Below are 288,358 nucleotides of genomic sequence, written 5' to 3'. Positions count from 1 at the left end.
ATTTTCTGCTCCTGCCAGTATGAAAAAAAAAAAACAAAGGTGTTAGTATAAATAACAAGGCTTACTTTGAGATCTAAGAGGCAGGACATTTACAACTATACTTAATATAATATCCAATCCAAGTGATTATAAAGTTTTCCTTATCAAATATGTTTTTCATTATTTTATTAGTACTTACTACACAAAATTGCTTATCAAATAATGCAGCAATTTTGCTAAAGAAATAATATAGTATACATATATATATATATAAGTATGTACAAATACTTTACAGATAACAGTGATAAATATATATTACTATTTAAACATTGATTTGTAAATGAATGCTAAAACCTTTAATTAACAATTACATATATGTACTCAGTAGATAATTTGATATATATGCATATGTATATGACATATTGAAGATGAATAGGTGGATAGATAATGGAGAAATGATTGATAATAGATGAATAGGGAATGGGTTGGTAGATACTACATGAGAGAAATAGATATGTGGATAATGATAGAGGAAATACAGATAGGTATATGTCGGATGGATTGACAGATGCTGGATTGATGGATAGTAGATGGGTAGAAAGATTATACAAACAGATAGATGAAAGATAGATATTAGAGAGAAATAATTTATAGGGAACTGATAGACAGTATATATGCAGATGATAGATTTTAGATAGATATATAGATAAAGAGGAGCAAGAGACAGATACGTTAATAGATAAGTATATGGACAGATAGAAAACAGACAGATTGTGTTAGATAACTAGATGATAGGTAATAGATGGTAGATATATAAGTGACAGATATGTGCTTGGTTGATGATTGATAATAGATAATAAATAGATTATATGTGACAGATAGATAGATAACAGAGATACAATGATTATGATGATTATAGTTGAAAACAGATTCATAAATGACAGGTAATATATAGATAATAAATAGATGACAGATATTATAAACAGGTGACAGATGATAGATAAATATAGACAGCATACAGATAGATGATAGATGAACAAGTATGAAGAATAATCAGTTCCTTAAATAGTAATATTTTTATATTTATTTAAATAGAAACTAAATGCTTTTAGGAAGGAAAACAAGCTGTATGGTATTCTATGTCAAAAGGAAAGGTGCTTAACTGTCTAGGTTTTAGAAAAACTCTACCTTCCCTTCAAATTTGTGTCCTGCTATAGATTATTTAACTGCCACAGCTCTTTCCAAAGCAAGTTAAGAAAGAATTCAGCTCTGCCTATCTCATAAAAGCACTGGCCAAATGACAGGTGAACTCTTTAAACATTTCTGTAGACAGGAGCCATTAGTGCCTAGTCCTCTTGGTTACATCAGTAAATTTTGCTTCAGGGTTAAATTCATTTATCGTCTCAATGTACAGAAAGCTTCTAGTTCGGGTTTGTCCATTATGATTTACTTTAATAAGTGGTGTGCCATACCACATGATCACATTCTTGTTTCTTGTTAAGATGTGTGTATTAGGTAACATTCCTGTATCTCATTTCTGAGGGAGTGTGAAATGAATGATTCTCCTCATTGTCACAACACTTCTTCTTCCATCTCCTCTTCTTCTTCTTCTTCTTCTTCTTCTTCTTCTTCTTCTTCTTCTTCTTCTTCTTCTTCTTCTTCTTCTTCTTCTTCTTCTTCTTCTTCTTCTTCTTCTTCTTCTTCTAGGTACACTGTAGCTGTCTTCAGACACACCAGAAGAGGGCATTATCTCTCATTACAGATCGTTGTGAGCCACCATGTGGTTGTTGGGATTTGAACTCAGGACCTCTGGAAGAGCAGTCAGTGCTCTTAACCATTGATCCAGGCACTTCCTTAGATGGCCATTTTATGATGATCACACTTATTGAAACGTATTTTTTAAATCTTTTAAAAATTAAAACATAATTACATTGTTTTCATCCCCTTTTTCTTCCCTTAAACTCTTCCCATGTACTGCCTCATTCCTATATTTTTGATTGTTGTTACATATCTGTGCATTTATAATATAATAACAATTTATAAATATGTAAATATATTTTTAATATATTAGAAATATGTATTATTTATAAATATATAATTATATATTCCTAAATGTATACTTATAACCTGTTACATCTATATAATATTACTTGTTTATATATAATTTCAGTACTGACCACTTGGTATGGATAACAAATTGGGGTCTTCTCCCCAGAGAAAGCTATTTCTCCCACTCTTGGTATATTTTACTTGCCTATAGTTCTTTGTCAGTTGCAGGTCAGTGAGTTTGCTGCCTTCCATAGTAGCAATGCTCACTGATGTCATACTGATGTCATCTTTGTTCAGGATATTCTAAAGCAGGCATCCGATGAGATCTAATGTGTGTGATTTACAAATTTCTAGGAGACAGTCTCACAGCAAACTCCCTGTTCCTCTGGCTCTTCCAGTCCTTCCAGCCTTTCTTCTGATAGGATCACTAAATTTTAAGTGCAGGAATTGTGTTGTAGATATATCAGTTCAGGCTAGGCACTACATTATCCCTTGTTCTCTCCATTTTGATTGGTTGTGCTTTTCTGGAATGGTCGGTATCTGTTGCAAAAGGATGTTTATTTAGATAGAGAAAACTAACATTTTCTTCATGGTTTTTCATTTGTTTTAACCAAGATGTTAGTTTTCCAGGTCTTGGGTATTACACATTCAGAATATTAGATATAAATATTCAATATATTGTTATGATATCATCATGAAACATTTTCTTTCTGATATTTTTCGTGCCTGTTTCCTGCTGCCATGTACAAGCATCTGCTTCTGTCTTCTTCAAGCTTGCTTATGGAGTTCTCTCCAAAGGCCATGAAAATATGTCAAAACTTTCATCACAGCTTTCATACTACACTAACAAATCTCAAAAGTTTATGTGTTCTTCTGTGGCTTTACAATACAGCTAGTACCATTGTATCCTTCTTTTAAGTGTTTTCTTTTTTTGAAACAGGATATTACTATGTAGTGCCAGCTAGTCTAAAACTGGTCCTCCTCCTACCTTAGCATCTCTAGTGCTGGATTATTGATGGGTACACAGCATTTAACCATTAACTTTTATGTGCACTTGGCAAGTCCTCTTTCGTTGAGGGTGGGGTGAGCCTGACTTGTAACAGTAAAAAAGACTTAGTTTTACAAGCAAATGCCCAAGCCATTGGAATGCTGGTGAATATGAGAATTCCAACATAGGATACTTTCCCCCATTCATAACTAGAATTCAACCACAGTGGATTACCCCCTAATGGTAAGCATATGTTGAAACAATGTCTATTTCCCACCTTTGAAAGCATGTGAGGAGTTCAGGAATAAAAATATCTCCCCTTTTTGCCAACTCAGAAATTTACGTGATTTACCCCTAAGCGAGAAGAGAAATGAAATTTAAGAATTTAATCTGAATCATTTTCTTTCATAGGTTTCTCCTCAGAAAGGAAATTCAACCTGTAGGATTACCTTGGCAGAGAAGAGCAGAGGACTGTGAGTTCTCAGCTGTGACTAATTTGCTTCTTCAGGACAGCCTTGAACATTCTCCTTGGAGATCTGCTCCGAATTACCTTTTCTGTGGCCCTCATAGAGGAAAAGTCAGGACCACTGGGACACAGTAGAACAGGATCACTGGGACACAGTAGAACTCTACAGACCAACGCAGCATCTCTCCTGGAGTGCCACAGGACAGCTGAATAAGCACTCCTCTTCACAACTCTCTTTAACTACTGATGGGTTTGCGAAGATGACTCCAGGATTTCCATGACTCCAGCTCTGATGCTGTGGCATTATATACTGCTCAAGAATGTGCAGATCTTAAGCCAGAAACAGCGGCACATCTTTAATTCCATGGGAAGTTGCTGCAGGAAAATTGCCATGACTTCAAGGCCAGCCTGGGTTACAACACAAAAGCCACACAAGCCGATTCTACACCTAAAAATAAAAATTAATAATACACTGTGTAGTTCCTGTGAGAAAACCTATTTCCATAATGGCTAAGTTAGTTCTTCAGTGGTTTGACAGTTGAACTAGGTGATATGTTCATTATATTGAACTTGAAACTACATGAATTTTAATAGATAATCAAAAGACCCATCGACTCCCCTGATTAAAAAAAAAAAAAAGAGTGATTCAAACTAAATCAAATGACAAACATGAAACTCTCCTTCCAGTGGATTGTTTTTAAGCTTGTCAGAGGTTATAAGCCTCTTTAATCTTTAGGTAAAATGCATTATGGAAAAGCACTGTCTTAGTATCCACCTTCTGTCTATATGTGGTTAGCAAGAATTGCCAAATACATGCATTGAGGTTCTGTCTCTTTGCCAGCCTGTGGATTTGAACAATGGTTTAAGAAACTTGACTATGCCATTTTGAACTAATTAACCTAAAAATAACACATACATAGGTTTGATTGTAGTTGGATTACAAAGTGACATAGCAGGTTTCTAAAAAGCCAGCAGTTTAAAAAGCATAAAGTGCATCTTCTTCTGTAAGATTTTGCGAGTGTCGACTCAAGTTCCTGTTTTTAAGGGCAAATAAATGTTCATGACAAGAGTGTGAGAACTGAAACATCTAACACTTCTATATGGACCTAAATAGAACTAGGAACATCCAGGGCATGTGCAAAGAAAACTCCCAGATATATCTAGCTTCACTTCCAAAATTATGCGGCTTGTCTAACTCCAACTATTTTTGTTTCAATTTGTGGGTACACACTGCATAATGAGAAGGTAAAAAAAAAAAAGTCCCAGGAAACTAAGCATTTTCCCTTTGGTCTTTATCTATGCTGTCACTTAACCCTTAAGAGAAGCATGATGACCCTGCCACACTAGCTCTCAAGTCCTTTGTCCACTTATCAGAAAGATAAGTCATCCTTGGGTATCACTTCAAGTCAGAAAAACAACACTCCGCTCTAGGAAGGCATTCTGCATCTTGGACTTCTCCATTTCTTTAGATTGCTAACAAAATTATTGTAAATGTCTGTTTCTCCTGCTAAGACGAGTCTATGAAACAAAATGTGCTTATGGAATTTTTTTAAAATTACACACAGGAAAACACTTCGCGGGCCAGTAACTGATGTCTGCAGTGATAAACCATGGTTTAACTACTCAGACTACCTCTATTCTATTAATAAGGTACCAAACACTGGCAAGAATGCATGAATGTAATCTAAGTGGAAATTTTTCTATTAGTAAGAACTAATTCCACCTTTCATCCCAGATTCTGTTTTTCATTCCAATTCAACTGTTACCAGAGAGATTGTGATCCCCCGTTCTTCCTATGTCCTTTCCCTATGCCCAGAGACTTCTCTGCCTGAGATCACAATAAGGTTCAGACCCTCATCTGTGGGTTTATTTTATTTTTCACACAGAGTTTGTGAGCATTAGCGAGAGAATAACTGTGTTGCTTTGAAAGGATTAGGGGTCACGCTGCCTGTGTGAGGAAGGAAACTTAAAAGCAGGCATACTTCAAGAGCTTGGGTGATCATGGAGAATTTGATCTTTGACTTGAAGATCTCACATGAAGAGAAAAATGTATTCACTTTGTTTTTGGTTGCTACATCAGCTTAGAAGGAAACTGCAGGTCTGGTAACATTCGGGGCACAGGTCAGCCATGCCTCCTTTTTGCTAGATGTACTTTGTTTCATCCGCTTCAGGCTTTATTTTCTGTTTTATAGTATATGCTCACTGAACTCTGATACCAGCAGAAATACATTTTTTTTAAAGTATAATTATGTTTTTGTGAAGTTTGATTGATCTGAAGCTTACAGAGCCTCAGGTATCTTCCCTGACACCAGTAGGTGACCAAGCCGAGGTTCCAAATTGTCCTCTGGAGGGGTAGCCCAGGTGTGTGGATGTCACAACTCTGCTTTTTCCGGCTACCCCAGAAAGTTCTGCTCTTTGTCATGCTCCCTTTGGTTTTTGTTAAATTCTATCATAGAAGCACAGTTTTGAAAAAAAAATTATTTAGAGAAAATACTACACATTATATAGAATTATTAAGTTACATCCTGAGTTAAAAAAATGTCTTATTTAGATTATGCAAGGAAAGAAATGTGCACAAACTGTATGAGATACTCCAAGTATGGGCATGTTGTTGCTTTTGACTTCCAACATTTTAAACAGCGGTCTATCACAGTAGAACCATATCTAAAATATATATGGAATATATGGTAGGTATTAGATATGGATGTGAAATATTCACTCCAGCTGTTATGACTTACATAACCTCTTATTCCTTTTAAATGACTTCCCTCTTGCACTGTATGTGAGTAGATCCACATTCAGAAGGGACTGGGCAGTGGCTGGCTCGAGATCTCCCCAACTTAAGGGTCCCATTGTTGCCTTTCCGTCTACTTTCTTTCTGTCATTTCTCTCATATCCTGCTGAAATCCTCATGTTAGAGTCTCTAGATTCTGTAGCATTAAAAGTGCAGCTCCTGTGCCGAGTCAAGTCTTTTCTCTACCCAACTGTTGGTGTCCCTGTTACACAGCTCAGATCATCACTTATGTCCATTTTTCCCTTCCACAGTATGCATTTTCCCATTGTCTGCTCCAAGAGAGGAAGCTACTATGAGGAATACTGTACAAAGTTTACTTCTCTGTTGCTGCGATAAAGCACTCACCAAAAGCCAGTTGTAGAGAAAAGGGGTTTATTAAGTATACAGGTAATAGTCCATTCAGGGAGGCCAGGACAGGTTCTCCAGACAAAAACAAACCTAGATGCAGAAACTGAAGTAGGGAACATGAAGAAACACTCCTTAGTGCCTTGCTCCCCACGGCTTGCTCATTTTGCTTTCTTATAGAATCCAAGACCATCCAGGCACTTGTGGCACTACTCACAGTGGGCTGTGGCCTCCCACAATAAGTAATCAAGAAAACTTCCCAACCCATGCCAATCTGATGGAGGCACTGCCTGAGTTGTGTTTCCTTCTTCCCGGGTGACTTGAGTTTGTGTCAAATTGACAAAAACTAAAGCAGCATAGGCAGTTACATTTCTTGTCTTTGTGATTCCACAGGAGAGGAATTATTACACACATCACATACTTCCATGTAAAGACATGAAAAAATACACACACACACACACACACACACACACATGCAAGTTCTACATGAATATCAGATTTATTTATTATGCATACAGCATTCAACCTGCATGTATGCCTGAAGACCAAAAAGGGCACCAGATCTGATTGCAGAGTTATGAGCCACCATGCATTTGCTAGGACTTTACTCAGGACCTCTCGAAGAGCAGCTTGTGCTCTTAACCTCTGAGCCATCTCTCCAGGCTGTTTCTCCAGGATTTTTATCATGATATGCTTTTTCCTATCTAATTGTGGAAGGCTTTTTCCTCATCTAATAAGATGATCGTGTGATTTTTGTCTTTTAATCTGTTTACTTGGTAGATTAACTTCATTCATTATTGATTTACATATATTGAACTATCTATCCTTTTGCCAAAGATCAGTGTTGGGAATAGATTTCTCAGCTCATGTCCGGACAAACTACCCCAAACCAACACAGTTCCACATGGAGAGGTTTTAATAGAACTACAAGACAGGGGTTGGGGTCCAGAGAAAAGAAGAAAACAGAAAGAGATAGAGAAGGGGAGGGGGGCTCGGTCTTTTATGGAATAGTGACATTTCCTTCCAGGCAGAGGTGGGTTTCTGAACTGGTGTATCCTGGGAATGTGGCTGCAAGCTCTGAAACACTGACTTGAAGTCAAATCCTAGGTTACAAGATGAGAGCTTGCTCTCTCTCAAGTCAGTTTCTGTGGAGATTTCCACACAGCTCTCTGCTGTAGACAGTTGTTTTGTTTTGTTTTGTTTTGTTTTTAATTTGCTTGTTTGGTTGGTTGGTTTGGGGGGTTAATTTGTTTTGGTTGTTTTGCAATTCTAAAATCTCTTTGCTCTTGCAGATGAAAAGCCCAGTCTTTTATTTACATGTCAATTCAGTCATTACCCAAGGTCCTCTTTTGATTATCACATGAATCAATGTCCCTTAATCCCAGACCCTTAATTCTTAAAAGGAGATTGCAAGTACATTATTTAACTTTGCAAAAAAATTCAGAGATCTGCCTGTCTTGTTAAGCACAAGCAATAAGGTAGCTGGTTGACCTGAAATTACCATTCCTACCACACTTGGGCCTGGACCTGATCTCCCTCTGTCTCAGGCTGACCTTGAACTCAGAAATCTGCCTGCATTTGTAAGCACAAACAAAAGATTTAGCTGGATGGAATCTTACCCTGTGATCACTACTCTCCAAATCTCCCTTCCTAGTATCTCTCTGACAAGCTGACTCATAGTGCAGTAGTCTTTCTTCCTTTACACAATTCATATTGTATCCTTATATTTTGCATAGCTGAAAAATTATATTTTTGAACTTCTGTTTTCAGAGTTCTTTCCCACAGCCTTAATGTTCTGAAGGTCTCATCATTTACTATTTTGCTAAGACATAGATGTACCCTCAACTCCTGGACTCATGCTGTTTTTAATTTTAATGTAGTTATTAACCTTGACAGGAAGGATATTTTCTGATAATCTTGGCATGGAGAATATTTCCCATATACAATCAAGCCTTATTCCTTGTGCTTATGACTTGTTTACATGCCACAGCAACTATCAGTGCTTGTGGGATCCCACACCCTAATGGCTCTGTTCTAAAGTCAGGAACTATGTCACATGGTCCTTGCCAAAGCCAAGCTGGACTCAGCATCCCTTTGTCTCTGGAATGAATCCAAATTAATCATCTTTTTTGATGTGTTCTTAGATTTGGATTGCAAGTGTTTCATTAAGAATTTCTGCATCTATGGTTAGAAGGAATGTTGATGTACAATTTTCTTTTTTGAGTAAGTCTTTGAATGATAGTGGTTTTGTAAAATGAATCATGAAATATTGCTTTTCTTTCTATTTTTGCAGAATAATTTGAGGAGTATTGACAATGATTTCTTTGATGGTCTGGTATAATTCTATACTGAACCTATCTAGCCCTGAATTTCTTTTGGTTAGGAGCTTTGTAATTATTGCCTCTACTTTACTAGGGGTCACAGGTCTGTGCAAATTGCTTACTTTGTCTTGATTTAAGTTCATTAAGTTGTATATATCAGGAAATTTATCCATTTCTGTTTGGTTTTCCAGTTTGGTGGAATACAAATTTTAAAGCATATCCTTTGTTTCCCTGAATTTCCTTCGTCTCCGTTGTAATGTACTCCTGTTTATCTCTCATCTTATTATTCATATTTTCTTTCTGTGTCTTTAGGTTAATTTGGGTTAGAGTTTGTTAATCTTATTAATTTTCTCAAAGAATTAGCTTCATTCCATTGTCTTTGTTGTTATTGTTTCATTAATGTCAGTGCTAAACTTGATTATTTCTTTCTGTCTATTCTTTTGGGTAGGGTACTATGTATTGTTTTTTTAGAACTTTAAGATCATTAAGCTACTAATACAATAGTTTTCTAGTCTTTTTGTTGTAGGCACTTAGTGGAATGAACTTACCTTTTAAAATTACCTTCACTGTGTCTTATAGGTGTGGGTATGTTGTATATTTTTCTTATTCAAGTAAAAAAGTCTTTAATTTCTTTCTTGATTTTTGTCTTTAACCAATTTTCATTTAGTTATGAATTGTTCAGTTTCCACGAGTTTGTATACTTTTCGATATTTCTATTATTGTTGATATCAGCTTTAATCCATGGTGGTCAGATAGGATACAGGTTATTATTTCAATTTTCTTATATCTGTTAAGACTATTCTATATCCTAACATGTGCTCAATACTGGAGAAAGTTCCATGAGATGCTGAACAAAAAGTATATTCTTTAGTGTTTTCATGAAGTATTCTGTAGATATCGGGCAGGTCCATGTGATCTATGACATCACTTAGCTCTAGCATTTCTCTATTTAGTGTCTGTTTAGAGGACCTGTCTATTGGCAAGAGTAGTACACTGCCATCTCCCACTCTCAAAGGAGGGTTGGCGTGTGATTTTAGCTGTGGCAGTTTTCTTTTATGAATGTGGGTACTCTTGTGTTTGGTTCATAAATGTTTAGAATGATTATATTCTCTTGGTGGATTATTTTTCCCTTAATGAATATATGGTATCCTTCCTATCTCTTTTGATTAGTTTTATTTGAAGTAGATTTTTCAGATATTAAAATAACTGAATTTGCTTCATGGGTATATTTGCTTGCAATATCTTTTTTCATACTTCTAAATCAAAATAATAGTAAGATGTATTTCTTAGATGCAGCAGAAAAATAGATTCTGTTTTTTAACCCACCATGTTGCTCTATGTCTTTTTATTCAGGAATTGAGACTATGAACATCAAGAGTTGTTAGTAAGCAGTGGCTTATTTTATTATTATTCATTCTGTTATTTTGTTGCTATGATGTGGTTATTTTCCTCTTCTTTTGATTAGTTAGCTTTGGATTATGTATTCCTTGTGTCTTTATTGGTCTAGTTAATCATTTTAGATTAAAGTTTTCCTTCTAAGACATTCTATAGAACTAGATTTGTAAGTAGAACTTTATTAAATTTGTTTTTATTGTTGAACATTTTTTTTTCTCTAAATTTTGATTATGAATTTGCAAAGGTATTGTGGGCTGTCATCTCTGGTCTCTCAGAGCTTGTAGGACAACTGCCCAGGATCCTCTGACTTTCAGAGTTTCCTTTCAAAAGTAAGGAGTCACTCTAATAGTCATGCCTTTATATGTGACTTCGTTTTTTTCTAATGTAGCTTTTAATTTTTTTTAAATTTAGTTTTATCTTGTGTGTTGTTGTTTTTTTTAAAAAATACATTTAGTGCTTTTATTATTATGTGTGGTTGAGAGTTTTTCTCTGGTCTTGTCCATTTCATGTTATACATGCTTCTTGTACCCTGATAGGTACCTGTTTCTTTAGATTGGGGAATTTTTATTATATAATTCTGTTAAAAATATTTTCTGTGCCTTTGATATGTGTTTTTTTCTTATTTCTCTATCTTTCTAATTTGTAAGTTTGGACATTTTATAACGTACCAGATTTTCTAAATGTTTTCTGCTTGGACTTCTTTTAGGTTTAACATTTTCAGTGAATGAGCTACCTATTTCTATCTTGTCTTTGAGTCCTGAAATCCTCTCTACCATTTCTTCTGATCTGTCTGTGAGAATTTTGTTTGACACCCTGAGTTTTTTATTTCCAGTTTTATTTCAGTTTGCATTTATTTCGTGATTCTATTTCTATGTTCATATCTTGAAACATTTTTGTTATTTCATTACACCGTTTATATTTTCATAGTCTTCATTAAGGCATTTGGCTATATCATCTTTAAGGATTTTATATTTATAATTGCTGTTTTAACACCTTATCTTGTACTTCAACTAAATTTTATTTCTGAGGTTCTCTTGCAGTAGAGTTTCTGGCTCCTAGAGGTGGCATATTTTCTTTGATGGTTATGGTTGTGTTTCTGCTCTAGGATCAAGGCATCTGGAGTTACAATGTTTGGAATGTCTATTGGTATCAATGTCTGGTTTTGTCTTTGTTAGACTGTTGTCCCATTCTTTGGTTGTTGTTGACACTCTAGGCCAGCGTAATGGCAAAGTGTGCATGTGCTTACACTGGTAGATGAATGACGTGGAGGAATGGAGATGGCGTAGAAGAAAATGCTGGAAGGGGCAGGTGAAGAAAGCTGAGGGTTGGGGGTGGGCGCTCTGGATCTGTGCCAAGGGGTTGAGTTCCAGTGAAGGGAGATAGAGTGGGAAGAGGGGATCCTACCGGCAGGCTGCTACAGGACTGAAAGGTCAGAAGTTGCCAGAACAGAAGACAGGAAGGAAAATAAAACTTGATTACCTGTAGTTATCCTGATCTGGCCCCTGGAAGTCCTGAACAGAAAGTGTGTCAAAGGAATGGAAACAAACTAGACCAAAAGGCTGAGGAGAGTAGGAGGAAAAAACCCTTTGGAGACATTGGATTCACACCAGGAGACAAAGTCAGGTTTTGTTTCCAAAGACATCTGCTTTTTAGTTCTTTATTTTATTCTTTACAGCATCCTATCTAAGCAAAATCGTACTTCTTGTACCTCAGCATTTTGAAATTTCCTTGTCTTTTGGATTGTATTTTCTTGTTAAAACTGATGGTCATAGATTTGCTGCTATAGGTGATTCAGCGGGTGTAGACTTAGAAAAAGATTGGCATTAGTGCATTGGGGTTGAAAAGCAAACTAGCTGGGCATGGTTTCTGAGCTGTGACGCCACAATGTTTCTTCTACCAAAAGAAGGATGCAGGTATTTCAAGTCTAACAACACATTTTGACAACTCTAAAATAAATTTAAATCGATAACCTTAGTCAGTTTTGCATTTAAATACAGTTGAAATGTACTGCAAATGGCAAGAGAAATATATTGGAAGGTTGAATAAAATACTACCCAACAAGACCGCTAGGACCCCATAAGTAAATTGGCATTAACTCCGTGAACATTAGACACTGATGTTAGGAAGATACATTGCAGTACAAACGTCAAATATGTACCCAACTTCTTCATTTGGAAAATTTGAAGAATTGATGAAGTTTTACTGTCGATAACTAAGATTTTGAGAAGTCCTGCTTTATTACACTTAGCAAACATCTCAAGGAATGTCCCCAGAGCCACAGACATTAAGGTTACAATGGTGAGCTGCCCATCTCCACCTTGTCTGCGTGACTTCTGGTCCTGAGACCCTCACTCTGCTGCAGTCTTGTCTCCAGGTTCAGTTCTTCTGGTGCTGAAGCATTTCCAAGGGATGGCATATGCTCTAACAGAAAGAATGAAACCTAGATAAGATGTTCTAAGTCTCTTCTCTTGGGAATGGTCCTGTAATCAGCAACATTCGTGTTTGAATCTGACCTTCTTGGGCTAAACTACAAGAAACAATGAGTGTACCCTCTAAAGGTAAACAGGAAACTAACCTCAGGGACCAGCTGATCCTCCGTGTTTGGAAAACACAGCTGCTAAGAACTCAAAGCGGACTAACTCACAGTGCAGGCACAAAAGAACTCTAGTCAATCTTTCTTCATCAGATTATCTGTGGCTACCTAGATTGGCCTTGTATGCAGAGTAAACAATGACACCGTCAAAATCCTGACAACCTGGAGGAGGGCTAATTGAAGTCCTTTTGTGTGTGTACAGTTAAATCGTGCTTTGCACTGGCCTTGGCCTTTTGCATTTATATGGGCACATTCAAGACATTCACAACACAGGAACGTAGCATGTAACTGCAAGGGGAACAAACAGATTTCTTTTCTTCCTCCCAGTGAGAGCCATATTAAGGGTGCTGCTGAGGCCATGTCACATTGATCGGGGCTAGGCTTTATTATACCATCTGGCTCCTTTTTCTAGGGATAGCCTTAACTAACCCATCGGGGCCTTCTCCCCTATACATCCGTCCACGTGAAAACAACAAAGGGAGCCCATTGTGCTGTTTCTCTGTGTGAGCCCCCATACCAGGCTTGTTAGCAGAAGCCTCCCTCACCCAGCCTGCCCAGCCTCCCTTTCTCAGTCAGGAGTCTTCATTTAAGTCCCTTTTAATGAGAGGAGCTGAGCACTAACTCAATAGTACCAATCTTCCTCTTGAAGAAACTTGAAGGGTGAACTCCACTCTCCCAGCACAGCTATATCCAACAGCATTCCTAAGAAGAATCTGCAATGTTTTCCTATGGTATTTATGCAGTGCCTACACAGTTTTATTTTCAGAACCACTGTTCTCCTTTTCAGAATAACTGTGTTATAAGAAACTTATTCCATCTGAAGTAGGACCCATCACTTACTGCTTTCCCCAAATAGCTTGTGGATTTGTATTATTGTAACAACCTATGAATGATGTACACTGCTAGAAACAGTGGTCACTCCAAGACAAATATTAGAAACCCCTCCAACCAACCAGAATATTCTACTAAGTCTTGGGCTGACTATTACTTTATTGGGTAGAACTTATTTACTGAGATCTGTTTGGCAGTCAGAAAAAGGAGGAACAGCTGTAGATGTTAGTTCTGTTTCTATTCAACTCAGCGATTCATTTGAAACTGTGTAAGCCAAGAGGTGTTTCAATCAAACACAGCCCAAAGTAGCTGACTTGTGCTGCTGATTCTTTTGATTTGAAAAGAATCCATATGGCTTTCAGACAACTTGTGACATCACCAGGAAGTCTATTCTTCCTGTTCTTTTTGTCCTCCTTGTTCCCATCTTATATTTTTCTTCAACTATAGAGTATTTTTTTGTCCAAAGATGTGGGCAGCAAATTTCACAGTGATTCGAATTGTGACACATGAAAGTCTTCAAGCTTACCATCAAGAATCTTGTAGTTATTTAATGAGCCAATGAAGCCAGCCCATACTTCCACGTCTTTCCTTTACTTGGGATAGCCTAGTCAGCCTTGCCTGACACTACACTCAAACTTCTGCATCTGCAAGACAGGGTTTAAATGACGCTGCATGTGTAACCTGTTTTACATTGGACATCTTTAGTGGTCCACATGATAACTCAGTGACTTCATCATAAGCTGTAACTTTGTCATTTCAGTAATAATTTTGTCACTGTCATGAAGCACATCATTCACATTTACAAATTCTATTCTCAAAATGATCACCAGCAGTAGCAGAGCCACCTAGGGGCTTTTTAGAATGGCAAGCTCTTAGGCCAGAGCACAGAATTTGGATTACAAACTTGGTTCGAGTAGTTTACCAACCTATTTTGACAACGTCAGTGATGGTTGGTTTGATGCCAACTTTTCCCCAAAAAGTATTTGAGGAGAGAGCCTCGCCTAAACTCTTCTAATTGCCTTAACAGATGAGAAAAGAGTCCCTGCACCCAAGTGTGGCAGTACCATTTCGTGGCAGTCCAGATACAAATTGATAGGGCAGAAGGAAGTTTACTTGCCTTCTCCCAAATGCCCTTCCCTCTTGGCTGCTTGGACTCTTTTCCTACTGTTGATTTTAATAGATTTACCTTGTTGCTGCTGCTAATTCCTTTGTTCCTAACAGAACCCCTGTTTCAGGCTCCTGCTCTGACTAAGGCCAGTGGCTCCCCAGGAACTTCTCAGTTTTTCAGTTTCATATCAGGACTGGTGAGGCACCCCCCACCCCAACCCCAAGACAGATGAGCTCTATTTTAATAAGCCTCTTGATGAGTTTCTATTTTAATATAAGTTTATGTAATAAATTCTTGTAGAATATATTCATTCTATGCCAAGGCGCTGAGGTGGGAGAGGGTGGTTGGGAAAGGGAGCACCTTCATGAGGCCATGAGAGGGGGTGGGGGATGGGATTGGGGATAACATCTAAAATGTAAATACAGTGAATATCCAGTACATTTTTTAGAAGATTATATTTATCCTATTAATTCTGTTTCTCTGGAGAACTCTGGCTAGTCAAACTTCACTGACACTTTTAGCAGAGTAAAGTTTACCTGTTCCTTAACCAAGGAACTATTCACTAAGACGTCTCCCAGGTAGTATATATAACTCACAGCTAAAACAAACAAATAAACAAACACAGTAGCCAGACAGTACAGGAGACATAAATAGTCTTTTCTTCAAACCTTTGTCCTTGGTAGAAACATGCTGAATTTTAATATTATATTGTTCACAGTCAAATCCATTTCATCACATTAATCGTAATCTTGTTTCTGGAGAGGGAATGTTGTCGAAAGGGAGGGACCAGTTACGAAGCAGTGGGGCCATGCTGTGTGTGGCAGGCATCGTTCCTCAAGTGCCTCTCCACTTATACCTGTATGTGTTTTAAATATTTTGTCATCAGAATCTTCACCTGTGAGATTTATTCCCCTCCCCCATTACTAAGCTAAAGTACTTCTTCAAACGGTATCTCGAATGGCAACGTTTCTACAACCTCTCTAACTGGCTTTGTTCTCACTGTGGTTTTCACTCCTTTTACATCCTCCTGTGTGGTCCTGTATGGTCATCAGTCTGTCCGCTAACTCATGTCTCTGTCTTTTTCTGCCATCTACTTAATGCCCGACTGTATCGCTTTTCTTCTGCTAGGCACCATCTTCTAGATTCAGAGTCTAGAAGAATGGAAAGAGATGCGGGAAGAGCATTAGAAACGGGGATACTAGGGTGGCCGACAGTGCTAGAGAAGCCCAGACCCCAACTGTTGATCAGTCCATGAAGCTGGATGACCAGGATGGAATCCCACTGAGAAATGCCTGGAAGTAGCAGCTACTCCCCTTCATGTTGGAATGCTCAAGGTGGTGGCTGACATCAGCAGAGGTGAAAGTGGGAGCCACAGGAGGAGGGCTAGATAATCTCACTCAGCAGGAAGCAGACAGACAGGCAGGAAGCGATGTCCTTTTCTCAGATCTCTGTAATCTAGACCACATAGAGGAAGGCGCTGTTAACTAAAAGAAAAATGCTCTTTAGTCAATCATTTCTGTGAATGTCCTCTCAGACTCCAGACCCTGTTAGGCAGACAGTTGAGATGAGCCATTGCACCTCCCTTGTGGAGAGAAACCTTTAGCAACAGACCTGGGACAGTTTGCTTTAAACATACTGAGCCATCTCTGAGATCCTGTGTCACTGTCTTCTTTGCATACAGCCTCTGGCACAATCCATGCCTTTGTCCAAGTTATGAGAAGTGAATGCTCTCGGCCAGATTAATGATGAGATGACACAACCCAGATGACAGACATAGACAATGTCACCTACCTACCCCTCTGGATGGGTACTATACAGAAAAAAAGGTGCCCTCTCCTTGGGGAGCTTTAGCTTTGGATCTGGCTGATCTGAACGCCCAGTTCTCATGTTACAGCTCACCCCAGTGCCTTTTCTCCTGCCCAGCACTTGTGTAAGCTGATCACAGCGCCATGCTGCTTTCTGCTGTATCCAAAGCTACGTCGCTTAAAGAACGACTCTTGGTCCAGTTGTACTGTGAGTTAGAGGCATGTTAAAACAAAAGCTTTGAAACTCTGCTATCGACTTGACTCAGGAAGTAGCAGTCTGTAACCGCATCCTGCAGAGGACCGTGCTGTCTTCGGGAGGGTCTTGGGGTACATGGCAGGTCCTCAGTAAATATGCTTTCTTGAATAAATACGCGCATCCCTCCTTCAAAGAAACCAAGCTTGATAATTCTTTCCCTTTGAACAGTCCTTTCACTGCGTGTTTATCTCCACCCTTTGCTCTGTTCACAGGGTTCTGGACACTGTGTGATGAGATCTAACCACCGTGTAAAATCTTTAGCTTGTCTGGCCCTTTCTGTGACTTATGCCAGCACTTCTTGGGTACAGGAACTTTTTACTGGACTTCATTTCTGTTGACAAGGAGTGCCTAGGCCACAGTGGAGACTGTAATTCATATGGAAGGAAGCAAAGAAAGAAAATGCAGAAAGGAGCAAAGAGGCAGAGGAGAAGCTCCAGCCTGTCAGTTCAGAAGCCCAGACTAAGAGAGAATCTGTAATTATTGTCCTGAAATAGGTACTGCTCCTTGTTCCTTGGTCACAAGTAAATCAGCACAGTGTGGCACAAAGGAAGAGAGGAAAACTCACGATCATCACGAGACAATGCCAGACAGTTTCAACATGCAGAAGATCACAGGAAACATTGTTTTCCTGGGGCAGCCGAAACACTACCTGGTCCCAAGTGAGGGCTCTCCGAAGCAAGGTTCTTACATGGATTGCTTCTGTTCACTACACACTGGAAGAAATAGACAAGAAAATGAATGAAATGAAAGTCTCTTGAGTCGGAAGGAGAAAGGAAAGATCCTTGCTTATGTAAAACCCCTAAACCTTCATCATCAACAACAAAACAGCTTAGAACTAAAAAAGGAATACAATAAAGTGGCCAAGTACTAAGTTGGGAGTATGAAAACCAGAGTATTGTATTTCTGTGTATGAACCATGAGCCATTCAAAAGAAAGCTAAGAGAAGAATCCTATTCATAACAGAAAACCAAGCAAGCAAGCAAGCAAAACCAATAAATGAGGGGAGGCTAGAAGACTCAGCAGAGTTTCTTACTAAGAAAGACTGGACAGTTGAGATCAACCTGGGAGCCCATGATAAAGTGGAAGAAGAAACTGACTCTACACATAGATTCTTGTCTGATCTCCACATGTGGGCCACAACAGAAGATCTGACCTACAATAATGAAAAAATATAATTAAATCAAGTCCCAGCAAGGGTGTCCTAGTTAGTTACTATTGTGGTGCAATACTTTGACAAGAAACAAACGGGAGAGGAAAGGACTTGTTTGGCGTGTGCTTCTACATCACTGTTTATTGCTGGAGGGAGTCAGGACAGAGACTCAAACAGGACATGAACCCCAAGAACCTGGACTCAGGAGCTGATGCAGAGGTCATGGAGGAGGACTGCTTACTGGCCTTCTCCTCATGGCTTGCTCAGCCTACTTTCTTACAGAGCCCAGAACCACCAGCCCAGGGATGGTACCACCCACAATGGGCTAAGCTCCTACATCAATCACTAATTAAGAAAATGTCGAACAGCTGGATCTTATAAAGGACTTTTCTAAATTGAGGTTTCCTCCTTTGAGATGTCTCTAGCTTGTGTCAACTTTATATAATACTCTCCAGCACACAGGACATGCTGGTTCATACGTACAATTAATTCCAGCATTTGGGAGCTGAGGCAGGAGACTGGGGAGTTCCAGGTTCACCAAAGGTACACGGTGAGAGACCTTGTTTCAAAACAACCTCTGTTCTTCAAAACAGTTCAGTAAAAATTTATAAAGAATGGGACAACCATTAACAATAAAATAAAATGTTGGTTTTAGGGACAGGGTAAGCTTCATGGTAAAATATTTGACTAGTCTGTGTGAGGCCCTTGAGATTTGATCCTGAATCCCCTCTGTGGTGTGTGAGCAATTTCTATTCATTAGCATTAGTAGTAACTAGTATTTCTCAAACCACTTACTTAAACCACTAGATTTTCCTATGAATCAACTTGTTTTCTTCACTCCATTGTCACATCTGAGTTTTGTTTTTTGCTTTGCTTTACAGGTCCTTGGGGATTTTATTTTATTTGCTTACCTGGGCCCCACACCACCTTCTACTTTCCTAAACTGTCTGTAGCATTTCATTCTCAAAGTTCTCTTCTACAAGAATCACTTAATGAGATGTTTTCAGGACTCAGGAGTATTCATGACAGTTTCTTTGTAACTCATATGTAGAAAGGTAGCAACTAGTAACAGAGACATTCACCTAGCTACATATTGTCCATCCCAGTGAAAGGAGCAGGCTTAACTCTAGAAGCTTACAGAAAAGACTCAAGGACCAGGTCACTAATGAGGAATGCAGGCTTGCATGTTTGTTAGCCTGAAGATATAGGGATCCTTAGGGAAACAGTAGCTCAGAAGCCTAAGCCCAAGCTAGAACTGGTCTCAGGACATAAAAAAAAAAAAAAAAAAAAAAAAAAAAAAGATGCCATAACTTTTCCCTTAAACTGGGGTGGCCCTTCTGGTCAGGTTGCAGCCTGTGGCTTGAGTCATCTTTGGCCAGCAATGTAGCTAAGAAACATCCTGTTTCTTCCAGATCTTGCCATGAGAACTCCGACTGTAGCTTTTAAAAGATTTGTCTGGTACAATCATTATGGTTTTGAAACAAAATAGAAGTAAATAATAATAACCTAACTCACCATTTTATCTCTTAGAATAAAATTAATTCTGGATCTGTTTCACAGCACTCATAGAGAGTTAAGTTCATGGACAGTGGGTGAGGACAGGGAAAAGCCCCTGCCACTGAAGGGTTCTATGCTCTCAGCGTTCCAGTTACTACAGGATTTCAGTGTACTTTTAGAATAGTTAGAGACAACCAACATTTACCAGAACCAATACAAATTTTTCAACTGGGCTAGCAGTTTGGAATCACTGGCATGGTTGGTGTTTGATTTCAGCATCTGAACCAATTGCTGAACCAATTGACTGTTTTGAAGAACAGTGTTTAGCTGAGGTGAAATGCTTTTTTTTTTTTTACTCTTCTCCATAGTTCTCTTTGACCAGCATCAAGTTTCAACATAAGGAGTCATTCCTGAACCACTGACCTGAAGCCCACTTTCGTATTCCACACAGTCACAGCAAACACTGTCCAAGTGAGTAATGAAGAAACAATCTTGTCATAAAGTTTTTGGACACGACACATTTTAAACAAGTTGGTTTGTTTCTGGCCACAGTCCCACTGGGCCTTTTGTGTGGCTTTGGCTCCTTTTCGTCACAAATTAGACAAATCCATCTAAGTATCAGTTTATCCCTAAATATCTGAACTTTTTTATTTATAAATAAATCATTTTGTTCTTCTGTTAATGCCTTTGACTTCTACCTTGCTAATTATATATCTTCTATTCTCTGTACTATTTTCCTTTAATACTGATTTTATCAGAGAGAAAACTAACATTTGGATTGGAACGTTTGTTTCTAAGTCAAATGTCCACTAGGTGGAACTATTGTCTCAAATGAATGAGACTAGAAAAACTATTTCCAACTTTCCCATTGTTAGGGCATTAAATTTAAGGGGTGATTTCCTTCCCTTTCTTGTGTCTTTTTCTTTTTTAAATATGAGCAACATTAGCACTTAGAATGCATGCCATCTGACAGCTGCTTTTCAGAACTGCACCTCTGTGAAGACTTCAGCTAAGATGGCTTAGCCCTCCAGGGCACTATTCTGTTTCTTAGACTTAATAATAACAGATAAAAAAATACTTTGCTTAGAAACTAAGCCTTAAAACTAGAATTTTGGAGACTTCCTTAATAACCCAGTAATTAAAAGCTCACAGACGTGTAAGTGAAAATACGAAGTACCAACCAAAAAATTGAGGAAGCCCTGGAAATGTACCCACAAAGAGCAAATTCTCATGTTGGTCCCGCATGTCTGTCAACTTCATATAAAATACCGTTGTGCATTAATTCACACACTCCTACCCAGTGCACACAAGTCACTTAAACTGTGCATCATTCTTTACTTACTGCAAACGGCACATAGCAAAGTCACAGAGCATATCGTTCTCGTTTGTAGTTTCTGTCCTGAGTGTGAAAACCTTTCCTTACTAAAATTTACCATGCTCTGCAGCAAATTAAATTGAAATGCCTACAATACTTAACATTTTAGAAGCTCTTATGCTTGAAGGAAATATTAGTTTTTAAAGTTTTGAGATATAGTCTCCTTAATATTTACCGTCAAAACAGTTTCTCAGAAATCTAAGATTCTTAAAAACCAACGGGAATTCTCTAGTCTCCCTTTAAATCAGTTGTCAACATGGAATTTTGAACATGAGATTTTGATTTGTTGTTGTATACACAAAAACAAAATTAGTGGACATTTAGCAGATTTCTCTGTCCATTCTGTGCTTTGAAAAAACCTAGACCTTGGTCTCCTAAGGACTCGGAGGCCAGTTTGTTGCACTCCTGAGAACACGGTGCTGTGACTGATGACAGCAGGTCCTGGCTGACAGTCCCCACATCCGGGACATAAAGCATGCAGACAGAGAGGGACACTCACTGTCTCACCCATCCAGCTACTTCACCAATTATTAACCCTTTCTATCCAATTGTTTATAGCTTTAGAAACACTCAACATTTCTACTTTATTTTAGTATGCTACCATATCTTTCTAAATTCTCAAGTTTCTTTCTTTCTGTCTGTATTTCTCCTTTTATTCCTTTGCCTTGTTTTATTTTTTTATATGTATCCATCCATTTATTATATCTATTCATTTATCTATCTGTCTGTCTGTCCATCCATCCATCATATGTATCTATCTATGTATCTATGATCTATCATCTATCCATTTAAATATCTATCTACCCAGTCACCCACCAATCACATCATATCATATCTGTCTGTCTGTATATACAGCCATCTATCATATCTATCCATCCATCTATTTATTTACCTACCTAACTACCTATCTACCTATCTAACCATCTGTTTATCATCTATCCAACTATCTTTCTGAGAAAAGGTCTTGAATTACAGACCTCACTTTCTAGGTATTTACCATGTAGCCAATACTGGCCTTAAATCTGCATCCTACAAAATACTGATATTACAACTTCAATCCACCTTACCTGGCTAGATGCCACCTTCTTGATAAGGTTCCTCTCAGTTTCCAGTCAGGAACAACTTTTCTAGTCTTTGACTTTTGCCAGCTTTGAATTGTCTTTCAGGTCACTTATTGCTTCTACTTGACCTGTTTAATTCAGGTTCAAGTTGACACAAACTGGAGTCACCTAGGAAGAGGGAAACCCTGTTGAAGAATGACCTCCATCAGATTGGCCTTTGGGCTATTTCTGGGCATTTTTGAAACTAAGATAGTAGCAGGGCCCAGCCAACTGTGGGTGGTGTTGGGCTGCATAGAGAAGCATACATGGAATCCATGAGGAGCAGGCCAGCTAGTAGCACTGTGTCATGCTTCTGCTTTGGTTCCCGTCCCCAGGGTCCTTCCTGTAGTCCTGCCTTGACTTCCCTTGGTGACAGACACGAGAAGTCACGTGACTTCTTTTCTCCCCAAGATGCTTTTGGTCACGGTGTCTATCACAGCAACAGAAAGAAAACTGAGTCACATTCGCAAATGTCACGTTTTCTGATAATCCATTTTCCGCACTGACAGAAACATGAGCTTGATAAATACTAATTTTTGATTGAACACATTAATTACTCTAGTGACTTAAAGGTCCAAGTGCAAATGCCTTCAGATGGTTCTTAATAGTGTGAATAATATGAGCAACACCCATTACTCTCAGCCATTTTTAGCTCAATATTCGTGTGCATTTAGCTTGACTTTCCTCAGCTTACAGTGGGCTTTACCACACGTGGGTCTTTATGTATTGTTTTAACCACCTTAATCTCAGTCCTCAATGCCAAGCATGACTAAGTTCTCAGTCACCAGACTTTTGAGCCTGCACATCATCCACAGCTACTAGCATCGTACCTTTTGCCCAGGATCCACCCTGTACCCTTCTAGAATCAACGCATACTTTACTTTATGGACTGTATTTAATTTCTTTTATTCAGTTCCTTCCCTATGTCCTAATAAATTAGTTTGTAGAGACATCCGACATCCTTTGCTGACCCCTCATGTTCCTATTTCTGTGACACCATGGATACATACATACATACATACATACATACATACATATATATATATATACATATATATATATATATATATATATATATATATATATATATATATAGTGGGTTGTAAGCAGATAAAGGTAATGAAGTGTTATATTGAACTGCGATATAAAATAGAAAGTCAATGAGCAGAATTTGGGGGAGGGATTTAAATCTTCTTTGTTAGTAGGATTCATTTAATGTGCTGTCAAAAGTCCCAAATATTTAAAGAGAAAATTCTGAAAATGTAGAATTAGAGAAGAAGCTATTTGGTCACAAACATTTTGGATTCTGCTACACGACCAGTAGAGTACTACCCTTAGACACAAAACTGGCTGACATAGCAAAATATACTTTCAATGAAGCAAGAAAAATATCACTGAGGCGCACTTTGCCTTTTCTTAACCTAACATACTGGTTATATGACCTTTCCGAACCTCAATTTCTCCATCTGCAACATATATATAAAACCCAGTGCCTGCAGTGTTTGCTTCATAGGTTTCTTATTAGTCCCAAAGGGAATTATGGGTATGAAAGGCTTTTAGAAATTGCAAAAAGCAACCCAAATAGGAATTGAACATATGGTTTATTTTACTTTTAGGAGATAACACACACACACACACACACACACACACACACACACATGAATGCTGCCTAAACTTGCAGGACTGCTGAATGAACCTGAATGGTTAGCAAGTTTCTCCTCTGAGTTATGAGCCATTCAGATGGGCTCTCTTGGGACAAAAGACGTGATAATGTTCTTGTTTGTTCTCCCATAGGGCCACATATGTGCAAGTTACTATGGAATTCTTCATAAAACACTTCTAGTGCCTCCTCCATCTTTTTCCAGCCTGGGGCTCTTCTTTCAAATTTCGAGGGTGACACCCATAGCTGACACCTACAGCTGGCCTTCTTACACGGTTAATTCATTTCCTGTTAGGAGCCTTTCAGTCAAGGAGAAGGTGTTTGTCTGCAAAAGACATTATTCAATACACACAGGATCCCCCCACCCACAGGAAACTGGGCCAAGAAAGCCCAACATGGTGCATCTTTTCTGCTTGGAACTATGCTTAAACTTTGTTCCTCTCCCCACACGTTCCATTGGTGAGTGAACCTCAGTCTCCTGAAGTCAGACTCCTTTTTTCTGTATACCCTTGTTTGACTTAGTTGGATATAAAAATGATACATTTGTATTTTTTGCTATATTTGTTTGAAAAAAAAACTTACTTGAAACTATTGATTAATATTATCCTGTGAAGTAGAAACTAAGTTTCTTTAGAAAGTCTGTCTGAGGGGGTTTTACTGGGCAAACACTTGACATGACATTTAACTGAAGTGGACACAGGTAAAAGACTTGGGCAGACTCATGAAGGAACGTTTCACTGAAGCAGACACAGGAGAGAGGATGTCCTGCTAAAGCAAGCACGTGAAAGGACATGTGAATCCTTTCTAACTACGTGCATGTATTGGTCCACCTTACATTGTGCAGTTGAGCTGCATTTTTCAGGACTCCCATAGGAAGAAACATACCAAAACAAAACAAAACAAAACAAAAAAACAAAACTTCTAGTGGTGTGCTACAGTTTCTGGCCACTTCCAAGGACTAAGCTGATTGACAGAGTGATATCAGCTGAGACAGACACACTGAGACAAGATCTGTGGATGACATATGGTAATTGGAGCACATAGAAAGGACTTGGTGGGCAATGACAAAAGCTGTGCTAGGCTTGCTTATAGAGATAGCTGTGCAACGCTTGTTGGTCTCACTTCTCCAGCGATCTTCACTACTGAGAGAGGCACAGCTGAGGACTTCTCCTGGCGTCCCTCCAGGTCCCCCCTGCTGACTTGTGCTGAGGCTCAGGCCTGGTTGTCTTTGTTACATTGTACCACCACTGCTGATTCCCGTTTGCTATCCCAACTCTACTGAACTGGATGGCTGGTGTATCTGTGAAGTGTTTGCAAGTACTAACCCGTGAACTGAGCTGTCGGTTTCCAGACAACACAGATGGGAGTTGCTCCAAAAGAACCTTTCTAAACAGTTCCACCCTCCACCCCATATCTTTTCTCTCCGACCACCTCTGGTGGGTGGTGGGCTAAAAGGGTTGTTAAGATGTTTGAGAACCATCTTTAAATATAGGTGTTTGAAAAAATTTAAAGTTACAGTCCTGGTTTATGTGATCCTATTTATTTCACATTATATTCGTGAGAATCATAAGCATATTGATCCCAAATATCAATATTATAAAATTTATCTTTATGTTTTATATATGATAATACTATTACAATGTATCTAATCATAAAACACTTTTAGAATTTTTTAGTCTCATCGCTCTCCCTAGGGCCATCTAGGCTGTTGTGAACGAGTGGCTAGATTTCATTTTTACTGCTGAATAATATTTTATTATGGCAGTTGTGCGTTCGTGTTTACTTTATTCATGTCTTGACAATTTGTAAACAGTGATGTACAAATGTAAAAGTGCTAACTTGAATGAGGTCCCTTTGTCCCATGTTTTTGCCACTGGTTTTTATTGTTTGTTTTTCATGGTAGCTATTTTAAAGAGTGTGAAATGGTACCTTCTTGAGCTCTGGACTTTCTTTCAATGATTAGTTCTGTTCAGATCTTTGTTTATCCGTTGATCATTTTTGTCCTATACTTCTGAGAAATAGCAAGTGCCTTGACTATGTTTAATAGCGTTAGATATTGTCTTTGCTATTGGGATTTTTGAGGTCCTGGCATATTTTGAAGATTGACTTCTTATTAGACATAAGACTTGTAATTTTTTTCTCCCTTTACTCTGCTTTGCAAATGATTTGCTGCAATTCAATTTAGCTATTTTTGCTCCTATTTGTCATATCCCCCCAAATCATTGATCATATCAATGTCAAAATTTGTCCCTTTATATTTTTATAGTACCAATAAAGTTTTAAAACTGGGGCATGGAGCTATGGCTCAGCAGTTAAAACACTGGCTGCTCTTCTAGAGGACCTGAGCTCAGTTCCCAGCACCTACATGGCAGCTCACCTCCATCCGTAACTCCAGTTCCAGGGTCTCCAATGTCCTCTCTGGTCTTTATGGACACTGTATACAGGTGGCATGCAGATAAACATGCAGCATACAAATAGAATGAAAATAAATATTTCTACAAAAACGTGTCAAGACCTCTATTTATATTTTTAATCAACTTCAGTTTCAGGTTTCCCGTGTGAGAAATGAAATATGACATATGAATCTAACTTGATTCTCCCACATGTTTTCCCAATACTATCTAATAAAGCTATTCTCCACCATGCAACCTGGGCATTTTTGGCTGAGGATCAATCAGATGTGTGTCTTTCTCACCTCTGCATTCTTGTAAGTCTCAATGCCTTACAGTGCTCTTTGGCTTATTAACAACATATTTCATATAGTAAATAATACCTATCTGTGGGGATTCAATTGTAAGGCAGAAGTCATAATCATTTTTTTTTAAACAGGATGTTTTTAAGCCATTAGTTTGTTAGAAGAACTGAGAAGTAAAAGGTAGTCACTATATAACCACACAGGGTGCCCCTGGGAAAGCAGTGGCAACTTGTGGGATAGAAGAGAGAAAGTGCCAGAACCCAGAAGCTTGGAGAGAGAGCTCTGGAGACCTTGTGAGGTGCAGCTCTGGATTTCAAGACTAAGGCAGTATTTATTTCTGTTCTCTTTGACCTTGGAATGAACCTTGGGCCTCTGAAAAGGCACTAGTCATTTGGTATTGATGACTCTAAGAAACTGTGATGAGGCTGAGAAGCAGACAACGAACAGAAACTTAACTGTAACCAACCACTGTGTCCACAAAATTTTGTCACTGCCTGAAGAACCATCACTATAGAGAGACGGATGGACACAAGTAGATAAAACAGGATCAAGAATCAAACCAAACGAATATGCTTCTGCCTCCTCTAGCCTTGTGTTCCTCCTATACCCACCCATCAGTGGAAGCGGATAACAGAGCAGGCAGTGCAGAACCATGTCATACAGAGCTCGTCCTCAAGACCCTCAGGCAGAGTGGAAAAGGTAGGTTCTTAACACTGGGTACAAAATGGTACAGAAGAATTAAAAAGAAGACTTTGAAAACATAAGCAGATAAAAAAGAACCCTTTCCAAAGTAGAAATAAGTTTAGAGCATACATCTTTTTATGCTTCAGACAGACTTGGGGACTCTCTATGACTAGTGAAATGTTGACACTGTCAGACAGACTTGGGGACTCTCTATGACTAGTGAAATGTTGACACTGTCACCTTTTTCCATGCTTTTGATGTGTCAGTAATATACTAGGAGTGTTCAGTGAAGTACTGTCATATTCATTCACTGCAAGCTTAGGAATTGAGAAGTGACATCCAAGTTAAGCCATAGCTGATGTTCAACTAACCATTTCTGGTCAGGTAGCTAGAGCAATTGTTTACCCCCATGGAGTCTCTTTAAAAAACAAGGACAAGATATTTTTGTGTTTTATTCAGATCGAAATAAACTAAATTGACCATTAATTTGGTTCTTTCCATTCGTATTATAAGTATAATCTTCTACCTTATACAAACAAGATAATGCCTCGGAGTCGGTGTGTATGTACATGTGAGTGAGGGTCTGACATTAGCATCATCTACTGAATACAACTATAGAAACATCCTTCCCATTATAATTCTGTAAAGCATGGCATGTATTCAAGGGAATGGGGGAATTGGCTCTTTGAGTTATTAGAACCTCTTTCCAATTATGCTGCTGAGGCTCTGTTCAGCTACACTGAGCTTTTTGCATATGATTGATTATAGGAGCTTGAATAGACCAAATGTGACCAGAAAGTTTTTGTTCTTCTCTTGGAGGTAGAGTCTAATTCCTTATGTCTGAAATGTAACCATCTTTGTGAGTCTCTTTGACCACAAAAAATAGAGAAGTCATCAATCCCGACTCCAGGGGCCTTTCTCTTCAGCTCCCTCCTCTCGGCCCAGCTGTGTACTCTGTTCATAGCTCTACTGTATTTCTTGATTCCTTAAATTTTTTTCAGGGACTTCTCACCACTGTAGAAGCCAGACAGAAATTCCTCTATGTTCCTCTCGGCCTACAACTCTCTCACCTCTAATGCATACAAGAAACAATGGCATGAGATATTTTAAGTGATTCCATTTTTAAAATGTTTATTTTAACGTATATGAGGAAAAGAAAAAAAACCATAACCAGCCCATGACACTGATATTGCTGTTTAGGTTGTTAATTTCCTTCTAAAATAAGCTATTTTATATAGAGAGGGCCTACATCTTAAACAAATCAATCACATAAGTAATAGTAGACGTTGTGTTTAAATATAGAAAACCTTGGGGAAATTCTACCTTAAGGCAAATTGGCTTAAATCCCACTTGGTCCAAATCCACAATCTAATTTACTTTCTCTCTTTTCAATGAAAAGACTCTTCTAACTTCAGAGCTTCTGTGTCTCCATGTTCTGAAGATCTCTTCATTTGTCCTGTCATGGCTGCAGTGGCCTTGAGCTTCCCTTCCGTGTTCTTGCTGTGTCAGTGTGAGCCTAAAGATGTCAGTAGGACATTCTGGTTAAAGCTTTTACAGGGTTTTTAGCTCATGATGTTGTGCCTCTCCGCCATGTTTGTCTTTCCCTTCCCACCCCCACATTTTCTATTCTATATCTTCTCTGTCATGTCTGTTTTTCCCAGCCCACACTTCCTATCCTATGAACTCCTCTCTGCCGAGTCCGTCTTTCCCAACCCACACTTCTTACTCCATGTAAGCCTTTCTGCAATGTCTGCCTTTCCCACCCTCCCCACACTCTCCAGTCTGCATGTCCCTTTTGCCAGCACTGCCTGTGGTGCTGACAAGCCATACAGCATTGTGTTCTGTTGACCTGGTCAGTTGGCATGTGCTGTGGGTGATGGTGATGTATTCTGACTGGGCTGAGCTGAAAGCTCAAAGCAGTTTCAATTTGCATTTCCCTGATATTGAACATCGTTTAATATATTTATTAGCTGTTTGTACTTCTTTTGAGAGATGTCTGTTCCACGTTAATTTGCTCACTCATTGATGTCACTGCATGTTATTTTGCCGTTTCATTTTTTATTTCTTTACATATTCCAAATATGAATCCATGTCAAATGAATAGCTGTCAATGATATTCTTCCATTCTGTAGACTGTTTACTTCTTTAATTGTTTTTATTGCTGTGTAGAAGCTTTTTAATGTCATAAAATCCCGTTCATCAATTATTAATACTTTAGGGTTCTATTAGAGTATTTTATCTATGCCAATGTCTTGAAATGTTTCCCTGAGTGTTTTGAGCTAGTTCTTTGACCTTTATACATGGTAAGAAGAGATGGGGGGGGGATTGAGACTTTAGCCTTTATCTTACATTTTATAATAGCTAGTTATTAAAGAGACCATCTTAAGGTAATTTCTAAACAAACTCCAGAATGTCAGTTGGTCATCCAATGATGCGAAAGATTTTGCCTATTCTTTCACAACTATTGTAAGTTCTCGATTATCTCAATCATCTCCTTTGCATCCTTCCTTCTTCCTTTATCCCTTCTAATCTGCTATGACCCACTAGTATTACTGTTGTTCACTTTGTTATGGTTTTTTCACTACATAATATCTTGCCTTGAAGTAAAAATGAGAAGGAAATAGATTCACAAGTGTGTCTGCTGGTGAAAAGAGAAAGAGAGTCACACTGCTGTGGTTCTGAAGTTCTGTCTGTATTTTAAGCATGGCTGAAATATGTGGCCTCCTCCTTTGAGAACATCACACCCAGTGTTAAAAGCACTGGTTCAAAGCTGCTTGGCTCTAAGTTTGTCTCCAGTTCATGAGTGGCACTCAGCATTTAGCACAACTTGCTGATTGCTCAGTAGGTGATTTGCAGTTCCTTCCCAGAGATGAGGTGTTTAATGTTCTTCTTTCCTCTTCCTCTTCCTCTTCCTCTTCCTCTTCCTCTTGCTCTTCTTCTTCTTCTTCTTCTTCTTCTTCTTCTTCTTCTTCTTCTTCTTCTTCTTCTTCTTCTTCTTCTTCTTCTTCTTCTTCCTCTTCCTCCTCCTCCTCCTCCTCCTACTCCTTCTTCTTCTTCTTCTTCTTCTTCTTCTTCTTCTTCTTCTTCTTCTTCTTCTTCTTCTTCTTCTTCCTCTTCCTCTTCCTCCTCCTCCTCCTCCTCCTCCTCCTCCTCCTCCTTCTTCTTCTTCTTCTTTTCCAAATCATAATACCCTTCCCTAGCTTTCACAGATGCACAAGTAAATTTAAGTTTCCAGTCATCGGAGTTTCATACCTAATTGAATTCTCACTTTGCTGTTTTCTTTTCTCAGTTACTGAAAAACATACTATCTTTAGTAGTCGTTATGAACTAGAATCCCCTAGGATTTTAACTGAGCTGTTTTTTGAGCTTGGAGGTGAAAAGTGATAGATAGAACATCAAGATGATCACATGTCTTCAGAAATGCAAACACACAGTAGAATGAGATCGGTAACAGAGAGATGTTCAGGATTCACACTGGGGCAATGACAGAATTTTAGTGATTTCAAACAAGAGAGAAGACCACATAGCTAAATAAATCAGTATGAGATATTTTGACTGATTTAATCTTCTAGACTTGTGGTGTAAAAAGTTGTGGCTAGCATGAGACATAACACAAAACTGGCAGAAGCAGTACTGAGGGTGGATTCACTCTTATCAGACACCAACAGGGGGCTCTCAAACATCTTTTATGGTAAAGTCTTTTCTTTTTAAGCCTATTAACATGAGAAGAGCAAGAACACAGAATTGAATCTAAAAATACTTGATAGAGCAGTTCCTGGCACCTTCCCAGGGCTGACAAAATTGGTTGGGCACACACCATATTTGAAGTTATACTGAGTGAGATTCAGATCCTGGTGAAACCACCAACGCCTCGAAAACTCCACTTCATCATTTGAGGAGGATAAATAAATATGCTTTTCTCACAATGTGTCAGGGATCCGAAGTCAACTTTGTAGACATGTAAAGTCATCAAGAGAGCTTAGTGCATTTTGTCAAACCTGAAGTTATCATCTGGGTGCCTAGTGTGCCAGAACCAAGCAAGTCCTTTCAAGTTATTATTCTTTCACATATTTTTTTTAATAATCTGGACAAAGCAGATGTTCTATGTACTCAATTATTTACTATTTGTGCCTTAACTGTCCAAATCATTTAATCCCGCTAATTGGATTAATGACACTCTGAGGAAAACATTACTTTCCCATTTTACAGATGAGTGAGGGCAGACTCTGAGAGATTCAATGTTTCAAGTTCACACAGTCTCATAACTATTGGAATGGTGGTGTGTAGGAAACACTACCCAAGATTTCAAGCTCAAAAGCCTGTTTTCAAGCTCAAAAGCCTGTTTTTGCCCAATTCATTTGAATCCATTCAGATATATGACATTTAAAAATAAGTAGGCTTAGTGTCTATGTGGCCTTAAGGCAAGATGACATCACTGGTGAGTAACTCTTAATGCAATCTTCTCACGTAAAGGACATTTTTTCTTCAGCTTCATCTAAACAAAATTGATCAAATAAGGCATCCTCACATGAATTCAATTATAGAAATATTATTTGTCACACAATTCCCTATCTTAAATGTTAGGGCACATAACATTTAAGTTCAATTCTCCCAGACCTCTTAATGCTCTAGACTGGCACTGTGTTTTTCTCCTCCCTTATTTGTGTGTGTGTGTGTGTGTGTATGTGTGTGTGTGTGTATGTGTGTGTGTCCTTGGTGACCTCACAGAAGTCTGCTAGCTTAAGTTCTCACGGTCTGCCTTTATGTTAGTAATACAGAGCTAGACAAGACCAGAGTCCTGGGGCATCATAAGTTTCAACTTGGTCATCTCGGAGTTTAGAAGAGGGAAGGCTCATGGGAAATATGATTCACATTAAAAAAAAAAAAAAAACACTTGGATGTTTTCACCATGCAATTGGTAGAGTATAATACATAAATTAATAAAAAAATGTCCACAGGAAATGAGATGAATGGGAGAGTATATGCTTTGAAGTAGAACACATAGGAATTTTATGTGTGAGAGTCCTGTTACTTGAAAAATCAAAAGACAATCTCAGTTATAAGTCACCAGTGTCCTTCTTGAGTGCAGAAAAATGGTATTTGTTTTATTGCTTTTTTTTTTTTTTTTAGATTTGGGTTTTTGTGCACTGCCAAGAGGATGAAGCCAAAGCTTCTAACATGGTATTTCCAATGTGCCCAGCCTAAAGAACAATCTCTTCTTCTGTTATTTCCTTTGACAACATCCTACTGCAGCAAAATAAGTCTATCAACTGCCTCTCAGATGTGCCTCACTCCTTCCTGTCTCTTTTCTGTGTGTCGCTTTCAGGATTTTTATACTCCCACTCTCTCCCCTACCAAGTTAAACACATCCCAGTGGGAACAAGTCGTGTCCTGTGCTCTTACTCCTCTCCACAGTCGCCATTTGCTATTGGAGGCTGTAACCCGTGGTTAAAAGCCAGCTGGTCTGTTTGTTATGTTGTGTGTTCTCTGAAGACAAAAGTGACATTTACCTCTTAAATCCTGTGTTCCAGACTCCTTAATATAATAGACACCCAATAAACATTTATTAAGTGTCCAAAGGAATGAAATAATATGTGTCTAATATCACTTTACAGATTTCTGGACAAATGTTGTTTTTATACATCAAGTGCTTTGCATGAAGTAAGTAGCTCAATACTTTTAAAAAAAAAAAAAGAACTAAAACTTTTGTATGGCATACTGAATTACCCCACGATTCAGTGAAGACTGTATTTAAGGTTTAAAAATAAAAAAATCCCTTGTTTTTAATATAATGAGTTTTTCTAGAAGATAATGGAATTATGATTTAAAGTAAACATAATTGAATATACTGTATGTTTTAAAAAATATTCTAATTAAATTAAGAGTCAGTGAAATATGTTATGACCCCCTTATTTGATAGCAGGTGGTTTTCTATAGTAGCAGTCAATTTTTCCAGTTAGCAAAAGTCTCTGAATGTGTCAAAGTCTAGGCTGTTTCTTGTTCTACTTCGTGTGCCGATGGCCACAGAGCTATCATTTTATATCTATTTAAGTCTTTTGGGGGTAAGAAATTTGTCTAGTGTTGCTGAAGATCAAGCTCCTGCTTCCCACATGCTAGGCAAGTCCTTTCCCACCAGGTGACTCTTGCGCCCCCATCCTCAGGTGTTAACTTCCCTAACAATCATTCCAGGATTTTATCCTCCCAAGCTTCCCCTAGATTTGCACAGCACCTCATTATTCCCCTATACAGCATACAAATTCTATATTTCTCTGCTACAATACAGGTTCTGCAAGGAAAGGAACTCTTACTCTTTCCCTCCCACCCCCCAGTGCATTGTGTGCTCACAGTAAGTGCTGAGTCTGTTGACTGAACTTCCTCAGAAAGCCTGGTTGTTGGCTACGGTTTAGTTCACCTTTGCACTGACTACATGTGTCAATAGTCAAATGATCATTTAAGTCTGACAGAACTGTAGAGAATGGGGTTACAGCCCCTGCTGTAAAGAGACAGTGTATGGTACTCAAGACATGGAAACTGAATGCCCAAACAGGTGGAGTGACATCTGCCAACAAGACGAGGAGTAAGATTTCTATTTTATTATTCAAGCTTCAAGGCTTGAAAGATGGTCTGAATTTGTTTTCTTGTCCCAATGCCATCCCCCTCCCCCCTGAAGCAAATGTCAACTGTTAAGTTGTAAGGAATTGAATTTATTAAAGGACAGACTTACATTTGGTGGGCTGATAACAAATGCATTATATGGTTATGGCTGTAATGATGCTCAAATCTTGGAGACCTTACAATCCACTTTTGCAACTCTGACTTTTTCTTATGATGTGGCCCTTTAGAGCCGGCCTCAGATCAGGAGACAGGACTCCAAAGAACTCTAGTTCAGTGAGTTATTTCTACCAATATTCTATATTTTTATGACTCAGAACAGAAAATTTAAGATATTTATTTCAAAATAACATACAATAAACTTAAGCATATTAAATAAAAAGCATCCTCTGTTTTAAAAAATGTATTTCCCAAAGAAAACAATATAACCAAAATGGACATTATTTTTTGTTCTTTAAAATTTTTCTCAATGCCGGCTTACTAGGAGATAGTTGGCATTGCATTTCATGTCTGTGTACAGTCTTTGCAGTGTTTACTTCTGTTTGAGGTAAATGAGGAAATTCTAATTTTGTACAGATATACAGTGAGAAAATTTTTTTTTAATTACTAAATTTTTCAGGAGTTTAGGGTATTTAGTGTGACACTTAAACCCGGTAAGGACTGGTCTCTTTAACCTGATTGTTGTAATGTAAACCACGCAGCTTCTCTCTAGCTTCTAACACTGTGCAGCACCCGAGCCCAGGGGTTTGTTTTGCACTTTGAAAGGCTCTTTAACTCAGGGCTTATTCTTTCAGATGCCTGGTTTAGAAAATAATGACTCCCTGTTTCATGCAAATCTCGCAAACAGTGACACATCTTGTTACAAAAAACCACTCGCAGTACAGAGAGCTATTAGATTCACTGGGACTGACTCAAGTTCTCTAAATGTTTGGATTTTGCTCTCATTGAAAATAGATGCCGCTGCGTATTACCTTGAAGAGACAGGCACTTCATTTGAACAAAAAAGCCCCTCCGTATACAAACCAAAATAGCACAGAATGTTTGCCAGTTGTACTTTAAGTCTATATCCCACACAACAGGCAGCCAGGGTAGCTAACAACTCAATTATTCAAACGTCATTTCAGGATAGACGCTGTGCTCACGTTAATGTGCAATGGAAGGGCTTATATGCATTGTCTGTTTTGCCACAGGAAATATTAGAAAAAAATAGAGATGAAATTTCAATAAGTGAATAATTTTTGTTGTTTCATCAGACGCATCTTTAACAGTAACTGACATTTTGACAATAAAACGGAAATAACCGTGAAAATCGTTTCAGGGCATGGCTTCTTTCAATCGAGTGTTAGTAGGTTTCCCCACCAGGGTCTTGGTGTGATTAGTACCAGCATCACTGCAGGACAAAAGACAAATCAGTCTCGTACAACTGACCTGAAAATAGTCTCCCCTGAAAGGAACCAGGGACACATTTGGGGCACTGAGCCCAAGACAAAGGCTTGAACTAGGAGTCCTCCCAAATGAATTTAATGTTGACTTTGAACTTTCCAATTCACTGGATATGAATTTTGTAGCATTACAGTAAATTTGGGTAAAAATAAACCCATCAAGTGATTTAATATGTAATACTATTCTATGATACATATGTTATAAATTGTTCAGGAAATTTTTTGCTCTATAATAAAAAAGTTTTCAAGACTAGAATTAAATATGACTGTTGGGCTGAATAATGCATATCCTATCTAATGCAGCTCTCTTTAAACATACAAAGAATAGATGCATGTGAAAATGCAATGCACTTATTTCACTGACGATACATATTTTGAGAAAATAAGTATATTGGTAAGTGAAAATTCTGAATTTCAGAATGGATATTTGTATGAATTTCCATTAAAAACATCTTTACAGAGTACTTCTAAAGTTTCTTACATGGATCAAGGTCCGTCTTTAAGAGACAGAATCAGTCAGTGATTTTAACACCTTTTAGACTTTCTTCCTACTTGAAATGTAGACTAATTCCTCTGCTCTGGACCCATTTGGGCACTCTATCCATCCGATAAGCTGATAAGGCAGAACGCCTGCCTACCTGCCACTGAAGTGGGAACTGACTCTCAGAGAAGTAGCAGGCTTCTCTGGGGCATCCTCACCCATCCCCTGCCCACCTCCCTTACCTCAGCCACGTGTAATCCAGACCAGGTAACTCACATAAGATAAACAAAATTACAAATGTTGCAGAAACAGATTCTTCTTACCTCTCTTTTCTTTAATGGTCAGACAGGGAAACAAATGAGACAAAAGGTTCTGTCCTGAGGGCTCTGCATCTTCTCTGTCTATTATCTGGATATTATTGCACATCAACAACACAACAAAAAGTGTCCAGATCATCCAGACTCTTTATAAGCAATAAATCAGGACTATAATAGAGGATGCATTATAAACTCACACAGCCAAGGCCATCAATGTCAATGGTATACACTAAAGAAAAGGCAGCTGTAAGTTATGGCGCTGGATGGAAAACTATGTTCCACGTGGAAAAGAATGAGACTAGATCCACATCTCTCACCCTGCACACAATTCAACTCAAAATAGGTCAAAACGCTTAATGTAGGACCTCAAACTTTATAAGTCCTAGGAAGATTTTTTTTCCGAAAAAAAGTAAGAAAGAAAGAAAACCTCAAATATCACAGAAAATAATCCCAAGAAAAACAAACAGGATTAAATAAAAAATCTTCAGTACAATAGTAACTTTTGAGCAAAGTATTAAGCCCATAGAATGAAAAAACAACTTTCCAAGCTCCCCATCAGACAGAGAACTAGCATAGAGTATACGTAAGGATCTGTGCAACACACACACACACACACACACACACACACACACACACACAAACACACATGTGCGCTCGCACACACACCCTCTAAATACCAAGATTTAAAGCACATGACTTAATATGTAAATAGGCTAATGAACTGAAGACAGTGCTCTCAAAAGAAGAAATATAAATGGATAATACACGTTTTGAAAGATATTCTCAGACATTAGAGAATTGCACATTAAAACTGCTTTTGAGTTTCCACCTCACCCAATTAGCATGTTTGATCAAGAAAAGCAAATGACAGTAAATTACGGTGATTTTAGGAAAGAAGAACTTTACTCATCACTGGTGGGAATATAAACCTGTAGAGCCACCATGGAAGCCTATATGGTGCTTAAGGAAAAAAACTGAAAATAGTTGGGACTGAATAAATGGCGCACTGGTTAAGAGCACTGGCTGCTCTTCTATAGTACATGGGTTCAATTCTCAGCACAGACATGGTGGCTAACAATCACATGTAACTCCAATTCCAGAAGACCTTCTGCCCTCTTCTGTTCTCTGCATGCATCCAAACCAGATAAGGAACAGAAGAGTGTCCCTAAAGCCTGGAGCATCTCTCAGAGAGGTGGCAGTAGTGAGGCCACTCGCTACCCAAATTAGCCTTGGGCCTACTCAACTCTATAGGAACAAAGGCCATGTTAGGCTTCTGTTTCCCTACCACATGGCTTCTCGGAAGCCATATGACTATGTCTGCTAATCTAGCTGATATGCTTGGGAATCCCCTGACTCTACTGCAGCACGTTCTTCCTTGACCTTTTTCTCCCTCCCCCTGACTTGAGCTGCATATGCTAGCCCTTCTATTTCAATAAAGGAGCAGTTCTCTGAAACCATCTACTGGGTTGTTCATACCTGCCGTATTCACCAGGTCCTGGGACCCTACACCCCAGCTCCTTCCAGCTGTGCGCAATGGCAGATAGGTATGGGGACCCACAATCAGGTACACAAGTGGTGCCTAGATATGCTTATAGACAAAACAGCCATACATATTAAAAATAAGTAAATTAAAAAATTTTAAAGCCAAAATAGAATTGACTTATGACCCAGCTGTACCATTCTTGACCATGACCCAAAGAACCCTGAGTCAACATAACACAGATATCTATGTTTATTGATACACTAATCATAAGAGTCAAGAAGTAGAAACAACCTAGATGTCCATCAATAGATACAAGAATAAAATTGCACACACACACAGACATACACACACACACACACACACACACAATGGAATTTTATGCAGCCATAAAGAAAAATAAAATAATGACACGGGAAAATGGATACAAGTGAAAATCATTATGCTAAGCAAAATAAGACTGGGAAAGATAAATCCTGTGTTTTGGCTCATAGGTAGAACCTAGATTCAACATTGTTTATATGTATACAGACATGTATGTGTTTATATATGTGTGTGTTTATGGGTCACAACACTAGAGACGTAACCAAAAGATAGCAGGAAGAGCTCTTCGTGGGAAGTAGAGAAAGTGGTGGATAAACTGTAATACAGTAAGAATGGGGGGTGACTGGGAAATAAAGGAAAGACAGCAGTGGGGACACAGGAGAGCAAAATGAAGTAGTATGAGGACCAGCACCACAGAACCTTCCCCTGGGGGCCACAGAGGTGCCCCAGGCTTTAAGAGGGTTTGCTATTTTGGCAGGGGACTTGGCGTTCAGTCCTGGCATCCACACTGGGCATGCTAATCACCAGTAACCTCAGCTCCACAAGACTGCACATCCTATTCTGGTCTTCTCAAGGGCTATTGTTATATACATAACTGACACTCATGCACACCACTAATTATTAAACATTTTACAAGCTTTAAAAAGTTACTCTTCCTCTTAAGCTAACAGATTATATTGATCTGTCTGTCACATCCTAGAACAGTCACCAGCCTCTAATTCCTGTGGCTTTACCAGTTCTGTTCCTTCCTTGTTTGGCTTTATGAATGCTCTCTATCTTTGCCAGGCATTTTTTTTCCACTTCCTATTTCTGTAAGAGTAGAGACCCGGCATGGCTAACCCCTGTCTACCTACCCTTGACGGCTTCCTTCTTCCCAGACTTATAAAACACCTGAATGATCTCAGAAGCCTCCCTCCCTCCCTCTGCATTGCCAACACAATGCTGAATTCAGACATTGTCAGTGCCCTTACTCCACACATGTAAGGCAGAAAACACTACCATGTATGTACACAGATATATACATATATATCTATGCCTATCTGCATATCTTTATCATTTCTATATCTATTTCCTGTATTGTTTCTCCTTGCTAATGGCACCATGATCTGTCTTGTGTCACCAAAGAAAGTTAGTGTCAACCCTCTTCTTCCACCTTCTTATAAGGGCTTGCTAACCCATGTGAGCAAATTCTAAGTGTATCTGAAATGACCCCAGCCTTTCAGCTTCATTGGTTGAGATCTACTTTTGTTCTCACCTTGTAGACGTCTTCTCACAACTGAGCCACTTCGTTTGTCTTCCTAAGAAGTATCAGAATGACCTTCCTAAATGTACACTGGATAGCACCTACACACCTTATCATCTGCTTCCTTTTAAAAACTTTAATCATTTTCCAAACAACAGTCACCTTCAGAAGTTCTGTCTCCCTGAACCTGGAGCCTGGGGTGGGAGGCCTTGCTCACTGCACCTGCAAAGCAGCCACACCTAACTTCTGTTTGTGGAATGCTCTTTTCCTTCCCCTCCCTCCTCATTTGCCTGGACATCTTTATCCTCCAGAGTTGTGCACTGAAATCTATACCCTGAGCACCTTCTAAGCCTTTTATGGCTTTTACAAAACTATGTCACAGCATGGAAGCATTTTTTATTAGATACTCGCTGTATTTACATCTGAAATATTATCCCCTTGCCCACCCCGCTCCCCTTCTCCCTTCCCCTCTACTTGTCTTCATGAAGGGGCACTAGCTGCATGGAAGCATTTAACAAATCCACCAAGAGTAGTACTATCCCTAGTCCCAGAACTTCGGAAAGTGGGCTGAACTGTGATGCTTGCTTTTTAAAGGCATTTAGCAGAAAGTCCACAGTTCTAAATAAGGGTTCAATAAGGTTGAATTTCATCTTATCTTTGCTTTGGTGAAAATGGAAATAGGTAAGTGTTTTCATGTTTTCAATACTGATACTATTAATACATCCTTTATAGGCTATTGTTAGAAGTTGATACTCTAAAAGCCAGAGTCTGAAGAAAGAAAGGGAAGAAGGGAGGGAAGAAAGAAGGGAAGAAGGGAGGGAGGGAGGGAGGGAGGGAGGGAAAGGAAAGGAAGAAGGAAGGAAGGAAAGGAAGGAAGGAAGGAAGAAAGAAAGAAAGAAGGAAGGAAAGAAAGAAAGAAAGAAAAGAAAAGAAAAGAAAAGAAGGAAGAAAGAAAATAAACTTGGTAGTCTACATTTTTAGCCACGAAAATGAGATTTCTACTTATCACTTCATACCACTACACACACCCAGGCTCAGACCAGGTTGCTAATTAAGCAAGTTCTTACCATAATTACCTAGTCAGCCTTAATGGCTTTACAAGTTTTGCTGGGCCTCAGTGGTCCTACAGGGTCTTTTTTTCCAATTGTTAAAACAGCTGCTGAGTTTCAAGCCCCAGAGGCTGGATTTACAGAGGCAAAAGCTCCCCAGTGAAGGCTGGGGCAGGCGGTCTGGGCAGAGTCTCATTCTGAGCTTGCTTCCTCCAACCTCCAGCCTTCCAACTGAACGTAGCATCCCCAACCAAGCACAGAGTTGCTCTCCATTGTGCTCCCTCGGCTTCTGGACAGTGAGATGGTCCCGCGTGCGCTCCTCTGGTCGTTGGGGGTCTCAAAGGCGCCCTCCCACCCCTCTCTCCACTCTCCAGCCACCCCAGTGGCCGGAACCCAAAGAAAGAGATGTCCTTTGACACTGTGACACCCTCCACCCTCACCCCACAGCAGCCCCCTAGGTCTGGGTGAGAGAGAGAGGGGGGGGCAGCAAATGTGTGTGTGGGGTGTGTGTGTGTGTGTGTGTGTGTGTGTGTGTGTGTGTGTGTGTGTGTGTTGCGCGCTGGCTCGCAGCAGGAGAGAGAGCGCTAGGCAGGAAGGGGGAGCGACGGGCAGAGGAAGGCGGGGCAGCGGGCAGCGGCGGGCGGGCTGGGAGGGGCAGAGGCTCTAAGCTCTGCAGTGACACTCGAAGCCAGTGCACACTCCTTGCCCGGAGCGGCGAGAGAGCAGAGCTTGGAGGGCCGCGGACGAGCCGCCGTCTCTGTCGCCGGTGCACCGGGCTCTGCCTCTGCAGCCCGCGCCGGCGTCCAGCGAGCCAGCCCGGGCGGCAGTGCCAGCTCCACGGGGCGCCTTCGGTATCCTCCCGCTATCCAGCGCCCTCGTCCGCCCGCGCTGTCCCGCGACCCCCCGGCCCGGAGCCGCCGCCCGCGCCACTTCGCTGCAACTTCTACGGCCGCGTGTCGCCGGCCTTCTGTCCGCCTTGGAAGTTTGCAGCGCCCGCCACAAAGTTGGGACACTTGGGCATTACATTTTGCCCTAGCGTGCAGGTCCCCTCCGTTCGTGGATCCTGGTACTCGACGTCTTGGTGGGATCCCGCGACCTGGGCTTTTTTTCCTGCACACTACACCCCCGGGGAGAAACAAACAAACAAACAAACAAACTTTCCTCTTAGGAAAAAAAAATCTTTAAGGTAAGGAGCAAGATCGAATCAACCCTCGCCTCCCCCGCGCCTTCGTGCGCCAGGGCGGACCTGGCCCGAAAGCGTGTGCACCCAAAGGGCTGGTTTGTGGTCGGGGTTGAGGTGCATCCTCACACCGGGAAGGGAGCGACCGGAGGTTCTCTAGGACGAGGACACGGGCAGCTCTCACTGGGCTTTTTGGTTGATCTGTGGCTGGGTCACAGATGTATTAGGTGGGCAGACAGCGCCAGTGCTGGGGAGATGGACACGCTGCGTCGGGCTGGAGTGGGTCCCCGGAACCGCCGGCTTTATCCTATCCCTGTCTAGACACTGACTTTGGCCTGCAGAGGCGGTGGGCTCTTGTTTCACTCCCCGGGTTCCAAGTCCTTCTTCATACATGCTTGTTCTGCGGGACTGGGTGTTCGGGGGCACTAGCGCGGGTCTGAGAAGCTTGCAGGACTCGCGGGGTGGAGCACGGAGGTGGGCTCCCTGCAGACGGTGGCAGGAATCTTCTGGGACTAGTACAGTGACCCCGTGCCCTACCAGCAGCATCCTTGGAGAAACTTCCCTAAGCTGGGCGGCAGGAAGGTGTCCCGACCCCCCCCCCCCCCCCGTAGCTACTCTGCTAAGCTGTAAAAAGTATGAGCCTGACCTAGACCACCCAGCTTAGGCACCAGCTTGCAGACCGGCTCCGCTCTTCCCGGGCGCTTCGCAACTCTGATTTGAGGTGCGCTTTCATTTTGTCACTCAGCTGAGCTTCTTTCTCACCCTTCCTCTGGTCCCCATCCCAGTGTGTGGGAATTCTTGAAGTCCGTCCTCCAGCTGCAGTAGGGTGGCTCGGAGCTAGCTCACCCCAATCCTATAGGTCACTGCCCTCCTCCTTCTCCCTGCAGAGCGCTGTCCATTATCTGCTCTGGGGACCGTTAGCTCCCTGAAACCAAGACCTGGAGTGGGAGAATGAACCTTTAAAAAGTCCCTGGCTTTGATAGATTTTTTTTTTTTAAACAGAGTTCTTTTAAGTAACATGGGGTAGCGGTTTGTTTACTTGTCTTTTAGTCCGGCTAAATCACATTTATTTGTTTATTTGCCTTGAGCTGTAAGTCTCCAAACACATTACCTTCTCATTCTCTCGCTACCCCTCCCCCTACTTGCTTTGTGGGACTCTTTTTCGTTTGTTTGTTTTCCTTTTGTTTGTTTGTTTGTTTTTGTTATATTTTGTCTTGTTTTTGAGAAGAGGATCTTCAATCCTCCCCATCTCCTCCCACCAGGTTTCTGGGTGCCTGTGAGAACTGGGGGAGGAGTCATCAAGGTTAATACACAGGACCCCCCACGCTAGTCCCTGCCCTGTTTGAAGCAAATTTTAAGCAAGTAAAACCCTCCTCGAGCTCACAGAAGTGGAGATAAAACAGATAAAACGTCCCTCCCTCCCGAGAGAGCAGTTGCTGAGGATTGGATGCTGCGTTTGAACTGTTTTATTATCCCGAAAGACTGATGGATAGATGAAAGAGGCAATGTGCGGGCCGTCGGTATTTATTATTATTCACTATTAAGTATTAAGAGTGCTAATAAGGCCGTCACCCCAGCTGAAGTCTGTGTTTACACTCACTTGGTTTTATGTCAGTTTCTTCTTACAGTGGTTTCCGAAAGGGCCAAGACCAAGACTGTATTCATTCCCCACACTCATTCCGCATATGGGATTGATCAAACTGTCAAAAAAGATACTGTCATTTTACCAGTTTTAACTCTGGAAGTTGTAGAGGCTGCAACCTACAAAATGTCATTTTCGTCACTTTGACTTTTCAGAGTTTAAAAAACTTGGCAACATAATTAATTATGGTCCCAATTCCCATTTTCAATCTAAACCTATATCCAGGATTATATTAACATATTCCATCACTTGTTCTCTGAAAGTGACTCTTGTGAAATTGCATTCCAATTTGGGGGACGGTGGAGCAACTGGGAATGTGTCCTCCCCACGTTAGAGAGATTAGTACTGTTTCAAATTTCCATCAAAAACTCTGCGTCCGAGGGTTGGAGTGATGGCTCGGTGAGGTAAAGAGCTTTTAGTGCTTTTGCAAAGGACATCATTTCTGTTCCAGCAACCACAGAGATCAACTCACAACCCCCAGCTGTGGTTGGTGTCTGCACACTCATGAACATGCGGTGTTTGCTCGCACACACACACACACACACACACACACACACACACGAGAGAGAGAGAGAGAGAGAGAGAGAGAGAGAGAGAGAGAGAAAGAGAGAGAGAGAGAGAGAGAGAGAGTAAAATAAATAAAACTTTAAAACTCTTCTTTCACTTAGAGCCATTGCCCATTTCTTCTCTACACAGCTTGTTCGTGGCTGTCCTTAATCTTCCTTCCCCCGTACACTTGAAACCCAGCAGCGTGCAACTTTATGTCCCTATTTTCATTTTTATATCAGAACTCTTTCATTCATTAAACTTTTTATTTCAAAGAATCAAGCAGCAGTACTCTTTTAATTAGTAACAGTTATAAAAAAAAAGAAGCTAGAACTCTGTAATGAGCCTAACTTGTTATGAATTATATGAGACTTACTATGCATCTGTTTCAGGAGAAATAATAGCACCCTTCAACAACTTACACACACAGATTTTTATCTCTGAAGATCTAAGAAAATGTGCAGTTGCAAACCCGTCCTTGTATGAACAAGGGATGCCCGGCTTGTAGTTTATTTGTCCTGGGTCTTAGCATCCATGTGCTAAACTAGGACTCTTAGAAGCAAAAAAAAAAAAAAAAAAAAAAAACTCATATTATAATATTGTCAAGTAGTGCAAAGGAATGTAACATCCCAAGAGGGGAAAACAGGTCATCTTCATGTAATTTAGGGAGTTTCCATTAACATCATGAATTTGGCCTTTCTGACTTTAGGCTTTCTCATATGGACTTACGTTCCAGATTCTGCTTGTGGTGGGAAAAACCATGTATTTTTAAAGCTCTAACAAATTGTTTGCAATGTAAGAAAGGTTTCAGTGCTGGTTTCTGAGCAGTTCTCTTGTGACTAACTAGAGGTCAGAACGCTCTGCCTGTTTTAAAGCTGTATTCCACCCCCAACCCCCAATTACTACGATGAGAACCAAAGCTCTCGGCTTAACATGAAAACAGATTTTGCATAATCATCAGAAAGCATGAATGCCATGTGAATCCCACATAACTGCGCAGACTCTAATATTTTAGTGTCTCATCCTCAGTTTCCCTGTGATGAGATGTGATGCTCTTTCATAAGAGTTCATTTTTCCTTTTTTTTTTATCATGTTTTATTGGAGGAACTGTAACCCACTGACAGTTACAGAATAGCTAATCACCAGGAAGAACGTATGTGCATAGTTCCTTGTGTTGCTTCAAAGGCACAAGCAACACTAAGTCATTCCACTGATTCATTGCTATGTTATCGAGGTTATTTTGGAGTGGTTAGTCTGAAAAACATAATTTGTGTATCCTCCATTGGCTCATTTCCTGGTTACTAGATACAGCACAGATGAGTTGTTTAAAAATTAACAACACAAAACATTGGCTTCTAAACTGATTTTAAAGCACAACTCTACTGGTATTTAGGTATTTTCTTTAAAAAAAGAAAAAAACCCTATATTAAGGTTAGAGAGGTGACTCAAGGAATAAGAACATTTGTGGCACTGGCAGAAGACCTGGTTTCGGTTTTCAGAACCTACGTAGTGGCTCCCGACAGGTCCATGGAATCCAATGCCTTCTTTGGGCACAAGGCCCATATGTGGTGTGTATACATATGTGTGGGCAAAACTCTCATACTCATAAAATAAATACTCGTGAAACTACTCTGTGTTTTATGCCCTGGGTCCAGATAGTATTGTATTTCTTCCCTATGTGTTAAAAGTGATGAAAAAAAAAAAAAGACAAAATGGCAAAGTGTGTGGAGTCAAAGTTCTCATTGGATTTCCATCTAGGAGAAAAGTGAATTTAGGAAATACACTAGCTTGCTGTATTGCGCAGTAGTACATAGACCATAACCTCAGAGTGTGGGGCACAGTGTTGAAGTCTGTTTGCTCACGATCACATTTCTCGTGACACATGGAAGATATCATCTGGCACTTGCAGAGAGGTTCACTGTAAGCTGCTCACCTCTTCGATACCAAGTTCGGAGAGGCCAGACCCATATCTTTTCTCTCCCTTTGCAGTCTAATTAAAAAATAAAAATAAAAAACTTGCAAAGACAAATTCTGCAAATCTCACTCTTCTGACAGATTTGAAGAATATGTATTGTATATAACATAGATGTCACAAATAAAACATTTTGATCCGTTTGCCCTTTAGAAATTAAGAGTAGAGCATCTGATGGGTACGGAGAAAGGGGAAATTATAGCTCTGTATCCTCATCCTGTTAGGATGAAGGAACAGGTCTGACCACAGAATAGCTGAACACTGGGCTCTGCAACAATGCCACTGTTGCCAAGGAACTCAGGGAGCAAGGTTCTACCCAAGCTTCCTGTTAAAGTCTGTGGTCCTCCGGGCTATAACAAAAGCAAGAGTTCAGGATGAAGTCTTGTTATTCTTTCAAACTTTTGGAAATAGATTTTTAGGTAGTTGGCAAATAATTTGAGTTTCTATTTGTCATTTTTTTAATTCCTACTAAAAATTTAAATGACACATATTTACCATTTTATATATTTTCCTGAAGTGTATTAGACTCACATATTAAAAACTCTGAAACCATTATCCCCTTTATTTTTATTTTCTTTTATTGACTAAGTAATTTATTTACTTTCTATACTGATGGCAAGAAACATGTTACAGCCCTCAACGTAGTATAATGGATATAGTTAACTTATCAAACATCTGCTTTAGTTTTTTTTTCTTTCTTAAATAATATGTAGCCCTTTTGTTGCTTGAGAATGATAAAAGACTTTAAAAAATAACATGGCCAAATTACAGACCTGTAATTGAGTGCTGCACACGGACATATCCTGTACCTGCTTCCTAACGGCAACAGTGTCTGCTGCTGTCACAGGTAGTAGAAAAGGACTGAGGTGTAGTGAAGATCCTGCAATTTACTCCAAGTGACTCCAAGTGAATGCTGCCTTCCAGCTGCCGTGTCTGAAATGCAGACTACAGTTTAAAGGCACAGTAAAAAAAAGCACTTAAGTGTACATTCTATCTATTACTAGAAGTCAATATTTTTGGCAGCTTCCCTAAGTTAGTAGCCTTGTGGGCTTATCTACAAAGATGAAGATATGATGAAACAGTAAGATTAACGTTTTTTTTCTTCCCTTTCTTTCCTTTTTTTCTCTCTTTGTCCTTGTTGTTCCTTTTGTTTGCTTGTTTTGTTTCTTGAGATAAAGTCTCAATATGTTGCCCTCACCGGCCTAAATTTGCTATATAGACCAGGCTGTACTGCAAACTCACAGAGATCCAACTGACTCTGCCTTGGGAGCGCTGACTGAAGTTTTCTTTTTATAAAATGAGCAGTGATCTCTGCACTCATAATTAAAGCAAACTGTGGAGTGTTATTGTACCCTGTTTTATTGAGGACCGTGCCCGCTTTTAAATTACATAATCACTGAACAAAGAGTTAAACTCGAAGAGGGATATTCAGATCGTTAGTGATGATGTGAAGGGCGTTGCTATTTTTTTGCCAGCAGATTGGTTTGAGAGAGTGCTAACTTTCAAAGGACTGTTTGTTTAGGATTGGTGGCCTCTCCAGCTTAGATGCACCAAGTGTCAAGAGACTGTTGGAAAATGAATAGTTACAATGTATAGAATATTGTTGTAAAACACAATCCACAACCAGCTTCTGCATCTTGGGATGCTGATGCTGATCCTCCAATTGCGTGCATTTGCACACAAAGCATATAGGTACAGCCAAACAGAACACTGCAGATTTCATTCCAAAAGTAGGATGTAGCTCATATTATTATACAAGTCAATTTGCACAATATAAACCTACAAGATCCACCTTAGCTTTAGAAGCCATTAAAAGCCTGCATAGTAAGTACAGTTTCAATGGTAGAGATGCAGTGACATGTGGTTGCCTGTCTTCCCATAGCTCTATGTGTCCTATTCGGTCAGCATCACTCAGGGTAAACAATCACCAGACAGATTCTGACGTTTGTGGACCAACTAATTGAAGAGCCATTTATTACCACAATAGTGACAAAGATCGCGGGCAGGAGGTTGGCTTCCTGCTGAGCAGCTGGTTTTATTTATTTTTTTGCTTTACTGGTGACTCTTCAAAGTTTGTAGAAACTTGTTATGAAAATGCAATGGTTGTTTTTCATGGAAAAATGAAGTTGCTTCTTAAATCACTATCAGCACCAACAGCACTGGTAGCCGGATTCTCCCCATCAAATGAGCTAAGAGGTAGTGAGATGAAGGAAGTGTCTCTGCTCAGCTGTTACCAAGGAGGAGCTCACAGGAAAAAGAGCTTTTTACTAATTTAAATGGACATTTATTTTTCAGGGCCTTCTATAAAAGTAAAAATGCCCCAGCAGTAACAGTAAAATTATATCATAATTATAATAACAAAAACTATAAGCTAAGGCCTGAAAAGATAAAGCCAAATAGAAAAGAGACCAACATAACACTGAAATTTAGGGAACTGAACATAGACACATGTGTGTGTGTGTGTGTGTGTGTGTGTATGTGTGTGTATGTGTGTGTGTGTGTATAATTTTCTTTTCTTTCTTTTTCATTTTAAGCGACTTATCTTTACTGTGGTTTCCTTCTCTCATAATTCTGTGTCTTGTATTTTAACAAAGTTATAGCTAAGTCCATCTTCATGGTCACACGTACAAATACAATGGTCTCATGCCTGATGCCCTCATTAAATTAATGATGCCCTTCATTCTGATCAGTTTCTCTTCTCTCATCTTTTACCAGATCCTCCCCCCGTCTGCACCTCTGCACCTCTCCAACTCTCTCTCTTTAGAGAAAAATAGGCAAGACAAAACAAAAAGTAAACAAACAAAAAACCAGAATGAAATAAATACAAAAAAAGCACAAGAAACACACACACACACACACACACACACACACACATTACAGTGTGAATCCATTTTCACTTTTTCATGCACACGGTGCTGTATTTTGAACTTTTCCTTGAAAGTTTCATTTCCCACAAAGTTGTCAGTGATTAACTGATATTAAAGTGGTTCCTGTATTTTGAATTTTAAACATAGATGACAATGTTTTTACCCGTTAACATTATTAGTGTTCTAGGTAAGATTTTGTTGTTTACAGAACATTTCCACGTCCCTTGATTTCCATAACATCCTCCTGGTGACTCGAAGTCTGAGGCATCAGCTCAGTGAAGACACACAAACTTACAGGAACTTTTAACATTGCTCTAATTCTTTGGCTCAAAAACAAAGTTGTTTTTCAAAATTTTACAAAATTTGAGTTGAAATTAATGATTAAGTTAATTTGCATAAATAAACATGGCTCTTTTTTTTTTCTATATTTATTGACTCAGGAATGTTATTTTGTTATAAAGCCTGAGGACCTGGGGGCTAATTCTTGGGCCCTACATGGTGAAAGGAAAGGGTGAAGTTTCACAAGCTGTTCCAACCTTCATGTATGTTACTGACATGTGTACATCCCTCCCTACACACAAATAAATAAAAGTAAAACATTTAAAAACTAGATTCCTAATTTAGTTTGCAAGATCACGGTGGTGTGCTGTCTCCTAAAATGTTTTTGTTTGGTTCAGGGATGATTTGTTAAGTATTTTTAAGGAAAAAAAATTTAACTGCTTACGATGAAGTTATTCTTTAGTTTGAAAGTAAAAGGTAGCCATTCTGGTTCCAAATAGCATAGAAGGTATACAGGCTGAATAGACAAGTGTTGATCCATGCCTGTCTTTCTAGAAAGTTAGCCCCCTCCCCCCCCAACTTCTTTTGGACAGGAAAAATCAACTGAAAGTAAAATGGGTCTACATCTCCAAACACATTCATTCTGACATAATCTTCAATATCCCCTACCCAACACTGAAGCAAGTAAGTTTTCAAACCTGCTGCTCTGTCATGAAAAGCACCGCAAATTTCAGTTGCTGTTAATTGATTCTCGATGGCTTGCTCATCTCTTTCCTCTTCCTCCTCTTTGCTCTCAGTTACTAGCTTTGGAAGTCTCTGGTATTGAGTACTGCCTGATCGCTATTGTTTTTGAGTCTGTTCTCTGTGTTTCTTTATGTGCATACATATATGTACATTCATATATATGTATGCATAAATATATATGTATGCATAGTTGACAAAGAGATTCAAAGACCTTAGAATTCATCAGGGAGGAAAGAAATAAAATGATTTTATTTTTAGTAAGTAGAAACTAATAAGAGAAGTCGGGATTAAAAAAAATTGAGTTGGACATTTATTTGAGACACGTAGTCTACAATGCTAAAATATTTAAGTTATGTATTGTAACTGTATCACTGGAAAACAAAAATACAACCTTTTCCAAACTAATTGCATTTAATAGTTCAGCAGTTATTTTATTCTGTTAACTGTAGTGTTCTTGAGACATAAGGACTAAAGGTAGGTCACTTCCATGATGGAACTAAAGAAATCATATCTAAAAACATGGATGAAATTATACATAGAGTTTAAAGAAGAGTTTAAATAAACTGACTCTATTTGAGAGGAGAATGCCTCTCCCAAATGTCATATGCTATCAAACAAGAAGCCCAGTGTCGTGTGTAATTTCCTTCCCTTCAAGTTTGGAGGTCAACCAGTGGCCAGACCTCCAAAAACAATACAGACAGGTTATTATGTTGCTCTTGGTGACTATCCAGTACTTGATAGTAAGACCCTATTGTTGAAGACACAACAGACTTGAGTCTTGAGGTACAGAACAATCAAGCTGTCATTGACCTGGGACCTTTATCTTTACTGGATGGGCTTTCATAGTGCTGGGAGGCCCTATTAGGGAAAAGTGATCAGTTTACTGTGACCTATGCACTCTCTGATAATGAGTAGCCTTGGAAGATATACGCATTGACACAATAGTGGCACAAATATAGGAGCAACCAAGCATCTTCCAACTAGATGTAAGGCTGGCTGCAGAAAATGGATGCCAGGCATGTTCTTGCAAATAGCCCAAGAACCTGTGCCTGGATAGGCTACAGATCCCGAAAAGAACTTACTACCATTATTCAACTCAATGGGCATAGTATTCATCTCTATCCTAAACATTTATCTTTAAACCCATAAATTAGTTAAGCTCACAACCTTTGTCACAGATGCTTCTAATTGCAACCTATGGCGTTTGATACAGAGACTCACGATTGCTCAACATGCAGAGAATAAGAGACTTCGAAGCAATTATCCCTAAATGGGACATTTATATTGATCTTTCCACCCTCAAGGATTAGGGACATCACAGACAAAAAATAGCAGAACATTGCAAGACCCGGGAATAAGAGAGCACCTTTGTGAAACCAGTGTCTTCTGGTCATGACAGGAGTGTTCTAAGACACAAACTTATATCAGGTGGTATGTCTTAATGCCCTAAAACCCCATATGATCAAGCCAGCCAAAATGCCAGCATCAGTGATGGTCAGGAACTCACACAGCCCCTCCCAAATATGAAGAGCTATTGGTAGTTGCTAGTTGCTGGTGGGAAAAAAATTAGATTATTTCAGATTTGGCCTCCTGACAGACATCCCATATTCAAGCAAATGGCCCTTCACCAAATCACAAACTGATAACGGGAATGCACTTAGTGGACTTCAAGTGCACATGAATGTGGGAGGGAAGAACTGGGGAGGAGAATGGGAAGACCCAGAAAAGAGTGATAGCTGGGGTGGACTTTACAAAATCCAATACTTTCATATATGACATTCTCAAACAGTGGATTTTTCAAATTAAATTTAAAAGTGCCTTTTAAGCGCATGAAAGCTTTTTAATCCAAGTTACTAATAATAGGGGAATTCACCTTTTCCTTTGGAAAACTAAGGAAATCTGTCACTTTCATTTTGTCTGACGAGTTAGAGCGTAGGCTATAAGCTTAAAAACACAGATGTAGATGAAGCTACAGTGAAGAGCTCTCTAGTGGAAACTGAGCCTTTTGGGCTTCCAATTACATAACAACTATGTTATGTTTGATGGGGAGGAAAAAGCATTTCCATGGATACACACACACACACACACACACACTCACTCACACACACATACACTCATACACATATACATACACTCATACACACACATAAACACACAGACACACATATACATACACTCTCACACACATACACTCACACTACACACATACACACACATTCACACACACAAACACTCTCATACACACATACACACACATACACACACACATACACTCATACACATATACATATACTCATACACACACATAAATACACAGACATACATATACATACACTCTCACACACATACACTCACACACACACACACATACACACACACACACACACACACTTCTTGTATCTTGGCCCTAGTGCTTCGATATCATGTTTAACTGAATAGTGACGTAGCCATTTTCCTGACAGGTAAGCCAGTGAAGATAGACTAGTTAGTTAACCTCTGAAAGTCCTTGTTTGATGCTGAGACTGTAGCTCAGTGGCAGAGTGTTTACCTTGTATTAATAAAGTCCTCAGTTTCTTCCCCAGTTGCCAGTGTGTGAAAGAAGATTCCATTTGTACAGATTGTCTAAGCAGATACATTATATGATATGTAGGTAAATCGAGAACATCTTTAATTTAAAATATTCATGTCTAACCTGTAGTGTTTTGGTATCCATGGTAGATAAAAAAACAAAGACTGAGCTTCAGAGTTACACTCAAGTTGAAGAGATAAGAGGATTCAGCTCTTCTGCTCCTTGGATCATTTACCATATGTTCAGTCCCATTTTCTTTTCTCTTTTTCCTTTTTCCTTTCATTTTGCTTTGACAATCTTTCGGCTCTCCAACCCTGAATAAACAGATTTTCAGAAAAGGTAGAGAAGGATGGGAAAGAACACGGAGCAGGCCTAGACTTAACTCAGCTCTCTGTAGGAGATTTCGGTCTTGAATTGGTGGGAAGAGAAGATGTGGTCTGAGTTCACGTGAGATGTGGAGACATGAACTAGATGAAAGAGCTCAGTAGAGAAAGTAAAAGAGAGCTGTGTTCACACGGGATTCTCTAAATGACTAGGAGGCCCAGAACTTCCTCCTCGGAGGACATTACCTCATCTTTCCAAAATGTGCCTTTGTTCGGGGAAAGGGGTTGGACGTCTATAAAAGAAAAATATATATCTAACAATTATTACTCTCAAAATCCTTTTTTGAAAAAAGTAACAAGACACATTTCTATATCCTCTCCTTTTTTTCTCCCTAGAAACGATAATTTAGAATCTCAACCATTAAACATCTAAAGCCCCCATTTATTTTCTTAGTCATCTGCGACATTCATTATCTTTATGTTACTTTAAGAAGATGATAGACATTAATATTTTGAAAGCCTGAAAATAAAAATTCATGAAAATCAAAAGATTCAGAGGGAAAAAACATCTATAACCGCAGTATGTAGTGCAGCACAGGAGTTACTAGCATCCTTATGGTATAGGGCCAGTCTGAGGACACACCCTGGACCTGCTGAACTAATATGATTTGTGTCTGTTAGTTTGAGAATATGAGACTTCTGTCCTCAGATCGGAATGTATTTCAATACATTTTCAAAGGAAAAAAAGTAGCCCTTTCCCACGTAATTAGTGCTCTATTTACTGCCAGAATATTTCTGTTCTTTAGGAGAAAAGACACATCTTTCTAGCACACATCTGGGTCATCTTTCTCATGCCCCTCTGGACACAGCAGCCTTGCCAATGGCTGCCTTTTTGACATGTACCTAAAATACTAAGGATGTGCTTCCAAGCTACTTCAGTTTCATATAACAATCTCTTATATATTTGGCAATTTTAAAATTGTCAAAAGCACACATTCCTTTTTTTTTTTCTCTTCAGCTCATGTTATCACTTGGTGAAATAACTCTACTTAATAAGGAGCCCATCTCAATATTCTCATTTTCATTAACGTACGTATTCCTACAAAATGCTAAAAATGCTATGAGCATCGGCTTGATGCCATGTTCTGTGATCAGCACCATTAACTGTTGAACACTTGGGGCTCTCATGTGTACAAACAGAATTTAAGATGGTTGTCAGTAAAAGTGCATTAATGGGTTTACCTGTTATCAATGCTTCAGTCTTACAGAAGGTACCTGCCTCCAGAGAAAACGTTGAAAGTGTTTCAGCACAGGACTGGCCTGTGCTAGGAGTACAGGAGCTGGTTTACTGACACGGTACAGAGAGGGCTCGGATAAGAAGCCATGAAAGTGAGCAGCACATTGCTACTATCATGTGAGACTCCTGGAGTCGGTGGGGCTTTGTTTTGGTGTCTGGCTCCAGAAGGTTGGAAGGCACCCTTGTGCTGTCACAATAGCTCTGACATTAATGGCCTTGTCATTAATGTTATTTGAGGTTACTGCGCAGTAGTCTCATTCGCATTTCCTTTCGGTCCTTGGGATGAGTTGGGAGGGCCTTCTGCTTCTGATATGGTAATGCCCCTTGAAGCAGCTGTGTCTTCTCTCAATTTGGCTCCAGCTCATTATTCCTCACCTGACCTGAGCCAGGATTTGTTTTCCTGGCCCTGTGACCCACTGGAATAGTTGTGAAACCATTTCTTCCAAGACTGAAACATTCCATCATGCAGGAAAGCTCCTTAAGCCAGAAGGTAAGTAACTCAAAATTGCTTCAGGAAGTCCCTGAAACTGACCAGATTCCGTAGGCTCCTCCCTGCCACAGGAAGCATTAAAAGCTGAGAGTCCCATTCAAATGTAAGGAAGCTAAGCTGCAAATATTCTTAGAGAAGCTAAACTACTAAGAGACTCAGACCTGACCAGATACCTGAAAGAAGCAGAAACCGTCCAAGCTGCCTGCAATAGGATAAGATGACCAAGGCACCTGGAAAGGATTCTCTAACCGGTTGAGCTGCCTGCAGGCTCTGCAGTGTGTTCCAGGATCCCAGTTTTGCTGGCTGTCATTTATGCTGGGGTGGGATTGGATGATGAAGCTGTGCTTGAGTAATTTTAGCTCCTGTAAGTAACCCTTCAGCCATATTCCTGTAAGAAACCTCAATAAAGCCCATTGGATCACCAAGTTGGATTTTGATGATATCTGACCTTAGGTCTGTCATGGCGCCCTCTCTGGAATGTGTTTACATGTGTGTGTAGTGCCTACCTGGAAAAATATTTGGTACATGGTACCCTTCCTGGCTGGTAGTTGCAGTTAGCTCGCCTATGTGAGGTCCACTAAGTGGTCTCTAAGTGACTGACCACCAACTGTGCTGCTCTTATTCCTCAGGGTCTGCTCTGTTGAAAGAAGTCCCTTCTAATTCCAACATCTCCAGGTCTGCCCTGCTTCCTCTTTATTCTAGCCTTTATTAAGGCCCCTGCTCAGATGTTCGTCCTATAGCTGTCCTCTGTGACCTCAGAGCCTGGAAGACCCACCATCCCCGTGTTCTCCAGCCCCTTTGGCGGGACCACTTTCTGTCCAGGGTTCATTGCTCTCTGGAATAGGCATGTTCATCCAATGTAATTCTTTACTTTTCCTTTGTCTCTCAGCACAGTGTGAGCCGGGCAGGTGCAGACACTTCACAAGAATCGTTCATTGCTGTTTCAGGGATCCTCAGCCAAATCGTAGCAAGGCCTCTGTACCCAAGCAGGGCTTGGCCGGATGCCCATCAAGCACTGTGGTTCCACCATGTTTGCTGTTCTAAAGCAGCTTCTTCTTGTTGGTGGGGCTTGCTTTTAATTACACCACTAGGAGCTGGATTATAAAAGCTCTCTTTGATCAAAGCGTGATGGGAGATGGGGCCCATGTGTTCAGCAGACGCAGCTGGAGAATTACCAAAGCAGTTTTCAAAACCAGGTTTGTCGCACAAACAGGGATAGCTTTGAAGTTGAATAGTTGAAATACCTTCTTTGAGGAGAATAGAATGTTTATGGTCCGTTGAGAAAGTGACACAGGTTACCTGAATTGGACAGAAAGTTGGTGAAGATCTAAGGTTGTTACTTATGGATGACAAGAGAGAAGAGCCCGTGTGTTTTTGTAGACTCTTCTTTCCTGCTATAGTTTTTCTATTGTTCTGTCATTGTGTTCTCACTCACAAACAAGACTAGGGTTCTATGCATCTCGGTGCAGAGGATCCAGTATTAAGCCCATGAAGCACAGCAAAACTAGTCCATCTTAGTGCAGAGGATCCAGTAACCAACCCATGAAGCCCAGCAAGACCAGAACATCTCAGTATAGTTGGTCCAGTAGTTAGTCCATTAGGCCACTCAGTCCAGCAGAGCTTAGCAATCATCTGGCTCTACTACAAATCATACAAAGGGAATGATTCCCTTTGTATTTCCCATCTTGGACTGTCTGTGCCCTCAGTGCATTGCCATCCCATGACACAGCCAGTTGCTCCTTTTATGTCTCAGCCCTGATAGCATTTGATCCCTTCCAGTCTGGCTGAGCCAGCAAAAATCTAGTTCTAGAAATTCTGATAGATCCCCCATCTCATCATACAACCTGTACTGTGTGATTCCTCAAGCTGAGACTGCTAATGTAAAAAAAAAAAATGCTACTAAAAGTTAAGAGACATTGGGCAAATGTTGATTTGTAGTTAGTCTCCTAATTTTATCTAGCTATCTGTTGAGACACTGTTCAGAAAGAGAGCTGGTCTGTTATGTGCCTCAAGCCAGTTTTCTTCATGACTACTGCGTTCATTTTTCTTATTTGTTTCCTGCTAATTTCCTAATAATACACTAAGTTACAGCTTCAGGATTCTTAGTTCTCTGTGTACTTTCGATAAATTAGTGGAGCTGAAGTATTTTGCTTCCTTCTACTTGAAATATAATTTCACTAGGTACAGTTGTGTGTGTATGTGTGTGTGTATTTGTGTGTGTGTATACACGTGTGTGCATGTCAGTGTGTGTATTCCCAGTATGTCCTATCAGCCTTTTCTATTTCTTCATCCTATTTTGCCTTATGACAATTGAAGTCAAGACTTTCACTTTTTACGCCACACATGTCACCACTGCATACTTGGGTTTTTCCTCTCCTGCATAGAATTCTCATCACATAAAGAGAGTGGTTTCCTCAAATATTTTATTTGGCATAAGAATTACTTAGGCTTGGGGAGATGGCCTAGTGGGTAGAGTTGATGGCTGCCAAAGCTGACAATCTAATTTAATCCTTGGAAGGACAGTAGAAGAACAGAATTGACCCCTGTAAATTTTCCTTGGACCACTCCACATGTACACTGTGACATGCATAAACAAAGAAAAATAGATGTAAAAAAATTAAGAAAATAATTCGATTTAAAAGTTGCATCTTAGGTAGTAATTTATTGTGACACTATCAGTTCTACCTAATTTAAATTCTCTCTGATTTCGTATGTTTCATCCTAGTATGTTATCTTTGATTCTTCACTGTAATTCTGTCTTCAACTCCTCTGTATTCTCCGTAATCTAGTTTGTAAAACATATCCCAAAGCTGCTCCATTATTCCTTTTCTTTCCTTCTAAGTCACCTACACCCTGCCACTGGCATCTGCAGAGCCTCTCTGTTTTTCAGAGACTAGATTGATTTTCTTTTAATTTCTGTAGTCACACTCCTCCTACAATTAATTATCTATACAGTACAGAGTTACTGCTTAGATGGATGGATGGATGAATATAGACAGGTAGGTAGTGATAGATAGATAGATGATAGATAGATAGATAGATAGATAGATAGATAGATGATAGATAGATGATAGATATATAGATAGATGATAGATATATAGATAGATGATATAGATAGATAGATAGATAGATAGATAGATAGATAGACAGACATACAGACATACAGACAGACAGACAAACAGACAGACAGACAGCATGGAATAGCCTGGGGTCTTGTTCTACTTGCAGAACTTTTTATCACTTTCAGAAGAGAATCCAAGTCTATCATTATAAGGTTTATGTGACCTTCATTTTGCCTCCCTCTCTCTCCTTCTTCCTCTTTGTTCCACCAATGACCTTTTCCTTTATCAATACCCCAAGTTTAGTGCCACCGCAGGACCTTAGCTCCAGACATTTCTCTGTACAGGATGCTCTTTTCTTTGGCCTTTGATTCTCTGGCACTCTCTTTCTGTTTAAATCTTAACATAAATATCATTTTCTCCATGAAACACTAAACACTCAGCCTGAAGTTGCTTTCACCGTGTTTTCTTCAATACAGGCCTATTCTAATTTTCTACTTGGCAATGAATAGCAGCCAACATTGTTTTTCTTTATGTATTTGTGTGACATTTATCACTCTGACTACAATATATACTTTATATGTCCCCAAAGAAGTGAAAAATATCACTGCTATTGTCTTTGTAAGTAATATTTGTATTTGTAGGACATTTTGTTATCACATTCGAGTCTCTATATCACCCAGCACAGTTTGGGGTACTGAGTTAGCAACTGGCAATTCACTTATCAGCAACTTGGCTTTTAATATTAGCTTTTTTATCGTCTTTCATTTTTGGTAAGTTCATGTCTCAGCTACAGTGACTATAAAGTCAAGTTGAGGGTGTGTGTTGCTGACTCTGCTTCTCTGCTGATGTGCTGGAGCTAATGGCCTCTGCTCCACCTCCACTCCATCTCCCAAACAATGAGATGTGCAGAGAATGGGCTGCTGGGGAGCACTGCCCAGGAAGCCACTTTTATTCTGCACTAAACCAACAGGAAAAAAACAGTGTAGCTGACAAACATAAACAAGAAAAGCAACGGACTACCTCCCCACAGACTCTCCTCAGTCTAGGAATTATTAGCTGCTCCTGAGATGGCAGGAACTCACCCAGTTATCTCCCATCCAGGGGACATTTTGATAGGGAAAAAGCATCCTCTCTTTTGTTTCAGTGTTACTTTTCGTTATCCTGCACATTGTTTTTGGAGTTGGCTGTATCTTGTGGTCATCCATCCACTGTACTTTAAATCTTCTTTCATGGACTAGAGGAGCAGAAAGGGTCTGTGACCCCATGGGAAGAGCAACATTATCAATCAGCCAAACCCTTCAGAATTTCCATGGACTAAAACACCAACCAATGGGTACACATGGAGAGACCCATGGCTCCAGTTGCATATACAGCAGAGGACAGCCTTGTCTGGCATCAATGGGAGGAGAGGACTTTGATCCACTGAAGGCTGGCTCTCCCAGTGTGGGAGAGCACCAGGGAGCTGAAGTGCGAGAGGCGGGTTGGAAGAGGGAGCACCTTCATGGAAGAAAGTGGAGGGGGAGGGGGATGAAAGTGGGGAAAGGGGGATAAGATTTGAACTGTGAATACAGAGAATGTCCAACAAAAATCATAAAAATAAATCTTTCATTTCTTTCAAACTAAGTTTGGTTTTCCACATCAAAGACTATGGCTATTTATGGTGCCTTTATTTCGGCCATTTCTGTTGTTAGCGTGCTTCTTTTGGCCTTAAGAACAGCGAGAAGACAGGGTTACATCCTTTAAAATGTGTTCTTCTCCGGAGAAGTGCTGGCTCTGTACACTTGACCATTTAAAATTGTGATGCCCTTGACTCCGGCCCTGTCATGTACTGTGCACCGGGAAGATCCAAGCGGAAGATGACAGCACGGAGACTTTATTTGAATCCTTGGCAGGTTTTAATTTCACACTGCTTTTTTTATATTAATTCAATTTCCCTTCAGAATGAAAGTTGGCAGTCACGGGGGGAAGTGCTCAAGGATGTTGGAATCACTGGTGTAATGAACTTTAAAGCCCTTCATGATTGTGGCACTATAGAGTGACAGCAGCATCTGTTAGCAGGGATGTCTCCACAAGGGACCGTCCTTGCATGGTGACACTGTTCTCACCTGTTGAGACCACACCACAAGATGCACCAGGAGCCTCCTACTGTAGTTCTTCCTTACATATGGAAATCCCAAACTACAGTGCATTGATTTCCTTCTTTAATATTCAACCAAAGTAGGGGATATATATATATATATATATATATATATATATATATATATATATATATATGTGTGTGTGTGTGTGTGTGTGTGTGTGTGTGTGTGTATGTATAAATGTGTGTATATATGTGTGTGTATATATATATATATATATATACATATATATATATATATATATATGTATTTTACAATCAACTAACTTCAGTCAACATCTTTCTTCTTTGAAAAGACAGCAAAATCAAACCACTTCTAGGAATTTAAATATAATTGTTTGCATTCCTGCCTTAAAGGGACTTTTGCATCCAAAAGGCAAGCTCTGGCACACTCAAGTACCAGCTTAGCTCCTTGCTCACTGCCAGCAGATTGGTGCAGACACAAGGGCCAATGGCACATTTTTCTTTACAGCTAGATCAGTTACTTATATATATTATCACATGCACTGGGATGGTGCAAATAAAAAGAAATGCCCTCAAGTTTAGTAGTAGAAATTTAAAAGACTAACTGTTTTGCATGAGAGGAAAAATAACAGAAATCTTTGTAGCATACCCTTCCTTAAATTATCCTCACTCAATTATAATCATGCACTTTCTACTCTCTGTAATTAAACATTAAATTTCATTTTTTCCAGATGCATCTTCTTCAAGTCATTCGGGATACTCTTCCCTTTGTGGGACTTGGGGGTTGCTTTGAATTTATTTCAAGTAGTATAAAGTAACTCTCGATGCCAGTGTCCAAAAGTTGCATTCTTTGTACAGAATGTTTACAACAGGAGTTTGATCATGTGTTTTATAGCACAGAATGGCTATCGTCACCTGATGCTGTTCTTTGCAAATATGTTCACGTTTCTGATAATACCAGTGAGGGAAGTTGGACAAGTTCACCTTGATTCTAGTGACATCACTGAAGAGAGCTGTTGGTGGCAGTCCTGAGGAGTCTGCATGGCTAAAGAAGCTCCGTGTCTTCATTTACCTCATGCTGCCCCTTAGTTAGAAATTCTTGGTCAGGTACATCACAAACCACACAGTTTTCATTTCAGACTTACAGCTTACCCCCAACAATAACACAACTACCAGCAGGTCTACTGAAATAACACAACTACCGGTAGGTCTACTGAAATAACACAACTACCGGTAGGTCTACTGAAATAACACAACTACCAGTAGGTCTACTGAAATAACACAACTACCAGTAGGTCTACTGAAATAACACAACTACCGGTAGGTCTACTGAAATAACACAACTACCGGTAGGTCTACTGAAATAACACAACTACCAGTAGGTCTACTGATTAGTTTGTAGCCAATTTAATCCGAGCTGGAATCATCTTGGAAGATGGGAGCTCAAGTGAGAAAATGCCTCCTCCATCTGATTGACCTGTAGGCAAGTCTTTGGGAATGTTTTGTTGATTAATGGTTGTCTGGGGTAGGGTCCAGCCCACTGTAGAGAGTGCCACCCCAGGGTAGGTTGACCTAGGTTATAGAAGAAAGCAAACTGAGTGACCCATGAGAGGCTAGCCAGTAAGAAGCATTCATTCCTCTATGGCTTCTACTTCAGTTACTGCGTTCTGGTTCCTGTCTTGTGTTCCTGTCCAAACTTCCCATCACCATGAAGTATGACTTAAAGTTATTACGTCAGAGGAACCCTTTCTTCCACAAGTTGTTTTTGGTGATGGTGCTAAGTGCAACACTAGAAAGCAAACTAGGACAGTAGTCGGCAAATACTAAAGGCAAGACTTCTAGCTGTTTGAAATGGTTTCCACTCAAGATTGCTGTTGGAATTTGTGGTTAAATAATTTTATTGAATATGTTTGCATAGCGAAACCTCATCCAGTTCAATTTTTTATTACTTTTGAAACAGGTTAAATAGTAAATAGTCTTCACCAAACAAGCTAATGGTTTGCTTGGGACGGGCAGGTGGGTGAGCATCTAATTGCCAGTGCATTGCATGGGCAGACTGTATGTAGATGTTCTAGGTGTCCGACTGCAGGTTTCACTTGTTTGGGTGTGGGATCAGTTGTGGATTTTGGCTTATACCGTGTACTTTAAGGTTGTAATTTGCTTATTTCTGGCCAATTAAAATTTCTTTCAGTTTGTAGAAAAGAAGAATCCTAGGTCAGTCTGGCTTTATTTTAACTATACTACAGTATCCATAGGATAAAAATGTGAATGCCAGAAAGCTGGCTAAGTTGGTAAAAGCTCTTGTTGGCCAAGCTGGAAAGGTTGAATGGTATTCCTGAGATCCACATGTTAGAAAGAGAAAACTAAGTCCTGAACATGCTTCTCTGGTCTCCGCACACTCATGCAACAACACACATGCACCAAGGCACACCTATCCTCACACATAGACAACCCACACATATACAAATAAGTGACATGATGAATATTAATAAATGAAAATTTTAGAAGAATAAGAATTTCAAATTAATGCTGAATGTCTTAGACTATGCATCTTCAGTTTTCCATTATTTGCCCTCTTCCTTAGTTTTTGTAATGAAAGTAGCTCCTATCTCTTCATTGGTTGTGACTGAAGAGATGTCTCAGCAGTTAAGAGTGCGTACTGTTCTCTTAGGGAGCCTGGCTGTGGATCTCGGGACTCACATCAGGTAACTCACAGCTGTTTGTACTTGTAGTACTAGCAGATCTGAGGGTGAGTTCTAACTGGCCTCTGAGAGTACCTGTACTTACATGCACATGCCCATTACACAGACACACAATTCACGATAATTGAAAATAAGGCATCTGTTCATTCTTTAAAACTTGTCTTCACTTCTTCCCATACTCCTCGGGGTCCAGCAAAGGTAAAGAAACTGAGACAGATGTGGTTCTGCATTCAAGTTCTAAAGCAAACTATTAACACATCAGCTTCGCTGTCGTGTTTGTCTTCTCACTACATGGCAGAGACAGATGCCACATTTTATATTGAAGAGACTCTTTAGGACTTCTCATTGATTTCCACTTGCACATCAGCTGACTGTACTCATACATGTCTACATAGTTTGACTTGAAGAATATATGCATGTGCTTGCACCACACAGCTAAATAGAGATCCAATTGTGCATTATTCTTGGACCAGCCTCATCTTTGTCAGTATAGAGTGAATGGTACTCTTGAGATGATATTTCGGAAACAACGTATCTCCACTCCTCAGTTTCTAAGAAGGAGCTAGACAGAGAGGAGGATGATAGACACAATGGAGATAAAGATGGAGATGAAGGAGATGGAAACAGACATAGAGACAATGATAGAAATGAAGATGGACTCGGGGACAGAGACGGAGAAAGAGCTAGAGATGGAGACAGAACTATGATGGAGAGGGGAGGGGAAGGGGGAAGAAAAGAGAAAGAAACCTTTTTCTTTGTAACTTCTAATCTGACACATATTGTTCTTCCAAACAATAAAATTATCTCATGTGTCTGTAACCTGTAGTCCCAAAGACTTGGGGACATCCAGACACCCAGATTCTTCCTCTTCAGTCTCTGCAGGACTTAGAGGTGCATGCTGTTTAAGAGAAAGACTTTTGACAACATAAGCACTGGCAGAAAGTTGTTAGCATCTCCGTGGTCTAGGCAACGGAAACTTCCAGTCTAAACCATGACAGTGACCCTACTTGGTATTTAGAATAGCAGCCTGCAGTTCTTCTGGGTTGTTAATAGTCACATAGCCATCCTGAGTGACTTTCTTAGTGCAGTGTGTGCACATGCATAGTTGCATATGCATTTGCATCTGTATACATATATGATGTAGATGTGGAACCATCCTGGCCACGTTTTACATGATTGAGCTATACACATGCCGTAGAAGGATAACAAGATTCCTTCCTACACATGGGCACACTCCCCACATTATCCACCAGATGGCCATATAAGAAGTCATTCTGAAAGTGAAATTCTGACAAGTGGGCTTTTAATTATTGTTGGTGGCGAACTTGTATTGTATTATTTCGGGAGGGGAAGGATGCTATTTTTGGTCCTGTGAGACAAAAGGTCTCATTGTAGCTTAGGCTAGCCATAAACTGGTTACTGATGGTGACCTTGCAGTCCTGACCCTCCTCCTTCTGTGTCCCAAGAGCTGTAATGATATGTATATGTGACCTTGTCTGGCCTGACCAGTGCTACTGAGTCCAAACTTTCTAGCTGTGGCTTTGGAGATGTTAAAACACAGAAGAGCAGAAGATGTTATGCCATTAGAGGGCACTTCTGTAATTTTAGAAGTCTGTTCTTAGAGACTGACTTAGCCAGGCTTCCTCTGAAGAGGAGTGCATTTCCACTTGTTTATTTAAAGTGGCTAATTCCTTACATGAAAGCAGAAGGACTATTTGGAGGGAGGAAGGGGCCAGGAGGATGGGAGAAGAGAGTGGGGAAGCTGTGAATGTGAGAACCTGGCAACAAAACCTGTTTCTTTCTTTCTTTTCTTTTTTTTTTTTTTAAATTGAAGTGGCTAATTTTTGGAATGAAAGTTTTAGAGAGAGCATATGGGCTAAAGAACTATAAAACCTTAAGACTTCCATTCAAGTAATAGCTAAATAAGTCCATTTTTTGATCAATGTATAAATCAAGAATTAAATTCTACATATTATGCTTGCAAAGTAATGTTTGATTACCTTTGGTGCTTTCTCAAAACGCATTTTGTTAAAAATAAATCCTGTCACTAATCTGATAAAATTGAACAAATAACCTGCATTCATCACGGGGACTTTGCACCAATCAATTTATTTCGTATTAAGATGTTAGATGTTCAGTGAATCAGACAACCAGAGTTCATTCTTTAGAACACAAATGGTAGAAACTTCCAGACAAAACAAGTATATAAATGTATGCCTAAAATGTTGAACGCTGAACTGCAGTGTGTGATAAAATACAGATTCCTGTGTTTTGAGGTTATGTTAATTTTAGACTCTTCTCTGGAAAACCAGTCTGTCCTGATTATCATAATTGACATGACACTTCTGGTGGTTGTCAGAAACCAAAGTGTATCCGATGAAACTATATTAAGAAAATATGACATTTTGATAAACAAAAGGGGAACCAAATCTAGATAAAGGTTGGATAAAGGACATCAAATTGCAAGTAAAAAAAAAAAAATACTGTTCCTGGCAAAGCAGAGTGGCTATATGTTGAAATAATACAGTAAATGCATCCCAAGAACCAGAAGAAAAGGTCTAAAAGTCCCAACATAAAGACCTAATAAATGTTTAAGAAAAATAGAAACACAATTATTCTGATTTGACCAGTGTATGCTACATACTTGCATCAAATTGCCATACTTTTTGTCTTGAATATATATGTAAAAGTAAGTTATATGCCAACTTACTTTTTAAATTTCAATGTTAGCTCTGTTTTCTCTTGTTTGGAGTCTATTTCAATATTCAAGGTAATAATTGGTTTGTCATAGTTATGGGGATATCTAAAGAAGGTACAAGATTCCTAGGTCAGAGAGAGGCTTTATCCCTCAGAGGATACATGACCCATGACTCCACAGATGATGGAAAAGGCAACTAAGCTTAGGGAATCCTTATCCTTGACAACTGGCAGTGATTATTCTCACTTTTGTATCCCAAGGCTTTATCTTCCAAGGATGTTAGTTTGACAAGCCAAGCATCCCTTGTCAAAACAAACAAACAAATAAAAACTTTAAAATGCTTCTCAAATATAGAACTTTTTGAGCCCTAGCATGACATTATTCATCAAAAGTTCAACACAAAAAAATTTACTTCATATACAAAATCATAGATTCTGCATAATATCTTTACTTTTCCTTTTTTTTTTTACTTTATAGTCCAATCTCAGCTTCCTCTTTCTCCCTTCCTCACTCCTCACTGTTCTACCTTTACAAATCCCTTACTGCTTTATCCCTCCCCTTTTCCATAGAGGTACCACTGGACTCTGGGACACCTAAGTACATCCTCTCCCACTGAGTCTCAACCAGGTAGTCCAGGTAGGGGAGGGAGATGTAATGGCAGGCAACAGAGTCAGAGAGAGCCCCTTCTCCAATTGTTAGGGGACCCACATGAATCCCAATCTGCCCATCTGCAACATATATGTAGGGAGCCGAGGTTTGGCCCCTGTATGCTCTTTGGTTGGTGGTTCAGTCTCTGTGAGCTTCCATGAGCTCAAGTTAGTTGATTCTGTAGGTCTTCTTGTGATGTCTCAGGTTCACTCATTTCTATCCTCCTCTCTTCCACAAGACTTCTTGAGGCTCAACAAATGTTTGGCTGCTGGCCTCTGTGTCTGTTTTCATTGGAGGCTGGATAAAACCTCTCAGGAGATAGTTATGCTAGGTGGTTGTCAGCAAACATAGCAGAGTATCATTAATGGTGTCAGGGATTGGCTCTCTCCTATGGATTAGGTTTCAAGTTGGTTCAGTCATTGGTTGGCTGTTCCCTCAATCTCTGCTCTATCTTTATCTCTATACATCTTGAAGGCAGGACAAGTTTGGGTTAAAAGTCCCACCTCCTTCTACTGGAAATCCTGCCTGGTTACAGGAGGGCTATCCACGGGAGCCTGCTATTATCTAAAAGTGTCATCTAATTCAGGTAATGAATTTAATCCTCACTAACAGAATCCCTGTCTATTCTCAGAGCTCAGGGATCATCTATCAAAACCCTCCAGAATACTTGAACTGCCCAAAATCATACATTTACTTAAAAGACTAAAACTGAATGCTAACTTTCTCAGTTCTCTGTCAAGTTTTCTTTCAACTATAGTGCAACTAAGCAATGATAAACAATTAAAAACAAAGCCCTACAGCTTTCTTGAGAGATATTGCAAAGTTTAGGCTTTTTAGCTGATTTTACCTGAAACTGGATCCCTCTCTGACACAGCACCTACTTCATACTATATAATGATTCTGACTAGTGTTGTAACCCAATGTAGGCAAAACTTTCATCACATTTGCTAAATATAGAAAAGAAAACAGCAAACAGGGCATTGCATGTAGTAACTCCATCACTGCAGACATTCTGGGTGGGAAAATATATACAAAGAAGTCAAAAACGTACAGAAAAAGTTAAAAGAACTTTTTGAGCAAGATGATTAGAAAGCTACTCATATCCTCATTATAAAGATTACTGCTTTCAATAACATATTTAGATATCTAAAAATGTTTAAATGTTTATGTGCATGTGGGTGTCAGTGGCTCCCTATGGTTTAGGTTGGGAGTGCTTGCTCAATTGTGTCAGTGATAAGGAACTTGGCTGCTGACCAGTCACGGCCAATCATGGACATAGATTGTGTTAAACTTGACAAGACCAACCCTTGGTGATCCTCCAAACTTCTGGACTCTCGCAGGATGTTTTCAGTAAGGATCACATTGGCTTCTGTCACAATGAAGTTCAGACTTTCTTAGGACTTGAGGAAGTTAATGCATTAAAAGTCCTGTCATTTGAAAACATTTTGTTTAATGCCTGAGATTCTAGTACATCCACTCTCAACATTATGAAATAGTTTAAATGAAACACAGAAGAATTGCTTCAAAATTGTGTGTGTATATGCGACACGTGCTACAAAACTGGTTCCGTGTAAACAAAGAGTTCTGACTGGTCAGGAAGTTTCCTACCAGCCCCAGTATTTGCCTGCAGGGCTAATTGAAAAGCTTGTTTCTGTTGCCTAGGATGGAGCTGCTCTGCTGGTGTTTGCTGTGCCTCGTGTTACCACTCACATCATGGACCCAGAAGCTGCCCACCCGAGATGAGGAACTTTTTCAGATGCAGATCCGGGATAAGGCATCTTTCCACGATTCATCTGTGATTCCAGATGGAGCTGAAATCAGCAGTTACCTCTTTAAAGATACACCTAGAAGGTACTGTCCTCGTAGTGATTAATGTCCTTAATGAGGCTGCATAGAAGACAGTAAGCTTTCAAATGGAGTTCTGAAAGTCAACTTATGAACAGCACTGTGTATTTTCCTTAAGTAAGACAGAAGTAGTGGCCATGCGATTTCTGCTCATTGGATGAGGCTGGCTGTGTTTTCTTTGTTCTATTATTATTTTATTTATTTATTTATTTATTTATTTGGTGCAAGAGGCAACAATGGTATTCAATGTTGAAATGATTGCTTTCTTATTTCCAGGAGAGTAAAGGATTCAATGACAGTCTCTATGGGATTAAACTGAAATTATTTCCACACAATAGTACAAGGAGATAGGATGAAATTCTGAGAAACTCAAGTACTGAAAAACTGACAACTATCATGTCTTTCATCTACCAAAAGCAACTGGGCTTCTGTTCTGACTCTAAATATGCCTATCTTTGAAAGTTATATACCTATATTTTATACACCTATATGATATGTTTGAAATTATTATATTTGAAGATATCAAACTGCCATGCTTTAACATTTCTTTGCCTTTCATTGTAAATCTTTTGAATTAAAAGAAAAAAAAAGGTTCTATAGTGTCTGAATGGCTTGGCATTCTAAAACATAGAATTGTCCCACATCACTAACCCACTTTCCAAAGACTGAGGTAAGGGACCTTTACGTCATATTTTCAACTTCATGGAGGGAGAGTGGTACTCTAAACCTCTTCTAAGTCATGCTCCCATTCCTTCATCCTCTAATCAAGAATGACCTGTTTTCAGAGGTGAAATGGGCATTGTTTCAACCTTGTTACAAAGTAACTTGTGTCAAGGAAAGCAATAGAGTAAGAACGGCTGGAAGCGTAAATAATTGTGAAGCCTTAAATGGTACTCAAGAGACTGAAGACATAAGGTGAAATGCTTACTTGATACATGGAGGAGCTGGCTGCCCTGGTCCTCACAGAGGCCTAGTCTCTGAGAATGAGAAAAGAAACACAAAGTCAAGGACGACTTTAGAGGAGTCCTTAATAGTAACTGAATTGTCACTGAGCCCAGTTAGATTTGTGCTTGAAATATTTTAGTGAAAGGGATCAAAGCAAAATTTTCTTTATGCATGGCTTTCATTTCTCAAACACACTTGGGTTCTGTTCTCTTTTTAGTGTTTTCTAAATGCAGCTTACCAACTACACAATCACGACACTTAGTCAAATAAATGGCTAACCCCTGATCTTCTAAAACTTAAGTAAGCTGTAGTTCCAAGGGTGGTCGTGAAAGTGACACTTTTCTTTAAAACCTGTTTTCATTATGTAACATGACAAAACTGTCAATAAATCTTCCTTCCCCCTTTCTTTCTTCCATTTACTATTTTTTAAAAGTTTTGTCTTTTATTTCCAAAAACCATCTTTAAGGCCCTTAGTATCTATACCTGAGAGAATTGTTTGTTTGCACTAGGTAGGCATACTTGTAGCTCCAGGAAGAAAAAGACACCAACTGTACAGGTTGTTCTCATGTTTACATACACATTTCAAGGTGTTCATCTCTCCTCCACCATACTTTTCATCCATTTGTTTCATTTCTGCCAACCTTGCTTGTTAGTACATGTCTGAACACACAGGCCATGTGCTTGATCACTTTTTAGTGTACCTCTGGTCTACATGTGTTTTGCGCATGCTCAATAATGAATACATGGTGCATTGCTGGTTCTGGTTCTCGCTTGTTCCTAAATTGACAGCGTTCAGTGTTACCTTAGGGATTTCCTGCACAGTGATCACCTCAAGCAATGCAAACATCCTCCTGTTAGTCATCAAGCCACTAACACATCGTTGCGCAGCTAAGGAAAGAAACTGCTCTCTGAAGGGGAGAAAGCAGCAAAGAGATCAGATTGTTTTTGCCTCTAGCATTGCTATCCTGTGCTGCTCAAATAAAATCCAAAAACATACCATGAAATTCCATGCACTATTTGATACTATGTCTCCTTTTCTCTGTGATATAAAAGGTCTCAGCTTAATATCATCGCTGCTAAATCATTTTTTTAAAAAAATGTTCTCTTCAGAAAGTAGTCAGAATTAAATGACAAAATATTTTGACCCGTGTATAGATGGATGTAGTAAGTGGAATATCAGACTGCACACAGTAAACAGTCAAATTATCCAGCTGTATTTTTAGACGATTGTTCAGTATTATTCTGAAAACGTTGCATGTGCTTAATATGTTTCTCCCTCTGTCTAATCTTGTTCCACATCACTCTGAATAGTGAAGAGAAAAATTTCTATTTTTGCTCAGATTCTATGTATTCAAATAGAAACAGAACCCTGATATGATATCCTCAGGCTAGACTAATGAGATTGCTGCTAAGACTCCTAGTTAGCTCATTGACTTAGTATTCATTCATTGGAAAATTTCCAGCAAGTGCTTGCTCTAAGCAGAAATCTGGGCTAGGATGCTGAGAATAGGGCATATTACAGTGACATGGAAAATGAGCCCTAAGTGGGCCTTGGGGGTTGGAATGTGAAATCAAATAATCACACAAATGCAGACAGGCACAGATTGCAGTCAATGTGACAAGCAGAGAGCACATAGTCCCTGAGAGAGAATCTGCAAAGCTCTTCTGGTGTGAGTGAGAAAAAAACATCTTTGAAGAAGTAGCATCTAAATATAAGTAGACAGGGAGGGGAGGAGGTCTCAAAAAACACATCTCAAAGACCTGGGAATGGAGGTGTTCCAGTGATCACAGGGGTCCAGCACAAATAAGCTGAAGAGATGGAGACAAGAGCAGAACCTGGTGAGGAAGGAAGGACCTCACTAAGGAAGCTTGACCATGAGATCAGTTAAAGACTTACCCAAGCTAAAATCTAAAACTGTGAAGAGGCTCAAAGCTGAAAAAAAAAAAACTTAGGTGGTTTATACAAGTACAATGCAAGATCTGTACAGGGACATAACAATTTGCATCCTTCTAGGGAAACCTCACCTTAAACACGAGGGTCTGACAACTGCTCTTGTGTAAAGGGTGCTTGTGAGTTGTCTTTGGGGAGTGGTGCGGAATGTCTGGGAGAAAGAATGAGGCTCAGACATAGGGAAGGGATTCTGGAATAGAGCTTTGAATAGAGATTGCTCCTGTGTTAATGGAAAAAATAAGACATGGTAAAACAATTTAACACAGTTGGTTAGTTAACTCAACAAATATTTTTGAATTATTTCAGCATATGAGTATAGACCATTGGAATAAATAAATACCCTCTTGTAGCTGTGAGTGTAGTTGAGGGTGACAGAAAAATGCAAAAGGAATAAATGAAACATAATACGTTAGGTACCAATAAATGCTTTAAAGATAAAATGAAAGGGACACTCATTAGCAAGAAGGGCATATTTTACATATGGAGTCCATGTAGACTAATACTGATGCTGTAGTGGACAGCTGAAGGAAGAGGTTGAGCACATCCAGGATCAACATCTCAAGGAGCTCTGCTGGATGGAGGAGCTGCAGAGACTACAGGAGGAACTAGCGCACATTACCACAGACAACAAAGCTCAGAGCGAAACGGTGGCAAGGCACTTGCCGTTGAGTTGAGGTGGACCAGGAAGGGACTTGAGAGATACCATCTGCTCTGCGGCTCTAACTCTGCAGCACACGGAGCTCAGAGTTTTGAGCCAGGGGAAGTGTTGTGTTTAAGGTAAACAAAACCAGGAGCCTGATCAGGAGATCATAGCAAGTCCTAGGTAAGAGGGACTGAAGCTTTAGAGCAGTCAGGAGAAAGCAGTAGTGAATGCATGTATTCCAAAGGCAAAGTAAAGCAAAACAAAACAAAAACCAACCAACCAACCAAACAAACAAACAAGGCACCAAGAGGACTCTAAAATGTTTGTCTGGAGTGACCAGAAGTTGATCTACTGAAGGGAGATGGGTTGCAGGAATTCAGATTAGATGCCTCAAGTTTGAAATACCACTGTTGAAGATAGAAAGAGGCCAGGCTGGAGATTTAAACCTGAGAGTTATTAACACATGAGAGGTAAATTCAGGTGTTGGAGGTGATACAGGAGCAAGAATAGGTAGAGAAGGGACAGTCATGTGAAAGCCCAGTCTCACTAGAGAGACTGCATGCAAGAGAGGTGGCCAGAGAGAGTAGGAGTTGGGTTCTAGGGTCAGCCTGGCATGAGCCTTGGGGTGGCCATATGGAGAAGAATGTCCTGAAGGATGCTGAGCTAATACAGCATATAGGAAATGAAGCCCACCTACCTCCTTCGCCATAGAGCCTGTGAGCTAGCCAGCACCTACAGCAGTTTCCCTCCTTTGCAAGTTTACAACCTATGAAAGATAATTAAAATTATGAAGGCAATATGGAGTTAGAATACGACCGTTTTTATAGGTTACTGATATTTTTTATTCTCCAGGAAATGTCTCCTAAGGTACCATGAAAAATGTCTGAGTAGAAAACAAAGAACAGAATGCTTTGATTTTCTTTCTAATACTGTTTTGAAATTTTTTTAACATACTTGTCTTAGTCAGGGTTTCTGTTCCTTCACCAAACATTATGACCAAGAAGCAAGTTGGGGAGGAAAGGGTTTATTCAGCTTACACTTCCATATCACTGTTCATCACCAAAGGAAGTCAGGACTGGAACCCAAGCAGGTCAGGAAGCAGGAGCTGATGCAGAGGCCATGGTGGAATGTTGCTTACTGGCTTGCTTCCCCTTCCTTGCTCAGCTTTCTTTCTTATATGATGCAGGACCACCAGCCCAGGAATGGCACCACCCAAAAATGGTCTTGGCCCTCCCTCTTGATTAGTAGTTGAAAAAATGTCTTAAAGCTGAATTTTATACAGGCATTTCCTCAACTGAGGCTCCTTTCTCAGTCATTAACTCCAGCTTGTGTCAACTTGACACAAAATCAGCCACTACCATACTTAACTTGACAGGACACATTTGGTAAGGAATAAATAATAAATGCATGTGCTATGTTATCTTGCAATCCAAGGATACTATGGTTTTGGGACTCTGATGTTAGAAAGTGATCCTTTGAACTAGCAGGTAGCATGTCAGAATACCATTAAGATAATGCAAACACTTGTTAAAGCATGGTGCTATGGGGCACATAGGGAATTCTTAGTGGCTGTGACTTATTTCATGGCGAGGGTCCCTACAGGTGGACAAGAGTTCATCTTGAACTCAGAACAGTTGGTTGAATCTCCCTTTGTTACCTTTGTTGTATTTGTTGATATTAAGTTTGGCGGCCTATTTGCATTTGGGCTGTAAACTCATGGGCTTTCATAGGTTTCTGTTTTCTCTGAAAAGTGTTAAATGAGTAGAACTGAAAACCAAGTGGCTTTTCTGGTAAGTCTCGATTGTCATTATTAGAATCATCATAGGGTCTGAACTTTTCCATAGGTACTTCTTCATGGTTGAGGAAGATAACACCCCACTGTCAGTCACAGTGACACCTTGTGATGCACCTTTGGAGTGGAAGTTTAGCCTCCAGGAGCTGCCTGAGGAGTCCAGTGCAGATGGGTCAGGTGAGCAGCAGGATTCATCTGGCCTCAGAGCCATGAAAGAGGGTTGAAAGCCCTCTGAAGCACGTATGAACCTGGAACCTGAAACAGAGAAATGGCACAAGAGGGTACTAGCCTAAGTAAAGTAATAGAGGCAAATGGGGGTGTGGAGGTGAGCACTTTGGACACCCTCTGTGCCCAGTCTCTGCAGGCCTGTCTCAGAGCTGCAGTGTCTCAATCAAGAGGTGCTTGAGTTCAGCCTCAGATGTCCATTCTGGCCTAGTTCCTATGGAGTCTAAAAATCTCTCCATAGCTGTCGTTGAGGCTCAGTCAAGGTGAAGACTGTTTCTTCTCTAGGAAATAAAGGGTGCATCAAAGAATTAAAGAGGCATTCGGCAGTAATTAATGGCCAGAGTGGAAAGCAAGTTAGTAGGAAAGAGAAGTTAGTCACCTAAAAACAACAGAGAGGGTGGAAAGTAGATAGTAGAAATTTAGTGAAAAACAGCTGTACCTCCTTCTAAGGGAATCTGAACACCAGACACCAGACATGCCTACGAAAAGGATGATTCCGAATTATAGCACTCCTGGTAAACTTGGAAGAGTCCATGGGCAAGGAATAAGACTTCAGTACAGGATCTATGACATTAACAGACAAGGTAGTTCCGTTCTTCCCAGGATTGTAGAATAAGCTCATTGTACACACTTTTAACTTATGGCAGTAAGCTGGAAAACAATTGTTCATGCTGCTCACCTAACGTTCCACCAGATTCTAGAAATTGTATGCTCACATTTGCACTGTGTTGATGTTAACAATGTTTTTTAATGGAAAAAAAATAGACTTCTTTTGTACTATCTTGGGAATCAGTTCTGAACACTGGTCCTGAAACTCCCTTACTGGTGCTTTATACCCTATATTTTAATCAGGTCCCAAAATTAAAGTAATAGCTGACCACCTGCAAGCAACATGTTTGAATTATTTTGATTCACATCAGATTAACAGCCTATAAAATGTTTAGTCTTTGACCCAACTTTTCCTCTAAGTGGATTCTGTCCCAAAGAAGAAAAGTCTTGTTCACATATGGGCATCATTTACAATAATAAGAGATAAACCAATAGTATTGTTTTATGACATAAGCAAAAATGGGGTTCTAAAACTAGAGAGTTGTATAGATTCATCTATGTATGGCAATCTCTTTTATTGAGTTATTAATTGTTCCCCAAAATGTGTAAAAGACTGGAAGGAAGTACAGAAATAAGAAGCTACTCTGTGGTGAGAAATTAGTGACGTCATGTTCATCTTCCTTCCATTGGTGCCATTTTCTCTTAGAAATATGTCATGCCTTAGGCATGAAGATCCAGTGTTTGAAAACACAATGTAAGGCTACAACCCACAGTAACATGCAGCCTATATTTCTTCTCGTTATCTAGGTGACCCAGAACCACTTGACCAGCAGAAGCAGCAGATGACTGATGTGTCAGGCACAGAACTATTCTCCTACAAGGGCAATGATGTAGAGTATTTTCTCTCTTCAAGTTCCCCATCTGGTTTGTATCAGTTGGAGCTTCTTTCAACAGAGAAAGATACACACTTCAAAGTATATGCCACCACCACTCCAGAATCTGATCAGCCATACCCTGACTTACCATATGACCCCAGAGTTGATGTGACCTCCACTGGACGTACCACAGTCACTTTGGCCTGGAAGCCAAGCCCCACGGCCTCTCTGTTGAAACAACCCATAGAGTACTGTGTGGTCATCAACAAGGAGCACAATTTCAAAAGCCTCTGTGCAGTGGAAACAAAGATGAGTGCAGATGATACCTTCATGGTGGCGCCCAAACCTGGCCTAGACTTTAGCCCCTTTGATTTTGCCCATTTTGGATTTCCAACAGATAATCTGGGTAAAGATCTCAACTTCCTGACAAAACCTTCTCCCAAAGTGGTGCGCCCTGTCTACCGGAGGCCCAAGGTTGACATCCAAAAAATCTGCATAGGAAATAAAAATATTTTCACAGTCTCTGACCTGAAGCCCAATACCCAGTACTACTTCGATGTGTTTATGGTCAATACCAACACCAACATGAGCACAGCTTATGTGGGTGCTTTTGCCAGGACCAAGGAGGAAGCGAAACAGAAGACAATGGAGCTCAAAGATGGGAGGGTCACAGATGTGTTTGTTAAAAGGAAGGGGAAAAAGTTTCTACGGTTTGCTCCAGTCTCTTCTCACCAAAAAGTCACCTTCTTTATTCACTCTTGTCTGGATGCTGTCCAAGTCCAAGTGAGAAGAGATGGGAAGCTGCTCCTCTCACGGAATGTGGAAGGCATTCGGCAGTTCCAGTTGAGAGGAAAACCCAAAGGAAAATACCTCATTCGACTGAAAGGCAACAAGAAAGGAGCATCAATGTTGAAAATACTGGCCACCACCCGGCCCAGTAAGCATGCGTTTCCCTCTCTTCCTGACGACACAAGAATCAAAGCCTTGGACAGGCTACGCACCTGCTCTTCAGTCACAGTAGCTTGGATTGGTACCCAAGAAAGGAGAAAGTTTTGTATCTATAGAAAGGAAGTGGATGGAAACTACAGTGAAGACCAGAAGAGAAGAGAGCAAAACCAGTGCCTAGGACCAGACACCAGAAAGAAGTCGGAGAAGGTCCTTTGCAAATACTTCCACAGCCAGAACCTGCGCAAAGCAGTGACTACAGAGACAATCAGAGATCTGCAGCCTGGCAAGTCTTACCTTCTGGATGTTTATGTCGTAGGACATGGGGGACACTCTGTGAAGTATCAGAGTAAACTTGTGAAAACAAGGAAGGTCTGTTAGTGACCTTGAGTGAAGATCAGTAGAACTCCAGGAGAGACACAGAATCGCACTGCTTGTAACTGACTACTCTCATGACAAACAGAAGTTGTACTTGAAAGAAGGGATAACAACATGTGTACATTGATGCCTGTCTAATGTAACGTGGAGACTTGTACTCACGCACACCTCTGGTACTTAGAGTCCATCTGTCTAATGCTGGTTAATGTCATAAGAAGAGGGTACCTCAACGGATACCACCCCTTGCTTTGACCATTGCATGAACTGCTTCTAAATTATTTTATTACTTAAAAATTTAAAATATGCCATTCATTGCACACATTCACAAATGCAAATAATTCCTCTCTATAGATGTTAGGGGAAATTTATATATAAATATATAAATATAAATTATTTTATGAAGTCTGTTTTAAATGTTGGTGTTTCTATTATTGTAAGCTATTAAATTCTTTCTCTGTTAAAGTATAGATCTAATCTAAGATCGCATCACCCTCTAAGCAGTAATATTGTTGTAAATTCTTATTTGTTCAGTAAAATGTTTAAATGCTGTCTGTATGTATCTCTTGTAAAAAGTTGATATACATTATATTCATGTACATAAAATTAAGAATATTAGATTATTACACTGTTCATTTTCCCAAGCAGTTCTGTGGTATATTCAATCTCTTACCTGTCCTTAAAACTGTGCTTTTCTGTAACTTGGCTTTTCTGTAACATAATTTAATATTATTTAGTAGCTAGGGGGGGAATGTTGCCTCTCTCCACATTTACTGGCATCAAGAGACACTTATTCAAGTCTGGATTTGGGAACAAAATGGGAGCCAAAGAACTGTAGTAGGCTTGTTTGAGCATAGGACACGCCAAACACTCTCAAACTGATAAATGATCATTTTAAACATTTATTTTTCATTTGCTTAAAGTTTGGCAAATCTTTAAATTGCTAGCTAGTTGAAGCAAGCGAGAGACCTTGATTAAACTTTCATCTGTCATAACTTAACACTACATCTGTTCCTTACAAGACTTACAGAGAACTGTTGCAGGTCATTCTGAATTTTCAAATTTCTCTGTTTTCAAAGGTAATTTTAGTGTAAGATATAACTCAGGCTGATAACATCTGCAGGCTCTACCAAAGGAGTATGAGGGCACTTTCATTCTCTACAGATTCTACTTGAAAATCCCAAAGCGTCATGAGCTCTCAAGAGCAAGATTCAGAAACAGTTGTAACTTTTAATCACCTAAAACAATATGACTTTAGGAGGACGTTACTGTTCACTATCCCTTTTCCCACTGATAAAGTTAAGAAAATGGTAGATGTGAATTTCGTGACATTATGAAATACCTTCTGCTATAACAAGTTGCCATTTGCCAAATCTTGACTTTAAACCCTTATGTTCTATGGCTAGAGTGGGGACAGGCACAATGGTGCCTCTCTTCCCTGTCCACTACATGCAGGCATAGCCTTTGTTGGCGAGTTCACCAACAGCAGTGCTATGGAGTATAGGAATACTGTGGCTGAGACAGGGCTACTTATAGCTCCTTAAGACGTGTGCTCTGCTTACCTTAAGAGAAAACATGACCATTATGAAATACTCTCTAATTCCTTAGCCATAACTTTCAGCATAACTGATCGGTCCGTGCAATGCTGGAACAACCTCTGAAATAATTTTTTTTGAAAGCTGACAACTATATACCCAATGCTTTATTTAAGTAGCTTCAATAAAAGGAGAGACTGACAAATTAACACTCAGAGAAATTATATTTAGCTATAGATGTGGGGAAAACAGCTTCCTAGTGTTGCAGAGCAACTTGTAACTGGGACTATAGTGAATCAGATTACAGTTGCTTTGAAGGTCTGGGATCGATCCTGGATACTGCCTAACTCCCAGCATCGGGGGACCAGGCTGAGCTGATCTAACCAAGCTTTGAGTTTTCTGCTGGGTGGGATAGTAGTTTCTTCCTACTGTGGACAAATACAAGAATCCTTTAGTGACCCTTTTTAAATTAAGGAAAATCCAACACACATCATGAAACATCTACTGCTCATAACAAAAGGGAATCCCATGGAAATCATGCTTTTGCTACTCACCAATGTGCTATGACTTCAAGAGCATCCAGGTAGATTAAGGACAAGGAAGAATCATTTGTTCACATTTAAGAAATAAGTACAAGCCTGCCAATGTGAAAGCAAAACCTGGTCTGTGCTGGTCTCTGAGTGGGCAATAGATACTTCAGGAAATGATGCCCAACACCTTGAGTAGACAGATACTAAGAAAGGGTTTTGAGATATTTAGCTTATCTTTTTTTTTGGCACAATGACAGAGAAAGAATGGAGTATATTTAAAACAACAGAAACAATAATAGGAAAGTGTGGTGGGCTACAAGTGTGTACCAAGAGACAGAGGCAGATCGAGTTTTGTGAGCTGAGTTCAGCCTGGTCTATTTAATGAGTTCCAGGTCCACCAAGGACTACAAGGTGAGACTCAGCTCAGAAAAACGAAACAAAGCAAAACAAACAGACCAATGGTTTCATAGTTGAAAGAGTTAAGCAAGTTACTACTTAGACTCCAAAATGCTTTCCAGATACAAGTCACCAACCTTTGGCTGAAAAAAAAAAGCATTCATTTATAGGTTAGTTTTTTAAAAAGTAGTCTTTTAAGGCAATAGTTCTTAAGTTTCTTAACTGTGGGACTGTAAGTGAGCATTTAAAAGTTCTAAGAAAAGAATGTTGAAGACGACGAAGTATTTCTAATATGTTTGCACGCACAAAGTTAAGATTAGAGGTTTATTAGTCTATTTATTAATATGTATGCCAACATACATTACAATACGTTGTCAGCAAAACACATAACAGAATTTTAAAAACTAATCTGCAATCACTATGTAGATTTTTTATGTATATAAATATTTTGCCTGCATGCACATCTCGGGACCAAGGGTGCTGGTGCCGATGGAGGCTAGAGTTATTGTGAGTCCCCGTGATGGTGGGTACAGATGATTAAGTCGCCATGTGGTTTAAGTCCCTTCCAACACCTTGTCAACAGTTCCACAGATCCTCTAGCCATGCCATCCCACTTTACAGAAGGAAAGTAAAGTCTCCTCAGGACTGGAACCCAGGTTCCCTTATTCCCAACTTACTGCTTTTTCGGGACTTGGTTTTAAGTATGAGTTTGCTTTAGGGAGCATACAACAGCTTGCCCAGTTTATTTTGCCTGAACAACAAAACAAAACAAAGAAACCATGCTGGCTGACTTGAACCGGCTCCTTGGGAAATCACCATGGTCACTTCCTTTCCCACCTTCATAAGGTTAGAGAGATAAAATCCACTGGGAACCTGCCCTCAACTTCTCTCCCCAGGAGCAAGCTGATGCGGGTTCCATGCAGATGTCAGCTGTCATCCATCTGACATTTTCTGGGTGGCCTGGGAGACATCAGGGCACCCAGGGAGCTTTGCTCAGAAGAATACACAGTAGTGTGCTATCTCTGCCTTTGTTGTTGGTTTGAAAACAGGAAGTACCAGAGAGAGGAGCAGCCCAAACAGTAGAGGACAGAAAGAAGGCCATGCCTATCCAATTGCCTTCTCTCAGAGGCCCAGGAGATGAAGAGAAGCGAGAGTTGTAAGACAATTCTATTTTATTAAGATTTTGCATGCTGTCCTATATGCAACTGACACAGGAAATTCTGACCCAAATCATCATCTTCTGTTAAAATTGTATCCTACTGACAGAAACATAATGTCCTAGGTGTGCCCAATGTGTGTGTAAGCGTGATTGATTTGAGTTTACACTTTTCCTTTCCAATCGTGAAAACTATTCTTATCTAATTCGGCCATTTAAAACAGCTTTTTGGAGCCAGCCTACATTTCTTTCATAGATAGTTTTGCAATATTCTTCTCACTAACAAGTGGGAAAAAAAGTTGATGATTCACTGCCTAGAAAAATAATTGGTCCAAAATTGAACTGGGTCATAAGCATACCAACACTGCTTCATTGTGTAGGTCTCAGTACAGACAGGAAGGGACCAGCTTTGGTGTGGGAAGGGAGACTGGGTCCTAGTCAAATATGAGGATGTTTATACTATTTTCCACTTACACGTCTTATGTCCAGAGGCATTACAGACCAAGGTTGTTACCAGAAAGTAACCACAACTCACTATGCCCCTCAGGAGACCTTTCCGGGAAAAGAGATGTTCCTGAAACTTGTTAGAAATGTATTTTGAGACTAATCCAAGAGCAGACATATAAGGCATCCTCCCAGAACAGTCTTGCCCCAAGAGATTAGGTAAGGGAATTGCATTTGAGTAAACACAGAGGTGGAAATCAGAGGGGCTGGAGATCAGTGCTGATTGAGGGTGACGAGATACAGATAGTGCAGTCTAAAACAAACAAGACCAACTTGAAAAGGCAACTGGAATGAGCCTGCTGTTTCAGGCTGACCCTAACATAAAATCTCTTTCATTCCAGATTCCTCTGCTGAGAATTCCTTGATTTGCTTTGTACCCCATTCGTTAATTAGCTTATTTGGGTTGTTGGTGTCTACCTTCTTGAGTTCTTTATATATTTTGGATGTTAGTCCCCTATAGGATGTAGGGTTTGTTTTTTTTTTCCCCCAATCTGCAGGTTGCCATTTTGTCCTATTGACAGTGTCCTTAGGTTTACAGACGCTTTTCGGTTTCATGAGGTCCCATTTATCAACTGTTGATCTGAGAGCCAGAGCCATTGGAGTTCTGTTCAGGTAGAATTTTCCTGTGCCAATACATCCAATGCTGTTTCCCACATTCTCTTCTATTAGATCCAGTATATCTGGTTTTATATTGAGGTTCTTGATCCACTTGGATTTGAGATTTGTGCCCTCTCCCTGTTCCCCTTCCCTTTCCCCTTTCTCTCTCCCTCCCTCCTCCCTTTACCTCTCTTCCTACCTTTCCCCTTCCTCTCTTTTTATCCTTCTCTCCCTCATCCCCCCTTCTCACAAACTGCCTAAAATTAGTTTTCATCCAAATGATCATGATTTGGATACGAGCAAATATGTTGTTCTTTTATTTAATGGCCTCTTGGTATAATCTCTCCAACTGGAAAAACATGGTTGCACAGGATAATATAAGCAGTTTTCAGAGTGAACCTTACAAAACCCCCAAGGTATACATAATTAATCATTATTCTAACAAAATTTTTTCCTTCTGAGAAAAATTATCTATCCTAAGCAGAAGCAAGCATATAGTACTTGGACCACAGAAAGTTGATTGTTGTGTTCTAGAAAATGCACCCTGAACTGTCAACGAAGACGTAGCATTGGAGGGCCTTTGTCACACAGTGTGGCATAATCACACAGTGTGGCTAGTCAGACAGTGGAAGAAGCACAGGGGAAGGTCTACTCTGAATATTCTCTGTACCTGGATCTGATGAAGTGGCTCTGAGGTTAAAAACATGGCTGTTCTTCTAGAGTACCTGAGACCAATTCCCAGAACCTACATGGCAAGTCACAATCATTTGTAACTTTAGTCTCATATCTAACACTCTTTTCTGGTCTTTGCAGTCATCAGGCATGAATGTGGCACAGACATAATGTAGACAAAGCATCCATACACATAAAATAAATATATTAATTTAAAATCTGTCTGAATGCAAAACAACTAGATTCTGACTTCCCTTAACCATAATAATGACAATAGGCACAGATGGTCACAAGCAGTTAACAGCACCTCCGAAGTCCAATGCTTGGTTCCCACGTGAGTCATCAATGGCCAAATCTTAGACCATCTCATGCTTTCTGCATTTTTCTGGACATAGTAAGAGCTTTCAGTGGAACGAATAAGCACACATACATTTGCTTAAATATGTAAATAGCATTTTAGTCATTTTATTGTAACAAGTGTTTTATAAGCCATTTAAATAAGTAGCATTAACTTTATATCTCCTTATGGGAGCTTGACATTTCTGCCTCCCAGCTATTAGGTACAGGCTTTTGAATTTCCCAGCCTTTCACCAACACAAAACTCAATGCTTGGGTGCAGAGGAGTGACAGAAATGATAAAGGTACCAAGTCAACAACACAAACAACTCATTGTTGTGCAGGTCCGAGTGACTAAGGATAGAGACTGGAACTTCAGTTCAGCTGTGTGCTGAGCATCCGTAGCTGCTCTCAGACTCCAGCCCGTCAGCAGCTCCCATGGGCAAGCATTCCAGGAGGCTCACCTTAAAGTGGGCAGGTGAGTACTGTGTTCTAGAGATCTGGGAACCACAACATACAGAACGTGTTCATGTTCTGCTGTGGAGATCTCGGAAGCGCAGAACTGCTGTTTTGAAGAGTTCCTAGATGGCTGACTGCCCGTCACAATGCTCACTCCTACTTTCAAAGTCTCCATGACTTACTCATATTAAAGAGAGGAAAATATTCCTTTATTCTGCTAAACTTTCTTTTTCCTGCTAAAGTTGAGCTTCTTAATAAGACAAAGAAGAACAGCAGGAATGAAATTTTGGGTGTTTTTTTTTTTAATTCTGGGAATTAAACTTATTTGTAAAATGAAGACAGTGGGGGTCATCATGTTTCCTTCTGGAAAATGCAAGCTAAAAAAAAGTTCACACTGAGTGCTGAATATTTGAAACACAGTCGTTCAGTGCTCAGAACAATGATCAGTTGTTCAGATGAGGCCAGGGTTGCATTTGTATTTACCAAAAGGAAAGAACAAAGACATGATACAATGTGCCCACGGCCACAGGTTAAGATACAGTAGAGCCAGGATGTGTGAGATTCTTCAGGCTCTGAAAATGTGCATCTCTCTGTCCACTCATATGGTTATGAGTGGGTGGTAGTACTTTTACACGAACCAGAATTTCATTAGGATAGGATACTAAGAAGTCATACAAAAGAAAGAAGGAGAAATTAGCATGCTTGAGGCTTGCACTGGACATTGACTAAACACCCATGAGATGAATAAATGTGGGCAATCTGAAACAAGACCAACCATTGACAAGTGGTTGCTGAGTTTGTCATATTGTATAGAATTTTTCTATCTTATATTGTATCATATGCTACCACAATAAAATTGGTGGGTACTTGATTCCATCTATTAGTCTATAGAATTTGCTGTGATTCTCATATATGGTGTGAATATCTGTGATACATATTAATAAAGGTTTCCTTAATGCTCCTTTCAGTATACAGTTGTCTGTGGTTGTTTCTGGCTGACTGAGTGCATATTGCTGTTCTGTTACTGCTTTCTTTTATAGAAGGCATTTGGGGGCTTTTCAGTACACAGCTGCCAAGCCTCATGTTGAGTGCTTTATCATGAGTGGAAGCATTGGATCTCTGATCCAGGTGACCAACTTCCGAAGTAGATCCTATTTGGGTTTTATATTTCACGCTAATGCAACTGAGATCAGAGTGGTTGGGCAATTTCCCACTTGCCTGCTGGTAAAAAGAGGGTCAGCCATAGTCAAACCCTTGTAACTGGCTACAGAAGTCAACACTGGATGGAATGGTTTTGACTCGCTTCCTTGGGGAATGATTATCTAACTGCCTTCCCTAAAACTCACTAGCTCAGAGTTTGTTAGGCCACTTACTTTTCTGTAGAACTTCCTTGGATGACCTATCCTGAGCTTGCTTGCAATATTTTCATTTGCTTTATAGTACCTTTGTCCCCACATTCTTCCAACTTGACCGTGCTTGATTTAAGGAGTTCACACACAAACACTGTCTTTGATCTGGGTAGACCTCTTCAGCTTGCATGGAAAAGGAGAAGGTCAAAGACAGGAGCTAACCACAGCCTTTGTGGCTTTTGAGTCAGTCACTGTGGTGTAATGGGTCTTCTGCCCGTTCCGTTGCAAGGCATGCTCTCCCAAATGTTGCAGCTGGTGAGGTACAGGGCCAGTTCTCCCACTTTCTTCTCTCCCCCATCCAAATGGCCACACAGCAGAAAAGAGGCAGACTGGCTCTCCTATGCTCATGTCCTGAGGGGTGGCTCACCCTCACCCATACATTCAACTGCATTTCTACTGTGCTGTCCAGGCTAAGAGCAGAGTCTCCAGAGTTCTGCAGAAGGTGACGGGCAGGGCGAGCTGTCCCTCCTTGATGACCTCAGGGCCTGCTGTAGGTGGCAAGGGGCAAAGGGGAACATCTTTTTCCACCCATGTCACCACATGGCAAATAAGTGGTGAGGCCACCTTTCCCATCATGTCCCTGCCACCAGGATCCACTCTGGAGTGCTGTAGCTGGTGAGGAGCAGGACCAGCTGTCCTGCTCTCATGACCTCAGCCCCAGGTCTCCCACCCACCACAGGTGGTGAGTAGTGATGGGAAGAACTTTCTCTCCCTCGTTAATGTCACCATACGGGAAGCCAATAGCAAGGCATTTTCTCCCTTACTCATACCCTCTGGGTTGGCCCACACCCCCATGACCAGCTCTTCCACAATGCCCAGGCAAGGGGTGGGACATGTTTTGCACAGCCTTCAGACATCAGCAAGTTCCTGGGTGGCAACCCCAAATAGGCATATCTACCCGGCCTTTGGTAGTAACAAGCCCCTGTAGACTCAGGTGTCAACCCCAGTGGCATCAAAAGCTAGGACCCCTTGGTCTCAGGTGACATCACTAGCTATTCATGTCAGGCTGTTCCTTACTACCTTCGAGTCTCGAGCTCTGACCCTCTTCATTGTCATGTCCTTCTGTTTCTCTTTCTTTTCCATTTATCCACCACTTACTTGTTCCTCTTAGGCATCCTGGTCTCTGGGTGTCTGGTGTCATCTCAGAAGTGGTCTCAGGAGTACTATGCCACACTCATGCATTATAGCACCAGGCAGTGGTCACCTTGGGCATGGTCTGCAGTTCCCCCACCCCCCAGACCTGTGTGATGCCAGTTGTGGTCATCTCAAGGCTTCCTCTTCGCTTGGACTACACACATGGTCTCAAGAGAGGATTGTCTGACTTTGGAGGGATTCTTCTAGTCTTCACCATATACAAAATATCTAATTACAAGACTGATGCTACAACTACTCTGTCAGCCTTTTAGAAATCTTTATCAGTGTCATTCTACCGAGCAGTCTGCCTTTCTCTTGAGGTCCTCCAAACACCATAGGACACTTTAGCTCTCTTTCCGGTTTTACCTGTGTCCTGTCAGCTGCTTCACCTTTGTTCCTGTAACACCCAAGAGAAAATCCCCATCTCTTATATTTCTCCTTCCTTGTAGGCTCTTCCAAGCTAAAAGATGAGAGAACCTTTGGCAGAAGGAAATATGTCACCATCATGGGGGTAGGGGGTCCAAGTCAAGTCTGTAGAGGCTGGACCATTTCATCTATACAGTGGGGCAGCTCAAAACCACAGCTGACTTTGCCTTAGGTTATAGAGCAAAGACCACAAGCCCTCTCCCAAGCAACTTGCCTTAAAATAGAAGAGGCTTTCCAGGCATTCATATCTAAGGAAGCTTTTAGGGGCACACCCAAACTGCGTCTCTTCAGGACACACCTTACTCTGACTAATGCAATATCTACTTAAGTTTTTATATTTCGCTCACAATTAGCTTTTCTGTATACAATAATCAAACATCCTGCAACACCCTGGCACCAAACTGCTGGTCATCCCAAGCTTACTTTTTTTCAGGGAGTGCTAGGCTACTAATCATTCAGATGTCTGCAGGTCAAAACACTGAGGACAGACACAGTCCCTCTTCTCTCTGCCATATTTGCAACACCTCTAGGGGCAGCTTCTCCATTTCTCAAAATCTCAGGAATTTGTCTGTTTCTTTTCTCCCCCCCCCCCAGGGGGAGCAGCTTTTGGTCTTATTAGTCTTTTAAATTGTATCTTTATTGGAGGTTTTGCAGGTTCCTAATCTTGTATGCTTGGAGCTTTATGAGAATGTATATTCTCAGGCCGTTGAGTTGCTGTAGCCTGAATGCCCACACATACAGTTGGCAATTTGCGTACTTCAAGCACTGTATACAACTTTGTAATTGTTTTTTGTTCTGTTTAGTTTAAACAGTTTCTGAAATGAACCTATTAACATCTCCAGTGGTTGTAGCCTTATCAACTACCCCATTTAATCCATTACTTTTGCTTCATATTTTTAATATATATTATAAATACATATTTATAGTATATAAAACTATATTTGTGCTAACTATTGTTTAATTTTTCACTCTAATCTATCTTTGTGAACTGAGCCTTTTGCAGTTATTTTATTACTATTTTATGGATCAGTGATTCTGTATATGTCTGTGTGCCCTGTGTGTGTGCTGCGAGCCACTAGGACAGGAAGAGTGTGAGAACTGGAACAGGAACAACAGATGGTTGTGAGCCGCCATGTGGGCACTGGAAGAGAGTCAGTGTTCTCTGGGGAACAGCCGGAGTTTGTAACCAATGGGCTATCTCAACGGTCCCCAAGTTTTTTAAAAAAAATTGTGTGTGTGTGTGTGTGTGTGTGTGTGTGTGTGTGTGTGTGGAGAGAGGGATATGTCACTGCCATTATGCACATGGGGCAGTGAGAGGACACCTCTGCATAGTCAGCTCTCTCCTTCTATCTTTACATGAGGTCCTGAAATTGAATTCAGTGTCAGGCTTGCCTTGGTCTCCCAAGACATCTTCCTGTTCCCGTAAAGTCATTTGTTTGTTTGTTTCTTTGGTTTTTTGCTTTTCTGAAACTGGGTCTTATTATGAAGCCATGGCTCGGCAGGGTAAGGCTGACCTTGAACTCACAGAGTTCTATCTGCCTCTGTATTCAGAGTGCTGGGGTTAAAGGTTCATTTCATATTCCAAAGCTATGGTTTTTTAATTTTGTTTTGAGGTAGGATCTCACGTTATAATTCTGTGGTCTGTAATTTGCTTTGTAGGTCAGGCTGTTTTTGATATCGTAAAGGTCTTCCTGCTTCCGTCTCACAAGTTCTGAGATTAAAGATGTGCACCACCAATACAAGTCAGACTGTGTTTTTATACGCTTAAAACTGTATAACTTTCTGGTGAAATTCATTTATGACATGGTAGAATTTTTTTTATAGTATATATTATTTTCTGAGTCACATGAAGATCTAATATTATTTCTAGTCAAATGTTCCTTACATTTGTATTAGTGTTATAACCTTGTCTACCCTCTATAAAATAGACTTAAGCTACATGTCTTTAACAACATAGAGGTAAAATATTAAAACCAGGACTTAAGTATTATTAAGTCCAGGTACTTAACTAGAACAAATTTAAATTCTAAGCCCATTTCACAATTAAAGAACAGACCCCAGCATTACATTAATTTTATTGAAATGATGAAACAATTCATCTCAATTCCTTAAAATATAAAGATTTTCCCTAGAACCAGATATAAAAGTGGCTGGTTGTGACTTTGCCCAACATATTTTCCAGAGTTCATTCATATGACCTGACATAGATGTATGCAGATCTTTTCTTTCTGTTTGTTCTAACTGTCACACTGTAGAATAGGAAACAATTTTCCTACAAGCACAAAGCTTCCCTTAGGAAGCTGATTGCTTCCTCCTTGAATTTCTAGAAAGATTTTTATAAAAATGTTCGTATTTACTAGTCAATATTTCTTTTGCTTTGTATGGTATGGTGGAGAACGAGTATGGAAAATGTCTTCAGTCTTCTTAACATGAATTCAGTATAGAATTTAACACATCTGAATCTTCTAACCCCCCGGAAAACACCAGAGGCCCGGCCTTTAAACACAGCATCCATATAAACTATCTGCGTGAAACCAAGACACTAGGCTCCGAGGTACATTAAGGTCCGTGTGTACTTGACAATCAGCCTTGTAGAAGTCCAGAATATTTGAACTAGAAAGTCAGTGTACCATATAACATGAGCTTCATTTAATCTGACCATACATGTTGTTTCTAAACTGGTGTTTTTATGGAAAGTAGTGAGCGTACTCTTCTGTTGCTGACTTTGCTGGTGGGAACTTGACAGACGTGCTTGATGCTGTTCCCTGTTACCCATAAAAGAAGCACAATCATGAAGACATCTTTTCTCGAAACCGAAGAACCTAAGACTGCATAAGACAAAGGATAATGCATTTATAAAAAGGGCTGAGCCACAGATTTGATTTTAAGTAAGAAGTTGGTGGCTTCTCACATACTGAGTGCCTTCTTAGAAAACCCAATTGCTACGATGTGTATTAGACACATTTATAATGGCACTACTCTGTGACTACAAATAGCCATACATCTTAACGTTTGCAAACTTTCTTTAACAATGAGTCAGGCCAGAGGATCTCTGAATAGGTTGCAGTCTTTGACTATAGATTTTTAACTGTGTTATAAATGTCTGAAATGATTGGCCTGACCAGAGCAATGCCCAGGTGTCTTCAATCCCTTTCACCAAATAAATAAATAAATAGATAAATAAATAGATAAATGTCTGAAATGACCTCTTTAAAGAGTACAAGGGGGACAACTACTGAACTAAGTAGCACTGTAAACGAACAGCATGTATAAGGCCAAAGGTACTGTACTTAAGCACTGCCAACTACCTGAAGCTGTTTCCAATAGGGATAAAGGTTAACAATGCTCAGACTGACATTCAGATGGATTATAGACAGCAGAAGGCAGGTCTGCGAGGGAATGAACAGAGAGGATGACAAAGGGGCAAGAATGAACTACTGCTAATGGGTTAGAATCGTGGATACCAATCTGTGCTTAAATTAATGTTAATATAGATGATTCCTCATAAAATGCTTGTCAGTGTATGTACACACAATATCCAGTATTAGTATATGTACATGTATTTCTATACTATCAGTTGAGAGAAGTAAAATAGCAAACCTTGACTTCTGAAGCATCATAGTGCAATAAGCATACCTAACACCTAGAGTTTTACTTTTGTTATTGTTTACATTATTTTTAATTAATTTATTTATCTTTTATAAATGAATTTACTTGTTGGTATCATACAAAAATAGAATTCACTGTAATTTTCATATGTATATTGTTATATTTTTCTTATCTACCCCATTGTCATCTCATGCTGTTCCATCTCATCTTTTTTTTTCCCTGATCCCACAAATAACTCTCACTCTGTTTTCATGTCATATATATGTATGTATGTACATATATATACACATTATATATACCTATATGTATCCTCACACACACACACACATATATATATATATATATATATATATATATATATATATATATATATTCTCTTACCCTATTGTGTTAAAGTGGGGGTTTTGGCCAATGATAAGGAATAAATAAGGACTCAGTATTGCAACAAATGCATGGTACTAGTATACTTGCTAGTAAAAGGAATTGAGTGTGAAGTGCATGGAAACCTATTGTTCTACCTTCAAAGGGCAAATAACCTTCAAACTCTAGACAGGAAAGTGGACAGTCTGATAATGTATTCTGTGGGAAATTTAGATCCAGGAAGGTTTTGAAAAAACCAAAACATCAACCTCCTGCTGGTATTTACAACTTCCAGAGGGGAGGATTATAGCTCTGCAGGTGGGATCTTCACTCCCCAAATTGACTTTGTCTTTTCTGTAAAACCTTCAACTCACCTTTAATTGGGTGCTTTGTCTCCAGGCCCCTGGAGAGACAGCAGCCTTCACTGCTGTGAATGAAGAACAATCTGCTTCTCTGAGGTCATTCTTCTCTTTCTTTCATTTTCATGTCCTTCCATCAATCTCGTTCTCATACTCTTTATAAGCTATAACAAAAGTAAATAAAGTAATAAGTAAACTTTAGAAAATATATGTATTTTCTACATGTGCCTGTATCCTTAGATAAACCTCACAAACATCACTTAACAGATATAAGATTAAAAATACACATTTCCTAGTGAATTCACCAGAAAGTTTTACACACACACACACACACACACACGCACACACACACACACGTATATATTATATGAGGGTAATAAGTTGTAAAAGGATAATGAAGTCTTTTACAGATTAGCTTTAGTTGTCAATTTGGAACACCTGGGAAGAGGAACCCTCAACTGACAAATTGCTTCTCTCAGATGGGCAAGCCAATAAGGCATCTTCTTACTTAATAATTGATATAAAAGGGTCTAGCCCACTCTGGGCGGTGTCATCCTTAGGCAAATGGGCCTGGACTGTGTAAGGAAAGTAACTGAGCAAGTCAGAGGAGAACACCAATAAGCAGACTTCCTCCGTGGTCTCTGCCTCAGTTCTTTCCCCAGGGTTCTAATCCTGAGTGTCTGTCTTGGTTTTTCCTTTGTTATGAACTGTAACCAGTAATTAGAAATAAACTCTTTACTCTCCATTTGCAATTGGTCAGGATATTTATAACAGCAGCTGCAAGCAAACTATCAAATGTTAGCTGAGTGCCTCCAAGAACTGAGGCCCATGCCAGCTATTGAGTACCTAACAGGCAATGGGCATAGCCACTCCCTTCAATAAGTGTCTCTACTCAAGTGGAGATAAATAAATGCCTAATGAGGTGACCTAGCAATAGCAGCCCATAGTAAAGAATTTATCCAAGGTAAGGAAAGGAGGAGGCACCCAAGTCTTTAGAAACATTTCAATCATTGATACAAATGTGTGCTAAAGTTAGAAGAGAACAGAGAACTCAGCATAGTTCTGCTTTCCATAGACCTACCATTTCTGAGGGCCTCTTACCTTCAGGAGACTCTTTCCCTGCTTGTATTCTTGGATCAGCAAGCTAACAGCATGCTGGGTCACAGGAGTAGATCAGAAGTACACATAGGCCACAGGTACAGGTGTCGGAGGTCAGATCCAAAGACTGGAGATATGATTGTCTTGGTAAGATGTGAGAAACAAACAGCCTTCTGTGAAGCATTTTAGAGAGAAGCATAGCCTTCTGGTGAAATCAAAGACTATTCCTGCCAAATTCTCTATATGAGACATACATTTTCCCCAATAAAGTAAAATCTAAATTAGAACAGGCTTAAAGTCAGATAGACTGAAGTTTCACAGTAGATGCTTCTGCCTGCTAGCCATGTCGCTTCGGGTAAGTTGCTTTATTTAAAAAAAAAAAAAAAGAAGTCAAAGGTTCAGAAAGGTTAAGACACACTGCAGAGCTCACACAGCAAAGCTGAACTTTGAATTCAAGGGGTCATCCAATCCTAAACTCAGAGTCTAGACTTCCTTCCTGAGCAGGGAGTGACGAGGGTTTGAGCAAGGCTCACTCCCCAGGATCAGGGTTCTTCCTTGTCAGCATGAGAAGAATGCTGAGAGTGGGTAGAAAAGGCTACATCTTGGTGAAATAAAGTGTCACCTTAGCACTGGGGACGTGGTCATTGTGCAGTGAGAGCCACTCTCAAGTCACCAGTGCCTCTGACTACTTAAATAAGAAAAAAAAAAAAAAAAAAAAAAAAAAAAAAAAAAAAAAAAAAACAAGAGTCAGGTCCCAAGGTTATTTTCCAGTCACCACACTCTCTTGCTTTGGATTTTCTATACTTTATTGTCCTTAACTCATTTAAACTGGCTGTTGACTAACTTTATTGGCCAATATGATAATATGATACATAACTAACTGTATATTCAAATGTAATATTGAGCTGGTTAATCAAAGCATATTTTAGGTTCTTGAATGATAGTCTTCACAGTGAATGAAATAGGAAGATTAAAGAACATTTCTAGAGGAAAGGGAGAAACGCTTGCTAGAAATATTCTGTAAAGTAAGATGTAAGAAAAGAAATAATAAGTGATAGTTTATTTCTGTAATGAGTCACAGTTTTAAGGGCCAGTTTCATTTCATATGTGAAGAAATACATGAATTTCTGGGTTAGACATGACCTTGATTTCTCAAATCATGACTGCCAGTTCATGGAAAGCACTGCTTCTTATTTAATTAGAGATCAAAAGTGTTTCCCCACACAAATTACAGACAGACAGTCATACTTGTACAGAGAAACACATATAATCACACACAGGAAGACATGTTCTCATACACGTGTATACATATGTACCCATGCATGCTCTTACACACACACACACACACACACACACACACACACACACACACACACACACACGACACATACCCACCGGGTTCAGATGCTATAGAGGAGTTTGTGACCAGCTCAACTACCAAAGTGAAGGGCCCTGCGTTCTCTCTCATGTGTTGTTGATTGCTTGGAAAGCCAATGTTTCCAGGCCATTTACTCCAAATTTGTCCCACTCCGAGGTGTTATTTTATGTGGCCAGCACTCTTATGTTACCCCTGGCACATCTGTTGATTTCTCTGTAATTAAAAGCTTTCTGGAAAGGCAGAAATCTGGACTTTAGATCATTTTCTCATTAGTTGGATTGTTTTTTTTTCATTCCCATTGGTTCATTGTTCAGGCTTGTCACAGCAAAACCTCCATTAGAGTCTCTTGGCTACGATGTTGTTTTAACAGAACAAAGGGAATTTAGGAGCCCAAACAAATAAATGCTTTTTTATCATTTTCCATGGATAAAGGAAAGACGTGACTGCCCAGATAGTTTTAACTGCGAGGACGTATGACTTCACAATTAGGAGAACCATCATTTAAGAAATTTGCATGAGTGTAAAATCAAACTTCAATGGAGCTAGTTTAGTTTAATTACTAGGTGTAGATTCTAAGATGGCAGAAGCTCAAGATGACACAAACTCGAGCAGTGCAGATGACTTCCATCCATCCAAGTTTCAGCGTGGAGAGTTACAACCACAGTTACCCAATGGAAGGACTCTGCAATTCTGTCTTTACTATGTCAGCCCTCTTCTTGGGGCTCTTCAGATGCCAACTTAGGTTTCTACATGAATGACTAGGAAAGACAAATTTGCAAGTCTGCATTCACCTTTTTTCTCTAGCATGATGGTTGCTAAGCCATTCTGGTGTAAGGCAAGTAAATACATCTCTTCACAGTTCTGTCCTGGGTTCCCCCTTAGCAGGGACATGTCAAGGGAAGCCTTGTACCAGGCTTCAGCACATGGGCTACATCATAGGCACAGGCCACAAATAAACTCAAGGCTGCTAACACTGTTGCAGACATCAGGATCAAAAAAAAAATGATTAAAATGAAACCTGATTTTATATAAAAGACATCTTTGGCCTCCAAGGTTATTCCTTTGAATTGATGTTATCCCTCAAGCTTCCTCTTGTATTAGATTTGCTTACTTATAAACCAGATTGGATTCTGGGAAATACAGCTGTAGCTGTCACTCTGGGGAAGTCCAAGCATCCTAAGATTTGTACAAGTTCAATGACTTCCTTTGACGACATAGCAATGTACTCATGGAGAATGTTATCACGTTGACTTAAAACAAAACAAAAATAAAAAATCAGAGAGAAAATGCATGCTAACAAAACTGCCCACCCAACAGGAGCCAGCAAGTCCTGCCATTTTTGTTATCCAAACATTACATCTACCACTGAAAATGCCTCTTTTCAACAACATGTAAATATCACTCTTTTGGTTCTGCATAATATAACTTGCACTTCTGTGGTTAGTGTCTCGAACACGTGCTGTTCTGGAATGCTTATGTAATGTTCCATTATTTCAGTATTAAAGCATTAAAAATGTTCTGTGACTGTGTATAGTTGCAATACAGATAGCACCAATGCTTTGGAAACTGGCTATAAATTTGCATCCTTATGAAACAGATGGATTCTAATGATGAAATTAACAACAGGACTCATTTGTTTTTTCAGAAGCATAATGGAAACAATCCTACCGTTCCACACTTAGTAGTTCCTTGAAAGTCCTAAAACCATAGATATTGGATACTCTAGATAAGTAACCATGGGAGAGCCCTTACTTCTAGTCCAGTCTAACACCTTCATTCCAGCTAAGGCTGGAAGCAGTTATAGACATTGACTCGACATATTCCTACTCGAAAGCCTCATTTTAGCATGTTTCCTTTGGCACTTATTTCCACTGACATAACATAATTAGTCAATAAACTGTGGCCCAAATGTCATAATTAGTTTTTTCAAAGGTGCCTTTAATTATTAAAACTCCATGCAAATCAAAACTTCATATTTAATCATTAAAAGTAATAAAAGTAAACCCTTACATGCCCCTGTATTGTTCCAGCTTGCAGTAACATTTACCATTAGAAATGCATACATGGAATTTTATTTTAGAAATACCAGATGGCAGAAACAAGGAAATGGCTTGGTTGTCCAAATAATTGCTTCACAAGCATGAGGCCTTGAGTTTAGATTGCCAGCATGCCTATAGAAAGCTGGGTATGGCAACATATATCTATAATCCCACGGATGGGGAAACAGACAGGAGAATTTAATTAATCTCATACATCCTATCAGATTACCATGGACTAGTCAACAAGAACAACAAGACCAACAGAAAGACACATACACATGGACGCCGAACAATGCTCTACTCCATGATAACTTGGTCAAGGAAGAAATAAAGAAGAAAATTAAAGATTTTCTAGAATTTAATGAGAATTAAGACAGAATATAACCAAACTAATAGGACACAATGAAAGCAGTGCTAAGAGGAAAACCCAGAGCTCTTGAGTACCTCCAAAAAGAAATGGGAAAGAGCACACACTAGCAGATTGACAGCATAGCTGAAAGCTCTAGAACAAAAGGAAGCAAATATAGCAAAGAGAAGTAGACAGCAGAAAGTAATAAAACTCAGGGCTGAAATGAACCAAGTAGAAACAAAAAGAACTGTACAAAGAATCAACAAAACCAGGAGCTAGTTCTTTGAGAAAATTAACATGATAAAAACTTAGGCAGACTAACCAGAGGGCAGAAGAACTATTTTTCTTTGAGTTTGTTTATATAGTGAATTATGTTGATGAACTTTTGGACCAGTATCCAAATTAAGAAAATTGGGAATGAGAAGGCAGACATGACAGAAACTGAGAAAATTAAAAAAAAAATATCAGATCTTATTACAAAAGTCTATAGTCAACAAAACTGGAAAAATGGACAATTTTCTAGAAAGATGCCAGGTACCAAAGTTAATTCAGTAGCAGATAAACCATCTAAACAGTCACATACCGCTCAAGAAATAGAAGCAGTCATTAAAAGTCTTGAAACCACAAAAAAAAACCCAAACAAACAAACAAAAAACTAAAACAAAAAAAGCCTAGGACCAGATGGGTTTAGTGCAGAATTCTATCAGAACATCAAAGAAGATCTAACATCAATGCTCTTCAAACTGTTCCATAAAATGGAAATAGAAGAAACACTACCCAATTTATTCTAGGAATTAAGCTATACCACACAAAGACCTATCAAAGACAGAGAACTTCAGACCAATCTCCCTTATGAACATTGATGTAAAAATACTCAATAAAATTCTTGCAGACCAAATCCAAGAACATATTAAAATGATCACTCATAAAGATCAAGTAGGGTTCATCCCAGGGATGCAGGAATGGTTCAATAGATGAAAAGTCCATCAACATAACTCACTATATAAACAAACTCAAAGAAAAAACTTTATGATCATCTATTAGATGCTGAAAAAGCATTTGACAAAATTCAATGCCCCTTCATGTTAAAAGTCTTGGAAAGATCAGGAATTCAAGGCCCATACCTAACCATAGTTAATGTAATCTATTGTAAACCGATAGCGATCATCAAAATAAATGGAAAGAAATTTGAAGCAATACCACTAAATTCGGGGACTAGACAAAGCTACCCATTCTCTTCCTACCTATTCGATATGGTACTTGAAGTCTTAGCCAGCGCACTTAGAAAACAAAAGGGTATCAAGGAGATAAAAATTGAAAAGAAGAGTCAGTATATCACTCTTTGCAGATGATTTGGTAGTATCCTTAAGTGTCCTGAAAAATTCCACCAGAGAACTCCAAAACCTAATAAACAACTTCAGCCAAGTGGCTGGAAATAACTGAAATAAATCACTAGCCTTCCTCTACTCAAAGGATAAACAGGCTGAGCAATAAATTAGGGAAAAGAAACTCTTTCTAATAGACCCAAACAATATAAAATAGCTTGGTGTGACTCTAACCAAGGAAGTGTAATATTTATATGACAAGAACTTCAGGCCTCTGAAGAAATAAATCAAAGATCTCAGAAGATAGAAAGATCTCCCATGCTCATGGATTGGCAGGATTAGTATAGTAAAAATGGCCATCTTGCTGAAAGCAATCTACAGATTCAATGCAATCTCCATCAAAATTCTAACTCAATTCTTCATAGAGTTAGAAATAGCAATTTACAAATTAATTTGAAATAAATAAAAAAAACAGGATAACAAAAACTATTCTCAACAACAAAACAACTTCTGAGATGAATTTCCACCCCTGATCTCAAGCTGTATTATAGAACAATAGTGATAAAAAACAAAACAAAACAAAAAAAACTGCATGGTAGTCATACAGACACAGGAAGGTAGAACAATGGAATAGAACTGAAGACCCATGAAATGAATCCACACACTTATGGTAACTTGATCTTTGACAAAGGAGCTAAAACCATCCAGTAATAAAAAGACATAATTTTCAACAAATGGTGCTGGTTCAACAGGAAGTCACCATGTAAAAGAATGCAAATTGATTTATTCTTATCTCCTTATACAAAGCTCAAGTCCAAGTGGGTCAAAGATCTCCACATAAAACCAGATACACTCAACCTAATAGAAGAGAAAGTGGAGAAGACCCTCAAACACATGGGCCCAGGGGAAATTTTCCTGAACGGAACACCAATTGCTTATGCTCTAAGATCAACAATTGACTGCAAAGCTTCGGTAAGACAAAGGACACTGCCATTAGAGCAAAACAGACTGGGAAAATATCTTTGCCAATCATATATCTAATAGAGGGCTAATGTCCAATATATACAAAAAACTTAAGAAATTAGACTCCAGAGAACAAAATAACCCTACTTAAAATAGGCTACAGAGCTAAACAATGAGGAATACCTAAAGAAATATTCTTCTTATAAGGAGGAACAAAATATTCATAGGAGGAAATAAAGAAACAAAGTTTGAAGCAGAGACTGAAGGAAAGATCATCCAGAGACTGGGGATCCATCCCATATACAGTCTCCAACCTCAGACAATATTGCAGATGCCAAGAAGTGCACGCTGACAGAAGCCTGATATAGCTGTCTCCTGAGAGGCTCTGCCAAAGTCTGAAAAAAGAGAGGTTGATGCTCTCAGCCAATCACTGGACTGAGAATGAGGTCCCCAATGGAGGAGTTAGAGAAAGGACTGAAGGAGCTGAAGGGGTTTGCAACCCCATAGAAAGAACCGCAATAACAAACAACCAGATCCCCCTCCCCCCAGAGCTACCAGAGACAAAACCATCAACCAAATAAGACACATGGAGGCATCCGTGCTTCCAGCCACATATGTAGCAGAAATGGCCTCATAGGACATCAAAGTGAGGAGAGGCCCTTTGTCATTGAAGGCGCAATGCCCCATTGTAGGTGATGGCCAGTGCAGGAGTAGAACTGCGGGGGAGTGTCCTCATAGAAGCAGGGGGAGGGAGGATGAGATAGGGTTTTTGTTGGAGGGGAACCCGTGAAAGGGAATAACTTTTAAATGTAAATAAATAAAATGTATAACAAAAAATGTTGAAAAGAAAAAGAGAAATACAGAGTTGGAGACATGGCTCAGTGGTCAGTGTGCTTCCTGCGAAACCATAAGAGCATTCATTTGATACTCAGCAGTTACACCAGAGCTCAGTGTTAAAGTGTACAGCTAAATCTTCATCTGGGAGTGAAGGCAGAGACATGCAGATCCAGGTGCCTAGACAGTCTAGACAAAATGGTAAGCGTATGGCTTCCACGTATGCCCACATGTGTAAGTACATCTGTCTACACACATGCTCACAATACACATAACACACTTGAGGGGCACCTAAATATTAAGCAAGCTATATATTTTTTAATCACTGATATAAATTCACTATTAGAATATGTGATTCGACCACAACTAGCCAATCTTACTACTGCATTAATCACTGTCGTAAATGCCAAGTAATAAGAGCTAAGCAACTAACTGTGCAGACAACAAGCATGCTTGTTTCTTGGTCCCTGCAATGCTAATGTTTTACAATCAAACACATATTTCCATCTCTCCAGAAACTTGCTTGAAAGAGGGAAACAAATTAAACTTTAAGCAGTAACAGTGGAGCCTCATTTAAAGTCTAATGATCTAAAAATCTCAGCTTAATGGTCTCTCTTGCTGCCTTGCAAGTCAAACAGCATCTCCTGAGAAGATTACATACCCAGCCACTTCAAGAGGAAGATCCTTGGAGAGGTTTTTAAAACGACATCATTAGTAGCTAAAGATAGGTCTTGATACACACACCAAAAAAAAAAAAAAAAAAAAAAAAATTGGAGAACTGGGGAGGTGACAGATTGCAAAGATGTTTAGTGCAGCCAATCCAGTATCCACATTAAAGAAAATCGTTTAGGAAAGTGTTGTGTATCTATCACACCAGCACTGGGCAGGCATGGGGAGCATGAGGGAGGGCAGAGGCAGGTGGTTTCCTCTGCCTGCATGTTAGATAATGTAGCTCAAACAGTGAGCTCCAGTTTCAGAGAGATAGATGCTGTTTTAAAATAATACCATGGACAATGATAAAAGGATGCTTTTAATATGGACTGTTTCCTTCACACTCTCACACTTAGGCTCATTTACACACACATGCACACATGCATACACACATGCACATTAAACAAAACAATCCCACACATATATTAAAACCAAAGAAACAAAAACCTATGAGATATTCAAAAAGGCCTTGCTTAAAAATAATTGTGGTCTCCATCAGCTGGTACATGGCCATACCAACTGATCTGCAGGTCAGCAAACCACATCAGTGCGTTATCTGCAGCACATTCTTAAGTGAAGCACACTGTCGAGACATCACTGGCTATGTGTCTTAAAGGGGACTGCTAAGGTCCTGTCCAGGATACGCTTGCCAAAAGCATAGGCCTGGCAAAACTAGAAAGAAAGGAATGGAAACCATTAAATTTCAAGGTCCCTTTGGACACTTCCTACCCTGGTTGACCTATAATCGGACCATGAATATATTTCCCATTGTTTACTCAGGAGTAAATGAGACATTTTCTTTGCTACGAAAAAAAAAGTCTCTTGTGGTAGTGGAAAAAGTATTTGATTGTTGTTGTCTTGTTTGTTTTTGTGTCTGGTGTGGTGAAATCTAAATACCTCCCTTATCATCATTTCAGAGGAACTCTTCTTACCAGTGATCATTCCAGGTCCCTTTCAAAGGCTACTAGGAGCAAAAATTATATCTACCACTGTCCTGAGAAATGTAGCAAAGCAGCAAAACTCTACAACTAGGATAAAGAGTGTTTTCAGTCCCTGGGCTTTCCGTTCACTGTCACTAAACAACCTTATCAAAGTATCCACCTGGGATTCATCAGCTTCCACTTTAGGAGGAGTAGGTCACTCTGTACTAAGGAGTTTTACCTTCAATTTCCCCTGAAAGTTGATAGGACCAGGAAGAGCAATAAATCCAAGCAGTCTTGGCATAGATGAGCAGTGTCATCACAACATCCTACTGGGGATACACCAAACAACTCAGTCCAGAGACCACAGCTACTGGTAGAGCATTGCTCTTGAGCCTTGATAGACTGCACCAGGCCCTGATGGCATTATCACCATGGTAAGCTCCTAGCTGTTGATCTTGAGACCCATTTACTCAAGCTGTCAGAAGATTTTAAGCAAGCAAGTATTCTTAAAACTCTTCCAAATAGTGGATATGCACCACAGCTTTGCCAAGCACAGATCTTTAGGGCCAACTAGCAACACAGTGGATCCAAGGGGATAGATACAATGTGTTTTTTATTCTGGAATTGGTATTTTCCTGTTTATCCTTCTTTATTCTTAATCTTATTAGCTTTTGTATTTTTATGATCCCTCTGACTTTTTCAAGAACATTCATCAACACCTTTTGTGTGTGTGTGTGTGTGTGTGTGTGTGTGTGTGTGTGTGTGTGTGCTATAATTTTTCAAGGTAAATACCACCTTACCACCAGAAGAATGAAAACCTAATAGGTTATTAGACGTGGTGTCCAACCTGATCCTGGGCTTAACAGCTGTTAAACATTAGAATACATTTCGCTTCATTGCCCATCTCAGGAACATGAAGTTTTCTTTCCCTATAAAGCCCATCTTCATCATTTTCTTTTCTTTCTTTTTTTAATCTGAAATTAACCAAGAAGCACACTGAAATGCATATGGACCTGTCAGCAACACTGGCTTTGAGGTTGTCTTAGTCCATCCATGCTGTGGTTCATAATGAAGTAGGACAGAGTGAGTGGTAACTCATACATTGGAGGGCTTTTTTCCTCAGAGCCAGGGAAGTAAAGTGACATCTGGTGCCCGATAAAGGCTTACTTGCTGCATTTTGGCAAAAGCAGAATGGACAAGAGAGAGCTAGCTGAAAGCTGGGCAAGCTATGTAGCCTTATCCATAAAGGTAGGTGGGGTGGGGGTGGGGGAGGGTGTCCTTCTTTATCTTTGAAGGACCTCTTTGTGCTATTACATTTACAACCTTTGAAATTGAAATAGATGTGCTTAAGTCACAGCTAGCACTAAATTAGACATAAGTCACTGGGCTGTGGTGGCTCACTTCTTTAATCCCAGCACAGGGAAGGCAGAGGCAAGTGGATCTCTGTGCGCTTGAGGCTAGCCTGGTCTACAGATTGTTCCCAGACAGTCAAGGCAACACAGAGAAACTCTGGAATAAGTCTATCGCTTTTGGGTGCAAAAATCATTCTGTTAGTACTTTTTATTAAGACTATTAAGTGTTTTGCAGGTATTATTTAATTGTAATAAAGCAATCAGCCAGCTAGTGTAAGAGACAAATAACCAACCCACTCTGATTATACTAAAGTGCACACTATTATGATACTAATTTTTGTAGCTGTGTGCCTATGTATGTTTAAGTATACAGGTGCGTGTACATATATGTGTGTGCTTACATGTGAAGCCCCAAGGAAAAGCTCTGGTATCGTTCCTCAAGTGTATTCAACCTTGGTTTTTGAGACAGGGCTTGTATGAAACTGGAACTTACCTGTGGTCAAAGTTGGCTCAGTAGAAAGCACTAAGGGTCTGCCTATCTCTGCCCCCACCCAAAACTGGCATTATATGTGTGTATTACCCCTCTAAGATCTTCTTTTCTTGTTCATAGGGTTTCTGAAAGTCAAACTCAAAACACTTTATCAAATGAACTTTCTTCCCCATCCAAAACATGGTATGTTTCTGGATATTCTGTTAAAGAGAACACAAAGGATGCTCTCTTTTCCTTTTTAGTCCTTAGTTCTCTATATTATTAAAGTTGTAGTTTGGACTTTGTTGTTTAACCTTCAAAATAGAAGTTTTAATAATACAAAAATTCTTGCCATATTAGGAAGTATATCCTAACCTAGTATACATATTTGCACAGCCAAAAGTCTTTGAAATAATATTTACACTTAAAAATTCATGATTTACAATAATGTTTGCCATATTTTGAAATTATATTTCATCTACTTTGAAAATACTAGACATAACATAATAAACTGACTTACTGCTAATGGGTTATAACTTAACTAGTGAACAGTACATTGCCAGATGGACGATACTCTGTGTGACATTTTAACTATGTATAGTTGGTTGTACAAAAATTTTAAGTTTTGGAAAAAATGCTTTTTGTCTTTTTTTTTTTTTTTTGAAGATGGCTTGGGAATGGTTACCACAAGTAACTCCATCTGAGAATTGTAATTATATCCACCGAAATTCAATCAACAAGTTAACCCGAGATGTTTAAACACTGAAACAACAGCACAAGAAATATAAATGAAAAGTTCAAGGCAATGCAACTCTTCTGAAAAATACTAAATCCATGGTAAAAACTCCAAGGAGTGGTCATTGAATGAAATATCTAACAGGGAATTTAAAAGATTGATTATAAGAATGTTCAATGAAATTTTCTAAAGGACACAAAGATTCTAAATGGATTCAATGAGCTGAGAAAAATAAAAAAGTCAGTAAGAGGTCTGACTAAATTCTAATTTAACAAAGTAATATAAATGATTCAAATTTTAAAAGGTAAGTTTTAAAATTAAAAGTTAAATTAATCAAATGTAAATCTAGTGAAACGTTTCTGGTAGAAAAGATCAAGTAGGAGACACATTTTGGCCTTGGTGACAACTTAGAAGTGTCAGCCACTTCAGAACATAGCAAAGAAACCAGGAAAGCGTGAACAGAGTGTATGGGATTTGTAGAACACATGAAAATATCAAATTTCCTCATTATGGCCATGGAAAGAGAAGCTAAAGGCATCAAAAATGCACTTAAGTTCACAGAAATTATTATCAAAAATATAGAAAGAGATTGCCATCAGATCCCAAGCGTTTAGAACATACAAGTCAGGGAAATAATGCCATATCTCATACTATGGTTAAAAAAAAACTGGGAAGATTGAAGTTACAAGAGAGACGCCCTGAGTTTCGCATAATGATAAACCATTGGAAAGCATGATTTTTTAAGGTAAACTCTCAAATCCTGTGGGTGGTGGGGTATGAAATGATGCATTTCGATCACTGGAAAGAAATCAACTGCAAACCTAGACTACTGTCCAGCAAAACTGTTTATAATTGACATGAGACAGAAAAAATTTTCATGTTAAGTACAAACTAAAGAAACTCATGCCCTATAAGATGATGCATAGGTTATCTTTTTGTTGATGTATGTTCTTTAGTCCCCCAAATTCTCAGAGCTTTTATCTTGGAGGGTTATTAAACTTCCTTAGAGGCCTTTTCTACAGAGGTGATCATGTGATTTTCTTCTTTGAGCCTAATCATACAATGGATTAAATTCTTTGATTTTACTTTTTCTTTTCTTTTTTTAATTTTTATTTCCTCCAAAAATATCCAAAACAGAAAATGAAAGAAAGCTACCTTTATGGACATAATTAGTTCCATCTGTCAATTTGAGACAGTCTAGAGCTGTCTGAGTAAATTTCTGCTAAAAGACTGTCCAGATCAGACTGGCCTCTGAGCATACCCCTGAGGATTGTCTTGATAGGTGATTAGAACAGGAGGGCCCAGCCTACTGTGGGCAGCACCATACCTAGAACAGTGGGCCTGGCCTAAGCTAAGATGCAGGCTGTGTTTGAGCCAGTGAGTGAACCAACGAGTAAGTCAGCACGTGGTAGTCCATGCTTTCTGCCTCTAGCTTTCTATCTTGAGCTCCTGCCCTGACGTCCCTGAGTAATGGGCTCTTGTCTGGAGGTATGAGATGCAACAAACTCCTTCTTCCCCCAACTTGCTTTTGCTCACAGTGTTCTTTCTAACAGAGCGCCAAGTAAGGCAGCTACCAAGCTCTTTGTTATGAAAGAAGTATTGTTAACTAGATCAGGGCACACACCCATCCACGGAAAATTATGCGATAATCCCCCTGGTGAACATAGATCTAAGATTTATGAATAAAATATCGGCAAGTTCAAAGATAACTGCACATAGGAAGTTAATTCGAAATGACCAGATAGGCTTTATTTTAGGAATAAAGGGTGAGCCAACATAAAAAAAGCAGTAAGTGTAAGCCATCAGATGTATAGACCCAAGGACAAAAACCACTTGGTCACCCCAATAGAGGTAGGAAAGGTTTGTGACAAACTTCAATAACCCTCTAAGATAAAAGCCCTGAGAATGTGGGAAAAGAAGGAACATACATTTTTTTAAAAAGCAAGCAATACATCATCTTGTCTCATCCTGTGCAAGGCGTGATCTTACTCTAGATTGTATAATAATTTCTTTTCTAGGTATTCACTGCTCCTCAATTCTTCTCTCTGTCTCCAAATTGCTCCATTTTTTCATTAATTATTTACTTACTCACTTTATATCCTAATTGCAGCCCCCTCTCTCCTCCCAGCCCTACCCTCCCACCTACCCCTCCCCTTCTCCTCAAGGAAAAGGAGACCCCTCTTCCCAGATAACAACCTTCCCTGGCACATCAAATCTCATTAGGACTAAGCACATGCTTTCCCACTAAGGCCACAGAAGGCAGCCCAGATAGGGGAAAGAGATCCAAAGGCAGGTAACAGTCAGAAACAGCCCTGGCTCTTATTGTTACAGGACACATAAAGACCAAGCTGTGCATCTTCTACATATATGTAGAGGGCTAAACATATACATATATGTTTAAGTCCAGTTCGTGCTCTTCGGTAGGTAGTTCAGTCTCTGAGCTCCCATGGGCCCAGGTTAGTTGACTCTGTAGGTTGTAATGTGTTCTTGACCCCTCTGGCTCCCTCAATCTTTTCTCTGCACTTACACAAGACTCTGACCTGTGCCTAATGTTTGACTGTGAGTCTTTCCATCAAATGTTTGATAAAGCCTTTCTAATGTCAGTTGTGCTAGTCTCCGGTTTATAAGCATAGCGGAGTATCTTTAGAGTGTCAGGAACCGGTCTCTCGCATGGGGTGGGTCTGAAATAGGTACAGTCATTGGCTGGTTATTCCTTCAATATTTGATACATCTTTATCCCTCCATTGGAAGTCCTGTCTGACTACAAATTCACTAAAGTGGATTTGCTGTGCCAGGCTCATCAAAGTCACTTCAGGTTCTATATCCCCAGCTGTTCCTCCCAGGAGTCTCTCCAGTCCCTGGTCTGTGGCTTCTCCAAGAGCTGTCCTCCTACTGATTTCCCTTCTCTCTTCCAGCCTTCTCATAATTCATGCTCGATTTCCCCATACCTGAGCCCCACTGCCACTTCTTTCCCCAGCCCCTTTCCTATCCCCTTTCTCACCAAGTTCTCTCTCTCCATCAACTACCAGTGTCCATTCTATTTCCCCTTCTGAGAAAGATTCAAACATTATCCCTTAGGCCCTCGTACTGGCTGGTTTTGTATCAACTTGACACAAGCTGGAGTTATTACAGAGAAAGGAACTTCCGTTGAGGAAATGCCCCCATGATATCCAGGTGTAAGGCATTTTCTCAACTAGTGACCAAGGGGGAAGGGCCCAGCCCATTATGGGTGGTACCACCCATGGGCTGGTAGACCTGGGTTCTATAAGAACACAGGCTGAGCAAGCCAGGGGAAGCAAGGCAGTAAGTAACATCCCTCCATGGCTTCTGCATCAGCTCCTGCTTCATGATCTGTTTGATTTCCAGTCCTGACTTCCTTTGGTGATGAACAGCAATGTGGAAGTGTAAGCTGAATAAACCATTTCATTCCCACCTTGCTTCTTGGTCATAATGTTTGTGCAGAAATAAAATCCCTGACTAAGACAAATTGGTACCAGCATAGTGGGGCATTCCTATGACAACCTGACCATGTTATGGGGAGGACTGTGGAAGGACTTTGGAGCTTTGAGCTAGAAGAGCCACTTGGGATGTTAAGAGCTCTGTGGGATGTTCTGTAGGGAAGATAATGTTGAGAACAGTGCAGAAGATGGAGGCCTGGTTTGTGAAATTTCAGAGGGAAGAATAAAGACTCTTATCAGGGCTGTTGTTCTGATTGTGAAGATTCTGTGGTTTTGGTTAGCTGGAAGAATCAGCTGTGATTAACAAGATAACCAGAACTACTAAAGCAAAACCTTTGCATTACTGGGATTATTGATGCTGGTCAGCTGGAGCCAAGAAATTAGTGGTTACTAAGAAGAGATCAGCATCATTGAGGTAAAATCTTCTGGGAAATGTTTTCTGAGAGCACAAAGAGTCTGTGTTCCAGAGATAGCCAAGGTTGTACCTCATACTGGAACTGGACTTGGTAATGTGTAAGAGTCACCAAGGTGGTACTGGTTTTGAAGGAAGGAAGGAAGGGGTCATAAAGAGCAGCTGAGGCTCAGCACTGTGAGAAGTCATAAAAGGCCATTGGTGAAGGTGCAGCCTCAGTTGCAATTAATGCCCCAGGACCAAAAGGGTCATGCAAAGGAGTTGGGGCTTGGCACCACAAGGAGAGCCTGTGAGAGGCTATTGGTTAAGTTATAGTTGCAGAGGACAGCAGTGATTTGGAGATGCCAGTGCCTTGGGGTGATTGGCAAGAGCAGTAGCAGCAGTAGGGAACAGACAGCTGGAACCTAGAAGACAAGGTGTGGGCTGCAAAAGGCAGAGCTGCAGAAATGACCCAAGTCCTTGGAGGAGCCCAGAAATTCGTGAGTGGATTCCAAACAATGGACGGTTAGAGTTTGATTTTACTTTTGATTGTGACTGTGTCTTCTTGAAGGAAGAAGTGGAACCCATGGTTAAGAGACTTTGAATTTTAAAAAGACTGATTTTTAAAATAAACTGGCTATTTTAAAGAGATTGCAATTTTAATATGTAAGAATTTGTAAAGACTGTGGACTCTTAAGGTTGTTTAGATCTTGGGGATGAATTTAAATGTAAGGGTTAAGGCTTAATAGTGTTGTGTTTGTGTGTCAAGTTGACAAAGGGTCAATTGAAAGCCTCTGTTGGGGAAATGCCTCTATGAGACCCAGCTATAAGACATTTTCTCAACTAGTGATCAAGTGGGAAGGGCACAGCCCACTGTGGGTGGTGCCATCCCTGGGCTGGTAAACCTGGATTCTATAAGAAAGCAAGCTGAGCAAGCCAGGGGATGCAAGTCAGTAAGTAAAATCCCTCCATGGCCTCTGCATCAGCTCCTGCTTCCTGACCTGCTTGAGTTCCAGTCCTGACTTCCTCTGGTGATGAACAGCGATATGGAAGTCTAAGCTGAATAAATCTTTTTCTCCCCACCTAGCTTCTTGGTCATAATGTTTGTGCAGGAATAGACACCTTGACTAAGACTGCCTCCTTGTTACTCTTTATCCTATACTCTTTGGTAAACATTCACTTATAAGTGAGTAAATAGAATATGTGTCTTTTTGTATAATGTTTTCTAATTCCATCCATTTGCCTGCAAATTTCATGATGTCCTTGTTTTTAATATTCTGTTGTGCAAATATGCCACAATTTCTCTATCCATTCTTTAGTTGAGGGACATATGGGTTGTTTCCAGTTTCTGGCTATTACAAATAAAGTTGCTATGACCATAGCCTGTGATAGTTTCCCTTCTCCATGACTAATCTGAGAGTAATGACCTTAAACCAGCGTCCAAAATCATTTTGCAAGGCAGTTAGGAATATGAGAGACTCACCAGCCTGAGGTCCAAATGTATATCCATCTTCTGTATTCATTATGGAAGAGTTTTTCCTAGAAAAATTAGCATGATAGTGCATATTGAATATTGGTTTTAATAAGAACATAGACAACTTAATTCTCAGTTTATTATTTCCTCTGAATAAGAGAAAATAGATGGAGAACAGAAACAAAGACCACAACTAATTTCCATTTCCTAAAAAACTGGAAAAAAACAAACTCTGGAAACTCAAAAATTTTAGAAGATCTAGCAAAATGAATTCTGAGCTCATATCTGCCATCTTGGAAACTAATGCGCTGTCTCTTGATGAGGGCCAACAGGAGGCTTTGGGGTACAGGTCTAGCAAATTTAATTCTTTATCAGATATGATTCGTGGGTGGCTAGGGTTTTTTTTTTTTCTTCCACACTTGTCATATTGATATATCTGAAAAGAGATAATGTTAGTTGAAAAAACAAAAGCCTCCAGCAAACTGACCAATCAGAATGTCTGTAAGGCATTTTCTTGATTAGTGGTTGATATGGGAAGGCATCCCACTATGGGAGGTGCCACCCTTGGGAAGATGATCCGGAATTGTATTAAGAAAGCAAACTGAGAAAGTCATGGGGGTGAAGCCAGTGAACAATGTTGCTTCAGATTCCTAACTCGAGCTCCTCTCTGATTTCTCTTCATGGTGGACTGTAGGCTGCAGACTTAAATATACTCTTTTCTCCCCATAGTGCATTGTCACAGCAACGGAAACCCTAACTAACCATGGAGACCAGAGAGGTCATTGCCCAGAGGGATCCTGTGAAAAAGAAAGAGCTTGCCCTACAAGCATCGTGATATGTTGGTGGTGGTGGTGGTGGTGGTGAGGTGTTTGACAATGGCAATAAATTTTGTAGCTGTAATAGAAAAGAAGTCCATTACACATAAGACAGCCCTAACAACAGTTATACATATGTTCATAAAGGGTGAGTATCCTGAAAGCCGGGACTCAGGGGTATTTTATTTTAGGTTTTCTGTTCTGTTCTAGTGGTGGAAAGGATGCTGCCTGCCACCGTCCCCACCCCCAGACTAGAAACTGCCTGTAACCGTGGAGGGAAGGAACACTGAAATCGGACTGAAAAGGTAATAAGCACAGATTTTTCCAAAAATACCTTGAAGGAAAGTATTAAAAATTCAATATCAATTTTCTCATATATGATGAAAAACATTAAAAGCATCTCCATGAAGGTTATGAAATTTTAATCTGTCTGTCCTATCTGTTGGGGAAGCATTAATCCTTGGTAGTTTTGAAAAATGATGCCAAATCGAGTGTGTATGAAAAAGATGATGTCTGGGTTGTTTTGGCTGTCTCAGAAGAGAAAAAGTGTTCCGATTTTCTGGTTTTAAATAGCAATCTTTCTAACAGTACGAAACAATGGTTTCATTATGACTTTGCTATATATACGGAAAACGTACCGTGGTTGTGTTCATGGCCCTCAGCCTCTCTCACATCTGTCCCTGCTTCCCCTGCCACCTTCCTGTCCCTGACAGTCTCTGCTCTCCTTTCAGCTCGGGGCAGATAACTGGACAGTTATGGATGGTACTGCAATAATCAAGGGCGTGCAGGCGTCTCTATTGTGTGACTTTGACCCATGTGCCAGTTCTATTTTTAGCTTTATAAAGAATCCTCACGGTGATCTCCTCAGCTGTTGAATTGTATTCCTACCAAGGTGCACAAAGGTTTCCCTTTCTGTGCATCCTCTTCAGCAGGTATTGCTTGTTCTTTCTCTATGGATGGCCACTCTGGCTTGAGTGAGACTGATCTTTCTATTGGCGTTTGTTTCTATGATCACGTGTTTTCTCCAGATCCAAGCTTGCATGAACTAGGCAAACACAATGAGCTTCACCCACAGTTCTTCATTTTTCTAAGTTAGGAACTTGCTTTGGAGGCCATACTGCTTTGGATTGTCTCTTCCTCTGCTTCCTAAAGATGATAGGCCAATGACCCGGTTTCTGAAGTCTCACTATAGTTTAGATTCGCATGTCTCTAAAGGTTAAAGATGTTGAGAGGGTTTTTTTTTTCCATGTATTTTTGGTTATTGACACTTCTTTAGAAAAGAGTGTTTATTGTTTGGATTAGTTGTTCATTAATGTTGATTTTTGAGTTTTTTATAGCCCTGTTAAATAAACAACTGGCAAACACTCTCCTCCTCACCCTGCCCATATGTCAACACCTAAGAACACACTTGAGCATAAGAGGTTAGGTACATATACAGACGAACAAAAACTGATTGCCCAAAAGGGATTACTTGGACTACAAGGTCAGATGAGAAATTTTCTATATATTTTTATCTTGTGATAGTGGCATGAAAACTAGAATTTTATGCATAGCAAATAAGCATTTTATTTGTAAGCTATATTGCAGCTCCGTAAGTTTATCATCTATTCCTATAATCTATCTACCTATCTATCTATTAGAGTTTTGAATGTGTGAAAATTTTGAATAACATACCTGTTGCTTATATAAATGAATTGCTAAAAGAGGTACTGCTCAGCAGTTAAGAATGCTTGCTCATTTACAGAGGACTGGAGTTCGAGTCCCAGAACCCATGTCAACCAGTTTACAACTTTCTATATGTTCAGCGATCAGATTTCCTTGCCCAGCCTCCACAAACACTTCACACACATATACACACACACACACACACACACACACACACACACATACACACACTCACACACACGTATTTGTATGTGCATGTGTATGTAAATGTATATGTATATGTAGATATATATGATGTATATGTACATGTGTATATATGTACATATGCACATGCACAAACAATGCACATAGTTTAAGAATAAAATAGAGGTGGGTGAATAGTTCAGTGTTTCAGAGCATTTGCTTCTCTTCCTGAGAATCAGAATGTAATGTAATTTCCTCCATCCACATCAAGTGGATCACAACCACTTGTGATTCTGGTGCCAGGAGATCTGACCCCCTCACCTGGGCTCCAAAGGCACCCGTAGACATATATGCATACACATAGATTCATGAGCCTGCACATAGAATTTTTTAACCTTAAAAAAATAAATACATCTTTTAAAAAACTAGCAAAAACTGAAGCAAAAGCTCATTAAGGTCATCTACCAAGCAGCATATTTTCTGAATTAATCCATGGTCCCAACTTGCATAATAGACAAGGAAACAAAATAAAAAGATGGTCATCCTCTATAGATGGTAAAACAGGGTTTGAATATAGGAGTATCACTGATATAATAACTGTGCAAATGCTCTAATCATATTTAATTGGGAGGACCTGGTAGATGTGGGGTTCTTCTGCGTGCTGTCTTAGTTGCAGTGGAGAGGAAGGTATGGAAATGCCAAACACTTCTTTTAAACACACAGGCAAGAGAGTCGGGTAGCAGAATGTATTGAGTGAGAAACAAATGGTCAGACTAAATTACAAACTTGTCTGAGCGCCCACCACAAGTCGGAGTCCGAAGAGATGGTAAAAAGCAATCTGTGAGTCAGGATAGCACTGACTTGCAAGATTCAATCCCACAGGACCATGGAACTTCCACTATATCTATTTTCCTTTCAAAAGATGTACAAGTTTAATTGGTCTAAAAGCAATATTGAATAACATCAACTAAGAAGAAAAGGAGGCTGCTTAAGGCGTGTCTCTGAGGAGTGGGAGAGACGAGAAAGCTTTGTTATTTGGTGGGGTCTTAAATGTCAATCACAGGGCTATCGGTCCCTATAGCCTTTTGTTAAAACCATCTGCTCTTCTCACTTCCTTTCCTCTTGCATAATACCCCATGGTTTCTATGGAGGCAAACCTTCTCTTTTCCAGAAAAGTATACATGACCCTGGGCTTTTGCCATGATTTATCAAACCTTCAGCTTTGAGCCCTTTGAAATAAATTGTCAACTTTTTGTGGACTACCATAAAAAGAAACTTGACCTTCCAGGGTGCATTCATTGTTCCAACTTAAAAAAAATGGCTAAAGTTTTTGTTCTAGCATTGTCAGAACAGTTTTGTATTCTGCATAAAAGCCAAAACAGCATTCCATTCTTGTGTCTTTCTCATAAGTGGCCACCACTCTGTCGCCAACACGCCCATGTGAAAATCTAGCATTTGTTTTAAATATGAATGCAAGAAGCCATCATTTCCAAAGGGCCAGATTTACCCACAAGTGACTGGCATTTAGTCATGGTAGCTTTTTGGACATTACTTCAAGTGAAAATAGAGCATTTCTGTAGGGTGGCAGACTAGATGCTGCCTCTGTGTGGCTGGGGGAAGAACTGTCATTATTATCATCATCATAGTAAATAGTCTCTATTCCCAACAGAGGAGGAGCCCCAGAAATGCCTAAAGGTAGTGCTGGAATGACTGAAAAGTACAGAGGTGATGTGATGTGGAGAAACAAAGCCAAAGCACACTGAGCTGCACTAACCACAACTAAGTGGGGGGAAAAAACAAATCAGAAACAAGTCATTGATACTTAAAATCAGGAACAAAGCAAACACGCCTACTCTCTCTTCAAATTTGTTCAGCAAAGAGCTTGAAGACTTAACCCAGACTAACCAGACAATGAAGGAGATGCAAATAGGAAAGAAAGCAACCAAAGCATCCTATTTCTAGAGGATATGATTCCATACCTGAAAGACTGTACCAGAAATATCCTACAGCTAATAAACAGATTCGGCAAACTAGCAGCAACACACAGAAATTAGTAGCTTTCCTATACAAAAACAACACACATACCGAGAAAGAAATCAGGAAACAATTTTATCACAACAGCCAAAACAAACAATCAACCAAACCAAACCAAAACAAAACAAAACAAAACCCAAAACAAACAAAACCCTGTTAGAATATATCTAACCAGGAAAGTGAAGAATTTTGCACAGTGGGACATTTAGGACAACTAAAAATCAAATTGAAGAAGGCAGGAGAAAATGGAAATAGAATTGAAGACCCACATATAACCTCACTTTTTTATATCTACATATTTCTTGACAAAGATACCTATGATTTATATAGGGGGGAAAGATGCTGCTTCTACAAATGTACTGGTCAAACTGAATAGCAGCATGTAGAAGAATGAAACATAATTCTTATCTCTAGCCCTGCATAAAACCAAATTCTAACAGAATCAAAGGTATCAAGGTAAGACTTGATACTGCGAATATGATAAAGGAGAACAGAAGAAATAAGCTTGAACTCATGGCACAGGAAGAAATGTTCAATGGGGAAAAATGAAAACAATTTCTTTGAAATCAGCAGTGAGGCAAACATGACCACTTTTACCTCTTTCATTTGATGTCAGACATTTCTCTAACTCTGGTCAGGTGGCTAAGGGTAAAATAAAATAAGGAAGCCATAGGTGGCAAGCCAAAAAGCAGTGTTCCCATGGCGTCTCCTTAAGTTCCTGTTGAGGGCTTCTATCCTAATTTCCCTTCCTTGATGAAGGACTTCAACTCTAAGCCTAATAAATTCCTTCTTCCCCAAGTTGTTTATCATCATAGTGCTTTTTACCTGAATAGAAACATAATTAATATACCAGGAATGAAAAGATGAAAACACAAATATCAATCCCATTCACAATAGCTTTACACACACACACTAATGATAATAATAAATAATGTAACAAATTTTTTTTCTTTCCTATTTTTTGGTTTTTGTTTATTTTGTTTTTGTTTGTTTCTTTGTTGGAGACAGGGTTTCTCTGTGTATCCCTGGCTGTCCTGAAACTTGCCCTGTATACTAGGGTGACACTGAACTTACAGAGATGCCTCTGCCTCTCTGCCTCTGCCTCTGCCTTCACCTTCTAAACTTTTGGTATAAAATGTTTTAAATGATGCATTTTGGTAACAAGAAAAAGAACATCAGCTGAGATTATGGGAAAGTTAAACATGAATACCCTTATGTATTATGAATATCCCTAAAATTTCTGTTATTTTTGAATGTTAAAATTATATACTTATAGTTTGTTATTATTCGTAGGTTTTATCATAAACTTTCAATTTAGTATATAGTAAATATATTATCAAATAGTTTCATATTTATGATAGGCAAATTCAAAATAAACAGAGCATTTAGCTCATTAATACATGAGAAAATGATATAATCAGCTCAGATATTTATGAAATACATTGTTACATCTATTTATATCTTCATATGTGTATATAATCTCTTTAATTTCTAAACATAAATATAAAAATAAATTCACCATTAAATGTTAGACTTATAGGATGGTCAACATTGGTGGTACTTAGACCTCCAGACAAAATTTATGTATAGCTTTAGTGCACAAACTTCTGCAAGGTAGTCCTGAGCATTTAGCGGAAGGGGCTTTTAAAGGCAAAAATCATATCTGGTGTCTCATTCAGCAGCTACAGCAGGAGATTTGTACAAGCAAGCAGTTTAACGGAAGCCAAGATAAGCTGTTAGCTGGTGGGTGTGAGGGCAGTCTGAAAAAGCAGGCAGTTTAACAGAAGCCAATATAAATTAGGTGTAATATCTTAATATATAGTTCCTAAATATGATTTAATAATTCCCAACAAAATTCGCCATCAAACAGATCAAGTTAAACCTAAAATGGCTTTAGCAAAAATACAAGATGGGGGAACCTTTGTACTGTCCTATCCATAGAAGCACAAATTTATGATGTAGAGAAAAAAAGCAAAACAAAATTTAAAACAAACACCTTTTCTTCTTTAAGATGGGAGCAAAATTAAGCAGGCCCTACTGCAACACAAATCATGATTTAGACTCGGCCTTTTGTTACTTTCTGTAAATTTGTCATGGTTTCTTGGCACTTTCATAGTTCAAACATGTCTTACTTTGAACCAAAAACTGACCAGACCTTTGTTTAGCTATTTGGTTTGGTTGTTCTGTTTGTTTATAGCTTGCTTATTAGTGTGACATAGTGTCTCTATAATCCTCATGGTCTAGTAGTGTCTAGCCATCAACATATTACCACTAGTGTTCAGGTAGCTATAAGCATGTTTTCTTTAAGAACATTGTTTCTTATTACATTTTTTTCTAATTAAAATATACTTGTATCACTTCCCCTTCCCTATCTTTGCTCCAACCACTTTCATGTTTGCACCTCACTGCACTTCACATTTATAGACTGTTAGAGCAAAAGTTTTGAAGAAAGATGCCTTTGTGTGTGTGTGTGTGTGTGTGTGTGTGTGTGTTTATTTATTTATTTATTTATTTAGGATTTTATTTTTTCCCGGTCCACCCTTCTACTGTTCCACATTCCATACCTCCTCCCCTTCCCCAGTCTCCAAGAGGATGTCCCCACCCCACCCACCCCCAAGAATGTCTCCACCCCATCCACCTTGACAGATCTCTAAACTCCCTGGGGCCTCCAGTCTTTTGAAGGTTAGGTACATCTTCTCTGACTAATACCAGCCCTGCCAGTCCTCTGCAGTATATGAGTTAGGGGCCTCATATCAGCTGGTGCATGCTGCCTGGTTTGTGATCCAGTGTCTGAGAGATCTCGGGTGTCCAGGCTAGTTGAGACTGCTGGTCTTCTTACAGGGTCACCTTTCTTTTCAGCTTCCTCCAGCTTTTCCCTAATTTAATCATAGGGGTCAGCAGCTTCTGTTGATTGGTTGGGTGCAATATCTATATCTTAGTCGTTCAGCTGCTTGTTAGGTCTTTCAGAAGCCAGTCATGATAGGTTCCTTTTCATAAGTGCTCTATAGCCTCAGTAATGGTGTCAGGCCTTTGGGCCTCCCCTTGAGCTGGATCCTCTTTTGGGCCTGTCCCTGGACCTTCTTCTTACCAGTCTCTTCTCCATTTCCATCTCTGCAGTTCTTTTAAAAAGAAACAATTATTGGTCAGAGTTTTGACTGTTGAGATGGCAACCCCATCCCTCAATTGATGCCCTGTCTTTCTGTTGGAAGTGGGCTCTACAATTTCCCTCTCCCCACTATATGGCATTTCTTCTAGGGTCCCCTTTTTGAGTCCTGAGAGTCTCTCATCTCCCAGATCTCTGGTGCATTCTGGAGGGTTCTCCCAACCTCCAGCTTCCTGAGGTCACCAGTTTCTATTCTTGAGGAAGAAATTGTAGATAATATTGCAACATCATAGCTCCACTTTGTATAAAATTTCTCAATTTCTTTTTATCTAACTAGATCATTTATAATGTATGATGAATTGTGATACACAAATATTTAAATTCTTTAACATTCCATAATTATTTCATTTTTCTATTTACTTAATGTTGAAGATTGTTTCTAATGCTTTGATTCAACTGGGAATATACATGTCCAAACGCTGAAGGTCCTTGTTCCCAATTGGTTTTTAATCCATCAATAAAGATGCCAGCAGCCAATGGCTGGGCAAAGGGAGACAGGACATGGCCAATTTTCCAGATTGGGCCTGAGGTAGGAGTGAAAGGCTTTGGCGTGTCCAGTCTTTGAGTTAGCCAAGGCTATTAAAAAACAAAACAAAACAAAACAAAAAAAAAAAAAACCTAACGATGTTTGTTTTTGCCTTTCATTTGAGAAAAGCCATGTAGCCAAAACTCACAACTATAGATTAAAGCATCTTTTATGGACCATTGTTGTGTAGCTTAAAACCTTCCAATTTGAAGGAAAACTTCTTGAAACATAGGATATAAAAGGGTATTTACAAAGCAGTAAATCTACAGATTGTTCTAGGGTGAGGTGAAATACACCATCCTGTAAGGAAGAACATTAAAACAGGAAGTAAACAACTTAAAATAACTCCAGGAAGTCCCTGAAACTGACCAGAGTCATAGGTACCTTCCTCTCCAAGAGCATATCAGGAATAAAGAAGGCTCAGAGTCATTCTCAAGAGAACAAAGATACACAGAGTCAGAAACTGCTGAACAGCCTGGAAGAACCAAAGACCCAGGGAGCTGCCTAAAAGAGGTTCAGCACAATAAACTACATGGAAAGAACACTCTCCAACCTGTTATGCTGATACAGACTCTGGAGTTCACCCCAGGCTCCCAGTTTTTGTGAGCTGTCATCTCTGCACAGTCGGTGCTGGTCATATAACTATCTTTGAGCCATTTCTGCTCCTGTAAGTAACCCCTCATCTATATTCCTGTAAGTAACCCCAATAAAACTCAGTGGTTTACTAAGTTTGACTTTGGTGGTATCTGTACTTCACTATTTTGTAGCCTCCATGCCTGGGTTGTAGGTATTATACATGCATGTGTATAAGGTATTACATGTTCCCAGAAAAGTTCTGCCACACAACAGTCGTGTCTTTTTTTTTTTTTTTTTTTTTTTTTTAATCTCTTTTGCCAGTAATAACACTGAGGAATGGGGAGAAGGGTTAATGAGTGAATCGCCCCATTTGATAGTCAGAAGCCATAAAAGAATTTTTCTGGGAACCCAAAGACATCAAATCATGAAGATTTTTTTCTTTAACTAAATTTTGGATTCTTAAAAGAATTTGAATGCCAGAAATAAAAATACCGAGATGAACCATTTTACAGAAGACTCCTAAGGCTATTAAGGTTTTAATGGGTGTTGCTCCTTGATTAATAAGGTGTTTTGTCCCCGAAGGGAATTGAACACAATAGGATGGGAAAAGTCCATATCAATCTTCAGTGTTCAGAATTGGGAAATGGAAATGAGATTACTTTCAGGACTAGAATTTGCCTGTCATTTATCACCAAGTAAACTCTAAGTTCTGAGTCTCTTTCCTTCGGGGGAAAAAAGAGGGAGGCAGAAAACAGTATTTCCTAATTCATATTGTTGGTTCTAGTAAAGAATCCAAAATGTTCATATGATTACTTTGGGTGGTGCCTTTCCATGTTAATATGTTGAATGCCATGTTAGACTAAACACAATACCTTTAAAAATATAGTTACTCTCTATAGATTTGCATCATTTCTTTTCCTATTTTAACATAAATTTTGATTACATTCACTAAATACACTGTGAAATCTTTAATAAAGACATACAACTGCATCATTTACTTTAATTATACTTGTTCCTCTCTTCTTCCCATCTCCTGTTGCTCCCACTGTCCCCATTCCCCAGATAGTCTTACTTCTACTTCCCATGTGGTGTCATTGCTCCTATTCATGTCATAAGACATTGCGCATCTCTATAAGATCTATAATCCATGGAATGATAAAATCATATCTGTGGTTGTTTCCTAAATTCCTTGTTTTAGTATTAGTTTTCTAATTTCCTTCTAATTTCCAACTGTTGGAAATCTTCCTGCAAACAACAATTTTTTTCTGTGTCTAGGACACAGAGATATATCATATTATTCATTGAGTATATTTATAGCTTTTTAATTTTAGGCATTTATAGATGTACAATTTTCTTTTAGAAATACTTTTGTTTTACTTTTAGTTTATTGTGTTTTCATTATCATTACATTTTAGAAACTTTTAAATTTAACTCATCATGAAATAATTTGTTCAGGTACCATACATTGTATATTTCTAAAAGTTATGTCATTGTGACTTGTTTCAGACCACTGTGATTCTGTAAAATACAAGCTACTATTTCAGATTTCTGAGATGGATGTCTTAGACAGAGTTCGGTGGACTGCTGGGAAACGTGGGCATTCTTGTGTACTGGGGTTGAGAAGTCCATTAAGTTCATATGATCTATTATGTCAATTAGCTATTATGTTTGTTAATTTTTTTGGCATGGGTGAACTGTAAAATCTGAGAATTGTGCCTTTACATCTTGTAGTGTTTGTTTTTATGACAGTGCCGCCTGTGCCTTTACGTCTAGCAGTACTTTCTTTTAGGAAAGAGCCAATGAGCAGCATGTTTATGTTGAACTCTGACAGCCTCCTAGTGGACTGCTACCTTAACCATTGTGAAGCAGCATTGTCTATTTCTTCTAACTTTGGTTTGAAGTCTTAACTTGTCAGAGCAAAAAAAGCAAAAAGCAAAAACAAAAACAAAAACAAAAACAAAAATGAACGGAAGGGCTAGCTAGTTCACATATGTGTTTCGTGCGATTGCTTTTAAAGAGCTGAAAAGCCCTGAGTAAAATGTATACCCTTTAGAGTTTGCAGTGAGCCATTCTTCAGAACATGTTTTTTAATTGCATATCCAGGCAGGCACCTGGACTCTCTGTGATCTCCTTCAAAAGTGGCATTGACTTATTCACCAGTCTTAAGCTCATCTCTTAACCTCTTAGCTCCCCTTTGCAAAGCATGGATAAAGGCCATTCTTGGAGACATACAATAGCAAAGTGGCTTAGGTTGGTTAAGCCTTTCAGTTGAGCCTGGGTATTAATACTTTTGTAATTTAGGGTATTTAAGACAATAATGAGAATGGTAACTATTTTCCTCAAGGTCTGCTCCCACAGTAACAGAAAGAATGTACAATGTATATAACTAAGATTTGGAAAGGAGACAAACTAGCTTGATATAAGTCTTTACTTGGAGTCACCAACTGTTTCCTTTAGAAATTTCATCTGTTTGTTTGGGGGGGGGGTGTTGATTGAAGACCAGAGAATCTAACATGACAGAAAATACATTTTTCCAGAAAATATTACTTCAAATGTGAGCTGGATGCAAGAAAATATACCAGTAAATTGAGCAATTATTTGAATCAAAGCCTTTCTCTCATGTGGTAGTGTCAGCAGCAGCAGAAAAAAAAAAAAAAAAAAAAAAAAAACAGAAGGCCACCACACAGCAATGAGCAGCCTGCAACAGAGAAGACTTTAGGAAGATACAGAACTGGGGAGCTTGAGGAGTACTTAGCCAGTCATACGGTAGAGGGCATGTACAAGAAGTAGATGTAGGCTACTTCAGAGTATGTATGTGCACATGTGTGTGTGGGGGGAGATTTATCACCATAAGAAAATTATTCGCAGGAGGGCTTAGCAAGCAGAGTTTAAAATGTAAGATCAGTTTACAAATTAAACTTTAAAAATATGAATGTATGTATTCTTCTATAGAATTCTCTTTAGTCCATGGAATTATAAGGTACATTGCCTCAGTTACAGTACATACTTGGCAAAATGCAAGATACAAACATTCCAGTCCCTGATAAGAATATGTCATGTGTTTGGTCTTTGGTGGTGTAATGGTTTTGGTGTTTGCTTCTCTCATAAGTTTTTAGTAAAATGTACATTAACTCTGTACAGAATTTTGGCTTTATCTGTGGCATTCAAATTCTGGATTCTCAGTCAGTGAAGAGGGTGAACAAGGTCCCAGGGTGACAGATGGCTTTCCTCCTCATGCCCCTTGTTTACCTTGTTTTTCTAACCTCAGTAGCAATGACACTTTGCTGAGCATCTTTCTGCTGACAAAGGGAAATATCTCCTAAATTTAACATAATTTTGTTTATGTAAAGGTAGGGCTCATGATTTCTGAGGTTTGCGGAATAATAGCCTAAACTGAAATGGTGATTAAAGCCAAATAGTTTTGAAATAACTTCTAGACTCAACTGTTACCAACTTTTATTTTTATACATCATTTGATTATAGGGAATCAGAATATATTACAAGAAAAAAATAGTGTTCTTTAAATTATCAAAAGTGTCCGCAAGGAGAAATGACACACTAGAACTGGGGGTGGAGTGCATGAGCAGACATTTTCCTTAAGGATAGAATGTCTTTCTCAAGAATTGACAAAAGGCCTACTTAATTGATTAAGAAAATGGGTTGCATCTTGGATTTCTTTTGAGGAACACAAAGTTTGAAATCGGTAGTGAACATGTGTTTTGTGTTGAGTTCATGTCAGTGTGATTTGATCCGGGCCTTATATCCCTAACTGTCCTATTAGCAATGGCACCAGACTGGGAAGAAGAGAGGGAGTCAAGAGGTCGGAGTTTCAACAGTAGAGTACAGTAAACAGGACAACAGGCAACCTTGCTTGTGCAGTGATACAGTAGGCATGCTGTGATCTTTATCCCTCTTCCTATCATAAGAGGACTCCATTTGTACTGAGAGGTTACTGTGGAAGTACAAGGCCTGTCAAAAGCAATTTCTTTAAACTTGGTTGTCAACATGCAGACCCAGACCCTGAAACCTCCCCAGAAATTGGCCCCAAAGCTTCAGATACTCTCCCACAGTGTGTGGAAGTTCTATGCCCTTCACAACGGTGCAGATCGTCCTATACACTTTGGCTCCCAGTTTTGTTCTTTTGGACACTAACTGAAATCTCTCATGCATTTCTTTCAGTTTTGTGATTTTCTTGACCTCGTTTTATTTGCTTTGCTGTTTTAATCAACAGTGAGTTGATTAAAGTGAAGTGAAGACACATGGCTTGTCTTCATATTTGCTAAGTGGATTATGGGGCTCTTAAATAGCAGTCTATACCTTTCATAACGCCTGGATCTGTAGTTATGTTGTTAAAGAAAGGCCCTGAAGTCAAATGCTTTTTCCTGGGTTTTAAAAAAATATGTTTTATTTATCTTTTCTTTTTCTGTTCTCCCCTTCTTCTTTTCCCTCTCTTCTCCTCCCTTTTTCCTTTGTGCATGTGCAAGCCCTGGTGCACGTGTAACCACTCAGGATTGGGGCTACCCTTCCTCTTTGGGATTAAGAGATTGAACTCAATTGTCAGATTGCTCATCAAGAACATTCACTGATAAGGTAAGTCACCAGCCTTGTTTTTTTTTTTTAACAATTTTCTTATCAGTATTATATTCATCACCAAAGTCAAAGGGAAGTTTAAGTCAGAGCAGTGGAAAATACATCCCAATTTTTTTCTTATTACTGAATTTCCTCTTTATGGCCATCACAGCAAGTTTCTCTGTGATAAAGACAAATCAGACTTTGCCTCCTTTTATTTCCAGGCTCTTGGTATATTTTAACTACTTCTGGGACTGCTATTTGGTGACAGGTTTTGTCTCTTGAAGTCATGTTGAGTTGATGAAGCAGTGATTTCTGGGCTCAGTGAGACTTCCTGCCTCAATATAGAAGGTGGGGAATGATCAAGGGACCTACTTCACATCAAGTTCAATTCTACATACAAGAACAAATGTGTATATGTGCTTTTATGCATGGGAACATGTATGAGCAGACACATACCACACACACATACATATGAAAAATAGTTTGGATTGACCTATATATAGGATATATAGATATTATTTTTTCTGGGCCTTGTTACACACATATAAATATGCAAACATTATATATATGTATATAAAATGTATACATTTATATATATATATATATATATATATCTTTTGTTAGTGTTGAAATGCAGTAATTTTGCTATTATAATGATTGCTAATAGATAGAGCATTTCATTTTAAATAACTTATATTAGCATATTTTAAAACCTAATTATGTACATTGCAAAATTATCAAGATTTTATCTTATTAAATTTAACAATTTATCATCTCATCAAATTTATTAGTTTGTTAATATTACATTAAAATATTAATTTATAATATGCTTTTGGTTATCTTGTTGGGCTTTTTACTAAACAAAAGATTACCTATTAAATTATATTCATCTTTGAAATGACTACTTTATAAACAAGCATTTTTACAGTGGTTTTATTACAATAGGTATCCTCTGTGTATCTGTGTTTAGAAATGTGTAGAACTTTTGGTCTGAATATCATGTATTGTTCGAAAGTTTAAAAACATGGAACTTATTCACTGAAGGAGTACCTGAGAGTCTCCTGCTAAAAGACTATACCTCCTAGTTTCTCATGTAGTTAGGCAAGGCATCTCCAGAAGAGAGAGACTGTGGGAGTGTGGGTTCTACAATCATTTTCACCCCATAAAGGGGCCCAGCCATTTCCACAGATTTTTATCAGCTACCCATGTTGAGGGGAGTATGACTCCTTGCTGTGAATAAACATGGTCCTGCCTGCTTAAGATCAGATGCCTCTAAGTTTCTGTTTTCCTGTCTCTTTTAGCTACCAAAGAAATCTAACATTACACCTACACACAACCAAATGCATCTTTTTAGATAACTTTCTAAATTAGTTTCTAGTATTTCTTTTTATTATCTACTTTTCTTTAAACGTTTATAACTGTTGTTTGTTAACATTCTGCAGAAATATAACTTCTGAACAAAGACTCTGATCAATATTTTTGAGATGCCAGGATATGACCTATGGGACAGATAAGCTAAAACTCACATTTATCTTCCCTAAGAGCTGCTACTTCTAAAATTCTTTTTTGTTTAAAACTGAGTTAGAACAATTGAGACAGGTGGCATCCAAATTGAGTGACAATGAAAAACAGAGGCCAGTCACCAGTGACTTCAAACAAAATGCTCATTGATAAGGGGAGAAGTTGTAAGAATCACAATCAAGTCAATTGGGCATGGTAGAAATTCCTTTTAAGGCTGAAGCAGGAGGATCATGAGTTTGAGGTCAGTATATATTCTATTGCAAGACAAAATGGAGTCGCTAGTGCCAGCCTTTTAAAAAATTAACTAGAGGGCTGGAAGGACAGCTCAGAGGTTAAGAGCACTGACTGTTCTTCCAAAGGTCCTGAGTTCAATTATCAGCAACCACATGGTTGCTAACAATCATCTGTAATGGGATCTGGTACCCTCATCTGCTGTGTGTCTGAAGACAGCTGCAGTGTGCTCATATACATAAAATAAGTAAATCTTTTTTTTAAAAAAAATTAGCTAGATCCACGTGGTCATGGAGAAAAGCTTCTTATATGTGCTTACTGGGTACTAGCTAAATGTATTCTAACATTGGCTTCTACTTGTGGATTTTGTTTTGTTTTGTTTTTTGTTTTTTTTTTTTTTTTTTTTTGTGTGTGTGTGTGTGTGTGTGTGTGTGTTCCTTTGATGATACTGGTTTCCGACACAGATATATTTTACCTCCAGAGTGAGATCAATCAAACAGAATGTGAACGTGTTATCTATCTCCTGGACAGAAATGAAGATATCCTAAGGAGAGCTACTTGTCTTACTTTATCTACCTGCATCTACATTGGAATTTCTCCAGGAATCTCATGCTGGTAAAGGGAAAGCCTTAAACTTTTCCAGTTGCCAGCCAGAGGAGGAACTGTTTCAGGAAAGATTTCCCAGACACAATCCTGATGGGTATGACCACACTTCTGCCAGTACTGCCCTGGTCTGATACTGCTTTGTAATATATACAGCTCTTGCCGTCTGTTTAAGTCTACACCTCTAAAGTAGATGAGAAGCTTCCCAGAACCAATTGTTCCTCTTCCCAATGTGGTCACAGTACATAGATACCTGCTTTGTGGTTTTTACTTGTTCTTCATTGGAACATTCAACTATAATCCAGACAGATCCAGCCACCTGATTATTGACAGAGGTTACCCCTTTAATAGAATGCTTGGAAAATTGAATCTCTACATATAGAATGAAACTAGGTTCCTATGTATTCCTCCTGTACAAACTCCAAATAGATCACTGATTACACTTTTTCATCCATATATTTATTGTTTTGTACGTGTGTGTGTGTGCACATGTGTGTGAGTGCATGCATGTGTGTGTGTGTGTGTCTGTGCTTGATCATGTGTGGTCACAGGATATCTCATAGGACTTGTTCTCTCTACCATGTGATTTTGAGAACTGAATTTATGCCACTGATTTACTGGAAGGACATTTATCCACTGAGCCATATCTCTTGACCATGAATAAAATATTTTAATGTAGGACCCAAAACTCTGAAACTGTTAAAGACAAAGGAAAGGCAATTCTTGGAGGTCTAGGCACAGACACAGACTCTGGACAGGTCTCTGTATGTAGGAACAAACCCTAAGAACTGATACATGAAACCTTGTGGGGTGAATGCTGCCTCACAGCAAAGAAGTTAATTTGCGAATACTCGGATTTCAGAATGGATCTGACAGAGGACAGATGCGCTTTTACAAGGGTTTGTCACTGTTTTAATTGCAGCTGTACTTAGAGAATGCCAACTACTGAGAACTCTGCTCTCCTAAACAAAAGCATTGTTTAGAAGCAAATAACATTAAATTTACATGTAAAGCCTTGATTAGTTTAGGTGGGTTTTGTTGCTTTGTTTTGACACAGGTGGTAGAGATAGGTCTCGCTGTAGCCCAGAGTAGTATCAAATGATGTATGTTGTAGAGATTGGCTTTGAACTCCTAATCACTCGGCTTCTCTCCTGAGAAGTGTGGGATTGCAGATTTATGTCGGTACCCCCAACTTGAATTTAAAAGCTAACCACAACACATCCAAATTCTGGAATGTCATCTTGTCCTGCTTGCCTGCCATCCACATGGGTGGGACATCAACATTTGATTAGCCATTTGGCCATCTGTAAATTGTTAAAAGTCCAGCAGTTGAGCTTCTGTGGAACTGGTGGTTGGGGCTGCTTTTTAGCACCGAACAAAGCCTCTTGGCTCCATACCCGAGTTCCTTAAAGGGATAAAGGTCAGAACTGGCACCTTACAGACTCAGACAAAGATTCTAAAAGTAAAAGTCTTGATTTATGACTCTGCGGTCAGGAAAGAGGTGCATCAGACACAGGGGGAGGCCTTTCAAACGGGAAGAAAAGGGGAAGCAAGGCAGGAAGCTGAGTGAGAGGAGCCTTGAAGGCCTTCCACAGACACTGGGACATTCGAATATGAGAAACACAAGTTGGCAAGGAGGAAGGACAAGGCACAGTCTGAGCTAAGAGCAGCTTGCACCCTGATGTTACTGCACCCCTCATGCTCCAGACAGGAGCAATCTTCAGAGCAATCAAAGAGACTCCAGACACTTTGGCTTTTGATGTTCTCAATGGAGGCCAAACAAAGGCACTACAAAACCACCTGGAGTAATGATTATCAAGGCAGGGATAAAACCCAGGAGATAACCTTAGATCTTAGGAACAGTTCACTTTGCCAAACAAATAGGAAGGATATGCTAAAGGCAACCCTTGCTGTAGGAGCCAGAGCATTAGAACAGCTGCCTTCAGGAGAGTTCTAGAAAAACCACACCTTTGCCTTCTTCACCAGAAGGAATCATTTACAAGAGGATGTTCTACTTTCTGTAAGAAGGACAGGACTTCGGCTCCGACTGTCAAAGGAAAATTTGGGGGGTCTGACCAGAGGCACCACATGGATAGCAAGGAAAGATGGTTCCTCCTTTGGGATTCTCAGTCTCATTAAAAACAGAATTTAAAAACTGATTAAAAAGAGAAACCTAAGCACAATTTTATTATGGGACAGTAAGGTATAAATATCAGCAGCTGCTTAGAGGACAATGATGGAGGAGAGAAATAGACAAAGCCATGTTATCAGAGCTAAGTTGGCAAAGGAGTTGTTGCATGGCAGATAAACAGTCACAAAGTGGGGGTTGGGGGTGGGGAGGTCTTTGAATAAAAAAAAGGAAACCTGGACAGTTAGAAAAGACCTATTTAGACTTTAGCCAGCATCTACAAGACAGAAACAAAAGAACGGTTATACCCTTTGAGTCAGAACTCAGGCAGGCAGTCCCCTCAGAACCTCTGCAGTGACCTCACTGAGGTGGAACACTGGGAAGTAAAAGCATATTATCTTACTTAAAGGATAATTATTCTCTCATATACTCAGTGCAGATTAGGATGAGCTTGCCTTCCTAAGGGGTGGTCCCGTCTTCCTGAAGGGTGGTTGTATCTTAGCTAGGCGCTTGATCTGCCCAACTAGCATGTTAGGTCCACCCAGGCCAAAGATTCCACCAGAATCTTTGCAGAGGGAGTTTCCCAGGATGGCGTAATGGATCCTCACGGCACCTCAAAAGCACTGAGGGCTTTTGTTAAGGAATGAGGCCTTTTGATAATGCCTGCTTTTTGATATTGAACTCCTGTGGGGGAAAGTACAGTCATAGTAGGTGGGAGAGTGTGTGGACTCTGCAGCATCTCTGCATCCTGTGGTCCTTAGGATCCTTACAGACCCTGAGGCTAAACTGGGAAGACTATTGTGGCCACAAGCTGGTGTCCTATCATAGAGCAGGAAGGCTATGGTAAGTAGGTCACGTTGTTAGGCTTCGCTAGATAAGGGACATTGTTCTGATTTTGTGCCTAGATGTCCCATCTGTCAGGGTTCATTGCTACTTTCCGTGGGAGATAGGATTTGCCAATTGGGGACTCAGATTTGATGGCAGTAGCATCTGGAAACATCTATAATCCAATGGCTGCTTCTGGTTCCCCAGGCTTGTCTGACTGAACCGTGTGTTTATGTTCACTCGAGCACAGAGAGAGCCTCCCCAGCACAGCCTCCATGCATCACACTTGTTGGAAAAGTGTCAGTCTGTCCCACCAGATCTCAAGAAATACGTTCCATCAGTACTAACAGATGCATGCAGTTTGCAAAGAATATTATATCAATTTATCTTTGTAAATCTCTAAGGATATAAATATTTTAAAAGTTTTTGCATTGTACCAGTATACATCACTAACCATCTATGACATATGCATTAAGAATTCTTGCAATGTCAACATACAGATATTATTATTATTATTATTATTATTTCTCTCCTCATTGAAAATGGATTGTTTTTCCTAGAGAATTCATCTTGGCTTCTCCCCCCTCTACTCCTCCCAGTTCCTTCAACTAGCCTCCCATCCAGGCACACTGCTTTTCTGTCTCTCATTAGAACACAGACTTGTATAGGATAGAAGTAAACTAAACTAAACTAAAATAAAATGTAACAAAACTGACACATCAGAATTGAATGAAAAAAAAAAAAAGGAAAACAACAAAAGAGAAGGCATAAGAAAGACCTACTGGTTCACACATTTAGAAATCTCATAAAATCATACACAGGAAGATTATATAAATGTGTGTGTGTATGTGTGTGTGTGTGTGTGTGTGTGATATAGATAGAGATATTCATGCAGGGTTAAAAGGAGAGAAGATATATAAATAAAATTTTCAAAAATAATAAGATAATTAAAATAATATAAATAGAGCCCTGGCATGGCGTCATGAAACAAACAAGGCACCTCCATAGAAGTTTTTGAGTTCATTTTCTGTTGGCCATTTAATTCTGGGCATTCAGCCTATACATAAGAGTAGTTTGTTTCACCAGTACGACTCCCTTGGAGAGAACAAAATGTTAATTTGCTAGTGGCTATCAATTTGAGACTGCTTCTGGATGACGACTGGGGAACGTGCCCACCTTTTTCTTTCAACTCTAGGACTCCAGATGATGCAGACCAGCACAAGCCTTGTGCATGCCGCTGTATTCATTACGAATACCATCTTTACTGTGGCTATGACCTAAATGTTTGTGTTCTGCTAATAAAATTCCTTCCCAGAAGGAGATGTAAGTAAAGTCTATTCCTCTTCCTAATGGCCCAATGACAACCCAAAGTGTGATTCAATCAGAGTTCACCAGTGTGTTTACTGGGCTTCCTTTATGAGAAAGGTGTTACCTACATATGTCTGGGTGCTCCTCCCACAATAGGCCATACCCATTGAAAATGCTTTACCAAGCAGGAATGAGGTCACCTCACTTATATATTCTAGTCTGTCTCTCAGGCCATGTGCAGTTAAGACAGAGAAGCAGGTACGAGGTGATAGGGAGCAATTGGATACTCAGGGAGGGAATATAACCAGCCAACAAGCCCATCTGGGCAACAGTTTTACAAGTTAGTGCAGATGAACTTCCCAAGATGGAGAATGCTTTGCTTGTGGGATAGTCACAGAATGCTCCAGTAAAATTAATATATTGACATGTAAACCAAAGTAATGGTATTAGGAGGTGGGACATTTCCTTTGAGAGGCAACTGAGTCATATGAGCAAAGCCCTTGTAAATGAACTGAATGCTTTGTGGAAGTTTTGAAAAATGAGCATGTTGTGACTGTCAGATTCACCAAGGCGGGACAATTGCCTAGGTTTGGGAACACTTAGGCTACATAGTATTTTCAGGTCTACACAGTAAGACCTGTCTCAAGAGACTGAACAAAGTTACCAGAAGTCACCTTTTTGTGGTTGTCTTATATCACAGCATGCCTTCTTCTACAGTGTCTCACATACTGTAGTGTATATACAATTATGTATTCTCCTTGTCTTTAAATATATTTTTATTTCATTGCTTGGGTATTTCATATCTGTACACAATGTGTTTTGATCAAATCCATTCCCAATCCCTTTCCACCAACTGTTCCCAGAACTTCCCCTATGTTTCCCTCCCATATTACGCATGGGTGTAAGGCTAAAGCCAACTCCTGGACTTTCAGTGATTTACCCAGTCTGGCACATTTAACAGATATTTGGTGTAGCCATGAATTAGTTAATCTGATTTGGTTCCTAGCAGGTCCAATGTGTGCCGTGTCTACCCAAGAGCTCTGGATTCACAAATGAAAAACACACATACACCAGATAATTTTGGTATACCTTGACTAGCTCAATGGTTGGACACTTCTAAACCTTCCAGCTCCTAACACATACTCCCCTCTGGTATTCCTGAGTATCTTTTAAAATCTATTATTTCATCTCTACTACCCCAGACCCAACTGGTGGAATGGTCCCCAGGGCCACTGTCTCTGAATTTTACCTGTTGGCAGGCTTTTAAGTCTGTTCTTCTTGCTCCAGTGTCATGCCATTTTCCTGCCCATGTAATGTAAAGGTCCTGCCTCTGTCTCTCTGCCCAGCCATTGGCTGTACTGAAGTTCTGTATTACCAATCACAGCTAGCTGGGGGCAAGAACCCCCCTATGGTGTCCGGAAGCAAGGCTTTTGGGGGCTGAATTAAGAAAAAGCATTAGAACTAATCCCAAACTATTTGAGCTTTTTACATCTCCTGCATATTATCTTATGTCTACATTAGCTATAATTAGTCCTATACTTTGAGTTTTTTCTTTTCCTTATGCTTTCTTCCACGTGTTTTTGTCTGCTGTTTTCTCCTGTTTTTACTTGGAAGCATCTTTATTTGTGTGTGTGTGTGTGTGTGTGTGTGTGTGTGTGCCCGTGCATGCGCATGTGCATTACAAACCAACATCTTGAATTTATGCTCATATTTAAACACATTTCATAGAATAACATGGTTCTTTCACTCTGTTATTTCACCTACAGCAGATTCAAGTTTTACTTTACAACTAATTAGTGGTTGAAATAAAGTCTTTATTTTTTACAAGTGACTGGTTTAGATAATAATTTCAATGAATAGATAAACTATTCTTTGTTGAGGATATTGTCAAAAGTGAGCTAAAAAGAGGGTTTTGGAAAATAATTCAGCTGGGAAACAGAATGCCTTTGTGTAGAAGGTCACAGGTTCAACTATAGAAGCCAGACATATGGCACAGGTGAGAAATTTCTGCAGTTGGAGAGTAGATGAGAAGTTCAAGGTCGTCTTTGGTCATAAAATATTCTTGAGGCCAATCTGGAATAAATGAGACACATTTAAAAAAAAATTTAAAAATTTCCAACCTGGTAGAAATGATGATTTCTTTTTTAAATTTAATTTTATTGGAAGCATTTTTTAAAAAGCCTTGTCTTTGAAATATCCATAGTTGTGATGCGGTCACAAGCGCTAGGAATATTTTATAAGCCCTGCCACCTGACAATCATTTTCAACTTCATAAGCCAACTCTCTTCTCAGATCCACACTTTGTAACACTGACTGAAATGGAGGAATGTGCTGGATTCTCTGAACGAGAGAGTGCAAATCACATTTGCAAAGTTATTTGCTTTTCCTGAGGCCTGTTTTATTGAAAACTTGAACATTTAAATTGGTAAGGATTATCTATAATAAAGTATTTGAAACTGACGGTACTTAGAAATTCCCTCCCCAAAAGAAAAATAATGTTTTACTGCAAGTTGCTCCTTTCAGATATCAGTTCCTATTTCCAATGAAAAGACAGAGCTGTGGAATTTCATTCCCCCACATTTCCCCACCGAGTGAGCCTTAAACAGCACTGCAATCTTCATGCAGAAAATATTTCTTGCGACATGGGACAACACTGAAGCTTTGGGTGACTGGCAGGAAAGGGGAAAGGAGGCAGTAAGAAGGAAGGGTGTGTTTAAACTACTGAACCCAGGAATCTGGGAGATATTATCCAAATGGCTGCAAGGTCACTCGATACCACATCATCCCTAGCTGCCACTTTCCTGAAAGTCCCTGCATGTACCTGTGACACTGACTTGAACACCCTTGCCTAGATATCAGAGTAGTGGAGCATGTACGTAGTGGATATTTGTACAAGTTATTGCTTATTGATGATTTCTCTAAACTGGGGACTCAGCTAACACCAGAAGGTGTTTAGTTCTGTTGGAGATAGTTAACTACTATGTTTGATTTAGTGGATATGTTTGCCAGCACTGTTAATCTAAAAGTCATCATCATCATCATCATCATCATTAAGTATTCTACTGTGAACATGTGGGGATGAGAGAAAACTATGTGGTTATTCTCTCATTTCACTTTTCTGGGGGTTCTGGAGGTCAAACTCAGTTCATCAGGACTGTGCTTTCAATCCATGACCTATCACCACCCACTTCTCATTATGGTCAGGCAGTGTGCTTTAAGACCGTGTCTCACTAAGTAGCCCAGGCTGGCCTTGACCTCCTATAGAACTTCACACTTATCCCAAATTCTAGGATTAAAGGCATGCACCTGGGCATCTTCAAGCTTTATGCTAATTTAGATTCTTACTTCCTTTCTTCCTCTCATTGGGATGTATGGGTCAACCCAAAACTACTTTTAAAACCTAGCTGACTATATACCTTGCCAGTTCTGTCTGCTCTCCTCATGCTGATCTTTAAGGTTACGGATACATACAACCTGTACCTAGATGGCATGTTTTTGGCACTGAGAATATGAAAGTTTACTCTAGCATTTCTCCTATGTTCCTCTGCCTTCTTGTTAGAACACATTGCACCCAGTGAACAGTGCTAGCTTTTACTGTGAGATGAGACTGACTTATGATCCAGCTTTCCTTGTTAAAGAGTAACTCATTTTGGTCCCAGCCACTCGTAATTATTTTTCTCATTCAACTCATGTGTGTGTGTGATGCCCATATCTATTCAGCTTATCATCTCTCTACCCTCTTATCAATATTTATGAATCATTGTCATAGATCTTCAGAGCACCCCATTGATAAGAATACTACTGCATGTGTTACAACGTAGCGTGGAGTCTGTAGCCATATTCCTGAGAGTAGACACTGATGATTTGGGAATTCTCTTGAAACAGACAAAGTAAAGCTGTTAAAAACCGTGATTTCTCACTTGGGCCCATCGTATCTGGATGAATGTGTAGAGATCCGACTGTGCCCTGCTAGAAGGCAACCTCCATAATGTGAAATGCTGGTACTCACGCTGCGCCCTTCCTGTGCCATTCCATAAAAATGTCTCAGTTTTATGCCCAGTCTTTGCATCCACATTGGATACGAATGTAGTGGTGGAATACCTCCACATTTGTACAAGTAGATGCCACCAATTGTCCAGCACCAAACAGAAGAAAGACTGGCAAGTGCTTTTTTCCTCTAAGCCAAGATGTAGAACAAAAGGTATCAAATGTGATCTGGAACACCTGGGCATACTGCAATATTGAAGAGAAGGATCCGAAGAATAATGCCTAAGAACTCTGAAAATAAACCAGGCTAAGGCAGTGCTTAGAATATTCTTGAGACCCTTTGCCCCACTCCACCACTGGCCTATCCGACCACTGAAACAAAGAATTCTAGGGATTTCCCAATGGATCTCATGTCAGAAGAAGGCTGGGCCACTTGAAAGACTTTTCTCCCAGGAATAGATTTTACAAAGTTCTGACACCTTGTGAGACTATCTTTCAGGAAAGGCTGGAGCTAAAATGATGATTCTGTAGGTGCAAGCAGTCGGCTTTTTCACAAATGTTTCTTGCCCTCTATTTAAACTACATTTCACAGCAGGGGTTCTAAAGCCTGGTCTAGTGGAGTTACTGTTCCTCTCTGTGTATTCCTCTTCCTAGCTGTAGTCACACTGGACAGAATCCTTCATTGTCCTTTTAGCAGCTCCTCTGCCTTATACTTTGATTTCTATTTTCTGGGATAAAACATTCTGGCCAAAATCAATGTGGGGAGAAAAGAATGCTTTTGAGGGCAGAGAGGCTTATGTTTCTCATCTTGGTCCATCATCGAACAAAGTCAGGAGCAAAAACTCAAGGCAGGAACATGGAAGCAGGGACTGAGGCAGAGATCTGAGCAAAACACTGCTTGTGCCTTATGGCATGCTCAGCTTGTTTTTCAAAATATACAACCTAGGATCACGTGTCCCAGGGACTGCACCATAGACAGTGTGCTAGACTCTCCCACACCAACCATTAACCAAGAAAATATCCCACAGACTTTCTACAGAGCAATCTGATGGGAACATTTTCTCACTTTTAAGTTCTGGCTTTCCAGAGGACTCCTGTCAAGTTAACAACAAACAGACATACAAACAACCCTCAAAACAAACAAATAAACAAAAACAAACAAACAAACAAAAACAAACAAACAAAAAAACCCCATACCAGGATAACTGGTCTATTAAGGGCTGGTGGCACAGTCTTGTTGAATGCAAAGGCCCAGGGTCTGACCTGAACAAATCTGGTAACAGAACTTGGTAGTCACAAGCCTTTGGAAGGTAATAATCACTTTCCAGAAGACTCCTGACCATTTTACTTAAACACATCCAATTCTCATCTTGAAATAATGTATACTCCTTGGCCTCTCCTTAGTCCAACCCCCAGAGCACACAGTGACTAAGACTCAAAGGTTCCCCAGACCTCCTGGGTTGGTCTCAGCTGTGGTCAGCAAAAGGCTGTTTTGGAAATGCCAAGGCCTATTTCATTCTGTATTTGAGGAGACTTCAGAACCCTATGCCAAAGGCAGAGATGGTGAGGAGGCTGTCTATGTGGCTACAGGCTCATCCTCATCCCCGAGCTGGAGGCTCCAGAGCCTGGGGTTTGAGGCTTCCAGCCTGCGCCACAAACTTTGGGCCAATCAGCACTGCCGGGTGGCCTGGGAGCCCCACCGCTCCGGCCGCGCCTGCCCGGGGCCGAGGAGGGGCCAGGCCGCGGGGAGCCGAGGAGGGAGGTGGGGATTCCGGGAGCCGAGCTCATTTCCTCCTCCCGGCCGCCCCTGGCCCGCACCCCACCTCCACGTGCAGCGCCTCCGGAGCGCGGCCGAGCTGGGGAGGATGCTGGGCATGTACGTACCAGACAGGTTCGCCCTGAAGTCGTCCCGGGTCCAGGACGGGATGGGGCTCTACACGGCCCGCCGCGTGCGCAAGGTGGGTGAGCGGCCCGCGCAGGCCGCGCCACGTCCCTGGGCCTGCGGGGACCGCGGGATTGTAGGGAGCGGGTGTCCCTGCTGCCCTCCGCGGCGGAGGCGAGAGGCTCTCCCGTGGGCTGCAGCCTCCCCAGGCCCGGCGCCTGGCGGCTCCTGAATTCTCAACAGTTGGCAGTGCGGTCATACCCCTCACTTAGTGCAGATGGGCCCTGGCAGCTTGCAAGCTCAGTGCAGGCCCGAGAGCCTCAGAAAGGAGGCCTTTCCCACTGGGGACGATTATCTGTATCTTCGGCCTATTTTCTTCGCGGTTTTGCATTTTATTCTTGTATTGGATCGTCTTCCAGAAGAACTGCACAGGCTTGGGATCTGGTTAAGCGCAGGTTACCCCGTCTGTGTGATGACGCACTAGAGATGTTCGCTGTCCCTTGCAGAGATGTAGAAGACAGGACACTCCAAACTACTTGGTAACATAGTGGTTTGATCTATTGTGCGTTAGCAGACTTGAAGCAAACTAGAGGAGGCAGGGCAGAAGCACCCAGAGTAAGCAGAAACAAGGTTCTCTGAGCAGGGCCCATGTTTAGTACTGCGTCCATGTATACCACTTGGATTTACCCCTCAATACTCTCTGGAAGTAACTTTTAGTTATCATTTAAGCGGTGAGCAGAGAAATTCTGCAGTTAGACAACCTGCTGAGCTAATGAATTAAGCTTCAAACACATGGTTTCTGAATGGAAAAAACATATGCTCTTTGTAGAACCTTCTGTTGTGGAAAAACATGCTTTATATACCTTGCCCCAGACATGTTCCCGGCCTCTCTTCCTCCCTGTTTTGGCGTTGCCTTGTTAGCAGATCCTTAGAAAAGCAGAGGTTCAGACGATGGCGTGTGAACATAGGTAGCCTACAAGAAGTTTCCATAGTTCAAGTGGTTAAAAAAAAAAAAAACCCACATATTGAATGTAGACAAACAAAACACAGGAGTTAATACTTCATTCAATTTAGGGATGAGTTGAGTAGATATTGCCAAATAACCAAATGTCAAAGCAGTCTTGCCAAGCCAAGTGCAACCATCACCGAATACCTCCCATGGATCACTGACTTTATGCTTCTGTTTTATTCTTATGACACGAAAAACTCCTAAATGGACTTTTCACGAAGTCTAACTATAATCAAGAGCCGTTTTGTGCTCATGAACAGTAGGACGCCAGACCGCTGTTCAAAAGTAAGAATTTACTGTGCAATCTTTACTCAGACCGTCTTTGGGTGTTGGTTGGGCAGTGCATTCTCTGACATTTCACGTGCTTGTGTTGGGAGTACTACTCGGTGCAGGATGAGGTATCTCGAGCCACACTATTGCAGTGTTGGTAGGCGTACATCTCCTGCTGCTCATATAGCTTAAACAAACTCACAGATTTTTTTTTCACTCAGATAACATGTAGCATGATAGCCAGATATATGGCTTACAAAAATCCAGACTGGCTTTTGACAGAGTTATTATTCTAAGATATTCAACCACAAGGCCGTGGAGAGCCTCACTAATGCCTGCACACCAGCTTTTTCCTCCCCTGTATGCCGAGGACAAAGTTGAAGCCACACAGCAGATTTTAACCGAACTGGAAGGCGAAGCTGAATGTTCTGACATGCCTCATCTAATTCACCATGTCTCTTAACTATTTTCCACGTCACCCATGTAAACCTTTCCTGCATGTATTCGAAGAGGTCGGAGACAATCACAGCTGTGATGGGAGCTATGTCAAGGACCACAATGAGAAACCCTCGTGTTCTTCTAAACGGATTGTGAGATTTGCCAGTTTAGACCATGTGTTGCCAACAACAGATGTTATATCATCCTTTTATAGCAGGTGTGCTTATATAAATCTTCTGTTTTATGAAGTGATTGAGATTCAAGTTCTCTGTTGATTTAACAGAGACTAGAATCCAGAATGGGCTTGGGGGGAATCTTCCAAGAAACCCAAGAAACTCTGTATTTGTACCGTATACAGTTTGGGGTTTCCTTTCTGAAGGCACCCCCTTTTCTCAGGACCCACCTCTTTGTGGGTAATGCTTTACTTTGCAGGAAGTACTGACACTTGATTGTTTAACAAGGTAACATTCATGCATTCAAGCCTGGCTGTGTTCCTTTAACAAGGGGAAGAGAAAGTGTGTTTTGGAGCAAAAGTAGGAAAGACTAGGATTTAATAGGTCACAATAATGCCATTTTAAAGAACGCCATAGGTAATCTATTCCATACATTATCGTGGTGTGGGTGGGTGCAGCAGAGATTTATAGCTGTCTCTCATGTTCCTATACCATCCCCACCAACAACTGTCAACTAGTTGTCTCTCAGACCATGGAGACACTTATTTCTCATGAAAAATTGTTAATGAAAATAAGTTTGTAAAAAATAGTATAAAAATATAAAGGTAAATTGAAAGTGTAAAGTTTGGAGGAATATATATGACTAAAACAAACCAACCAACCAGCCAAACAAACAAACAAACAATCCCAAAAGAGAAAAGTAAGCAGAGGAAAGATTACCATGTTAATACCGGAAGACTAGAATTTGTGTACTAATGTGTTTTGGTGATTACTTTAGAAGGTGACCCCTCTAAGTGGATTTTTATCTTAGGGCTGAAACTCTGCCAGTAGATGTTTATTTCATTTTCTGGTGGCTGATGGTAAGTCTCTAATCTGAAAATAGAATCACTGCAGTGACACTGTCTCCCTGTTTATACAGTCAGGTGTCACCATGGGGACTCAGTGAGGCCTTATGTTCTCTGCTGTGCTTACAGACTTTGAAAGATACATTATAGATCCACTAAACCAACGTTTTCAGTGAAACTTTGTATTTTGCTTCTGTGATGATAGCAGGTACCAATAATTAATTTGCTTATAGTTTAATATAGCTTGGCTAATGAAACATTTATGAGGTTTTTGTAATTGTTAGCTCTCCATGTGAGGAGACAGAGGGTGAATGACTGATTGCAATTAGGGTCCTTTTCTCAGTTCTTACCGAAGCCATACAGCAAAACCCTGCTTCCTAGGTGACACAGAGCTGATGCTAGGGCAAGGTCCATCAACACTAAGGCAGTTCATCAAATCTGAACTCAGGTCATTCCAAGTATGAGTTGAGCATTCCTAAGGTAAAATTTGAAATGCTCAAAAATGTGAAACTTTTTGTATGTCTAAATGATACCAGAAAGGGAACATACTTCTGATTATATGATATCACCTTCAGACAGTGTGTAAAGTGCATATGAAAAACATGAATTTTCTATTTAGATGTCTTTTCGTCCCCACATATTTATGTATTTATCTGTCTATGTATCTATAGCTGCAGAAAACCCTTCTCTGAAATGTGGAATCCAGAAGACTTCGTTTTTATAGATCAGATTAGGAATAGTTAGTCGGATTGTATTCTTTCTATTAAAAAGGCATTTTCAATATATAAATATATAACATACATGATATAGAGTATATAAAATATAAATATATAATACATAAATGTATATAATCATAATATAACAAATGATAATATATTATTATTTATCTGTAAAATGGAACATTTCTCATTCAGCCAGAGCCTGTGAATAATTCCTCTAATTTATTTACATTGGCTCTTGTTACTATAATTATTTTAGCAGTTTTTTTTTTATCTAAGCCATGTTAACTGTGGAAAAATAATAGGTTTTATTGTGATATTTCATTCATGGATGTCATATACTTTGACTACACTCATCTCCTTTCTCCTCTTTTGACCTTTGTCTTTCCCGACTGATTTTCATTTTGTTAAATAAATCTGCTTTTACTTTGATGTCTTAGTATTTTTTTTACTATAAATTCAGCATACGAAAGAGCATGTTATACTCATCTTTCTGGGCTTGGCTTGTTTCATGCAGCACTATAATCTCCAAATTCCATTGATTTGCCTGTAGATTGTATAATTTCAGTGTGCATGGCTAAATTAAAAAACTCCATTGTGTTGTATGTGTATAATTAATTAATTAATAATATGTCACATTTTCATCATTTGTGTTTCTGTTATGAACAGCTCTCTTCCTGTGAGTGAATACATTCCATAGTAAAGTTGTGCCATTATATTTGTTTATGTCATCTTGCACACAGTCATGTAAACACTATATACCAAGATCTATCCTAGACAGTTGACAAGAAGATTGAAGAAAATGAATGATGTGGCTCTTGAGCAGCGTCATTATCCAGTAGGAAAATTTTATCCTGTATTAGAACATGATATACAAAAAAACCAGTGGAAGTAAGGCTGGCTGGCTCTGGCTGGCCGGGACATAAGTGAGGAATGTTATAAATTAGGTATGAACAATGGCATGAGGGATGGTAGGAAACCAGCTGAATATATTTACTGGGGAAGAACATTCTGGCTAGGGAAAAAGTCAATCTGAAATCCTGAGACTGGCAAACTTGCTTTGCCTGTTGGTTTCCGAGGAGACGAGTATGGTATTCCAGGAGTGATCCAGGGCAGATCCTACAGTACCTTAAGTATGTACTTAACAAAAGGAGGATCCTTGAGTGAAAGCTACATTTCCTAGAGCATTCCATGCAACTGAAGACTGGCATTTATTTGAACGTATTGGAGACCTACCTGTAGAGGAGGACTGTATGTTTATCAAGGATCACTCTGGCTGCAGCTTTGAGCGTACTCTGTCATGGGAAAGCTGTATAAACAGAGATTTACTAGGATTTTCTTGGCTGTAATCTAGTGAGATTCAGACTGAGTGTTGCCTCTGACAGTGTTTTGAAGGCAGAGGGGACAGAATGTGGTCAGGTGAAGAAGGACAGGAAAGATCAGGGCGGTTTCCAATGGCTTAGCCTGAGAGCCTGAAAGGGCTGAACTGTCAGTAACTGAGACAAGGAGTTTGTGTGCAACAAGTTGGAAGAAACGAGACGGATGCTGGTTAAAGAGCACGAGTTCCATAGCAGGTTTGCTTCTGGAATGTCTGTTAGATAAATGGACATGCCAGAGGCATCAAAGTGAAACATACTCGCCCTACCTCCCACCTCTGTTCATTATGGTCACACATTTTATTCTGTGTGTAAACTTTACAGTTACAAACTTTCGTTTAGGCCATCAATTGCCTTTTAGAACAATAAAAGACAGAAAAGGGTCATTGTTATTTGCTGTGTTGTTATTTACTTATTTAGTGAGAAAACACGCGTAGAAGTGACTTATGGGAGCAGTTTATTTTGGCTTACAGTTCCAAAGGTAGAGTTTATGATGGTGGCAGGTGGCCAGAACAGGACACTTAGACACACACAGAAGGCAGGGGAAGTAAGCTGTAAGTAAGCATGACTATGTATTCTCAAAGCTCACCGCCCAGTGATGGACTTCTTAGAGCAAGGCTACACCTCCTAAAAGGCTCCACAATCTTTTCCAACAGTGCTACCAGCTGGGTACTGTGTGTTCAAGTACATGAGCCTATGGGTGATATTTTTCCTTCAGACTTTCACATTCTACTCCTTGCCCCCTCACCATCTCATGATACTAAATGGAGTTAATTGACTGTCAAAGTTCCCATAGTCTCTAACACTCTCAACACATTCAACAAGTTCTTCTGAGACTCAAAGCGACCTCTTAAGTGTGGATCCCTGTTTTAAAGATGAAGATGAGTTATTTATTTCCAACATATTCTGACAGAAAGAATAATGAAGTGAGGAAATACTGGAGTAGAGTAAGACCAAAATTCATGAGAGCAAACACCTGTCCTGTTGCTCTAACACCACTGTGTAAGACTTCAGTTTTAAAGGTGTTAGATGGCTCTGCCCCTCCAGCTTTGCTTCCTGTAATATACGTCTTTTCTTGGGCTGGTTCCACTGGAACTCAGGTTTAGCCTTCACGTCTTTATGTAATGGCCCCTTACGGGTTCTCAGGGCATTCTCGGAAGGACTCTGACCCTGTCATTCCATCATCTAGTCTCAGCAGCTCTTTGAAACAATAGAGGCCAGATCTCCAGTTTCTCACTCTTGTATTTTTCGTGTTGACAAAGCCATTTCCTCATAAGTAATAAGCTGTTTTCCTATAGATAACAATGCCAAGTTTGGTTGCCTATGTGGGATGGACATCAGCTCCCTTAAAATTTACATTAGCGGTAGGTTTTGTATTTTAAAGCAGTTTCTGGGAACATTAAACCTTTTAGGCTTTCTCTTTTCATAGATTAGAGACTCAACTGGATGGTGTCTTTTCCATGGGCACCCTTCCTTTTGTTCTAGTGCAGAGCAGGCCTCTCCTTCTCCAGCATATGTCTAGGGTAGAGCATTAATCTTCCTAGTGCTAATTTTTTTTTCTCTAAAAACTGTGTTTCATTTCATCCACTTGCTCATTTTCACTGTAGATGTGCATCATAGTGACCAGTGATAACCATGACGCAGACAAATCATCAAACTGTCTTGAAATGCCTTCCACCAAAGAAGTAATCCTTTTCCATTTAGCCCTGGACAAGTTCTTAGGGCATGGATAAAAGGCAGTCCTATTCTTTACTAAAATACTAGGACTCTCCTCAAGTCAAATTGCAAATATCATGTGGTTCTGAAGTTTCATTAGCCAGACCACTACTCTATGCATTATTTTAGTACCACCATCTTCCTCTTACTGAATAAAGCATAAAATTTCTACTCCAGGTCTAAGTCCAAAGTTTTTATCTTAGTCCAGTTTAGTTAATGTTTTTTTTTTTTTTTACAGCTTTTCTTATTAAACCATGTGTAGAGTTTTCCCTTTGAATCTGTATATGAAAGTTGCTGTTCTTTTACCTTGGATGATTTAAATGACTTTCAATGTGTTTTATTTATTTTTCTATTTGGTATCTTCTCGGGGTCTCATTTGATTGTTTATATTGGTTGATACTCTGTTTTATAGATGACATTTTAATTTAACTGGAAATCCTGCCAAGTCTCTTGGTTTGTCTCTTAAAGCTCAGAGAGTTTATTAGAGCATATCTAAGCTCTAATACCACCTTGCTTAATTACTCTTAAGTCACCAAGAGTGAGTTATTCTGATGTCACCTAGCATGGGAGTGACTGTGATATTACTTAATGTAGGTATTAGTGACCCCTGGTCACCTGATACAGATTGAGTACCTCTGAGTTTACCTAGCATTGTCATTCCTCTGCTGTTACTTGACATGGTAATTAATGAGAGCATTTGGTCTACAGAGGCAGATTTATCTTCAGCTTTAGAAAACCATCTTCCAAATTACTGTCTTTCAACCTACTTTTAATATCCTCTGAACTATATAGGTTGGAGTTGTCCTTGATCTAATCTCCATAAATCTCATTCTTCCCTCTCTTTGTTGTCCTTTGAGATATGGCTTTAATTTGGTTCTTGCATCTTCCTGTGTTTCAATGAATTTTCTAAAAATATATATTTGTGAAGTCATCTTTTTTAATTATTAAAAGTATTCATTAATGGTGACGGGGAGATGGCTGAGAGGATAAGGTGGTAGAGATGTAGATTTTAAATTTTCAAAGACACTCAAAAAAAGCTAGGGGCCTTTGCAACTCACTTCCAATCCACAGTTCAGGAGATGGAGGACAGGAATCAGTAGATGAAGCAGGTGGCTAGATTAGACAGCCTGGTGAGCTCTGAGTTTGCTGATGGACCCTAAGTAAATATAGAGCAAAGTGACTGAGGAAGACATCTGTTGTCAACATCTGTCCTTCGAAGACATGCTCCCATGTGTGTAGTCTTACATAGCTACACCTACACACATGGAAAAGTGCATACATACATGTTCCTAGACCACAAACACACACATTCAAGTGTCTTTTAAATTAAAAAAATATCTTTTGAGTTGCTGTATTTTGCTGTTTCTAAGTTCCATTAGACAATTCATGCATTCTTGTTTTATTATAGTTGTTTTTATTGTGTGCTGTGCTGTGCAAAGATTGGGTGATCTGCACATTGAACAGGTTGTTGAAGTTGGACTCATTTTTCACTTTGATCTCTCTCTCTCTCTGGTGGGTATGGGAAGTGTTCATTTAGGCCTTTTTTTTTTTTTTTTTTTTTTTTTTTTTTTTGTGGCCAAATTAATCCTGCAGGTGACAGTAGGCTGCTAAGACTCATTTGTGAACTCTGGTCTTCATGCACTCTTCTGCATGACAAGGACTGATGCCTTCCCCAGCTTTGAAGTTTTTTTCCTAACTCTGTATTCTCAGTGACTGGCTCAGGACTTCCTCCTATCTCTCTTCCAGTTCACTGGCCTCATGCTGGTTCTTTCCATCTCTAGGCCTCACTGTTATGCAGTTTCGCATAGAGGCTACCAGCAGTTGCTTGCTGAGAAAATCCGAAGTAAGTTGGAGAGGAAATATGTTGCTTTCTGGTTTGCCTCTCTATACATTTATGCCCTTGTTTTATTTATATATATTTGTATCCATAGCCCCCTCCCTGTTCTCGCTGTATCTCTACCGTCCCTTCCCAACTCTCTACTGCTTTTTTTTCCATGTATTTTATGTGTCATTTACATTGAAGAGTTATGGGCACCACTACATGTCTTCCCACTGATGCCTGCCACAGCAACCGTGGCTAATAGACAGGCCTGCATCCCAGGTGAAGAGAAATAGACGGTAACACATGCACTGGATAGATTTCATAGTTGGCCTCCTTAAAGGACTTCTGAGGTAGTTGCATGTGATGGTTTCATTCAGAACATTAGTTCTCTCATCACAGTAAAGCAGGCTTTTACCTGGTTCCATTAATAGTCTCTCTCTCTCTCTCTCTCTCTCTCTCTCTCTCTCACACACACACACACACACACACACACACACACACCTATCAATCTTTTCCTCTTCTGGGTACAGGAGAAAAGAAGTAAAACAAACCGTTAGTTAAATTATGGGCCAAGGACTGAAGCTCAGATAGGAACCCAAATAAATACACTAGGATGGGAAAGAAACAGAATGTTCAGGATATAGGCTGCTAAAATTCTATTGATTAGATTTCCACTGTCCTCCAAGTGTTCTCAGGACAAAGAGACTTAATTGCCAGTGCGAATCCAGGAAAGAAAATTAAGAAAGCTGGTACCCAGTGAAAAGGTTTTGCATATTGGGATGTAACCTTGTAGACCCCTCCCTTTGGCAACCTGGTCAGGTGGCCTACAATATGCCCTGTGGTTATGGCCCCAAAGAAAGCCAACTGATAGTGACTGGTCTCTTTAAAACTGTCGGTTCAAGCAAACCTTTTCACAAGCTCACCAGTGAGCACATCTTGATTAGATTAGATAAGCTGGTTGTGTTAGCTGCAAGACTATGAAATTGTAAAGCACCAACTCTGAGCTGTCCACCTTATTTATAGTAGAAACAGGGCGGATATTTACAACAGACTGTGTATTTGGCGGTAGCTGGAGACTGCACTCAGCCAGCCTGCTCTCACTGGGAATAGTCTCCTCAGATAGGGGGTCTATGGACTCCCCTCTGTTTTCCAACCTTTGTTCACTGCTGTATCTAATTTGCAAACAGCATTTTCTTAAAAATGATTTTTTAACTAATTAGCTACTTCCTGTGCAACCTAACTTAAATAGAAGTCTTTACATTATTCATGGCTTCCTTAGAAATGGAAAGTTAGGGGCAGGAAACCCACACTGGCATAACTGTTTTTCCTTTGGGTGGAATCCCCACACCTTTAGATGCCATCCCTCAGCAAAGTCTCTGGTTCTGTGTTCTGCTGCTGCCTCTCTCAGGGTGTCCAGGCTGCACACGCAGCGGGAAAGGATGAAGCCGAGTGTGGGCCAGTGGATGAGGCAGCAGGATCTCAGTCCTGTCTGGCTGGATGTGTGGGTGTGGGCTGGAGGAATAGACTTCGGTTTATGCTTTTTGCTGGGCAAACAGGGGCTATATAAAAACCATGGAGAGTGAGAAGGGGTTTTTCTAGGGTGAATGGAAATTGGCTGGAAATGCCTCACAGGAAAGGAAGGTGAACCTGTAATTTCACCAAGGACTATCTGACATTCCTCAGGTAGAGGGTGTGAAGGTCAGGTTCTCCAGGTAAGGTCAGGCAGAGAGGAGGACGCTCTGCTGGGAAAGGGCTTCATTTTGTGCTGAACTCGGGGGAGCTGTAGAAATGCTGTAGACTACAACTTTAGTAGCCGGGTCTTCCAACAGTCTACACCTCACAGTGGACAGATCAGGAATGCATACCTCTCCACATGATCCTTTCCTTGTGGTTTACAGGGCCTTGGGTCTCCACAGGGTACTTGTCAGAACTCTGTCCCCTGTACTCCATTTCCAGATATCGGTTTTAATGAAGTCTGTGATTCAGTATTTGCAATGACAGCCCCAGTGACTCTCATGTAGATAAAGAATGAACATCAGGCTGCTGGAAAGATTGGCAGGCAAGTTTAAATCTTATGTATGAACAGCCTTCCTCTGAGAATGGTAAGCATACGTCTTTCTTGTGCAAAATAGGGATGAATTTATGATGCTTATCAAAACCAGGTGATGTTCTGGCTGGTGGGCTTGTCTCTCAAGTCTGGCGAAACTCATGCTTTTCATTTTAAACCCCCAGACAGAAGTTGTAAGGAAGATGGAAACAGAGAACACAGTCTTCAGAGCTTGTCAGAATTTGAAAGTGGAGCAGTTTCACCCTCTCATGTTGGCTTCTGTGTTGTGGGTTGAAGCTTTTAGACTAAAACAGATTAAGCTGGACTTCAAAAATTAAGGAAACGTTTTGTGTTACTGTGGTAGCTTGTGTTAAATAGTTAATATTTAAAAGTGAAGATGTGGATGGATAGTTTTCCAAAAGATAAATTCATTTATTTTCAAAGCTGATTATGATATTGATTTTTTTTTTCAATGTAACCATTGCAAAACAGGGTGAAAAATTTGGACCCTTCGCTGGGGAGAAGCGAATGCCTGAAGACTTGGATGAAAATATGGACTACCGACTGATGTGGGAGGTAAGGTTGCTCACTGCACATGAGGCGTGTGCTCCTTTTTGTACGATACTGAGGGTGTAAGGTCGTTGAGTCAGTGCTGGTCCCAGTTCTGTCTTACATACTGAAAAGTCTTATTGCTTTTAAAGATTTATTTTGTTAAAGTGTGTGTTTGTGTGAGTGTGTGTGTGAGTGTTTGTGTGTGTGTGTGTGTGTGTGTGCGCATGTGCACAAACGTGCTCGCATGTACATGAGTGTGTGTAGATGTCACTGAAGGTAGATCTTAAGTCCAAAAGAGGGTGTTGAACCCTCCCAAGTTATAGCTAACCTGTGGCAGGACAGCCTAGGCATTTTGCTGTGGAGCCGTTGTAAGGAAAAGTCACTGAAAGGAAAAGTTACAGGGCACCAATGCTGTGAAAGGATGACGATCCGAGTCACGGCACCAATGTTAGGGGAAGGATGAAGAGAGTGGGGGGGCATATGGCCCATGAAGGTGCAGCGAGGCCTGAGGGCAAGGGAGATGCCTCTGGGGGGTCCATGTTGGGAATCCCTTCCCTGAGGGACCAGCCACACAACAGTATAGTACGGAATAGAGTTTATTCAGGTCATGGGAGAGTTAAGAGGGTGGTAGAGGCAGAGAGAGAGAGAGAGAGAGAGAGAGAGAGAGAGAGAGAGAGAGAGAGAGAGAGAGAGAGAGAGAGAGAAAAGTAGAGGAGTAGAGGCCGGCCATGAGCACGTGGGAGAGAGGGGGAAGGGAAAGGGAAGTGGAGGGGTAGGGGTGGGAGAGCAAGGCTGCAAGAGCACAAGAGCAAGAGAGGCCAAGAGAGAGAGGAGGGGGCAAGCAGCTCCTTTTATAGTATCAGGTCACTGGGGTGGAGCATACCTGGCCACTGCTGGGTAATTGAGGGGTGGGGTATACCTGGCTGTTGCTAGGTAACTGAGGGGTGGGGTTTACAGAATCTTCCCTGACCTTGAATTGTCTTCGTTTTGCAGCTTGGCATTTAACATATTAGACTGCTGAAATGGTCTGCTATACAAGTCTTTGAGAACTCTCAAATTTAAATGTTGTCATCGGAAATGATCTTTTCTGTGTTTAAGGTTTATATTTCAAAGTAAACTTGCAACTGAATTTAAAATTGGAGTTTTGTAAATGAAATTGAGCTTAACTTTTAACCTTTAGTTCTCTATTGCGGTTCTAATCTTATTGAAGCAACTTTTCATTAGTTGTTCAACCCAAACTTCAAACTTGAGCTGTATTTATCTTTACATGTTAGGAATTAGGATGTGGTAAACTGTCTTTACCATATGAAGTTTCTCTTTTGTCGGGTTTGCATATGTGTGTATTATTTACCATGCAGATGTCACATTCTAGTGTCAATTACTTTTGTGATCTTTAGTTATTAGAAGAGGGGACTGAGGATGGGGACAAGGGAATCAGAGTCTTGGAGACAATTGAAAGGGCTATTTGAAGACCCTAGCAACAAGAATTCTATTAGTTAGGCAGGAGATGAGGCATGTATAGGTAGCTTGAAAGTCATAGGTCAGAAAATGTGTTTCTGTTGTGTATTGGTTTACTTTTGCGACAGGATCTCATGCATCTAAGGCTGACTTAGAACATGTGAAGAGATTTATTTCAAGGTTTGCATCATGCACTCATGGGATCTGAAATGTCTAGACATGGTGGTTTGATGAGAATGTCCCCCATAGGATCAGATGTTTGAATATTTGGTCCCCAGTTACTGCCACTGTGTGGGTAGATTCCTTGCTGGAGGAAGTGTGGCATTTGGTGTGGCCTTTGTGGTTCTAAAGCTACATACTGTTTCAAGTTCATGCTCTTTGTACCCTGCTTGCTGTTCCAGGGTCCATGTATGCCATCTGCTGCCAACATTTCCTGCCATGGTCAACCCATTTTCCTCTGGAACTTAAAGCCCCACTAAACACTTCCTTCTGCAAATTGCTTTGGCCATGGTGTGGTATCACAGTAACAGAAAGGTGACTAACACAGAGGTGGCGTCCAGATGAAGGGTAATGCTGCGGTCTTTAGGTAGAACTCCTTTGGGAAATCTGATTCTTCCCTTTAAACAGTGGACCAATGGAGGGAGAGCTCCATTCTCTAAGTAATCTCTTGGACTTAAAGTGAACTTATTGTACAGAATGTCATGTTTAGTGTTTGGTTCATTCAGTTAGCTGGATGACATATAATTTATCACAGCATGTTGTCTGCAAGCAAAACATACATATATGTACCCTACTGTTACTGGCACTGTTGGTGAGGTGTGCAGTTAAATGAAAAAAAGGATTCCAAAAGGTTTTTGCAACACAAGGATGGGGAACAAAACCTAGCAGCATCCTACACTGTAATTCAAGTGGAAAATATTATTGATACTATCTTATTTTATCATGCTGTTTTAGTTGCTTATTTTTATGAATCTAAAATGTTTTTATGCCTTATAACATGCTTCTGTAGGGTCTTAATTTTCTCAAGAGTTCATTCTTTTGCCATAAGGTTTTCAGAAATTAAATGTGACAAATGAACCCCCCCACCCCCATCATATCCTTTTTAGTTCAATCATGGCTGCCTAGTTCCATGACTAGGTCTTGGAACTATGCACGGAAGAAGGAATAGCTAACAAGTGGCCACGTCACCCAGACAATGACTTCTCTTACCAACTATTAACTCTTCCTAGACTGGCATGAGCCCTTGAGCCCCTCCCCTGTATGTCTCTGAATTTCGATGGGCTGTCTTGTGTGGACTCTATGCACTTTAGCTGCTGTGAATTCATGACTGCCACAGCCTTGACTTGCCCCCAAGGCAAACCTTCATTACCTATTCCCCACTGGCTACAATCTTTACACCCTTTGCCCCTGCCCTGTATGCTTTGGGAACTGAGTTACAGATACCATTTAAGACTGAACACTGCAGTCATTTCTTCTTAGCCGTGTCTGACAGCCACAAATCTCTACATCAACTGCAGTTCACTCTAAATATAAGCATGTTTGGTTGAGGCTGGGATCCTGCTTAGTGTAGGGCATAAGCCTATGTATTTAGAAGGTATCTTGACATGTACTTTTAGTAAACAAAAGTTATAGTTTTATATCTAGTTTTATAGATAATATAGTTTTAGATCTCTAGTGCATGTAATCTTCCTAAATCTGAGCCATTGACCAGCTCCACAGAACTGGTGCTGAATTACTTCTTGTGGAGCAGGCCGCTGATGCAATCGGAAGTCAGTTGGTTATTCCCGGAACAATTATGCCACTATCATTCCAATAGGCCGGGTTGCTCGGAACGTTGGTATTGCAGCATACAATGTTCAGAGCTGAGAAAGACCACTGCTGACTTTTCCCTGACTGCCAGCATGACAACTGTCAGTATGAAGGATAACCAGGTGGAAGGAAGCTGCCGGGATAATTCCAGCATTGTTTGCTGTGTTTTGCAACCAACATGGTTGTGACTTTATCAGCAGGCTCTTTTGGGGCCCATGGGACTTTCTGTCCAACAGCTCCTATGGAGGTATCCCACACTTGACACTGGGTTAGTAACACATGGCTTCTGAGATTGGCATTATGAACACTTGGATGGAACCTCTGTTCAAACTCCCCTAACCTTTCCCCTTCCCTTTGCTCTCCTTTTCTCTCTTCTGGTCTTTAGTTTTCTTTTTCCTTCTCTTCCTCCCTTTCCCCTACCCTCCCTTTTTCTTCCTTCTCATGTATTCTTCTCCGCTCTCCCTCTTTTCCTCTCTTTCATCTGATGTTCATTTATTGTCAGATGGTTTCTGCTTTGTCCCGTTGTGCTCTTGACAGAGGGAAGAAAGTTTGTCAGTGGTCAGTCTTCTGAGGGAATATTAAAAAACAAAGCAAGTAAACACACACACACACACACACACACACACACACACACACAAAGAACATCTTTTGAACTGAAATGCTTTTCTACTCTAGTCCTCTCCATTATTATGGAAAACAGGCTGCTTCCTAACCTGCAATTACACTTACCACTGATGGCCATGTTTTAGCAAAGCATTGAGAAATTAGCCATTGTGCCTACAGATACATCTCAGCTTCTAGCATCATGGACAGCTCACAAAGGGATCTTGCGAGCTATTAGCAATGATTCCCATTGCTGGGAGCTCTTCGTCCCTTTCATGCTACAGCTTATGATTTAAAATGCCCACCACTGTTGAGCATTCCATAGAATGTCAGCAGTTCCATGTATTGGCTGTAGGAACTTCTGTCTGTCAGGAACGCTTTTTGATAACTTCAGATTTTTACGCTTATTTTGTGGTTCTGTTTGCCACTTTTTCGCTCTGGGTGTCTAACACCAGCTGGGGAGGGATATGTCAGAGTCAGGAACGGGTGCCTTAGTCAGGATCCCACTGTTTCAGTGTTTCAGCTCCTTCAGTGGACCGTCCGTGGAACAGCTCTTTCAGATGGTATTCACAAAACAATGTGTGTTCTTTATTCAGGCTGAAAAAGAACTGTATACACCTTGGAAAGTAGGAAGGGGTTCTACCTAGGGTGAAATGTCATTGGTTGAAGCTTAAGATACAGATGATTTCTCATTTTCAGGGAGAGCCGTTACAGGAAGTTGAACCTATAATTTCAGCAAGGATTGTGTTCCATTCCTCAGATAAGAGTTTGGGGGTTGGGCAACCGAGAACAGGAAGCTCTGATGAGTAAGGGAGTCCTCCATTTTCCTCCGAGCTCAGGGAGCCGTCGGAACATAGAAGACTATGTCTGACTCTAAATAGTAGGATCTCTCACATTGATAGAAAGTAAAGTATATCTCCAGGAGAATGTTGCATTTCTTAGGCTTTAGTCCAGCCATGTGACCCGAGCCTGGAGCCAGTGCATGACCACAGATGTGTGCCACAATTTGGTGGTATGTACCCAGCTGTCTATAGTGTAGTCCTCTCTCCACTTAATTAGGAGTCCCTTTGCCAGGTGGTTTAGAGTCGGAACTACATTGCCTTTCATTTTATTTTCTTAGACTCCTCTCTAAGACTAAAACAAGTTCATGCACTGTTGCCAAAGCTCACAATAATGCTTTGTCTTTAAACCTTCATCATTCAGACCTATGGTGCTTTCTTAGATATTACACATCACAGTTCAGTTACCTCTCTCTAGCACATACCTTGACACAGTTTCTGCATTCACTGGCTACTTGCCCTTGACCATTTGCGGACGTTCTGAAGTAGGCACTGTAGTATCCCCTGTCTGAATCTTTCCTATAGCTCTGCTCTGCTGGCTGTGGGCTTCTTCTTCCTTTCCTAAACAGAAACATATGGTCCTGCCTGCAGAAATTTTGTGTCATAATTATTCTGTTTTCTCAAAAGTGTTCTTAAAACTTACTATTTGGTTCTAGCTTTTCCAGTAGCGTCGGTTACTCTTCAGCTTCGCATCTGTGCCGAGATGAGAGGTCTCAATGTGTCCTCAGCTCTCTGTCCCATGCTTACTGTGTTCATGTTTGCCCTTCAGCCTTTGAACAACTCAGTACATTTGAGTGTTCAGTGGTAAACCATATGCACAGAGCAGATGTCATGTCCCAGGTCCTCTTGGGAAGGAACCCATTGTATAGAAAATTAAGAACTCATATTCAGATTTTCCCATGTCCCAGGTCATCTTGGGAAGGAACTCATTGTATAGAAAATTAAGAACTCATATTCAGATTTTCCACGAATCAAGTAAAAACTGTATTTAAATGAAATATCCAAATTTTAGTTTTATTAATAGAAAAAATTTTTTACTTAGATTCAGATCAAGTTTTTGCTATCATATCAGCAAATTTAAAGAAAAAGCATGTGTTAACCAAAGGAACGTTAGAAACAACAAATAGACCTTAAACTTTGATTTTTGAAAAAGCACCTCTGTCTTTAGAGGATTCCAGTTGTAAAACAAAGTTGGGATACAGAGTACTGAGAAACAATCTGCTTTACCTGTGGGAAACTGAGGAACCAGAGGTAGAGAAACCCTGCCTCTTGCTAGCAGTCCCACTATGCTAGCCAGGCCTCTCACTCCAAGACATCGATTACAGAGACAAGTAATGGCAAAGAGACAGGTCAGGTAGATAGACACCCTGGTGGTTTCTATGGTTATGCATGGTCAAAGAGAAGAAAAGACAAAATGGAGACAGAAGTAGAAGGCATTCACTATTGTGTAACTGTGACTCCAAGGGAAGAGTCACTTGTGTTTTTAAACAAAATCAGCCTTTCAGTAAGGACACTTAAAATTTAACATTCTGTTACTTTCCTAAATTCATTGAGTGGAAGAGCAGTGAAGAAACTTTTTTTTTCTCTTAAGCCCAAGGTTGTTGGATTTGCCAGAATCATTAATCAGCACCACCCACTCAATACTCATACAGGATAAGATACAGCATGTTAAACTGTTGTAATTGCACTCTGTTTAGTCTGTACAAGAGTAAATAGCATGACTACTACTATTACTATTACCATTATTACTATTATTGTTATTATTATTATCATTATTAGGTAAATGTCTTCAAAATATTCTTGTTCTAGTCTTTGAGGTTTGTGGGTGCTTTTGTGCAGATTGTAGATTTCCTACAGTTATGGCATTGTTTCAAACAAAGGGTGCTCACTGTCGATGTGAACCCCATGCTGTAACTGATGTCTTTTCAAAAAGCTATTGATAGCAGTTATTGTAGACTGCTTTCAGAACTTCATTCTCAGCCTCCAGTCAGCGCATCTCTTCACACTGGGGTGCTCCCTACTTCTCTCTGTCTCTGATTCTACTCCATCAAGAACACATGGGGGCCATATGAAGAAGGAAATCTCTACACTATTAATGAGTGGGTAATAACTCTTACGTTTGCGTGTCTCCAGGAAATTTACACAGAATATGTGACTACCCTAGCCAAGAGCAGAGACACTCTAGTATTTCTTACATCCTGATATCAGAACCACTGGCAGCAAGAATTAGGTCTACAAAGTGGATTCTGAATGCGATTCACACCAATCTTCATGGAGACTCAGTCCCAGGCTGTGACTGGATAGGTGGCAGCCAGAGAAGGGAGAGAGCTTTGCTGGTGTGGCCCACACTCTTCAGGATGCTTGGCTTTGCTGGTGTGGCCCACACTCTTCAGGATGCTTGGCTTTGCTGGTGTGGCCCACACTCTTCAGGATGCTTGGCTTTGCCTCAGCAAAGAAGTTCAAGACAGAGGGACGTACCAGAGAGTTCATTAAGATAAGGGAGGGTACGTCATTCAGACTGATACTTGGACATTCTTAAATGCCTCCGTAGTGGCTGTGTGTTAAAGTTATTGTGTTCAAAGGATGAGATTTGCAACAAGGTTTAAAGATTAATTAAGCAAGTTTTAAAATTATGTGGAACAAAACCACCCAACCATCCAAGTAAAAAGCAAAAAATGAGGCAAGCGGGTTTCTTGGCCTGGAAGAAGAATGGAGAAAATCATTCCTAACAAATGTCCTGTTGTCCATGAACTTGGTGGTTTTATGAGGTACTTTGATTAGCTCTCTGGATGAGAGAGGATGCCAGTACTGTTAATTGCAAGGCCACAAACATTCTGTCTCTGTGAAAGCAGGCATAGTTAGTTGATTTTAATGCCTCTGAGATATGTTTTAGAAGATTGCTCTGTTAAAATTTTAGACTCGTAGCCTGTGCCACCTCAGATTTTCCTGTATGTTTCTATAGAGGGCTGAAGAAGTAATGGCAGATCAGATTGCAAGGTTTTCTTTTTTTGTGCTGGAGAAAGGAGTCACAAGGAAATTTATGTTGTAGAATAGTGTGGTCTGATGCATGCCTCAGGAAGTGACAGCCTCTGAAACACGGGCTGCAGTGAGGCTGCAGCATTATCCTGAGTGAGGTGAAGCAGCCATATCCTGACTCCTGTGATCCAGATCTGATTTCCTCATGCTTAAGATTTTGGTCTTGGCGATGGACCCAGAGGAGCTGCTGCTGCTGCTGTGTTGAAAAACAAGTATCAGGAGTGACTCTGTGATGTTTATTCTGAGCGTGCTCTGGGTATGATGTGGTTGTGATCCTTAGTGAAGATAGTTTCAAAGGATCTGAATAATGCTGAAGGCAATCTTTCAGGGTTCCTTAGATTAGGTTAATCTCCGGACATGCCTCTGTTAATAAAGGTGGGAATTCTCATTCTAATAGTAAGTGACACTTCTGCATAGGCTTGGTCTTGTGATTCATGGAAAGGACCAGAACAAAGTCACTTCTTGTTTCCCCGATAGTAGACACAGTGTAACCACTTGTCTCAGGCTTATACTGCTGACTTTCCTACCATGATAGTCTAAACAGAACCTTGAACTACCAACAAACAGTTGCTTTTGGCAGGGGATTTGATCATAGCAATAAGACAAATATCCAAAACGGTGGCACATTTAATGACAGGGCACTTGGACAGATGGGATGATGGAATGGACTCAGTTTCCAAACCTGAAAAGACATCTTGTTTTGTTATCTAGCTATGCTCTTCACACATTATATACAAAAACATAAATATACTTGAATAAATACTTATTTCATGTCAATATTTAATAAAGACATTGGATAAATATATAATTTGTGATTTTAATATAGCATTCTTAGAAAATATGTGATTTGGCAGTTAAAAGAACCCAATTTATTGATTTCCTCATTGCTTGTCTATATTGTAGACATCTTTGTTTCTTTTTTCCTGAAGAGAAGATTGGACCGAAACTCAGTCTGTAAAGATGCTCCCTGGTTGTATATTGAAGTAGACATTTTATTTATATATATTTTTCCTATTGTGGTTGTTTTCTGCTGGTTACAGCTGCTCTGCTGTTGGGAACTTGATTCAGTTTTCCAATATGTTTTAGTTTTTGCAAGAAGAAAAATGTTTTCAACTGTTTGAAATCTTTTATTTTTTTTTATTGTTTATAGAAACCCTTTTAGGTGTTTGGAGCAAAGAAGGTTCTTTATGAAATTGTTTTTCTTTTGCAGATGGTAACATTTTTAGGTTCCAAATGGAACCACTTAGTGGAGACATTAGTGGAAAAATACCTCCTATGAAGCCTTGAGAGCTAACACGGGTGACACAAATGCTGTCTGTAGGGCACCTCTCCTGACTCTGGTCTTTCAGCCAGAGAGGCAGGCCAGCGACTGTTAGCTCCTTTTGGAAGGTTTGTATTAGGCTGAGGCTGTCCTCTATCCACTCTTCCACACTGGCTCCTACCTAAGTATATCAGGCAACTCCTGGCCATTCAGCCAAACCTCCCATGGGATTGAAATAAACACAACAGATTTCTTTATTTGAGAAGTACCCCTGTGACCACTGTGGTCTCATCCTGACGTAAAGCATGGCAGGAATTGTATTTGACAGATTCGGTTGTTCACAATTATACCCATCTTCAGCTTGTTAAGTGATAACGACCATGATTTGAAAGAAGACACTCAGTTGCTGACCCTGCTGCAGGGATGTTTGGTAACATCCCGGGGATGATATTCAGTGTTTTCCGATCTTGTTTTTCCTGTATCTGACTCATTTCCTAAGCACATTAAGGCGTGATGGCAAAGATTCGGTTAACTCCAGAAGAAAAGCCCCTGAGAAGACATTTCAGATCCTTAAACAGTCCTCGGACAGATGGATGTGTGCGTTGATGGAAGGAAGCATGCCAGCAGTGTAGTAAAACTGAGGGATTGGTATCAGTTTTAGTGTTTGTTACAGAAGTAGAAACAAAGAACTGGATAAGATTAGTGGCTACCAGATTTTCTAAATGTTTCGTAGATTCCTAGTTATATACTACAAAAGAGCATGGCCTTTAAAGAAAGGGTGGTGCTTGAAGGATGTATTCATTAGCTGTTTTCTCATACTTGTCTTTTTTCTATTACTCTGATAAAACACCACAGCCAAAGTAGTTTGCAGAAGGAAGGGTCTATTTGAGCTTATGGTTGTAGCACCAGCATGCAGCGAGGCTTTCCTATTGCTGTGATAGAATACAGCCATAAAATCAAATGGAGGGTGTATTTGAGTTTATGAAATCAGATGAGATAAGATAGGACAAGACAAGGTTCCATCCCCAGCATAGCAGGGAAGCACGCCAGCAAACAGTTATAGTAGCTGGCAGCGATCAGGCATGTTGTCTGGAGTAAGGAGCTGAGATCTCTCACATCTTAAAACCTCAAGCGAGGAGGAAGGGGAGGGGAGGGTGGAGGAGGGAAGGAGAAGGAGGAAAGGAGGGGGAGGGCACTAGCATGGTATGACTCCCTTAGCTCTTAGTGCTCACCTTCAGTGGCTTACCTCTCCATCTTGGACACAATCCAAGCCTCCCCGAACAGCTCCAGGTATTCAAGACCCAGTATTCAAACGGCAAATGCTATGGGAAATGGAGGCTTTTAAGCTCAAGACTATGGATGCTATTGCTTTGGTCTCTGGTGAGGGAATGGCTGGTGTCGCATTATCATAGGAACAACCATATGTGTCACTGGTCATGCCTTGAGATGGTAGCAGAGGACGGGAAAGCCAGGTTCCTGCCTTTATAGCGGTTTTCTTGGATTAAATTTGGATAGCAATAGGAGGTCATATGTAAATTATCTTTTCAATTTTCTTTTTTATAAACTTACGTGGTTCTTGTGGTGTGTGTGTGTATGTGTGTGTGTGTATATATGTGTGTGTGTGTATATGTGTGTGTGTATGTATGTATGTATGTATGTGTGTATGTATATATGTGTGTGTAGGATATGGGATATGTACAGTTTCAAGGACAACTTGAAGAAGTAGGTTTTTCTCCTTTTGTCATGTAGGTCTCCCAGGGATGGGACTCAGACTTGGAGGCTGTAACTTCGACCTTTTCCATGAATATCCCAATTCTCAAATAATGACTTGGAGGCTATTCATGTATGAATAAAAGCCTGGGCCATAAGCTTGGGTTTTTTTCTCCAACTAACTGTCCCCAAATCACCCTCTGTGATAACTTGTATTAACAACCTAAAAAACCAGATAACTTATATTGTCTTTTTAGACTTTAAAACATTTTCTTACATTCTAAATAACTCAAACTTACGTGTGAGATTATAGCTAACCTTCAGCTCCATTAGAGAACCGAGAATGATGAATACCATCCGAGTAAGCAGAAGTGCAGAGCAAGCAGCTTCCACAACTATACAAATGACAGAGGTCGCTGGCTGCCTGGACGGTCACCCAAGGGTTCTCTGAATCTGTGGAGCATCGTTCTCTGCCTTCTGGTCCAGAATATTTAACAGACATCTTTATGAAGCAGGAATTATGAAGGACTTGCCTGACTTGTCCTTGCAAAGCTTGGCAGCCATCTTCCCTGCATCCCACTTGTCCAGTTTAGACAGTGCACCGTCAGGAGGTGGAAAGGGCAGTTCCTTGCCTCTTGTGTTCTGTGCTCATCGCTTCCCTTAGTGGAGTGTGGGGTGCTGCCAGGAGCACACATCTCTCACCGTCAGGAAGAGTCTTTTAGTATAAAACGTCTTTCAATGCCATGTTGTGTAGATCTCCGATGCTTTTGATGGCCATCTGTCTATCTACAGTGTATCTGAAGTGCTTGTTTCTAGCTATCAACTATCTGTTTAATTTGGAAAATGTGTGTAGGAAGCTAAATCCCCCTTTATCTTTTTATCACCTTTCACCCCTCCCCCCATTTCTCCTAACATTAGACAGGAGAGAAAGAAGGATAGAAAAAAATGAAAAGAAAAAGAAAAAGAAATCCTTGAATCTAACCTCTCTTACTGTGTTTTTTTCTTGACCAAGATCATTAACAACTCACCCACTTGATTGGCCCCAAAACACCCACTCCACCACTTGGGAATGGGATATTGTTCTCTTAAAACTGCTTTCTGATGTCTGGGGCATTAATTTCTTTTTAAAGGGAAATTGGGATACTGTAACTGGCTGTAACATTTCCTCAGTCTCTTCATCTTCATCCCCCATGCCTGCATTTCTTGCAGACAGGATAAGTTTGCTATCCTTATTGCTCTATCAGGGTTTCTGCCTGGCCACAGGAGGCAGCTTTCCCAGGCTTCATATTCCCAGTGCTGTAAGTCACAGCTAAGGGCATTCCCATTGATATTTGGGCACCTCCCCCATCCCAGGTCTCTGTCTTCTTGGACATGTACCCTACCTTCCCCCACCCCCAGCAATTGTAGGTTTCCATTCATTTCCGTCCAGCCATTCCCTTATGTATCCCCACCCACTCCTCTCCTAATCGCTTCTTCCACCCAGTTCCCTCCTTTCAATTGCCTTTCACAACCATTCCATTCCCACTTGGAAGGGAGGCTCAAGGATCCTTGTTTGTGCTCCCCTTCCTGTTCAGCCTTCTTGGGGCTGTGGCATGTAACATGGGGATCCTGTATGTTTATGCCTAATATTAACTTATGTTTGAATACAAACTGCGTATGTCTTTTTCTTATGGAGTTACCTCACTCAGAATGATATTCTCTAGATCTATCCATTTGTCGACAAAAATTCATGCTATCTTTGTCTTTCAAAGCTGAATAGTATTCCACTGTGTAAATGTAAGACATTTTCTTTATCCATTCTTCAGTTGAGGTACATCTAGGCTGTTTCCAGTTTTGGGCTATTATGAATAAAGCAGCTATGAAGGTAGTTGAGCAAGTGTCTTTTGTGGGATGGTGAACATCTTTTGGGTGGATGCCCAGGAGAGATATAACTGGGTCTTGTGGTAGAACTATTTCCAGTTTTCTGGGAAACTGCCAATTTGATTTCCAAAATGGTTGCACAAGTTTGTACCAGCAATGGCAGTGTTCCCCTTGCTCCACATCCTCACCAGCAGGAGCTATCACTTGAGTTTTTGATCTTAGCCACCCTGATAGGTGTAAAATGGAATCCCCTCTACAACATTAAACAGACAATAGTGTGCACAGGCATTATTTCAACTTCTGCACTTAAGACGTGGACACAGAAAGATCAGAATTTTAAGGTCATCTTTAGTTACTTGGTAAGTTTGAGGCCAGCCTTAGCCTTTTGAGATTCTGTGTTTAAAAAGGAAAGAAGGCAAAGTTTTAGTTTGTGTTTTAATTATCACAACGTTTAGAGCACTTTAGTGTTCCCACGTCCCCCTTTCCTCTCCCTCCCCAAAGCTTTAGCTATTAACATCTTTCATTAGTTTTGAACAATTGTTTCAACTGATGAGATGGTATGGATCCATTATATCACCATTGATGACTTAGACTTTACTCTGAGCTTTCATTCTTTAGGTTCTGACAAATGTCTAAGTGGCTACCCTTACAGTATTATGGAGACTAGCTTCCCAACTCTGCAAATCCTCTGGACTTTCTGATACTCCCCTCCTGACAGTCTTTGTCAGCCACTCAACCTTTTTTTTTTTTTAAATCTAGAATGCCATGAATTTGGAATTATATAGTCATTTCAGACAACATACTTTATTAAAAATGTACATATTTAAACTCACTGAATTTGGTGGCTTTTACACTCATTTAATTTTGTCGCTGGAGATTAGCTTATTATCTTCTGCACTATGTTTGTTCACATGTTGAATGTCTTAACTGGCTGTTATGAACAGAATTGTTATTGACACTTGGGGGCAGGATTTTGTGCAGACACACATGTTCAACTTATTTGGATAATTGCCAGGTAGAATGACCAGCTGATCATGCAGTGAAAACGTGTTCAGCTTTGTTTGTAACTACCAAAGTGTCTTCCAGACACCGTGTCTTTCCGTTCCCTCCAGCAGCGAATGAACATCTCTCACTCCATTTCCCTCCCAGCATCTGTTGGACGGAGGTATGGCATCTCGCTGTTTTGATTTCCAGTCTCCAAATGGTGCATGATGCTGAACATTCTTCATATGCTTGCTTGCCATCTGCATATCATTTTGGTTGTGCAGTGTTCTTACCTTTTACATATTCAAAAAATTGGAGTGTAGTTTTGTGTAGTTTTTAGATAGTAGCAAACATTTTCTATTAATATGTGGATTAGCTTTGCATCTACTTTGTAGAATTTCTCTTGGAGTACATGTTTATGTTATCTAAGTTATCATATTTCTCCCATGGATCATTGTTTTTGGGTTTGTATTTCAACAGTCATTATCAAACAAAATGATACTTGGGTTTTTCTCTGTTTTTCTCTAGGAGTTTGTCTTTAGGTCATCATTATTGTGATAAAACACCACGACCAAAACAGACTTGGGAAGGAAGGAATTTACCTGACTTATGCTTCCACATTTTTGTCCACTACTGAAGGAAGACAGGGCAGGAATCTAGCTAGAGACAGGAGCTGATACAGACACCATGGAGGGATGCTGCTTACGATTGCTCCTCATGGTTTGCTTAGCTTGCTTTGTATTGAGTCCAGGACCACCAGCCCAGGGATGGTACCACCTACTATAAGCCAGGTCCTCCCACATCAATCACTGATTAAGAAAATGTCCTACAGGTGTAAAAGTATTTTTTATTCTCCAGCCTCAGTCTGCTAACATAGGCCTAGTCTTGGAAGGTTGTAGCCTTTGTACAATCTTATGGAGGCCTAGAATTTTCTTCAGCCTCAGAGACTTAACTGCCGAATGAGCTCTCCTTACTTTTTTCTGAATTCTGGCTAGCTGGTTCAACTCAGCTGTTCTAGATCAAAACTTCTCTCCACTGTAACTTACTCAATCTGGTCTTTCTCTCAGCCTCTACCTTTTTACTCTGGTTGGTCTTTGCGAACTTTGGTTGCTACTAGTAACTTTGATCTCCTACTAACTTTGACAATTCATTATAATCTTCTGGGTCATTGTTATTCTCTGGCTTATTCTGTCTTCACGTGTCTAGCTTGTTTATCTTCTGCAACCTATGTCTGCATAACTTTCCGGATAAAACTTCCTCTTTCCTTCCCTTTCTCCTTCCTTCCTTCTTTCCCTTTGTCCCTCTTTTCCCATCTCTCTTTTTCTCCCTTCTCCTCTGCATTGCTTTCTTAAGTAGCTTTCCTTTCCGCTCTCTTCTCCTGAGAGTTGAACATATTCTATTCTGTCAAATGGTTCTCATTCCTCTCTTTGTCTACCACTCAGTTACACATCACTTTCAAACATGGGTACTTTGTTTAACTAAGTAACTTTCCTTTCATTGTTTGGGATTAAAGGTGTGTGCTAAGGGCTGAGATACACTCTAACCATTACTGTTTTAGTAGTCTTATTTTTATGGGTCATTAACACTGCTGATCTCTTCAACAATTTCAATTTTTCTGGTTCAGCTATTTCTAGACACTCATCTTTTATTTTAGGTTTTCCAGCTTAATTGAGGTTGAGTTTTTAAACTATTTCCTTAAAAGTTTCTGAACTTCCTGGTTTCTGTTATAATGCATTCTTATTGTTCTTCTAATTTTATTAATCTCTCTCTCTCTCTCTCTCTCTCTCTCTCTTGGTTAATTCAACTAAGGGGCTGGAAATCATTTATTTTTCGAAGAACCAGGACTTAGACTCATTGATATTGGATTTGCTTTGTTCTTACTTTCTTCACACTTTTCAGATATAGTATTAAGCTATTCATTTGTGGCTTTTCTAATTTTTTAATATAGATACTTAAAGAGATATAAAGTTTCTGCATTGAATGTGTCCCAGAGGACTTTTTATATTTTATTTTTATTTTCTTTTATTCTTTTATTCCCAGTTTTTAAAAATTTCTTCTTTAACTGATTCACCATTTTGTAGTGGGCTGTTTAATCTCCATGAGTTTGTGTAATGTCTAGAAACTCTTTTGTTCTTGATTTTGAGTTTTATTGCATTGTGATCAAAGAGAATACATGGAATTATTTCAATGTTATATACATATAGTTTTAGATTTGTACTGTGTCCTTAAATGTGGCCTGTTTTAGATAAACTTGGATGTGCTGCTGAGTAGAGTATGTATTCTTTGGAGTTTAGGTATAATTCTGTAGGTATTTGTTAGGGTCTACATTGATTTTGCATTAAAAAATGAAAGAAATAGACTTCCTTTTGGAGTGGTTTCGATTGAGGACAAGCCTAAATTTGAATTCACCACCTCTACCTCTGTCTTCCATCTGTCTGTAGCTTGTCTGTGGCCTGCCTGTTGAATGTGTCTGATCTGTCTCTCTCTCTCTGTTGCCTGTGCATGCCCTCTGTCTCTAACAAAGGGCTTTGCTCTGTATTTATTGACCAGTGAAGAAAACATGGTATGGGAAACGAAAGAGGAATGCTTTTGTTTATTTAATTTTTAAAATACATTTTAAACAGAGTCTTTACTAGGGAAGAAGGTGCTTTAGTGACCTCAACTAATCCAGAATGGCACTCAGAACTCTGTACAGCTGTTACCAAATTATATCCACATGTCTCTTTGAAATATTTATCAGATATTTATTGTTTAAGGTTGCTTTTAAGGTATTCCCTGTTGGCTGCTTTCATCAAATGATCATCACAACACATATACAAACATTCATTATTCTGGGTCAGGGGCATGGGAAAGCATATAACTTGAGATTAGAGATAGACATTTAGCTTAGGTTGTAAAAGCTGATTACCTGGGATACTGAAGACATAGAAAGGTTGGGTACATTATTTTCCTAAAGTTGGGTTAAAATTAAACAGCCCAGACATAAGTAGGCCAGCAGATTAAGTACATAGTTTTAAATGATCTCACGGCATATTTTTAACTTTTTGCAAAGTGTGGCAAGAGTTCGGCCTCTTCCAAGAGAGATATTCAAGGTTGTTCCATGAATAAGGACAACTAATTCTCAGGTTTCTTTGTGTGTTTGTGCAATGACTGGTCCGTAGAAAATGTGGGAGTCATGTTGGTATCATCGTTTTCTGAGACTGGGTTTATCAGCGTTCTTGGTATGTATGTTTGGGATTGTAATGTCTTCTTGGTTTATTGTTCTCTTAATCAGAATGAAGTATCCTTCAGCATCTCTGCAGATTAGCTTCGGGTTGAGATTTCTTTTTTCAGATGTTTGGAGAGCACTGTTGTGTCCTGCTTCCATTTGCTTTCTCATTACCTTTCTTGGAAGGTAAGGCGTGTCTTTTGTAGGCAAAACCCCCTTTTCTAAACAAATCTATTCAGTTCATCTCTGCCTTATGGTTGAAGAGTCAAGGCCATTAATATTTAAAATTCTTACTGCAGGGTGTAAATGTGATTGCTACCAATGTGTGGGTCTCTTGTTGTTGGTGTTTGTAGCTTTATTATGCACTTCAGTTATACCTTTGTGTGTTTCCTCTGTAGTCTCCTGGCTTTGGTTATGCTCTCTTTAGTCCCAAGTATTGTTTCCACTCTTCTCAGTAGGGTTGATTTGGTGGGCATGAGTCTTTTAACTTACTTACTTGTATCTGAAAACATTTTCTTTCTTCTTCTTCAGTCGGAGCAGATAGTTGCTGGGTTAGGTAGCCTGGGTTGGCATCTGTGGTGTTTTTGAACTCGGAATGTATTGCTCAGGACTTCTTGAGCTTATAAGTTCCATTAAAGAGTCATCTGTTGTTCTGATGGGCTTTGCTTTATACACCATGGTGGATAATTGTGCAGCTTTCAATGCCCTTTCTTTGTTCCGTGTATTAAGCTAAGGTGTTCTATGGGGAGCTTCTTTGCTCCCGCTGGTGTCAGGGTTGGCACCGAGAGCCTCTCCTTCCCCCATGGTGACATGTTCTCAGGACAAGGTAACATGTGTGCTACCAGTATGCTCTGTTTTCATCTTGATTCTGGTGCCAGCATGTGTGGATGTCACCCTCAGGTGGTGGGCCTTTGATTTAATTGTTTTGTTTTCATTTACGATAATCTTTTGTACTTAGTAACTTTAATGTTCTGTTTTTTTAAAACCAGGAATAGTTTGGGTTTTAGCAAAACCTACTCATCTGTAGGTAAGCCAATGTGTTTTCTTTATTTGAAGAATCGTCTCATGTCATTCTAAAGCTAAGATCTCATTTGATGTTTTACGTATTTCCAATAATTAAGTCAAAACATTAAGAAAACATTTAATTTCCTTTTCTTTCTATGCCCTCTATGCTCTGTTAACCTACTATGACAGCTTTTGTTACAGATTTCAAATGACCAGTTTTCTGTTTACTAACGGAAGGATTGTAGTCACCTTCTTTAGGTGCTGATTTTGACTACTTGAATAATTGACTGTGAAAATCATTATTAATAGATAAAACAATGAAAATGAATAAACATTTGAAAAAGTGAGACCCAATGTGCAAGAGAAGCTGATAAAAGCCATTTATTAAAAGTAGTTTTTACCTCTAGTACCAGAAAATTAAATATTTTGATACTGAAAAAAATAATCAAATTATCTATTCTAAAACATTAATTTCTTTTTCCTGAGGAATCATGACTAATTAGGCAAATGAAGTACCCAGGTGGACAAAATCCGGGTTCCAAAATCTTTAAGTTTCAGCCAGGGTGTTCAGAATGATGTTGCAGCCTGGTGTCAGAAATCGACCAGGGCACTGGCGAGCACTAGACATCTGCAGGGTGTACAGACTTTGAATTAGGCCAAAGACGATTTTAATGTGACTCAAGGCATCCCAGTAGACATAACAGCTTTTGGTCTGAGTGGAGCATTTAACGGTGGGTGTCCTGATAACTTTTTGAAGGGAGGAGAAATGTGGGCTGGGTTTACTGAGTTCTAAATGTCAATATTTAGAAGGCCTAATAGATGCTTACTGCTTAAATACAATGTTACTGGATTTTAATTACAAGACAAGGGCTGCAGAGAACTCTCAGAGGTTAAGAACACCTGCTGCTCTTGCAGAGGACTGGGTTTGATTCCCAGCACCCACGTGGTTCATAACTGACTCCAGCTGACTCAAGGATGTGTCTCTAGACATGTCCTTTTCTCTCTCTGCTTTCGTAAAATCAGATTACATTCCAAACGCTAGCCCCCAAAGACTATTTCCTTATTTGGCCACTTCCTCTTCCTGACACTGACTACCAAGGTCCAGGTATCAAAAGTCCCATTTGGCTACCCTAATTAACATGTCTAATTAAAATTAAATACCTCAACTAACACAGACTTTCCCGCTTTACCTTTATAAACTGCATTTGTCTGTGTGCTGTGTCTGCCTCCTCTCTATCCGGAGGCAGTCTTTTGTCCCCACTCTGGTACAAACATCCCATCCCTTGTCTCCTTTGTTCCCTCCCCCTTCTTGTCTCTATGTCTCTTCACTGTCTTTTATTTCCTGCCCTTTGTCGTTTTGGGGCAAATCTCCTTTGCTCTAAGAACTTGACCTTGGGTGTTCTGAACTGATACAGCTCACTTCAATATCCACCCATACCTACAGTTTCAGAGCATCCAATGCCCTCTGGTGACCTTCACCATCACTAAGCATGCACACAGTGTACAAGCAAACAAGATAAAATAGAATGAATAAAGCTAATAATAAAGTTAGGAAAGAGGCTCTGTTTTGCTGCCTGTTCTCCTTTCTGACAAGAACCATACTTGGCTGCATTATCTGTGGCTCAGACTGAGGTTTGGAGATGGAGGCTTTCTCGTCCCTTTAAAACTTTTGTCACTTGTGAATAATCGGTGCCATTTTATTGATTGATCAATTGAGACAGGGTCTCACTATATTGTTCTGGATGGCTTGGAATCACCATGTAGACCAGACCAGACTGTCTCCAACCTCACAGAGTTCTGCCTGCCTCAGTCAGCTGAGTGCTGGGATTAAAGGCAATCTACATGAAACCTCTTCTAAACTTACTACAGTAACTGTATGGGTTTTATCTATAATCTGGCTATCCCTTTCTTTCCCCCTTTTTCTTTCTTTTTCTCTTTTTGTCCTGGGGATCCAACCCAGGGCTCAATTCCTCAGCCCTATACACTTAACATACAGTTCAATGTAGTCATAAAGATACATATGTTGCTGTGGAATATATCTCCTTAGGCTTTATCTTGCAAATCAAGTACTATGTACCATTAAATCTTTTCCAATGTCCCTGTGCCCAGTTCTCGGTAACTACCGTTCTACTTTGAATTTGTGTGACTTTGATTGATAGCTCAAATAAGTGCTCTTGGACAGGATTTCTACATTGTTGTTGTTTGAATAATCAGCTTATTTTCCTAAACATGGTTGTCAGGTTCAGTTTGATGTAGCAAGTGGGAAGATTTCCTTCCTAGTGGAGGCTAAATGAGATTTCATTGTTAGTGTGTGTCACATCTGCCTTCAGCACTAGCGTATCTCCTGATAGGGACTGTGGTTGCTTCTGCTTCTCAGCCATTCTGAATGGCATAGGAGTACATGTCTGTAGATGACTCTCTGAGAGTATGATTGCAGGTCTTCTCAGTTTATACACAGAAAATAGTTCAAGGGACCTCTGTTGTTTTCCACTCATCAAGTGTTTAAAAGCTCTCCTTTTTCCACTTCCTCACTGACTTTGCTGTTTATTGTTTGTTCTTGATATTCGTTGTAGTTTTTTAATGGGCATGAGGGAGGAGTAATATGTGTATATTTTAAATTTTATTACGTTTTAAAAATTGTATCTGTGTGTATACAGGCCATAGTACATGAATGCAGGTCAGAGGGCAACTCATAAGTATAGTTTTTTTTTTTTTCCTTCTACCATGTGAATCCTAGGAGTGGAATTCAAGTCATCAGGCTTGGCAACAGGTGTGTTTATTTGCAGAGTCATCTCACAGGCCTGCTAGATTATAAGATATTTACTTCCTTTGTGAGTTTTTAAAGACCAGCATAGTAGAGAAAATACAAATGCTGAAATTTAGCATGGGTAGGTTTTAGTTTGGTGGGAGGGTAATTAGACTTCATACTGACTGTATATGCATGAACTCAGAGTAAACTTGATTTATGTGCATATTATGAATACTGGTATTATTTGGCAGCCAGAACAAAAACCCAGACTGCAACAGAAGAAGAATGTCCATGAATGGGAGAGAATCAGTCTCTAGCTCTGTGTGTCTCCTATTCCAGGAGTGTTATAGTCTTAGCAATTGGTAGAGTTGACATTGCAACATCATCAGCCACACAAGGAGAGGATCTGAAGCTTTTGACCTGTCAGTCAGGGAGGAGACTTGAAGAAGAACAGAAAGCAGCAATAGTTATAATCATGTGACTCACTGTGATGTCATGTGGGAAATATTGAAGCTTAGCTGTTAGGCAGACCTAAAACAAAACAAAATGCTGTGAGTGGAATGGGAGAAGTATGTTTCTGATCAACACATGGAAAACCTTTTGTCAGTGAGAAGCATCCACCATGAACTTTCAGCTTCATTCTAGGATGCTGACAGGATCCTGCTAAGAAAGGATGCTCCTCCACCAAGCAGAACCTGTCAAAAGCAACCCATATACAGACTGTTCCTCCCCATCATCTGTTCATACAAGTTTGAGAAAATAGACAAATGGTTTTTATACACAAACATCTTAATGCACTGTAGTAGCTGACTTTGCTTGCAGAGGCACAGCCTACCCAGATGTTCAATGGAATAAATCTCCCCCATAGGAAGAATCTAGAATCTTTGATTCTCCAAACTAATGAAAAGGTGGGTGGTACTCTTTTTTTCCCTATTGAAAAAGAGCCATGTGGAAACCCTGTCCCTCTGTTCTCTTTGTTCCTCAGCACTTCCTGTCCCTCTGTTCTCTTTGTTTCTCAGAACTTCCTGTCCCTCTGTTCTCTTTGTTCCTCAGCACTTCCTGTCCCTCTGTTCTTCATTCTTGTTCCTCTGTTCTCTACCATTGTTCCTTGGCATTTCCTGCCCCTGTGTTCTCTGTTCCTGTCCCTCGGCACTTCCTACCCATGTGTTGATGCTTCATTTAACCCGTCCCACCTATGTGATGTTGGTTTAGTCTTTACTTGGCCGGAGCCTTCTCATTTCCCACTCTTTCCTCACTGAAGGCCACTTTTTCAGCATCTGTGATTTTGCCCTTGATTTCTCTCAAGAGCTCTGAGCTCTTTCACATCACTAACTTCATATTGTTGATTTTGGGTTTCTTTATGCAAACCTCTAACATTTACTGAAAGGAATTTATGTACCTTATCATAAGTCCTGTAACTGTGTAGTGATTTGGGGCTGACAGAAGAGCCTTCTGTATATGTTTCTTTCAGTCAGGGCCCTGGTTGTAGTTGGAATGTGCATGGGCAGTTAAACCAGAGGCAGGTGAGCTGCTCTGACCCATCTCTCTTTCTCCTGTTTCATGTTCTTGCTTCTCCTTGCCCTCCCCCAGCTCTTCCCATCACCTATTCTGGAAGCCTGCAGTCCTCCACCTTCCTCTCCTCACCCCTGTATCTTACATTGTCTCCCTCCCCCCTCATTCTTTTAAAACTGTGCTTCCTTTTCATTGCTCACACTCACAGCTCTGGCAGGCTGTGATGAGTGTTGATCCCTGTGCTTAGATAAGGTCGGAGCATCCCTTATTGGTTTTTTGCATGTCTCCCTGTTTTACTGCTTCTCTGCCTACTCTTTCTATACCCGTGTCGTCCCTTGGTGTGGGCCACTGTTGGCTGGTTATGGTTTGCGCAGCACAGGTGATGGTTGTATTCTGGTTGCTTTGCATTTCTGTGTCCATCAAGGTCATTTCCCATTATCCTGAGCAATTAAATGAGAGATGTAGTCCAGACGTTTCTTTGTGAGCAGTGCTGGTTTTCTTCCTATGAGTTGTGAGTTTGCTTACTTGGCCTGTGTAGTTGCATACTGAAGCTCCGATCTATGTGTTACATTAAAACCTGGGTCTAGGGGCTGGAGAGATGGCTCAGAGGTTAAGAGCACTGGCTGCTCTTCCAGAAGATCCAGGTTCAATTACTGGTATCAACACTGCAGTTCATAACTGTCTGTAACTCCAGTTCCAGGTTATCTGACACCCTCCCACAGAGATCCATGTAGGCAAAACACCAATGTACATAAAAACATCAAGTTTTTAAAAAGTGAGTCGAAAGAATCTTTTGTAATGTTAGTAATGTTATTTTTGCAACTCAAAAACACCAGCACACATATAAACCTTCAACACACAGTCAAAGCTTGCCAGGCAGGGCTTGACATTTACTTGAAACTACCTGACAATCTTTGTTTGCTTTGCATATAAAGAAGATTAATGTTCATGAACTTGAATAAATTTCATTTAATGACTTGGCTGGTAATTTCTTCAGGGTATGATAAATGACTGTTCTGGATTACTTTTGTTCTCTGTAGAATTTTTAGAGAAGCTTAGATTATTAATATTTTGATGTATGTATTTTCTGTTTTTTAAGTTTTGATTTAATGAGCCACAGTTTTAAAGCTATCTTCCCATCTGCCAAACTCTAGAGATTGATTGAAATTCATGTATGTTCTTTTGTTTGCAGTTGGCTAGTCTTGTGTTTTCTTACTCTTGGAAGGTCCAAAGTCCAGGGGAGGGCTATGTTCATTTGCCTGGGTCTCCCAGATTCTCTCTAGTTTGTATGCAAATTTGATCATCGTAGGTCATCCGAAAAGGAATGAATTCCTAAGTGTAGAAGAGGCTGCAGACCTCAGCACTGTGTGGACTGTTTTCAATGTATGGACTCCACACTCAGGGCTAAGAGGTGTGGGCGTATGTAGTTCCCTTGAAGAAAGTATTGGGGACTGGAACCGAGTAGCCATGCCTGTGGTTACTGCATCGCAAGCTGCCTTCTGAAAACCCAGTTTGGCATGCAGCTCTGTTCCCTGGCAAGCCGACATGCTTTTCTTTAGCTCTGTGGCATTGTGCTTTCTCTTAGTAGCAGTGCAGAGCCTAAGGTGTTTATCTCATCTTGCTGAAGAAAAAGAACTCCACTGCCTTGTCCATCTACTTGTCTTAGCCCTTCGGTCCATAGACCTGCTTCTGGAATCAATTAAATCCAAAGAGCAAGTAATATATAAGCATACATCCTATGCTACCTTTCTAAAGATCATGTTCAAATCCAGCTTTAAAAACACCTGCCTTAAAGAATTGCAATGTTATAGAGGGACAACTTCGGTTTATGTAGATGCCACAGTCCAAGACTTATAGCTATTTCTGCAGAAATATCAAATTGTGTGATCAGACATCAGATGTTAGAGTCAGGGAGGTCTGTTAATGAAGGCAGAGCAGTAACTATTCTCATGAGAATAGGGTGTATTTAGGTGCTGTTTGTCCTAACAGCCCTGTGATGTTCCCTGTCATGCACTGCGTGTGTGTGTGTGTGTGTGTGTGTGTGTGTGTGTGTGTGTGTGTGTGTGTGTGGAGGGGAGAGTGAGAGCAGTCTGCTGGGCATTCCAGTTTCATGTAAGGCTTTCTCTGTGTGTGCACACGCACGCATGGGCCTCCGGCGACGTGAGATTGCTTTGTCACTTTGCTATTATAGGTGACTTATGTTAAAGAGTAGGTAGTTGCAAAATGAAAAACCTTCTCTTCTGGAAAGCCTTAGATGCAAAAAGCGTACTTTAAAACTCCAAACTAAAGTCACCCAGTACTTTCTGAGCACAAGGTTCCCTGATTTCTCTGTGTGGAGTTCTTCATCTACATTTTTAAGTGTTCATTATATGTCAGTGTGAAAAAGCTGTAGAAAACGTTTGCAGTCAGTAGATTCTTTACCGTTGAGTTGTTGACACCTACTAGATCCATCCATGGAAGCTCTTAGCTTTTCTTCAAGCAGGAAAAACACCAACCACTTAAGCACTTAGTATCTGCAGACAGCTAGTGAGATGGGACGTGTGGAATGCAGACTAATTATTTTCAAAATAGGAGAAACTGATTGTGTTCTAAGAGTGAGTGTTAAAATGCGTGACGAATGCACAGTGGTCATCTCTTCTTCCATGCCCAGTCCTCTCCGTTCATTTCTAGAAGAGTGACTTCTTTACACCATGCTTGCGCAGTTTTGAAAGGCACGGACACTATTGCTATCTAAGCAGAAACATTTGGGGATCACAAGCCGTCATTTAACTGGGACAAAAATGAAAGGAAGCTATTCGGAAGACCCCATAGCTTCGGGAACTGAAGGTCAGCTGGTGCTGGCTAAGTGTGGATGTAGAATGTTTCAGACCCACCCACAGGCTCCACCACCACATCTGGGTAAGCCATTCCAGAGTTGTGATCTAGTGTCTGTCAGGTAAAAATAGTCCTTTATGCTAGTGCTACCACAACGAGGTCGTTGCAATACACTTTCTGCCAGGACAGCAGACGGAAACCCTGGTTCCAGGAATGAGATATTCGTTTCCTGTTATTGCATAACAATTATTACCAATGCATTTGCACAGGCTGGAAAAAAACCTATCTTTTTATTATTTTAGAGTTCTGAAGGGGGACAAGCCCACATATAACTCTGCTTACTGCTCTCACCAAGCCAAGCCAGATGTAAGAGCTGGCAGGCCTGGGCTCTTATTCATTCATTCAGTCATTCATTTGTTCATTCATTCATTCAATTTGTGTATTTATATGTATGTGTGAATACTTACATGTTGATGTGTGTACCATGTGAATGCCCGGTGCCTGCAGAACTGAGAAGATTGAAGATGCTGTTGGATGCCATGGTTGTGGAGTGACAGACATTTGTAAATAGTCATGTGGGTGCTGGGAACTGCATCGGTGTCCTCTTCACGCACTGCAAGTTCTCTTCTGAGCCATCTCTCCGGTCTCAGGCCTGGCTTCTTTTTGGAGCTGGTGACCATCTTGTTCAGTGTGACTGAGTTTGGTTCTCCTAGACCAGCAGTTCTCAACCTAGGTGGGGGGGGTCACAACCCCTTTGGGTATTGAACAACTCTTTCACACCTAAGACCATCAGAAAACACAGATATTTGAATTACAATTCATAACACTAGCAAAATTACAGTTATGAAGTGGCAACAAAAATAATTTTATGGTTGGGGGGTCACCATAACACGAGGACCTGTATTAGACGGTTGCAGCATTAGAAGGTTGAGGACCACCGCCTTAGGCTCTAAGGCTGTGTTTCTCATTTCATTGCTGAGCACTGCAGAGACCTGTTTCAGTGCCTATTCCCTAGTGACACTAAGCCATCTTTGGGACCCTCTATCTCTACTCAGCACTGTTTCTACTCTAACGTCACTCCTTCTGAGAAATTAAAATGTCGATAGTTTAAAACACAAACAGTTCAACAAACAAATTCTTAGTCTTTTGTCTATTCACTTTCTATTTATTTTAATTAAATATTTCATCCTTTATATTCCATATGTTACCATGTACCCTGCTATTCCCTCTCCTTTCTCTCTAAGAGGCTGTACCTATTTTTTTTTATAGCATAACGGAACCTTAGAAGAAATCCCTTTTGTATATAAGTTTTAGGAATTCTTACATGCTAAGACAGTCATCCATGGGTGGGTGTTGTGAAAAGGTGTTCTTAGAACTCTGTGCAGTAGGTGGCAACTGGAGACAGGGTTGTACACACACTAATGTAGTGTAACAAGGTGGTCTCATAATGACTGTGGGTGCCACAAGCCCTGGTTCCATAAAGCGCTGTGAAGGTTTTTTTCCCTACAATATATTCTTTTAGTTTGTTCCTTAGTTTTCGGAGGACCTGCCTTCGTAGAGCAGTTTTGAGAACTGAATGGATTATATTTTTCATATTGTGTTGCTATGTGCTTGGCTCATAATAAACATGCCATAACTACTAATCGTTATTACTATTATTTGTTCTTCAAAGTAGAGTTCTTTCCTGGCATGTTTCAGTTCTCATGGAATGAACTTGACTATAAAATCCAAAGCACATGTTCAGTAAAAACAACAAATGTTAAACAAGAAGGAGTTTTTCATCACAGGGGAACCTGACTCTGGGGTGCTGGTCTCATCCATGTATTCTCTTGCTATAGGTAGAGCATTGCGCTTTTACATGGCTGGGGCCAGGTGTGTGTGGCTGAGGGTATGATGGAAATGAAGTGGAAAGAAGGTAGATATAACCAGGGTGAGGAGGTAAGTCAGCCTGTGAATAGAGCAGAGGGTAGTCTTCAAACAGCCATTGGTATGAGGGGATAGACAGTCATAAAAATAAGTAAAGTGCAGATTTTATTTGAGGATAGATTTTAAGTGGATGTAGGAAAAAAATCAGTAATAAAAAGACAATTTATATTCCGATAACAGGCCATTCATTATTGGACCATGCTTCCAAACCAAGAATGTTTGTTGCCAAGTCCTGGTGGAAATACTGGTGGCTTTATTGGTCAAAAAGAGGAGAGAAGAGTTTCTAGGAAGACTCCTGGGACCCAGGTCTCATTGTTCTTTCCATATGATTCTTTACAGTGATGCCAGAGCAAGGCAAGGCCGGATCTTAAGAGAAAATAAGCAGGTGGAGTGAGGAGGGATTCACCGTCAGCTTTTATTAGCCCTCCTCCTCTGAGGATCACTAGGGGTAAAGACACACTCATGTCTCAGTGTCCAGAAGCCATCACAGGTTGTACTGGGTGTGTAGACACTTTTAGGGGCTTTTCACAGTGCACTCTCTGCTATTGGGTTTATGTTTCTCCTCACTCCACCACACGAACTGTGTGCTTTATGACTATATGTACTAGATGCTTTTCATGAATGCAGTTCATGTGTATGCCAACTACATATCGCCCAAAACAGTACTTTATGACCTTAAACAGTGTTTCATATTTCCTTAATACTACTCAAAATGCTAATTAAACAAAATTCTAAAATTTTCTTTCCAGAAACTTTTCCAGGCACATCTTAAAGTTATCAATGTTAGGTACGGCAAGTGTTCTGTCCTAATAAGGGGAACAACTCTTCTAGTATTTCAGGATAGCATTATGATTACTCAGTGATGATAAGAATTACTAATTGGGTGATATTTGATTGGCAGAGATGTGTTCCTAGTCTCAGATCATAAATCAGTTCTCTGAACTGAGATAAAGTAAGAACCACTGTCCCCCAGCTCTGACCGTGTCCCTTATGCTTCCGCAGTCCAAGCCTGCACCTTTTTCCTGCACCAATACTGCTCCTCATGGGTGCCACCACACCCATCTGCATCTAAGTTTTAAAGGAGACAACAGAATCAAGATTACTTAACAGGATGCGGAGCTACAGTGTAAACTCACTTCTCCAGTTTCCTAAATTCCTAACTCCTGTACTGACACTGTTGGCGTTTTTAGCACCCCCACCTAAATTGGAATCCTTTAAAAAATTGCTAAGGGAAACACACTCTCTGCTTAGAAACTATAAATCATTAGTTTGCTAGTGATGGCCCTCCTGATTTCTGTTTTCTTTGTGTGTGTGTGTGTGTGTGTGTGTGTGTGTGTGTGTGTGTGTGTGGTCTTACTCCAATATCTTCTTGCCTTTTAGCACTCATAAAGTATCTTGACATTTGACTAATTAAACTCTGAAGGCAAGGCATATGGCTTCCTCCAGCTAAAAAAAAAATCACAGAAAAGTACTTGAAATTTAAATTAGAAGATGGCATTTTATACATTAAAGACATGCATGCTGTCAGTCTTAGCATTCAACCATTGTTGTGAAAAGCCTCGTGAGAAGACAAATGCCTTCTCTGGTAAGTCATGCTCTGAGACATCTAGTCTCTCATTAAGATAGTCTGTGCACCACTGTCGCTCACTTGTAACATGTTACCACGTCTTTGGAAACTTGTAACATGTTGCCATTTATTCTTCTGGAATGTGGCTGATTAGTTTTGCTTTTGGATATTGCTGGCATACATAGGTAGTGAGTTAGGAAGGCTTTCAGCATTTGAAAGGACTGCAGGGCATGATGGTGAATGGATGGTTTCAGAGCCTTCTCTTAACAGTGAACATCCAAATAATAAAGAAACCTTCCTGTCTAGACCTAATTTAACAAGGACAAATTTGAACTTTAAGGGAAGCTGACTTACCTTAACCCTGATTCCTGTTTTGTATACTTACATGCTAAACAGTTCACTGAACTGAATGTCTGTCTGTCTTCAAAAGGAGCTGTGTTGGAAGATGAAGCGGGTGTGGCTTTTCTTTGGTTTTTAGTCTTGAATCTGAATGAAGATACATACCTGTGGTAGCAAGTATGCATGCAGTTTTCCCCCGTGGACATTGGGAAATCGATGTCACTATTGAGCAGGGCTGGGACCAAGAGCATTCCTGTCTGGGCACAGTTTTCACCAACTGAGAGCTAAGTAAACAGAGAGATGGAAAGCAGACTGATTTTTGTCTTCTGTTTCACAGAGGGTGTTTTCCCCTTTGACGTTGGGCAACTTCTTTGCATTGCTAGTGTAGGATAGCTGTATAAGTCACTGGGTTTGAACTGTGATGATTTTGCTATGAAAACATTGACTTCATTATGGGACCCAGTACGTAGAAGACTGTCTCAAGTGGGACAAGTAATAAGTTGTTTCACTTCCTTCAAAACTTAAGTGAAAGGAGATGGTCTTTGGGAGACTAATTTTGTAGTTTGGCTGCCAAACTTGTGAGAAGTTAGGATGTGATATGCAGAAGAGTTTTCTGTCTTTGTTAGATACCAAAATGTTGAATGCATTACCTCAGGGTTCACTGTGAAATTAGTTAAATAGAGACTTTAATGGTAGATATCTGTCTGGGGTTGTCTTAATTGGCTTGTGCTGAAAAGAGCAAGGATGTCTCCTTCAGACGGTGTATGAACAAATGCACTGTGACAAAGGTGGGAAGACGCAGTCATACACATAAGTAGGAAAAAGCTTTACAGGAGCCATAGGTTGCAAGTCAGGGCATGGCTGAGTAAAGAATCATGCCAGGGCACTTAATGATTTGTGAGTGCATTTAGTAGTTACGAGATAGGCATTGACTGTGTTAATGAGAAAAATAGGTCTTCAAATATGAAGATTTGTACAGTAATTTCTCACCACTATTTTTATACGAGAATATAAATAAGAGGGTTATTTAATTTTTATTAAAATATTATTGTTAATTAAAAATTTTAACAAAACAATGTTTAATTAAAAGCAACACATTTAGGAAGACTATCAGTATGATGTTAAATTGTGCATTTTTCTTAAAATGGAATATTGTGTGAGGTTAGCATTCAGCTGAAAAATGCGTACATCTGGTGAACCAAAACTTTAAGTAAGCTGCTTATACTGAGTATGTTAGTTTCTTTTCCTATTGCAATGAGAGAATACCCTAACAAAAGCAACTTAAGGAAGGAGGCCTTTTGTTTGACCCACAGCTCAGAGTATAGTTCACTGTGGTAGGGAAGAAGGAAGCTGGTCACATGGCAGCCGCAGTCAGTAACAGTGATGGACAAATGCTGCTCAGTGCCCTTTCTCCACCTCTACTGATGAGGATTCCAGCTCAGGGAATGGTGCTACCCACAGTGGGTGGGGCTCCCGGCTCAGTTACTGTAATTAATATAATCATCCACGGGCATGCCCAGTGGCCCTCTCCCAGGTAATTAGAGATTCTGTCAAGTTGACAGTTAATACTAATCAATACACTGAAAATAGCTGGAGCCCTAAGACAAAACTTAAGACAATACATAAAGGACTAACAGCTTTCCTCCTTAAATGTGCTTACTATAGTAAGCCTCAGAAACTTTTGTTCCCGTCTGGCATTTTTCCATTGAGTTCAGATGTCAAGTACCTCTGATCCTATGCCGTGCAATACTGAGTAATGGGCGGATCACCAACAGGCTCCTCCTACCATCCCTGACTAGGGACTTTGACAAACACATCTCTCTCACTGACAGGTCATGAGAATTGTAAGGATAGTGGTGGTTTTAAATTTCATTATGGTTTTCTTGAGAATAGAATTTTTTTTTTCAGTAATCTACTAGAATGACTACTTGCTGTGATTAATTCAATTATTTGTAATGTAAAGCTTCCCGCCCCACCCCACCCCCATAGCTATGATGGTAACTGAAGGGAAGGACTTTATTATCAAACTTCTGAAATAGTTTAATGGAATTTCTCTTTGAGTGATAGGCATCCTGAGTGCTTTAGATCCAGAAGAACTGTGCTGTTGGCAGTTGTTAGCTATCTATTTCTTTGTATTTTCCATGGGTCAATGAGGCTTGAAGCAAGGAGGCAGGGCAATTGCAATACAAGTTTGTTATTTAATTGGAGGTATGACTATTTCTCACTGTTCTACACCTGAGTTTATGAGAAATACTTGAGGCTCTTACCATCCTCAGTTCCTCCTTTAGTGGTTAAAATATTGAAGACGAAATCTCTGCTCTCCAGTGAACATTAAAAGATCTCATTAGAGACATTGTAAAAGGATGATTGAAAACTGCTTGGCTTGTGAGAGAACAGCTCTTTGAGAAATAGCAGAGGGCAGATAGTGGGGAAAGGCTAACTGATTTTTTTCCCCTGTACAATGTATGTTGAAATCTTTAAATGTCACCTTTTGCCATGCACTCAACCGATGACTTTGTAACAGATTTGTGGGTGGAAATCATTGCACATACGTCCATGTGACTGTGTAGGTAGCTTTTTGGTCTATGTGTTTGTCACGTCATCTGCCAGCTGATTTCAGTGTCCATCATTTTCCTAACTGTGGTCATTGGACCCTCTTCAACCTTCTCCCTGTTCCCTGTGCTCATCAGACTCATTTTCAGAATTCAAAGCTGGCCTGTGACTTTTGCTTGCTCTTCTCTGTTTGAAATCTTTCTTTAACTCTTTACCCCTTTAGAGCACTTGAGGTCAAGTCACAACAACAGACATGCTCTCCTGGTCTTTCCCCCATTACTCAGTTTTCTTGAGTCTGCTTTATTTAGTTCGTAATCTTCATCTTCATGTTTACATGTAGTCCCATTGTATGTTTGTTTACTCTGAAGTGTTGTGAGGTCAAAGGTGTAGCATTGCTATGTCTTGTTCATTGACACAATCTTAGTCCGGGGCAGTGTAGAACTCAGCAGCAGTTTGTTGAGTAAATGAATGTACCATGTAAACACATGCCTCATAGATTTATTTCTTTCTTGATTTTTTTTCTTACTTCAAGTTTGTAAAGGTACATATCTAGAATTTGCATTTATATTATGTGGATTGCGTGTTCGGAGTGAAAAACATTCATTTTGTCAGATCTCTGCTTGATTAAAATATATTTAAAATTTTTTTTATTTTATGGTTTTTGCTTGCATGTGTGTTTGTGTATCACTGGCGTGCAGTGCCATGGCAGGCTAAAAGGCAAGCCAGACCCTCCAACTGGAGTTACAAAGGGTTGTGAGGCATCATGTGGGTGGTAAGAACTGACCCTGTGTCTTCTGCACAGAGTTCAAGGCTCTGAAGTGCTGAGCATCCTTCATCCCTCCTCTGGTGCATCTCAGTGGCGCACACACACAAGTAGAGATTGGTGCCTGTGTCTTATTAAAGTGGGCCAGTGTCAAACAACCTACAATGGTCGGCTTTGGAGACACTAGATTCTGAGTATCTTAAGTTCAAGATTGTTCTATGGACTGAATCTTTCCCCGGCCCATCCACTTTCTTCCCCTCCCTCCCTCTCTCACTCCCACCCTCCCTCCTTCCCTTCTCCCCTCCCTCCTTTCTTCCCACCCTCCTTCCTTTGTTACCTATTTCCATGTTAAAATATTGATTATATTTGAGCAGCAATGACTTATGGCTAGAAACTAAAGAAAATATAATAATTTAAAAATATTATCCCCAGAAACTCACGGATAATTTGTTAGAAGACAAAATGGAGTATATTCAATTTATCTCCTAGAAAGCACATGTCACCTGAGCTGTCACCTCTCCCTTCTGAAGACACTTCACCAAGCAGATGGAGGAGAACTGGACGGGACTGCCCGGCTCCATTCCTCTCTCGGGACGCACTGCTGCTTTCTTTGGTGGAGAAACGAGAGGGGTTGCATTGCGATTATCTTCCAAACAATCCTGATTGTTACCATGCATCCCAACAAAACTGCAAAAAGGACATAGAGAACATGAGGTGTCTCTTGTTATTTGAGGACAGTTGAGAGTCCCACAGTTATTTGCCAAATTAAATAGTAGGCTTCTTTGGACCTAAGTTTAAGCCAAGAATGCTGTTAACTTGCTATTTATTCAATGCCTATCAATAAAAAAGTACATATTTCAGAAAAAAATATGTAATATTCTACTCTTGGTAAATTTACTATGGTTAATATGGGTTTCTGTGAAAACTGGAGTCTTTTTGTTTTGTTTTAGGTACGTGGGAGCAAGGGAGAAGTTCTGTATGTTTTGGATGCTACCAACCCGAGACACTCCAACTGGCTTCGCTTTGTTCATGAGGCACCATCTCAGGAGCGGAAGAACCTGGCAGCCATTCAAGTGAGCCGTTGACTTCGTATTTGTACAGTGCACCATGAGAGCTATGCATTAATTTATAACTCTACTCCACGTCTTCAATCTATTTCCCTGTGATCAGCTTCACGTAACAGTACCTAACTCATGAAAGCAAAAAATTCATTTAGTCAGCACATGTAGGAAAAGGCAACTGAACCGTCAGCTAAAACCAGTTCTTTGGCTTTATTAGAATTCTTGGGGGGAATGAATTACACGGTCTGATACTGTGCTTGGCAGAGCTTGCTTTCAAATACTTTGATTTTCTTCAGTGAATGTTTTTTGATAGCAGTTTGGTTTGCTAGTTGCTTTGGATCATCTTACCCTGCTGTGGGAAAGGTCTCATGGAGACAACTTGCTCACGTGTGTTACCCTTCAGTCAGATTGAGCCTCGTGGGGGTCATGGGCTTTTGATATTTCTTCAGAGGAACAGATCCGGTGGGATACATTGAAGTATCTGTCTGTGCAGACCTATTAAAAACTTTGGCTCATGCAATAGTGGACACCAGCAAATTCAAAATCTACAGAGCTGATGTCTCAATTTGAATCCAAGAACCAAAAGCTCTTGTAGAGCCAGGATGTCTGTTTTGAACAAACTCAAGAGATGATGATTCTCTTATGCTGACCAGTCTGGGGGCAGCTTTGTGTTCTGTTAGACCTTCAACTGATTGACTAAAGTCCACTCCCATTATGATAGTCAGTATGTCTTTCTCAAACCCACTGATCTAAATGTTACTTTTAACCAAAACCATTTTCACAGAAGCATACAGTGCACAGTTTAACAAGATTCTAACACGACTTGCCCTGGTCAGCCACCTTATAAAATTGATTCCCACAAATTGAAACCGTGTCTCAGGGAACTGATACCTCACTGTACCTTTGTATACTGCCACATATACCATATGGTTCCTGTACAGTTTATGAGTTGGACTTAGCAACTGCTCAATGGAAATAAAGGAAAAGGGGAAAGAGGCAGGTCTAGAGTGGTCCTATCCATAAAATCAAGAAAATGAGGGTAGGCTAGGGCGTGAAGGAAAACTGACTCATCCTGTGTAAAGCTTTCCATACAGATTCTGAACTGCATGGAAAGTCAAGAAGCCATGGCTGACATAAACATGAATGGAAGGGAAGACCAGGGGTCAGCTACTTACACTGTTCTAGATTTCTCATCCACATGTGAAAGTCGCTTATAGAAACTTATAGTGTAGAAATGCATTGACTAGTACTCAGATTACACTTAATTCTAAATAAACTATAGTGGTGGGAAAATTCAAGCATCAATTTTAATCCAACAAAAAATACAGTTGTGTTTTATTTAATTTTATATCCTCAGCTAAGGAATTTCTCTGTGAATACAAGTGTAACAAAAACAATGTATTTCTTTTTGTGGAAATGCAGACCTGACTCTTTTATAATAGCTAAGATATAGTAGAATATAGGATCTTTGATAGGAGGAATTGTCAAACAATTTGGATCATTCTCTCCACAAAGATCTAAACAGAGTTGAGATGGATTCATCATTATTCACGTGTAAGCATCAATTTTTTCCAAGTAAGTATATTTGCATTTTTTTCATATTCCTGATCAAAGTGGTCTCATGGCATCTGCAGTAATGAATTCAATTGCCCTGCTCAGTTTCTTCCTTTGTAAAGTTATTGTTGTCAGGGCTATTCCTGGAATTAATTTTCAGCCACCTATTTCTTCTTACTCTGCTTTAGACATACATGGTAAAGACATCCTCCTTGTGTTGGCCTGTGGGTTACACATTTTCCCAAATTTTCTTCATTCTAGAACGTTTTGTGATAGTGGTTGATATTTCTGAGAATCAGTAATTTTCCTAATTTGTTTCAGTCTTCAAGTTGTTTGCTCAAAGCTCTGCACTGGGCCTTAGAATGCCTCAGTGGTTCTTGTTGAAGATGTCCTATATGTGCACTTTCTTTTACTCTCCCTTTAGTCAATGGAAATGGTTGTGATTGCGTTGATCTTGTTCTTCTCCTGTCTGTATGCTATTCTACTGTGCCTGGAGTATTTCCACATTTCTTCCATTGTGTGTATCGTTTTTACTAGTCAGTTCTTCCAAGGCACAGTTATCACTCCCACTTGAAGCACTTGGTGACCACGTTTTTTCCGTATGTCATCCCTTTCCTTGAGAAAGAATAGGAGTCTCTGGAAGAAAACAGTGGTAGTTGTGGTCCCTCAGGACGTAACTGGTGAAATCAGAAGGGAATCAGTGTAAGAGCAGAATTAGAAGATGACAAGAGAGGATGTGGAGAAAGATGAATACTCCTCCATTGCTGGTGGGATTGCAAGCTGGTACAGCCACTCTGGAAATCAGTCTGCCCGTTCTACAGAAAATTGGACATAGTATCACCTGAGGACCCAGATATACCACTCCTGGGTACATATCCAAATGGTGCTCCAACATACAAGGACACATGCTCCACTATGTTTATAGCAGCCTTATTTATAATAGCCAGAAGCTGGAAAAAATGCAGATGTCCTTCAACAGAGGAATGGATACAGAAAATGTGGTACTTTTACACTGTGAAGTATTACTCAGCAATTAAAAACAATGACTTTATGAAATTCTAAATGGATGAAACTAGAAAATATCATCCTGAGTGAGGCAACCCAATCACAAAACACACATTTTATGTACTCACTGCTAAGTGATAGTAATCCAAAAGCTCAGAATACCCAAAATACATTCCACAGACCACATGAAACTCCAGAAACTGGAAGACCAAAAAGTGGATGCTTCAGTCCTTTTTAAAAGGGGGAACAACATATTCACAGGAGGAAATACAGAGACAAAGTGTGGAGCTGAGACTGAAAGAAAGGCCATCCAGAGACTGCCCCACCTGGGAAACCATCCCATAAACAGTCATCAAATCCACACAATATTGTGGATGCCAGGAAGTAAATGTTGACAGGAGCCCGATATAGCTGTCTTCTGAGAGGCTCTGCCAGAGCCTGGGAAATAAAGAGTTGGATGCTGTCAACCAGTCAGTCATTGGATTGAGAACAGGGTCTCCAATAGAGGAATTAGAAAACGGACTGAAGGAGCTGAAGGGGTTTGCAACCCCACAGAAAGAACAGCAATATCAACCAACTAGACCCCCCCAGAACTCCCAGAGACTAAACCACCAACCAAAGAGTACACATGGAGGGACCCATGGCTCCAGCTGCATATGTAGCAAAGGAGATGGCTTTATCAGAAATCAAGGAGAGGCTCTTGGCCCTGTGAAGATTCAGTGCACCAGTGTAGAGGAATGTCAGGGTGGGGAGGTGGGAGGGAATGGGTGGGGGGGAGGACACTCTTATAGAGGCAGGGAGAGTGGAACAGTGATGGGATAGGGGGATTCCAGTGGGAAAGGGAATAACATTTGAAATGTAAGTCAAGAAAATATCTAATAAAAAAAAGATGACAAGAGCGTCTGTGAAATTTCACTCTTGATTTAATTAGGATCTAAATCTGTTCAGCAGCCACTGTAGGCCCCTTTTTAATGGGAATGCATGCACATTACCTTGCTTTTTTCTATGGTACACATAGGAACCTTATTAACTCCCTTGAGGTAACAACTTTCTCACTTGAACAGTAGCTGAAGTAACAGATTCCTGAGGCTTCAGAATCACACTAGAGCAAGGGGCAAAGAGCATAATAGTTGGGTCCCTTGACTAAAACAAAGCCAACCCTCTAATCGGTTGGGATGCTCTCCTAAGAGCTGCATTCCAGAGCCTCTGAGTGGATAAAACAAGAGCATAATGTTTTCCGAATTACATTATGAATCGCTTGCATTCCAAATTGCATCTGAAATTTGGCGTACTCAGGAAATTTTTTATTTGAGGTGTATGCCCCAGGGGTAGAGTCAATGAGAAACACTTGTGGCTGTGTGGCTTACTTGGTGGAAAACGTCAACACTTGATCCAATTTTTTTTGGAAAAGGGATTAAGAATTACAGATCTGTTTTGGCAGATGATTGGAACTCCTTCATGGAGACTCAATTAGATTTGTAATTCTGAGATTTATTTGCTATTTGTGAATTTGCTTTGGAAATGATGATTAAGAATATGAATTCCTGAAGAAGTATCTAGCAAACCCTTCCCACATGTACCCTTTTCAGGAAGTCAGTTAAGTGGGTACTCAGACTTTTGGAAACGTTTCCAATTTCTACTAGAAAGTTCTAAATATGACAGATAGTTTGTTAGTGGTTCAGAAGCACTCCTAAGCATCTGAATCGTGGTGACACTTCTCAGAGTTAGCCACATGCCACTAAATGAAAAAGTGTACATACAGTATTTGAAATAAAAGAAGCAGGTCAGTGTTTTCTCCATGTTCTTTTCTTTTAGTTAAAATAGTGAGTTCTCCTGTTTGGGAAAGAAACGGAATTCTCTGGAATGTCTGTGGTAGCATTACATCACCTGTTCTTATATGTATTTCTAGACGTGTCTTCCCCAGGTCTGTTTGCTGCATGCTATTATCTAAGAGCGACTTGGTGTTTATGGAACTTTGGCACATGAAGGAAGACTTTGGGTTCTCATTCCCATCATGAGGAAGGCAGAGGGCTGGGCTATGATGCTGAACTAATGGTGAAGAGTTAGACGCTGAACTCAAATGGCAACACAAGCTCACTCTCCTCCCGACTCAGTTCAGAGTCACTCAGCCACCTGCTTCACTGTAGCATGGACTATCAGCTTTCGTCTCTGAGCTGTGTACTGTTACAGAGTCATCTTGATAGGTTGCTTTAGGAGCTTTTGGATGGGGTTGCTGGGATTTCGTATCAGTTTTATTAGTGATTAACCACATGTAAATCATTTGTCTTAAAAATTTAGTAGTTAACATTTGTACCCTAAACAGATCTCTCACACATAAAAAAAAAAAAAAATAAGATTCTTCCTGAGAAAATGCCTGTGTAGACCTAGACATTTATGGTATTTGCCATAAGCTTAACTCAAAGATCGAGAGAGAAAAATTGGAAGATTTGTCCTTTATACATCATTTAAAGACCTTAAATTTTTCATCCCCACAGAACAAAAGGTATTAATAGAAGTTAGTGATGAAGGAAAGTCTCCCCTAAGACACTCTGAAATAGCTTTCTGTACAAAGAGCGTGACCTGTCACGTTGCTGATAGCAAATGGAACGAAATTTGGCCTTAGGCGATATGAAGCTCCTTTTAGAGGAGCGTGTGTGGCTAAGACAGATATCTTATGCCAATAAAAAGAATGGTAAGCACACGGTTTTATAGACTCTGCAAATGGCCATTCAAAATGATGAATAAAACATTATTGGTGGAACTCCTTTCTTTCTTTTTTTTTTTTTTTTGAAGGAGCGAGTTTTGATGAGAAGACCTTTTGTGTCTCTGACCCCAGAATCCATTGACATAGCTATCTCTGCCTCCACTGAAGGGCAGCTCTACATTCCAGCATGTGTGCCTCTCATAGCAATAAGAACCTGTCACCAATGGTGTGCCACCAGTTCACCGATTATAGGAGCTATTTTCTTAAGAGTATGGAATTTTAATTGTTTTTTGAATGGCTTTGGTTTATATTGCTCATCTGTATGCATCTGTAACTGCTGGTTACCTGTTGGTAACAAGCTTACTCTAAATTTTAACAGCATGAAGTAGTAAGCATGCTTCTTACCACATGTTTTCTGAGGGTAACGTTTATGAGCAGCTTAGTTGAGGGGGGTGGGTTTGAGACCCCTGGACTGTGCTGAGTTTGCAGTCAGACAGGCAGCCAGAGAAGTCTTTCTTAATTGAAGTCACTGAAGACTTGTGTAGGTCTGGACAGTGTATCTCCAGCGTCACCTGGCTGTTGGTAGGATGAACATTTACTTTATGGAAGGATGGGGGTAAGTTTATTGGTAAGTGCAAATGCATGACTGAATCAGAAAGAAATATAGAATATAGAACAATTTGCATAATGTTAAGAAAAATGGTTGGAAATAATAGAAAAAACACCAGCTTTCTTGTCCAAAGGGGTTTCTCAAGTTCCTGAAAGCCTCCTCATTCAACCCTCTAGTAGTCTCAGCACATGCACTATGTTGGTTCCCTTCCTGAGCACTGGAAGTACCCTGATGAGCAGAGACACCATTAAAACAATAGCTTGCTGAGTAAGTGGGTGACACTACAACCTCTATGATTGACACTCTTAGCTGGTTGGAACAAGTGCTAAGAAGCTATAACTGTATACCAAAACATGGTCATCAGAATGCTGAGTGCTCCTAGAATGTGTGGAAGATACTAAATCTGATCTATGTTATACCCAGTGAGTAATAAACTGCAAGGAAGTAGATGTAGGTCCCAAACTTCACAGCCTGCTTTTGGGAAGGGCTGTTCAGGACCAGGGCCACCACTTAATGACTGACTGGGCTTGTGAAGAACTTCCCAGAGGTTTAAAAAGTACCTATGACATAACCCATGAATGACCGCCAGCTCATGAAAATATGATTTGTGGCCTAAGCTTGCCACGGACCTCCAAGATTGCAGAACCACACTCATTCACATTCAGATAACTGAGTACAGGAATGGTAGTGTCTACGAACTGATTTATGAAGGCAGCATCAGCATCTGTGACCTCACCCCGATATTTCAAAGGAGAGCTTAAGGGTGTGACAGCCATGAAGGAGCTTAGGAAAGAATGACAAGAGAGTTGAGACTGGTATCAGCAAGAAGGTAGTATGTGTCCTATTCTCAGGAGAGTATTAGAGATCAAACCTGGTGGTACCTGTAACAGAAAGAATGACATCACAACCCTAGTGAAACCTGGTTGGCTTTGAATATTGCAATGCTTTCTACTAAAAGAAAAAGTGTGATAAAGCCATCTAGCCTAGCTGCACAACTCCCAGTGCTAAACAAAGGAAGCATAAAAAATCCAGGAAACACGACTTTCCCGAAATCACTAATTTTATAGTAATGATGTTCTGTGCAAGTGAACTAAATACCTAACAAAAATTCACAGGAACAATTATAAATATATTCAAAGAAACATATCAAAAGACAAACTCCCAAGGGCTTCTAATGATGAATTTTAATCTCTGAACAACAACGGTCATACCGAGTGCCATGCCCAGCCTGATTATCTCACATTTGAAAGAAGATGAAAAGCAAGCTAAAGGAATTCATGCCACCTCAGCCAGCGCTCCAGAACATGCTTGGAGGAGTCCATCTGACTAAAGAGAAACAGCCATGTCTACAAGATGCAGGCAAGACTAAATGCTGCGAGAACAGTAAGGAAACTGGAACAGGAAAGCATCAAGCACTGAAGGAAATCAACAAATAGCAAGACTTAAAATATGCCCTTCGATAAAAACCCTGGACTTAAGATCCTTAATTCTTCAATAAGAGACAGAAACTAAGAGATTCGAATGATTAACCAGGACCCATCTCTTCAGCGCCTTCAACAAATGCCTGCATTAAAGACACACTCTAGGGTGAAAGGAGAATAAAGTTAGAGCAAGCACACAGAGTAAGGAACAGCAAGTGCTGGTGCGCTACTCCTTGACAAGATAGATTTCACACGGGCTCAGTCTGAAGAGAGAAAGTAGTCACTTCACGGGACTCCACATTCTACTGATTCATAAGGCAGAGGGACAAGGGTGGTCTTAGAACCCCAATCAACCCATCTTGATGATCTCTCTCATCTGACACGATTTACAACGACAGCTTGAGATCACAGATGTGTGTAAAGAGGTTTCTGTTTAGGTGTGGGCTTGGATGTGGAGTTTTTGACATCAGGAAGCTGCAGCCTCCAGGAAAAGAGCATTGTGAGATTTGAGCATGGCCTTCTGTTTCACGGGGAGCTTTGCAGTTGATGTTCCCATACATGTAGGAAGAACTTATGTCTAACATTTGCTTGATTTATTCCACAACCCTGTGCGCTGTCTCATGTTTAGTTAACTGGGCATTTGTTGGACTGGCATGCCTATAATTTCCTCCATGGGCGTAAGGAGATCACATTATTTAGCAGCTTAGAATGCACGAAGATGATAGCGTTGTATTCTGGCTCCTTTCCCTGTGGTTGACTAAGGTCCTTGATATGGGTCTCCATGCATCTCTCTGTTGTATAATTTTTCTATTTGGAGACAAGAACAGAAAGTGGGGTGGTCATTTTTGCTGAGGGTTATTCCAGTTCTTCCCCGGCTGTGCTTTGAGAGCTTTCTCTAACTCCATTGCAATCTCATTTCTATATTTTGGAATATAAATATGTATGTGCCTGATGATGCACATAATATGCATGGAAAGACTAATGCCACACATATAATGTTGATACAGAATCATCCTTTGAAACACTTTGCACCTTGTTAAAGAATAAAATTTGTGCTTTTTAAAATTGGTTTAGCTTAGTATCATTAAATGAGTTCTCATGATAATGTTTTATTTCCAGAAAGTCATTTAGTAACCAAAGCAGCCAAGCACAGAGATGTGATTGTCCATAAATTATGGGACTTCAAATTATTATCAAAATGTATCACATTATCAGATTTTGCATCAGGGCATCCAAAGATCTAATATACTTTTCTACTGTTATTATTTAAAACAAATGGACAAAAGTCCTGTAGTAGATTTGTATAGAAACCTAAACCTACATTTAGTGTATTTCAGTGACTCTGATACAGTGCTGAATAATCAATATTTTGGGACTGATGATATACATAATGTTAGGTGTAATACCTTCCCTAATGGAGTTTACCACAAACCAAAGATACAGATAAATACATTTAAATGCAGAAAGAGAGAGGTTTGAATAGTCTGGGAGCTGATGCCTAGGCCTCTGGCATGATTACGTAGTTAAATGCTTCTTTCCTGATGTGATATGGGCTAACATTTTTCAATTATGTGAAGCTAGTCCTATTGGGAAGCTATGCAATTGACAATTCAGATATTTTATTTTGACTTAAAAGTAACTATGCATTTCTTCATCAAAATTTGGATTCATAACCAAAGCCTTTTTTATTCTGAGTGTATTTTCTCACCTTAGAATTTACTTCTGTGTCAGAACATAATGTGGCAACTAGAGAACCCCCTTCTGCCTGAGATGAACTTAGCCAGAGCTATAGCCACATCCAGAGCCATCTGTGGGGTCAGCTAAGAGTTTCCGATGCTGGAGTGTGTGCACAGGACAATGCCATCTGCCTGGCTGGTATATATTATGACATTGTTCCCTTAGCTTCCTATCCCTGTAGCACTGTTGTGTTCTAAAGATTCTTGGTTATAGACTAATTCTATGCATACAAGAGATGGCCTATAGATTTATTTACTTAATATTTCTCCAGGCAGGGCCCTGGTTTGTTTCCTTGCTTTTGCCTCCCAATAATCTCATCTAGTGTATGTCAGAGAAGGTCTGAATTTTCTTAGGGAGCTGCAACTGATGAATCTTTGTTCACAGGCTTGATTTTGAAGATTGCATCTGTTCTCCAGGTCTGGGTGAACTGTCCCCTGCCGTGTGCTTGATCAGAGACCATTATTCTAAAGGAGGCAGATTTCTCTGCACCTGAACAACATGAAGCTGGTTGCTCTGCCTTTTTCATTGTTCTAACTTCAACTTACCCTATTCTTGCCTTACATCCTTTCTGGGATTTCTAAGATGTTTTATTTTGATCTGAAAGTTTTGAAAACTGATAATCCATCTTTTGTTGTGTCAATCATTTTCACTGCACAGCAACAGCTCAAGTTTGTTTGTTTGTGCAACAACATCCCATGTGTAGCCCAGGCTGGCCTCTCACAGAAGGAGCTCCCTCTCCTTCAGTGTCTCAGGTGTAGCCCAGGCTGGCCTCTCACAGAAGGAGCTCCCTCTCCTTCAGTGTCTCAGGTGTAGCCCAGGCTGGCCTCTCACAGAAGGAGCTCCCTCTCCTTCAGTGTCTCAGGTGTAGCCCAGGCTGGCCTCTCACAGAAGGAGCTCCCTCTCCTTCAGTGTCTCAGGTGTAGCCCAGGCTGGCCTCTCACAGAAGGAGCTCCCTCTCCTTCAGTGTCTCAGGTGTAGCCCAGGCTGGCCTCTCACAGAAGGAGCTCCCTCTCCTTCAGTGTCTCAGGTGTAGCCCAGGCTGGCCTCTCACAGAAGGAGCTCCCTCTCCTTCAGTGTCTCAGGTGTATCCCAGGTTGGCCTCTCACAGGAGGTGTTCCCTCCCCTTCAGTGTCTCAGGTGTAGCCCAGGCTGGCCTCTCACAGAAAGAGCTCCCTCTCCTTCAGTGTCTCAGGTGTAGCCCAGGCTGGCCTCTCACAGAAGGTGCTCCCTCCCCTTCAGTGTCTCATGTGTATGTAGCCAAGGCTGGCCTGTAAGAGGAGGTGTTCCCTCTCCTTCAACATCTCAGGTGTTACCCAGACTGGCCTCTCACAGAAGGTGCTCCCTCCCCTTCACTGCATCAGCCCCCACCCCCCACCCCCCAAGTGCTGGGACTAGATGTGTGCTTCACCAGCACTGTTTGTTTTGTCTGTAGTTTTTCACAGAAGTGCTACTTTGTAGCCCAGACTGGTCTTGAATTCCTGATTTTTTTCCTACTGCCCCGTGAGGGCTGGGATTACAGTATCACCATCATGTCTGGCAAAAAACCCTAATAGTTTATAGTAATGAAGTCTTATTCCTGTCTGTGTGTATGGCTGCCAGATTGGACACTTCAGCCACATGGTATCCTAAGGAAAGGTTTGCACCTGTGTGTTTTATTGGCAGGAAGAGCAGTAGTGTGGACTTTGAAAGGTTTTGCTTGGATAGCTTTTGCTTTGGAAGCTTTTCCTGGTGTCGGCATTGGAATCCAACGGTGGTAGCATGCCATCTGCTCCGACACGCCTAGGGAGCAGGACTCCGAGGGGGTTTGGACAGTCTGCAGCAGTGCATGGCAAGAAGCCAGTGGGTTGACATGCTTTGTCCATAAAAGTCCTGTCTCACTTTAACATAGTTTGTTTGTTAGATTAATATTATAGTTATATGTCATCAATTTTACTGTCGAAATGTGTTTCTGATATTTCTCATCTTGTAAAAATCATGTTTCTATGCTGCTCGAGACTTATGCAGGGCACAGTAGAGAAGGTTCGAGTGCGATGATAGTACCTATGAAGTGTCTCATTTGCCTTTTTTACTTTGATCTTTTTATGTAAATTACCATAGGGTAGCAGTTCAAAAGTTGCCCAACACTAGTGTAAATTACTAACTTGTCACTCCAAGATTTGCCTCGGAGCTGAGTTTCCTTGCGTTTGGATTACCTGCCGGTCATTTCAGCTGGCTGATGTGGATTTTCACAGCTTACTGCCTTTTCAATAGAATAATTGTGCCTTTGCCAAGTGTACAATCATGTGGTTTCCCTTATACTGTTCACATGTGGACAGCAGCCTGCCAACAAGTAAACAAGAACCAGGTTACATCACCAACAGATGCTGCTCAAGTGCCAGAGCACCGTGCCCTCCTTGGAGTTGTGTTTATTTGCACACAGTGGGGATTCATTTTTTTCTATGTGTGTGAAAGGAGATAAAGTTACTTTTGCTATTTGCAAATAGCAGAAATGAATGTCCAATGCATGAGTTCATGAAATCCATGCCTGTAAGATAAATTGTCTGCGAAAGTTGAGGTTTGTAAGTAATGTTGGTGTTGAAAGGAGGAAGGGAAATTGAAAGGATAATTTTTTTTTTTAAAAAAGACTGTCTATCTATCTATCATCTATCTATCAACCTATCTATTTTGATGTGTGTGTGTGTTTGGAGAGTACGCACACACCATTTGTATCTGGACACCTGAGGTAGCTCACATCAGGTCTTAGTCAAAAAGAAATCAGTCTCAGAACCCAAGTCATAACAACGCATTAGTATGCTAACGAGTGAAGAGAAAAAGGTCTGCTTGGCAGGGAATGGAAACAGATTTGATTTTTGCCTTAGAGCAACTTAGCCAAGCAAAAATTAATACAAAAATGGCCAAAGCAACCTTGATTAGTTGAAATACTTTTGAAAATAAAATGAAGATTTTCACCACTGGCTTTCAAATGCATGTTAAATAACAATAGTAGAAAAATGGCTCAGTGGTTTAGAATATGTATAGCTCTTGCAGAGAAACAGGGCTTTAATTTGGCTTCTTATGCTTTACTACAAATTCAGTGCACTATTTAATGTCTTGACTATTTTTTAAAATATATACCAAAAGGAAGAAATTATAAAACACTTGGGTTGTCTGCCATTATACACAAGGCCTTGTTTATATATAATCTCACTATGCTGAATATTGTCTTAGTTAGGGTTACTGTTGCTGTGATGAACACCATGTCAGAAACCAACTTGGGGAAGAAAGGATTTACTTGCCTTACACTTCCACATTGCTATTCATCATTAAAGAAAGGCAGAACAGAAACTCAAACAGGGCGGAAACCTAGAGGCAGGAGCTGGTGCAGGGTCCATGGAGGAGTGCTGCTTGCTGGTTTGCTCTCCATGGCTTGTCAGCCTGCTTTCTTATAGAACCCGAGACCACCTGCCCAGGCATGGCATCCCCCACAGTGCACTCAGCTCTCCCACATCAACCACTATTTTAAAAATGCTATATTGGTTTGCCTGCAGTCAGATATTACAAAGGCATTTCTCAATTGAGGTTCCCTCTTCACAGGTAACCACAGTTTGTGTCAAATGAGTATAAAACTAGCCAGCACCAACATGTTGGTTTAGATGGTTATATCTATTCAGTGTCTATCTTTATTTCTATCTCTCCGTAACAGTAAGGGTCGATAAATCTTTAAAAACCAGTTGATAGACGCTTAACTCTATAGACGTTGGGTATTTAGGATGCTGCAATGTTTTGATGTTATAGGTAGCCGAGTGGAGAAGCAATTTGTCAAACATCGAATAGGAGAACAATCTAGCAAAATGAGAAGAGACACAAACACACTGAGCAATAATGTAAGAGATGGGTATTAAATAAGAGCTCTGTGCTCCAACAGACAGATCTATAGGCTCGTGAAAGCTGACGGTTTGGGAATACTTACCTTCCAGCAGAATATGGTATTGTAGAACCTTATAAATCTCCAGATAATCACCCAGAGCCATATGCCAACCGGAAATCATATCATAGCACTATGGTTGAGGCCCAGGGAAGTGAATTCCCAAGATACAAATAGCTGGCAGGATTCCTGCAAGGAGGGTCTGTGCACATGTAGAAAGACATCAACAGAAATAGTGAGTGTAGTAAAGAGAATCAGATATGAGAGTTGGAATGTCAAAATGGGCCTCCTGAGAATCGGGAGGCGATGGGGAGTCCCTGTGCCTTAGAGCTATTCTTATTTTTTAAAATGTTTTCCTTATTCTTCATTATGCGGAGGTATGTTTATCTGAGTGTGAGCCTGCAATCATGTGTGTACAAGTGCCAGTGGAAGCCAAAGGGATTGGATTCTCTAGATCTGAAGGTACAGCTAGGCGTGAGCTGCTCACCATGTGTATGAGGAAGTCACGTTGGGTCCTCTGGAAGGGCAGTGTGTGCCCTTAACTGTTGTATAATCTCCAGGGATCCTCAATCTGTGCTCTTTGTGCCCCTCCCACCACTGTGCAAGGGATGATAAGCCACTTAGTGAATCTATAGGTTAGGAAAACAGATCCATGTCTGGCAGGTCATGACAGAGTTTTGGAAAGGGGAAAGTAACATGAAGAAAGCTGTAGGAATTATGATGACATTAAACATCAGTGCAGTGTAGCTATTTGGTTTGTTTGGTTTACAAGTTCAGTTTCTGGTTGGTTGACTTTTGTCTGTGACCTGTGATCTGGCACAATGTGGTAAGGAACTTGTAGTAGAAGCAAAAGAAAGCACTGGAAGGGCCTAGAGTCCAGCTGATCTCTTTGAGGACATACTTATAATCAACTTTGTATGACTAGCCTTCCTCTCCTAAAGGATCCACTCTCTCTCAGTAGCGTAACTAACATATTGGAAAATAAGTCTTCAACACATGGGCCTTGGAGACATATTCATTGTCCTTATTGTATCAGCCTGCAAGGAAGACAGTTAAGAGTGTGATCTTAAAACCAAGGAGACAAATGGTTTTGAGTCTTGGAAGTGGTACGAATTATACACAGAAGGATTTTCCCCACTTCTTCAACAGATGCACATTACTTCTTTAGCTTCATTTCTCACTGTATAATATGGCCAAGCACTTCAGATTGTGAAATGCTGCCATTGCTTTTATTAAAAGTCTAGTAAATAATAAACCCTGCTTTTATTACAGAGCCTCTCAATAAGTATGCATCCCTCAAAGTTATAGTTTAATATACTGTTACCATGCTTTAAAATGAAAGATTATCTACAGCTATGCAAACCATCACAAAATGACTGATGTCCCAGAAAGCGGTTTCAATTAGTTTTTACGGAAGTTGATCAGATAAGCACTAAGATTTATGGCTGTGTCTGAGACTTCCATCAGAGGAGTTCTTAAGTGTTTAGAGAAACTCACCACGAGGAGGGCTGGTTCTTATTTAGTCTCTTCTACTGACGGTGTCCTTTTCATTTTTCTTGTTTTTTTTTTTTTATTCTTCTTACATCAAGAGTAGCAGCTTATACAGATTGTTTCAGTTTTCCAAATTAGAAATAACTCTGGAGGTGTGGAAGTTCTAAAACACGGTCTCATCAATGTGACTAAACACAGACTGAACCTTTGAATTTTCTCTCATTGTTGGTGTATAATGGTCATCATTTCTTTTTTATTCCTCCAGGGAACTATAAAATATATGCTTTTTTAAATTTTAAAATGCACTTAAAAACAAAAACAAGTGGCAGAACTGTCACAAGTTCAAGCCTGTCCTTGAATGTATAGCTTGTCTGTGTACATTAGGTGGGGTAGGACCATACAGTGAAGCCTTTCTCAAATGCTGTGGTTATAGATGGTCTTGTCAGCACGGCAGGATACTCAACAGCATGGAAATGCACCTTGCGCATGTCTGCGAGCGTACTTCCAGAGTGCTTTAACTGAGTCCCATGGGAAAACCCTCTCTGAATGTGGGCAGGCACCATCTCACAGTCTGGGTCTCCAGACTTAATAGAAACAAGTAATGGAGCTGAGCACAGTGTTCTGTCTGTCTGTCTGCCTTTGTCTCTGTGTCTGTTTGTGTGTCTATGTCTGTCCCTCCCTCCCTCTCTCTCTCTGTTTATTGACTACAGCTACCTGTTGCTCCCATAGCAATGACTTCCCAGACCCCTATGGATGAGACTCAAACTTCCAGATCAAGCCTTCCCTCATGTTGCTTTTGTTTCATATTTTGTAACAGCAATGGGGTTACAGAGGTAGTTGGGGAGCTTAAGAGAATCCGTAGAGAGTAGCTCCTGTCTGTTCCCGACAATCCTGTGTGTGTGAACTTGTCAATGTTTCCTGGTGTTTCTGCTTGTGTGTACTGCACATGTGCATCGAAACAGCTGTTGTACACCCTATCTCTTCCTCCCCTCCCCCTTGGCTTCTTTCACGCTGTGCATTTCAACTTCAGTGTATAACTCATTGTCAAACTAATGAGGGCTTCGCTCTGTGCTTCCTACTTCATTAAATTCCAGTCGTCAGTGGAACTTTTTTTCCTTGCTCTTTCTTTATTTTGTCCAGGAGGAAGTTTCAATAAATTTATTTTGTGTATTCTATTTATCTTCAGCAACCAAACAGGAACTACCTCAGGGAGGTTCCAGAGCTATGTGAAAAAACCCACTGAGGACAATTCTCCTAAAACAGCCAGCCTTGCAGCCACAGGATTGGCTTCTTTGAAGATCTGACCAAGGCTCAGGGAGGCATTTTTTACCAATTTTATCCCAAGAGTGAATATTCTCTGGGGATTTCTTAGGTTCTGCAGTGTTCCTTCTGTGTGTCTTCTACTGGCTGAAGGGCCTCCAGAGTAGTTATCATTTCTGCTCTTCCTGATTCCAGCTTGCTAGATTTTCCTTTAAAAGTCTGCTTCTGGTTACTTTTATTTTTTTTTTCCTTTGCCTACAGTAATTTCCATAGGATAAGCAAGGCCAAAGAGACAAGGTACCCAGGATCAGTCAGTCAGCACCTTAAATTTCCTGTGTGTCTTTGGTATTTCTGGTTCATCTCATTGGAAATTATTTTTGAATAAATTTGTTTATATTCCCTCTAGTTTGTGTCAGAATTTGAAACTGTCTAAATTTTTATGTAATATTAATCAGACCCAAATCATTAAGACATTCTTAAATATTTACAAATAAAATTTATACGAAGTCATCCATTTTTATAATTTGTATATAGTTGTATTTTTATATGCCAGGTGACCTGAATACTTTTTAACATTTCAGAGCAGTCAGAAATAAAGAAAACTATTAATAGTAACTTCATAGGCACATGGGCCTCAGTTACTTCATTATAGCATTTATTTGTTTGTTAACTTGTTTGTATTTTGAGACAAGGTCTCTTGTAGCCTGAGCTGGCCTTGAAGTTACACTGTATCTGAGCCTAACCTTGAGTCTCTGATCATTCATTCCATTCTCAAGTGCTGGCAGCTGTATTGCCAATGTAACAAACTAAATTAACCCATCTTAAAGTGATATCAGAAGCTAGTCATGTCTTAGTGTTTTTTAACTTTATTTCAGGAAGGAGAAAACATTTTCTACTTGGCAGTGGATGACATAGAAACAGATACAGAGCTTCTGATTGGCTACCTGGACAGTGATGTGGAGGCAGAGGGGGAGGAGCCACAAGCTCTAACCATGACCAAAGAAGGCAAAGCTGACCACTCTAAGGGACAGTTGGCAGCTGGAAGTAAAGGTATGCATCTTCGTTTGGTGATCTAAAGGAAGAGACATCAAAGAGGAATCTAGTTTGGATTATTTGAATTATACTTGTGTGTCATGATGTGATTTTGTTAAGACAGTTTTAGTCAAAAATGATTCTTCACCTCTGAAAAGCAGAGAAAGATTATTTGGGGTAAGCAACAGATGTGTCCTGTAGGAGGGCAGAGGTAACTGGGGTGGCTCTGGTTCTTGTGAAGGACTGTCTCCTTCTCCACTGGTTCTGCCAGTGACAGTAAGAAGCTCTCCCAGGCTCTGAGGGCTTCCTCCCATGTACACATGTTGGGTGGCCCTGCTGTGTCCTGGAGATCTGTCTTCTGAGATCTTCTGAAAACCTGGACATTCTGGAAATCTATTTCTAGTCTAGTCAAAGGAGTGGATAGGATTGCTAATTTGTCCTCATCTGGGGATCAAAACTCCAGGTGACCATAGGTGATACCTGCAGTCTAGGAGACAGATGTCAGTTCATTGTCAACTTATATGAAACACTTCTTTACCGTTGGTCCTGTGTTTTATTCCTGCAGGAAATGTGAGGGAAAAGGCTATGCACACGGTTGCTTTGTCCATTTGGCTGAAAGGAATACTTTCAAGCAGTCAGAAATTTCTTGTTCACAGCTCTGTCTGCAGCTCACATCCAAATTAAGGGACCAGCACATTTGGAGTCTGACTTCTTTCTCAGTTACCAAAGTTAAACGTACAAGACGCAAACATGACCAGAGCAAAAGAAACACATGTTTCCCAGTGTAGCGTTTGATTAGGTGGATGTAGCACCTTTAATGTGTAAATGACTTGGAGTTAGAATTGAGGAAAAGAGCAAAATGGGAGAGTGCACCTAAGGCTTGATCACAGACATTGAACGTCACAGATGAAACACATGTGACTTTGGTATGCACCAGCTGTGTCTTCAGGGTGGCATTATTAGGGATTTTAATTTTTCACATTTAATACATTTTAATTCTAAAGATATGTAACTTGAATGGCATCCCGAAGAACATGGGTGGAGCTTTGCCACTCGTGTAGAACGGGGTGCCTCGCCCACTGTACCTGCACACGGCACTGTTTTCACACTGTACCTCATTTCAAATCTGTGTGAGGTCCCACTTGGGCGATTCATGATGGTTTATGTCGGTTGGATTCTTCTTGTAAAGTTCAGAGTGAGCTAACAATGATCCATTTTCTAGGAGAGGATTTGCTTTGCAGTCCAGCATTTATGGTCACTTCTGATCTGAAACATTACCATTAGAGGGAAACTGTAGTTTGAATTTGAGTTTGTAATACTTCTGTGAAGCATAATAAAATGATTTCTAAATAGTCTTTCTAATAGCATTTTTTTGTTTTCTCCTTAATGTGGACAATGCTAACATTTGTTAGAGAAAATAAAGTGGCCTGTTGTAGACACAACTGGATTGATTTTGAAATGGGGCCAAAGCTGGTTCCTGTCTTATGAACTCTGGTGTTGTACACTGTACACAGGTCGCCTTGGCTGTGAAGAGGACTTTGCCTGTCCACAGTGTGAATCGAGCTTTCCCAGTGAGGAAGTACTTACTGAGCACCTCCAGAGCTTGCACCAGAAGCCCACAGGGGAGAAAGAGTTTAAATGCGAGAACTGCGGAAAGAAATTCCCTGTGAGGCAGGCCTTGCAGAGACAGTACGTATGCTCGGTGGGGTTCAGCTTGTGAACGAACAGTCAGAGAGTTCACTGTGTTTGGTGTGTGTGTGTGTTGTGTTTGTGAGCATGCAGCAATGCATGTGTGGGAAAGTGGAGGTTAGCCTACTAGACTATGAGTTCATCTTTTGTAAGTGTATCATGTTGAGATTTGAATGCTCTGATTATGGAGTTTACAGGTAAACATCCTTTTGTGCTAAGCCCTTCCAGCTGCATACTTGCCGTCAAGTATCATGTTTAATGGTTTACTAATCTGAAATTCACATATGCATAATTTAGCCAGTGCTTACGTTTCACTCACATGCTCTCTAATTTGCTTTAAAACTTTTTAACTGGTGAAGAATTCAGTGTAGCAAGCAATAATGGAAGGAAGGAAAGCACCGTCTGTTTCACAGTGAGTTGGAAGAACAGTTGGAAGATGAATGGGTCAGAGTGTGGCAGTGAGGTGAATTAATGAATTCATCCTAATCACGGGTGTTTAGAAGGTAAAATTAGTTTCCATTTTAACATTTGATACGATCAGAGTTACCAAGAGTGAGAGAATATAGACTCTAAACTTCCACACTTAGCAAACTGTCACCTCAAATGAGTTCAACATCTCCCAGGTTTAATGTATTAATGTTTTCATTTTGTTGTCTTTAATTCCAAAGTATGCTATTTCATTCCTATCTATCTATATCTATCTATCTATCTATCTATCTATCTATCTATCTATCTATCTATCTATCTATCTATCATCTATCTACTATCTCCTATCTATCCATTTATTCATCTATCTATCTATCCATCCATCTATCTTCTATCCATCTGTCTATATCCATCATCCATCCATCTATTTGCCTGTCTGCCTATCTTTCTATCATGTATCTATCATCTAGAGATGTGATGTTTCTATATATTTTATGTGTCAGGTTTTGCTTATGAAATCTGAAAAAAAAATTTATTTACAAGGAAAGATTTATATCTTTGACAGTCTGATACCTTTAGGATAGCTTAAACATTTAGAGATTTTATTAACTTCCTCAAATAAAGACACTCGACAGTCATAATACTTTTTAATAAGTTAGCTTTAGCTTGTATCTTAGTTGCCCTTTATATATTTATTGCACTATCAGATTTTGAGCTATATCTTAGAGCTAAATAGGATACCATGAAGACTGTAGACAGCCATGGCAGGGGGATGGGAGCATCCCTGGCACTCTGGCTTCTTCCCCTCCATTCCTGGTGTTCTTTCCTGCGTGGCCAGATCGTCCTGAAGGATTCTCCATCGAGTGTTCAGTGTTCTTTTCGCAATTCTCTATCCAGTGAAGCACTGAGCTTTAACTTTAAGTCTGGCTGTGAAATGTCTTTCCCAAGTGTGCAGGTCATTTTTGAGTGTGTAATTAATACTTGGAATAAGTCAGTACTACACCAAGTAACGTGAAGGATGTAGATACATCTCTCTTACCAACACAGTTAGTGCATGAAATGACCTCCACACTCCTGCGGGAAGGAGGTCCTCGGAGGCTTGGCTTGCAGAAGCCTTCTGTGATGTTTGAGTGTGCAGGTATGTCTTCATCGTTTCTTCTGCCCTCCCTTGCCACTTGTCTTATAGTTTTGAGCAGCACCAGAAGGCTTGCCGAGGGGATGCCAGGTTTGTGTGCAAAGTCGACAGCTGTGGGAAGAGGCTGAAAAGCAAGGATGCCCTGAAAAGGCACCGGGAAAATGTCCACACTGGTGAGGAGGCGTTACACAGTCCTTTCTAATCAGCCCTCGTCCCCAGGCCATGAGATCTGCTTCTAATTCTCTTTTGTGAGGAGGGGGCTGGCTTCCATTGTGCGCCACACAGATGCACATCCTGTTTGTGTGTTTCACTGAACACCAAGTTTCCAAGTTGATTTCAGAGTTACCATTTTCCCCCTGTGTGAAATAATCATTACTGTAAACCAGGCTCACAAATTAGGTGTTCTTGTCACTCAGGTATATTCTTCAGTCATTTTGCTGTTTTAGTTCATCAACGTGATTTTTTGTACACTGTTGAAATTGATCATTTGTGGGTATACCTTGAAATGTCTGCAAGGACATTCAGTGCCTTTTGTGCATGCATTTCCTCTGTACTGGAGAAGAGTCCTAACTAATTTTTGCCGTGGAGTTGAAAATATTTGAATTTTGAGCAGATGATGTGCTTAATTCCTTGTAACCCCTAGCTACACAATAAAACAAATGTGACATTTGCCTGTCACCTGGGATTTTTGTCCTTCACACTTTCTTGCCCGTCAGTGAATATATTTTGGGTTGTGGAACCTTTTCATTGCTGTCTGCTTAGTAAGAGAGTTTGAGACCTCAGGAAATTATCAGGTCCTTCTGAGCATGTCTCTTCTCCCGCATCTGGGAAGAGAAGAGCACTGCGCCTGTGCATAGGCAGGAAACTCTTCTTCCTTCTTCATTCGTTCTCACCACTAGGTGAAAAGAGTGACGGGTACCTGCCATCGGGACCTCTGCTGTCTGAAAATAAATGACCTCAGTAATAAGGCGACAGAGGTTATCATGAGTGTGCCTGCGGGCCTCACTTCCTCCCTGCCTGAGCCTGCACACTATGAGCCATGAGGAACACTGGAGGCAGAAGGTGAAGCTTTGTAAGCGAACCTTCAGGGGGTGCCAGTCTTCAAAACGTCCCAGCATTGTTGCGTGGCTTTCTTTTGGAAGAACATATGGCTGGTGTATGGAAAATGACTTCCCCTGCTGAATTTAAATGTCCTGGTGCCTTTCATATGATGGCAGAAGCGGGCATAACTTTTTGATAGATTTGCTTTCGTAGGTTTTTATTTTTTTTATTTTTTTTATGCTGTTTTGGTTAAAAATGCTGTTCTTAATTTTCTTCATCTCTGTCTGCAACGTATTTTCACTAAACTTTTATGTCGGTTTTAAAGTCAACTTTGCTGAACTAAGTAAAAAGCCAGATGGATGCTACAACTCTGGAAACTTTTCTGTCCTCATCACTAAGCATATGGTCCTCCTGCTGTGCATATAGTGTCGTTTTTGAGTCCTCTTGTAATTGGCCTTGGGTTGCTTACTGTTGCAGCTTTGGGGCATGCGTGGTGGTTTTGCAGGAAAAAAAGTCATACATAAAGAGTTTGTTTCATCATCATTACCCCATGTTGCAGGTGGTGGTGAGATGTGAATGCTGTGGTATGTTCAGGAAGATCTCTGTGCACATCTCTCAGTGGTTTTGGCACGTGGTGTCATTTTTGAATCTATGGGCTCGCTTATGCTTCTTCACTTTTTTTCCATTTAAATTAGGGATGATGGGGCGGGTACTTCCTGTTAGAGCCAGGAGAGCAGCACTGTGGTATGGTGGAGGACTCTGTATTAAACACGAAGAGCTTAAGGAGCTAGGAAACCCAGTTACTTCTACACTGATTGATGAGGAAGCATGTGATATGATCGGTAGGAGGTAAAGGAAGGGAAGCTGAATATTTAAATATGGGTTAAACTTCCTTTCTGTAGAAACAATAGGCTTGTACATGAGTGAAATTGTATGACTTCCTTAACCATTGTTTGCTTCTCTAACTGTTAGTGCAAGTTATTGCTGTTGTTAGATTTGTTTTTCTGCTACTAATGATTTAACCCAAGACCCTACCTTACCACTGAACTTTATCACAACATCCCCAATGCTCCTGAAAGTTAAATACCATGCATACTTAAATATAGGAAGCCAAAATTGTATGTATTCTGTGGATGCTAAGAAAAAGGTTGTAATTATGAGAAATGACACTTTCTGTACCCTCATAAGCTCTTTCTGAATTTCTCTGTATGAATCTAGTTTTCCAGTTTTAAGAATATAAAGATCTTCGAGGAAGAGGTGGTAGGGATGGAAGGTTGGTATTGAAGCAGAGCCAGGACTAAATGAATGGTTGGAGATGTCATCTTCTTTCTCTCTTCTCCCCTCCATTCACCTGCCTTATGAGAAACCAGGGCCTGGTCTCAATAAGACATGTGGTAGGGCATTAAGTCCTGTGCTGATCCCAAATAACTGGAGTTAGAAAAGATGGAATGTTGTTTTCCTTGGTGGTCTTTCTGCAGTATATGTATAGGTTGATGAACAAATGCATGGAAGATAATGTCTGTTTAGTTGTGTGAAGAAGGTTCCCTTAGAAGTCCCTAGTGTGGTCATCAAATGGATTTTCTTGGCTGTGTAGTCAGTCTATTAAGTACTTTAAGCAATTAAGTGTATCTGCTGTTCCTGTGGCTGTCTTGGTATCTTGAAAACCAGGATGAACATTCCTACCTTTCTCCTCCTAAATGTTTGTTTCCCTTTCATAAACGTAGTTCTGCAACGTGGTAAGACAGCACTGTGGTGACTTTTCTGCTGTCAGGGCTTCCTGTCCTTGTGGCTAGAGTGAGGATGGACATGGGTTTCACCTTGATTGGATGAAGTGACCACAGGATGCCTCATTATACTAAATATTTACTGTGAGCTTTCAAATAAATGTTTTTTAATTATAAAATTTCATTTTGAGGCTATTTATGTTGGTTCAGATAATAAGGTTATGATATTATATTTTGAAATTGTTTTGAGTCTTTAATTGCTGTGAAGCTTGACATGAAATGAGCTTCCATCATCACTGTACCAGAAGACAAAATTTAGTTCTGGTTTGATTTTTTTTTTTAACTGTGTACATTTCCAGTGTAAAATATCATTGTGGTTGAGTTTTACATTATACTATTTATTAGCACTTATTTAATAAGGTATGGGCTCACATTCTAAACAAATTTGGTTCTGAAGGGATAGTCTGTGAATAACAAAGACCAGAAATCACTTGATGAAAGGTAAAAGAAACGGGAAAGTCAATTTATGAGGTAACATGTTCATTTCTTCCTTAAAAAAACATTCGATTTCTTTAGATTTTGCTCAGACTTTTGGTGGAAACTTTCTCTCTAAAGACTATTTTAACAGATGGAACAGTGAGAAGTTTATTTGATGTATGTAGGAATGGATGAGCTGGGAACCTTCAAGTTTGAAAGGAAAACTTGAATATGACAGCATAGAATTCTCAACCGTGACAATGACAATGCATAAGAGGGATCCTGGCTCAACCTCCATAATCTGTGATGGTCTTTCCTCCCTCCTGTCCTAGGTGATCCTAAGAGAAAGCTCATATGCTCAGTGTGCAGTAGAAGGTGCACCTCAGTGTCAAGCCTGCAGGAGCACAGGAAGGTGGGTGAGAGCCTGTCTGTTGGAGGGAAGGCCTTCCATCACGATCTGCTGCAATCACTTGGTAGACATTATACTAAGACAGAGCTTAGCTGGCTGGGGACCACATATTCCACACAGTACAGAAGCAGCATACGGAGTGAGCTGCAGAGACGTTTGTGTTGAGCTGGGTGTTGTCTAGCTGCTTCCCACAGAGCACCCACACGCTTCCAAGATTTTCTCAGTTGGTGTTTGCTCAGAAAACATAAATCTGTGATTTTAAAATGCATTTTGCGCTAAGAGTTTGCCTCTCTTTTTATTAACATGAGCACATGTTGTGGTTTAGTTTGGTACAGAGTGAAAGCTAGATGATTTGTAGAACACTAAAGCTAGTGTGATGATAACGAGACCTATAGGCATGGGGTGTCTCAATGTTCCTCTTGGCTTTATCCTGCTCTCGGCAGCAAAGTGATATGGCACATATATTGATAGTTTTATGGGTCCCAGTGTCATTGGAGAAATAAATTATCATATTAATAGAAATGTATTTAACATTGTGCAGTAAGTATAAAAATTACTGTTATCTTCGTATGTAAGTCTGATGTGAAAATTAAGCATCAACGTGGCAACCAGTCAATAAGTGATAGTGAATGCAGCGGAATGAAAATTGACTTCAGATTGTCTTCATGTTGTGATAGAATCTACAGTGTTCCCCAGTGTTACATGTGAGATCTTTATATATCTAAGAACATGAAAACAGGTCAGTGACTTAGTACCTAGAAGAGGTATTGCTGATGAGTATAAAATTTTTACTTTTCTCACAATTTTTTAAAATGCTTTTTCTGTATTTATATGCATGTAGATTTATTGCATAGGATTTTGACAGGACTTAAAGCTCAGACTGCTTTTTATATAGTAGTCCCAAAGTTTATGGAATTTAATTATGACATATAAAATAGTTACTGTCATACTGTTGTGTGTGAAGCTGTCTCTTGGATGGACAGGAATCTTCACCATCTTTGTGAGAAATAACAGATTGCAAATACAGGCCGTTCCTTTTCTTTCAGTAGTTGTCCCTGTGATATTGGGCTGGATTTCTCCTCTCTGCACAGGAATATTGAATTGATTTGAACTCTCTGCTCATTCTCTGAGTTTCTGCAGTTTCCAGCTGCTGATTTCATGGGGCTGTTTGGAGATGTAATGTGCTTCTCAGACTTGGGTGTCAATCTTGGACAGGGGACAGGCTTCTGCTCAGTAACCATCAGACTTTAGTATGTGTGCCAAAATGGCAGAACTCTCTAGATACTTTTTCCCTAGCTCCAACCCTTAAATTGTGTATGTGCATGTACATGTGTGCTCACATGAGTGCAGGCACGCACGTGCCAAGCACACATGTGAAGACCAGAAGACAGTCTTCATTGTTGGTCCTCACTTTCTCTCTTGTTTGAAACAGACTCTTGTCCTCTGCTACATGCACGAGACTGTCTGGCTCGTGAGCTTCTGGGTCATCTTTTTATCTCTGCTCTTCCTGCCACCATAGGAACTCTGGGTTGCAGACAAGCTTTTATGTGGGTTCCAGGAAGTTGAACTTAGAACTTCGTGCTTGCACAGAACATGCTCTACCCACTGAATACCTCAGTGTCCTGTAGCCCACTTTCCTCCCTTATAAATGCTAGGACTTGGAGAATAGAGACTTAGTCTGAGGTAAAAATATTAAGTCTGTTGAAGATTATATTTCTAAATACCCTCATTTGAATCCCATGTCTTATTCCCTGGGTAGATTTAATCTTAGATTATGATGTTTAAGATATTCTAAAAGTATTTTAACAAACTTAGTCATAGAGCCTTTTTCTGAATAATGCCTTATTTTTCATTTATTTCCTAATATACACACTTTTTCCATAAAAAATTAACTTGGTAGAAAAAAATAAATAAAACGATGTAACTGTTGGAGGAAGGCAGAAGGTACATTTGTCCCTTTAGGTTGTGAAGAATGTTAACAAATTCTTATCACAAGTAGACTCGCCCCTATTCTAGGACAGTTCATCAAAGCCGTTCTCAATACAATGGTGATGATAGTAACTCCCCAACTGTCAATCATTTTAGTTAGTCAGCTCTAATGTCTGACAGTTTACTTGCAGTATCTCATCTTGACAGCAGATGGTGCTTTATGGCAATACTAAATTACAGCATAGTATATAGTCTTTTATATTACAGCATACTACTTTCTATTGTAATAATAAATGGTTTTATGATTTCTATCTAGGGTTGTTTCATTTAAGGCCTAAAGTAGTAAATTATCACCCTGAAAATCAACATGGAAATTTGTAAATTTAACAAAACATTGTTTCTTAACAGTAGGCTTGACTAAATAGTATTGGCTGTTAGGTTTTGTTAAAAATTTAAAAAGTACCTATGGCCCTAAATTTCCACCATAAATAAAATAATTAATTCAAAAAAGCTTTTATGTGCAGTAATTACTGTCATTTGTCTATTTTATTAATTCAACCTTGAAAAGTGTCCCATGCTTCAAAAATATTGAATAAGTAAGAGTGTCTCATAATATTTTAATAATTATTTTATCCATAGATTAATTTTTTATCATTTTATATAACAATAACATCTGGATATTACAAATAAAGTCTTCATTTATATATGACACCAAAGATTTGTCATTTACACCAGCTTGTCATCATAACATTGTATATTACATATTTTTATCTGCAGTGTTTGAGAATATAAATCTGCGATTATTAGCTTCAAAGAAACATTGCATGCCCCATCTTCATTTGTTAAACTTGGGTGTTTAGCCAAAGCTCCCTTAGGTCTTGGGCAGGGAGAGGCTCTATGTCCTTCCCACATGCCTTCTGGGACATGTGTTCCTAGTTTTCCCACCCGCAGCTGCCCAAGCTCTACACCGAGACCCATCCCTGCTCAGAAGTGGGCGTTCCTCAATCCCTGCATTGATAGACCCCAGAGGATAGGTGTCTGTCAGTGACGGCCTATGTCATGGTTTTGCAGGTTTGTGCAGTGAGTTTGGCTCTCTAGAGAGTAAGGCAGTTAGAGGAGGGCATTCAAGCTTTGATCCACTATAACATGGCATGCAGTAGGCCAGCTGGCAAACCTTGCATCTGTTGGCCTTGCCGCCTCCAGCTGTGTTCGTCTTTTCACTCTTCCTGCCCTGGCCACTTGGATCCCAAACGGCCTCATCTTCCACTGTATCAGTCAGGCTGATCTTTCTCTCAGTGGCTTCTACTTATTCGTCAGTCACAGGCAAAGTCTCTGAAGAAGGATTTGCTTGCCTAAGGTTACTTATTCGTCCTTCAGCAGGACCAGGTTTGAACCTTAGTGCAATAGTTTGATGCCCTTGCTCATTGGCTGTCTAGCATTTCTCCAGGCAGGCTTCATGCCATCTTCCTCTTAGAGATGAATACCTTCCACATCATGATAAACTGAGATTCTATTTTCCCATACCATTCATGGTTTGAGATAGAAAGAACTAATATAGTACCTGACTATAACATTTATATTAACTTGTGGGTTAAAGCTGTCTTCTGAATACAATATTTTCAAAATATATTTTTATTCATCAATATTTAAAGTATGCGATATGCCATGAAATAAAGATGTTAGGTACAATAGTGAACTCACATCTCATATTCATCCAACCCCTACCTCATGTCAGAGATCCTGTACTCTATTCATTCAACTAAGAATTCCTGACCACACCACCTACGTTTAAGGTTAGATCTTTAGACTCAGTCATTGTGCGTATAGGTGACTTCATTTTCATTGTAGTCCTCCTGTCTTGTGAAGCTTTATTGTCTAGTTAGTGCTCTTAGATCAGAGTTGTACTGACCTTGCTCTGCGGCTGATAGTTTACTCAGTACTCTTACAATTGAAGTATTACAACCACGGTCTACTGTAAAAGGAAAACTATGCCTTAGGTATCATACATCCCATGCTAAATTTTATAACACAATTTAATATATGTTGGTTGTGTGAACTTTTTCTTAGTTTAATTACTACATACAAACAGGGCAGAGTCACAAGTGCTTTCTTGTGACTATTTTCTAGTAATGATACATTAGCTAGAGAGTGTGTCATGGCATTTTCAATGGACATTAAGCAGACTTAGGGCCATGTTGACCCAACACTAGCAACTTTCCATATGTTCATAATTTTGCCTCAGCCATGTATAATTCATTAGTTTTTAACCCTTGGTTTAACTGTCAATTGAATCTTTTTCAGATTCATGAGATATTCGATTGTCAAGAATGTATGAAAAAGTTTATTTCTGCTAACCAGCTGAAACGTCACATGATTACCCATTCAGGTGAATTACATACTTTTTACATATCATTGCAAAAGAATTACTTCATCTTGTTCAAGACATTGAGGAGTAATCAGAAGCCCTCACTATAAGTTATAGCTAGGTCATACAGTTTCTAAGTTCTTAATTGTCTAGAACTGGGTTTGTTGATAAAGCAAAGGCTTGGCTGAGGGATAGGAAAGGCTTTAAACAATCATCTAATTTGGCACCTTGGTTTCTTTATTCTTGACATAAAACCCTGATTAATAAGTCTATTTCATTATATACTAGTATAGTGCCAGCATTTAGTGGAGATTCAACTACTGTGTTTATCATGTTTCTAGATACTTTACATTCTATTTATTATACTAATAAAGGAAAGAAATATATTGATATTTGGGGGAAAATGTCTTAAGGTATAAGTTTAATTAAACAATTTTGAGTAGTAGGCTTTTCTTCTTAAGAAGACACTAAAATAAACTGAAAAAAAATGTGCATCCTTTTAAAGAACTTAGGAAGGGTATATGTTGAGGATGTTGAAATAAATGTTTTGAACATCCATGTGGTTTGGAGGAAGATTAAGTGTTAGTGTTAGTGAGTTAAAGCCAATGATTGAAAGCTCTTGACTTTCAGGTGTGCTTTGTATAATTTGCACATTTGTTTGCTTGGGTGTTAACTTTCTATGCCTGTTCCATAAATGTTGATATTATGATCTCTCAATGCTTCAGTCTCTGCTGAGGATGGAGGGCTCTGATGCATGGGGCCTGCCTACTGCTCTCTGACTACTTCTGTCATTGACAGATTCCTCAGCTTTAAGGATTTTATTTTAAAGGTTTAGCTATCAAAATATGTCTATAGAAGAATAAGTATTTGTATGTTCATTTGTGAATGCTCACATCTCTAGCAGATGAGCTACATGAAAGGCGTTATCATGCTTATCTGATCCTGCTTTAACTAGTTTTTGCATAAGACAAAAGTGCAGGAAAGGTTGCATCCCCTTGACCCTTGACCTTCATGTAGGTGTGAGGTTGTCTCTGTTCACTCTTCCCAGAAAAGCGGCCTTATCACTGTGAGATCTGTAACAAGTCATTCAAGAGACTCGATCAAGTGGGCGCCCACAAAGTAATCCACAGCGAGGACAAACCCTACCAGTGCAAGCTCTGTGGAAAGGGATTCGCTCACAGAAACGTTTACAAGAACCACAAGAAGGTAAAGATGCTGATGACATCCGTTCTTTACTGTGTCGCTGATTGGGTTCCACTTGTTCTCTTGACCAGATTTAGCACACACGGGACACAAAGTGAACAGTTAGAGATAATCCTGCTTCTGCTTTGTGAGCACTCACTCAGACCAGTGATCTCTGGCTTCTCTTCTTGTCTCCACTCTGAAAACTGCTCTCTCACACAAAATATCCTTGTGTGACGGAGTCAGTTAAATAATCCTCAGCCTCTAACCTGCTCCAAGGACCGGAGATTGTGCAGATTGTGCAGTTGCTGTTCGTACTCTCTTCTCTCTTGTGTATCATTTCTCAGTGTACATCACCGTTTCTCCGTTTCTCTGGGTTTCTTGGAGTGTACTTTGCTAGGTCGGTCCTTTCCTCTAGATGCGTTTTAGACTTTGTTAGCTTCCTGTGGCCTTATGCAGTCTGCTTACTCAGAGGCAAGGTGTATGGGGTTTGGTTGAAAGGGTTGAGTCCATGATTGTTTGATGAGTTGTTTTTCTGCTCAAGAGCCTCAGGGTGCAGAGTGTAGGAGACGGGGCTGCAGTGCCTCCTTAGAACACATTGTTTTCAGTGATGTGGTATTTTTTTGTGAGCCCCCTAAGATTCCCACTCTCTCCAATAAGCACTCTCAGTGTGGGAGCATGCTGCTCTGACAGTAGCTACCTGCTTTTCTTTAGATGCTTTTCAACTCCTTTCTCTTCAGGTCGTGTGGCCTTTGTTTTTTGGATTTTGTTTATATTTTTTACAGTGTACCTTTGCTTTAACTCTTCTTTTAAGAGCATGTTAGCTTTACTCTTGTCTTTTTTTTTTTTAATTTTGTAAATAATTCATGTTTAAATTCAGAAAATTTGTCCTGAACATTCAACATCATAGGCATTTACATGAAAACACACATGTCAGAAATGCTTGTTTATTGATTTTAGGGGAAATAGTTTACTAATTTGAAAGCAAATTGTTTATTCATCTTTATAATATTTAATAGGTATTATAGTGACTTCATTATTAATGGGGACTTTCAGACAAACAGCTATCTCTTGTGAAAACATTAAAATAATATCAATTTTAGTAAAAAAAGTCATGACAAATATACTAAAAACTGAGCAAGGTCGCAGATAGCACCTTCCAATCCTCTACCTGATTTCTTGCTTCCTACCTTCACTTTTAACTCGGGGACTGCAGGGTGCAGGCTGTGGGCATTGTTGTTCCTTTAGTTTCCATGACGGTAAAAAATATCTGGCACGTTTCCTGTTCAATATCTGGAACCCTCTTAATCCTTTCATTTGATCTGCCCACATTTATGAGTTTTTCACAGTTTGGCTTGTGTGATACGCCATGTCGGAGTTTGGCAGTGGATCTTTGCATTACCCATTCTCCTTCCCAGCCATACATCATAGGAAAGCAATAATGATGTCTTAAGGAGGACAGAAATGGCGATGGCTGTGATTTCAGCAGTGGAAAGCATGCTCCGTCCTTCTGCCCCTGACACGTGCATTTCTGTGTTGTGGTCCTAGTATGTATTAGTATGGTTATGTGAAAATACCTAAAATATTCAAGAATCATTTGAAAAACTACATCAACCCGTTGATTCATAATTACTCATTTATGCTCAGGTAGGAAACTACAAAACAACTGCATGCCAGGAAAATCCGACAGTCATTCAGGGTCAGTCTGATCTCCATCGTTAGCAAACCCAAGCGCTCTTTTAAATGAACACAACATTTCTTCGTCTCTTTGCGTCTGTCCCACCTTTCTCATTTCGGGTGGACTGTGGTGCGGTAAACGATGTCGTTAGCAAGTTCTTCTTCAGTTCTGTAGGTTTAGTCAGCACTAGGGCTGTGTTTCCTCCTCCTCTCTGTACTCCTTTTATCTGATTCACACTTGCATTATAAGGTCGGGCTAAAATAAGAGTCTTCTCTAGGTCCAGTTAGCTTTGGGTTATTTGAATCGTAACTGGCCAGGCATAGAGGAGAAAGTATATGGTGACCCCTGCTTTTCTCTGTGAGATGGATGTCTGTCTGCTTGCTGATAGAAGTGAGTTCACAGCGGCTGTTAAAGCCCCCAAGGAAGTCGCCGTGAGTTTCTTGATGTGCCTGCTCATTAAAAGTCTTTACTGTAATTTTCCAGGGATGGAACTGTAGAATCTAGTGAGAATCTAGGCCCAACGTCTGGAGCAATGCTATTTGACTTTAAAGTCACCTTTTTTTTTTTTTTTTTTTTTTTTTTTTTTTTTTTTTTTTTTTTGTAGTCAAACTCTGAGCAGGTGCTATTTCTTAGCTTTTAATCCCACTTACTGGGACATGATTAGAAGCAGAGCTTGAAGCTTAAGTCTAAGAGAGATTTAATGAAATATATAGACTTGTGCATGGAATCTGTTCATTGTGTCTTACTGTCTATGGCATTTGTTTATTTACCTATGGGCACTGGACTGCGCATGCCATGCCCTCCATAAAGAGCTCAGGGGACAGCTTGCTATAGTTGGTCTTTTCCTTCTATCAAGTGGGTTCCAGAGATTATATCTATGCTGTTGGGCTTGGTAATGCCTACCTTTGTCTGCTGAGCCTTCTCGATGGTTCCTAATTGGTTTTGATATAAGAAATATGTCATGTGTTGTGTCAACTATTTGGAAGGCACTGCAGTTCCAACTCTGTTGTGTTAAACTTTTGTTAGACGGCAAAGGAAAGTCTACCTCTAAAAGATCATTCATTCATTTATAAAAAACAGGGCCAACGGAGTTAATTTCACACGAGCAGAAGAAGTCTTATAATGGTGGTAGGAAGGTATTAAGTAGGGACTGAAAGACGGCCACTCAGTAAATACAGCGCAGCTGCGTGTATTGTCTTCTGAGCCAGGTAGCTTTTCTTCAGGCCTGCCCAGGATACTCATGTGCCTTTATCTGTGCAAAGCCATCTCTAGATGCCAGCATGGAAGCGACCGCAGCCTGATGCTCACAGTTATGAGTGCCCGTCAGAATTTTCAATCGTAGTGTGCAGCAGGTGCTGGTCATCACTGTGGTTCACTGTTCTTCAGCGGGTGGAGAAATAACAACGTGCAACTTGCTTTTCAATGAACTATTTTCATGATGACAGCACATTTGCCAAAGTTCGTACACGTTAACAATGTATGCTGTGATCGTTTAATTCGGCAAACACGGATTACCACAGTCAAGCTAATCAACATGTCTGTCACTTGACATAACATATTCATCACCTAATGTGTTTTTCTGCTTCTATTTCATATAGTAAGAACATGTAATGCTCATTTTTATGATTTTATGTATTCTTACTATAAAACAAAAAAGATAATATATATGAGATGACAGTGTGTTATCAAGATACCCTCTCCATATGTCAAAATGTCATGCTATATCATACATCAGCAATTTTTATGAAAGAAAATTTAAAAGTTAAAATCTATACTTTGAGCAATTATAAGTATATACAGTTCAGAATTACAGGCAGCTTACTCTATATTTCCAGGATTTACTCATTGTTAATGGAACTTTGTATCTTTTTTATCAGCATCACTCCATTTTCCTTCCTCTGTTCCTTCTTCCAGCCACACTCCTGTCAACCCCCATGTACCCTCTCCTTTATGAGTTTGACAATTTTATATTCTACACGGTAATTCTTTTCCATGGCTCATTTAATTTAGCATAATGTCCTAATCTTTCTAAACTTTCCCTTACTCTGATGACTATTTGGATTACAGAACACTGGGAAGTCAGCAATGTCCTTTTATTCTTGGACCTTAATTGAGAAAGTCTTTCTCATCTTTTATCATTTGTGTGACTTAAGTGTGTGACCTGACCTTTCCACAACCACAAGAGAGAACTACTGGACAAAAAGAGAAGGACATGATTTTTTTTTTTTTTTTTTTGTAGTAAAAATTTAAGCTTTCCTTCTTTAGTAGACAACTCAAGAGAATAAATTCTGAAATTATCTGTGAATGTTTGCTAACCATTATACAGCACCATAGGCTGTACTTACCCTCACCCCTTCCAAGAACAAACAGTCCTAGGTGATAACTTTCTGGGTTCCTGCCAACTAATTATTATACAGAGTATATTTCCTTTAAAATTTAGGAAATTACTACAGGTAAAGGCCTGCAATCCTAATAACACAAATATGTTTTATTGGCAGAGTTTAAAACTTTCATTCTTTATATAGAATATTTGACATAACCTTGGTCCCAGTCTGTAAAAAGTTTCCATATAGAGAACTGGAGATGAGAAGGTGACTCTTAGTGCGGCTGTTCAAGGCCATGACTTTCTGGAAGTATGTCTCCTGTACTGCCCACTCTTCTCTGAGTGGAGTGAGCTGTGAACTTACAGGCATAGCTCTGGGTTTAGTGTATTTCCTAAGGAGAAGGAGGAAGAAGAGGGGGAGAAGGATGGGGGAGGAGAAGGAGGAGGGGGAAACCTTTTAAAGAAGCCAGTTGTAGGCCTAGCTGTTCAAATTTAGGGAAAATATTGTAACAGTTTCAGGTTTGTCATTTAGCTCACAAGGTTAGCATGATCTTATGAGAGGTTTGGGTATTTATAACAGACTCTTTTTCTTTCTTCTCTTTTCTATTTCTCTACTGTCATTTTATGTTTAATTAGTTTTACTATTTTTAGTTGTATTTGTTCTCTGAGAATTTTCTATAATGTAGTTTATTTTCACATTTTCCCCTTACCCAGATTCTCCTGAATCCACCCTCACTCTTCCCTACACTCAACTCTGTGTCCTTTGTTTTCCCTAAGCCATCAAGTGCGATTTATAGGACCCATGTGTTCTTGGATGTGTGGCCTTCCACGGGAGTGCCGGTGACTTCCCAGCACCTGCACCTGCTATCACCTGCCAGGAACACCATAGCTAGGTGGGGCTTCATGGTTACCTCCTTTCTCCATGCTGTGATTTTGTCTGGCTTGTACTCGTGCAGATGTTGTACAAACTATCATAACTGGGATTTCATGTGTACAGCTGCCCTGCTGTGTCTGCAAAACAAGTTTCTTGTCTTCACCGTCATCTCCTGCCTCCGGCTCTTACAGTCTTTTCCATTGCTTCTGCAGTGGTTTGCACTGTTCCTGAGATTTGGAAGGAGAGAGCATGAACTAAACCTAATTAATGTTCTTGTGCGGTATGTGTCCCATAGACAAAACACCATCAGCAATAAGTACTGTTATTAACAGGCAATATAGACTACTGAAAGTCAAAGTTATAAATTTTAGCAGTAAGTGGCCTTGATGAAAATTTTGTTCTGTTAAATTAATATTTGATCTATGTGGCTAGCATTATATAAATTTGGTATTTTACTGGATATTTGAGAATTTTACTGTGCAGATAGCACAACACATGTCTAATGCCCTTTCTACATCTGTAATAAAACTTGGGCTGGGTCCATAAAAATAGATGTGTCTAAGAGGATAATTCATATTATTTATTCAGAGCGACTTCATCTATTACATTAGCAGATGTGGATGATATCACTGCCTTGGCAGCTGGAGGCCAGTATTACCAAAACAGTGAAAATTTGGATTTCTTAGAAGCTTAGTTCCACCCGATACTTACAAAAGATACCATGAGCACCAATTTTCTATCTACAAGATGTACATACTCATCTCTCACATGACTTGGTGTCTTCCTGTCAAGTAAGCACATTGCTGGTGTTTATAATTCTAACAACACAGATGGCATGTTGGGATCTTATTTGATAAACGTATTTACCTGCCCGGTTGTGTCCTACGACTACGGGCCAATCTGCGATTATTTTTGTCCGAGATACTGAAAAAAAATATTGATGGTTAAATATAGTCCTTTTGGAAGTCTAAAGAAATCATCTGATCAAATTTAAAGGCTCTTAAAGTATTTCCTGTAGTATAATAAAAGCAGTGTCTATTCACTGCGTCAAGTTCAAATAACAAAGCCAAGGAAGCCAACATGCTGTCACACTCTGCCACGTGCCTACGAAGACATTCCTCAGCAGATTGTTTTTACACCAACTTACTGGACTCCGTTGTGTGTGTGAGTAAGTGTATGTGGCAAAACGGTATTCTGTACACAATGGCCTTCTCTAAAAATTATGCATGATTTTCCTTCTTAAGTAAAGTAAACTACGGTAAACAAATAAATGTAAATGCAATTATAATCTCTAGTACATTTTTACTTAACTCATTTTCTATCTTTTTCTTGTAATTATTCAAGAGTTTTCTTTTGTTTTCATTTTGTGCTTAAGCCTTTCAGATGGATTTTGTAGAGGAGACGGGTCAGGACAGGGGTGTGTACATTTGCAGTCTCAGGACAGTGCGCCAAAATACCACCCGGAAAGTTGATTTTCCTGGGCACAGTGTGTTATCTTGCCTCCCTTTTTTTTCTCTGGCAAAAAGCGAATAATACATATTTTCTTCACATGAGATAGTTTCATGGATAAGAGATTAAAGACAAATTCTTTGAATTTGTCACTTGTTAGATATTAATGACATATGTGGTCCCGATACCTTGTAATATTCATTCTGAAGACTGTAATCAGGTTTGATATATTTTACTCCATAGGGGTGTCTTTGAAAGTGACTTGAACCCCATGTGTTATACCCAGACTTGATCTCCCTTGACTGCCATGTTTCTGGTCCACAGGCCATGCTCTCTTCTTTCCTTAGCTCATGCTTCAAATGCAAGTTGATGCACAAGACCTATTATGTTTCCTATTGGACACCAGTTGTCCTAGTACCTCCCTTCTCCAAGGAAAATCTCTGCAGGATTCAACCTCTTGCCTGGTTTATTTCTACAGCTTCTCAGATCAACACAGTCTTAGACATGCTACTCACTTGCCAAAAAACATATTTCAGAATAATTGACAGCTCTTTAGGCCACCCTGGACTTCATGATTAGTCTCTTCTCTTTTGCTTCTCCTGTGTCTATACCTTCATCTTTCTCTTCCCATTCCTATATTTCCAACGACATGGGCTACAGTATATCTGTGTCATTGTGGTTAGGTGTGATTGTTGCCAACTTGAAGCAGAGCATCTGCAAACACCCAGACATGAACCTGAGGAGACTACTCACATTCTCATTGTGGAGGCCTTCAGTGGGCTCTGTGAGCATGCCCTGAAATTCCAGTCACTGCTAAGCAAGAGACAGCTTCCTTGGTAGGACCGTTGTTGGTATAGCCTCCCCAAGTCATCCAGAGGTCTCTGGGAGGTATACACCTGAGTTCTGTGCTTCTGCAAGTAACCCCAATAATCTCAACCCCAATAAACCCCAATATTCACCAAGCAGCACTTGGATCAAAATCTTTCCCTGTTCTGTTATTACCCTCTGTCTGAGGAGCATAGATCTTTCTATGTGGTCTTAGGAAAAGTCAAACCATCTGGCCATTTCTACTGATCTCTGTGCTTGTCACCCCAGTTTCTGATCATTGTTCTCTCAGAACAGTAGACTTCTCTCAGAGGTCACCTTGCTAGAATTTTTTTGACCACACACTAAACATCTACTCATTGGAGCACTCTGCTCCTTTCCATTTTCCTCTACAGCTCATGCCATTTCCTAATGCAGTATGCATGTTTATCATATTCACTAGATAAAATCCCTGGGATGCAGCAACTTTTGTGGTTTTTCCTCCCCCTTTGTTTTTACATTTCTGAAATAGGAAGCAAAGTGCATACTATAGATCTGATGCAAAACTCCTTGTCAACTGAAATTGAGGAAGGTATCTTCTACTAATTTTCTTTTGGAGTTTCAATTTTTTTAAGTTTACCTTATATTAGCTATGTTAAACTGTTATCTGATGCCACAAATATTTTCTTTGGTGATTAGAAAGCATTTTGTCTTTATAGTTGCCTTAATTAGGGTTTCCATTGCTATGAAGAGACACCATGACCAAGTCAATGCTTATAAAAGAACATTTAATTGAGGCTAACTTACTGTTTTAGAGGTTTAGTCCATTATCATCATGCAGGAAGCATGGCAGCCTGCAGGTAGACATGGTGCTGGAGAAGGAGCTGAGAGTTCTACATCTTCATCTTAAGGCAGGCAGAAGAAGACTGTCTTCCATAGGCAGCCAGGAGAAGGTTCTCTTCAGCACTGGGCAGAGCTAGAACACTAGGAGACAGACCTCAAAGTCCCCCCGCCCACCCCCCGCATGATTTCCTTTAACAAAGCCATGTCTATTCCAACAAGGCCTCACCTCCTAAAAGTGCAACTTCCCATAGTCCAAGCATATTTAAACCACCATAGCAATTTAAAGTATTTTTTATAAACCTGAATATCTAGTCTTTCATCATACTTAGAGAACACTTTCCAAAAAAAATTATTTAAAAACTACTCACACTTTCTTATAAGACATTTAGTGTTTTATTTTTCACTTTAAACATTAGCTGAAGCCAGATGCGATGGTTTGCATCTACAGAGTCAGCATTTGTGAGGCTTGTATACAAAGGCTTGATACAAGCTCAAGGCCAACCTGGGCTGCATAGCAAGACTGTTTCAGAAAAGCAAGATATAGATAAATAAATACTAAATCCATAGAGCTTCTCTCCTACTGTAGTGATGGGCCCAACTTTAGCTGTATCAGAACCTTTAGTAAACACTGAACGCTCCTGTCAGTCAGTTTGGGATGCCATTTTCATACTGTTGTTTGATGTTATATAATGGAAGAAATGTTCTTCTCATCTGTTCTTATTCATCTAGAATGCCTGTGGCCATATAACATACTTAAATATGTTAAATTCATCCTGACTTTTAATATTTCCTCCCACCCTTTATGTTTGACAATGGAACAGTCATTATAATTTTCATGTCATAGCGTAGTTCTCCAGAAAGCTCCTTAGTCTTTCATATTGAAATGCTCATCAAATTGTGAAATCCTATCCAATATGGTGTGAGTAAGTTGCCTTCAGTTGCCCCCGCCACAAAACCCATCAGATATATAGCTTCTATTCTTGTAGTGAAAGAATACTGTTCAGATTCTGAGGGTTTGAAAAACGTATTTTTGACCCTTATTAAATTTTGCTATCTGGGGCTGGAGAGGTAGCTCAGCAGTTAAAAGAACTTTCTGTTCCTGCAGGGAAGACCTGGATTCATTTTGCAGAACCCACATGGTAGTTCAAAACTATCTATAACTCCAGTTGCAGGAGATCTGATACTGAATTCTGGTCTCTGCAGGCACCAGGGAGCACAGACAGAGCACATACAGCCAGAACACAGAATATAAATAATCTAAAAAAAAAAAAAAAAAAAAAAAGATTATGTCTTGCCATCCACAGTATAGAATAAGTTTGTTCACAGTTCTTTTTCCAAAGTGGCTTCAACTTCTGTGTGATCATTTCAGTGCCTGCTTGTTTGTCAATAAATCATCACCCATATCTTTGGCAAGTCTTCATTTTTTCATCTTCAAATGGTGAGAGTAACAGCATTTTAATCAGGAGCTTTAATCAATTCATCAGTTGCTGTGTGCAGCATGACACGTGATGTAAAGCAAGTGTTCAGCGAATGCTACCTCAGGTTAACCATGTGAATCTGTACTCTGTTATAACTTAAATTCCAAGCAGTCCTGAAGATTCCGGTCACTTTCATTGTCTCAGTTAAGCTTTAGGACAAAGGTAGAGAGCGTTCCTCTCAGAACTGTTTCCCTTGCCTGAACGGAAAATAAGCAAGCCTGACAAGAGCTATGTAGGCTTAAGTCTTCTAGAGAAACTATACGCCATGTTGGTGTACAAAGTAGATCTGGGAAAATCTCTTTGGTGTTTAGATTAGGAACTCGAGATGGTAAAAACCAATTTCCTATGAGATTCATCAAAGCTCTAATGGATCCAGTGGTTTGAGAGAACAAGTCTTTCCCCTGAGGATACTTGCAGCTGTGCTCCTCCTCAGTAGCAGGCGCTGTAGAAGAGACCCTAGGCCATGTGCTGTCTGTGATGCCCGCTCGCTCGCTCTCCTCTTCTCACCTGGTCTCTTCCCTCTGCAGACTCACTCGGAGGAGAGACCTTTCCAGTGTGATGAGTGTAAAGCCTTGTTCCGCACCCCCTTTTCTCTGCAGAGACACCTGCTCATCCACAATAGTAAGTCACGGTTGAGGACAGGCCGTGGTTGCCACTGTGTTCTTGGATGCTTGCAGAGTGGAAGTCTTAGAAGTGCATGGCGAATTGTTAATCTGTTTAAAACACAAGGAAGGCAGATTGCCTCGCTTTTCCTCCAGAATCATTCATCGTCTTATGAGATGTAGTTTATGTCTTATCTTCCCAGGATTTAGAATTAGTACACAGAAGGATACCCTACGTTCAGTGTCCTTTGAACATTGGTTTGGAACATAGCCTCCCGCTCACTTATGATGACTGAGGGAACAGGCGTGTCTACCCCTGTAGAATATGGAGCTGTCTCACGGGCCAGGGTTTTATGAGCTCAAAGGCTTAACAGCTGCAGTGGGTCAGAGTTCAACATCTTTCTAAAGAGAAATTGAAAATATTGAGTCTGACAGGAAACAGCTATTCAAACATGGGTCCCATATTGCCTTCATGTAAAATTTCAGATTCTGTGCTTATTTGGAGGGGTAAAATTTTTGTTATGTTACAGACACCCATCTTTTAATAAATTGTCTGGTAAAGCTCCTTGCTGTTTGAATATTGCATTCCAAATACAAGGTACTGTGTCAATTGGTTGTACATGACAGTGACTTAGAAATAAATTTCTCTGTTCAGCTAAGTTTCTAATTTGAGATCTTAATGTTTGCACATGTTGGTGGTGATCATGAGAAAGGAAAGCTGCTTCCTGTAGGAAGATAGGACTGTATTTTCAGTCTAGTTCAGTCACTGCATCTCTGTAAATTGTTCAGCCTAACTTTTCACTTCCTCATAAAGAACAACTTTGTAATTAAAGAGTGAAATTTGTCGTACCACAGGAGGAGTTATTATTTAAGATAACTTAACATATGGATAAATTTTAGAATAGTTTATATAAGTCATATTCATTCATCTCTTTAAGACTTATGTGCCTTATTTTGGCAAACTCAGGAATTTCTTCTTGGGAAAAATAAAAGTTTATTTCAAATAACTGCAAGGAATTTGTAACACCAGTGATCTGATACTTTCAGTGCATCTTCTTGGTTCTCAGCACCTGTAGAGAAAGGACTGACGTGGCTTGTGAGGCTACACTGTGTGCTCTGTAGCTAAAATGATGGTGGGCAACCCTAGATGAAGATTTCTGAAGCTACACTGTGGTATCTGGACAGGAAAGTGAAAGTCCAAAAGTTAAGGGCCAAGAAAGCAACGTAAGGTGCAGACAGGCATGAGTGGGTCTTGTTTCACATGGTGTCAACATTACAGCTAGTTTAACATCAAGCATGAAGGCTGTTATTGCAGACACACATCTTTTCCATGGACTGAAATGTCAGCAATTTGTCTGCTTCTTTCCTTGTGCACTGAAACACCAAAGGCAGGTCTTTGGCTAGCTTCCGGGTGCTAAGGTTGAAAAAATTCTGATACAAAGAAGGCAGAGAATGTGATAGAAGCAACACATGAGAATTAGGAAATTCTGATATTTTAGGACAATGAGATGTGAAATCTGGTGGTGTGGCTTGACTGTTGACTTGTATTCTAAGGCGAGAGGACCTTCAAGTGTCATCATTGCGACGCCACGTTTAAGAGGAAGGACACGCTAAATGTTCATGTCCAGGTGGTCCATGAGAGGCACAAGAAGTACCGGTGTGAACTGTGCAGTAAGGCCTTCGTTACCCCTTCAGTGCTGAGGAGTCACAAGAAGGTAAGTGGGGACTTTGGCAATACAGACCGCACTGTAAGGGCAAAGATTATGGGCATAGGTACTGATGATCACACGCCAATTTCTATTTCTTTATGACATGCTTGCTGACAATGACTAATATATGATTACACAGACTATCCAAGAAATGACCATTTTCTCGGATTTTCGGAATAGTCATTATTCCCCATGAAATGACACATCAACATTACATGTATATTATGTGCAACCCTTAGATTTGCTGATAGGTAGACTTGGGAAATACTCAGTAAGACTGTCGATTTTTCAAAAATCTTTTCTTGATAGGGATGGTTTCGTGTGAATACATGAATAGCACCTCAGGTAAGTTGTTCTTAATGGAATTAATTTAGTGTTTTGAGAAAGCCCAGGGCACAGAGGATTCCCTGATACTGAACTAGAGTTTGCAGATTAAGATTCTGTTCACATGAAACAGTTTCATTCCTGATTTTGAGATTTTCTTTTTGTATTTCTTTTTGTAATATCAATACATCGAGCAAATTGAGTTTACTTTTGTATTTCGGAAATAAATTTTACAGCATTATAATAAATGCATTTAAAATCTCTTTAAAATAGCAAAGCTATTTTATGATTGACAGTTAAAGATTCCAAAATGGTGAAAGCAAGTGGAGCCTAAAACCTGTTCACCTCCATGTGGACAGGAGGAAGGAAGGGAAAATACAGGAAAAGCCTGGGCAAAATATATTCCTAAGGACAACCCCCTAGTGACACTCTAGAGCAAGGCCCCACCTCCTACCTTTCCTCACTAATAAGGCTATCAGATTTGAATCCATCGCTGGTTTGTGTCAAAGGATTCATGATTTGACAATCTGGAAAAGCCATTACACATATTCATTGAGATCTTCATCACTAACTCCCTAGACAACTCTTTCCCCATTACAGTTTCCCCTCCCTCCTCCCAGTCCCTCACAGCCACCTCTCCCCTCCCCACCCACTCCTGTTTCCCTTCAGAAAAGGGCTGGCCTCTCAGAAACTTCAACCAAAGGCAGCATATTAAGTTACAGTAAGACGAGGTACCTTCCCTCATATTAAGGCTGGATGAGGCAGGCAGCCCAGCAAGGGTCCCCAAGATAGGCAAAAGTGTCAGAAACAGCCCCTTTCCTCTGTTAGGAGGCCCTCATGACACCAAACTGCACTACTATAACATTTATGCACAAGACCTAGAGGAGGGCTAGGCAGGCTCCTAGATTATTGGATCAGTCTCAGTGAACCCCTGTCAGTTGAGGTTTATGAATTCTGTGGGTTTTCTTGTGGCTTCCTTGACTTTTCTCCTACAGCCCTTCCTACACTTCCTCCGCGGGATTCACTGAGTCCCTAAGAAACCCTCGAAACAACTAATTGCCGCTCACAACCAGCTAGTATCAGACACCACCTGCTTTTACTAGTTTTGGGGCTACTATTGCAAAATATTGTCAAAGCCACATAAAGAACACGCAGAAACCTGAAGAATTGCATCCTGTTGGTTCCTGCACCAGAGCTCATCCCCCAGCTTTTCTTTGTTCTAAGTTTCAAGATCCCTGATAACTTCACAGAGAGCTCTGACTGCTCATTCGCTGGAATGATGGGTTTTGTTTTTGTTTTTACTCTTTTGTTTATATTGGTGGAAAAATTAGTCTCCTGTTGCCTCTCTGAGGCCTTAACATACACTTTCTAGAGCTGTCAGCAGTTTGGTTTTGCAATTTCATTAGTTAGCTTGTTTATTTGGTGGCTGGTGATAGAACTCAGAGCCTCCTGCATGGTAGACAAGCATCCTAGCACAGGGTTGTATTCCAGCCCTAGTCATCTCTCTCTCTCTCTCTCTCTCTCTCTCTCTCTCTCTCTCTCTCTCTCTCTCTCTCTCTCTCTCTGGTATAATTATCCCTGCAAAATAAATATGTGGAGGGCAGAAATTCTCTATCCAACTGAATGTTCTGTTAACACCTGCTAGATGTATATGCTTTCTATTTTCAGTAAAAATCTATCTTGTAAAGCATAGCATAGGTAAAGACGACTTTCTTGAGATCAGTTCTGCCCTAAAGAGTGAAATATGCACAAAGAATTTGGAAACTGATTCAAAGAAAATGTCTCTTGGCAGCCGTCAAGGGCCGCTCTGGCCCCATTTTGATTATGTGGTTTTGCTCCACGCACTGGTTTTATATAACTTAATCATGTTTAGTTAGACAAGGACTACATAAAGCCTTAAGCAGTAAACTGCAGAATTATTTTCAAATTAACACTAATGCATGCTTCTAAGCGGTCTTTGAACCCATGGGATTATACATGATAAATTGTTTAAAGTCACATTGTGACATTAAATCATTTTAATGAAACATAATCCCGGAAAATACAGATTTACTATTGACAGAGGTACTAAATCATCTTTACCAAAGCCTTTGTATTTATCATGAACCATTTTTATTCCTGTGTAGACACACACAGGAGAAAAGGAGAAAGTCTGCCCATATTGTGGCCAGAAATTTGCCAGCAGTGGGACCCTGAGAGTTCACATCCGGAGCCACACAGGTATGAAGAGTGACCGGGGGTGAAAGACTGGAGGTCAGTGTTTGGACAGAGAGCAGCGTTGTCAGAGAGTTCCCAAACCAGTCAGCCTTCTCAGAAGGACTGTCAAAACAGTTCTTCACTCGAGAAGAATTTCAGTTGTACAACTTTCTTCAAAGTTGAAGAAAATACTCAGGTGTAAAGACTTAAATTTTCAGTTGAAATGTAAGTGTGAAATACAGGATTTTGTTGGACAGAGCAGGTACTAACAGCCTCACTTTTTATGGGGACAGAAAACCTCCTCTTCATCCACCTGTAACTTATACCAAAAGTTGTCTTTCTTAATTTCAAAAGTGCCTGCCTTTCTGAGCAAATTCTGTCAGGTTTTACTTAACCTGCTATGAGGAAACTGTAGTGTGCACTGAATCATAAGGGGCCCAGAAGCCCACACTCCTTTCTCTTACTTTTCCTCTGCAATTTCTCCAGTGAAAGAGAATGTGACCACTGGATCATGGTGAATAGTTAAATATTCCTGAAAGAAACTTGACTGCAGTTTCTCTATGGGTAAACAAAATGAGTTATATACTTTTTCTGCTTTCTAAATCATTTTACTCTCCTGTGAGTTATCTTTCCACTAAGCAAAATACATTTAATTATGTAGCTAAAGCTTTTTGCTCAAAGGCCATAATATGTGACTTAAAAAAAGTCATGTTTCCAGCACATGGTACAGTGTCTAGAGTAGTAACTGTTTGTGGATGAAGAAATATTACTTCAAGTAGATCAAAGAGTTGGTGCTGTTTCCTTCATGAAGGAAAGGACATTATAGCATAATTTGAAAAGTTTGTGGGTAAAGAAAGCTAAAATATATGCACTTAATTTAGGGCCTTCAAATAGTCACTTGTAAATGACACACATAATCAGTCACAAACTAAGCACTGTGTATAAACCATGTGGATGCCTAAGATGTTATCTAGTGAGAGCAAGGCTTTTGGACAGAGTTCAAGGTGGGTGAAACAATTAGAGGGTGGCAAAAAGCTGACAGAAGCCAAAGGGAAAGAGCAGAAGAGACACTGGGAACAGGTGTAATCATGCACAGTGCCCATTCCCTCTGAAGCAAGGCATGGCTAGCTCTAGTGGGGAGCACGGATGATCTAGTGGGGAGCGCGGATGCTCTAGTGGGGAGCACGGATGCTCTAGTTAGGAACATGGATGCTCTAGTGGGGAACAAGGATGCTCTAGTGGGGAACAAGGATGCTCTAGTGGGGAGCACGGATGTTCTAGTTAGGAACATGGATGCTCTAGTGGGGAGCACGGATGCTCTAGTGGGGAGCACGGATGCTCTAGTTAGGAACATGGATGTTCTAGTGGGAAACAAGGATGCTCTAGTGGGGAGCACAGATGCTCTAGTGGGGAGCACGGATGCTCTAGTTAGGAACATGGATGCTCTAGTGGGGAACAAGGATGCTCTAGTGGGGAACAAGGATGCTCTAGTGGGGAGCTTGGATGTTCTTGGTCATCTCTCCCACTGCCTAACTGGGGCCATGTGGAGATGAGTCTGGTAATGGCAACAGTGAAAAACTGCCCTCTCTTTGGCTGTCATTACTGTGCCACTTTGGGTAAGTTGTCCCAGCTTGTATGTCTGTGTAGATGTAGCCCAGTATTATTTGTAGATAAAAGGGGAGCAGGAAATTTACAGGGAAAGTGAGTTATGTCTACCTATCAGAGTAATATACCCACAGTAAATAATCTCAACGACATGCTTGTGTGACTGAATGAGTCTTGGAGTCATGTGTTCAACAGTAGACACTTAGACAGTTCAGAATACATTACGTCATAGGTTCTAGCACAGGGAAGACAGATCCAATCAAATAGAACTTGAATATTCCTAATGACTCCATCCGTGTGAATGTCATGCACTTTCCTCTGACTTTGCTTGTGGGAGTGTGAACAGCAGTGAAGCATAAATTACTTATGTTACCATTACTTTGAATGATCTAAGTGTTATCTTGAAGTTCAAGATTTTTATGTAATAAAGTATCAATATGTCATGCTTGTCCTATTGTCTTATAAGATCTCATATTTGTATTAATATTTGTATTAATATAATAGAAATAATATATAAATATATACAAAATATATATAAATAAATATTTATATTTATGTAAGATGTTACATGTAAATATGTAAGCAAATATATATTTGTATACAAGTATACATATAAATAAATATGTGTAAATATATACATCATACATAAATAAATCTATGAAGTAAGTATATATAAATTAATAAATATATAAATATATGGTATATTTCTTATTTATAAATAAATAAGCATATTTATATAAAAATATATTTTAATATATAAAGAGAGAAAATTCTAAAAATTCTCATTGCATTGGATGTATCTGATTCTGGGCCACATTGAAACATGGTGAGCAAATGTATGCATTTGTGAAGATAAATAAATTTTCTTGTATTTTTTAAGAGACATTTAAGGAAAAGAAAAGAAGTAGAGTAAGTGTGTGTTTGTGCAAATAATTGCATAGCTGCTTAATTGGGTGGTTATTTTCTTATCACCATATTTTTTTGTTTACACTCAGACCCTTTCATAGACCCCTTTCCAACCCTGCTTTGTCTTCTTTAAACAACAAATCTCTTCAGAGATAACCTACAGAATGTTTGGAGCAGTATGGCAGAGCTGAGGATGTCTGGCTGGTGGCTGGTTGCTGCAACAATCTTGATGGGTTTCTCTTCCATGTGTGAATAAACAGGATTTTGTCGGATCCTCAAAAGCTGAGCATCCACTTACCCCCAAGAGCTAACATCAGGCTTACTGACTTCTGTGGGTATTTTGTGCTCAGTCAGAAGAGCAGCTGAGCTCCTACTGTTTGTGGTTTTGCCAAATTATGTTTTTCCCTGCCTTCGTTTTTATTTTTCTCTGTGGAATAATGTGATTCATCCCATCCCGCTGTATGATGTTTTGCAATGTCTGGTGGCCTTAGGGCTTACCAGCTGTGAAGAGTTTCATGTGCTGATGGGTGTTCAGTGAAGCCATAGCACCCCAGTGACATGGAGCCTGATCAGAGTGGGCACACACAGTTCTATGGGTGTGGTGCTTGACTAGGCACACACTGAGCACATACTGGGTACACACTGCTGCCTCAATTCCTTATGCTTGACAGTTCTGGAGGGCCCTAGGGAGTGCTTGTTTCTACAGCTGTTGACCTCATTAGCAATTTAGGCAATGTGCCTTATCAGAAAATGTAAAAATATTTGTTTGTTGAAAATGCCATAGGAAGTTCATTCCAGGTTCACATGCTTTTATAGGAACTAACTGTTTTTGCAACCACAAGCCATTAGCAAGAAGGAAGAGATTGTCTGACTTGAGTGTCTGGTTTCTGAAGAGACAGCTACGTTTTAATATCTGTTTCTTCATTTATCCTGGGATGTGTAGCTGGGGTTGCAGAATATGCAGCAGTCCTCCTGAGTATTTTAATAATCTTGATCAAATAATTGGGGCTATTATTTCCTTCTAGACTTTTAGAAAAGGATTACTGTCGCGTGCAACCTGAAATTACTTCCGTGACCCTTTTCTGTTCTGTCACTTTAAAGTACATTCGTCTGTGTTGTGTTTGGCATGAACCCTTCACTATGTCACTATTCAGTAACAGGATGCACAGGTCATTTGGAAAACATCTTTTTGAGTCCTGCAGATCTCCACGTCTCTTAATGCCACTGGAGCTCACCCGCCTATCCATGCAGAAGTTCCCTTCACATGCCTGTTTATCTTCTGAGATTTTGTAAGCAATATTGCTTGCTACAGTGTCATTTCTGCCTCCTTTCTTTCCTTGTATATTGAAAAAAAAAAAACTATTCTCCACTCTTTGTGGTAAGTCCTTCTGCTTTAAGCAGGGGCTTTCTGACTCCACTAGCACATGCGTTGCAAGAGCTCCTCGTCCATATTCAAAGGTGATAGATACTCAATGATTAGGTTTAGGTTTCACACAATCAATCATTTTGTATCTCAGGAGCATATTTCCATGTGGAAACAGCCTTTATTTCTAGTGTGTATGGTGAGTGTAGTGGCTGGTATAGTTTGAGACCATTGCTCAGATCTGTATCAGTAAATCTACAGTTTTCCCATGGTACCTTCTCACCATTCATGTAAATGTCAAAAAGAAGATCATGAAATAACTCTGTAAGGAGAGTGTTCCTGACCTTGTATGAAATGGTCTTAGGGATCCCTGGGAATGCACGGGCAGCCATTTTGCCATTTTGAGAACAGATGGAAACCTGTGTCACAAGTTTCTGAGGGATGCTGACTTTAGGCTTTGTGTTTAACCTACTAGTCATCCTTCTGTTGACTCAGGAGTCCAGCTTGAGCTGAGCCCAGGCTGTCACTTCAGACATTGTGGACTGACATGGGGAGGGGGAATTTGGACCCAACAGTTACCATAAGCATTGTCTTGAAAATACCATTGTCACACTGGCACCAAAATTAAGATTCCTTTTCCAAAGTCAGATGAGTTTTATTCATTGAATATTAGGTGACAAATCTTACTGAATGGGATCTGATTTCTTATATCATCACTTTATTTAGTTTCTGTTTCTTTACAGCAGTTTACAAGAATTTTCAAAAAAGAAAGAAAGAATTTTCAAGCTCTTATTCTTCCAATTTTATCAAAATTTTAAATTTGGTATATGTTAGGATTCTCTGTAAACATCTGTGTTGAATGCTGATAAAGAATTTGACATCATACTAAACATAATTAAAATTTATGTGTTAAATTTAACAAATTGCATTTTAAATGGCTATATTTCCAATTAAAAGTTTTAAATAAATGTTGATATAATTCAGTTAAAAAATGTGGTTTGAATCCTGAATTGTAGATGCTGATTCTCCAAAATCAAAATCACTAAACCTCCAAAAACCACTTTGAAAATGTAGTTTGTTTAGAAGTCTATAAGTTCTTGCCACCTTAAAATCTGTGTCTGTCTGAATTTTCATTTAAGTATACTTGATAACACCCTTTGACAATGTGAGTGAAAGAAAACAAAACAAAGGAAACTTTGAGAGTGTTTATGGGGGTAACAGAAGAACCTTCTTTGTTCAGAGATTGCCTACAATTGGGAAGAAGTACAGAGCTTTTTGTTCTAATCAATTCCCACACCCATTTCCAAGTCCTTTGCTTTCCTCATTATCATTCCAATTGCTTTGTCCTGTAGCTGGTGGGAAGCTGACTCTAAAGTCACATGTTCAAGATCCAGTTCACTGGTATCCACAGGTTACAGGTTAAGGAAAGGAAGAGGAAATACTTAGCCAACTATTCCCAAACTTACTGTGACGGATTCTGGCTAGGACTGCCCACTTTAAAGTTTTCTTTTCTTTTATGTTTGTTGTTTTTCTTATTAGAAGAATTGTAGAGAATATTGGTACTTACAGGTGTGCCATCTACTGTTATTCTTGAACTTAGCAGGTATTCTATTTGGCGATATTTTCTTCTTGATACACCAGTTTGAGAATAGTGATCTTAACTGGAAATGTGCCGGTCTGCAGTCTCACCTGTGGCCAAACAACTCAATGCATAAAAAGCCTTTCCCACTTCAAAATCATTTATTATATCTTATCATGTAATATCTGGTTCATACCCAGAGTATGGATCATCAAGGTAGGAGACCTCAAATTCAATTCACACTTATCACCCAGTTTCCGATGGGGGACTATAGAGATGCTACTCTGCCGGTCAGCAGGAACGGGGAGCACTTGCTCCAGTGAGTTTATAGCTTCTTGGGCTCAGCGAAGCTGGAGCTCATTCAGCAAAGGGACCCACAGACTGTGACACAAATTCCATTGGTTCCTAAATTAGGAAAGAGATTATAAGAGTTTCTTTCTTTCTGTTTTTTTTTTTTTTTTTTTTTTTTTTTAACTCTAAGCCAGGAGGTTAATTATGTGCCTAGAGTTAACTGTCTGTGTTAATAGATATCGGCGGGGTTGGACATTCTGCCCCTGGCTTGTGTGCACACTGTTATTTGAATATGGCAATAAATCACTGTCTTCGGAAGAACTTTCCTTCCTTCTTTTCTTTTCTTTTTTTTTTTCTTTTTTTTTTTTTTTTTTTTTTTTTTTTTTTGGTAAATACCTGTGATCAGCTTAGAATTAAAGGATTGCTGTATTGTTGTTGGATTATACCTGGAGTTCGGCCACTGTTTTTCTGTCTTTCTACGTACTTTTCCAAACAAATTAATTCATTGTGTTTAAAATGTTTGCTCAGATATTATAAAACTAGTAGCTACGTATAATTATGAATGATATAAGGCAAACACACAAAACTTAAACTTGTCCTTTATGTCTTTGTAGGTAGTAAATGACCTTATCTGCTGAGAAGGATTTTATTCAGATTTGGTTTTCTAAGTGATTCTTTATTGACTTGGGCCCAGTAGGAGACTTGACTACATTTTTACTTTCATTAATAATGTCTTTTTATCGGCACTTAAAAACTTTTTAAGATGTAGTTTTTAAAGATGTATTTAAGTGTGTCTGTGTCTGTGTGTGTGTTTCTGTGTGTCTTTATCTGTCTGTGTCTGTTTCTGTGTCTGAGTGTATGCCCATGTGTGAGCAGGTCTACATGTTTGTGCATTCACAGAGGTCATAAGACAGTTCCAGTGTCCTCAGAGCTGGGGGACCCACAAGGTGTCAGCTTATTCTTTGGTCACTGGGACATGAACTCTCGTTCTCATGATTGTGTATTACGTGTTCGTAAGCACTGAGATGGCTTTTTAACCCAAAGACCCCAATTTTTAAGGTCCATATAATAACTTATTATGTCAAGATTTAACACCACAGGCTAGAAAAAAAAGACGTGGGGAAAAATGGAGTGGTCTTTGTCTAGTATATAGTATTATGAATTATCACCAAGTAAGTAATAGTTACAGAGACTCAGTTAGGTGAATTGTCTACAATAGTCTACTAATCAGCTGCATTTCCATCATCCTTCCCACCTTTTCCCTTCCATTCTTCATGAAAACTGGCAGTCTCTTAGGCCACAATGTTTGATCCCAGAGCTTTATTTATCTTTACATCATTAGATACCAGTACCATGCCTGTGTTTCATCTAATTTTCTAACATCACTTTTGGTTTGAGCGACAAATTGTTTTCCTAGAGTTTCATATATGTCATAAGAATACACATCCCAGGAACTGCACACCCCAGTGCTTTCTTCATTGCTTACAGTGAAGCCAACTCCTTAGTGCTTTCCCTGCTGTTCTTACAATCATCCCTCAAGAACAATTCCCCGTATTGTTTTCTGCAGTTCCTGTCCCCTGCTTCAGGTTCAGGGAAGTGTTATAGCTTATCCAGATTTATAGGAGAAATGAATTCTTGAGTTTTTTACTCTTCCAAACTTATATGCTTGTGATTCTTCCTTGCTGGTACTACTTGTAAAAGGTCTTCTGTGTGTAGGCACCTGGGATATAACTACTTATTCACCCCATCACTACTGTGGTGCTCATCAAAGCCATTTTAAAGAAAACCGGCTGAAAAATTTCAAAACGGAAAACTACTAAGTGAAAAAGGTTAATGATTTTCATACCAATAGCTGATTTCTAGAAAGAAAACCACGTCAGTAACTAGGGACACTATTCTATATTCATTGCCTGTTGCTGTAATGGGGGTGGAGCTTTGACAGCTCCGAGCATTTTAGACCTTGGCACGTGCTATGCGGTTCTCTGCTGTTGTAAAGTGGTCCCTGACTTTCTGCAGCACTTACGCCAGGGCTGCCTTAAGACATCTTGCTCCTTCAGACTAATCACAGTGAAGGGCCATTTATATAGAAGCTTGGAGAGATACAGAGCACACTGTATGTATCCTCCCTGCCTAATTATAGTTAACTTCATTCGTTAGCTTCTTTCCTCCTCCTCCTCCCCCATCCTCCTCCCCCTCGTCTTATTTTATCTTACATTTCCTACCTCCGTAGGTTTTGTAAGTCAATAACTTTGGGGTTTCGTTCCACCTCTTTACTATTACTACTTCAAAGTGGGAAGTTAGTGAGTACAAGCATCTTTCTTCTTCCTATTTTCCAGTGAATCCCACTTGCTTCCTTAACAAGAAGGATTCAGCTTCTAGAAGATTCTGTAAAACAAAACTCATCTTCTAAGGAAGAAAGTGCAGGAATTTCGTTTTGTTAATGACAAAGATCTGTTTGGCTTCATTCTTGTGGCTCAAGTCTTTTATGTGTTGAATATCATATTTGGTTTTAACATTTTATTGCCCATATTAGTAAGAATGTCTTTGTAACCATCCAAGGACTAAATGTCATAGAACCTTACTGTCTTTCCTTCAGATGTGTCCTTTGACTCATTAGATCCAGTATTCTAGCAGATTTGATTAATGGGGGCATTCTAAGATTAACAAGGTGGAGTTCAGCAAGGTCAGTGGGGTTTCATAGCTCTTTTGGCTGAAGGTTAAAAAAATTTTCAGTTCATAGCAAGGTGCCAAGAATGAACTCCAGCAGTTCCCACTTGTCAGGATAGCATTTCATCTCTCAGCTCCGTTCTTCTAATTTATTAGCTATTCCATAAATTTAACAGATTAAATGCTAGAGTTGAAAAATGATTGGGTTATATATTGGACTTGACACTCACTGAGAATGATTCAGTGTGTGTTTTATAACCATATCCTTAGTCTTCAAAAGTAAAATGATCCCATGCATGAGCCCTTGTGGAAGACGAGTGTAAAGTTCTTATAGAGCTCTGATGTAGCACACATATTCCAAACTCACCCATGTGGAACCGTCTCAGGAGTGGTTTCCCCCACCGGAACTTTTTCATAACCTTGAAAGGATCGTTTTTCACATAAAAAGTATTTCCATCTTCAGAAACTATTTTTTTATTGAACAACTTTATTTTAAAAAACAAAGATAAATGTACAAATTTAAAGCATTTTTGCATAAAAGTATACGAATACATTTTTGTCAGTGCTTTTTTTTTTTAAAAGGTTTGATAGTGTACATTCAGATCTTACTAGTTACAATGAGCATAAAGTACATGTAAAACCGGAAGTAACCTGGAATTAGTCAAAGTTTTCTTGGTGTGTAAGGATTAAGCATGTTTTTTTTCTTCTCTTTTTCTTTTCTTGAACTTCAAATAGTCTGTGAGTTATTTCTGGGGTGTTCAGAGCTTTCTGGGGTTAGTATCCAATTATCAGTGACTGCATATTATGTCTGTTCTTTTGTGACTGGGTTATCTCACTCAGGATGATATTCTCAAGATACATCCATTTTCTTAAGAATTTCATAAAGTCATTGTTTCTTCAGAAACTATTTTTATTTTAAAATTCCAAACACAAGGTAGACCAGTGTGACCCAAAGAAATCCATCTTTTTCACTTAAGTAGTTCAACCCTATTTCCATTGGTTGTTTGAGAACATATGACTCTGGCTTTATTGTTTTAGGTGAGGTTTTCTTTGTGTTCTCCCCTATCACTTTCTTAAATATTTATGAGTTATGAAATCTGGCATAGATTTTTATTTTTAGCTATACTAAGTGACCAACTACAGAACATGAAATCATTAAAATGAACTTCCAGAAATGATCTAACCTTACCTTATTCAAACATCTCTTCAGACATGTATATGTATATGTATATATTAATATTTCCCTTTCTATTAAGATCATTAGAAACAATTAGAAACACATTGTTTACCTACAAAATTGTAGCAAAGTATAATACTATAATTTATTGTAATAATCACTGTGTTTACATTATAATATTTATGGTCATAGTGATCTCATCCTTACTACATTTACTCAGTGCATAGAGTAACATGAGCAAATGTATTTCCAGTGTCCTAATAGCAGTGTCAGTTTGACTTCTTGAGTTAAATCCATGTAATAATTTAAGAATGTAAACATTGAAGTAGCTTGAAACATTTTACTTTACCAATTTTATACTATGGAAAAAAATTGGACCAAGATGTTGGCTGCTGAGTAGCAGCCTTAATAAATGGTTGATATTCACTGATGTCCTTGCTTCAGGGCCTTTTACCATTAAGGAGCATAATAACTTACTTTTCTCAGTTTCTTAGGATTCTATTGCCATCTTAGGGCATTATTTTTATACATGCCTTGAGTTCTAAGATCACTGCAAACAAAAAGAGTAAGTGTTCTTACTGAGTTTAGTATAGGCACTTGCCATCAACATGCTGACATGCTGTGATAGGTTCAAGGTGACTTGAGAGGGTCAGGCTGGAACAGGGTATGGTGTACCATGTGGCTTCCTTTCATTCCACCAGATGCCCTTCAGAAGGCTCTTTCCAAGCTCTCAAACAAACAAGCAAGTATTCCCAAGTTACTTTCCTCTTACTTGTATCAGCAGTGAGAATTTCGCAGGAGGCTCAAACCCTTCTAATTCAAAGATGAAATTCTATCAAAAAGGTGTGTTCACCTCAATCACCAGAAAGCCATTCAGTGAGTGGTTTTACCTTTTTCATTGTCTGCTTGCTTCCTTTACTGATGATTTTTCCTTATGCATTAGATTTTTTTCATTAGATTTTCTTGACATGTTTTACTCTATTTGTAATTTGTTTCCTAAAGCCCAAGACATAAACTTGAACATGGAGTACATTAAAAAGAAAGAAACCTATAAAAAGTAATAAATTAGTCTTATGGTATAACCACTTTGTGCCACATTTAAAGTTAACCTTTCATAATTATCATCGAGTTTTTGTTTATTCTTTGATGTGTCCAGGAAAAACATGGTAGCTTTTAATCTCACTCAGTGTCAGAACTAATTTAAAGATGAAAAAAGAAACTTAGTCTAATGGAAAATGTTTTGTATTATGTCTACTTGAATATGATTAATGCTCTATGTTCATAATGTAATCATAGCTGAATCTTACAGTGAGGTGTGTGTCTCAAGGCACAAGACTCACTGCCTTGGACTTGTGATGTGTGTGTGTCTATGTGTGGGTGTGTGTCTGTGTTCATGTTTCTAATTTGTCATGTGTATTCATGCTTCTAATTTGGTGTGTGTGTGTGTTCCTAATCTGTCCTGTGTGTGTTTATGTTCCTATGTGTCCCCTTTTTATTCTGATAAATTTGGTGACCAAAAGAATTTCTGAATCTTCCAACTAAAAGGATCTTCTCACTTTTCTCTGTTGTCTGAAGCAGGCTTTTGTTGCTAACTTTAGTTTAAATCCCTTACTACAGAGTACTAGCCATATCATCTCTTCAATGGCATTGATTGGTTTGCACTTCTGATTATACCATTTAATATCTGTATTGCCTTGAAAAGCCATAATCTTTTCTCTGTCCTAATTCCTTCATCTATAAACTCCGGATTTAAACATTTAGATCACAGTCTTATTACTAGGGACTAGTGATTATATATATATATATATATATATGAAGCATTCTGTGCATATGTGACCATTTGCTTGTGTGTGTGTATAAATGTGTGTTATAAATGTGTGTGTGCTCGTGCTGATGTGCTCATGTTTGTGCTTGTAGAGACCTGTGATTGATATTGGGTGTTGTCTTAAGGTTTCCATTGCTGTGAACAGACACTATGACTAAGGTAATTCCTATAAAAGGCAACATTTAACTGTGGCTGGCTTAAAGGCTCAGAGGTTCAGTCTATTATCATCAAGGCAGGAAGCATGACAGTGTCCAGGCAGGCATGGTGTTGAAGGAGCTGAGAGTTCTACATCTTCATCTGAAGGAAGCCAGGAGCAGATGGACTCTTCTGCACTGGCAGAGCATCAAAGCCCAACTCCACAGTGACACAGTTCCTCCAATAAGGCCACACCTCCTAACAATACTATTCCCTATGGGTTAAGCATAGTCAAACTATCCCAGGTTTCTTTTTGTATTTTATTTTTTAAGAGAATCTCTCCCTGGACCTGGAGTCCACAGATTTGGCTGCAAAGCCCCCAGGAACTCTACTATCGATCATTTCCTCCAAAGAGTTAAGTTTGCATATGCTGGTATAAGCAATACTTCCCCATGTTTCCTTCTGCAATCTGCAGCCATTTTCCAGCAGTTATCAGCTTCCTCCTCTGAGCTGCTGCTCCTCCTGCTGCTCCTGATCCTCCTGCCACAAGGCTACTGTACATCTCTTCTTCCCTGATGATCTTGTTGGGACTCGATTAGGGGGCTTGGCCCACTGCAGCCCAAGGAGCAGTAGGAACATGCTGCTGTAGCGAGGCACACTTGCTACTGAGTCAGATCTCTGATTTTGACAAGCTCCATGCCAGTGCTCATAGCCCCAGTCTCTCCATTGACTACAGCTGGCTCTTGAAGGAGTTTGCAGCTTGGGGAACACTGTTCATATACTTTCTGTAAATGGAGAAAAAGCCCATGGTGTACTCTAGATGGCATAATTGCTGACCCCTAGAAATAGCTTTTCTTCTTTTGCCTATACCATTTTGTGATTTCTGTCTTCTGTGAACTCAGGCTACAAGGCTTTCCAAAAGTTGACTAGCGCAGCATTTAGATGTTGACTGTTTTTGACCCTAGGAGTGCTGAACTGATACAGATAGTACCACATCAGTCTTCAAGTGGCCTGAGGAGACCTGTTTCTATGCCTTGCTCTCCTCTCCTCTCTTGATTACTTTAGCACTTTACATACATGCTGATTTAATCATGTGGCTCTGCCAGAGCCTCTGTGACATAAAACCATGTCTCACCATGGTCCACAGCATAGCTACTATGCTGGCTAATACCTGGCCTGAGGTCCCTGTTGAATCAACCTCTTACAAATATTTTCTTTAATTTATGAGCATTCTGCCTGAATATATACATGTACACTGTGTATGTTCCTGATGCTCATGGAGGTAAGAAAATGTTGTAGTATTCCCTGGGAATGGAGTTAAAAACCACTGTGAGCTACCTTGTTGGTGCTAAGACTTGAACCTGGGTCCTCTATAAAGACAGGAAGTGCTCTGAATTGCTAAGTCATCTTTCCAGTCCTCAACCTCCTTAACTCATGTATATGCATGCCCATATCTGGTCCAGTGAGCTGGTTATCAGTCTAACTCTCCCATTCTCCCTTACATCAGTAATGCCCATCCTTCCTCTGTTGTATTCCAGTTCCTGCTATTCATGTGGCTCAAAGTTCAACTCCCCTCATACTGCCCCAGGTCATGCGGCCTTTTATCAAGAAGAAAATGGTAGTTGTATCACTTAGCTTTTCCATTCTCATTGGTACTCCTGGACTCCTCTGATCCGTTTGCCTCACAGCATCACAACGTTTCTCTCTTGCTTCTCATTTAAAATCTTCTCTGATTTAAGCAGGTCAGCTGCTGAGTATTTCTCAATTATAATAGTATCCTGTATTTGGACCATTTTTGAAGCCCCTGTCTACATGTGGAATCATAATTTCCCTTCTTTAGTGGGTATGGACCTGTGTTGTCTAGCACTTCTATTACCTTCTGTTTGCAGTACTTTTCCTGTTCTCAGAAGCTAATGCAGAGGATATAACCTGCATGTCCTTTTCTTGTCATAATTCTCTGTACACAAGCACCTCTTGTTACTCATAGAACAGGCCTCTCAGCAATCACCACAGCCTGTTTAATATCCTACCCCAGAGGATTTTAAATACTGTTGGACTATTGGAAATGATAACACCTTTTCCTAGTGCATCTGCCATTTGAAAGATGTACCTCTCCTCACAAGGAAACCCTACCTGTTAAAGAAGAATGCTGCCCATGCTGTGTAGTGAAGATAACAGCCCTGTTATTCCCCTGCAAGGGTCCTCTGCTTTCTTTAGCACAAATTTGTGCTAATTCTCCTGTAGAGATGTTAAAGATGTCAGTCTACCTCAAGCAGGACACTGATATCAATCCAAAGAAACAACTCCACTTAATGAATGAATGAGTGGTTAAGGAGTTAGTGATCTTGTTGGGTTTACTTATAGGAGGATGTTGTAGGGGATTACCTTTTTTTATTAAATACTCTCTGTATTTAAATTTGAATCCTGTCCCTCATTTAGCTCCCATCCTCCCCTCCTGCTTCACCTGTCTTCACAAAGGTGCACTCTCTCCTAATCATCCTCTCCACCCCATTGCCTTCGCATTACCCTACACTGGGAAAACATGACCTTCCTGGACCAAAAGCCTCTTCTGACATTGATGACAAACACTGCTATCTTTAGCTATATATGCAACTAGAGCAATAGGTCTTCAATGTGTGCACAAAGGTTGTTGGTTTAGTCCATGGCAGTTGTAGAGGGTTTGGTTGTTTGATAATGTTGTTCTTCGCATGAGGTTGTAAACCCTTTCAGCTCCTTCAGTCCTTTCTTTAGCAGCTTCATTGGGGTCCCTGTGTACAGTACTGTGGTTAGCTGCAAGCATGCTTAGCTATATCTGTATGACTCTGGCAGAGCCCCTGAGGAGGCATCTCTATCTGGTTCTTGCCAGTAAGTACTTCTTGGCATCAGTAATAGTGCTTGGGTTTGGTGGCTGCATACGGAGTGGATCCCCATGTTAGGCAGCCTCTGAATGATCTTTTCTTCAATCCCTGCTCCTCTATTTGTCTTTGTATTTCCTCCCATGAGAGTTTCGTTCTCTCTTTTAAGAAGGACTGAGGCATCCCCATTTTGGCCTTCTTCTTTTTGAGCTTCCTAAGGTCTGTGAATTGCTTCTTGGGTATTCAGAGCTTTCTGGTGCTAGTATCCGCTTACTAGTGAGTGCATACCATGTGTGTTCTTTTGTGACTGGGTTACTTCACTCAAGATGATAGTCTATATTTCCATCCATTTGCCTACAAATTTCAGTAATTCATTGTTTCTAAAAGCTAAGTAGTACTCCATTGTGTAAATGTACCACAATTTCTGTATCCACTCCTCTGTTGAAGGATATCTGGGTTCTTTCCAGTTTCTGGTTATTATAAATAAGGCTGCTATGGACATGGTGGAGCATGTGTCCTTGTTATATGTTGGAGCATCTTTGGGATATATGCCCAGGAGTGGTATAGCTGGGACCTCAGGTAGTACTATGTTCAGTTTTTTGAGGAACCGCCAGACTGATTTCCAGAATGATTATACCAGCTTACAACCCCACCAACTGTGGAGGAGTGTTTCTTTTTCTCCACATCTTCACTAGCATGTGCTGTTATATTTGTTTTTTATCTTAGCCATTCTGACTGGTGTGAGGTGTTTTGATTTGCCTTTTCCTGATGACTAGGAATGTTAAGAATTTCTTTAGGTATTTCTCAGCCATTAGGTGTTCCTCAGTTGAGAATTCTTTGTTTAGCTCTGTAACCCAGTTTTAAATAGTATCGTTTGATTCTCTGTAGTCTAACTTCTTGAGTTCTTTGTATATATTGGCTATTACATTAAGAACTCAAAGGTTAACCTCATTCTAGAGCATGGCTTAAATTCATTATAATTTTAATACAAGAGCTTGCTGCGTCATATGCAGATATCTTAGCTGATAGGACAGTTTCTTTTTGAGAATTGTTACTGAGTATATAACTCTTGGTGCTGGAGAAGGGACATTGAGAGTCCTGTAATTCTATGGACTTCCTGAGCCGTGTAAACCTTCTCCTCTCTCCAGAAAGGAATGTTTTGACTCGGGAGAAGTAGGTACAAAATGGTTTGCAAGAAAAATTATTAAATATCTGTGTGCCGGTTAAAAAATTTAGAATTAAAAATTATGTGTAAGAGTGTATGTGTATGCATCGTTGTATGCCTGGTGCCTATGGCATTGAGAAGTGGGTTTCAGATTCCCTGGAGCTGGAGTTTCAGATCATGAACCCCCATGCTAGTGCTGTGAATCAAATCCGAGGCCTCTAAGCCTTCTACCCTCAGCCACCATTTAAAGTAGAAACTGCCACTCTGCTGGAGCTGGTAGCACATAGCCCTTCCCAGGGTAAGTTGGTCAGTCTTCAGTGCCATCTCATGGAACAGTGAAGTGGTGGGGAAGGCGAAGTAGAAAATACATGAGGTTGAACCAGAGAGGATTTGTTGCTGCCCCAGTGTGGCCATAGGAATAATTCATGGGATGCTCAAGTTGAATCCAAACAAGAGGAGGACTCACAGGCCAAATCTTATAATAGCTGAGGACACTTTTTAAACTTTATTTTACTGATCTTAGACTGTAGCGAGTTTCTAGCAACTTGTAATGTTTGTCATGTTTGTCTATTGTTCAATGAAGAATAAAGAAAGCTGGTGATTTGGACCTATGTTATTATTGCAAATAATGATGCTTCCATGAGTACAGCCTTGAATTCTTTTTTGCACATTAGACTTTGTCACATTTTATTTTCAAATAGAGGTTTGGGGGTTTTTTCTTTTTTGGAGGGGGGAATCTATGCATATGTAGTCTTCCTTGTCTTGAAAATTATTCTTCCCATTTTCTAAATTACAGCCTTAATTTAGAGCTATTTGGCTGTATTTAAAGTGTGGATCAGTTGTTGTGTAGCTTTAATAACAATGATTATGTTTAACATGCTTTATAGGCTCTTTCTGAAATGCAGAGATGTGAGCCAGTTTTATTTATATGAAACTTTTATAAGCAAAGTTATTTTTTTAAAAAAAACCAAGTTAGAGACCCCCATAATGAGGAGAATGGTCATAGAACAGACTAATATATAATAGTTTTACGAGGTCTTATGACTGGTACATTTAATTGGATTCATGGATTGGAAGGACATGCAGCAACCCCCTGGGCTACTTGATGGTTTCTGGGTGTTGAGCTAGAGGGAACACCCCAGTGTGAGCTTCCCGTGCTATGGTGTTTCTACTGCCCAACTGTGCTTGCACCACTTTTGTAACAGTGAGCCCTGTGGGAACAGTGACCCCTGTGGGAACAGTGAGACCCTGTCCCCTGTGGGAACAGTGAGCCCTGTGGAGCAGTGACCCCTGTGGGAACAGTGACCCCTGTGGGAACAGTGAGTCCTGTGGGGACAGTGAGTCCTGTGGGAACAGTGACCCCTGTGGAACAGTGACCCCTGTGGAACAGTGAGTCCTGTGGAACAGTGACCCCTGTGGAACAGTGACTCCTGTGGGAACAGTGACCCCTGTGGGAACAGTGACTCCTGTGGGAACAGTGACCCCTGTGGAACAGTGACTCCTGTGGGAACAGTGAGCCCTGTGGGAACAGTGACCCCTGTGGAGCAGTGAGACCCTGTGGGAACAGTGACCCCTGTGGGAACAGTGAGTCCCTGTGGAGCAGTGACCCCTGTGGGAACAGTGACCCCTGTGGGAACAGTGAGCCCTGTGGAGCAGTGACCCCTGTGGGAACAGTGACCCCTGTGGGAACAGTGAGTCCTGTGGGGACAGTGAGTCCTGTGGGAACAGTGACCCCTGTGGAACAGTGACCCCTGTGGAACAGTGAGCCCTGTGGGGACAGTGAGTCCCTGTGGAACAGTGACCCCTGTGGGGACAGTGGCCCCTGTGGGAACAGTGACCCCTGTGGGGACAGTGGCCCCTGTGGGAACAGTGAGTCCTGTGGGGACAGTGAGTCCTGTGGGAACAGTGAGTCCCTGTGGAACAGTGAGTCCTGTGGGAACAGTGACCCCTGTGGGAACAGTGACCCCTGTGGAGCAGTGGCTCTGAAGATGTCCTTCTGCATTATGTTTCTCTGACATGTACACTTCCTTGTTTTGTAGGTGAGCGTCCCTATCAATGCCCTTACTGTGAAAAAGGATTCAGTAAAAATGACGGGCTGAAGATGCACATTCGCACTCATACAAGGGTAAGCCCACCTCATTTCTATTGATCATAAGGAAGCCATACCTGTTCTCCAGGAGATGTATTTAACATCACATGACAACAGATAAGTGCTAGAACCTAAGTTATGTCGATGTCTAGGGTAGTCTTTGAGGGTTAACTTTTAAAAGAAAAGTCAGTGAAAAACAACTCAAACCCCAATAGACTTTGAGTCAATATACAAAGTGTTGTATTAATGACAAACTGCCAAGTAAAAAAATGTCACTTGTAGAGAACATGCTTGATATGCTGCGTGTAGCCGAATGCATTCCAGAGTGTACCGCATGCAGTGTGTGCTTTAAAAGTGCTGTGTGCCAGCTGTCCTATGTTCATGTGTGTTCCTCTGTTCACTGTGCAACACAAGGGCCCACCTACAATCCCAGAACCCTGCCGGGAGTACAAGGAGGGAATGAGAGAGAGGGAGAGAGAAAGAGACAAAGACTGAGTCAGAAACTGTAGCTAAGTATAAACTACAATATAAGCTGTAAAATATTAAGCAAGTATTACAATTTATTATAATTTAAATACATACTATTCAAGATACTTATTTTCACAATGAGCATTAATAAAGAAGCTTAACTGAATTCTAACCCAGGTGAAGAATTATCCTAGGGTTTGTGAAATGGCTCAGCAGGTATGGGCACATGCTGAGGGGACAGATGACTTAAGGTGGATTTCCAGGATCCACATGTTGAATACTGATCATCTGTAAAAGTAAAAACTCAACAATGTTTTTGAAGGATATTTTTTTGCAAGGTAAGTTACACTCAGAGAATGGATATGCTGGTTTGTTTTTGTCAACTTGACAGGATCCTAGACATATTTCAGAAGAGGGGATTTCCATTGAGAAATTGCCTTCATCAGATTGGCTAATTGCCATGTCTTTGGAGTGCTTTCTCGGTTGTTGATTAATATACAAAGACTGATCCCCCTGTGGACTTCATCATCCCAAGGCCAGAGGGCCTGGGCTGTTTGAGAAAGGCTGCAAGAAAGCCAAGTGGAGCCAATTTCATATCATATTTAGTTCCTGCTTCCAGGTTCCTGCCTTGAGCTCCTGGGCTGGTTTCCCTTGATGGCCTGTAATGGAATAAAACTCCCCTTTCCCCAAGAAAGGAAGAAAGTGTAATGTTCTTTAGCATGCTGTTCTCCAACTTCCACATGTGTGCTACAGGAACACACACATAATAATAATGATAATAATAATAATAATAATAGTAGTAATAATAATAATACTCTATATATTTAATAGCCATAAAATGACAATAATGTACTTATATTAAAGATGCCACTATCTAGACAAAAAGCATTCTGGTTTTCTGCAGTAGAAACAAGTGCTATTGACCAGAGTGAATACTGTATTGTTTCACTGATTCTTGGGGAATGGTCGGTCACAGCATAGAAGAAACTCTGTAAATTGCTACAGGGTAAAAAGCATACTGTTTTGGCTGCCCTCAAAGAAATAATAATGTCTAATTCGGTGACCTTGGTTCTTTGATAGAAGTTATTACTGAGAACACTAGTGGTTAAGTACAAGTAAACAGGGTGGACCAACCATGCCAAGCCACACATCTCAGCGATGATCTCATGCCTTCAGATTTATTAACTTGTAACTCATTTAAGCCTCTTAGAAGCTTAGAGCCATGATCCTTTTTGAAAAAGTGAGAAACCAAAGCACAGACATTCATCAATGCAAGGCTGCCTATAGATGCTTCTTTCTTACCTACTATGCTCCTTCCTGTCTGCCCGGCACTGTGATGCATTACTTGAAATACAAAATTTAGGAAAGGGAAGATATAGTGTCATTCCTGATCCCATAGGTTTCAGCCTAAGGTTAGCTGAGTTGCTAATTCAAGCTTGAGACAAAGCAACAACACCATGGTGGAAAGGTACAGGAAAAAAGATTGGCTTCTCAAGATATGGCAGCTAGAGAAAGGAAGCAGGCAGAGGAGGTACTGGGGATTCATTCCCATAGGTTTGTCCTAAGTCACCTACCATAGCTTGTTGAACTATGATTTTGCCAATGGGTTTTGCCACTTGGGAAGTTAATATCCTTACCATCACTGTGCCTTCAACACAAGAGGCTTTGGAGCTCCTGGCCAAACTGTAACAACTACTACATTTTTTCCTGGCTTTATCAAATTAAAAGTTTGTTTGTTTTTAATTTTTGGACTTTGATTAACTTTTCTAGATCTTACTAAATTAAACAAGTTATAAAGACATTAAATGTGTCTCACTCTTTAGAGTTTAAAGCAGGCATTCAGACTGATGTTGGGAGGCAGCACCATGCAAGCCAAGAGTTCTCAAGCACTGACAGCAAAAAGAAAGTAAATCCCAACCATTGGCCAAAACCAAGCACCCAGTTTAGAGAGAATCTCACATTAACTCTTCACTAGGTGTCCTTTGGTTTCTCCTTCCATGCATGTGGTGTCTCAGACAGCTTTGCTTTGAAATCTTGTTAAAGCATTGGATCACTATAAATATTCTTTGCACAAAGTTCCAGTTTTTACACAGCATCCTAAGATTATCTCTGAGAACACTCAAACCATTGTCAGAAACCAAAGACACATTTTGCAAAAGCTGTAGAGAGGTTGTCTCCACGAGCGTATTTTCCAAGAGTTATTTGCACTATGTAGGCTCAACCGGGAGACAGTGCTGTTTCACCGGTGCCATAGCACATTTCATTTTCAATTCTGTGTTTATCTTTCAGATAGGTCAGTCTCCAGACACCCCACCACCATGTGCGTGCCTGTCACTCCATTGTGACAGAAACGCTGAGCATACAATTCAAATTATCATTCAGGTCTTTGATGTGTTGGTTATATGTGGATATTTTAACTTCATCATAGGGGCACCCTTGGTCCTTATATTGACTGTTCTGTCAACAATGGATAAGGAAATTTAGGGAGTTTATTGTGACAATCAGTGGCTATTGCTGTATGTAAAATTGTAGAGAATACTATTTGTGCCTGGAAATGAGTGTCTAAGCCAATCAGGAATAAGTGGCTAAGAAGTTCTAAGAAGCACACATTTCTGATTTATCTGGAGTTTTAAAGTTTATATACACATATATAATATATCACATACCATGTATCATATATTATATATCACATGATATATAATATGTTATTTATATTATATGCAAAAATATATATTTGTGTTATATATATAAATATATACATAGTAATTGTATACACTGTATAAGTTGTATATGTATTGAATATAAATTACATATGTCCCTCAATATTTACCAAGGCATCAGATAATGTAGGTGTTGAAGGAAAGAGCAGAGATGTTGGGGGGCACAAGTGAAGGGAGGATGCTAAGTTTAGAAAAAGGCGAGAGTCCCTGTCCCTGAAGGATCATCAGTCACTGTGAAAACAGAAAGATGTCTTTTTAAGAAAAGAAAGCATCTTCAAAAGATTTTTTTGGTTAGTTTATTTAGTTACATTTGAAATGTTATCCCTCTTCCCTTTTCCCCTCTGAAAAATCCTCTTATTCCAACCCTCCTTCCCAATGCTTCTGTGACAGTGCTCCCTTCCCCACCCACCCACTCCTGCGTCCCTGCCCTGGCATTCCCCTACACTGGGGCATCAAACCTTTCCAGGACCAAGGGCCTCTACTCCCATCGATGCCAAATAAGGCCATCCTCTGCTACATATGCAGCTGGAGCCATGGGTCGCTTCATGTGTGGTTTTTGGCTGGTGGTTTGATGGAGTGATGCAGTAACCATCAGAAGCTTAAAGTGCATAGGAATGTAAACCTCCTGAGTCAAATAGGGAAGAATGACTTGATTTTACGGATGCTCAAGTGGAGCGAATGGTTGACAAACGTGGACACTGGGCTAGGCAGACATATCTAGGTGAGCAAAGTAAGAGCTCCCGCAGGTTTGGCTTGAGAGGCCTGTTCATTGTGACCACAAATGCTGAGGATGATGGCTGAAGTATGACTTGAATTTGGACAAGCTGGCTGAAGGTGGTAGTCATGCTTATGGTTTCATTTTGAGTGGAAGATTACCATAGGTTTACCTCTGAGGAAGAACTGGAAGTCATGCTTCGATTGGGACTGAGGACAGCAGCCTGAAGGTTGTGCACTGGGATAGTGGTAAAATGAGTTACTTCTACTGTAAATGCAAACAGGGAACTAATCTGGCAGCTGTGTTTCTTAACCACCCAATATCCCTTGCCACGTGCCAAATACTAAGCAATGATTATTCTATTCTAAACCTCTAAGCTAGTCAGGTTTCCTCCCAGACAACATCCCTGTTTTACTTGAATCTTTTCATCCAGCTTGATCTTGACCTTGATCCAGCTTTCTTCCTCTGATGTTTTCTGACCTCTCCTCCTGACTTCTTCCTCCGCTTACACTCTCTTCATCCGGGAATCAGAACGTCCGTCTAATCTCTCAATCTCTGTATTGGCTCTTTGGCTTTTATTGGCAAGGCAGAGAATGAATGAGGAGCAATCTGCATACAAACTTGAGATAGGAGCATCTAAGAATAAACATAACAAAGCCATGTCTGGATTGCCCTAAGGTATGAGGGCACAGAAGTCAGCATTTGAGTAACGCAAGGGTAAACTTTGCACGGCGTGCAGAAGCATTATGCCTACAGATGCTGACATCCACGGGTGGCCATAGGATGAATTTGAAAGTATGGAACAGATGTGGAGCATCTGAGATGAAGTGTCAGCAAGGTTGTTTATACATGATATGCACATGATAGTCAAGCGGGAAGAGCCACAGGTGAACCTGGGAAGCCCAGAAGAGATGTTTTGAGAGGTTGTGGTGTCCTGTGTAGATGCAATGTGGATTTAGCTAGTAGACTTAAAGGAAAAAAAAAGATTAGAAAGGATGTGAGCTAGGTTCAGTATTGTGTGGACTAAGAAATTAAGAATCTCACTGTTTTTATATGTAGAAAGGATAAAATGTGCAAGTTTAGTAAATTATACATTCACCGTGATTTTAGAAAAATTTAATTTTTAACTTCTCATCTTTGCTATCTTCCGTGCTATAGATGTGTTGGGTTTTGTTGCAGTTTTGGAGGGATTTCTGGTTATTTTTTTGCTCCTATTTGAAAACACATTTAATTTGGTTGAATTTGTATAGTTTTAAAGTTTCTACAGTCCTCGTTTTTTCACAGATAATTTTATTTTTTTTGCTATTCTAAAAAGTAACTGAGTTGACAATGCTGTTGTGCTTTCTCTGGCTCAGAATCTATATGGAACTGGACGTTTTTTATCCCATCAGCCAAGCTACTTCCCCCTTATAAAGGGAGGAAAATCAGACCGTTTAAAAAGTAACTTTCTTCATTAGCACTGGCTCCTCCACCCCCTTTTAGCTTTTTTCTCCTTTGCAAAAAACCTTTTTTGATAGTCATCAGCTTAAGTAGCAGACCATCCCTCATAATTTCTGTGTAACTTGTTGGCCAACAAGTGAGTTGGCTCTTTCTAAAGTCACAGAAAAGACAGTTTTAGATTTTGCATGCCACACGATGTCCCTAAAGTTAAGGCATTCTAGATGTCCATGGGCTTTGGATGTAGCAGGTGAACATTTAACGAAGGGGGAATCTTTTGTCAACTTTACTGGGTAGCCTTGCCATCCTACAGGCAAAGAAACTTCAGTTTTTTTTGTCTGGTTTCCATCAAGTCTGCTACCACACTGCTGTCAGACCAGGGAACTCCGTGTCATAGCCACCTGTCCAGCCATCTGAGGAGAAGTTCATGCATGTCTTACCTAGTTAGAGCTTCATATGATTTCTGCTACAGCTAGAAGACTGCAAGATCAAAAGATGAAATTCCGGAAAGAACCACTGTAAAGTCACATCAGTGGCTCACCAGTAGAAAGAGCAATAAGCTATCACTGCTCATTAAATAGGTAAACCAAATAATAAACATTAGGTATAATGTTTATAAATAAGCCAAAAACTCATTAGACAATAGAAAGGTGTGTTAACTTGGATACCGTATTGTGCTAGCTAGAGCAAGCATTAAATAGTGCACAATGATGATTGTGCCCAACAGTGAACATGTGCGGCTTAGTTTTGCTGGTTGTTCCTCTGTTTTTATAAAAGCTTTACTTGTTTGCTGATGTATTTACTTGTTTATTTTGTTCTTTTGGGGCTGGATTTTTCTACCTACTCTGGGTTGTCTTGGATCTTATGTAGACGACACTAGCCTCAAACTCAAAGAAATCTGTCTCTTGCTGCCCAACTCCGAAGAGTAAACACACTATGTCTGGCAACATTCCTTTTAAAGATTGTTTTATGAATTACAGACATGAGTCACTGCTGTATTTATACATTCCTACCCATTTCTTTTTTCTGCTTAGCTCTTCTTCTAAGATCTGTATATACATGTTTACTTATGTAGTTATATTGTGTGTGTGTGTGTGTGTGTGTGTGTGTGTGTGTGTGTAAAATCTTACTGAGTTTATTTGGTGTAGCTCTTCTATGTGTGTGTTTAAGGCTGATTACTAAGGACTGAAAAACCTCTCAGTGAGTTTGCCCATCTTCTAAGTGCTCTCTCTTTCTTAGCAACTAATCGCCTATCATCAGATGCTTTGTGAAATTTCTCAAGTTGATGTTAGCATGTCAGCTGGTACTGCCATTATGCAAGCGTATTGGGAGATTTCATGGCTAGAAGATAATCGCTCATAGTAAATGTTCTGGTCCTTTGGCTCTTACAGTCTCTCTGCCCCATCTTCCCTATTTTTCCTAAGCCTTGGATGTAAGGAATGTGTTCTGGAAGAATCAGATAGGATTGAACACCCCCAAATTACTCAGTCTAAGAATTTTGAGTAGTTGTGAATCACTGTTGTAAATGAAGTTTTATGATGAGTAATGAAAGCTATACTTACGTATGGAGCTATGGACATGTTATTCAGGAAAGGTAATTAGAAACTATATTAGTAAAGTTCTCTGTTGAAAACTTTGTAGGAATTTAAAGCTAAAGAATTCACTCATGGGACCACTTTTCATCTTTTGATCCTCTGGAGTTCTGTGACTCCTTCTGGGCCTAGGCATTTGTTTTTTTTTTTTTTTTTTTTTTTTTTATCAGAAGGCTTTTTATCGATGTTTTGGTCTCTTATTTATCATGGGTCTATTTAAGTTGGTGTTTTCTTAATATTTTAACTTTGGTGATTTCCCTGGCCTAGTGTTGGGTTTGGGCTGGAAGCTGATAAAGGTGCCACACAAACTGTTAACAGAGATAAGCAATCAACAGTCCTAACCAGCAGTGAAGCCCAAGGACCACAGCGAGATGCAGATAGTCATGAGAAACATTTATGACTTAGTTTAGATAAATGGATAACAGCATCTTTTCTTTTAGAAATAAGTAAAGCTTTTCTTAGAGTCCATGTGGCCTTTCCTTCTCCCAGTGCTTCAGAACCAGTGGTGAATATTTGTGCTTACAACCTAAAGACTGCTCATATCTACTGGTACAGTAACAGGAAGGCAATGTTAGTACACCCTACCCCACATTTATCAGATAGCTCCTGGGGACTGTTGCTACAGCTGAAGTAGGCCCAGTGTTTTTACTGAAGGATTGGTGGGACTTAGAGTTTGTTTTAATTTGAACATAGAAATAATGACAAGTGCAAAGAATTTTATTTCAAGGGATTATTTACAGAATATTTAATAATGTTTGAACAGCAATAAGAATACAATTCATCTGTTATTAGCTGGAACTACTTATGGTGGCTCGTATTTGCTTGTTAGTTAGTTAGTTAGTTTTGATTATCTCACAGTTCCTAAAAACTCAGAGCAAAATCCCTCATCATGGGCATCTCTGGCAGAAGTCTCTATTTTATTTGTTTAACAATGGCTTCAAACAGCTGTTGCCAACAAGGAACTCATAAAGAACTTCTTTGACAAATGTGTTTCCAATGGAATCCTTTTAAGATTTGAAAGAATATAATGTCCATGTCACATGTTGTATATAGAAGGGAAAGCTAGGGGAAATTATAACAGACAGATCAGAAGAGGGATGGTGATGGTGGTACAGGATATGCTGAGAAAAGTCTCCTAGTTGACATCATAAGAAAGTGCTACCAAGGATAGGTCTGAGAAAGAGAGAGCAGACGGAGGTAGAGATAACTCCACAGGATAACAAGAAAACAGAGCAGCTTAGCTTTTCTGGGCTGAAACCCAAAGAGATTGGGGGACCAGCAGAACTGATGTAGCACCACACAAATGGACAGAGTGCCAGCTATTAACATCTCTAGGAAAAATCCCATCCATGCTTTGTCTTTCTCTGAGAGGTTTAGAATATATATAACCACATTAAACATTCTGAGATGTGCAACATGCATTTTATTGGAGTTTGCTTACATAGGCTTTGCCTGGAAGAGCACAAGAAACAGTACAATGTGAGCAACCAAGGAAGAGAGTAAAAGGCTGATTCATTTTGAATATTAACATCTCCCTGGAGCTAGTAGGGTCTCTGAAGTGCAGCTTAAGAAATTCTGGTCTACCTAACCGAGGCATAGCAATACTTGTAAAGATCATATTGATCATGAATCTGCTATTAAATTAAAACCAAACCAAACAAGTCAGTCAGTGTTAGCTGCTCCCTGCCCATAGCTGATAGTTCAGTGGCTGCCTGAGTACCCCAGACTCCTCACCATCTCATCTCTCTGCACGCCTTTCCCAAGGCACACAACTCCAGTTGGATCAGCCAGTCATGACTACGTCCTTTCCCCACAATTGACCATATTTGCTAAGTCTGCAGTACTATGTAAAGATAAAATTAAAGTAATGCAAGCTGTCTAGATCTTATTTCCTTACCTTCTCTTTCCTGGAAGAACAAAGGCTTCCATAAAGCTCTTAGGAAACATTACTTTCTAAGCAGTGATCTCATACTGGATCACTGGTGCTTTAGATTACACTTTATTGACCTAAACACTTCACTTTTATATCATTCTTTCTTCATGAATTCATTCTTAGTTTGCACACTTATTCTTCCATACACACTTGTCAGATGGTTTTATTCTTATATTTTTTTTCAGTAAAAAGAATAGAGACTCTGAATAGATTGTCCTCAACATTGAAAGGACCATATTTTACAGCCTGGTCTCATCTGCCAGGATTCCAGATCTAGATATGCTCAGATGCAAGGCAGGTACATTTAGATACTCCACAGAGAAAATACAGTGTCCTTGATGGGAACTTAACAGTGTGGAAGACAAAACAGCTAACTAATCCCTATGGAAACCTGTTGTGTAGGGTCCAGCCAGGAAGTGTGAATTGAACCACAAACCATGATTATGAGAATTCAAGAAAAAGGCAGAGGTGAGTAGGCCATGCTACATGAACTGAGACCTATGTGCACTGAAGCTAAGTATTTTGTTGGACAAAGGAAAGCCTAAAGTAGGAGAGGGCATGGCATGGGTGTGGGGCTAGGCAAGTTCTACAGGGTTATAGAAGTTTACTGTACCAAGACAGGAAGACAAGATTGAGTCCAAAGTATTATAAGTCCACAGAAAATTTTATTGGTTTCTTAGTGAAGTAATGAAGCAATAAGATAGGCTATAAGCCTTAGGATCCCCTTGCTTATTAGAAATAAAAGTCTATAAAATAAAAACAGATGTTCACCCCAAACAACTCTCCCTTCCTTGAACTCTTCAAATTTTTTATATTGAATTATTTTTTTTTTATGTTACAGAAGTAGTCTCACAGGTTGAAACTAATAATGTTGTAACTCAGTTTCTAAGGCTGTAGTTATTGGTCATACTCCAAAAAAATAGATTATAGGGTGGGGGTTAGTCAATTTATTTTTTTATCATTGTGACAAAATCCCAGAGATAAGCAGCTGAAAAGAGAAAGTCTGCTCCTGGCTCCTGGTTTGAGAAACTAGAGCCTGAGGTGGTGGGGCCTGTTGCTGTAGGTCTTGGGAGAGGCAGCACATCACAGTGGGGAACATGGACAGAGCGGCCAGATAGGAAGTGTGGGGTTCTTAAGGGCACCACCCAGTGATTTTGTTTCTTTCACTAGGACTTCATATCTCACTTGCACTAGAAGCCAGAAATCTAGCCTTTGAAACATTACCTTTGAGGGCATTTACAATTCAACCTGCACACAGCCTTATACAATTTTTAAAAATAAGTTCTGACTTGGTCATAATTAGACCAAGGTGAAGTCATTGGAAGCACATAAAGTGGCAGCTGATCCTGTCCCTGATTTTAGTGAGAATGTAAAGGAAAATGTGTTAGTGACATTATGTAACTAATTATATTAAGAAACTTGCTTTCTGTGAGCTTGTCTTTGGCATGATTTTGTTTGAAATTAAACGGATTCTGGATAAAAGTGTAAGGGGAACAGGTAATTATACCATTATGTAGCTGTTTGGTGTTTTAAACAGTAATGGCATTTTTAAGTGTCTCCTTTTCAGTTTACCCACATATTATTTTGCATATACTTACCTCAGCAATCATTGTTAGTGGTGAGTAAGGGGTCTGGTTCCATAACATAAGGTATTGGATATTTAGAATCTATTTTTATTAATAAGGTCTGCTCTCTCTCTCTTTTTTTAAAATTGAACAACTTTATTTTAAAAAACAAAGATAAATGTACAGATTTTAAGCATTTTTGCATAAAAGTATATGAATACATTTTTGTCAGTACTTGATTTTTTTAAAGGTTTAATAGCATGCCTTAAAATCTTACTAGTTACAATGAGCATAAAGTACATGTAAAACAAGATTAAGCATAATGATTTTTCTTTCTTTCTTTTTTTTTTTTTTTTTTTTTTGGCCTTTGTTTTTCTTGAACTTCATATAGCCTGTAAGTTGTTCTTGGGGTGTTCAGAGCTTCCTGGGGTTAGTATCCAATTATCAGTGACAACATATTATATCTGTTCTTTTGTGACTGGGTTACCTCACTCAGGATGATATTCTCTAGATGCATCCATTTTCCTAAAAATTTCATAAAGTCATTGTTTCTGATAGCTGAATAGTACTCCATTGTGTAAATATACCACAATTTTTGTGTCCATTCATCTACTGAAGGATATCTGGGTTTCTCTTTCCAGCTTCTGGCTATTATAAATAGGGCTGCTATGAACATTGTGGTACCTGTGTCTTTGTTGTATGTTAGAGAGTCTCTGGGGTATATGCCCAGAAGTGGAATAACTGGGTCTTCAGGTAGTACTATGTCCAATTTTCTGAGGAATCGACAGACTGATTTCCAGAGTGGTTATACCAGTTTACAACACCACCAACAGTGGAGAAGTGTTCCTCTTTCCCTGCATCCTCACCAGCATCTGCTGTCATCTGAATTTTTGATCTTAGCCATTCTGATTGGTGTGAGGTGGAATCTCAGGGTTGTTTTGATTTGCATTTCCCTGGTGGCTAAGGATGTTCCTCAATTGAAAACTTTTTGTTTAGCTCTGTACCCCATTTTTAATAGGGTTGTTTGATTCTCTGGTGTTTAACTTCTTGAGATCTTTGTATACCTTGGATAATAGGCCTCTATCGGATGTGGGGTTGGTAAAGATCTTTTCCCAATCTGTTGGCTGCCGTTTTGTTTTTTTTGACAATGTCCTTAGCCTTACAGAAACTTTGCAATCTCATTAAGTCCCATTTGTCAATATTTGACCTTAGAGCACGAGTCATTACTGTTCTGTTCAGGAAATTTTCTCCTGTTCCTATGTGTTCTAAGGATTTCTCTACTTTCTTTTCTAATAGTTTCAGTGTGCCTGGTTTCATGTGGAGATCTTTGATCCACTTGCACTTGAGCTTTGCACAAGGAGATAAGAAAGGGTCTATTTTCATTCTTCTGCATGCTGAGTGCTAGTTGGACCAACACCATTTGTTGAAGAGGCTGTCCTTTTTCCATTGAATGTTTATAGCTCCTTTGTCAAAAATCAGGTGACCACATATGTGAGGGCTCATTTTTGGATCTTCTATTCTATTCCATTGATCCATATGCCTATCTCTGTACCAGTACCATGCAGTTTTTAACACAATTGCCTTGTAATATAGCTTGAGGTCAGGGATGGTGATTCCTGCAGATATTCTCTTGTTGTTGAGGATGGAGTTTGCTATTCTGGGTCTTTTGTTATTCCAGATGAAATTGCACATTGCTCTTTCCAACTCTAGGAAGAACTTGGGTTGGAATTTTGATGGGGATTGCATCGAATCTGTAGATTGCTTTTGGTATGATGGCCATTTTTGCAATGTTTATCCTTCCAATCCATGAGCATGGGAGATCTTTCCATTTTCTGAGATCTTCCTTGATTTTCCTGGGTCTCCACTGTTCCCCATTTAGAATCTATTTAATAGCTAGGAATTGATATTCAATATTACTGACAAATTCTTCACCTGGTCTTTGAAGATTAAAGACCTTATAACTCTTTATTAATTTAGAAAAGATAAAATTTCAAGAATATATAAATTATAAATTAACTCATTGTTTAATGTTAGATTTAAACAAGTATATTTTAAAATGAACATACAGATATTAACAATTAAGTGAGTCAGTAATGCACCCAGTAGTACTTACATGTCCACAGTCAAATCAGAGAATCACAGCAGTGGTATGAACTACATATGCACTATGGAGACCAGAAAAATAAAAAGAAATAATTCCTTTGACACTGACTTTTTAATGTTGAACTGCTAATCATTAAGACAAGTTCTGTCTTTCATCAAGAGTAGAGTTGTTCCTCTTTTCAAAATGTAAAAGTTACATAATTTCACACCATCCAATATATCCCAGGGCTCCAACCTCTCCGTTTCAATTCATTGCTTCTTTTGAAAAAATTTTTCTTATTACATATATATGCAAATAAATACCTAAATGTACCTCAGAAGTCTGTTTAGTGTTACTTGTATGTATGCTTTTAGGCCTGACTACTTGGTACTGGATAAGTACTTAGAGGGATCACTTAAAGGCTGCTTCTCCCTTTGTCGGCAGCCATTGATTGATAGTAGCTCTTCGCCTAGAGGCTGGCCCAATGAGCTTTTCTCCATTTGTTTTGGAATGTCAACTAGTGTTGTCATTGTTCAAGTCTTGCTTAAGAAGCTATATTGTTGATATATAGAAGAAATTTTTGTGGAAGACTTTTTGTTCCTCCAACTCTCACTATCTTCTGGCTCTCGTTTCTATGATATCCTCTGAGCCTTAGGTATAAAGGTTGTGTTGTATTGCATATCTGTCCACTGGGGATGGACAGCCCATGATCAGTTCTACTCTGCATTTGATTAGTCATGGCTTTCTGTAATGATTTCTTTCTGCTGCATAAAGAAGCTTTTAAAGTAAGGATGAGAGGGATAAATAACACTATTTGATATAGCTATAAGAATCATTATTTTATAGTTACATAAATTACATGTGATATGTGTGTGTGACTGTGTATATATACATTATACATCATAAGAATCATTATTTTATAGTTACCTAAATTACATGTGATGTGTGTGTGTGTGTGTAACTGTGTATATATACATTATACATTTTAGTTATGCCACTTGAGATGATTACGCCTCTCCCCAACAGCAATCTAACAAAACCCCCAGTACCAGGTGTGCAAAACCTCCATTTGAGTTGTAGGCCAGAGGAGTCCAGGAGACTCCTAAAACAATATAGGCTATTACTCTCCCACTTGAATGCCTTCTAGAAGTTAAAGGTGCTATTGCTGAAGACACCACCCTCCTAAACACAGGACTTGGAGGATTTGAGCTGGATATGATCCAAAAGCCTCCTCCCTGAGCATGAGCTTTCATCATACCAGAAAGTGCTGTGTAAGCGACCAAGGGAGAAGAGCAATCAATAGTCCAACCCGGCTGTGACCCCCATGAACCACAGCAGTAACCAGAATGGGAAGATATCCTGGAAGGTGCATAATGGTACTTATATCTTGGCAGTAACAAACAGCTGTCTAATTGGATTGAAGGTCATTAAAAGGATGGAAAGAATTCCTAGTACCATAAATCCGGGCAAGTGCCAATGGCTGTGCAGGTCAGAGATCTTAGAGAAGAACAAACACTGCAGCTTCACTAGAACAGTGTAATTACTAAAGACAATCTAAATTCTTGTCTGTGCTTCCATAAGTACATGTAGCTGTCCTTAATACACTTAACCCCTATCCTCACCTCCAGACAGTCCAAGATCAGTTTCAAGATCTCATCAGAAACAGTTAAAGTTGAGTGGTTCATGTCCTCACTATTGAGTACACTACTTCCTGTCATTCTTGGTGTGTCACAATGACAAAAAGTAAGTCTAGTGACTATTATTAAAGAGAATAAATATTTACATTATCCACACTAATAACCTGTGCCAGCTCTCTAGACCTCTGCAGGTTTTCTTGTTAACTGAAATGTCCTTCTGTATTTTATTGCAAGCATCTCCATATGGAAATAATACTTTAAAAATAAACAAACAAAGCCCATGTTTAATTAAATCACATCCTCCCTTACTTACCAATCATTGAGTCCTTGGCCAAGGACATTGTGTATGAATGGTTAGTATGTGTTGTACATTTTCCTGAACTGACCTCAGTAGGTAGCGCTGTCTCTTGCAAATTACAGAACCCTGAAACAAAAAGGTGCTGCTGTTCAGTTCTAGCTGTGCACTCAGTACACTGCAGGAACTCACTGAGCATCTACTGAGTGGGCTAAAAAGCATGAAAGTCTGTTCGGGTGTCCAGGTGTTTCTTCAGTTCAGGAACACTCCAGCAGCCCCAGGGTCTATCTCAAACCCATCCCTTCAAGGGCCTGTGCAGCACAGTGCCATAAAACATCATGTCCCTCTACCGTCCCTAGGTGGTAATTTATCCAGCTGTTCCAGGGATGCACTTGTGGAGCTGGTACATGAACAAAGAACCTTTGCAGAGCAGTTTGATGATTTAGCTAAAATTAATTCTATAAATATTTAGCATTTATGCTGATTGCTGCCTTCCTAATACCATATTATCATTAGACTTTAATAATATACTGCAGAATTAAGTGGAAAGTGTGGTCCATGCTGTCTGAGTTTTCCTTTGTTTTATGAAAGGCAGTATAGAGCTAATTTTAAAAGAAATAGACATTATTCTTAGAGAAATAGTTTTTATATTATTTTATTTCTAAACAGGATTTTACTTATTTTCTACTCTATTCAGAGAGCTGCAATTACTAAAGTATCATAGGATTCTTGAAATAAGACATCTATTCATATAAATCCCCATTAGTCGATTCCAAAAGCAATGATACACTGAATGCTGTTCATATATAATTTTCTTTCTTTCTTTCTTTCTTTCTTTTTTTTGGGGGGGGGGTAAAGTCATCTAATTACATTTTCAAAATCTGTGTGGCTTTCTTCAGTTTAGAATTGTGGTGTTTATTAATATGCATATTGTGGCTACAAATAGATAAAAGTTGTTTAATATAAGGTATAGGTTACCTTCCTGGGGTTTTTGCACGAGCCATATGTAAAGGTGAAAAGGCACAGATATGCTATCTCATGTTAAAATTGAAAACTCTCAGGTTCGGTGAAGTATGCCCTTTATTCAAATTCACCCAGAAGTGATCAGCATCAAGAATAGAAACTGGATATCATATGTTAATTTTCCTATGTTTGTACAGCTATTATAGTGCTATAATGCACTGCATTCTGTAGTATATAAACCAGCTTCTTAGAATTGGTGTCAGTTTCTCCTTCACCTCCATAACCACAGTACGTCATAGGTCAAGTTGATATAAAAGTCAGAAAATGTCCATGTGACCAGCCCATGAAAGACCTCTTGGACCCATTTGTCAAACACTTTCATGTCAGTATTTTAGAGTTCAGAAAATGGCTGAACTCTATCTAAATTTATCTTTGGTAGTATTCCAGTTCCGTGAAGAAAACTGAGCCCTTAAGAATTTAGGTTCTAACCTTTCTAATGCTGAGGCACTATATTACACCTCATGTTGTGGTGAACCCCCCCCCACCACAAAATCGTTTTGGTGCTACTTCATAACAATAATTTTGCTAGTGTTATGAATCATAATATAAATACAGATATGCAGGATATTTTGATATGTGACCCACAGGTTTAGGTCATCTATTTAGGCTTCAGCTTAAAATATGAATATAGATGTCTTCATTTGTTCTCTAAAAGCAGCCATTGGTGACTCGTCATTCGACAGACTCTATGCCGAAGTCAGATCTGCTGATCCTGAGCGATGCTGGGACTCCAGCTTTGTGTTTTGTTATTTGTTGAGTAGAAGAAACGTGTGCTGTGTACCAGTCACTTTTTATTTCCAAGGGATCCTGTTCCTGCTGCGATCCTAGATTCAGACATCCCTGTGCAGGCTTGGGTTCCCCTCCTTCTGAGGAGTATACAAATACGATTCTCAGAAAAGTATTTGTCCAGCCAGTTCTGTTCTCAGTCATAGATTGCCTTTTATAATCATACACATGAGAACCCCTGGGCATATTATATATACTACATTAATATCCTCTATGGCATGTCTCCCTAATAGGAAATATGACGTTCAGATCTCATGTGTACATGTGACCTCAGCTCCTCTCTAGAGAATACTCAGATATAAACATTAAAAGTCTCATAGAGACATCAAGGCAAAGCTAGTGGAACATTAGGTAAGATGTTGCCCGATTGGCAAATAGATGAGAATTTACACCATGCATTCACATCTGTAATCCTAGCGCCCAGGATTAAGGCAAGAAGACTGCTGCTAGTTCAAGGCCAGCTTGGCTTACACAGGAAAGGAGAGTGTAGATACTGTCTCAAAATTATGTGCGTACATCTCTACACACACACACACCAAGTGGGGGGGGGCAGAGAGGAGAGACTGAGTACAAGATTTCGTCCTCTTTTTAAGCGAAGAGCATTCACTTAAAGAAGTCAAAAAGCCCTTTGTAGGGGCTGGAGAGATGGCTCAGTGGTTAAGAGCACCGACTGTTCTTCCAGAGGTCCTGAGTTCATTTCCCAGCAACCACATGGTGGCTCGCGACCATCTGTAATGAGATCTGGTGCCCTCTTCTGGTGTGTCTGAAGACAGTGGCAATGTACTCATGTACATAAAATAAATCTTTAAAACATAAAATACTGAGGGTCTCATTTTTTAAAAAAGGGAGCTTTCCTCTTGTTGATGTTAGAATGATAGATCTTCAACTAAAGAAAAAGCCTTTTTATATCATGAAGATTTGATACTGTTACATGTATGTGGAGTCAGTCATGTGTGCATGGGTGATTTAATTTCTTTTACCAGTGCGTGTGGAGATAATAGTAGCCAGAATTGAGAACAGACTTTCAAACATATTTTCATCACCAAATGTTATGTATTTGTATTTTGAAGTCATATCAGACAGATGCATTGTTTTCCTAAGGACTTCTTATGGAATTATGATTTATAGTGATTATGATGGAACTGATTGCTCATGTCCTTGATGCTGGATTGTAACAGATGAATAGATTGCTGGTTTCAGATTTGCTGTTCTGGAAGTCATAAAGTGGGGGGTAGGATGGCTGGGAGCACTCTGGAGATTGGTAATCAGATCTGAAATCATTCACCACTGGGTCAGTGGCTGAGCACAGCACAAATTGCTAGTGACATAAACCACTCATTCAAGGACCGGTTGTCTCCAAGTCAGATACTCCTTGTTTATTCTTTTCTCCTTTGCTCATGCATGCCAGACTTCTAAGCAGCTCCTTAAGCACCAGGTTGACCTTGAGATTTACCAAGTACCTGTCCATACTCACGCCTGTAGCCTGTGACCCTAGACATGGCCCAAGTCCCTGACTACCCTACATATTAATACACAACAGGCTGCATGCTGTAGCAGTGGCTCCAAAACCACTCTATGTTGCATTGGATTAGTTTCTTAGAGCTAAAACTTTGCAGTTGCTGCTCATTATATCTCTTTGTATCCATGTATTTAAACATGTACATGTGCTCCCTCCCCTTTCTGTGATGCTCAGTTCCTGCTGCTGCCCCCCCCCCCCTTCAGTGAGGGAATACACTGGACGGGCCATGGCAGTGTAAGTCAAGTTTAGTACTATTGTGTGCATTTGGCTCTGTAGGGGCAACAAACTAAAGGGTCTAACCATGTGTTTTTAAACGTGTTAGCAGAGATCATGTCAATGCCAAGAAAATGGCATTCTACCTAGAAGCAGTCTTTAACATGCAGGGAAATTTATCACCAGGTGATATATGACTCATGCACTGAATTTTGAAAATTTTAAGTATTCAATTCTAGCTCTATTTCTCCATTGGCTAGACATGACTGAGCCCTGGACTTCTGTCCTTTGCTGAGGATCCCGAATGCTAAATGTTCCTTTTCATGTAATACTGAACTTCAAGTCTCATGGGTCTGCTGGTTCCCCTCATAGTTCCCATTTGGTTCCCATAGATAGGTTATCCTGTGTTGGAGGTTGGTGGTGTGTAATATCTTGAGAGATGAGAAACACACGCTCATTGAATTCACTCTGAGTTCCTGAGCCTCACTGTAGCTTCTTTCTCTGTACTAAATCAGAACTATAGTAACTGGATCTTCTGCTGAGTGTGTGCTTTACGATGACTTGCCTTGAGAATACCTGGCTGCTGGTAAAACAACAATTTGAACCACAGTTATGAAGAAAGAGACTGGGTGGTGGTGATGCATGGCTTTATTCCCAGCCCCTGGGCCAGCCTGTTCTACACAGTGAGTTCCAGGACAGCCAGCCTACACAGAGAAACACTATCTTAAAAATGAATGAAAGAAGACAAAAGAGCGGGGTCAGTGACCAGGAGATGGGGATGATGGCAAGCTGGCAGCTGTTCCTCCATGGTAGTATTTTCTATCTAGAGACTGTATCGCTAAACCAAGCAACAGACACCAAGAGCTAAAGCAACATAGTTCAAATTTAAGGTGACATCCCATGGTTTTTAATGTGCCTTTTATCTTACTAAAAATAAACACGTTGGCTTAAACCAGTCTTTTACCTAACACATTCTGAAAGAGTTGGGCAATTTCTAACAGACTGGATTGTTCATCAATAGTTGCTCTGTCAAATGTTCTTCCTTAAACAAAAGAAACCAGAAGCATTTTGTCTGCCCAAGTCAGTGACTGGCTCTTCGCTTTCCCCGTTTCTTCCCCGTGCTCCCAGCACTGGCATCCATGTCAGTCAGACTGTGAAGCTTCATCTCCATTTTATGGAGCTAACTAATATCTCTAGATATGATCTCCTGAGTGCTGATTCTAGATAACTAAGTTCCTTCTGTCATTAAGATTACAGATGGTAACTGTATTCAGATGGGATTGAGGCATGGGAGGGGTTATGTTAGCAGAATCCTTCCAGTGGAGTCCTTCCAAGAGGCAGCAGAATGAAACTACAGGGACAGTGCCTAATGTCCCCAGACTAAGTCCCATCTAAGTGGGACATGTCTTCAGCAACATTCCTGACATAGGGAATTAAGAGGGTATATGGACATTGTCTTGTGATATAGTCAAGACCCTTTTGTTTTACTGAAAAATAAACTTTCGTGGATATAATAGGACTGTCAGGGTCAACACCAGGCTAGTCCTGGACAAATATCCAGAGTTGATCACACACTGTAGTTCTTGAAATGCATTAGTGAGTGCCTTCATAAGCAGACAGAGACAACCTAAAGAAGGTTGGAAGAAAGTGCTAGTCTTTAGTTTTCCAGAACCAAAATTAGAAGGTTGGGGAGAAGTAAAATACACACCTGGTTGGTGAGTTTTGTATAATATCCTTAGATATGATGGAAAGTTTCCACAATTCCCCATTTGTGAAACAACAGTGATCTCAAATTTACTTACAGTTTTGTTGTGTTTTGTAAGCGTTGGGCAGTGCTGTGGTAAATATTAAAATGATTCTGTCGCTGTCCCACAGTCTCACTCTTAGGGAGCCGCTCCAGTATGGAGCTGAGCACAGAGACTCTGCCACCCTAACTATGTGGTTCCCTTCCCAGGCGGTTCACTCCGCCCGCCCTGTTGCTTTTGTCCCAGGTGGGCGCCACCACCCTGGCATGTTCCTTTTCTCCACCGCCCGGCACAAACATGACTTGAAAGCCCAATAGTTTATCAAGCAGGTTTATATATTAAATTCTCAATCCACAACCCTCTATACAATAAGCTATAAGTACCATGGACAAAGGTACAAACTACCCTTCTATATGAGATTGAAAAGACCTATAGAAACCCTAAAAAATATTCATATCCACCTATCACAAATTAAGTCCACCTGGATCTGTATCCTTCTCCAGCTCCATCTTGATACCTCCTGGAATCCCCTTTTTCTCCTCCTCTTCTGTTTTCCTAGCCTTTTCTCCACCTACCTGGACACTGTCCCATCATGTACCTAAACATCAACCCACAGGGTAAACATAGTAAAAAGTGAACTCATTAATCCTCTGAATTTAAATTGTTGTGAAGTTGCCCTCAGACTTTTAAAATGTTAATTATTTTCAGATGATATATGAAAATATCTTCACTTATTACAGTAATTGTACTGGCTGGTTTTGTGTCAACTTGAACAAACTGGAGTTATCACAGAGAAAGGAGCCTCAGTTGAGGAAATGCCTCCATGAGCATTTTCTCAACTAGTGATCAAGGGGGGAGGGCCCAGCCCATTGTGGATGGTGCCATCCCTGGGCTGGTAGACCTGGGTTCTATAAGAAAGCAAGCTGAGCAAGCCAGGGGAAGCAAGCCAGTAAGTGACATCCCTCCATGGCCTCTGCATTAGCTCCTGCTTCCTGACCTGCTTGAGTCCCAGTCCTGACATCCTTTGATGATGAACAGCAATGTGTAAGTGTAAGCTGAATAAACCCTTTCCTCCACAACTTGCTTCTTGGTCATGATGTTTTGTGCAGGAATGGAAACCCTGACTAAAACAGTAATTTCATTTCTTATTTTTAAAAGTCTTTTAATGATTTTTTAAAAGCATTTTATGACTTGAGTCAATTCAGATCTAGTAAGATCTCAACCCATTCAGGCCTGAATCCTCACCTGTACAAACAAACATGCTAGCTGGGTTGTTTTCTCCCCAGAATTTTCTGAGCTTGAAAAAGATACATTTCTGCTCCCAGCCATCTGTGCACGGTAGTGATTCTTGATATAGTTTACATTGCTATGACTTCTCCTGACTCTTGCCCACTGCTGATAGCTTCATTTTACCTGTTGACATGAACTTGGCTGCTTCGAATACCCTGCTGGTCATGGATGACTTAGCCACACATGCAATAGCAACTCTGTGCTGTGCTCCTATTATTTTCAGAATCGGAGAAATATACTATTTCTTTAGAATTAGGTATTCCTCTTCTAAGGATTTGCCTTTGCATAACCTCTTCCCCCTACCGACCTCTGAATAAACTATATGGTTCTAATGAGAAGTGGATTGTGCTTGTCATCATCTCCTGTCGGACCTGTGCTCCTTAGTTTTGGAAGCAGGCAGAATGAAATGATTTCTCTGAGGACTAGTTGGATATGGGTATTAAATATGAGAGTAGGTGACGGTGTTGAATTCTCCTTTCTGTCATTTCTGCATTTCTACAATGCTCCTCCAGTCTCCGGGATGTGTGATTTGTTGTCTACAATCTCCTTACACTCGGAACCAGGTCACTTCTCATGCTCCTGTGTAAAGCTTTGCCTGCAACAGCACTGACACCTTGACCTTGTCCAGCCTCTCCCAAGCAAGCCTCCTAATTAGAATCACCAAGAGTCCTTTAAAAGTGCCAAAGCCAGGCACACAACCCCAGTATGAAACCTCCTCTCTTTGGGGGTAGGCTACAGGCATCAGCATTTTGGGAGATCTTCTTTAGATTCCAACTTTTAAACAGGTATGAATTGAGGATTAGCCTGAACCAGCTGCCTTAATTGAGCTGGGGACCCACCCTCCTCCTTCAGAGTAGTAAAGTAAAGTTTGAAGTGAACATTCAACAGAACTGGGCTCTGCTCGCAGGACCAGAAGGAAGGGAAGGAGCTTTGTAGACAGCCAGCGGCCATGGCCACAGAGTGCTCTTGGGTCTTAGACTGTATCTTGTGAATTCTGTTCTGTCTACCTGACAGTGGCAAATTTTTAAACCATTTCTTCATCTGTAAAGTGAGGATGACATAGAAAATTATCAGCATTGCTTAACAGACTAATGGAAAGGAGATGTTTAAGTGTCTCTACCTCCTTATTAGCTAGCACAAAGCATGCAGCCCAAAGGGATGGCAGTAGAGCAGTGGGAGAGAAATATAAGAGCAGGAGGGGCAAACAGGCCTGGCTATCACTGCTGCTGCTGCAGTTAGCTGCCCGGGATGCATATCTTAGAGAAACGAGGACCAGATTTCAGGTTCTCCCCTGTGATTGCACTTGGCATCACCTTGGGAACTTTTAAAGCACCAATGCCTTGCCATGTCCAATCCAGTGAATGGTGCTTTCTGGGAATGGGCTGCAGGCATCTGTAGTTATTAAAAAAGATTCCCAGGCAACGTGGGTGATTAGTTTGGGTGAAATGCTCTGGTCTGCAGTCAGGACAGAATGAGGGAGTGTTTACTCTGCTCGTGGTTGTCTTGCTGATCCAGTGACTGGCGGAAGTCATCATGTCGCTCCAGCAAAGCTCATTTTGAACTAGTTTGGATGGCCCTTGCCTGTTTTATGCCTGATAAGCTCCTGTACACCCTCAGTGCCTGCAATTGGACTTCTTGCCTGCCTACTCATTTTACAAACTACTTCATGGACCTCAAGAAGGAGTGAGTCAGGAAGGGATCAGGTGTCTCCTTATAACATTTTTATATAAAAATGTGATTCCATGCACTGTGCTTATTTTTAGTTTCCTATATGTGGACTGTGCAGTTCATTCTCCGGGTTTATAAGACGTGTGTTTCCCATTAGCTACAATGCAGAAGCAATTACAGACATGCTGTGCAGAAACCTGCTTTAAATATTCTCCAAGCTTTCAAAGGCTTCCCTATGAGTTGTAATTTTTAGGTGCTTTGTTTACTAGTCCAAGGGTGTGTTTTGTCATATGTTGAAAGACCACACTGGCTATAAAAAAAAGAATAAGATGGTGAGTAAAAACCCAGAGAAGCTGTAAACATCTGTGAGAGCTTGCTCGGCAAGGCTGCTTGTTAGAGGGAGGCTCAGAACACATTGATTGTGTGCAGTTGGTGATACATGTGCTCTCACAAATGGGGCCATTAAGTGGAGCAGTTAGATATATGGCCAGCTGCCCTATAGGCTATAGATCTGCCCCATTAGCTGTGTGTGATAGAAACTAAAAGGGCCACACTCACAAACTCTTCTCTAAATTGTAGCTCTGATTCTGCACAGACTTGACATTTTACAGAACACAGTAGTAATCTTTTGGTCACACAGTCTACAGAAAATGGAATTGGAGCCTGCCATGCTAAGAGCACGGGTCAGGGCTGGTCTGTGGTCAGTGGTCAAGGATACTACTGGTCTTTAAAAAGCTATGATTGAGGTGCCATGGGAGACGCACATTCTGGTCTTGCTCCAGACACCTCAAACACCTGTGCAGAAGAGTTGGTGGATGGGTCTTGCTGTGGTCAAGGTGGAAAAATTTAACCTGGTTACATGTCTACACACTATAGGCTCCATATTTCACCCTGGAAATGCAGGCTTAGGTGTTAGAAATCAACTGCCTACCAGGCTAAGATTTCTGTGGCTGACGGCAAGCCATCATTAGAGCACGGAATCATCTCTCAGCAGCTTGATGCTTTACAAAGTCCATCCTGATGTCCAAAATGGTTTTCCTCAATAAAAAAGGCATGACCTTTGTTGAAGGGCAGGTGTGTTTTTTAAGTTTTATAATAACATAAAAGCGGTATTTTAAGTCTTTTAATTTTATGAGGAAATTTTGATATATAGAAACAGAGAGAATCAAGTGTGAACACCCCAGTGTGTCCTTGGTCACATTACACAAGTAGTTTTGCCTTATTTAATCTTCCAGCAGTATGAAATTCAAGGCTTTGGGTATATTCTAGTAGAGGCATCATTGCTTTAGGATTTGTTTTCCTGGATAATGATAAAATTGAGTCATAGGCACCCTATCAGCAAAGGCAGTTTTATTTTAAGTCTGTGCAATTCAAGTGTGGCTCAAAAGCTAAGGTAGATGAAGTGTTGAAGAGTGTTACGTCACATCATGTAGGCATCGGGGTGATGTTCAGGCGCATAATTTCTCCAGTGATTGAATTTTCATTACAGTTTATAAAGGGTCACTCTGCTGCAGTCTACAATAGAGAATGATTGTCATCTTTTAGTATACATGAGAAAATGCACACTACAGAACCTGTGCTTAGCTCTCTTCCTGACATTTGAGCCAGTGTCTGGAGATCTGCTGGGATGGGTATGTTGCTGACATCTACTGGATGCTGAGGACAGTCTCTTCACCCAAGAATTACCTGGCTTTACATCTCAATAGTTTCCAGGTTGAGGAAGCTGACCCTAAACCAATGTGAGTGGTTCAGGCTTCTCTTGAGCTATGTGCAGAAGGATTGGCGGAAGGATCTTGGTATGGCCCATGTAGAACGAAGCAACCTGGTTTCATGTGGTCCTGCACACTGTAAGCTCTGTATTTCACCATGAATATTAATATAGTCTCTTACAGATGAAATCAGAAGGTCAGATTTGCTTCAGATTGTTTAAAAGTGTAACACAGCATTTTAGTTTATAGGGCCCCACTTTTCTGTATACCATGGTTTGTCTACAATGTTAACAAATGGCCAAAAAAATTTTTCTGCTGAAAAAATGGGGAATTGCAAATTTTATGTGTGTATAGAAGTTTCATGTTTATGAAATCTGCATCAAGTTCATGGTACAGGAATTTTCTATTGATATTTGTGTGTATTTGTGCATGTTTGAGCATGTGAGAGCACATGGGGAGGTTCTTGTGGGAATGTGTGAATTTCATTTTTTATTTACTTCATTTTATCTTCACATAGTCTCAAGCAGTCCAAGCTGACCTTCAAATTTCCTTATAGCTGAGAATGACCTTGACCCTGGTCCTCCTGCTTCTGGCTCTCATGTGCTGAAATTACAGCTGGGCACCACTATCCACAGCCAGTATTTAAGATGAGCTTATTTACTTTAGAAATAAGGACCAGGGCTGGGAGATGACTCAGTATATAATGCATTTGATGTGCACATTTAAGTGCCAGAGTTTGGGTCCCCAGCAGACACATTAAAAATCAAACAGTCCTGAGAGTCAGTTTACAATCTTAGCACTTGGGAGGAGAAAACTGAGCAAGTTGACTAGCCTGAATCTGTGAACTCCACATCAACAGTGGACCCTTCCTGAGTCAGTAGAGAACAAAGAAGACCTCCACACATGTGTACCTACACTCAAGCAACAATGCATACATTCAGATGATCATAGTTCATGTAATAAGACATGATCATCCAGGAAAATTTATCATTTTCCTAAGCTCTAAACAGGAAAAGCATTAATAAGAATAAAACACTGTAATCTAGAAAAGGAAATTAAATGAAGTTAATTTGAAACAAAGGTAACGTTCATGTCCTAACATACCTTTGTGTGGGGGGGGGTGAGAGGAAGGGAGGGAGGAAAGCTACTTCTTTCTCAGAGGAATTGGAAGCAAGGTTTATCAACACATTACATATTAGTTTGCTGCTCCTTTGTATAGATGGGCATCAAGGACTTACAACTGGTGTTATGTTGTCTATAAGCAAGGGACTAGGCACAAAGCTCTGTAAAGCCACCTTCTGAGTGAGATCTGCCAAATGTTGCTTTGATTAGAGTAGACTAATTAGATGGCTAATTAATTCTGCCACTCACAGATTGCAGGGTTTAATTGATAAATAAATTGCCTCCAGTTAGTATTGATTCCCAGGTCACAAAGGACAAGCTATTTCTCAATTAGACTGGGTAATCATTCAGAAACGGCATAAATCAGGAACATAATCATTTAATGTTAATTAATGTCTAGTTAAATCCAGCTAATGAGTCAGTGTGTGATTCATTCTACATATCCCTCCATGAGAGCATTAGAATCAACTCCCATGATTCTCTGTGGCAGCACACTGTGTTCTCATAGTCAAGATTCTTGCAGTGGACAACGGAAGGAAACCAGCGGGATTACTATGACGTTGATGCTGCGGATGAGATCTTATCTAAGAGTGACAAACTATTCACAAGCACATGGTATTTCTGTAACTGTAATAGATGTCTGAGAGAATCAGCTTAAAAGAAGAGCTTCCTTGTGGCTCACAGTGTGAGAGCTTTTAGTCACTTGACCCTGCTGCTTCTGGTCCTGTCACATGAGTGTGTGGTGAAGTCAGGTATTTACCTCAGGGTGAAGGGAGCTATGGAAGCATAAAGGAAAAAGAAAGCAGAGCCCTACAATTCCCCCGAGTGACCTAATTTTCCTCTACCAGCTACCCCTACCCCTGGTAGTGCCACCAGTGGGGACCTAACATTTCATACATGGACCCTTATGAAGGACTTTAGCAAATGGTATTGGAACATTCTTACCTATTTCAGCCACATGAGCCTGTAATCACTTCACTTGTGTCCTTGGGAAGGTAAGAGGTCTCTCAACTTCAAGTCTATTAACCTAACAGGTTTACATGTCTTATGACTTCCTAAGTTTTCACTATAATAGGGCTTCTTGTTGACAGTGTCTGTGTGACTGTCTTAACCACTTTGGTCCTCAATAAACCTAAGGGGAAGTAAATTAGAGGAGAAAATAAAAATTCCCCTGTACCCTTGGTCCTATGCATGGATTCTTGCTGCACAGGAAAGAGAGGACTATTATATACTCAGGAATAATGCTCCCGGGACAATGGAGACTTCACAGTTCTCAAAGAACAGGTTGGAACACACACCTCCTTCCGTTCCCTGCCGTACACTGCAGCACCCAGCTTGGCCACATGTCTGCCTGTGCTTGACTAGTGAGGGCTAAGGTCCTGCAATGAGTCTGGTTAGGAGGGATGACGAGCTAGTAGGATGAGGGGTGCCAGATCTGGTTCGCTGTAACTACTCACTGGACCAGGAATTCTCCAGTATGCACTCCCTTGCTGGCCCTGCTGTTCTATAGATTGGAATCCTTTCCGCGGGGACCATTAGGTGACTAGCAAGTCTGGGCATTTTGCTCCATTTTCAGATGGACATTTAAGAGCCTATAATGAGAAAAACACAAGAAAGGTCTCACTGAGAAATATTCTTTTATATTTAATTAAAAAAAGAACTGCATACCAGGAAGGAAAATGTTTGGTAATTAAGATTAAACATATGTCAACCAAAGGTGAGTTCCAGCTTTTTAAATTTATCTTCAAATCTACATAGAAATTTTGCTTCTGACATAATCTGGAGATTATGATAATCACATCATTTAGCTGAGGAGTCCCCGGCATTCTTAAGTGACAGTGCCCAGGATGTCGCAGTAAATTTACATGGTGGCTCTAGGCTAAAAAAAAAAAAAAATTCAAGCTGGAGCACAACACCCAAGGTATTAGTGGAGGACAGGTCCTGTCTCGCGCTAGTTGATCTCTTTCAACTAGTAGATTACAGTGCCCAGAAATGGTGGTCATTAGTATTTCTTAGGAGTTTTTGAAACAGCTCATCTTCCACCTACCTCAGCAGTCACCCTTCCCTGGAGGCTCAGCACTCAGCCAATCAGCAGTTACAGTTCCATGAAGGCTCAGCACCCAGCCAATCAGCTTTGACCTTTCCCTGGAGGCTCAGCACTCAGCCAATCAACAGTTACCTTTCCGTGAAGGCTCAGCACTCAGCCTCTGACCTTGGTGCTCTCTTTTCTTTGCCTGCAGGAGAAGCCCTACCAGTGCTCAGAGTGCAGCAAGGCCTTCAGCCAGAAGCGGGGCCTCGATGAGCACAAGAGGACGCACACGGGAGAAAAGCCTTTTCAGTGTGATGTAAGTTGGATTCTTTTCTTCCCTGGTATTCTGTGGTGACCCTTAGGGATGTCTTAGCTGTGCATGCGGTTGACTTGTGTGTCTGTTGGTGCCTGGTGCTGCTCCTAGTTCAGGTTGCATACTCTTTGCACTCACATTCTCTTCATCATGGTCTGCTAGCAGCAAATACATTGTGATTTCCTTCAGGTTATCCTCCAGTGTTTGATTCCATGAAAGTGCTTTCCAGGTTGTAAATTTGGGTGAGTTTGAGGCAACTCAGTCCCAAGTCTTTGACAAGTTAGTGACAGTTGAATCAGTAGAATGAATATGACCAAAATATAACCTGTATGTGCCTGAAGTCCACCTCTATCTTAGAATAATAGTGAAAAATAAAGCCATACCATGTTTGGCATGTGAATTGGTACTAAGTCAGGACAGGGTTGGGAATCCCCGGTGGAGTGGAAGTAAAGGAGGTGTCCCTGCTGTGCAGTTTTCACTGCTGCTTGTTTGCAGCCAGACTCTCATCAGAGTTCTTTAATGGCTGTACTTGAGCTGATGAATGCAAATCTTTTCACATCACATTAGTCCATTTCACAAGTGTGACATCAGGTGCTCTCCAAGGACAACTAATGCTCTGCTCAGGACCACACTGAACAGTGTCTGTTGAATGGCTCCTGTCTAGTCTGTTATGTGGATTCTCTAGACATCCTGCTCAACTTCCATTACATCCTCTCCAATTGCCATTGCTGTGATTTTTTTTTCCCCCCATGGAGACTATGGACATAGACTTGTAGTTAGTATCCCTCCCTTCACAACAATGTGACAAAATATTTGGAAACTTTATTTATATTATCAAAGTCACTTTCATTCCTTAAAATGGTATGAGCAAACCAAAGAGGAGAAAGAACGGGCGGTTCACATTATCTCAATTTAAAGTGAGAACCTCCAGTGAAAACTGGGATCTGCCCCCGGGAAGAGGTACAGACTGCGTGCAGATAGCCTGGGTTTAATTTTAGAAATCACTTTCTATTGCTTGGGAATCTGGTGTGTCCCCATGAAAACAAGGATGTCTAGTCAGAGGCACAGGAATGGGAACTGAATCAAGCTATGTGCAGGAATCACCAAGAGGACATCTGGACAATAATGAAAGCCATGCTTGCCACAAAAGTGACATGTGAACAAGGTCACCTCCTCTGTCATTATAGAGATCATGTAAGGTTAAGTGCTAGTAAAGTAAGATCAGCGTTAAGTAAATAAACACTGATAAATGCCTAATTACCATTTATGATAAAGACTGAAAAGGGGAGGTACAAAAACCAAGCAGCTCTGAAGGAATAGTTAGTTAGGAAAGAATTATCAGTGTTTGTGTGTCTCTGTTTACTTATCTATTTAAGCTTAAAAGGTGAGGAGTCTGCTATGGGGATTGATGAGGAGTCAGCTATGGGGATAAGAGCATTTTAGGGAGTAAGCACCCGGTTGGAGGTGATAGGGAGTGAGAAATCCTGGGGAGAGGGAGGGAAAGGATCAAAGAGAAGGAGCCTGGTGCTGGGTGACACTGGCTAGAGAACTTAAGGTTCCCAGCACTGAAAGGCTTGACTCACTGCAAAACCTGTGAGAAGACACCACAAGTGGTGTGAGCTCTTTACTCTGACACTGGGTTCAGAGCAGGGCCAGAGAAATAGGCCATGTAAATGAGAACCAACACATATGAAACAATTTGGTCCTTCTCACACATGAATGTATATTCCATAAAAACGCGCTTTAATTTCTTTGAAATTCTTCATAGTTTTTGAGGTTTTTATATTGCTCCTTATACATACATATGTATAGATAAAAACAGATAATAGATACAAGTATGTAGATGTGTATGTTTATCAGCCTTCCCACTTCTGTCATCTATCATCATTTCTGTAAATGCATATATATATGTATGAATTCATGACCTGAGCATTTAAGTTCCTTACAGTAAAACCACACAAATCAGTCATCTTGCTGAGGATGAACAGTAAGGGTGCTTTGAGAACATGAGCAGAGAACAGCGCTTGGGAGGCACGTGTCACCAGCCCTCCAATAGCTGTGCCTCAAGTCCTCCTTTGTGGTAGCCCCTCCTCTGCCTGCTCCCAGCCACATTCAAGTCCCATTCCTTTCTGAGTTTCTTGGTGCTGTGACCGTAAGTTCTATGTCCCCGATAATGGAGCGAGCACACAGTTCTCACAAGCCTCATTCAGAGTGCCAGCTTTCTTCAGTGTTTCCTTGATCAGTGTATGTTACCTTTTTTGTCTCTATATTATTTCTATATTATTGGAGTTGATATTATTTTCAAACAAATATATATATATATATATATATATATATATATATATATATATGAAAACTTTCAATTTAGCTTGGCTTCCCTCTATGATTTAAGTTACTGAGCCTTTCTTACATATTGCTACTGTATACTTTTCATTACTAGGTTGTTTGATGGAGATGTTAGGCCAGGCTGCCAGGCTGTGGAATAAACAGCTTATACACCTTAGTTAAACATAATCATACAACAAGAAAGAAGGAAATGGACTCCAGGGTGATAAATTTGATTGTAATGCTTATAGCATTGTTAACCGGTCCCACAAGTGCTTTGAACTCTTCAAGCCTGATAATCACATCTCAAGTTGGGCTAAATTGAAAACATCAGGGTAAAGTATGTCTTGTGTAGCTATGCCCTGTGGAGAGATGTCATCTAGGCTGTAAATTACAACACTTAAGGACTTGTTATGAACTGTAAATATACTTTATTATGCTCAGGAAGGTATGTTCCAGAGATGGAGAGAGGGAAGAGTGCTTGAGGGTGGTGCAAGCCGTGCAATTAAATGCAAGTGATGCTGAAGAGCTACAATTAGCTTCTTTGTCTGCGTGTGAAATTCAGTTTATTCCGAGAGCAGTGTTTGTCCTTAGGCTCACTAGCACATACTTGATAGAAGGAATTTCCATAATGTATACTGTGTGTATGACAGAGTGGTTTGTCATCATAAACGTGGAGTTTCTGGTTCTTTTCTAGGTATGTGACTTGGCTTTTAGCCTGAAGAAAATGCTCATCCGACACAAGATGACTCACAATCCCAACCGGCCGATGGCAGAGTGCCATTTCTGCCATAAGAAGTTTACAAGGAATGACTACCTCAAAGTGCATATGGACAATATCCATGGTGTAGCTGACAGCTAAGAGTAGCCGTCAAAGAGCCAAACTACGTGAAAGAGCGTCTAATATGAATCCCAGATTCTTCAAACCTGACCAGCTTGACAGAAATAGCCGAAAGCAATGCATTGCTATGGATCTAGCTTTAGAATCTATAGATAAAAAAAAAATCTTCCTTTTACTGAAAAGAAATTCAAATAGAAAAAAATAATAATACTTTGTAGCTTACAGAATGTTCTGGCTGATTAAAAACTAAGTACAGAGTTATGGCTCTTGACTTTCTTTTATGAAGTTTATTAACACATACCCATTAGGATATTATGTTGTTATTCATGTGAGTAATGAGGGGTGCTCAGATGCAAACCCTGGATATTGCAGCAGGTTCTTACTAATTCAGGTAGAAATTGACACCCAAGTACTTCTTTGCAGATATGACCATGTATTTTAAACAACCCCTCAGTCTCATCCTTAGGGCTATAAGAGATCACCAGATGCAGCCTCCCTTTTCCCCCTACCTACATCCTATAGAACTCACAGATGATCTTCCTAATTTCCCTCCATTGATTCAACAGTGTGTCCTAGCTTCCAGGACCAGCAGTAGTCTTTCCTTGAGAAGACACCACCTGAGCAGGATAGTAAATTAGGCACTACACATCCATCCATCTTACACTTTAAAAGTCTAGAGAGAAAACAGAAACCAGGGAACAAAACACCCATGCAACAAGACCAACCCAGAAATCAGCCCCTAGACTTCTAATCAGCCCAAATCCAGATGCCTAGATCTCAGTATCGGAACAGAATCACTAACAGCCAGGGCAATGTCTCCATCACGGGCCAGATACCCTACCGCAGCAGGCACTGACTATTTCAACACAGTTGAAGCACAAGCAAAAGATCTTGCAACCAACTACCTGAAGATGATAGAGGTCCTTAAAGAGGAAACAAATAAATCCCTTAAAGAATTCAAGAAAACACAATTAATTGGGGAAACTCAATAAATCCCTTAAAGAAAGCCAAGAAAATACAAATGAACAGTTGAAAAAAACTAACAAAACTATTCCCAGACAGAAAACAAAATTGGAAATAGAAGCAATAAAATAACTGAGGGAATACAAGAAATAAAAATCTTAGGAATTTGAACAGGAAGTACAGAAGTAAATTCCACTAACAGAATACAAGGTAAGGTGTGGAAATTTAGTGCAGTGGAAACTTTCTGGAATCTATGAAGATGATCATAGTGAGAATTCCTAGTTATAGGGATATGGAGTTTCAATTGGTTATCTTTTTAGGCAGGCAGACTTTTCAGTACAGGGATTGGTTTGCCTTCAGTTGAGTTGTTGGCCAAGGAGGTACCATGGAAATCACCAAACAACAGGACTGATGCTAAGTAAAATGGCTACTCTCTGCAAATGGACACCTCATTCCCAAGGACAATATCCACACAATTCACTGAACACAGAGAATTCCTGCTGTGCCTCATGAAGCCTTCACCCCTATCTTCTAGTCTCTTTGGTGTAGGAATGTACTCTGCCAGCTATGGAAAGAGAAACTTTGTCACCAACCAGCCAAAAATCTTTGACCCACAATATATCCCACAATATGTCCTACAATGTGGTGGCACAAAACTTGTAGGAGTAGCCAACTGAAGTCTTATTTGATATAAGGCTTACTCTAAGAGAAGGAACCCATATCCAATATTTCTTGGGTATCAAAAAACCAGAAACAAGATAGTTCAGAGACTTAGGGTAGGACAAAAATGATTGGCTGGAAAAACCCATAGGCAATATCATCTTAAGAGGTGGAAAAGGAAAAGCAATACCATTAAAGTAATAAACAAGACAGGTATGTCCACTGTTGCAGGTCCTTTTCAATATTGCACTCTATGAACTAGTTGAAGCAATAAGGTAAGAGAAGGAAATTAAAGGAATACAAATATGGAAAAAAGTCAAACTATTTTTTTTTTTGCAAATGATATGATAGTATACATTTTTAAAATACCCACAATTCTGCCAGGAACGTTCTAAAAATGATAAACACATTCATCAGTATAACAGAAAACAGAATCAACATGCAGAAATCAATAGCTTTTCTACACACCAACAACAAACACATGGAGGAGATCGTAGACATACTCTCATTCACAACAATGGCAAAGTAAAAATAACCAGGACTAAACGAAGTAAGTGAAATATTTCTACAACAAAAACTTTAAATCTCTGGAGAAGGCAGAAAAACACACTTGAAATTGCAAAATCATGCCATGCTCATAGACTGGTCTAATGAACACTGGTAAAATGACTGTTTTATCAAAGGCTAGTTACAGATTTGATGCAATCTTAGTGAAAATTCACATCTCATCCTTCACAGAAATAGGAAAACTATCCTAAAATTTATATAGAACCATGCCAAAAAACAAACAAACAAATAACAGCAACAAAAAGATGACAAATAACAATCCTAAGAAAAAAGAACAATGCTAGAGGTATTAACATTCCAGATCTAAGGTATATCAGAGAACCATAGTAATAAACAAAATGTTGTATTGGCACAAAAAGCGTCCCTTATTAACAGTGACCTGGACCAGGAATAAGGTCCCATCTGGTAAGGTGCTAGGTGGGAGGACTAGGCATGAACATAGTCATGGTGTGATCCCAGCAATAGCTGGAATCAGGAAGTCTTATTTAAGGATGACTTATGCCAAGCAAGTTTACTTCTGAACAGTATCATATTACTTTTTTATCATGGGGCTGATGGTAGCAATGGTGGGAGTATTGACCAAAAGCAGCAGAGAGCTAAATCAGACAATATAGGCAAAAAGAATACAAAATACCTCAAACACAGCTGCCCAGGGACTGATAGCCACAGCTCAGAAGAAATGTTGGGTTTCCAGAAGTGGGACCATTCACTCTTTGGAGGCAATGTCTAGGCAATGGCCAAGCGTTACATTTGCCTTGCCAACTCAGCTCCTGAACAAAGACACACAATTAACATTCCCTTCCTTCTTTCAACAGGGCCTCTGAAAAAATCCTGGGTTGGTCTGGCTCCCCAAACTTGGCCATATTCAATCCTGCTCTACTCATAAAAGCTGGGAAATGGGAACAGACTAAATATCCTTCAACTGAAAAATGAGTGGTGAAATTTGGCACATAACAGCATGAAATACTATTCATTTGTTAAAAGAAAATGAAATTATGAACTTTGTAGGTAAATGGATAAAACCAGAAAAGATTATCTTGAGCTAGACCCCAGAAGACAAGTGTTAGATTCTTTCTTTCATCTGAGGTTCCTAGTTCTAAATATTCATATACAAGTATGTATACTAGAGCAACTGTAGAAATCCAGATGGTAAAAAGGAACCAATTTTTGTGTGTGCGTGTGTGGGAAGGGTGCAGGGGTGGTGGGAAATCTGCACACTTGGTATTAAAACAAAAACATATCCACATAACATAACTAGGTTTTTTAATGAAACCCAAATTTTTCCTACACCCATCACCAACATGACTGTCAAAACATGGGTTTAATAAGGCCAACAACGTGCATGCCAAGGTGGATGTGTGTAATGTCCAGAAAGCCTCAACCCTACACAAAGAACTACAGGCAACTATGGGATGAAGAGAGGAGTAGAAATAGTCTTCCTGGAGAAGATTTCACAATCCTATTATTCGATACCAAGTGGTCAAGATAAGTAACATTACACAGACTGGCCATTGTATATTTAAGAATATTTAAGAATAGACGATGTGAGTGCATGCCAGTGTCTACATAACAAAAATGATTGAAAAAGAAACCATATGTGGGAGGGCTGGCAAGGAAGAAAGGAAAAGTGAGAATATGAAATTATAATCTCAAAAAAGAAAACAAATAATTTAAAAATAAACTTAGAGTAATTTTAAATAAATTATGTCTAACATGAATTCTAGGGATGGGAAGGCACAGATGTGGGGGTCTAGTAGCAAACATGGTTACTCATTGAGCCATTTTAGCAGCCCTAAATTTGTATCCCTTGTGTATAAGACACATTGGTAAGCACATGGCAGTGGAAAACTAACTTTTTGAAAAAAAAAAATGTCAGTAATTCATGTGTTTATAATACGGAATAAATTTAACACTGCTAACATTCTTGTTGGCTAATGCAAGAATTTATACGAAAAATCACTGTTCTTGTAAGAATTCATTATATCTGGAATGTTCTAGTACTAACTATTTGCCTTCAAAGCTGTAGGAAAATAAAAAGAACCCCAGATCACAGAAGATATTTGAATTATTATTCAATTCAATTATTCCACTATTCCATGAACAAATTTATCCTATACAGATACTTATGTAATTCTTCCCTCAAACCCAAGTTTTTATGGTTTACTTTTTATTTTAATGCTGTTGTTTTTTCTTTATTATGTAAAAAAAAAACTGGAAATGTAGTTTAACAACATCTGTTAAGACATTTCTTATATCTTGTCTGACAATTGGACTTGGCACTGTTTAATCTCTGATGAATGGCTCATGTCTTTCTGTCAGACTCACGTAGCCTAATCTGTACATTACCAGACTCATGTTAAGAGTTTGCTAAAATAGAAATGTGCTACTGTACACCTCACATGAAGTATACCATCACTAAGTCTAGGACAGATACAAGTCTGGCACTATAGAGTTAGTACAAGATACTGCTCCGTGTAGCTCAATCAAATCCAATGTAACTGCTGTTGTACATTTGAAAGTCAAATAAATTCTTTAACAGTTATTCCAGGGAAAACTGTATGTTCTACTATCAGAATGTTAGGTAAGTTGTGCCCACTAATGCAATAGTGGTACAACTAATATTGATGTAACCCATGGCTTTCTGATTGGATTTGAAAGCTACTCTGCAGAAGGAAATCTATATCTGAGGTTATAAGTGTGATAAAAGTCTGTGGCTCTGAAGATCCTAGCAGAGAAGCTACTGCTATTTTATGATAAATAACTAAAATCTGCCTATCAAATTGCTTTCTAAATACTTACACTTACATCCATAGCTTATGATGATGTCATCTTTTGTCAGAGAAAAATGTTTTTACACTGGGTAATACTTACTGTAAAGACCCATAACTGGCAACCATGTTTAGAATAAGTGATTGTTGAGTTCTCAGCCCTAATCAATACGTCTAGATTATATACTCAAAGATACAGAAAACATCATGTTAAAGGGGGCAGAATAATGGCTAGAAGGAAGAAGTGGTACCAGGTCTTCACATGGCTCCAAGGCTGAATATTACTAGGGGAAGTGAAATTAAAGGGAGGAAGTGATAAAGACAGTCATACCCACAGAAAGGCTAGGGCCAGGTGAACTTGTCATTCTGATGGAGAATCTACAACATTCTAGAAACTCAGCATATTTATTGTATACATTTGAACAAAGAGGCAGGGTTTTTGCAAACAGCTGAATGGGAGACAAGGTTATTCCATATAGATCAACAAGGAGGAAGAGTTTATGGTATGTAGCTGGATCAAGGAGACAGGTTTCGCTAATCTCACTAGGAGCAGTCTTCATGGGGAATAAACTTTGATACATAAACACCCCAGAGGAGAAAGTGGTAGTGTTGAACTTTTTTCGCACAATATCAAGACTTACACTAGAATCAGAAGGAAAGCCTTTAACATTTCTGTGAGCTTAGCCCAGGGAAGACTTTTACATTTCCCCATAGGTATGATGCTTTGGAGTATCCTTGGCATGATCATGACCATGTCAACAGCACTTACTCAGGGCTTCCTACAGAGTGGGGTGTTGGAAACACTTTCTCTGTGGGCATAGCAAGGCTGTTGCTTTCTTGAACTGTGAGCATCTACATAATAGCTGTGGTGACTACCTTTGTGGCAACTTGACACAAGCTAGAGTTATTTGAGAGAAAGGGATCAAGAAGAATGCTTCTATAAGATGGGACTGTAGGCAAACCTGCAGAATATTTTCTTAGTTATTCATTTATGTGAGAGTGTCCAGCCCATTGTGAGAGGTAGCACTTCTGAGTTAGTATTCCTAGGTACTCTAGGAAAGCTGGCAGAGCAGGCCTTGAGGAGCAACACTGCCTCCAGGTTTCTGCCCTGACTTCTTTCACTGATAAACTATGATATGAAAATGTAAGTGAAACAAAACATTTCCTCCCAAAGCTGTTTTAGTAATGGTATTTCATCACAGCAATGGAAACCCCAACTAGGATATTACCTAAAGGAGAACTGCATAGGATTAGAACCATTAGCTTGCCACCAGTGGGGCAGGAAACGAGCTTATGAGGATCTGATCTTATAATTAATGGTTCACCAGTCTATACCCAGCCCCGAAAGCTGTACAGAGAGTTTGCTGTTATAGGAGGAACTTGTTTTCCTTCTGTAATATAGCTACTGGTGCTTCTGTAGCTGTGTAATAGCTCATGTTCCCATAGTAACCTCACATCCATACTTTGCAAGTTTCTGCACTTCAACTGACTGCTTAACCATCTTACACATGAGTAGAGTCATGTTTTTGTTTCTGTAGTGGTGCCCTTACTGGAGTAAGGGCTTCATGGCATGATTTGCTTCATGTTTCCCCATAAAAAGATGACAGAATAAATTGAAGACCTATACAGGAGTTAAGGGCTAGATAGCAAATTCTATCTTGGCTCCGAGTTAATTGCTAGGGTGCTTGCTAGATATTTTATTTAGAAACAGCTTAGTGTATTTAATAGACAACAGTCCAGATTACTTTCCATAGATAGTTTTCAAAAATGTCAGAAACCCACAGAATGTGACATACAATGTTATTTATCATATGTTGAGACATATCTGCTCCTAACAGCTCCCTTTTCATGGATTCAAAGAAAAAACTGAACATCTACTCCCAGGTGAGGTCAGAAATTGTGGCAATGTAGCCACTGAGCGGAAAACTGCCTCTTTCTTCTACAGACCTGTACTCTTTGTGAGAGACACAAGTTACAAGATGAGACAGCTTAGTTCTGCTGAGACAGAATAAGCTAGTTCTTAATAATTCCTGCTTCACGAGGTCTGTCGGATGATCCTGGGCCAAAGGCTGAAGGCTGATACTCCAGTGTGTTGCTAACAGGGACTGTATGGGTAGGCAGCTTTCTTTACGTGTCTCAGTTCTAGAAGCTGTGTTAGGCTTCCTTTGTTTTCAGTTAATATTAGTTGCTCTCGGATTTCTGATGGAGTTGAAGACTAATAGTCTCGCGGCCTACCCAGGCTGTTTAACATTGAGAAAACATATGAATTAGATAGCTTTCATATTATATGCAAGCCAGCCAAGAGAAAACATAGATTTTTAATCCTTTCTTAAGTTAGGATAGATAACAGAATATTCTATTTAATTGACAAAAATGATAGACTGGGTGTTAGGTGTACTTTGTACTTTGTAATTTACAGAATGGTGATAGTTGTACTCAGCATACATTTGGGAAAAAAAGTTCTTTTTTTGATTGGACAGAAAAGGTGAAATGTGGCAAGGACCTTCCCCTAATGAATAAAGATGTCGTGGGACCAATCACTGGACGAGGAGTAAGCAAGATTTCCAGGTTGGAGGGGGGAAGAGAGGAGGAGAAAAGAAACCAGAGAGCACTTGGAAGACAAGATGTAATAAACTAGAGGTCCTGGATAAGACGGCCAATCCGCCAAGATCCGCCATTGGAGAATTAAATTTAGTATGGCTTACTAATTAGAATGTTAATTGTTATGGCCACCAATTGAGTTTCCTGATGATTCTAAACTAGGATTGTGTGGTGACTCAACTGAGTTCCAGAGAAAGGTACAGTGGCAGGATGCACCAAGCCTGACAGGAATTTCAGATTAGTGGGGCAGTGACCTGCCATGGGAACTTAACAATTTGGGTGGAGAGGTTTCTGGAGCTCCAGGCCAGTGTCTGCAAAGGTGAGAACAGCCCACTGGTGCCATGTGGCCCACTGGTGCCATGTGGCCCACTGGTGCCCGGCATTGTGTGGCATGGTATATTCTTTTTTATTATTATTTAGCAAGAACATGGCACCAAAACAATAACATGAGAAGAAAGCACACATGGAAAACTTTGTCACTGGAATTGGCAATGATCTCTTGTATTGATATTGTTTCTGACATTGACACCAAAAGTCCAGGCGATCAAAGGAGCAATAGGCAAATGGAACTATATCAAAGTATAAATCTATACAGCAAAGGAATCAAAGAGAAACAGTAGTCTGACTATGGCATCAACACTAAACTATATATAAAGAGCTCTTACACTTAAACAATAATACAAAATATTCTAGCTAAGAAATGGGCAAAGATCTTGAGTCTCCAAGGAAGATATCCAAAGACTGATCAGCACATGAAAAGATCCTGTGTTACCAATCATGAGGAAATCGACACCACAGAGAGGTATAAGTCGTACTAATTAGGGTTGCTATCATCTAAAAGGAGAAGAAATAGGAAATCATAAGTCCCGATGATGTTAAAAAGTTAGAAATTACTGTACAGTAGAAAAAGTAATATATCCACCATGGATGACTTCATGAATATTCCTAATACCATGCAAAATAAAATTACTGCATGGCCCATGATTTCCCTTCATGGCATATAGCTATCTGATCCTATTTTCTTCTGTCAAAAGAAGAAACGATCATAAACTGTGAGTCAAGTGAATTTCACTCCAAGGATACAAGGACGGTTCAATATTTGCAAATCAATAAATGTGGCAAAGCATTTAAACCGATTTAAGAACAGAAACCACACAACAATCGCCAAAGGCCTTTGACGAAATTTAGCACGTTTTTATGAGCGGAATATCCTGAAGAAACCAGCGACAGAAAGGATGTGTTTTGAGAATTCCCATCAGGCCCACGTAGGTGAGATAGTTGCTTGATTTCAGGGCAGAAGATCTCTCACGCACATCCATGTTCAACTGTGAAAAACTGAGGGTATGTGGGGCTGGGAGGCTCGAGCCACGCTGGGCATTCAGGCGCATGCGTGTCCTGCCTCCCTTCACCACCGGCCTTCCAACACCTTCGTCTTCAGTTGGTTCTCTCTTGAGTCTGCCACCTCCTGCTGAGCTGGGCCTCAGAGGTGGTGGCTTAGAATAGGTGTCCTCTGCATTAATCGGTCTACCTGGGTGTAGTCTGAGAGCCTGTGGCCAGAGAAATCCCAGGTGCTTTGTACAGCAGTAGTAACATCCTAGGCAATGGCTGCCATCAGGAAGAAACTGGTGATCGTGGGAGATGGAGCTTGCGGAAAAACATGCTTGCTCATCGTCTTCAGCAAGGACCAGTTTCCTGAGGTTTACGTGCCCACAGTGTTTGAGAACTACGTCGCTGATATCGAAGTGGATGGAAAACAGGTGGAGCTGGCCCTGTGGGACACAGCTGGTCAAGAAGATTATGATCGCCTGAGGCCACTCTCGTATCCGGACACTGATGTCCTCTTGATATGTTTCTCCATTGGCAACCCTGATAGCTTCGGGAACGTCCCACATAAATGGATTCCAGAAGTCAAGCATTTCTGTCCCAACGTGCCTATCATCCTCGTCGGGAGCAAGAAGGATCTTCGTAATGATTTGCATACAGTACACGAGTTAGCCAAGAGGAAACAAGAGCCAGTGAGATTTGAACAAGGCCGAGATTTGGCGAACAGCATTGGCGCTTTCGAGTATGTGGAGTGTTCGGCAAAGACCAAAGATGGGGTGAGGAAGGTCTTTGAAAAGGCCACAAGGGCTGCTCTGCAAACGAATCGTGTGAAGAAAAAAACTACCTGCTTTGTCTTTTGAAGTCTTTGTGCAAACACAGCCCTGGTACAGTTAATTTTCAAGTGCTATTTACAAATGTTATTGTGTAACTGCTAGCCTTTTTGTTTATTTCTATGTCCGAGATTACAAATCAGAAGTCATCTTGCTACCAAAGTTTAGAAATCAACTGTGATTCCTAATGACATCCAGTCTGTCTGACCTGCCAGGGTCCTGACCCTTCTGTAACAACCCATTCTGCATTGCACCTGAAACAGTGGCACTAATTGAAGAATTTATTATCGCTGGAAAGAGACATGGTAACTTTCCCATTTACACTAATTGCTTTCTGACCCGCCCACCCTACCTACCATCTATGAGCTGAGAAGAACGCTGTTGAGTCGCCACTTGAGAGTTCGTTTCCTAACAAGTTAATTGTCATCTTCATTCTCTCTGAAATCTCTCTCCACGCAGCTGTGGTAGAGAAACAACAGCTCCATGGTTTCCCCTGAGTTACCTTATAGTTACTGTGCAAATTAGTGCTACTCAATGGATGTTACCAGAACTAAGATGATCTACCTCAGACTAGATGTACTATTTTGGGCATATTTGGATTCTCTGATACTGATATTTGTCATTCCTGCAGCAAGTACTCTGGTTGAAAGAAAGAATTTGCAAATAAAGTCATATGGAAAATTAATTTTGACAATTTTCATTCTTCCCTTTTTCTGATAAAAATACACCAAATATTCCCCCTTTGTAGCCTTTCTCATTTTGGTACCCATTCAGAACTTACACATTCAGAACTGGGCTTAGTCAATAGGAATCTGGTTTCATACCTAAGGCAATTAGTCTATGAAGATGGCATAGCCCCTCTCAACTGGTCTGCAGGGTCTTGGTCTAAGTCACAGTGCCTCTGTTCTCTACATATTCAAATTGCCTCCTAGAGAGCCACCTGTTCTTATGGATGGCTGGGGATGTGAGGTAGGCTCTTTCTCCCAGATGACTGGAGGTTTTTCTGTCTTAATTTTTCCACATTTAAAAAAAATGAATGCAGTTTTCTGAATGCATGTGTGTGAATATTTGCATATGTATGGAGGGGGCTGTGTATGGCAAACCTATAGTCAACATTACACTCAATACATTCTCCCTAAAATAGGAAGTGAGACATGGGGGTACATCTTTTCCATTCTTATTAAGCACAATATTTGAAGTCTTAGAGAAATAGACAAATGCAAAGATGAGAAAAGTATACAAATCAGAAAGGACTCACATTATCACTACTTCAGATCACATCCTTCGATACTTAAGAGGTCTGAATGGCTTCCAGAAAAATAATCATAGATTACTGAGCACTTCTAGTAAAGTAGCAGAACGTAAATCAAAACAAGATCAGTAGCTCCTTGTCACGAATGGCTCAGCATGGTAACTTTAGTAAAAAGCTAGATGTAGTGGTGAGCTTCTAAGGTGCCAGCATTGTTATGATGGTATAGGAGGAACAGACAGGAGAATATGCCAGAAGCTCATGGGCCAGCTGGCCTGGCTTATGCAGTGCTACAAAACCAGTAAGAAGCCTTGTCTCAACAAGGTGTCAGGCAAGAGCTAACCACAGTCCACTGTCCTCTCACCTCCATGTGTGCCATGGCATGCAGACACCCACATTCAATAGACATACAGTCACTCTAAAATTCAACCTTTTTTTTTTTGTACCAATAGCTTCTTTCCCAATAAAAAGAAAATAAATACAAATCCACTCCACAACAGAAAAATGAAGCAACAAACTATCCAGAAATAATTCTAGTAAAAGTTATGTCTTAGTAACTTTTATATTACTGTGAAGAGATATCATAACCAGGCAGCTTATAAAAGAAAATAATTAATTGGGGGCTTGCCTACATCCAGGAAGACTTGGTTGTGGGGCAGTAGCTGACAGCTGACATTTGATCTACAAGCAGGAAGCAGCGAAGACTGAAATGCTGTAAACTTTTGAAACCTCTGAGCCCACCTCCAGTAACTTACCTCCAAAAAGGTCACACCTCCTGTGACTTACCTCCAACAAGGTCACACCTCCTAATCTTTCCCAAACAGTTCTACCAAATCAGGGGAACAAGTACTCAAACACATGAGCATATGGGAATATTCTCATTCAAACCACCACAGGAAGTAAATGACCTTTAATGAAAACTTCCAAAGAGTTTTTTTTTTTTAAACTGTATTCTAAAAGTAACTAAGAAATTACTAGAAATTGGGAAGTTCACTCTCAAATCACAGGTTGACAAAACAACCTCTTCAACAAATTTTTCTGGGAAAACTGGGTATCCAAATACGTAGAAAATGACACTAGATCCATAACACTCTGGGAAGAAAATCTGAAACTTCTAGAGATAAAAATAGAGAAAACACTCCAAGATGCCGACATAAATACATTTTTAAAAAATATTCCAATAATTGTAAGGAACTTACAAATTAGATTGCATGGTTGCAAACTTTCTCTATGGTATAGAAAACAATAAGCACAGTTATTAGCCAAGAGAGTAAGAGAAAAAAAATCTCAACAATTTTGGTTTGTAGGAATTAATATTTAGATTTTTAGTAAATCAAACACTGGAAGAACAAAAAATTACAATTCATAAGTGAGCAAGTTAATGAGATGGTTCTCAAAAACAGGCAACAGTAACCAAGAAATACATGGGGGAAAGTGTTCAATAATCCTTGGCTATGAGAAGAATACAAATTAAAATTTATTTAAGATTGGGAATTCAAGGTGCATACCTAAATATAATGAAAGCAATATACAGCAAACCAGTACCCAAAATCAAACTAAAAGGAGAGAAACTCAAAGCGATCCCACTAAAATTAGGAACAAGACAAAGCTGCCCACTCTCTCCCTACCTATTTAATATAGTTTTCGAAGTTCTAGCCAGAGCAATTAGACAACAAAAAGGGATCAAAGGGATACAAATTGAAAGGGAGGAAGTCAAGATATTACTATTTGCAGACGATATGGCAGTATACATAAGTGACCCCCCAAAATTCTACCAGAGAACTCCTACAGATGATAAACAACTTCACCAAAGTGGCTGGATATAAAATTAACTCAAACAAATTAGTAGTCTTCCTCTACTCAAAGGATAAAGGACTAAGAAAGGAATTAGGGAAACAACACCCTTCAACAGTAGTCTCATAATATAAAATACCTTGGTGTGACTCTAACCAAGCAAGTGAAAGATCTGTATGACAAGAGCTTAAAATCCTTGAAGAAAGAAATCCGAAGAAGACCTCAGAAGATGGCAAGATCTCCATGCTCATGAATTGGTAGGATTAATGTAGTAACCCAATACTGTTGCTGTGGTCAAGAGGGGCTTGCTGTCAGAAACCTAGTGTGGCGGTTCCTGAGAAAGTCTGGCTGGCAACTGACCAATGCAGATGTGGATCCTTGGAGCCAAACATCAGATGGGGCTCAGGGAACCTGAGGAGCTGGCGGAGGATCTGAGGAAGCAAAGTGGAGTTGTAACCTCATTGGAAGAACAACACAGGCTGGCCTTACCACCCATTCTCCCGGAGTCTAGAGCACCGACCCAGGAGTGCACCTGGAGACACCCATGGCTCCAGATACATATGTAGCAGAGGATGGCCTTGCCTAATGGCAAGGTTGGGGAGGCCCTTGGTGCTGGGGAGGGGGATTCTGGAGGGGAGGGAGAGTGTGTGTGGCTGGGGTAAAACTCTCATACAGGCAATGAAGACAAGGAAGAGCAAATTTGGGATGGAGGGGCTGGTGAAGGGGTAACCAGGAAGTGAAATAACATGGGATGGGGTGTTGGTGGAGGAGGTAACCAGGAAGTGGGATATCATATGAGATGTAACCGAATAGAATGATTAATTTAAAAAATTCATATTAGATGCCATAACACCACAAAAGGAATTGCTGTCAACATGAAAATGTAATAAAGGCTGGTAAGGATGTGGGAAAAGAGAAACCCCCATACAGTTTTGAGAAATGGATACTAGCATAGCTGATATGCCAATCAGTATATATTTTCCAAAAAAAAAAAAAAAAAAAAGCCAACCAACCAAAATCCCACCCAATAGGACTATAATATGATTAAGCTACCACTTCCGGTTCTGTACTTGAATACAGACACAACTGCAAAGCATGACACTATCATTTATTTTTAATAAACCTTTGGCTATCTTTTTAAACAAAGTATTTAGGTGGCTTAGAAAGCATTTCCTCTGTGACACATTTGATAGTGGTAAATTAAGAGCATTAAATTACTAGAAATAGCAAACACCCTTTATGTATATGTGTGTGTGTGTGTGTGTGTAATATTTTGAACACACACACATAAACACATACAGGAATCATGTTCTCCATATGTTGAATTTGCTTTTCCATTAATGTTTAAGGATTAGTTTGTCAGTAGTCAGGCTGTTATCCATACTCTGGGCTCTGGATCATAAATGGGATTCATCGTTTTCATAGAAATTAGTTAGAGCTGGCCTACGGTTGGCAGTCTTTATTTTCTACATCTATGAAGAGGATTAAGCTCACATGCATGTTTTCCACTTTGCCTCTTTACAAATCACTAATCTGTCATATTTCCTGCATGTGAATTGACTCTCTTTGCCCATTATGAGATGCTTACCTCCATCTTGACCTGGAAGTGGAATGTGTTGGTCAACACCGTGAAGAAAGTAGCAGCGAGCAAAGAGGTGTGTGACATGAGCCTCACAGAATTTTGGCTTTTTTTTTTTTTTAACTAACCACAGTTCACAGCTAGTGAAATATAACAGTGACTGATTTTTCACCCTGAAGTACAATCTGGAATTTCAGTGCACTGGGGAATGTTCAGTTTTGCTCAACAACTCCCAAGTTCATGTATGTTATGATGCTACTCAGAAGGGCTCTTGATAAGCTCAGAGTTTTTAGGGCAAAGCCTTTGTCACAACGCGTTGCAGAGATCATCAAGTATCTGGCTTCCTGCTATGTGTTAATGTGTTACCACAGATTGTGCAACCAGTACTTTTCCCAAGTGCAAGATGAGGGTTAATTCACCTGTGGTCCAGCTAGATGACAGCCATAACCCAGATGCCTAAAGCTTTACTTGTAATCAGCAAATGTATAAATAAGTAGTTTGTTTCAGGCAAAAGCAGTGATGTTTGTATGCCCTTCACTGATTCAAAGAAGGGCATGTTACTTCCATAATTTTACAGGTAGCTTCTGTGTGACTAGGCGGTCACAGGACAAACGGTTTAAACCCTGGGCAGTTTGCTTCTTGTAAATAATGAGGATTTCCATACAGCTCAACATACTTTCAAGTCCCACAACAAGAAAACACAAATCCTCTCATAACCCAGATCTGTAGAACAAGAACAAATTTCCAAACACAGTTGCCTTGCACTGCATGACAGAGACAGTACAATTCTCTTTCAATGGGTCATTCATCACTCATAAAGATGAAAGAAGTCATGAACTTCCTCTTAGAAACTGACATTAGTATTTTTACACAGTCATGAGTTCACTTGTCAGATGTCATGCTGAGCGTATCATGTGACCTTTCATGATCTGGAAGTATTTCAAGGTATCACTAAACATCATAGCTGTAGATTTTCAATCACTGTGACTCCTACATGCATTAAAAATCTCTAAAGAAAAATCACTAACAATAAATTAGTAACGCAAGCAAAAGCAGCTACCATAGAAGATGGCTGTACTGCCTCCTGGCTCTGTGATTATTTCTTTGCCCTCATAAGACAAGATTGAAAATGAAATAACACTCAAACTTATAATTATGACTGCAGGAATTCACTATTTTTACTAAATTAAAGCTTTAATATTCAACCTCAAATTAATTTTAGATATATTGTTTTATATGTTTTGCAATATGTAACATATTGGTATAGTAGGATATATGTATATTTTACCAAGAATTGAGGATTGCACATTCAAAAATTTAAGTGGACAAAGGTGCATTCAAATACGGACTTTTCTGTATTTGCAATAGTCTTCTAAATACAGTCAACTATTAAGAACTAATGAGTTTCTCAGTGTCCACAGAGAAGAGCTCTAGTTTTTCATATTAGTTTATGGCTAACTTCGGTAATAATAAAATTTTCTTTTTCAATTATGAAACCACATATAAATAATCACAGACTCATAGTTACATCAAACTGAGGACTTCATTAACCTCGTAACCCATCTAAAATTAAAGGCTCCATTTTAGCACAGACTTGTCATACTTCTTTCAAAATCAACACTCCCAAGTATGACCAAATATTGAAATCAGTACTGTTAGCTCGAGTGTGGGCAAACTTATTGAAGTACAGAGTAAGGAAGGCTGCAAAATGACGTCACATGGCCAGAATGATGTCACACGGCAAATTTTCCTCAGCACCGTCACACTGAACAAATGTCAGGACCTGAAGGTGCACAGGGCCTGTAGCTGTTGTCTCCTGAGTGTGTTCCATGTGCTAAAGCTAATGTTACCTTCACTTCTATGAAAGAATTATTGTTAATAGAGGATTTAATGATTAGTATTTGACTCATATGCTTCAAGGATGCCCATATAAACAATGAAAAGTTGTATATTTATTTGCTGTATAATTTTAACACAACATCAGTTGTTACCTCTCTTTGGCATTCAAGAACTAATTATTGCTATTGTAATTAGTAATAACTATACCTGTAAAGACAAGTAAAAATTTACAGAAAACTAGTATAGTTCTTACATCTCTTCTTATAAAAATCTCCTGAAAAATTAAGCATTCTTTCAAATCATTGTGAACATCTATTGTAATAAATTACAAAGACTATTCTAAAAATGTGTTTACATGTAATGTTATAGGTATATTCTATATACACAGACTCACAGATGAATGGACACATACAACATACACACACACACACACACACACACACACACACACACACACTTAAACATGTACAAGCACCAAGTACCAAGTGCTTTGAGAGATAGATGGAAGTGTAAGATTTTTGCCCTACTTACTGGTTATCCTGTCATTTATAATTCTACCAATGCTTTTTCCCTTTGTATTGGCTGGTTTTGTGTCCACTTGACACAAGCTAGAATTATCAGAAAGGACCTTTAGTTGTGGAAATGCCACTATGAGATCCAGCTGTAAGGTATTTTCTCAACTAGTGATCAAGTGGGAAGGGCCCAGCCCATTGTGGGCGGTGCCATCCCTGGGCTGGTAGACCTGGGTTCTATAAGAAAGCACGCTGAGCAAGCCAGGGAAAGCAAGTCAGTAACTGACATCCCTCCATGGTCTCTGCATCAGCTCCTGCTTCCTGACCTGCTTGAGTCCCAGTTCTGACTTCCTTTGGTGATGAACAGCAATATGGAAGTGTAAGCTGAATAAACCCTTTCCTCCCCAACTTGCTTTTTGGTCATGATGTTTGTGCAGGAATAGAAACCTTGACTAAGACACACTTGATGCTGAGGCTATCTGGGGACATTACAAAATCTCTAGGGCCAACCTTGGGAAGCAGCTCACCGCAGGCATGCCTTCCATGATAATACTTCCACATGTCCCAACCTCCATATTCCCTAGCCCTCTCCTCCAATCCCCCCTTCTTTTTTGACTCCACTGCTCCTTCGTCTTCTTCCCCACACGTCTGCTTCCAGTCTACCATAAGGCAAGTAACCTCAGCCACAATGTCAACCATGTTTTCCCATCACCAAGACATCCTGCTAAGGCTGTCCAGAATCAACAAGCAAAGGACCTGGACAGAACTTTTAAATTATGAAACAAAACAACTCCTTTCCCCAGCAAGAAGTCATGGAATACCTTGGTTAGATACAAAAGAGATTTTATTCAGATTCACTGGCTTTAAGCTTACTCCTGAGTACTAGTTTCTATGAGACAATGCTCTTATTTTTGCACATATGTTTAGGCTGTGTTATCAAAGAGAAACACAGGGATTCAAAAACCCCCAGATTTTATATGCAGCCAAATTTTATATGCATGCCTCTGTTAGCCCAAAAGGTAGCCCACATCCTACCATAGTGGGTAATAAACAAACCTGCCATGTACTCTTCAAGAAGACCATTCCAATAGTCCAAGTCTGCTAAGCAAACATCCCTAAACTATTATTCCAGAACAAAGAGAGTCACTGTTTCTTTTCTTGTGACGTGCAGAAATGAGAGAAACTTGTCTCCCAACAATGCTTCATGTGGATGAAGGAGGGTGCGTGGCAGTGCTTATTAGAATCATCTGGTCTTTAATTCTCTAAAGGCAAAAGAAAACACCAAGGCATGTCTAATGTATGGACATTTCCACATCACCTTTCCTGGAAAGCACATGTTTCCTATTTTGAGGTCATCCTGACACACTCCCTGCTGGAGAACATCAGGGCTGGGCTTGCATCCTGGGAACTGTGCTGCCAACTGACTTTGAGCCCTGCAGAAAGCTGAGTAATGGAGCATTAAATACCAACAATCTGGCTATCACAAGGTCTTAATCTCTTTAAGCCCCACAGGGATCAAGGCAAACATCAAAATAAGCACAGCAAATGTGACTTCAGATGATTCTTCAGGAGGAAAAGCCTCAAACGCTGGTGAGAGCATGTGAAGCTCAGGATTATCCGTATTATAAGCAGCATATTAAGATATTGTCCTCACAGGCAGGCAGTAGTGCAGAATGGTTGCCAGACTTCCCATCAGGCTACCACACACTCACTCAGGGCATGGGCAAACAAGGATGCCAAATGCCAACCGAGTTTACAGAACACAACTGGATGAGTTTACCCAGGACTTTAGATACAGCCACCTACAGCAGAGGAGAGTTTAGTTTCAACTATATGGGAACTTGGTGATTTGTTTTTTAATGGAACTTTCCTTTCCCTCTGCACGAGGCTGTGGGTTAGGTGCTAGAGGGCAGAACTATTACTTTTTAATTGTATGCTTCAGAAAATGGCTGCAAGACTAATGGAGAAAGCATCGCTCCTCAAACGTCCAGTCTTTGAATATTGATTTAAGTTACTCCTTTTCTGTCTTCTTCCTGTGTTTTGTCTGCAAATATAAATACTTATTTATAACCAATACAACTACGGGGAAGTTTTTCTTTCAAAGCATACTTAAAACAGTTCAAAGTGTAGCATAGAGAAGACACTTAAAATATAGCTCATCAGGTGGCCGAAGTCCATACTCTGCCTTGGGTTTGGGCTTTGGCTGATAACTGTGCAGCTGTGGATCTTTGTGTAATGCACCAGCCATGACAAACCGAAACTCAGGTGGCCCACTTCAGATCAGCCTCAGAGAGAACAAGAGCTTGGCAGAGCTGCATCACCTCTGAAGTGGTGTGCTTCTTTTCTAGCTTTGTGTTTCCATTGTAGTTTTCTATAGGGAGGAAAGAGTCATCTGAGAGGAGCTATGTCTGCCCCCTAGGTAGGAGATACACACAAATGTGCTGATGAGCTCAGTGTGAGACATGTATCTCATCAGCTGCAAACGTGTATGTGTGTGTGTGTGTGTGTGTGTGTGTGTGTGTGTGTGTGTGCGCGCGCACGTGCACGCGCACACACGAGTGAGTGATGAACAGGAGGACTTTAATGTGGATATAATTACCATATGCCTGTGGAGGCAATAATGTTCCTAGCCCACACTATCTGCCCACATTTACAGCATAAACTAAACAGCTTTAAGTAATGTGGTTTATTTCATCAGCACAGACCCGTCTTTTTCTTGCCAACACAGCCAGATCTGGCTCTTGGCTGGGTACAGAGAGTTTGTGAACCCTTTTGTGTGAGAAAATTGGTTTTGCTTATATAATTACTATTTCATGCATTTATTTCAAATCTGCGTATGGGAAAATATGTATAGATACAGCTTTCGAACATATTTCCTAAAGATGCATTAATAAGATACACATGATGCGAATGTGTCAGTGTGGACTTGTTTGGAATGTGGTTCAGATTTGCATTAAACCCATGGCCTGGCATACAGCATGGAACATGACAACATAGTCTATTGTTTGCCATGACATTTGATTGACATTTGATTCACTCTACTTTCTTACCAATGTAAAATGTTTAAAGATAAAAAATGAGAAACCTTATCTATCTTCCAGTGTATCAATAATGATTCCTATATCTGTTTATCTTGTTTATTGCCTAATATATTGATTCATATTTCATCTAAAATTGGTATAGACATACATCAATAGGAAACTGTTTCTCAGTTCCTTAGTGATCCACAGTTAATTCTAATAGATTTCAGTGCCTGGTCCTGTTTATGATCAAGGATGAGTGAG

At 39.9% G+C, this 288,358-nt stretch overlaps 3 protein-coding genes across 3 annotated transcripts; all 3 read left to right on the top strand.

The window, feature by feature from the left end:
• Window positions 1–66,822: 66,822 nt before the first annotated feature.
• NDNF (neuron derived neurotrophic factor) lies at window positions 66,823–75,310 on the top strand (the record flags this gene model as incomplete). The annotated part of the gene is made up of 3 exons (XM_080932635.1): window positions 66,823–67,010; window positions 72,388–72,512; window positions 73,917–75,310. The coding sequence occupies 3 exons, from the start codon at window positions 66,823–66,825 to the stop codon at window positions 75,308–75,310; spliced, it is 1,707 nt and encodes a 568-aa protein (XP_080788761.1).
• Window positions 75,311–132,288: 56,978 nt separating this feature from the next.
• On the top strand, window positions 132,289–268,410 carry PRDM5 (PR/SET domain 5; the record flags this gene model as incomplete). Its single annotated transcript, XM_080931988.1, has 14 exons — window positions 132,289–132,381; window positions 143,213–143,296; window positions 176,219–176,341; window positions 192,891–193,065; window positions 194,562–194,736; window positions 196,349–196,470; window positions 199,872–199,951; window positions 204,179–204,263; window positions 205,291–205,448; window positions 215,401–215,494; window positions 217,030–217,190; window positions 219,635–219,728; window positions 237,312–237,397; window positions 268,246–268,410. 14 exons carry the CDS (start codon window positions 132,289–132,291, stop codon window positions 268,408–268,410), a joined length of 1,695 nt encoding a protein of 564 aa, XP_080788114.1.
• Window positions 268,411–277,549: 9,139 nt separating this feature from the next.
• LOC308432096 (transforming protein RhoA-like) lies at window positions 277,550–278,131 on the top strand (the record flags this gene model as incomplete). Its single annotated transcript, XM_080931817.1, has 1 exon — window positions 277,550–278,131. The coding sequence occupies one exon, from the start codon at window positions 277,550–277,552 to the stop codon at window positions 278,129–278,131; it is 582 nt and encodes a 193-aa protein (XP_080787943.1).
• Between the last annotated feature and the right edge of the window lie 10,227 nt (window positions 278,132–288,358).

This window comes from Micromys minutus (assembly GCF_963924665.1).
Source record: "Micromys minutus genome assembly, chromosome: 18".
NCBI lineage: Eukaryota > Metazoa > Chordata > Mammalia > Rodentia > Muridae > Micromys > Micromys minutus.
Note: the sequence above shows the minus strand (reverse complement) of the source record. Positions and strands in the feature narration are given on the sequence as shown.